Genomic DNA, 284142 nt, shown 5'->3' with positions numbered 1-284142 from the left:
GACGTGCAGGGTAGGTGGATTGGCCACGCTAAATTGCCCCTTAAGTGGATAAAAATAAATGGGTACTCTCAATTTATTTTTAAAAATTTAAATAAACGGAACCTACCACAAATCTGTTTGAAGAGGAGCACGATTAGAACTTTTAACTATTTCAGTTTCCTCTTGCTTTCATAGACCCAGTCCCACATCATTATCTCATCATTATGGGATCTTACTGTGGTTCAGGCAGGACAGGTACAGCACGGGGTTAGATACAGAGTAAAGCTCCCTCTACACTGTCCCCGTCAAACACTCCCAGGACAGGTACAGCACGGGGTTAGATACAGAGTAAAGCTCCCTCTACCCTGTCCCCATCAAACACTCCCAGGACAGGTACAGCATGCGGTTAGATACAGAGTAAAGCTCCCTCTGCACTGACCCCATCAAACACTCCCAGGACAGGTACAGCACAGGGTTAGATACAGAGTAAAGCTCCCTCCACACTGTCCCCATCAAACACTCCCAGGACAGGTACAGCACGGGGTTAGATACAGAGTAAAGCTCCCTCTACACTGTCCCCATCAAACACTCCCAGGACAGGTACAGCATGCGGTTAGATACAGAGTAAAGCTCCCTCTGCACTGACCCCATCAAACACTCCCAGGACAGGTACAGCACAGGGTTAGATACAGAGTAAAGCTCCCTCTACATTGTCCCCATCAAACACTCCCAGGGCAGGTACAGCACGGGGTTAGATACAGAGTAAAGCTCCCTCTACACTGTCCCCATCAAACACTCCGTGGACAGGCACAGCACGGGGATAGATACAGAGTAAAGCTCCCTCCACACTGTCCCCATCAAACACTCTCAGGACAGGTACAGCACGGGGTTAGATACAGAGTAAAGCTCCTTCTACACTGTACCCATCAAATACTCCCAGGACATGTACAGCACGGGGTTAGATACAGAGTAAAGCTCCTTCTACACTGTCCCCATCAAACACTTCCAGGACAGGTACAGCACGGGGTTAGATACAGAGTAAAGCTCCCTCTACACTGCCCCCATCAAACACTCCCAGGACAGGTACAGCACAGGGTTAGATACAGAGTAAAGCTCCCTCTACACTGTCCCCATCAAACACTCCCAGGACAGGTACAGCACGGGGTTAGATACAGAGTAAAGCTCCCTCCACACTGTCCCCATCAAACACTCCCAGGACAGGCACAGCACGGCGTTAGATACAGAGTAAAGCTCCCTCTGCACTGACCCCATCAAACACTCCCAGGACAGGTACAGCACGGGGTTAGATACAGAGTAAAGCTCCCTCTACACTGTCCCCATCAAACACTCCCAGGACAGGTACAGCACGGTGTTAGATACAGAGTAAAGCTCCCTCTACACTGTCCCCATCAAACACTCCCAGGACAGATACAGCACGGGGTTAGATACAGAGTAAAGCTCCCTCTACACTCTCCCCGTCACACATTTACAGGACAGGTACAGCACTGGGTTAGACACAGAGTAAAGCTCCCTCTACACTGCCCGATCAAACACTCCCAGGACAGGTACAGCACGGGGTTAGATACAGAGTAAAGCTCCCTCTACACTGTCCCCATCAAACACTCCCAGGACAGGTACAGCACGGGGTTAGATACAGAGTAAAGCTCCCTCTACACTGTCCCCATCAAACACTCCCCGGACAGGTACAGCACGGGGTTAGATACAGAGTAAAGCTCCCTCTACACTGTCCCCGTCAAACACTCCCAGGACAGGTACAGCACGGGGTTAGATACAGAGTAAAGCTCCCTCTACACTGTCCCCATCAAACACTCCCCGGACAGGTACAGCACGGGGTTAGATACAGAGTAAAGCTCCCTCTACACTGTCCCCGTCAAACACTCCCCGGACAGGTACAGCACGGGGTTAGATACAGAGTAAAGCTCCCTCTACACTGTCCCCATCAAACACTCCCCGGACAGGTACAGCACGGGGTTAGATACAGAGTAAAGCTCCCTCTACACTGTCCCCGTCAAACACTCCCAGGACAGGTACAGCACGGGGTTAGATACAGAGTAAAGCTCCCTCTACACTGTCCCCATCAAACACTCCCCGGACAGGTACAGCACGGGGTTAGATACAGAGTAAAGCTCCCTCTACACTGTCCCCGTCAAACACTCCCAGGACAGGTACAGCACGGGGTTAGATACAGAGTAAAGCTCCCTCTACACTGTCCCCATCAAACACTCCCCGGACAGGTACAGCACGGGGTTAGATACAGAATAAAGCTCCCTCTACACTGTCCCCGTCAAACACTCCCAGGACAGGTACAGCACGGGGTTAGATACAGAGTAAAGCTCCCTCTACACTGTCCCCATCAAACACTCCCCGGACAGGTACAGCACGGGGTTAGATACAGAGTAAAGCTCCCTCTACACTGTCCCCGTCAAACACTCCCAGGACAGGTACAGCACGGGGTTAGATACAGAGTAAAGCTCCCTCTACACTGTCCCCATCAAACACTCCCCGGACAGGTACAGCACGGGGTTAGATACAGAGTAAAGCTCCCTCTACACTGTCCCCGTCAAACACTCCCAGGACAGGTACAGCACGGGGTTAGATACAGAGTAAAGCTCCCTCTACACTGTCCCCATCAAACACTCCCCGGACAGGTACAGCACGGGGTTAGATACAGAGTAAAGCTCCCTCTACACTGTCCCCGTCAAACACTCCCAGGACAGGTACAGCACGGGGTTAGACACAGAGTAAAGCTCCCTCTACACTGTCCCCATCAAACACTCCCAGGACAGGTACAGCACGGGGTTAGATACAGAGTAAAGCTCCCTCTACACTGTCCCCATCAAACACTCCCAGGACAGGTACAGCACGGGGTTAGATACAGAGTAAAGCTCCCTCTACACTGTCCCCATCAAACACTCCCAGGACAGGTACAGCACGGTGTTAGATACAGAGTAAAGCTCCCTCTACACTGTCCCCATCAAACACTCCCAGGACAGATACAGCACGGGGTTAGATACAGAGTAAAGCTCCCTCTACACTCTCCCCGTCACACATTTACAGGACAGGTACAGCACTGGGTTAGACACAGAGTAAAGCTCCCTCTACACTGCCCGATCAAACACTCCCAGGACAGGTACAGCACGGGGTTAGATACAGAGTAAAGCTCCCTCTACACTGTCCCCATCAAACACTCCCAGGACAGGTACAGCACGGGGTTAGATACAGAGTAAAGCTCCCTCTACACTGTCCCCATCAAACACTCCCCGGACAGGTACAGCACGGGGTTAGATACAGAGTAAAGCTCCCTCTACACTGTCCCCGTCAAACACTCCCAGGACAGGTACAGCACGGGGTTAGATACAGAGTAAAGCTCCCTCTACACTGTCCCCATCAAACACTCCCCGGACAGGTACAGCACGGGGTTAGATACAGAGTAAAGCTCCCTCTACACTGTCCCCGTCAAACACTCCCCGGACAGGTACAGCACGGGGTTAGATACAGAGTAAAGCTCCCTCTACACTGTCCCCATCAAACACTCCCCGGACAGGTACAGCACGGGGTTAGATACAGAGTAAAGCTCCCTCTACACTGTCCCCGTCAAACACTCCCAGGACAGGTACAGCACGGGGTTAGATCCAGAGTAAAGCTCCCTCTACACTGTCCCCATCAAACACTCCCCGGACAGGTACAGCACGGGGTTAGATACAGAGTAAAGCTCCCTCTACACTGTCCCCGTCAAACACTCCCAGGACAGGTACAGCACGGGGTTAGATACAGAGTAAAGCTCCCTCTACACTGTCCCCATCAAACACTCCCCGGACAGGTACAGCACGGGGTTAGATACAGAATAAAGCTCCCTCTACACTGTCCCCGTCAAACACTCCCAGGACAGGTACAGCACGGGGTTAGATACAGAGTAAAGCTCCCTCTACACTGTCCCCATCAAACACTCCCCGGACAGGTACAGCACGGGGTTAGATACAGAGTAAAGCTCCCTCTACACTGTCCCCGTCAAACACTCCCAGGACAGGTACAGCACGGGGTTAGATACAGAGTAAAGCTCCCTCTACACTGTCCCCATCAAACACTCCCCGGACAGGTACAGCACGGGGTTAGATACAGAGTAAAGCTCCCTCTACACTGTCCCCGTCAAACACTCCCAGGACAGGTACAGCACGGGGTTAGATACAGAGTAAAGCTCCCTCTACACTGTCCCCATCAAACACTCCCCGGACAGGTACAGCACGGGGTTAGATACAGAGTAAAGCTCCCTCTACACTGTCCCCGTCAAACACTCCCAGGACAGGTACAGCACGGGGTTAGACACAGAGTAAAGCTCCCTCTACACTGTCCCCATCAAACACTCCCAGGACAGGTACAGCACGGGGTTAGATACAGAGTAAAGCTCCCTCTACACTGTCCCCATCAAACACTCCCAGGACAGGTACAGCACGGGGGTAGATTGCAGTGTTTAACATTTCTGATTCAACCCCTCTGATTTGTGTTGTTTTCTCAGTGCTGGTGGAGTGATCTTGGATAAGACGGTCACTAACCCCAAGTTTGAAGGCATGGCTGTCTTTACGCCTGTCATTAATGGTGAGTTTCATGTCTGATTATCGGGATCCGAGAGCTAAATCTATCATAAACCGAGTATCCCACCCTCCCGCCTCGACCGTCAGTATCAGTGGAACATAGGCCTTTCTAAATTGCCCTTAGTGTTGGGTGGGGTTACTGGGTTATGGGGATAGGGTGGAGGTGTGCGGTTGGGTAGGGTGCTCTTTCCAAGAGCCGGTGCAGACTCGATGGCCCGAATGGCCACCTGCTGCACTGTCAATTCTATGATCTATAACATTTTCTAGTCAAAGAAATAGCTTAGAGGTTGCGGTCACTGTTCTCAACTGGGAAATACAGCAATAGAAACCTCCAGCCACCAGGGGACAGTGTCGAGGGAGGTTTGCCCTGTATCCCGATCCTGGGGGTTACCGCTAATCGGAAACGGAATGCAAGCCACTCGATGGGGTGAAATGTGGGAAAATGAGCTGGGTGGCTTTGAGAGGAAACTAAATAAAGCAGCAAATTATTTAAATGCAGAGAGATTGCAGAGGGGTCTGTGTGTCACCTCGTTGATGAGCGATGAAACGTCACCATCCTGCTGCAGCCTGTAATTAGGAAGACAAATGGAAATATGTTCTTTATTGCCTGGGGGTGGAATATAAAGAGGGTAAATCCTGGCGTTCTGTGCACAGTTTACTTAAAGAATGGGTATACCCGCATTGGACCCGTTCACTGATGGTTCACTAGGCTGGACCCTGGGAAGAAGGGTCCAGCCCTCCAGGAGAAAGGTTGGACAAGCTGTGTCAATGGGTGGCACGGTAGCGCAGTGGTTAACACGGTGGCTTCACAGTGCCGGGGTCCCAGGTTCGATTCCCGGCTTGGGTCACTGACTGTGCGGAGTCTGCACGTTCTCCCCGTGTCTGCGTGGGTTTCCTCCGGGTGCTCCGGTTTCCCCCCACAAGTCCCGAAAGACGTGCTTGTTCGGAGAATTGGACATTCTGAATTCTCCCTCTGTGTACCCGAACAGGCGGCGGAATGTGGCAACTAGGGGCTTTTCACAGTAACTTCATTGCAGTGCTAATGTAAGCCTACTTGTGACAATAAAGATTATTATTATCGGAGCTTAGAGTACTGAGGGGGTGACCTTACATGTGGGTTCCTGCGGGGGCTCGGCAGGAGAGTTGCTGAGAGAATGATTCCTCTGGTGGGGGAACGAGGGGACACAGTTTAAAACGAGGTGCTGGATTCTGCGTTCCAGCGTCTAAGTGCTGATGGCCACAGAGGATCCGTGGAGTTCCTCACCGTAAACATCGGCACCGCATCCGCACTGATCCCACTACCGGTGAGAGGCTAGCACCGGCCCGCGTGAAATACCCGCCGAGCGCGCGAGAAATGGTAGGAGATTCGGCGGGTCCGTGTTGGACACGCGCAGTGCTGACCAGCTGCAGCCGTGCGTACACGGGTAACCCCACACTCGCACTGAAGTCTGGCGGTGTTGGACGCTGTACGCCCTACCTCCGCAGGCTCACGACCGTTGAGACCACACGTGGACCGCGCTGTCGGGATCTCGGCCCATCGGAGGCGGAGCATCGCAGGTGGGCCTGATAATGACACGCGACAACGGTTGCTACTACACGCGGCACAGTGACGCCGATTCGGAGGAGTCGGAGCATCGGGACCCCCCCCCCCCCCCGGCAAACCGCCACCTGCCGCGTTTTTGGCGTCGGGAACGATTATCCGCCCCCATCGCCGTTCCCGATTTCAGCTTCGGGTCACGGAGAACCCCACCCAAGGGGTGGCCCATTGAAGACAGAGTTAAGGAGAATCGTTTCGACTCTGAGGATTGTTAGTGTTGGGAATTCTCTTCCACAAAGAGAGAAGGAGACTGGGGGGGTGGGATTCTCCGCCGGCGGGATTCGCCGTTTTGCTGGCGCCCGGGGGGGGGGGGTGTTGGCGACGGTGTGGGACTGCCCCACAATGTGACACGGCAGAGTACACCCAGCCCTGGGTCACTGAATAGATTCAAGGCCGAGTTAGACAGATTTCTGATCTACTCGGAGTCGAGGATTATGGGGGGGCAGTCAGGAAAGTGCAGGCCACAATCAGATTGGCCAATGGGATCCAGGCTCGAGGGGCCGAATTACCTACTCCCGTTCCTGTTTCCTCTTGATAAATGAAATGAAATGAAAATCGCTTATTGTCACAAGTCGGCTTCAAATGAAGTTACTGTGAAAAGCCCCTAGTCGCCACATTCCGGCACCTGTCCTTCTGGGCTTCACTTTCATTCGCGCCTGTCAGGTGTGTTACCGCTGTACATTAGGAAGCATACCCCCTGGTCTCAGGTTCAGACCAGTGAACAATATACTGATCCTTCATCAGGAGCGGCAGCAACTGCCAGACAACTGCTGCTGTCCTGAGGTAAAGGTCCTGCTTTCGATTCCTACACCCCCCGTACCCAGGCTTGACGTTGATGTTTTCAGAGGTTTGAAGCAGGGACAGGGGGAGGGTAAGAGGGGTGCAGAGAGCGAGCAGCAAGGAATGCAGGATGTTAAATGGGAGTGGGTGAAACGGACCTGAAGAACCTTTCTAACGCTTTGATTTCCTGGTCTTTTGGCCCTAGGTGTTGGCGGAAACCTCGTTGCGATTCAGGCGAGTCGCATCTCGACCTACCTCCACCTGTGGAGTGTTCCAGGTGTGTTACCCCGGCGGATGTGGCAGCATTGGCCTAATCCCTGGACCACCTTTTTCCACTCGGGTAGGTATCACAAGGTTGGCTCCAGAACTGTGTTGGGAAAGATTGAATCGGCTGGAAAAGCGCAGGCGGAGGGACGGGCCTGATAGATAGAGGTCTCCCGTGACGGGTCCCGCCACACCGGGACCCGGAAATCACAGCCGATCTTTCCATATGTTGACACAAGACCAGAACCAGAGTACCAGGTAGTGTCAAGTAGTTAGTAATAAATCCAATGGGAGATTCAGGAGAAACCTCTTTACCCAGAGGCGGGTGGGGATGTGGAGGGTTGAGGTGAATATGTTGATGTATTTCAAGGGAAGCTAAGTAAATATCTGCAGGAACAAAAATAGAGGGATATGGTGATGGGGGTGGGGGGGGGGAAGATTTGGTAGCACAGTGGTTAGCACTGCTGCCTCACAGCACCAGAGACTCTGGTTCGATTCCGGCCTCGGCTCACTGTCAGTGCGGAGTCTGCACGTTCTCCCCGTGTCTGCGTGGGTTTCCTCCGGGTGCTCCGGTTTCCGCCCACAGTCCAAAGACGTGCAGGTTAGGTGGATTGGCCATGATAAATTGCCCCTTAGAGTCCAAGAATGTGCAGGTTAGGTGGGGTTACAGGAATAGGGTTCATAGAATCCTCGGATTTACAGTACAGAAGGAGGCCATTCGGCCCATCGGGTCTGCACTGGCCCTTGGAAACAGCACCTTACTTAAACCCGCACCTCCACCCTATCCCAGGAACCCCACCTAATCTATTTTTTGGTCACAGCACAAGCAAAAAGTAATAGACAGAGCAACATCCAGCCATGATTGGTGACAATACTCCCACTGCCACACTCTCCCCATAGCCCTGTATCACTCCCAAACTAATCCCACTGCCCCACTCTCTCCCCATAGCCCTGTATCAATCCCAAACTAATCCCACTGCCCCACTCTCCCCATAGCCCTGTATCACTCCCAAACTAATCCCACTGCCCCACTCTCCCCATAGCCCTGTATCAATCCCAAACTAATCCCACTGCCCCACTCTCCCCATAGCCCTGTATCAATCCAAAACTAATCCCACTGCCCCACTCTCTCCCCATAGCCCGTAATCAATCCCCAAACTAATCCTACTGCCCCGCTCTCTCCCACAGCCCTGTATCAATCCCCAAACTAATCCCACTGCCCCGCTCTCTCCCCATAGCCCTGTATCAATCCCCAAACTAATCCCACTGCCCCACTCTCTCCCCATAGCCCTGTATCAATCCCAAACTAATCCCACTGCCCCGCTCTCTCCCCATAGCCCTGTATCAATCCCTAAACTAATCCCACTGCCCCGCTCTCTCCCACAGCCCTGTATCAATCCCCAAACTAATCCCACTGCCCCACTCTCTCCCCATAGCCCTGTATCAATCCCCAAACTAATCCCACTGCCCCGCTCTCTCCCATAGCCCTGTATCAATCCCCAAACTAATCCCACTGCCCCACTCTCTCCCCATAGCCGTGTATCAATCCCCAAACTAATCCAACTGCCCCGCTCTCTCCCCATAGCCCTGAATCAATCCCCAAACTAATCCCACTGCCCCACTCTCTCCCCATAGCCCTGTATCAATCCCAATCTAATCCCACCGCCCCACTCTCTCCCCATAGCCCTGTATCAATCCCCAAACTTATCCCACTGCCCCGCTCTCTCCTCATAGCCCTGTATCAATCCCAAACTAACCCCACTGCCCCACTCTCTCCGCATAGCCCTGTATCAATCCCCAAACTAAACCCACTGCCCCACTCTCTCCCCATATACTGTACAATCCCAAACTAATCCCACTGCTCCACTCTCTCCCCATAGCCCTGTATCAATCCCAAACTAATCCCACTGCCCCACTCTCCCCATAGCCCTGTATCAATCCCCAAACTTATCCCACTGCCCCGCTCTCTCCTCATAGCCCTGTATCAATCCCAAACTAATCCCACTGCCCCACTCTCTCTGCATAGCCCTGTATCAATCCCAAACTAAACCCACTGCTCCACTCTCTCCCCATAGCCCTGTATCAATCCCCAAACTAATCCCACTGTCCCACTCTCTCCCCATAGCCCTGTATCAATCCCCAAACTAATCCCACTGCCCCGCTCTCTCCTCATAGCCCTGTATCGATCCCCAAACTAATCCCACTGCCCCGCTCTCTCTCCCCATAGCCCTGTATCAATCCCAAACTAATCCCACTGCCCCACTCTCTCCCCATAGCCCTGTATCAATCCCCAAACTAATCCCACTGCCCAGCTCTCTCCCCATAGCCCTGATTCAATCCCCAAACTAATCCCACTGTCCCACTCTCTCCCCATAGCCCTGTATCAATCCCCAGACTAATCCCACTGCCCCGCTCTCTTCCCATAGCCCTGTATCAATCCCCAGACTAATCCCACTGCCCCGCTCACTCCCCATAGCCCTGTATCAATCCCCAAACTAATCCCACTGCCCCACTCTCTCCCCATAGCCCTGTATCAATCCCAAACTAATCCCACTGCCCCGCTCTCCCCCCATTGCCCTGTATCAATCCCAAACTAATCCCACTGCCCAGTTCTCTCCCCATAGCCCTGTATTAAACCCAAACTAATCCCACTGTCCCACTCTCTCCCCATAGCCCTGTATCAATCCTAAACTAATCCCACTGCCCCACTCTCTCCCCATAGCCCTGTATCAATCCCAAACTAATCCCACTGCTCCACTCTCTCCCCATAGCCCTGTATCAATCCCCAAACTAATCCCACTGCCCCACTCTCTCCCCATAGCCCTGTATCAATCCCAAACTAATCACACTGCCTCACTCTCTCCCACAGCCCTGTATCAATCCCCAAAGTAATCCCACTGCCCCACTCTCTCCCCATAGCCCTGTATCAATCCCAAACTAATCCCACTGCCCCACTCTCTCCACATAGCCCTGTATCAATCCCCAAACTAATCCCACTGCCCAGCTCTCTCCCCATAGACCTGTATCAATCCCAAACTAATCCCACTGTCCCACTCTCTCCCCATAGCCCTGTATCAATCCCCAAACTAATCCCACTGCCCCGCTCTCTCCCCATAGCCCTGTATCAATCCCAAACTAATCCCACTGTCCCGCTCTCTCCCCATAGCCCTGTATCAATCCCCAAACTAATCCCACTGCCCCGCTCTTTCCCCATAGCCCTGTATCAATCCCAAACTAATCCCACTGCACCGCTCTCTCCCCATAGCTCTGTATCAATCCCCAAACTAATCCCACTGTCCCGCTCTCTCCCCATAGCCCTGTATCAATCCCAAACTAATCCCGCTGTCCCACTCTCTCCCCATAGCCCTGTATCAATCCCCAAACTAATCCCACTGCCCCACTCTCTCCCCATAGCCCTGTATCAATCCCCAAACTAATCCCACTGCCCCGCTCTCTCCCCATAGCTCTGTATCAATCCCCAAACTAATCCCACTGCACCGCTCTCTCCCCATAGCCCTGTATCAATCCCAAACTAATCCCACTGTCCCACTCTCTCCCCATAGCCCTGTATCAATCCCCAAACTAATGCCACTGCCCCGCTCTCTCCCCATAGCCCTGATTCAATCCCAAACTAATCCCACTGTCCCACTCTCTCCCATAGCCCTGTATCAATCCCGAACTAATCCCACTGCCCCGCTCTCTCCCATAGCCCTGTATCAATCCCTAAACTAATCCCACTGCCCCACTCTCTCCCCATAGCCCTGAATCAATCCCCAAACTAATCCTACTGCCCCGCTCTCTCCCCATAGCCCTGTATCAATCCCGAAACTAGTCCCACTGCCCCACTCTCTCCCCATAGCCCTGAATCAATCCCGAAACTAGTCCCACTGCCCCACTCTCTCCCCATAGCCCTGTATCAATCCCAAACTAATCCCACTGCCCCGCTCTCTCCCCATAGCCCTGTATCAATCCCTAAACTAATCCCACTGCCCCGCTCTCTCCCCATAGCCCTGTATCAATCCCCAAACTAATCCTACTGCCCCGCTCTCTCCCCATAGCCCTGAATCAATCCCGAAACTAGTCCCACTGCCCCACTCTCTCCCCATAGCCCTGTATCAATCCCTAAACTAGTCCCACTGCCCCACTCTCTCCCCATAGCCCTGAATCAATCTCGAAACTAGTCCCACTGCCCCACTCTCTCCCCATAGCCCTGTATCAATCCCAAACTAATCCCACTGCCCCACTCTCTCCCCATAGCCCTGTATCAATCCCCAAACTAATCCCACTGCCCTGCTCTCTCCCCATAGCCCTGTATCAATCCCAAACTAATCCCACTGTCCCACTCTCTCCCCATAGCCCTGTATCAATCCCCAAACTAATCGCGCAACAGCACCTTGGGATTATTTATTATATAAGGTGCTATAAATACACGTAGTTATTGTTATCTGAGATTGAATGTCAGCACGGTGGCCAGGAGCGGGCAGTAATTTAGGAGGACTCATGTTGCTCCACAGGTGTCAATTCAACATCGGCCCGGGTCCTCCTGCTGCTGGTCATCCCAGGGCAGCTGTTCTTCCTCTACACCATCGGTTTCATCCAGGCAGGTCACACTCCTGTTACCATCATCTTCACACTCTTCTACCTCATTGCAGCCCTGGTACAGGTAAGAACTGAGTCAGGGACATATCCTTTCTGCCTCAGTATTTGGCACTCCCTGGCCTCAGAACCTGAATGTAAGTGATTCGAGTTCCACTCAACAAATTACATGTCACCTAAACTGACATGCCAGTGTAATACTGAGGGAGTGCTGCACTGTCAGAGGGTCAGTACTGAGGGAGTGCTGCACTGTCAGAGGGTCAGTACTGAGGGAGTGCTGCACTGTCAGAGGGTCAGTGCTGAGGGAGTGCCGCACTGTCAGAGGGTCAGTACTGAGGGAGTGCTGCACTGTCAGAGGGTCAGTACTGAGGGAGTGCTGCACTGTCAGAGGGTCAGTACTGAGGGAGTGCTGCACTGTCAGAGGGTCAGTACTGAGGGAGTGCTGCACTGTCAGATGGTCAGTACTGAGGGAGTGCTGCACTGTCAGAGGGTCAGTACTGAGGGAGTACTGCACTGTCAGATGGCCAGTACTGAGGGAGCGCTGCACTGTCAGAGGGTCAGTACTGAGGGAGTGCCGCACTGTCAGAGGGTCAGTACTGAGGGAGCGCTGCACTGTCAGAGGGTCAGTACTGAGGGAGTGCTGCACTGTCAGAGGGTCAGTACATGGGAGTGCTGCACTGTCAGAGGGTTAGTACTGAGGGAGTGCCGCACTGTCAGAGGGTCAGTACTGAGGGAGAGCTGCACTGACAGAGGGTCAGTACTGAGGGAGTGCTGCACTGTCAGAGGGTCAGTACTGAGGGAGTGCTGCACTGTCAGAAGGTCAGCACTGAGGGAGTGCCGCACTGTCAGAGGGTCAGTACTGAGGGAGCGCTGCACTGTCAGAGGGTCAGTACTGAGGGAGTGCTGCACTGTCAGAGGGTCAGTACATGGGAGTGCTGCACTGTCAGAGGGTTAGTACTGAGGGAGTGCCGCACTGTCAGAGGGTCAGTACTGAGGGAGAGCTGCACTGACAGAGGGTCAGTACTGAGGGAGTGCTGCACTGTCAGAGGGTCAGTACTGAGGGAGTGCTGCACTGTCAGAAGGTCAGTACTGAGGGAGTGCCGCACTGTCAGAGTGTCAGTACTGAGGGAGTGCTGCACTGTCAGAGGGTCAGTACAGAGGGAGTGCCGCACTGTCAGAGGGTCAGTACTGAGGGAGAGTTGCACTGTCGGACGGTCAGTCCTGAGGGAGTGCCGCACTGTCAGAGGGTCAGTACTGAGGGAGTGCCGCACTGTCAGAGGGTCAGTACTGAGGGAGCGCTGCACTGTCAGAGGGTCAGTACTGAGGGAGTGCTGCACTGTCAGAGGGTCAGTACATGGGAGTGCTGCACTGTCAGAGGGTTAGTACTGAGGGAGTGCCGCACTGTCAGAGGGTCAGTACTGAGGGAGAGCTGCACTGACAGAGGGTCAGTACTGAGGGAGTGCTGCACTGTCAGAGGGTCAGTACTGAGGGAGTGCTGCACTGTCAGAAGGTCAGTACTGAGGGAGTGCCGCACTGTCAGAGTGTCAGTACTGAGGGAGTGCTGCACTGTCAGAGGGTCAGTACAGAGGGAGTGCCGCACTGTCAGAGGGTCAGTACTGAGGGAGAGTTGCACTGTCGGACGGTCAGTCCTGAGGGAGTGCCGCACTGTCAGAGGGTCAGTACTGAAGGAGTGCCGCACTGTCAGAGGGTCAGAACTGAGGGAGTGCCGCACTGTCAGAGAGTCAGTACTGAGGGAGTGCTGCACTGTCAGAGGGTCAGTACTGAGGGAGTGCCGCACTGTCAGAGAGTCAGTACTGAGGGAGTGCTGCACTGTCAGAGGGTCAGTACTGAGGGAGTGCTGCACTGTCAGAGGGTCAGTACTGAGGGAGTGCCGCACTGTCAGAGGGTCAGTACTGAGGGAGTGCTGCACTGTCAGAGGGTCAGTACTGAGGGAGTGCCGCACTGTCAGAGGGTCAGTACTGAGGGAGTGCTGCACTGTCAGAGGGTCAGTACTGAGGGAGTGCTGCACTGACAGAGGGTCAGTACTGAGAGAGTGCTGCACTGTCAGAGGGTCAGTACTGAGGGAGTGCTGCACTGTCAGAGGGTCAGTACTGAGGGAGAGCTGCACTGTCAGAGGGTCAGTACTGAGGGAGTACTGCACTGTCAGAGGGGCAGTACTGAGGGAGTGCTGCACTGTCAGAGGGTCAGTACTGAGGGAGTGGTGCACTGTCAGAGTGACCGTACTGAGGGAGTGCTGCACTGTCAGAGGGTCAGTACTGAGGGAGTGCCACACTGTCAGAGGATCAGCACTGAGGGAGTGCTGCATTGTCAGAGAGTCAGTACTGAGGAAGAAATGCTTTTTAGAGGGTCAGTGCTGAGGGAGTGCTGCACTGTCAGAGGATCAGTACTGAGAGAGAGCTGTACTGTCAGAGGGTCAGTACTGAGGGAGAGCTGCTCTGTCAGAGGGTCAGTACTGAGGGAGAGCTGCACTGTCAGAGGGTCAGTACTGAGGGAGAGCTGCACTGTCAGAGGGTCAGGACTGAGGGAGAGCTGCACTGTCAGAGGGTCAGTACTGAGGGTGTGCTGCACTGTCAGAGAATCAGTACTGAGGGAATGCTGCACTGTCAGAGGGTCAGTACTGAGGGAATGCCGTACTGTCAGAGGGTCAGTACTGAGGGAGTGCTGCACTGTCAGAGGGTCAGTACTGAAGGAGTGCCGCTCTGTCAGAGCGTCAGTGCTGAGGGAGTGCTGCACTGTCAGAGGGTCAGTACTGAGGGAGTGCTGCACTGTCAGAGAGTCAGTACTGAGGGTGTGCTGCACTGTCAGAGGATCAGTACTGAGGGTGTGCTGCACTGTCAGAGGGTCAGTACTGAGGGAGTGCTGCACTGTCAGAGGGTTAGTACTGAGGGAGAGCTGCACTGTCAGAGGGTCAGTACTGAGGGAGAGCTGCACTGTCAGAGGGTCAGTACTGAGGGTGTGCTGCACTGTCAGAGGATCAGTACTGAGGGAATGCTGCACTGTCAGAGGGTCAGTACTGAGGGAATGCCGTACTGTCAGAGGGTCAGTACTGAGGGAGTGCTGCACTGTCAGAGGGTCAGTACTGAGGGAGTGCCGTGCTGTCAGATGGTCAGTACTGAGGGAGTGCTGCACTGTCAGAGGGTCAGTACTGAGGGAGTGCCGCACTGTCAGAGGGTCAGTACTGAGGGAGTGCCGCACTGTCAGAGGGTCAGTACTGAGGGAGTGCTGCACTGTCAGAGGGTCAGTACTGAGGGAGTGCTGCACTGTCACAGGGTCAGTACTGAGGGAGTGCCGCACTGTCAGAGGGTCAGTACTGAGGGAGTGCTACATTGTCAGAGGCTCAGTACTGAGGGAGTGCCGCACTGTCAGAGGGTCAGTACTGAGGGAGTGCCGCACTGTCAGAGGGTCAGTACTGAGGGAGTGCTACATTGTCAGATGGTCAGTACTGAGGGAGCGCCGCACTGTCAGAGGCTCAGTACTGAGGGAGTGCCGCACTGTCAGAGGGTCAGTACTGAGGGAGTGCTGCACTGTCAGAGGGTCAGTACTGAGGGAGTGCCGCACTGTCAGAGGGTCAGTACTGAGGGAGTGCCGCACTGTCAGAGGGTCAGTACTGAGGGAGTGCTACATTGTCAGGGGTCAGTACTGAGGGAGCGCCGCACTGCCACAGGCTCAGTACTGAGGGAGTGCCGCACTGTCAGAGGCTCAGTACTGAGGGAGTGCTGCACTGTCAGAGGGTCAGTACTGAGGGAGTGCCGCACTGTCAGAGGGTCAGTACTGAGGGAGTGCCGCACTGTCAGAGGGTCAGTACTGAGGGAGTGCTGCACTGTCAGAGGGTCAGTACTGAGGGAGTGCTGCACTGTCACAGGGTCAGTACTGAGGGAGTGCCGCACTGTCAGAGGGTCAGTACTGAGGGAGTGCTACATTGTCAGAGGCTCAGTACTGAGGGAGTGCCGCACTGTCAGAGGGTCAGTACTGAGGGAGTGCCGCACTGTCAGAGGGTCAGTACTGAGGGAGTGCTGATCTGTCAGAGGGTCAGTACTGAGGGAGTGCCGCACTGTCAGAGGGTCAGTACTGAGGGAGTGCCGCACTGTCAGAGGGTCAGTACTGAGGGAGTGCTACATTGTCAGGGGTCAGTACTGAGGGAGCGCCGCACTGTCAGAGGCTCAGTACTGAGGGAGTGCCGCACTGTCAGAGGCTCAGTACTGAGGGAGTGCCGCACTGTCAGAGGGTCAGAACTGAGGGAGTGCCGCACTGTCAGAGGGTCAGTACTGAGGGAGTGCCGCACTGTCAGAGGGTCAGTACTGAGGGAGTGCTGCACTGTCAGAGGGTCAGTACTGAGGGAGCGCTGCGCTGTCAGAGGGTCAGTACTGAGGGAGTGCCGCACTGTCAGAGGGTCAGTACTGAGGGAGTGCTGCACTGTCAGAGGGTCAGTACTGAGAGAGTGCTGCACTGTCAGAGGGTCAGCACTGAGGGAGTGCCGCACTGTCAGAGGGTCAGTACTGAGGGAGTGCCGCACTGTCAGAGGGTCAGTACTGAGGGAGTGCTGCACTGTCAGAGGGTCAGTACTGAGGGAGTGCTGCACTGACAGAGGGTCAGTACTGAGGGAGTGCTGCACTGTCAGAGGGGCAGTACTGAGGGAGTGCTGCACTGTCAGAGGGTCAGTACTGAGGGAGAGCTGCACTGTCAGAGGGTCATTACTGAGGGAGTGCCGCACTGTCAGAGGATCAGCACTGAGGGAGTGCCGCACTGTCAGAGGGTCAGTACTGAGGGAGTGCCGCACTGTCAGAGGGTCAGTACTGAGGGAGTGCTGCACTGTCAGAGGGTCAGTACTGAGGGAGTGCCGCACTGTCAAAGGGTCAGTACTGAGGGAGTGCCGCACTGTCAGAGGGTCAGTACTGAGGGAGTGCTACATTGTCAGGGGTCAGTACTGAGGGAGCGCCGCACTGTCAGAGGCTCAGTACTGAGGGCGTGCCGCACTGTCAGAGGCTCAGTACTGAGGGAGTGCTGCACTGTCAGAGGGTCAGTACTGAGGGAGTGCCACACTGTCAGAGGGTCAGTACTGAGGGAGTGCTGCACTGTCAGAGGGTCAGTACTGAGGGAGTGCCGCACTGTCAGAGGGTCAGTACTGAGGGAGTGCTGCACTGTCAGAGGGTCAGTACTGCGGGAGTGCTGCACTGTCAGAGGGTCAGAACTGAGGGAGTGCCGCACTGTCAGAGGGTCAGTACTGAGGGAGTGCCGCACTGTCAGAGGGTCAGTACTGAGGGAGTGCTGCACTGTCAGAGGGTCAGTACTGAGGGAGAGCTGCACTGTCAGAGGGTCAGTACTGAGGGAGTACTGCACTGTCCGAGGGGCAGTACTGAGGGAGTGCTGCACTGTCAGAGGGTCAGTACTGAGGGAGAGCTGCACTGTCAGAGGGTCAGTACTGAGGGAGTGCCGCACTGTCAGAGGATCAGCACTGAGGGAGTGCCGCACAGTCAGAGGGTCAGTACTGAGGGAGTGCCGCAATGTCAGAGGATCAGCACTGAGGGAGTGCTGCATTGTCAGAGAGTCAGTACTGAGGGAGAAATGCTTTTTAGAGGGTCAGTACTGAGGGAGTGCTGCACTGTGAGAGGGTCAGTACTGAGGGAGTGCCGCTCTGTCAGATGGTCAGTGCTGAGGGAGTGCCGCACTGTCAGAGGGTCAGTACTGAGGGAGTGCTGCACTGTCAGAGGGTCAGTACTGAGGGAGTGCTGCACTGTCAGAGGGTCAGTACTGAGGGAGTGCTGCACTGTCAGTGGGTCAGTACTGAGGGAGTGCTGCACTGTCAGATGGTCAGTACTGAGGGAGTGCTGCACTGTCAGAGGGTCAGTACTGAGGGAGTACTGCACTGTCAGATGGCCAGTACTGAGGGAGCGCTGCACTGTCAGAGGGTCAGTACTGAGGGAGTGCCGCACTGTCAGAGGGTCAGTACTGAGGGAGCGCTGCACTGTCAGAGGGTCAGTACTGAGGGAGTGCTGCACTGTCAGAGGGTCAGTACATGGGAGTGCTGCACTGTCAGAGGGTTAGTACTGAGGGAGTGCCGCACTGTCAGATGGTCAGTACTGAGGGAGAGCTGCACTGACAGAGGGTCAGTACTGAGGGAGTGCTGCACTGTCAGAGGGTCAGTACTGAGGGAGTGCTGCACTGTCAGAAGGTCAGCACTGAGGGAGTGCTGCACTGTCAGAGGGTCAGTACTGAAGGAGTGCCGCTCTGTCAGAGCGTCAGTGCTGAGGGAGTGCTGCACTGTCAGAGGGTCAGTACTGAGGGAGTGCTGCACTGTCAGAGAGTCAGTACTGAGGGTGTGCTGCACTGTCAGAGGATCAGTACTGAGGGTGTGCTGCACTGTCAGAGGGTCAGTACTGAGGGAGTGCTGCACTGTCAGAGGGTTAGTACTGAGGGAGAGCTGCACTGTCAGAGGGTCAGTACTGAGGGAGAGCTGCACTGTCAGAGGGTCAGTACTGAGGGTGTGCTGCACTGTCAGAGGATCAGTACTGAGGGAATGCTGCACTGTCAGAGGGTCAGTACTGAGGGAATGCCGTACTGTCAGAGGGTCAGTACTGAGGGAGTGCTGCACTGTCAGAGGGTCAGTACTGAGGGAGTGCCGTGCTGTCAGATGGTCAGTACTGAGGGAGTGCTGCACTGTCAGAGGGTCAGTACTGAGGGAGTGCCGCACTGTCAGAGGGTCAGTACTGAGGGAGTGCCGCACTGTCAGAGGGTCAGTACTGAGGGAGTGCTGCACTGTCAGAGGGTCAGTACTGAGGGAGTGCTGCACTGTCACAGGGTCAGTACTGAGGGAGTGCCGCACTGTCAGAGGGTCAGTACTGAGGGAGTGCTACATTGTCAGAGGCTCAGTACTGAGGGAGTGCCGCACTGTCAGAGGGTCAGTACTGAGGGAGTGCCGCACTGTCAGAGGGTCAGTACTGAGGGAGTGCTACATTGTCAGATGGTCAGTACTGAGGGAGCGCCGCACTGTCAGAGGCTCAGTACTGAGGGAGTGCCGCACTGTCAGAGGGTCAGTACTGAGGGAGTGCTGCACTGTCAGAGGGTCAGTACTGAGGGAGTGCCGCACTGTCAGAGGGTCAGTACTGAGGGAGTGCCGCACTGTCAGAGGGTCAGTACTGAGGGAGTGCTACATTGTCAGGGGTCAGTACTGAGGGAGCGCCGCACTGCCACAGGCTCAGTACTGAGGGAGTGCCGCACTGTCAGAGGCTCAGTACTGAGGGAGTGCTGCACTGTCAGAGGGTCAGTACTGAGGGAGTGCCGCACTGTCAGAGGGTCAGTACTGAGGGAGTGCCGCACTGTCAGAGGGTCAGTACTGAGGGAGTGCTGCACTGTCAGAGGGTCAGTACTGAGGGAGTGCTGCACTGTCACAGGGTCAGTACTGAGGGAGTGCCGCACTGTCAGAGGGTCAGTACTGAGGGAGTGCTACATTGTCAGAGGCTCAGTACTGAGGGAGTGCCGCACTGTCAGAGGGTCAGTACTGAGGGAGTGCCGCACTGTCAGAGGGTCAGTACTGAGGGAGTGCTGATCTGTCAGAGGGTCAGTACTGAGGGAGTGCCGCACTGTCAGAGGGTCAGTACTGAGGGAGTGCCGCACTGTCAGAGGGTCAGTACTGAGGGAGTGCTACATTGTCAGGGGTCAGTACTGAGGGAGCGCCGCACTGTCAGAGGCTCAGTACTGAGGGAGTGCCGCACTGTCAGAGGCTCAGTACTGAGGGAGTGCCGCACTGTCAGAGGGTCAGAACTGAGGGAGTGCCGCACTGTCAGAGGGTCAGTACTGAGGGAGTGCCGCACTGTCAGAGGGTCAGTACTGAGGGAGTGCTGCACTGTCAGAGGGTCAGTACTGAGGGAGCGCTGCGCTGTCAGAGGGTCAGTACTGAGGGAGTGCCGCACTGTCAGAGGGTCAGTACTGAGGGAGTGCTGCACTGTCAGAGGGTCAGTACTGAGAGAGTGCTGCACTGTCAGAGGGTCAGCACTGAGGGAGTGCCGCACTGTCAGAGGGTCAGTACTGAGGGAGTGCCGCACTGTCAGAGGGTCAGTACTGAGGGAGTGCTGCACTGTCAGAGGGTCAGTACTGAGGGAGTGCTGCACTGACAGAGGGTCAGTACTGAGGGAGTGCTGCACTGTCAGAGGGGCAGTACTGAGGGAGTGCTGCACTGTCAGAGGGTCAGTACTGAGGGAGAGCTGCACTGTCAGAGGGTCATTACTGAGGGAGTGCCGCACTGTCAGAGGATCAGCACTGAGGGAGTGCCGCACTGTCAGAGGGTCAGTACTGAGGGAGTGCCGCACTGTCAGAGGGTCAGTACTGAGGGAGTGCTGCACTGTCAGAGGGTCAGTACTGAGGGAGTGCCGCACTGTCAAAGGGTCAGTACTGAGGGAGTGCCGCACTGTCAGAGGGTCAGTACTGAGGGAGTGCTACATTGTCAGGGGTCAGTACTGAGGGAGCGCCGCACTGTCAGAGGCTCAGTACTGAGGGCGTGCCGCACTGTCAGAGGCTCAGTACTGAGGGAGTGCTGCACTGTCAGAGGGTCAGTACTGAGGGAGTGCCACACTGTCAGAGGGTCAGTACTGAGGGAGTGCTGCACTGTCAGAGGGTCAGTACTGAGGGAGTGCCGCACTGTCAGAGGGTCAGTACTGAGGGAGTGCTGCACTGTCAGAGGGTCAGTACTGCGGGAGTGCTGCACTGTCAGAGGGTCAGAACTGAGGGAGTGCCGCACTGTCAGAGGGTCAGTACTGAGGGAGTGCCGCACTGTCAGAGGGTCAGTACTGAGGGAGTGCTGCACTGTCAGAGGGTCAGTACTGAGGGAGAGCTGCACTGTCAGAGGGTCAGTACTGAGGGAGTACTGCACTGTCCGAGGGGCAGTACTGAGGGAGTGCTGCACTGTCAGAGGGTCAGTACTGAGGGAGAGCTGCACTGTCAGAGGGTCAGTACTGAGGGAGTGCCGCACTGTCAGAGGATCAGCACTGAGGGAGTGCCGCACAGTCAGAGGGTCAGTACTGAGGGAGTGCCGCAATGTCAGAGGATCAGCACTGAGGGAGTGCTGCATTGTCAGAGAGTCAGTACTGAGGGAGAAATGCTTTTTAGAGGGTCAGTACTGAGGGAGTGCTGCACTGTGAGAGGGTCAGTACTGAGGGAGTGCCGCTCTGTCAGATGGTCAGTGCTGAGGGAGTGCCGCACTGTCAGAGGGTCAGTACTGAGGGAGTGCTGCACTGTCAGAGGGTCAGTACTGAGGGAGTGCTGCACTGTCAGAGGGTCAGTACTGAGGGAGTGCTGCACTGTCAGTGGGTCAGTACTGAGGGAGTGCTGCACTGTCAGATGGTCAGTACTGAGGGAGTGCTGCACTGTCAGAGGGTCAGTACTGAGGGAGTACTGCACTGTCAGATGGCCAGTACTGAGGGAGCGCTGCACTGTCAGAGGGTCAGTACTGAGGGAGTGCCGCACTGTCAGAGGGTCAGTACTGAGGGAGCGCTGCACTGTCAGAGGGTCAGTACTGAGGGAGTGCTGCACTGTCAGAGGGTCAGTACATGGGAGTGCTGCACTGTCAGAGGGTTAGTACTGAGGGAGTGCCGCACTGTCAGATGGTCAGTACTGAGGGAGAGCTGCACTGACAGAGGGTCAGTACTGAGGGAGTGCTGCACTGTCAGAGGGTCAGTACTGAGGGAGTGCTGCACTGTCAGAAGGTCAGCACTGAGGGAGTGCCGCACTGTCAGAGGGTCAGTACTGAGGGAGCGCTGCACTGTTAGAGGGTCAGTACTGAGGGAGTGCTGCACTGTCAGAGGGTTAGTACTGAGGGAGAGCTGCACTGACAGAGGGTCAGTACTGAGGGAGTGCTGCACTGTCAGAGGGTCAGTACTGAGGGAGTGCTGCACTGTCAGAAGGTCAGTACTGAGGGAGTGCTGCACTGTCAGAAGGTCAGCACTGAGGGAGTGCCGCACTGTCAGAGGGTCAGTACTGAGGGAGCGCTGCACTGTTAGAGGGTCAGTACTGAGGGAGTGCTGCACTGTCAGAGGGTCAGTACATGGGAGTGCTGCACTGTCAGAGGGTTAGTACTGAGGGAGAGCTGCACTGACAGAGGGTCAGTACTGAGGGAGTGCTGCACTGTCAGAGGGTCAGTACTGAGGGAGTGCCGCACTGTCAGAGGGTCAGTACTGAGGGAGAGCTGCACTGACAGAGGGTCAGTACTGAGGGAGTGCTGCACTGTCAGAGGGTCAGTACTGAGGGAGTGCTGCACTGTCAGAAGGTCAGTACTGAGGGAGTGCCGCACTGTCAGAGTGTCAGTACTGAGGGAGTGCTGCACTGTCAGAGGGTCAGTACAGAGGGAGTGCCGCACTGTCAGAGGGTCAGTACTGAGGGAGAGTTGCACTGTCGGACGGTCAGTCCTGAGGGAGTGCCGCACTGTCAGAGGGTCAGTACTGAGGGAGTGCCGCACTGTCAGAGGGTCAGTACTGAGGGAGCGCTGCACTGTCAGAGGGTCAGTACTGAGGGAGTGCTGCACTGTCAGAGGGTCAGTACATGGGAGTGCTGCACTGTCAGAGGGTTAGTACTGAGGGAGTGCCGCATTTCAGAGGGTCAGTACTGAGGGAGAGCTGCACTGACAGAGGGTCAGTACTGAGGGAGTGCTGCACTGTCAGAGGGTCAGTACTGAGGGAGTGCTGCACTGTCAGAAGGTCAGTACTGAGGGAGTGCCGCACTGTCAGAGTGTCAGTACTGAGGGAGTGCTGCACTGTCAGAGGGTCAGAACTGAGGGAGTGCCGCACTGTCAGAGGGTCAGTACTGAGGGAGTGCCGCACTGTCAGAGGGTCAGTACTGAGGGAGTGCTGCACTGTCAGAGGGTCAGTACTGAGGGAGAGCTGCACTGTCAGAGAGTCAGTACTGAGGGAGTACTGCACTGTCAGAGGGGCAGTACTGAGGGAGTGCTGCACTGTCAGAGGGTCAGTACTGAGGGAGAGCTGCACTGTCAGAGGGTCAGTACTGAGGGAGTGCCGCACTGTCAGAGGATCAGCACTGAGGGAGTGCCGCACAGTCAGAGGGTCAGTACTGAGGGAGTGCCGCAATGTCAGAGGATCAGCACTGAGGGAGTGCTGCATTGTCAGAGAGTCAGTACTGAGGGAGAAATGCTTTTTAGAGGGTCAGTACTGAGGGAGTGCTGCACTGTGAGAGGGTCAGTACTGAGGGAGTGCCGCTCTGTCAGATGGTCAGTGCTGAGGGAGTGCCGCACTGTCAGAGGGTCAGTACTGAGGGAGTACTGCACTGTCAGAGGGTCAGTACTGAGGGAGTGCTGCACTGTCAGAGGGTCAGTACTGAGGGAGTGCTGCACTGTCAGTGGGTCAGTACTGAGGGAGTGCTGCACTGTCAGATGGTCAGTACTGAGGGAGTGCTGCACTGTCAGAGGGTCAGTACTGAGGGAGTACTGCACTGTCAGATGGCCAGTACTGAGGGAGCGCTGCACTGTCAGAGGGTCAGTACTGAGGGAGTGCCGCACTGTCAGAGGGTCAGTACTGAGGGAGCGCTGCACTGTCAGAGGGTCAGTACTGAGGGAGTGCTGCACTGTCAGAGGGTCAGTACATGGGAGTGCTTCACTGTCAGAGGGTTAGTACTGAGGGAGTGCCGCACTGTCAGATGGTCAGTACTGAGGGAGAGCTGCACTGACAGAGGGTCAGTACTGAGGGAGTGCTGCACTGTCAGAGGGTCAGTACTGAGGGAGTGCTGCACTGTCAGAAGCTCAGCACTGAGGGAGTGCCGCACTGTCAGAGGGTCAGTACTGAGGGAGCGCTGCACTGTTAGAGGGTCAGTACTGAGGGAGTGCTGCACTGTCAGAGGGTCAGTACATGGGAGTGCTGCACTGTCAGAGGGTTAGTACTGAGGGAGTGCCGCACTGTCAGAGGGTCAGTACTGAGGGAGAGCTGCACTGACAGAGGGTCAGTACTGAGGGAGTGCTGCACTGTCAGAGGGTCAGTACTGAGGGAGTGCTGCACTGTCAGAAGGTCAGTACTGAGGGAGTGCCGCACTGTCAGAGTGTCAGTACTGAGGGAGTGCTGCACTGTCAGAGGGTCAGTACAGAGGGAGTGCCGCACTGTCAGAGGGTCAGTACTGAGGGAGAGTTGCACTGTCGGACGGTCAGTCCTGACGGAGTGCCGCACTGTCAGAGGGTCAGTACTGAGGGAGTGCCGCACTGTCAGAGGGTCAGTACTGAGGGAGCGCTGCACTGTCAGAGGGTCAGTACTGAGGGAGTGCTGCACTGTCAGAGGGTCAGTACATGGGAGTGCTGCACTGTCAGAGGGTTAGTACTGAGGGAGTGCCGCACTGTCAGAGGGTCAGTACTGAGGGAGTGCTGCACTGTCAGAGGGTCAGTACTGAGGGAGTGCTGCACTGTCAGAAGGTCAGTACTGAGGGAGTGCCGCACTGTCAGAGTGTCAGTACTGAGGGAGTGCTGCACTGTCAGAGGGTCAGTACAGAGGGAGTGCCGCACTGTCAGAGGGTCAGTACTGAGGGAGAGTTGCACTGTCGGACGGTCAGTCCTGAGGGAGTGCCGCACTGTCAGAGGGTCAGTACTGAGGGAGTGCCGCACTGGCAGAGAGTCAGTACTGAGGGAGTGCTGCACTGTCAGAGGGTCAGTACTGAGGGAGTGCCGCACTGTCAGAGAGTCAGTACTGAGGGAGTGCTGCACTGTCAGAGGGTCAGTACTGAGGGAGTGCTGCACTGTCAGAGGGTCAGTACTGAGGGAGTGCCGCACTGTCAGAGGGTCAGTACTGAGGGAGTGCTGCACTGTCAGAGGGTCAGTACTGAGGGAGTGCCGCACTGTCAGAGGGTCAGTACTGAGGGAGTGCTGCACTGTCAGAGGTTCAGTACTGAGGGAGTGCTGCACTGACAGAGGGTCAGTACTGAGAGAGTGCTGCACTGTCAGAGGGTCAGTACTGAGGGAGTGCTGCACTGTCAGAGGGTCAGTACTGAGGGAGAGCTGCACTGTCAGAGGGTCAATACTGAGGGAGTACTGCACTGTCAGAGGGGCAGTACTGAGGGAGTGCTGCACTGTCAGAGGGTCAGTACTGAGGGAGTGGTGCACTGTCAGAGTGATCGTACTGAGGGAGTGCTGCACTGTCAGAGGGTCAGTACTGAGGGAGTGCGACACTGTCAGAGGATCAGCACTGAGGGAGTGCTGCATTGTCAGAGAGTCAGTACTGAGGAAGAAATGCTTTTTAGAGGGTCAGTGCTGAGGGAGTGCTGCACTGTCAGAGGATCAGTACTGAGAGAGAGCTGTACTGTCAGAGGGTCAGTACTGAGGGAGAGCTGCACTGTCAGAGGGTCAGTACAGAGGGAGTGCCGCACTGTCAGAGGGTCAGTACTGAGGGAGAGTTGCACTGTCGGACGGTCAGTCCTGAGGGAGTGCCGCACTGTCAGAGGGTCAGTACTGAAGGAGTGCCGCACTGTCAGAGGGTCAGAACTGAGGGAGTGCCGCACTGTCAGAGAGTCAGTACTGAGGGAGTGCTGCACTGTCAGAGGGTCAGTACTGAGGGAGTGCCGCACTGTCAGAGAGTCAGTACTGAGGGAGTGCTGCACTGTCAGAGGGTCAGTACTGAGGGAGTGCTGCACTGTCAGAGGGTCAGTACTGAGGGAGTGCCGCACTGTCAGAGGGTCAGTACTGAGGGAGTGCTGCACTGTCAGAGGGTCAGTACTGAGGGAGTGCCGCACTGTCAGAGGGTCAGTACTGAGGGAGTGCTGCACTGTCAGAGGGTCAGTACTGAGGGAGTGCTGCACTGACAGAGGGTCAGTACTGAGAGAGTGCTGCACTGTCAGAGGGTCAGTACTGAGGGAGTGCTGCACTGTCAGAGGGTCAGTACTGAGGGAGAGCTGCACTGTCAGAGGGTCAGTACTGAGGGAGTACTGCACTGTCAGAGGGGCAGTACTGAGGGAGTGCTGCACTGTCAGAGGGTCAGTACTGAGGGAGTGGTGCACTGTCAGAGTGACCGTACTGAGGGAGTGCTGCACTGTCAGAGGGTCAGTACTGAGGGAGTGCCACACTGTCAGAGGATCAGCACTGAGGGAGTGCTGCATTGTCAGAGGGTCAGTACTGAGGGAGTGCTGCACTGTCAGAGGGTCAGTACTGAGGGAGTACTGCACTGTCAGAGGGGCAGTACTGAGGGAGTGCTGCACTGTCAGAGGGTCAGTACTGAGGGAGAGCTGCACTGTCAGAGGGTCAGTACTGAGGGAGTGCCGCACTGTCAGAGGATCAGCACTGAGGGAGTGCCGCACAGTCAGAGGGTCAGTACTGAGGGAGTGCCGCAATGTCAGAGGATCAGCACTGAGGGAGTGCTGCATTGTCAGAGAGTCAGTACTGAGGGAGAAATGCTTTTTAGAGGGTCAGTACTGAGGGAGTGCTGCACTGTGAGAGGGTCAGTACTGAGGGAGTGCCGCTCTGTCAGATGGTCAGTGCTGAGGGAGTGCCGCACTGTCAGAGGGTCAGTACTGAGGGAGTACTGCACTGTCAGAGGGTCAGTACTGAGGGAGTGCTGCACTGTCAGAGGGTCAGTACTGAGGGAGTGCTGCACTGTCAGTGGGTCAGTACTGAGGGAGTGCTGCACTGTCAGATGGTCAGTACTGAGGGAGTGCTGCACTGTCAGAGGGTCAGTACTGAGGGAGTACTGCACTGTCAGATGGCCAGTACTGAGGGAGCGCTGCACTGTCAGAGGGTCAGTACTGAGGGAGTGCCGCACTGTCAGAGGGTCAGTACTGAGGGAGCGCTGCACTGTCAGAGGGTCAGTACTGAGGGAGTGCTGCACTGTCAGAGGGTCAGTACATGGGAGTGCTTCACTGTCAGAGGGTTAGTACTGAGGGAGTGCCGCACTGTCAGATGGTCAGTACTGAGGGAGAGCTGCACTGACAGAGGGTCAGTACTGAGGGAGTGCTGCACTGTCAGAGGGTCAGTACTGAGGGAGTGCTGCACTGTCAGAAGCTCAGCACTGAGGGAGTGCCGCACTGTCAGAGGGTCAGTACTGAGGGAGCGCTGCACTGTTAGAGGGTCAGTACTGAGGGAGTGCTGCACTGTCAGAGGGTCAGTACATGGGAGTGCTGCACTGTCAGAGGGTTAGTACTGAGGGAGTGCCGCACTGTCAGAGGGTCAGTACTGAGGGAGAGCTGCACTGACAGAGGGTCAGTACTGAGGGAGTGCTGCACTGTCAGAGGGTCAGTACTGAGGGAGTGCTGCACTGTCAGAAGGTCAGTACTGAGGGAGTGCCGCACTGTCAGAGTGTCAGTACTGAGGGAGTGCTGCACTGTCAGAGGGTCAGTACAGAGGGAGTGCCGCACTGTCAGAGGGTCAGTACTGAGGGAGAGTTGCACTGTCGGACGGTCAGTCCTGACGGAGTGCCGCACTGTCAGAGGGTCAGTACTGAGGGAGTGCCGCACTGTCAGAGGGTCAGTACTGAGGGAGCGCTGCACTGTCAGAGGGTCAGTACTGAGTGAGTGCTGCACTGTCAGAGGGTCAGTACATGGGAGTGCTGCACTGTCAGAGGGTTAGTACTGAGGGAGTGCCGCACTGTCAGAGGGTCAGTACTGAGGGAGTGCTGCACTGTCAGAGGGTCAGTACTGAGGGAGTGCTGCACTGTCAGAAGGTCAGTACTGAGGGAGTGCCGCACTGTCAGAGTGTCAGTACTGAGGGAGTGCTGCACTGTCAGAGGGTCAGTACAGAGGGAGTGCCGCACTGTCAGAGGGTCAGTACTGAGGGAGAGTTGCACTGTCGGACGGTCAGTCCTGAGGGAGTGCCGCACTGTCAGAGGGTCAGTACTGAGGGAGTGCCGCACTGTCAGAGAGTCAGTACTGAGGGAGTGCTGCACTGTCAGAGGGTCAGTACTGAGGGAGTGCCGCACTGTCAGAGAGTCAGTACTGAGGGAGTGCTGCACTGTCAGCGGGTCAGTACTGAGGGAGTGCTGCACTGTCAGAGGGTCAGTACTGAGGGAGTGCCGCACTGTCAGAGGGTCAGTACTGAGGGAGTGCTGCACTGTCAGAGGGTCAGTACTGAGGGAGTGCCGCACTGTCAGAGGGTCAGTACTGAGGGAGTGCTGCACTGTCAGAGGTTCAGTACTGAGGGAGTGCTGCACTGACAGAGGGTCAGTACTGAGAGAGTGCTGCACTGTCAGAGGGTCAGTACTGAGGGAGTGCTGCACTGTCAGAGGGTCAGTACTGAGGGAGAGCTGCACTGTCAGAGGGTCAATACTGAGGGAGTACTGCACTGTCAGAGGGGCAGTACTGAGGGAGTGCTGCACTGTCAGAGGGTCAGTACTGAGGGAGTGGTGCACTGTCAGAGTGATCGTACTGAGGGAGTGCTGCACTGTCAGAGGGTCAGTACTGAGGGAGTGCGACACTGTCAGAGGATCAGCACTGAGGGAGTGCTGCATTGTCAGAGAGTCAGTACTGAGGAAGAAATGCTTTTTAGAGGGTCAGTGCTGAGGGAGTGCTGCACTGTCAGAGGATCAGTACTGAGAGAGAGCTGTACTGTCAGAGGGTCAGTACTGAGGGAGAGCTGCACTGTCAGAGGGTCAGTACAGAGGGAGTGCCGCACTGTCAGAGGGTCAGTACTGAGGGAGAGTTGCACTGTCGGACGGTCAGTCCTGAGGGAGTGCCGCACTGTCAGAGGGTCAGTACTGAAGGAGTGCCGCACTGTCAGAGGGTCAGAACTGAGGGAGTGCCGCACTGTCAGAGAGTCAGTACTGAGGGAGTGCTGCACTGTCAGAGGGTCAGTACTGAGGGAGTGCCGCACTGTCAGAGAGTCAGTACTGAGGGAGTGCTGCACTGTCAGAGGGTCAGTACTGAGGGAGTGCTGCACTGTCAGAGGGTCAGTACTGAGGGAGTGCCGCACTGTCAGAGGGTCAGTACTGAGGGAGTGCTGCACTGTCAGAGGGTCAGTACTGAGGGAGTGCCGCACTGTCAGAGGGTCAGTACTGAGGGAGTGCTGCACTGTCAGAGGGTCAGTACTGAGGGAGTGCTGCACTGACAGAGGGTCAGTACTGAGAGAGTGCTGCACTGTCAGAGGGTCAGTACTGAGGGAGTGCTGCACTGTCAGAGGGTCAGTACTGAGGGAGAGCTGCACTGTCAGAGGGTCAGTACTGAGGGAGTACTGCACTGTCAGAGGGGCAGTACTGAGGGAGTGCTGCACTGTCAGAGGGTCAGTACTGAGGGAGTGGTGCACTGTCAGAGTGACCGTACTGAGGGAGTGCTGCACTGTCAGAGGGTCAGTACTGAGGGAGTGCCACACTGTCAGAGGATCAGCACTGAGGGAGTGCTGCATTGTCAGAGAGTCAGTACTGAGGAAGAAATGCTTTTTAGAGGGTCAGTGCTGAGGGAGTGCTGCACTGTCAGAGGATCAGTACTGAGAGAGAGCTGTACTGTCAGAGGGTCAGTACTGAGGGAGAGCTGCTCTGTCAGAGGGTCAGTACTGAGGGAGAGCTGCACTGTCAGAGGGTCAGTACTGAGGGAGAGCTGCACTGTCAGAGGGTCAGTACTGAGGGAGAGCTGCACTGTCAGAGGGTCAGTACTGAGGGTGTGCTGCACTGTCAGAGAATCAGTACTGAGGGAATGCTGCACTGTCAGAGGGTCAGTACTGAGGGAGTGCTGCACTGTCAGAGGGTCAGTACTGAAGGAGTGCCGCTCTGTCAGAGCGTCAGTGCTGAGGGAGTGCTGCACTGTCAGAGGGTCAGTACTGAGGGAGTGCTGCACTGTCAGAGAGTCAGTACTGAGGGTGTGCTGCACTGTCAGAGGATCAGTACTGAGGGTGTGCTGCACTGTCAGAGGGTCAGTACTGAGGGAGTGCTGCACTGTCAGAGGGTTAGTACTGAGGGAGAGCTGCACTGTCAGAGGGTCAGTACTGAGGGAGAGCTGCACTGTCAGAGGGTCAGTACTGAGGGTGTGCTGCACTGTCAGAGGATCAGTACTGAGGGAATGCTGCACTGTCAGAGGGTCAGTACTGAGGGAATGCCGTACTGTCAGAGGGTCAGTACTGAGGGAGTGCTGCACTGTCAGAGGGTCAGTACTGAGGGAGTGCCGTGCTGTCAGATGGTCAGTACTGAGGGAGTGCTGCACTGTCAGAGGGTCAGTACTGAGGGAGTGCCGCACTGTCAGAGGGTCAGTACTGAGGGAGTGCCGCACTGTCAGAGGGTCAGTACTGAGGGAGTGCTGCACTGTCAGAGGGTCAGTACTGAGGGAGTGCTGCACTGTCACAGGGTCAGTACTGAGGGAGTGCCGCACTGTCAGAGGGTCAGTACTGAGGGAGTGCTACATTGTCAGAGGCTCAGTACTGAGGGAGTGCCGCACTGTCAGAGGGTCAGTACTGAGGGAGTGCCGCACTGTCAGAGGGTCAGTACTGAGGGAGTGCTACATTGTCAGATGGTCAGTACTGAGGGAGCGCCGCACTGTCAGAGGCTCAGTACTGAGGGAGTGCCGCACTGTCAGAGGGTCAGTACTGAGGGAGTGCTGCACTGTCAGAGGGTCAGTACTGAGGGAGTGCCGCACTGTCAGAGGGTCAGTACTGAGGGAGTGCCGCACTGTCAGAGGGTCAGTACTGAGGGAGTGCTACATTGTCAGGGGTCAGTACTGAGGGAGCGCCGCACTGCCACAGGCTCAGTACTGAGGGAGTGCCGCACTGTCAGAGGCTCAGTACTGAGGGAGTGCTGCACTGTCAGAGGGTCAGTACTGAGGGAGTGCCGCACTGTCAGAGGGTCAGTACTGAGGGAGTGCCGCACTGTCAGAGGGTCAGTACTGAGGGAGTGCTGCACTGTCAGAGGGTCAGTACTGAGGGAGTGCTGCACTGTCACAGGGTCAGTACTGAGGGAGTGCCGCACTGTCAGAGGGTCAGTACTGAGGGAGTGCTACATTGTCAGAGGCTCAGTACTGAGGGAGTGCCGCACTGTCAGAGGGTCAGTACTGAGGGAGTGCCGCACTGTCAGAGGGTCAGTACTGAGGGAGTGCTGATCTGTCAGAGGGTCAGTACTGAGGGAGTGCCGCACTGTCAGAGGGTCAGTACTGAGGGAGTGCCGCACTGTCAGAGGGTCAGTACTGAGGGAGTGCTACATTGTCAGGGGTCAGTACTGAGGGAGCGCCGCACTGTCAGAGGCTCAGTACTGAGGGAGTGCCGCACTGTCAGAGGCTCAGTACTGAGGGAGTGCCGCACTGTCAGAGGGTCAGAACTGAGGGAGTGCCGCACTGTCAGAGGGTCAGTACTGAGGGAGTGCCGCACTGTCAGAGGGTCAGTACTGAGGGAGTGCTGCACTGTCAGAGGGTCAGTACTGAGGGAGCGCTGCGCTGTCAGAGGGTCAGTACTGAGGGAGTGCCGCACTGTCAGAGGGTCAGTACTGAGGGAGTGCTGCACTGTCAGAGGGTCAGTACTGAGAGAGTGCTGCACTGTCAGAGGGTCAGCACTGAGGGAGTGCCGCACTGTCAGAGGGTCAGTACTGAGGGAGTGCCGCACTGTCAGAGGGTCAGTACTGAGGGAGTGCTGCACTGTCAGAGGGTCAGTACTGAGGGAGTGCTGCACTGACAGAGGGTCAGTACTGAGGGAGTGCTGCACTGTCAGAGGGGCAGTACTGAGGGAGTGCTGCACTGTCAGAGGGTCAGTACTGAGGGAGAGCTGCACTGTCAGAGGGTCATTACTGAGGGAGTGCCGCACTGTCAGAGGATCAGCACTGAGGGAGTGCCGCACTGTCAGAGGGTCAGTACTGAGGGAGTGCCGCACTGTCAGAGGGTCAGTACTGAGGGAGTGCTGCACTGTCAGAGGGTCAGTACTGAGGGAGTGCCGCACTGTCAAAGGGTCAGTACTGAGGGAGTGCCGCACTGTCAGAGGGTCAGTACTGAGGGAGTGCTACATTGTCAGGGGTCAGTACTGAGGGAGCGCCGCACTGTCAGAGGCTCAGTACTGAGGGCGTGCCGCACTGTCAGAGGCTCAGTACTGAGGGAGTGCTGCACTGTCAGAGGGTCAGTACTGAGGGAGTGCCACACTGTCAGAGGGTCAGTACTGAGGGAGTGCTGCACTGTCAGAGGGTCAGTACTGAGGGAGTGCCGCACTGTCAGAGGGTCAGTACTGAGGGAGTGCTGCACTGTCAGAGGGTCAGTACTGCGGGAGTGCTGCACTGTCAGAGGGTCAGAACTGAGGGAGTGCCGCACTGTCAGAGGGTCAGTACTGAGGGAGTGCCGCACTGTCAGAGGGTCAGTACTGAGGGAGTGCTGCACTGTCAGAGGGTCAGTACTGAGGGAGAGCTGCACTGTCAGAGGGTCAGTACTGAGGGAGTACTGCACTGTCCGAGGGGCAGTACTGAGGGAGTGCTGCACTGTCAGAGGGTCAGTACTGAGGGAGAGCTGCACTGTCAGAGGGTCAGTACTGAGGGAGTGCCGCACTGTCAGAGGATCAGCACTGAGGGAGTGCCGCACAGTCAGAGGGTCAGTACTGAGGGAGTGCCGCAATGTCAGAGGATCAGCACTGAGGGAGTGCTGCATTGTCAGAGAGTCAGTACTGAGGGAGAAATGCTTTTTAGAGGGTCAGTACTGAGGGAGTGCTGCACTGTGAGAGGGTCAGTACTGAGGGAGTGCCGCTCTGTCAGATGGTCAGTGCTGAGGGAGTGCCGCACTGTCAGAGGGTCAGTACTGAGGGAGTGCTGCACTGTCAGAGGGTCAGTACTGAGGGAGTGCTGCACTGTCAGAGGGTCAGTACTGAGGGAGTGCTGCACTGTCAGTGGGTCAGTACTGAGGGAGTGCTGCACTGTCAGATGGTCAGTACTGAGGGAGTGCTGCACTGTCAGAGGGTCAGTACTGAGGGAGTACTGCACTGTCAGATGGCCAGTACTGAGGGAGCGCTGCACTGTCAGAGGGTCAGTACTGAGGGAGTGCCGCACTGTCAGAGGGTCAGTACTGAGGGAGCGCTGCACTGTCAGAGGGTCAGTACTGAGGGAGTGCTGCACTGTCAGAGGGTCAGTACATGGGAGTGCTGCACTGTCAGAGGGTTAGTACTGAGGGAGTGCCGCACTGTCAGATGGTCAGTACTGAGGGAGAGCTGCACTGACAGAGGGTCAGTACTGAGGGAGTGCTGCACTGTCAGAGGGTCAGTACTGAGGGAGTGCTGCACTGTCAGAAGGTCAGCACTGAGGGAGTGCCGCACTGTCAGAGGGTCAGTACTGAGGGAGCGCTGCACTGTTAGAGGGTCAGTACTGAGGGAGTGCTGCACTGTCAGAGGGTTAGTACTGAGGGAGAGCTGCACTGACAGAGGGTCAGTACTGAGGGAGTGCTGCACTGTCAGAGGGTCAGTACTGAGGGAGTGCTGCACTGTCAGAAGGTCAGTACTGAGGGAGTGCTGCACTGTCAGAAGGTCAGCACTGAGGGAGTGCCGCACTGTCAGAGGGTCAGTACTGAGGGAGCGCTGCACTGTTAGAGGGTCAGTACTGAGGGAGTGCTGCACTGTCAGAGGGTCAGTACATGGGAGTGCTGCACTGTCAGAGGGTTAGTACTGAGGGAGAGCTGCACTGACAGAGGGTCAGTACTGAGGGAGTGCTGCACTGTCAGAGGGTCAGTACTGAGGGAGTGCCGCACTGTCAGAGGGTCAGTACTGAGGGAGAGCTGCACTGACAGAGGGTCAGTACTGAGGGAGTGCTGCACTGTCAGAGGGTCAGTACTGAGGGAGTGCTGCACTGTCAGAAGGTCAGTACTGAGGGAGTGCCGCACTGTCAGAGTGTCAGTACTGAGGGAGTGCTGCACTGTCAGAGGGTCAGTACAGAGGGAGTGCCGCACTGTCAGAGGGTCAGTACTGAGGGAGAGTTGCACTGTCGGACGGTCAGTCCTGAGGGAGTGCCGCACTGTCAGAGGGTCAGTACTGAGGGAGTGCCGCACTGTCAGAGGGTCAGTACTGAGGGAGCGCTGCACTGTCAGAGGGTCAGTACTGAGGGAGTGCTGCACTGTCAGAGGGTCAGTACATGGGAGTGCTGCACTGTCAGAGGGTTAGTACTGAGGGAGTGCCGCATTTCAGAGGGTCAGTACTGAGGGAGAGCTGCACTGACAGAGGGTCAGTACTGAGGGAGTGCTGCACTGTCAGAGGGTCAGTACTGAGGGAGTGCTGCACTGTCAGAAGGTCAGTACTGAGGGAGTGCCGCACTGTCAGAGTGTCAGTACTGAGGGAGTGCTGCACTGTCAGAGGGTCAGAACTGAGGGAGTGCCGCACTGTCAGAGGGTCAGTACTGAGGGAGTGCCGCACTGTCAGAGGGTCAGTACTGAGGGAGTGCTGCACTGTCAGAGGGTCAGTACTGAGGGAGAGCTGCACTGTCAGAGGGTCAGTACTGAGGGAGTACTGCACTGTCAGAGGGGCAGTACTGAGGGAGTGCTGCACTGTCAGAGGGTCAGTACTGAGGGAGAGCTGCACTGTCAGAGGGTCAGTACTGAGGGAGTGCCGCACTGTCAGAGGATCAGCACTGAGGGAGTGCCGCACAGTCAGAGGGTCAGTACTGAGGGAGTGCCGCAATGTCAGAGGATCAGCACTGAGGGAGTGCTGCATTGTCAGAGAGTCAGTACTGAGGGAGAAATGCTTTTTAGAGGGTCAGTACTGAGGGAGTGCTGCACTGTGAGAGGGTCAGTACTGAGGGAGTGCCGCTCTGTCAGATGGTCAGTGCTGAGGGAGTGCCGCACTGTCAGAGGGTCAGTACTGAGGGAGTACTGCACTGTCAGAGGGTCAGTACTGAGGGAGTGCTGCACTGTCAGAGGGTCAGTACTGAGGGAGTGCTGCACTGTCAGTGGGTCAGTGCTGAGGGAGTGCTGCACTGTCAGATGGTCAGTACTGAGGGAGTGCTGCACTGTCAGAGGGTCAGTACTGAGGGAGTACTGCACTGTCAGATGGCCAGTACTGAGGGAGCGCTGCACTGTCAGAGGGTCAGTACTGAGGGAGTGCCGCACTGTCAGAGGGTCAGTACTGAGGGAGCGCTGCACTGTCAGAGGGTCAGTACTGAGGGAGTGCTGCACTGTCAGAGGGTCAGTACATGGGAGTGCTTCACTGTCAGAGGGTTAGTACTGAGGGAGTGCCGCACTGTCAGATGGTCAGTACTGAGGGAGAGCTGCACTGACAGAGGGTCAGTACTGAGGGAGTGCTGCACTGTCAGAGGGTCAGTACTGAGGGAGTGCTGCACTGTCAGAAGCTCAGCACTGAGGGAGTGCCGCACTGTCAGAGGGTCAGTACTGAGGGAGCGCTGCACTGTTAGAGGGTCAGTACTGAGGGAGTGCTGCACTGTCAGAGGGTCAGTACATGGGAGTGCTGCACTGTCAGAGGGTTAGTACTGAGGGAGTGCCGCACTGTCAGAGGGTCAGTACTGAGGGAGAGCTGCACTGACAGAGGGTCAGTACTGAGGGAGTGCTGCACTGTCAGAGGGTCAGTACTGAGGGAGTGCTGCACTGTCAGAAGGTCAGTACTGAGGGAGTGCCGCACTGTCAGAGTGTCAGTACTGAGGGAGTGCTGCACTGTCAGAGGGTCAGTACAGAGGGAGTGCCGCACTGTCAGAGGGTCAGTACTGAGGGAGAGTTGCACTGTCGGACGGTCAGTCCTGACGGAGTGCCGCACTGTCAGAGGGTCAGTACTGAGGGAGTGCCGCACTGTCAGAGGGTCAGTACTGAGGGAGCGCTGCACTGTCAGAGGGTCAGTACTGAGGGAGTGCTGCACTGTCAGAGGGTCAGTACATGGGAGTGCTGCACTGTCAGAGGGTTAGTACTGAGGGAGTGCCGCACTGTCAGAGGGTCAGTACTGAGGGAGTGCTGCACTGTCAGAGGGTCAGTACTGAGGGAGTGCTGCACTGTCAGAAGGTCAGTACTGAGGGAGTGCCGCACTGTCAGAGTGTCAGTACTGAGGGAGTGCTGCACTGTCAGAGGGTCAGTACAGAGGGAGTGCCGCACTGTCAGAGGGTCAGTACTGAGGGAGAGTTGCACTGTCGGACGGTCAGTCCTGAGGGAGTGCCGCACTGTCAGAGGGTCAGTACTGAGGGAGTGCCGCACTGTCAGAGAGTCAGTACTGAGGGAGTGCTGCACTGTCAGAGGGTCAGTACTGAGGGAGTGCCGCACTGTCAGAGAGTCAGTACTGAGGGAGTGCTGCACTGTCAGAGGGTCAGTACTGAGGGAGTGCTGCACTGTCAGAGGGTCAGTACTGAGGGAGTGCCGCACTGTCAGAGGGTCAGTACTGAGGGAGTGCTGCACTGTCAGAGGGTCAGTACTGAGGGAGTGCCGCACTGTCAGAGGGTCAGTACTGAGGGAGTGCTGCACTGTCAGAGGTTCAGTACTGAGGGAGTGCTGCACTGACAGAGGGTCAGTACTGAGAGAGTGCTGCACTGTCAGAGGGTCAGTACTGAGGGAGTGCTGCACTGTCAGAGGGTCAGTACTGAGGGAGAGCTGCACTGTCAGAGGGTCAATACTGAGGGAGTACTGCACTGTCAGAGGGGCAGTACTGAGGGAGTGCTGCACTGTCAGAGGGTCAGTACTGAGGGAGTGGTGCACTGTCAGAGTGATCGTACTGAGGGAGTGCTGCACTGTCAGAGGGTCAGTACTGAGGGAGTGCGACACTGTCAGAGGATCAGCACTGAGGGAGTGCTGCATTGTCAGAGAGTCAGTACTGAGGAAGAAATGCTTTTTAGAGGGTCAGTGCTGAGGGAGTGCTGCACTGTCAGAGGATCAGTACTGAGAGAGAGCTGTACTGTCAGAGGGTCAGTACTGAGGGAGAGCTGCTCTGTCAGAGGGTCAGTACCGAGGGAGAGCTGCACTGTCAGAGGGTCAGTACTGAGGGAGAGCTGCACTGTCAGAGGGTCAGTACTGAGGGAGAGCTGCACTGTCAGAGGGTCAGTACTGAGGGTGTGCTGCACTGTCAGAGGATCAGTACTGAGGGAATGCTGCACTGTCAGAGGGTCAGTACTGAGGGAATGCCGTACTGTCAGAGGGTCAGTACTGAGGGAGTGCTGCACTGTCAGAGGGTCAGTACTGAAGGAGTGCCGCTCTGTCAGAGCGTCAGTGCTGAGGGAGTGCTGCACTGTCAGAGGGTCAGTACTGAGGGAGTGCTGCACTGTCAGAGAGTCAGTACTGAGGGCGTGCTGCACTGTCAGAGGATCAGTACTGAGGGTGTGCTGCACTGTCAGAGGGTCAGTACTGAGGGAGTGCTGCACTGTCAGAGGGTTAGTACTGAGGGAGAGCTGCACTGTCAGAGGGTCAGTACTGAGGGAGAGCTGCACTGTCAGAGGGTCAGTGCTGAGGGTGTGCTGCACTGTCAGAGGATCAGTACTGAGGGAATGCTGCACTGTCAGAGGGTCAGTACTGAGGGAATGCCGTACTGTCAGAGGGTCAGTACTGAGGGAGTGCTGCACTGTCAGAGGGTCAGTACTGAGGGAGTGCCGTGCTGTCAGATGGTCAGTACTGAGGGAGTGCTGCACTGTCAGAGGGTCAGTACTGAGGGAGTGCCGCACTGTCAGAGGGTCAGTACTGAGGGAGTGCCGCACTGTCAGAGGGTCAGTACTGAGGGAGTGCCGTGCTGTCAGATGGTCAGTACTGAGGGAGTGCTGCACTGTCAGAGGGTTAGTACTGAGGGAGTGCCGCACTGTCAGAGGGTCAGTACTGAGGGAGAGCTGCACTGACAGAGGGTCAGTACTGAGGGAGTGCTGCACTGTCAGAGGGTCAGTACTGAGGGAGTGCTGCACTGTCAGAAGGTCAGTACTGAGGGAGTGCCGCACTGTCAGAGTGTCAGTACTGAGGGAGTGCTGCACTGTCAGAGGGTCAGTACAGAGGGAGTGCCGCACTGTCAGAGGGTCAGTACTGAGGGAGAGTTGCACTGTCGGACGGTCAGTCCTGAGGGAGTGCCGCACTGTCAGAGGGTCAGTACTGAGGGAGTGCCGCACTGTCAGAGGGTCAGTACTGGGGGAGCGCTGCACTGTCAGAGGGTCAGTACTGAGGGAGTGCTGCACTGTCAGAGGGTCAGTACATGGGAGTGCTGCACTGTCACAGGGTTAGTACTGAGGGAGTGCCGCACTGTCAGAGGGTCAGTACTGAGGGAGAGCTGCACTGACAGAGGGTCAGTACTGAGGGAGTGCTGCACTGTCAGAGGGTCAGTACTGAGGGAGTGCTGCACTGTCAGAAGGTCAGTACTGAGGGATTGCCGCACTGTCAGAGTGTCAGTACTGAGGGAGTGCTGCACTGTCAGAGGGTCAGTACAGAGGGAGTGCCGCACTGTCAGAGGGTCAGTACTGAGGGAGAGTTGCACTGTCGGACGGTCAGTCCTGAGGGAGTGCCGCACTGTCAGAGGGTCAGTACTGAGGGAGTGCCGCACTGTCAGAGGGTCAGAACTGAGGGAGTGCCGCACTGTCAGAGAGTCAGTACTGAGGGAGTGCTGCACTGTCAGAGGGTCAGTACTGAGGGAGTGCCGCACTGTCAGAGAGTCAGTACTGAGGGAGTGCTGCACTGTCAGAGGGTCAGTACTGAGGGAGTGCTGCACTGTCAGAGGGTCAGTACTGAGGGAGTGCCGCACTGTCAGAGGGTCAGTACTGAGGGAGTGCTGCACTGTCAGAGGGTCAGTACTGAGGGAGTGCCGCACTGTCAGAGGGTCAGTACTGAGGGAGTGCTGCACTGTCAGAGGGTCAGTACTGAGGGAGTGCTGCACTGACAGAGGGTCAGTACTGAGAGAGTGCTGCACTGTCAGAGGGTCAGTACTGAGGGAGTGCTGCACTGTCAGAGGGTCAGTACTGAGGGAGAGCTGCACTGTCAGAGGGTCAATACTGAGGGAGTACTGCACTGTCAGAGGGGCAGTACTGAGGGAGTGCTGCACTGTCAGAGGGTCAGTACTGAGGGAGTGGTGCACTGTCAGAGTGATCGTACTGAGGGAGTGCTGCACTGTCAGAGGGTCAGTACTGAGGGAGTGCGACACTGTCAGAGGATCAGCACTGAGGGAGTGCTGCATTGTCAGAGAGTCAGTACTGAGGAAGAAATGCTTTTTAGAGGGTCAGTGCTGAGGGAGTGCTGCACTGTCAGAGGATCAGTACTGAGAGAGAGCTGTACTGTCAGAGGGTCAGTACTGAGGGAGAGCTGCTCTGTCAGAGGGTCAGTACTGAGGGAGAGCTGCACTGTCAGAGGGTCAGTACTGAGGGAGAGCTGCACTGTCAGAGGGTCAGTACTGAGGGAGAGCTGCACTGTCAGAGGGTCAGTACTGAGGGTGTGCTGCACTGTCAGAGGATCAGTACTGAGGGAATGCTGCACTGTCAGAGGGTCAGTACTGAGGGAATGCCGTACTGTCAGAGGGTCAGTACTGAGGGAGTGCTGCACTGTCAGAGGGTCAGTACTGAAGGAGTGCCGCTCTGTCAGAGCGTCAGTGCTGAGGGAGTGCTGCACTGTCAGAGGGTCAGTACTGAGGGAGTGCTGCACTGTCAGAGAGTCAGTACTGAGGGCGTGCTGCACTGTCAGAGGATCAGTACTGAGGGTGTGCTGCACTGTCAGAGGGTCAGTACTGAGGGAGTGCTGCACTGTCAGAGGGTTAGTACTGAGGGAGAGCTGCACTGTCAGAGGGTCAGTACTGAGGGAGAGCTGCACTGTCAGAGGGTCAGTACTGAGGGTGTGCTGCACTGTCAGAGGATCAGTACTGAGGGAATGCTGCACTGTCAGAGGGTCAGTACTGAGGGAATGCCGTACTGTCAGAGGGTCAGTACTGAGGGAGTGCTGCACTGTCAGAGGGTCAGTACTGAGGGAGTGCCGTGCTGTCAGATGGTCAGTACTGAGGGAGTGCTGCACTGTCAGAGGGTCAGTACTGAGGGAGTGCCGCACTGTCAGAGGGTCAGTACTGAGGGAGTGCCGCACTGTCAGAGGGTCAGTACTGAGGGAGTGCTGCACTGTCAGAGGGTCAGTACTGAGGGAGTGCTGCACTGTCACAGGGTCAGTACTGAGGGAGTGCCGCACTGTCAGAGGGTCAGTACTGAGGGAGTGCTACATTGTCAGAGGCTCAGTACTGAGGGAGTGCCGCACTGTCAGAGGGTCAGTACTGAGGGAGTGCCGCACTGTCAGAGGGTCAGTACTGAGGGAGTGCTACATTGTCAGATGGTCAGTACTGAGGGAGCGCCGCACTGTCAGAGGCTCAGTACTGAGGGAGTGCCGCACTGTCAGAGGGTCAGTACTGAGGGAGTGCTGCACTGTCAGAGGGTCAGTACTGAGGGAGTGCCGCACTGTCAGAGGGTCAGTACTGAGGGAGTGCCGCACTGTCAGAGGGTCAGTACTGAGGGAGTGCTACATTGTCAGGGGTCAGTACTGAGGGAGCGCCGCACTGTCACAGGCTCAGTACTGAGGGAGTGCCGCACTGTCAGAGGCTCAGTACTGAGGGAGTGCTGCACTGTCAGAGGGTCAGTACTGAGGGAGTGCCGCACTGTCAGAGGGTCAGTACTGAGGGAGTGCCGCACTGTCAGAGGGTCAGTACTGAGGGAGTGCTGCACTGTCAGAGGGTCAGTACTGAGGGAGTGCTGCACTGTCACAGGGTCAGTACTGAGGGAGTGCCGCACTGTCAGAGGGTCAGTACTGAGGGAGTGCTACATTGTCAGAGGCTCAGTACTGAGGGAGTGCCGCACTGTCAGAGGGTCAGTACTGAGGGAGTGCCGCACTGTCAGAGGGTCAGTACTGAGGGAGTGCTACATTGTCAGACGGTCAGTACTGAGGGAGCGCCGCACTGTCAGAGGCTCAGTACTGAGGGAGTGCCGCACTGTCAGAGGGTCAGTACTGAGGGAGTGCTGATCTGTCAGAGGGTCAGTACTGAGGGAGTGCCGCACTGTCAGAGGGACAGTACTGAGGGAGTGCCGCACTGTCAGAGGGTCAGTACTGAGGGAGTGCTACATTGTCAGGGGTCAGTACTGAGGGAGCGCCGCACTGTCAGAGGCTCAGTACTGAGGGAGTGCCGCACTGTCAGAGGCTCAGTACTGAGGGAGTGCCGCACTGTCAGAGGGTCAGAACTGAGGGAGTGCCGCACTGTCAGAGGGTCAGTACTGAGGGAGTGCCGCACTGTCAGAGGGTCAGTACTGAGGGAGTGCTGCACTGTCAGAGGGGCAGTACTGAGGGAGTGCTGCACTGTCAGAGGGTCAGTACTGAGGGAGTGGTGCACTGTCAGAGTGACCGTACTGAGGGAGTGCTGCACTGTCAGAGGGTCAGTACTGAGGGAGTGCCACACTGTCAGAGGATCAGCACTGAGGGAGTGCTGCATTGTCAGAGAGTCAGTACTGAGGAAGAAATGCTTTTTAGAGGGTCAGTGCTGAGGGAGTGCTGCACTGTCAGAGGATCAGTACTGAGAGAGAGCTGTACTGTCATAGGGTCAGTACTGAGGGAGAGCTGCTCTGTCAGAGGGTCAGTACTGAGGGAGAGCTGCACTGTCAGAGGGTCAGTACTGAGGGAGAGCTGCACTGTCAGAGGGTCAGTACTGAGGGAGAGCTGCACTGTCAGAGGGTCAGTACTGAGGGTGTGCTGCACTGTCAGAGGATCAGTACTGAGGGAATGCTGCACTGTCAGAGGGTCAGTACTGAGGGAATGCCGTACTGTCAGAGGGTCAGTACTGAGGGAGTGCTGCACTGTCAGAGGGTCAGTACTGAAGGAGTGCCGCTCTGTCAGAGCGTCAGTGCTGAGGGAGTGCTGCACTGTCAGAGGGTCAGTACTGAGGGAGTGCTGCACTGTCAGAGAGTCAGTACTGAGGGCGTGCTGCACTGTCAGAGGATCAGTACTGAGGGTGTGCTGCACTGTCAGAGGGTTAGTACTGAGGGAGAGCTGCACTGTCAGAGGGTCAGTACTGAGGGAGAGCTGCACTGTCAGAGGGTCAGTACTGAGGGTGTGCTGCACTGTCAGAGGATCAGTACTGAGGGAATGCTGCACTGTCAGAGGGTCAGTACTGAGGGAATGCCGTACTGTCAGAGGGTCAGTACTGAGGGAGTGCTGCACTGTCAGAGGGTCAGTACTGAGGGAGTGCCGTGCTGTCAGATGGTCAGTACTGAGGGAGTGCTGCACTGTCAGAGGGTCAGTACTGAGGGAGTGCCGCACTGTCAGAGCGTCAGTGCTGAGGGAGTGCTGCACTGTCAGAGGGTCAGTACTGAGGGAGTGCTGCACTGTCAGAGAGTCAGTACTGAGGGCGTGCTGCACTGTCAGAGGATCAGTACTGAGGGTGTGCTGCACTGTCAGAGGGTCAGTACTGAGGGAGTGCTGCACTGTCAGAGGGTTAGTACTGAGGGAGAGCTGCACTGTCAGAGGGTCAGTACTGAGGGAGAGCTGCACTGTCAGAGGGTCAGTACTGAGGGAGTGCTGCACTGTCAGAGGGTTAGTCCTGAGGGAGAGCTGCACTGTCAGAGGGTCAGTACTGAGGGAGAGCTGCACTGTCAGAGGGTCAGTACTGAGGGAATGCTGCACTGTCAGAGGGTCAGTACTGAGGGAATGCCGTACTGTCAGAGGGTCAGTACTGAGGGAGTGCTGCACTGTCAGAGGGTCAGTACTGAGGGAGTGCCGTGCTGTCAGATGGTCAGTACTGAGGGAGTGCTGCACTGTCAGAGGGTCAGTACTGAGGGAGTGCCGCACTGTCAGAGGGTCAGTACTGAGGGAGTGCCGCACTGTCAGAGGGTCAGTACTGAGGGAGTGCTGCACTGTCAGAGGGTCAGTACTGAGGGAGTGCTGCACTGTCAGAGGCTCAGTACTGAGGGAGTGCCGCACTGTCAGAGGGTCAGTACTGAGGGAGTGCTGCACTGTCAGAGGGTCAGTACTGAGGGAGTGCCGCACTGTCAGAGGGTCAGTACTGAGGGAGTGCCGCACTGTCAGAGGGTCAGTACTGAGGGAGTGCTACATTGTCAGGGGTCAGTACTGAGGGAGCGCCGCACTGTCAGAGGCTCAGTACTGAGGGAGTGCCGCACTGTCAGAGGCTCAGTACTGAGGGAGTGCTGCACTGTCAGAGGGTCAGTACTGAGGGAGTGCCGCACTGTCAGAGGGTCAGTACTGAGGGAGTGCCGCACTGTCAGAGGGTCAGTACTGAGGGAGTGCTGCACTGTCAGAGGGTCAGTACTGAGGGAGTGCTGCACTGTCACAGGGTCAGTACTGAGGGAGTGCCGCACTGTCAGAGGGTCAGTACTGAGGGAGTGCTACATTGTCAGAGGCTCAGTACTGAGGGAGTGCCGCACTGTCAGAGGGTCAGTACTGAGGGAGTGCCGCACTGTCAGAGGGTCAGTACTGAGGGAGTGCTACATTGTCAGACGGTCAGTACTGAGGGAGCGCCGCACTGTCAGAGGCTCAGTACTGAGGGAGTGCCGCACTGTCAGAGGGTCAGTACTGAGGGAGTGCTGATCTGTCAGAGGGTCAGTACTGAGGGAGTGCCGCACTGTCAGAGGGTCAGTACTGAGGGAGTGCCGCACTGTCAGAGGGTCAGTACTGAGGGAGTGCTACATTGTCAGGGGTCAGTACTGAGGGAGCGCCGCACTGTCAGAGGCTCAGTACTGAGGGAGTGCCGCACTGTCAGAGGCTCAGTACTGAGGGAGTGCCGCACTGTCAGAGGTCAGAACTGAGGGAGTGCCGCACTGTCAGAGGGTCAGTACTGAGGGAGTGCCGCACTGTCAGAGGGTCAGTACTGAGGGAGTGCTGCACTGTCAGAGGGGCAGTACTGAGGGAGTGCTGCACTGTCAGAGGGTCAGTACTGAGGGAGTGGTGCACTGTCAGAGTGACCGTACTGAGGGAGTGCTGCACTGTCAGAGGGTCAGTACTGAGGGAGTGCCACACTGTCAGAGGATCAGCACTGAGGGAGTGCTGCATTGTCAGAGAGTCAGTACTGAGGAAGAAATGCTTTTTAGAGGGTCAGTGCTGAGGGAGTGCTGCACTGTCAGAGGATCAGTACTGAGAGAGAGCTGTACTGTCAGAGGGTCAGTACTGAGGGAGAGCTGCTCTGTCAGAGGGTCAGTACTGAGGGAGAGCTGCACTGTCAGAGGGTCAGTACTGAGGGAGAGCTGCACTGTCAGAGGGTCAGTACTGAGGGAGAGCTGCACTGTCAGAGGGTCAGTACTGAGGGTGTGCTGCACTGTCAGAGGATCAGTACTGAGGGAATGCTGCACTGTCAGAGGGTCAGTACTGAGGGAATGCCGTACTGTCAGAGGGTCAGTACTGAGGGAGTGCTGCACTGTCAGAGGGTCAGTACTGAAGGAGTGCCGCTCTGTCAGAGCGTCAGTGCTGAGGGAGTGCTGCACTGTCAGAGGGTCAGCACTGAGGGAGTGCTGCACTGTCAGAGGGTCAGTACTGAGGGAGTGCTGCACTGTCAGAGGGTCAGTACTGAGGGAGTGCTGCACTGTCACAGGGTCAGTACTGAGGGAGTGCCGCACTGTCAGAGGGTCAGTACTGAGGGAGTGCTGCACTGTCAGAGGGTCAGTACTGAGGGAGTGCCGTGCTGTCAGATGGTCAGTACTGAGGGAGTGCTGCACTGTCAGAGGGTCAGTACTGAGGGAGTGCCGCACTGTCAGAGGGTCAGTACTGAGGGAGTGCCGCACTGTCAGAGGGTCAGTACTGAGGGAGTGCTGCACTGTCAGAGGGTCAGTACTGAGGGAGTGCTGCACTGTCACAGGGTCAGTACTGAGGGAGTGCCGCACTGTCAGAGGGTCAGTACTGAGGGAGTGCTACATTGTCAGAGGCTCAGTACTGAGGGAGTGCCGCACTGTCAGAGGGTCAGTACTGAGGGAGTGCCGCACTGTCAGAGGGTCAGTACTGAGGGAGTGCTACATTGTCAGATGGTCAGTACTGAGGGAGCGCCGCACTGTCAGAGGCTCAGTACTGAGGGAGTGCCGCACTGTCAGAGGGTCAGTACTGAGGGAGTGCTGCACTGTCAGAGGGTCAGTACTGAGGGAGTGCCGCACTGTCAGAGGGTCAGTACTGAGGGAGTGCCGCACTGTCAGAGGGTCAGTACTGAGGGAGTGCTACATTGTCAGGGGTCAGTACTGAGGGAGCGCCGCACTGTCACAGGCTCAGTACTGAGGGAGTGCCGCACTGTCAGAGGCTCAGTACTGAGGGAGTGCTGCACTGTCAGAGGGTCAGTACTGAGGGAGTGCCGCACTGTCAGAGGGTCAGAACTGCGGGAGTGCCGCACTGTCAGAGGGTCAGTACTGAGGGAGTGCCGCACTGTCAGAGGGTCAGTACTGAGGGAGTGCTGCACTGTCAGAGGGTCAGTACTGAGGGAGCGCTGCGCTAACAGAGGGTCAGTACTGAGGGAATGCTGCACTGTCAGAGGGTCAGTGCTGAGGGAGTGCTGCACTGTCAGAGGGTCAGTGCTGAGGGAGCGCCGCACTGTCAGAGGGTCAGTACTGAGGGAGTGCCGCACTGTCAGAGGGTCAGTACTGAGGGAGTGCTGCACTGTCAGAGGGTCAGTACTGAGGGAGTGCCGCACTGTCAGAGGGTCAGTACTGAGGGAGTGCTGCACTGTCAGAGGGTCAGTACTGAGGGAGTGCTGCACTGTCACAGGGTCAGTACTGAGGGAGTGCCGCACTGTCAGAGGGTCAGTACTGAGGGAGTGCTGCACTGTCAGAGGGTCAGTACTGAGGGAGTGCCGTGCTGTCAGATGGTCAGTACTGAGGGAGTGCTGCACTGTCAGAGGGTCAGTACTGAGGGAGTGCCGCACTGTCAGAGGGTCAGTACTGAGGGAGTGCCGCACTGTCAGAGGGTCAGTACTGAGGGAGTGCTGCACTGTCAGAGGGTCAGTACTGAGGGAGTGCTGCACTGTCACAGGGTCAGTACTGAGGGAGTGCCGCACTGTCAGAGGGTCAGTACTGAGGGAGTGCTACATTGTCAGAGGCTCAGTACTGAGGGAGTGCCGCACTGTCAGAGGGTCAGTACTGAGGGAGTGCCGCACTGTCAGAGGGTCAGTACTGAGGGAGTGCTACATTGTCAGATGGTCAGTACTGAGGGAGCGCCGCACTGTCTGAGGCTCAGTACTGAGGGAGTGCCGCACTGTCAGAGGGTCAGTACTGAGGGAGTGCTGCACTGTCAGAGGGTCAGTACTGAGGGAGTGCCGCACTGTCAGAGGGTCAGTACTGAGGGAGTGCCGCACTGTCAGAGGGTCAGTACTGAGGGAGTGCTACATTGTCAGGGGTCAGTACTGAGGGAGCGCCGCACTGTCACAGGCTCAGTACTGAGGGAGTGCCGCACTGTCAGAGGCTCAGTACTGAGGGAGTGCTGCACTGTCAGAGGGTCAGTACTGAGGGAGTGCCGCACTGTCAGAGGGTCAGAACTGCGGGAGTGCCGCACTGTCAGAGGGTCAGTACTGAGGGAGTGCCGCACTGTCAGAGGGTCAGTACTGAGGGAGTGCTGCACTGTCAGAGGGTCAGTACTGAGGGAGCGCTGCGCTAACAGAGGGTCAGTACTGAGGGAATGCTGCACTGTCAGAGGGTCAGTGCTGAGGGAGTGCTGCACTGTCAGAGGGTCAGTGCTGAGGGAGCGCCGCACTGTCAGAGGGTCAGTACTGAGGGAGTGCCGCACTGTCAGAGGGTCAGTACTGAGGGAGTGCTGCACTGTCAGAGGGTCAGTACTGAGGGAGTGCCGCACTGTCAGAGGGTCAGTACTGAGGGAGCGCCGCACTGTCACAGGCTCAGTACTGAGGGAGTGCCGCACTGTCAGAGGCTCAGTACTGAGGGAGTGCTGCACTGTCAGAGGGTCAGTACTGAGGGAGTGCCGCACTGTCAGAGGGTCAGAACTGAGGGAGTGCCGCACTGTCAGAGGGTCAGTACTGAGGGAGTGCCGCACTGTCAGAGGGTCAGTACTGAGGGAGTGCTGCACTGTCAGAGGGTCAGTACTGAGGGAGTGCCGCACTGTCAGAGGGTCAGTACTGAGGGAGTGCTGCACTGTCAGAGGGTCAGTACTGAGAGAGTGCTGCACTGTCAGAGGGTCAGCACTGAGGGAGTGCCGCACTGTCAGAGGGTCAGTACTGAGGGAGTGCCGCACTGTCAGAGGGTCAGTACTGAGGGAGTGCTGCACTGTCAGAGGGTCAGTACTGAGGGAGTGCTGCACTGACAGAGGGTCAGTACTGAGGGAGTGCTGCACTGTCACAGGGTCAGTACTGAGGGAGTGCCGCACTGTCAGAGGGTCAGTACTGAGGGAGTGCTACATTGTCAGAGGCTCAGTACTGAGGGAGTGCCGCACTGTCAGAGGGTCAGTACTGAGGGAGTGCCGCACTGTCAGAGGGTCAGTACTGAGGGAGTGCTACATTGTCAGACGGTCAGTACTGAGGGAGCGCCGCACTGTCAGAGGCTCAGTACTGAGGGAGTGCCGCACTGTCAGAGGGTCAGTACTGAGGGAGTGCTGATCTGTCAGAGGGTCAGTACTGAGGGAGTGCCGCACTGTCAGAGGGTCAGTACTGAGGGAGTGCCGCACTGTCAGAGGGTCAGTACTGAGGGAGTGCTACATTGTCAGGGGTCAGTACTGAGGGAGCGCCGCACTGTCAGAGGCTCAGTACTGAGGGAGTGCCGCACTGTCAGAGGCTCAGTACTGAGGGAGTGCCGCACTGTCAGAGGGTCAGAACTGAGGGAGTGCCGCACTGTCAGAGGGTCAGTACTGAGGGAGTGCCGCACTGTCAGAGGGTCAGTACTGAGGGAGTGCTGCACTGTCAGAGGGGCAGTACTGAGGGAGTGCTGCACTGTCAGAGGGTCAGTACTGAGGGAGTGGTGCACTGTCAGAGTGACCGTACTGAGGGAGTGCTGCACTGTCAGAGGGTCAGTACTGAGGGAGTGCCACACTGTCAGAGGATCAGCACTGAGGGAGTGCTGCATTGTCAGAGAGTCAGTACTGAGGAAGAAATGCTTTTTAGAGGGTCAGTGCTGAGGGAGTGCTGCACTGTCAGAGGATCAGTACTGAGAGAGAGCTGTACTGTCAGAGGGTCAGTACTGAGGGAGAGCTGCTCTGTCAGAGGGTCAGTACTGAGGGAGAGCTGCACTGTCAGAGGGTCAGTACTGAGGGAGAGCTGCACTGTCAGAGGGTCAGTACTGAGGGAGAGCTGCACTGTCAGAGGGTCAGTACTGAGGGTGTGCTGCACTGTCAGAGGATCAGTACTGAGGGAATGCTGCACTGTCAGAGGGTCAGTACTGAGGGAATGCCGTACTGTCAGAGGGTCAGTACTGAGGGAGTGCTGCACTGTCAGAGGGTCAGTACTGAAGGAGTGCCGCTCTGTCAGAGCGTCAGTGCTGAGGGAGTGCTGCACTGTCAGAGGGTCAGTACTGAGGGAGTGCTGCACTGTCAGAGGGTCAGTACTGAGGGAGTGCTGCACTGTCAGAGGGTCAGTACTGAGGGAGTGCTGCACTGTCACAGGGTCAGTACTGAGGGAGTGCCGCACTGTCAGAGGGTCAGTACTGAGGGAGTGCTGCACTGTCAGAGGGTCAGTACTGAGGGAGTGCCGTGCTGTCAGATGGTCAGTACTGAGGGAGTGCTGCACTGTCAGAGGGTCAGTACTGAGGGAGTGCCGCACTGTCAGAGGGTCAGTACTGAGGGAGTGCCGCACTGTCAGAGGGTCAGTACTGAGGGAGTGCTGCACTGTCAGAGGGTCAGTACTGAGGGAGTGCTGCACTGTCACAGGGTCAGTACTGAGGGAGTGCCGCACTGTCAGAGGGTCAGTACTGAGGGAGTGCTACATTGTCAGAGGCTCAGTACTGAGGGAGTGCCGCACTGTCAGAGGGTCAGTACTGAGGGAGTGCCGCACTGTCAGAGGGTCAGTACTGAGGGAGTGCTACATTGTCAGATGGTCAGTACTGAGGGAGCGCCGCACTGTCAGAGGCTCAGTACTGAGGGAGTGCCGCACTGTCAGAGGGTCAGTACTGAGGGAGTGCTGCACTGTCAGAGGGTCAGTACTGAGGGAGTGCCGCACTGTCAGAGGGTCAGTACTGAGGGAGTGCCGCACTGTCAGAGGGTCAGTACTGAGGGAGTGCTACATTGTCAGGGGTCAGTACTGAGGGAGCGCCGCACTGTCACAGGCTCAGTACTGAGGGAGTGCCGCACTGTCAGAGGCTCAGTACTGAGGGAGTGCTGCACTGTCAGAGGGTCAGTACTGAGGGAGTGCCGCACTGTCAGAGGGTCAGAACTGAGGGAGTGCCGCACTGTCAGAGGGTCAGTACTGAGGGAGTGCCGCACTGTCAGAGGGTCAGTACTGAGGGAGTGCTGCACTGTCAGAGGGTCAGTACTGAGGGAGCGCTGCACTAACAGAGGGTCAGTACTGAGGGAATGCTGCACTGTCAGAGGGTCAGTGCTGAGGGAGTGCTGCACTGTCAGAGGGTCAGTGCTGAGGGAGCGCCGCACTGTCAGAGGGTCAGTACTGAGGGAGTGCCGCACTGTCAGAGGGTCAGTACTGAGGGAGTGCTGCACTGTCAGAGGGTCAGTACTGAGGGAGTGCCGCACTGTCAGAGGGTCAGTACTGAGGGAGCGCCGCACTGTCACAGGCTCAGTACTGAGGGAGTGCCGCACTGTCAGAGGCTCAGTACTGAGGGAGTGCTGCACTGTCAGAGGGTCAGTACTGAGGGAGTGCCGCACTGTCAGAGGGTCAGTACTGAGGGAGTGCCGCACTGTCAGAGGGTCAGTACTGAGGGAGTGCTGCACTGTCAGAGGGTCAGTACTGAGGGAGTGCCGCACTGTCAGAGGGTCAGTACTGAGGGAGTGCTGCACTGTCAGAGGGTCAGTACTGAGAGAGTGCTGCACTGTCAGAGGGTCAGCACTGAGGGAGTGCCGCACTGTCAGAGGGTCAGTACTGAGGGAGTGCCGCACTGTCAGAGGGTCAGTACTGAGGGAGTGCTGCACTGTCAGAGGGTCAGTACTGAGGGAGTGCTGCACTGACAGAGGGTCAGTACTGAGGGAGTGCTGCACTGTCAGAGGGGCAGTACTGAGGGAGTGCTGCACTGTCAGAGGGTCAGTACTGAGGGAGAGCTGCACTGTCAGAGGGTCATTACTGAGGGAGTGCCGCACTGTCAGAGGATCAGCACTGAGGGAGTGCCGCACTGTCAGAGGGTCAGTACTGAGGGAGTGCCGCACTGTCAGAGGGTCAGTACTGAGGGAGTGCTGCACTGTCAGAGGGTCAGTACTGAGGGAGTGCCGCACTGTCAAAGGGTCAGTACTGAGGGAGTGCCGCACTGTCAGAGGGTCAGTACTGAGGGAGTGCTACATTGTCAGGGGTCAGTACTGAGGGAGCGCCGCACTGTCAGAGGCTCAGTACTGAGGGCGTGCCGCACTGTCAGAGGCTCAGTACTGAGGGAGTGCTGCACTGTCAGAGGGTCAGTACTGAGGGAGTGCCACACTGTCAGAGGGTCAGTACTGAGGGAGTGCTGCACTGTCAGAGGGTCAGTACTGAGGGAGTGCCGCACTGTCAGAGGGTCAGTACTGAGGGAGTGCTGCACTGTCAGAGGATCAGTACTGCGGGAGTGCTGCACTGTCAGAGGGTCAGAACTGAGGGAGTGCCGCACTGTCAGAGGGTCAGTACTGAGGGAGTGCCGCACTGTCAGAGGGTCAGTACTGAGGGAGTGCTGCACTGTCAGAGGGTCAGTACTGAGGGAGAGCTGCACTGTCAGAGGGTCAGTACTGAGGGAGTACTGCACTGTCAGAGGGGCAGTACTGAGGGAGTGCTGCACTGTCAGAGGGTCAGTACTGAGGGAGAGCTGCACTGTCAGAGGGTCAGTACTGAGGGAGTGCCGCACTGTCAGAGGATCAGCACTGAGGGAGTGCCGCACAGTCAGAGGGTCAGTACTGAGGGAGTGCCGCAATGTCAGAGGATCAGCACTGAGGGAGGGCTGCATTGTCAGAGAGTCAGTACTGAGGGAGAAATGCTTTTTAGAGGGTCAGTACTGAGGGAGTGCTGCACTGTGAGAGGGTCAGTACTGAGGGAGTGCCGCTCTGTCAGAGGGTCAGTACTGAGGGCGTGCTGCACTGTCAGAGGATCAGTACTGAGGGTGTGCTGCACTGTCAGAGGGTCAGTACTGAGGGAGTGCTGCACTGTCAGATGGTTAGTACTGAGGGAGAGCTGCACTGTCAGAGGGTCAGTACTGCACTGTCAGAGGGTCAGTACTGAGGGTGTGCTGCACTGTCAGAGGATCAGTACTGAGGGAATGCTGCACTGTCAGAGGGTCAGAACTGAGGGAGTGCCGCACTGTCAGAGGGTCAGTACTGAGGGAGTGCCGCACTGTCAGAGGGTCAGTACTGAGGGAGTGCTGCACTGTCAGAGGGTCAGTACTGAGGGAGTGCTGCACTGACAGAGGGTCAGTACTGAGGGAGTGCTGCACTGTCAGAGGGTCAGTACTGAGGGAGAGCTGCACTGTCAGAGGGGCAGTACTGAGGGAGTGCTGCACTGTCAGAGGGTCAGTACTGAGGGAGTGCCGCACTGTCAGAGGATCAGCACTGAGGGAGTGCCGCACTGTCAGAGGGTCAGTACTGAGGGAGTGCCGCACTGTCAGAGGATCAGCACTGAGGGAGTGCTGCATTGTCAGAGAGTCAGTACTGAGGGAGAAATGCTTTTTAGAGGGTCAGTACTGAGGGAGTGCCGCACTGTCAGAGGATCAGTACTGAGAGAGAGCTGTACTGTCAGAGGGTCAGTACTGAGGGAGAGCTGCTCTGTCAGAGGGTCAGTACTGAGGGAGTGCTGCACTGTCAGAGGGTCAGTACTGAGGGAGTGCTGCACTGTCAGAGGATCAGTACTGAGAGAGAGCTGTACTGTCAGAGGGTCAGTACTGAGGGAGAGCTGCTCTGTCAGAGGGTCAGTACTGAGGGAGAGCTGCACTGTCAGAGGGTCAGTACTGAGGGCGTGCTGCACTGTCAGAGGGTCAGAACTGAGGGAGTGTCGCACTGTCAGAGGGTCAGTACTGAGGGAGTGCCGCACTGTCAGAGGATCAGCACTGAGGGAGTGCCGCACTGTCAGAGGGTCAGTACTGAGGGAGTGCCGCACTGTCAGAGGATCAGCACTGAGGGAGTGCTGCATTGTCAGAGAGTCAGTACTGAGGGAGAAATGCTTTTTAGAGGGTCAGTACTGAGGGAGTGCTGCACTGTCAGAGGGTCAGTACTGAGGGAGTGCCGCTCTGTCAGAGGGTCAGTGCTGAGGGAGTGCTGCACTGTCAGAGGGTCAGTACTGAGGGAGTGCTGCACTGTCAGAGAGTCAGTACTGAGGGCGTGCTGCACTGTCAGAGGATCAGTACTGAGGGTGTGCTGCACTGTCAGAGGGTCAGTACTGAGGGAGTGCTGCACTGTCAGATGGTTAGTACTGAGGGAGAGCTGCACTGTCAGAGGGTCAGTACTGCACTGTCAGAGGGTCAGTACTGAGGGTGTGCTGCACTGTCAGAGGATCAGTACTGAGGGAATGCTGCACTGTCAGAGGGTCAGAACTGAGGGAGTGCCGCACTGTCAGAGGGTCAGTACTGAGGGAGTGCCGCACTGTCAGAGGGTCAGTACTGAGGGAGTGCTGCACTGTCAGAGGGTCAGTACTGAGGGAGTGCTCCACTGTCAGAGGGTCAGTACTGAGGGAGTGCTGCACTGTCAGAGGGTCAGTACTGAGGGAGAGCTGCACTGTCAGAGGGGCAGTACTGAGGGAGTGCTGCACTGTCAGAGGGTCAGTGCTGAGGGAGAGCTGCACTGTCAGAGGGGCAGTACTGAGGGAGTGCTGCACTGTCAGAGGATCAGTACTGAGGGAGTGCCGCACTGTCAGAGGATCAGCACTGAGGGAGTGCTGCATTGTCAGAGAGTCAGTACTGAGGGAGAAATGCTTTTTAGAGGGTCAGTACTGAGGGAGTGCTGCACTGTCAGAGGATCAGTACTGAGAGAGAGCTGCACTGTCAGAGGGTCAGTACTGAGGGCGTGCTGCACTGTCAGAGGATCAGCACTGAAGGAGTGCCACACTGTCAGAGGGTCAGTACTGAGGGAGTGGTGCACTGACAGAGGGTCAGTACTGAGGGAGTGCTGCACTTTCAGAGGGTCAGTTCTGAGGGAGTGCCGCTCTGTCAGAGGGTCAGTGCTGAGGGAGTGCTGCACTGTCAGAGGGTCAGTACTGAGGGAGTGCTGCACTGTCAGAGAGTCAGTACTGAGGGCGTGCTGCACTGTCAGAGGATCAGTACTGAGGGTGTGCTGCACTGTCAGAGGGTCAGTACTGAGGGAGTGCTGCACTGTCAGAGGGTTAGTACTGAGGGAGAGCTGCACTGTCAGAGGGTCAGTACTGAGAGAGAGCTGTACTGTCAGAGGGTCAGTACTGAGGGAGAGCTGCTCTGTCAGAGGGTCAGTACTGAGGGAGAGCTGCACTGTCAGAGGGTCAGTACTGAGGGTGTGCTGCACTGTCAGAGGATCAGTACTGAGGGAATGCTGCACTGTCAGAGGGTCAGTACTGAGGGAATGCCGTACTGTCAGAGGGTCAGTACTGAGGGAGTGCCGCACTGTCAGAGGGTCAGTACTGAGGGAGTGCTGCACTGTCAGAGGGTCAGTACTGAGGGAGTGCCGCACTGTCAGAGGGTCAGTACTGAGGGAGTGCTGCACTGTCAGAGGGTCAGTACTGCGGGAGTGCTGCACTGTCAGAGGGTCAGAACTGAGGGAGTGCCGCACTGTCAGAGGGTCAGTACTGAGGGAGTGCCGCACTGTCAGAGGGTCAGTACTGAGGGAGTGCTGCACTGTCAGAGGGTCAGTACTGAGGGAGTGCTGCACTGACAGAGGGTCAGTACTGAGGGAGTGCTGCACTGTCAGAGGGTCAGTACTGAGGGAGAGCTGCACTGTCAGAGGGGCAGTACTGAGGGAGTGCTGCACTGTCAGAGGGTCAGTACTGAGGGAGTGCCGCACTGTCAGAGGATCAGCACTGAGGGAGTGCCGCACTGTCAGAGGGTCAGTACTGAGGGAGTGCCGCACTGTCAGAGGATCAGCACTGAGGGAGTGCCGCTCTGTCAGAGGGTCAGTACTGAGGGAGTGCTGCACTGTCAGAGGGTCAGTACTGAGGGAGAAATGCTTTTTAGAGGGTCAGTACTGAGGGAGTGCTGCACTGTCAGAGGGTCAGTACTGAGGGAGTGCCGCTCTGTCAGAGGGTCAGTGCTGAGGGAGTGCTGCACTGTCAGAGGGTCAGTACTGAGGGAGTGCTGCACTGTCAGAGAGTCAGTACTGAGGGCGTGCTGCGCTGTCAGAGGATCAGTACTGAGGGTGTGCTGCACTGTCAGAGGGTCAGTACTGAGGGAGTGCTGCACTGTCAGATGGTTAGTACTGAGGGAGAGCTGCACTGTCAGAGGGTCAGTACTGCACTGTCAGAGGGTCAGTACTGAGGGTGTGCTGCTCTGTCAGAGGATCAGTACTGAGGGAATGCTGCACTGTCAGAGGGTCAGAACTGAGGGAGTGCCGCACTGTCAGAGGGTCAGTACTGAGGGAGTGCTGCACTGTCAGAGGGTCAGTACTGAGGGAGTGCTGCACTGACAGAGGGTCAGTACTGAGGGAGTGCTGCACTGTCAGAGGGTCAGTACTGAGGGAGTGCTGCACTGTCAGAGGGTCAGTACTGAGGGAGAGCTGCACTGTCAGAGGGGCAGTACTGAGGGAATGCTGCACTGTCAGAGGGTCAGTACTGAGGGAGTGCCGCACTGTCAGAGGATCAGCACTGAGGGAGTGCCGCACTGTCAGAGGGTCAGTACTGAGGGAGTGCTGCATTGTCAGAGAGTCAGTACTGAGGGAGAAATGCTTTTTAGAGGGTCAGTACTGAGGGAGTGCTGCACTGTCAGAGGATCAGTACTGAGAGAGAGCTGTACTGTCAGAGGGTCAGTACTGAGGGAGAGCTGCTCTGTCAGAGGGTCAGTACTGAGGGAGAGCTGCACTGTCAGAGGATCAGCACTGAAGGAGTGCCACACTGTCAGAGGGTCAGTACTGAGGGAGTGGTGCACTGACAGAGGGTCAGTACTGAGGGAGTGCTGCACTTTCAGAGGGTCAGTTCTGAGGGAGTGCCGCTCTGTCAGAGGGTCAGTGCTGAGGGAGTGCTGCACTGTCAGAGGGTCAGTACTGAGGGAGTGCTGCACTGTCACAGAGTCAGTACTGAGGGCGTGCTGCACTGTCAGAGGATCAGTACTGAGGGTGTGCTGCACTGTCAGAGGGTCAGTACTGAGGGAGTACTGCACTGTCAGAGGGTTAGTACTGAGGGAGAGCTGCACTGTCAGAGGGTCAGTACTGAGAGAGAGCTGTACTGTCAGAGGGTCAGTACTGAGGGAGAGCTGCTCTGTCAGAGGGTCAGTACTGAGGGAGAGCTGCACTGTCAGAGGGTCAGTACTGAGGGTGTGCTGCACTGTCAGAGGATCAGTACTGAGGGAATGCTGCACTGTCAGAGGGTCAGTACTGAGGGAATGCCGTACTGTCAGAGGGTCAGTACTGAGGGAGTGCCGCACTGTCAGAGGGTCAGTACTGAGGGAGTGCTGCACTGTCAGAGGGTCAGTACTGAGGGAGTGCTGCACTGTCAGAGGGTCAGTACTGAGGGAGTGCTGCACTGTCAGAGAGTCAGTACTGAGGGCGTGCTGCACTGTCAGAGGTTCAGTACTGAGGGAGTGGTGCACTGACAGAGGGTCAGTCCTGAGGGAGTGGTGCACTGACAGAGGGTCAGTACTGAGGGAGTGCTGCACTGTCAGAGGGTCAGTACTGAGGGAGTGCCGCTCTGTCAGAGCGTCAGTGCTGAGGGAGTGCTGCACTGTCAGAGGGTCAGTACTGAGGGAGTGCTCCACTGTCAGAGAGTCAGTACTGAGGGCGTGCTGCACTGTCAGAGGATCAGTACTGAGGGTGTGCTGCACTGTCAGAGGGTCAGTACTGAGGGAGTGCTGCACTGTCAGAGGGTTAGTACTGAGGGAGAGCTGCACTGTCAGAGGGTCAGTACTGAGGGAGAGCTGCACTGTCAGAGGGTCAGTACTGAGGGTGTGCTGCACTGTCAGAGGATCAGTACTGAGGGAATGCTGCACTGTCAGAGGGTCAGTACTGAGGGAATGCCGTACTGTCAGAGGGTCAGTACTGAGGGAGTGCTGCACTGTCAGAGGGTCAGTACTGAGGGAGTGCCGTACTGTCAGATGGTCAGTACTGAGGGAGTGCTGCACTGTCAGAGGGTCAGTACTGAGGGAGTGCCGCACTGTCAGAGGGTCAGTACTGAGGGAGTGCCGCACTGTCAGAGGGTCAGTACTGAGGGAGTGCTGCACTGTCAGAGGGTCAGTACTGAGGGAGTGCTGCACTGTCACAGGGTCAGTACTGAGGGAGTGCCGCACTGTCAGAGGGTCAGTACTGAGGGAGTGCTACATTGTCAGAGGCTCAGTACTGAGGGAGTGCCGCACTGTCAGAGGGTCAGTACTGAGGGAGTGCCGCACTGTCAGAGGGTCAGTACTGAGGGAGTGCTACATTGTCAGATGGTCAGTACTGAGGGAGCGCCGCACTGTCAGAGGCTCAGTACTGAGGGAGTGCCGCACTGTCAGAGGGTCAGTACTGAGGGAGTGCTGCAATGTCAGAGGGTCAGTACTGAGGGAGTGCCGCACTGTCAGAGGGTCAGTACTGAGGGAGTGCCGCACTGTCAGAGGGTCAGTACTGAGGGAGTGCTACATTGTCAGGGGTCAGTACTGAGGGAGCGCCGCACTGTCACAGGCTCAGTACTGAGGGAGTGCCGCACTGTCAGAGGCTCAGTACTGAGGGAGTGCTGCACTGTCAGAGGGTCAGTACTGAGGGAGTGCCGCACTGTCAGAGGGTCAGTACTGAGGGAGTGCCGCACTGTCAGAGGGTCAGTACTGAGGGAGTGCTGCACTGTCAGAGGGTCAGTACTGAGGGAGTGCTGCACTGTCACAGGGTCAGTACTGAGGGAGTGCCGCACTGTCAGAGGGTCAGTACTGAGGGAGTGCTACATTGTCAGAGGCTCAGTACTGAGGGAGTGCCGCACTGTCAGAGGGTCAGTACTGAGGGAGTGCCGCACTGTCAGAGGGTCAGTACTGAGGGAGTGCTACATTGTCAGACGGTCAGTACTGAGGGAGCGCCACACTGTCAGAGGCTCAGTACTGAGGGAGTGCCGCACTGTCAGAGGGTCAGTACTGAGGGAGTGCTGCACTGTCAGAGGGTCAGTACTGAGGGAGTGCCGCACTGTCAGAGGGTCAGTACTGAGGGAGTGCCGCACTGTCAGAGGGTCAGTACTGAGGGAGTGCTACATTGTCAGGGGTCAGTACTGAGGGAGCGCCGCACTGTCAGAGGCTCAGTACTGAGGGAGTGCCGCACTGTCAGAGGCTCAGTACTGAGGGAGTGCCGCACTGTCAGAGGGTCAGAACTGAGGGATTGCCGCACTGTCAGAGGGTCAGTACTGAGGGAGTGCCGCACTGTCAGAGGGTCAGTACTGAGGGAGTGCTGCACTGTCAGAGGGTCAGTACTGAGGGAGCGCTGCGCTGACAGAGGGTCAGTACTGAGGGAATGCTGCACTGTCAGAGGGTCAGTGCTGAGGGAGTGCTGCACTGTCAGAGGGTCAGTGCTGAGGGAGCGCCGCACTGTCAGAGGGTCAGTACTGAGGGAGTGCCGCACTGTCAGAGGGTCAGTACTGAGGGTGTGCTGCACTGTCAGAGGGTCAGTACTGAGGGAGTGCCGCACTGTCAGAGGGTCAGTACTGAGGGAGTGCTGCACTGTCAGAGGGTCAGTACTGAGAGAGTGCTGCACTGTCAGAGGGTCAGCACTGAGGGAGTGCCGCACTGTCAGAGGGTCAGTACTGAGGGAGTGCCGCACTGTCAGAGGGTCAGTACTGAGGGAGTGCTGCACTGTCAGAGGGTCAGTGCTGAGGGAGTGCTGCACTGTCAGAGGGTCAGTGCTGAGGGAGCGCCGCACTGTCAGAGGGTCAGTACTGAGGGAGTGCCGCACTGTCAGAGGGTCAGTACTGAGGGTGTGCTGCACTGTCAGAGGGTCAGTACTGAGGGAGTGCCGCACTGTCAGAGGGTCAGTACTGAGGGAGTGCTGCACTGTCAGAGGGTCAGTACTGAGAGAGTGCTGCACTGTCAGAGGGTCAGCACTGAGGGAGTGCCGCACTGTCAGAGGGTCAGTACTGAGGGAGTGCCGCACTGTCAGAGGGTCAGTACTGAGGGAGTGCTGCACTGTCAGAGGGTCAGTACTGAGGGAGTGCTGCACTGACAGAGGGTCAGTACTGAGGGAGTGCTGCACTGTCAGAGGGGCAGTACTGAGGGAGTGCTGCACTGTCAGAGGGTCAGTACTGAGGGAGAGCTGCACTGTCAGAGGGTCATCACTGAGGGAGTGCCGCACTGTCAGAGGATCAGCACTGAGGGAGTGCCGCACTGTCAGAGGGTCAGTACTGAGGGAGTGCCGCACTGTCAGAGGATCAGCACTGAGGGAGTGCTGCACTGTCAGAGGGTCAGTACTGAGGGAGTGCTGCACTGTCAGAGGGTGAGTACTGAGGGAGTGCCGCACTGTCAGAGGGTCAGTACTGAGGGAGTGCCGCACTGTCAGAGGGTCAGTACTGAGGGAGTGCTACATTGTCAGGGGTCAGTACTGAGGGAGCGCCGCACTGTCAGAGGCTCAGTACTGAGGGAGTGCCGCACTGTCAGAGGCTCAGTACTGAGGGAGTGCCGCACTGTCAGAGGGTCAGTACTGAGGGAGTGCTGCACTGTCAGAGGCTCAGTACTGAGGGAGTGCCACACTGTCAGAGGGTCAGTACTGAGGGAGTGCTGCACTGTCAGAGGGTCAGTACTGAGGGAGTGCCGCACTGTCAGAGGGTCAGTACTGAGGGAGTGCCGCACTGTCAGAGGGTCAGTACTGCGGGAGTGCTGCACTGTCAGAGGGTCAGAACTGAGGGAGTGCCGCACTGTCAGAGGGTCAGTACTGAGGGAGTGCCGCACTGTCAGAGGGTCAGTACTGAGGGAGTGCTGCACTGTCAGAGGGTCAGTACTGAGGGAGAGCTGCACTGTCAGAGGGTCAGTACTGAGGGAGTACTGCACTGTCAGAGGGGCAGTACTGCGGGAGTGCTGCACTGTCAGAGGGTCAGTATTGAGGGAGAGCTGCACTGTCAGAGGGTCAGTACTGAGGGAGTGCCGCACTGTCAGAGGATCAGCACTGAGGGAGTGCCGCACAGTCAGAGGGTCAGTACTGAGGGAGTGCCGCACTGTCAGAGGATCAGCACTGAGGGAGTGCTGCATTGTCAGAGAGTCAGTACTGAGGGAGAAATGCTTTTTAGAGGGTCAGTACTGAGGGAGTGCTGCACTGTCAGAGGGTCAGTACTGAGGGAGTGCCGCTCTGTCAGAGGGTCAGTGCTGAGGGAGTGCTGCACTGTCAGAGGGTCAGTACTGAGGGAGTGCTGCACTGTCAGAGAGTCAGTACTGAGGGCGTGCTGCACTGTCAGAGGATCAGTACTGAGGGTGTGCTGCACTGTCAGAGGGTCAGTACTGAGGGAGTGCTGCACTGTCAGATGGTTAGTACTGAGGGAGAGCTGCACTGTCAGAGGGTCAGTACTGAGGGAGAGCTGCACTGTCAGAGGGTCAGTACTGAGGGAGTGCTGCACTGTCAGAGGATCAGTACTGAGAGAGAGCTGTACTGTCAGAGGGTCAGTACTGAGGGAGAGCTGCTCTGTCAGAGGGTCAGTACTGAGGGAGAGCTGCACTGTCAGAGGGTCAGTACTGAGGGCGTGCTGCACTGTCAGAGGGTCAGAACTGAGGGAGTGCCGCACTGTCAGAGGGTCAGTCCTGAGGGAGAGCCGCACTGTCAGAGGATCAGCACTGAGGGAGTGCCGCACTGTCAGAGGGTCAGTACTGAGGGAGTGCCGCACTGTCAGAGGATCAGCACTGAGGGAGTGCTGCATTGTCAGAGAGTCAGTACTGAGGGAGAAATGCTTTTTAGAGGGTCAGTACTGAGGGAGTGCTGCACTGTCAGAGGGTCAGTACTGAGGGAGTGCCGCTCTGTCAGAGGGTCAGTGCTGAGGGAGTGCTGCACTGTCAGAGGGTCAGTACTGAGGGAGTGCTGCATTGTCAGAGAGTCAGTACTGAGGGCGTGCTGCACTGTCAGAGGATCAGTACTGAGGGTGTGCTGCACTGTCAGAGGGTCAGTACTGAGGGAGTGCTGCACTGTCAGATGGTTAGTACTGAGGGAGAGCTGCACTGTCAGAGGGTCAGTACTGCACTGTCAGAGGGTCAGTACTGAGGGTGTGCTGCACTGTCAGAGGATCAGTACTGAGGGAATGCTGCACTGTCAGAGGGTCAGAACTGAGGGAGTGCCGCACTGTCAGAGGGTCAGTACTGAGGGAGTGCCGCACTGTCAGAGGGTCAGTACTGAGGGAGTGCTGCACTGTCAGAGGGTCAGTACTGAGGGAGTGCTGCACTGACAGAGGGTCAGTACTGAGGGAGTGCTGCACTGTCAGAGGGTCAGTACTGAGGGAGAGCTGCACTGTCAGAGGGGCAGTACTAAGGGAGTGCTGCACTGTCAGAGGGTCAGTACTGAGTGAGTGCCGCACTGTCAGAGGATCAGCACTGAGGGAGTGCCGCACTGTCAGAGGGTCAGTACTGAGGGAGTGCCGCACTGTCAGAGGATCAGCACTGAGGGAGTGCTGCATTGTCAGAGAGTCAGTACTGAGGGAGAAATGCTTTTTAGAGGGTCAGTACTGAGGGAGTGCTGCACTGTCAGAGGATCAGTACTGAGAGAGAGCTGTACTGTCAGAGGGTCAGTACTGAGGGAGAGCTGCACTGTCAGAGGGTCACTACTGAGGGCGTGCTGCACTGTCAGAGGATCAGCACTGAAGGAGTGCCACACTGTCAGAGGGTCAGTACTGAGGGAGTGCCGCACTGTCAGAGGGTCAGTTCTGAGGGATTGCCGCTCTGTCAGAGGGTCAGTGCTGAGGGAGTGCTGCACTGTCAGAGGGTCAGTACTGAGGGAGTGCTGCACTTTCAGAGGGTCAGTTCTGAGGGATTGCCGCTCTGTCAGAGGGTCAGTGCTGAGGGAGTGCTGCACTGTCAGAGGGTCAGTACTGAGGGAGTGCTGCACTGTCAGAGAGTCAGTACTGAGGGCGTGCTGCACTGTCAGAGGATCAGTACTGAGGGTGTGCTGCACTGTCAGAGGGTCAGTACTGAGGGAGTGCTGCACTGTCAGAGGGTTAGTACTGAGGGAGAGCTGCACTGTCAGAGGGTCAGTACTGAGAGAGAGCTGTACTGTCAGAGGGTCAGTACTGAGGGAGAGCTGCTCTGTCAGAGGGTCAGTACTGAGGGAGAGCTGCACTGTCAGAGGGTCAGTACTGAGGGCGTGCTGCACTGTCAGAGGATCAGCACTGAAGGAGTGCCACACTGTCAGAGGGTCAGTACTGAGGGAGTGGTGCACTGACAGAGGGTCAGTACTGAGGGAGTGCTGCACTGTCAGAGGGTCAGTACTGAGGGAGAGCTGCACTGTCAGAGGGTCAGTACTGAGGGAGTGCTGCACTGTCAGAGGGTCAGTACTGAGGGAGTGCTGCACTGTCAGAGAGTCAGTACTGAGGGCGTGCTGCACTGTCAGAGGGTCAGTACTGAGGGAGTGCTGCACTGTCAGATGGTTAGTACTGAGGGAGAGCTGCACTGTCAGAGGGTCAGTACTGCACTGTCAGAGGGTCAGTACTGAGGGAGTGCTGCACTGTCAGAGAGTCAGTACTGAGGGCGTGCTGCACTGTCAGAGGATCAGTACTGAGGGTGTGCTGCACTGTCAGAGGGTCAGTACTGAGGGAGTGCTGCACTGTCAGATGGTTAGTACTGAGGGTGTGCTGCACTGTCAGAGGATCAGTACTGAGGGAATGCTGCACTGTCAGAGGGTCAGTACTGAGGGAATGCCGTACTGTCAGAGGGTCAGTACTGAGGGAGTGCTGCACTGTCAGAGGGTCAGTACTGAGGGAGTGCTGCACTGTCAGAGGGTCAGTACTGAGGGAGTGCTGCACTGTCAGATGGTTAGTACTGAGGGTGTGCTGCACTGTCAGAGGATCAGTACTGAGGGAATGCTGCACTGTCAGAGGGTCAGTACTGAGGGAATGCCGTACTGTCAGAGGGTCAGTACTGAGGGAGTGCCGCACTGTCAGAGGTTCAGTACTGAGGGAGTGCTGCACTGTCAGAGGGTCAGTACTGAGGGAGAGCTGCACTGTCAGAGGGTCAGTACTGAGGGTGTGCTGCACTGTCAGAGGGTCAGTATTGGCATTGATTTAATTGGGCCTGGTTGTGTGAAGTGACTCTTCTCTCTTGTGCCATGGGCAGGTCGCTCTCCTGCTCTACCTCGCTGACCTTATTGTCCGCCTGGCCTGGCTAATTGGTCTGGATCCCGACAACTTCTCCATCCCGTACCTGACTGCAATTGGCGACCTCCTGGGGACCGGATTCCTGGCTCTCTGTTTCCTGGTCGACTGGCACGTTGAGAATGCCGTCTGACTCCAACCAATCCAAAGACCCCCTGAAAACCGCATTAGGAAGTGACCTTTCGTATCCGCCCTCTGGGACTGTGCATTGGGATCTGGGCCGCCGCAGTGTCAGGAAACATGTGAGACTTCACCACAGGCAGGTTCTGGACTGTGCAGGAGACTGTGGAGTTGACACGGGGCAACATTTACATTTCAGTGCAATCCCCTTGATTCAAAACTCTCACTGGGCCCCATTTCCTGAAACGCTCGTTTGGCCCGATCGAGATTCTGCTCCAGATGAACCGACTCTGATTCCCCTTCATCTCCTTCAAAAAAAATTCCAATTAAGGGACAATTTATCGAGGCCAATCCACCTACCCTACACATCTTTTTGTGTTGTGGGAGTGAGACCCACTCCACACGGACAGTGACCCGGAGCCGGGATCGAACCTGGGTCCTCGAAGCCGTGAGGCAGTAGTGCTAACCACTGCGGCACTCCGCCGATCAACATATCGTCAGATTTCTGTCCTGTAAACTTCCCCCTTAAATGTGTCGATGCTCTTCGCCTTGTCCACACCCGACAGCAGCAAGTTCCACATTCCCAGCGCGCTCTCGCCAAATCCGTTTATCCTGAATTCCCCACTCGGATGTGTCTTATATCTGTGGCCCCAATCGGTCTCCCCTGCGAGTGGAAAGGTCATCTCCGTGCCAACCCACTCTTAACTCCTTTGTAATCTCAGGAACAGTTCCTCTGCATCTTGTCTTCCAGAATGAAGACCGCTCCAGCTTGCTCAGTACTCCCCCTTTACCGAAACTTCGTCCTGGTCTCGTATTTGTAACACCAGTTTACTGCTTTTCAATTCTCTCCCTCTCGACGTGAGCCACAGATTTTTACCTGCAATGTTCCCCTCGGTGATGGGTTTCTGTGTTCCCTTTGTTCCTTACACAGTTCAGGATGTCATATTCCAAGTGATATCTCAGGGCCTACACCTTTGGCCAAACATTAGCACACTGCACTTCACATTTCAAATCCGTTTGCCATTTCTGCATCGATTTGGGCAAAATAAAATATAACTGCAACACAGGTTTAGTCACTTTCCAACACCATGTCCCAGTGAGAGTCAGTGTGTGTGGGACCCACACCCCAGTGAGAGTCAGTGTGTGTGGGACCCGTACCCCAGTGAGAGTCAGTGTGTGTGGGACCCGTACCCCAGTGAGAGTCAGTGTGTGTGGGACCCGTACCCCAGTGAGAGTCAGTGTGTGTGGAACCCGTACCCCAGTGAGAGTCAGTGTGTGTGGGACCCTTACCCCAGTGAGAGTCAGTGTGTGTGGAACCCGTACCCCAGTGAGAGTCAGTGTGTATGGGACCCGTACCCCAGTGAGAGTCAATGTGTGTGAGTCCCGTCCCCCAGTGAGAGTCAGTGTGTGTGGGACCCGTACCCCAGTGAGAGTCAGTGTGTGTGGGACCCTTACCCCAGTGAGAGTCAGTGTGTGTGGGACCCGTACCCCAGTGAGAGTCAGTGTGTGTGGGGCCCGTACCCCAGTGAGAGTCAGTGTGTGTGGGACCCGTACCCCAGTGAGAGTCAGTGTGTGTGAGACCCGTACCCCGGTGAGAGTCAGTGTGTGTGAGACCCGTACCCCAGTGAGAGTCAGTGTGTGTGAGATCCTTACCCCAGTGAGAGTCAGTGTGTGTGGAACTGCAGAGTCATTGTAATGTCGGGATTATAATCTTTAAAAAGGATGGCAGTTTAACTCGAGTTTCGAGTTTGAAGATAATAGTTTGTTGGGTGTACGGTTTTCGCTTTACTCATAGGTGCACATTTGAAAATCCTGAGAAGTCATATTTTGTAACACACCCTACACAGTGACTGGAATGAAAAGAGAGTGTGGAGCTGGAATAACGACTGGATACCAGAGAGCTCTGTGCACATTAGTTGATCAGTATCTCCATTTACAACCTAATAAATTTTATGCTGTATTTTTATATTTCTGTTGCTGTATCTTAACAACTGTGAATTTTCACACAATCCATTTACTGCGGAAGAGCAGCACAGTCAACAGGACCGCGGGGTCACCGTCAGGGTCACCGTCAGGGTCACTCGCTGACTGCAGGGTCACCGTCAGGGTCACTCACTGACCGCGGGGTCACCGTCAGGGTCACTCACTGACCGCAGGGTCACCGTCAGGGTCACTCGCTGACTGCAGGGTCACCGTCAGGGTCACTCACTGACCGCGGGGTCACCGTCAGGGTCACTCACTGACCGCGGGGTCACCGTCAGGGTCACTCACTGACTGCAGAGTCACTCAGGGTCACTCACTGACTGCGGGGTCACTGTCAGGGTCACGCACTGACTGCAGGGTCACCATCAGGGTCACTCACTGACCGCAGGGTCACCATCAGGGTCACTCACTGACCGCAGGGTCACCGTCAGGGTCACTCACTGACCGCAGGGTCACCGTCAGGGTCACTCACTGACCGCGGGGTCACCGTCAGGGTAACTCACTGGCCGCGGGGTCAGGGTCACTCACTGACTGCAGGGTCACTCAGGGTCACTCACTGACTGCGGGGTCACCGTCAGGGTCATGCACTGACTGCAGGGTCACTCAGGGTCACTCACTGACTGCAGGGTCACTCAGGGTCACTCACTGACCGCAGGGTCACCGTCAGGGTCACTCACTGACCGCGGGGTCACCGTCAGGGTAACTCACTGGCCGCGGGGTCAGGGTCACTCACTGACTGCGGGGTCACCGTCAGGTTCACTCGCTGACCGCGGGGTCATCGTCAGGGTCACGCACTGACTGCGGGGTCACCGTCAGGGTCACTCACTGACCGCGGGGGTCACTGTCAGGGTCACTCACTGACCGCAGGGTCACCGTCAGGGTCAGGCACCGACTGCAGGGTCACTCAGGGTCACTCACTGACCGCGGGGTCACTGTCAGGGTCACTCACTGACTGCGGGGTCACCGTCAGGGTCACTCACTGACCGCGGGGTCACCGTCAGGGTCACTCACTGACCGCGGGGTCACCGTCAGGGTCACTCACTGACTGCAGGGTCACCGTCAGGGTCAGGCACTGACTGCAGGGTCACTGTCAGGGTCACTCACTGACCGCGGGGTCACCGTCAGGGTCACTCACTGACTGCAGGGTCACCGTCAGGGTCACTCACTGACCGCGGGGTCACTCAGGGTCACTCACTGACCACGGGGTCACTGTCAGGGTCACTCACTGACCGTGGGGTCACCGTCAGGGTCACTCACTGACTGCAGGGTCACCGTCAGGGTCAGGCACTGACTGCAGGGTCACTGTCAGGGTCACTCACTGACCGCGGGGTCACCGTCAGGGTCACTCACTGACTGCAGGGTCACCGTCAGGGTCACTCACTGACCGCAGGGCCACTGTCAGGGTCACTCACTGACCGCGGGGTCACCGTCAGGGTCACTCACTGACCGCGGGGTCACCGTCAGGGTCACTCGCTGACCGCGGGGTCACCATCACGGTCACGCACTGACTGCAGGGTCAGTGACTGGGTCACTCACTGACGGCGGGGTCACTGTCAGGGTCACTCGCTGACCGCGGGGTCACCGTCAGGGTCACGCACTGACCGCGGGGTCACTGTCAGGGTCACTCACTGATCGCAGGGTCACCGTCAGGGTCACTCACTGACCGCGGGGTCACTGTCAGGGTCACTCACTGACTGCAGGGTCACCGTCAGGGTCAGGCACTGACTGCAGGGTCACTCAGGGTCACTCACTGACCGCGGGGTCACTGTCAGGGTCACTCACTGACTGCGGGGTCACCGTCAGGGTCACTCACTGACCGCGGGGTCACCGTCAGGGTCACTCACTGACCGCGGGGTCACCGTCAGGGTCACTCACTGACTGCAGGGTCACCGTCAGGGTCAGGCACTGACTGCAGGGTCACTGTCAGGGTCACTCACTGACCGCGGGGTCACCGTCAGGGTCACTCATTGGCTGCAGGGTCACCGTCAGGGTCACTCACTGACCGCAGGGTCACTGTCAGGGTCACTCACTGACTGCGGGGTCACCGTCAGGGTCACTCACTGACCGCAGGGTCACTGTCAGGGTCACTCACTGACCGCGGGGTCACCGTCAGGGTCACTCACTGACCGCGAGGTCACCGTCAGGGTCACTCACTGACTGCGGGGTCACCGTCAGGGTCACTCACTGACTGCGGGGTCACCGTCAGGGTCACTCACTGACCGCTGGGTCACTGTCAGGGTCACTCACTGACTGCAGGGTCACTGTCAGGGTCACTCACTGACCGCAGGGTCACTGTCAGGGTCACTCGCTGACCGCAGGGTCACTCAGGGTCACTCACTGACTGCAGGGTCACTGTCAGGGTCACTCACTGACTGCAGGGTCACTCAGGGTCACTCACTGACTGCAGGGTCACTGTCAGGGTCACTCACTGACCGCAGGGTCACTGTCAGGGTCACTCACTGACTGCAGGGTCACTCAGGGTCACTCACTGACTGCAGGGTCACTGTCAGGGTCACTCACTGACCGCAGGGTAACTGTCAGGGTCACTCACTGACTGCAGGGTCACTCAGGGTCGCTCACTGACCGCAGGGTAACTGTCAAGGTCACTCACTGACTGCAGGGTCACTGTCAGGGTCACTCACTGACTGCAGGGTCACTCAGGGTCGCTCACTGACCGCAGGGTAACTGTCAGGGTCACTCACTGACTGCGGGGCCACCGTCAGGGTCACTCACTGACTGCGGGGCCACCGTCAGGGTCACTCACTGACCGGAGGGTCACTGTCAGGGTCACTCGCTGACCGCAGGGTCACTGTCAGGGTCACGCACTGACTGCAGGGTCATCGTCAGGGTCACTCACTGACTGCAGGGTCACCGTCAGGGTCACTCACTGACCGCGGGGTCACCATCAGGGTAACTCACTGGCCGCGGGGTCACCGTCAGGGTCACTCACTGACCGCAGGGTCACCGTCAGGGTCACTCACTGACCGCGGGGTCACCGTCAGGGTCACTCACTGACCGCGGGGTCACTGTCAGGGTCACTCACTGACTGCAGGGTCACCGTCAGGGTCAGGCACTGACTGCAGGGTCACTGTCAGGGTCACTAACTGACCGCGGGGTCACCGTAAGGGTCACTCATTGACTGCAGGGTCACCGTCAGGGTCACTCACTGACCGCAGGGTCACTGTCAGGGTCACTCACTGACTGCGGGGTCACCGTCAGGGTCACTCACTGACCGCAGGGTCACTGTCAGGGTCACTCACTGACCGTGGGGTCACCGTCAGGGTCACTCACTGACCGCGAGGTCACCGTCAGGGTCACTCACTGACCGCGGGGTCACCGTCAGGGTCACTCACTGACTGCGGGGTCACCGTCAGGGTCACTCACTGACCGCAGGGTCACTGTCAGGGTCACTCACTGACTGCAGGGTCACTGTCAGGGTCACTCACTGACTGCAGGGTCACTCAGGGTCACTCACTGACTGCGGGGTCACCGTCAGGGTCACTCACTGACTGCGGGGTCACCGTCAGGGTCACTCACTGACCGCGGGGTCACCATCAGGGTAACTCACTGGCCGCGGGGTCACCGTCAGGGTCACTCACTGACCGCAGGGTCACCGTCAGGGTCACTCACTGACTGCAGGGTCAGGGTCAGGCACTGACTGCAGGGTCACTGTCAGGGTCACTCACTGACCGCGGGGTCACCGTAAGGGTCACTCATTGACTGCAGGGTCACCGTCAGGGTCACTCACTAACCGCAGGGTCACTGTCAGGGTCACTCACTGACTGCGGGGTCACCGTCAGGGTCACTCACTGACCGCAGGGTCACTGTCAGGGTCACTCACTGACTGCGGGGTCACCGTCAGGGTCACTCACTGACCGCAGGGTCACTGTCAGGGTCACTCACTGACTGCAGGGTCACTCACTGACTGCAGGGTCACTCAGGGTCACTCACTGACCGCGGGGTCACCGTCAAGGTCACTCACTGACCGCAGGGTCACTCAGGGTCGCTCACTGACTGCAGGATCACTGTCAGGGTCACTCACTGACCGCAGGGTCACTCAGGGTCGCTCACTGACCGCAGGGTAACTGTCAAGGTCACTCGCTGACTGCAGGGTCACTGTCAGGGTCACTCACTGACTGCAGGGTCACTCAGGGTCGCTCACTGACCGCAGGGTCACTGTCAAGGTCACTCACTGACTGCAGGGTCACTGTCAGGGTCGCTCACTGACCGCAGGGTCACTGTCAGGGTCGCTCACTGACCGGAGGGTCACTGTCAGGGTCACTCGCTGACCGCAGGGTCACTGTCAGGGTCACGCACTGACTGCAGGGTCATCGTCAGGGTCACTCACTGACTGCAGGGTCACCGTCAGGGTCACTCACTGATCGCGGGGTCACCATCAGGGTAACTCACTGGCCGCGGGGTCACCGTCAGGGTCACTCACTGACTGCAGGGTCACTCAGGGTCACTCACTGACCACGGGGTTACCGTCAGGGTCGCTCACTGACCGCGGAGTCACTGTTAGGGTCACTCACTGACTGCGGGGTCACCGTCAGGGTCACTCACTGACTGCAGGGTCACCGTCAGGGTCAGGCACTGACTGCAGGGTCACTCAGGGTCACTCACTGACCGCGGGGTCACTGTCAGGGTCACTCACTGACTGCGGGGTCACCGTCAGGGTCACTCACTGACCGCGGGGTCACAGTCAGGGTCACTCACTGACCGCGGGGTCACCGTCAGGGTCACTCACTGACTGCAGGGTCACCGTCAGGGTCAGGCACTGACCGCAGGGTCACTGTCAGGGTCACTCACTGACCGCGGGGTCACCGTCAGGGTCACTCACTGACCGCGAGGTCACTCAGGGTCACTCACTGACCGCGGGGTCACCGTCAGGGTCACTCACTGACTGCGGGGTCACCGTCAGGGTCACTCACTGACCGCAGGGTCACTGTCAGGGTCACTCACTGACTGCAGGGTCACTGTCAGAGTCACTCACTGACTGCAGGGTCACTCAGGGTCACTCACTGACTGCGGGGTCACCGTCAGGGTCACTCACTGACCGCAGGGTCACTGTCAGGGTCACTCACTGACCGCGGGGTCACCGTCAGGGTCACTCACTGACTGCAGGGTCACTGTCAGGGTCACTCACTGACCGCGGGGTCACTCAGGGTCACTCACTGACCGCAGGGTCACTGTCAGGGTCACTCACTGACTGCAGGGTCACTCAGGGTCACTCACTGACTGCAGGGTCACTGTCAGGGTCACTCACTGACCGCAGGGTCACTGTCAGGGTCACTCACTGACTGCAGGGTCACTCAGGGTCGCTCACTGACCGCAGGGTAACTGTCAAGGTAACTCACTGGCCGCGGGGTCACCGTCAGGGTCACTCACTGACCGCGGGGTCACCGTCAGGGTCACTCACTGACCGCGGGGTCACCGTCAGGGTCACTCACTGACCGCGGGGTCACCGTCAGGGTCACTCACTGACTGCAGGGTCACCGTCAGGGTCAGGCACTGACTGCAGGGTCACTGTCAGGGTCACTAACTGACCGCGGGGTCACCGTAAGGGTCACTCATTGACTGCAGGGTCACCGTCAGGGTCACTCACTGACCGCAGGGTCACTGTCAGGGTCACTCACTGACTGCGGGGTCACCGTCAGGGTCACTCACTGACCGCAGGGTCACTGTCAGGGTCACTCACTGACCGTGGGGTCACCGTCAGGGTCACTCACTGACCGCGAGGTCACCGTCAGGGTCACTCACTGACCGCGGGGTCACCGTCAGGGTCACTCACTGACTGCGGGGTCACCGTCAGGGTCACTCACTGACCGCAGGGTCACTGTCAGGGTCACTCACTGACCGCGGGGTCACTGTCAGGGTCACTCACTGACCGCGGGGTCACCGTCAGGGTCACTCACTGACTGCGGGGTCACCGTCAGGGTCACTCACTGACCGCAGGGTCACTGTCAGGGTCACTCACTGACTGCAGGGTCACTCAGGGTCACTCACTGACTGCGGGGTCACCGTCAGGGTCACTCACTGACTGCGGGGTCACCGTCAGGGTCACTCACTGACCGCGGGGTCACCATCAGGGTAACTCACTGGCCGCGGGGTCACCGTCAGGGTCACTCACTGACCGCAGGGTCACCGTCAGGGTCACTCACTGACTGCAGGGTCACCGTCAGGGTCACTCACTGACCGCAGGGTCACTGTCAGGGTCACTCACTGACCGCGGGGTCACCGTAAGGGTCACTCATTGACTGCAGGGTCACCGTCAGGGTCACTCACTAACCGCAGGGTCACTGTCAGGGTCACTCACTGACTGCGGGGTCACCGTCAGGGTCACTCACTGACCGCAGGGTCACTGTCAGGGTCACTCACTGACCGCAGGGTCACTGTCAGGGTCACTCACTGACTGCGGGGTCACCGTCAGGGTCACTCACTGACTGCGGGGTCACCGTCAGGGTCACTCACTGACTGCGGGGTCACCGTCAGGGTCACTCACTGACTGCGGGGTCACCGTCAGGGTCACTCACTGACCGCAGGGTCACTGTCAGGGTCACTCACTGACTGCAGGGTCACTCAGGGTCACTCACTGACTGCAGGGTCACTCAGGGTCACTCACTGACCGCGGGGTCACCGTCAGGGTCACTCACTGACCGCAGGGTCACTCAGGGTCGCTCACTGACTGCAGGATCACTGTCAGGGTCACTCACTGACCGCAGGGTCACTCAGGGTCGCTCACTGACCGCAGGGTCACTGTCAAGGTCACTCACTGACTGCAGGGTCACTGTCAGGGTCGCTCACTGACCGCAGGGTCACTGTCAGGGTCGCTCACTGACCGGAGGGTCACTGTCAGGGTCACTCGCTGACCGCAGGGTCACTGTCAGGGTCACGCACTGACTGCAGGGTCATCGTCAGGGTCACTCACTGATCGCGGGGTCACCATCAGGGTAACTCACTGGCCGCGGGGTCACCGTCAGGGTCACTCACTGACTGCAGGGTCACTCAGGGTCACTCACTGACCACGGGGTTACCGTCAGGGTCGCTCACTGACCGCGGAGTCACTGTTAGGGTCACTCACTGACTGCGGGGTCACCGTCAGGGTCACTCACTGACCGCGGGGTCACTGTCAGGGTCACTCACTGACCGCGGGGTCACTGTCAGGGTCACTCACTGACTGCAGGGTCACTGTCAGGGTCACTCACTGACCGCGGGGTCACTGTCAGGGTCACTCGCTGACCGCGTGGTCACCGTCAGGGTCACTCACTGACTGCAGGGTCACCGTCAGGGTCACTCACTGACCGCGGGGTCACCGTCAGGGTCACTCGCTGACCGCGTGGTCACCGTCAGGGTCACGCACTGACTGCAGGGTCACCGTCAGGGTCACTCACTGACCGCGGGGTCACCGTCAGGTTCACTCGCTGACCGCGGGGTCATCGTCAGGGTCACGCACTGACTGCGGGGTCACCGTCAGGGTCACTCACTGACCGCGGGGGTCACTGTCAGGGTCACTCACTGACCGCAGGGTCACCGTCAGGGTCAGGCACCGACTGCAGGGTCACTGTCAGGGTCACTCACTGACCGCGGGGGTCACTGTCAGGGTCACTCACTGACTGCGGGGTCACCGTCAGGGTCACTCACTGACCGCGGGGTCACCGTCCGGGTCACTCACTGACCGCGGGGTCACCGTCAGGGTCACTCACTGACTGCAGGGTCACCGTCAGGGTCACTCACTGACTGCAGGGTCACCGTCAGGGTCAGGCACTGACTGCAGGGTCACTGTCAGGGTCACTCACTGACCGCGGGGTCACCGTCAGGGTCACTCACTGACTGCAGGGTCACCGTCAGGGTCACTCACTGACCGCGGGGTCACTCAGGGTCACTCACTGACCACGGGGTCACTGTCAGGGTCACTCACTGACCGTGGGGTCACCGTCAGGGTCACTCACTGACTGCAGGGTCACCGTCAGGGTCAGGCACTGACTGCAGGGTCACTGTCAGGGTCACTCACTGACCGCGGGGTCACCGTCAGGGTCACTCACTGACTGCAGGGTCACCGTCAGGGTCAATCACTGACCGCAGGGTCACTGTCAGGGTCACTCACTGACCGCGGGGTCACCGTCAGGGTCACTCACTGACCGCGGGGTCACCGTCAGGGTCACTCGCTGACCGCGGGGTCACCATCACGGTCACGCACTGACTGCAGGGTCAGTGACTGGGTCACTCACTGACGGCGGGGTCACTGTCAGGGTCACTCGCTGACCGCGGGGTCACCGTCAGGGTCACGCACTGACCGCGGGGTCACTGTCAGGGTCACTCACTGATCGCAGGGTCACTGTCAGGGTCAATAACTGACTGCGGGGTCACCGTCAGGGTCACTCACTGACCGCGGGGTCACTGTCAGGGTCACTCGCTGACCGCGGGGTCACCGTCAGGGTCAGGCAATGACTGCAGGGTCACTCAGGGTCACTCACTGACTGCAGGGTCACCGTCAGGTTCACTCACTGACCGCGGGGTCACTGTCAGGGTCACTCACTGACTGCAGGGTCACCGTCAGGGTCAGGCACTGACTGCAGGGTCACTCAGGGTCACTCACTGACCGCGGGGTCACTGTCAGGGTCACTCACTGACCGCGGGGTCACCGTCAGGGTCACTCACTGACCGCGGGGTCACCGTCAGGGTCACTCACTGACTGCAGGGTCACCGTCAGGGTCAGGCACTGACTGCAGGGTCACTGTCAGGGTCACTCACTGACCGCGGGGTCACCGTCAGGGTCACTCATTGACTGCAGGGTCACCGTCAGGGTCACTCACTGACCGCAGGGTCACTGTCAGGGTCACTCACTGACTGCGGGGTCACCGTCAGGGTCACTCACTGACCGCAGGGTCACTGTCAGGGTCACTCACTGACCGCGGGGTCACCGTCAGGGTCACTCACTGACCGCGAGGTCACCGTCAGGGTCACTCACTGACCGCGGGGTCACCGTCAGGGTCACTCACTGACTGCGGGGTCACCGTCAGGGTCACTCACTGACCGCAGGGTCACTGTCAGGGTCACTCACTGACTGCAGGGTCACTGTCAGGGTCACTCACTGACTGCAGGGTCACTCAGGGTCACTCACTGACTGCGGGGTCACCGTCAGGGTCACTCACTGACTGCGGGGTCACCGTCAGGGTCACTCACTGACCGCAGGGTCACTGTCAGGGTCACTCACTGACTGCAGGGTCACTCAGGGTCACTCACTGACTGCAGGGTCACCGTCAGGGTCACTCACTGACCGCAGGATCACTGTCAGGGTCACTCACTGACTGCAGGGTCACTCAGGGTCGCTCACTGACCGCAGGGTAACTGTCAAGGTCACTCACTGACTGCAGGGTCACTGTCAGGGTCGCTCACTGACCGCAGGGTCACTGTCAGGGTCACTCGCTGACCGCAGGGTCACTGTCAGGGTCACGCACTGACTGCAGGGTCATCGTCAGGGTCACTCACTGACTGCAGGGTCACCGTCAGGGTCACTCACTGACCGCGGGGTCACCATCAGGGTCACTCACTGACCGCGGGGTCACCGTCAGGGTCACTCACTGACTGCAGGGTCACCGTCAGGGTCAGGCACTGACTGCAGGGTCACTGTCAGGGTCACTAACTGACCGCGGGGTCACCGTAAGGGTCACTCATTGACTGCAGGGTCACCGTCAGGGTCACTCACTGACAGCAGGGTCACTGTCAGGGTCACTCACTGACTGCGGGGTCACCGTCAGGGTCACTCACTGACCGTGGGGTCACCGTCAGGGTCACTCACTGACCGCGAGGTCACCGTCAGGGTCACTCACTGACCGCGGGGTCACCGTCAGGGTCACTCACTGACCGCAGGGTCACTGTCAGGGTCACTCACTGACTGCCGGGTCACTCAGGGTCACTCACTGACTGCAGGGTCACTGTCAGGGTCACTCACTGACTGCAGGGTCACTGTCAGGGTCACTCACTGACTGCGGGGCCACCGTCAAGGTCACTCGCTGACTGCAGGGTCACTGTCAGGGTCACTCACTGACTGCAGGGTCACTCAGGGTCGCTCACTGACCGCAGGGTCACTGTCAGGGTCACTCCCTGACTGCAGGGTCACTCAGGGTCGCTCACTGACCGCAGGGTAACTGTCAGGGTCGCTCACTGACCGCAGGGTCACTGTCAGGGTCACTCACTGACTGCAGGGTCACTGTCAGGGTCGCTCACTGACCGCAGGGTCACTGTCAGGGTCGCTCACTGACCGCAGGGTCACTGTCAGGGTCACTCACTGACTGCAGGGTCACTGTCAGGGTCGCTCACTGACCGCAGGGTCACTGTCAGGGTCGCTCACTGACCGCAGGGTCACTGTCAGGGTCACTCGCTGACCGCAGGGTCACTGTCAGGGTCACGCACTGACTGCGGGGTCACCATCAGGGTAACTCACTGGCCGCGGGGTCACCGTCAGGGTCACTCACTGACCGCGGGGTCACCGTCAGGGTCACTCACTGACCGCGGGGTCACCGTCAGGGTCACTCACTGACTGCAGGGTCACCGTCAGGGTCAGGCACTGACTGCAGGGTCACTGTCATGGTCACTAACTGACCGCGGGGTCACCGTAAGGGTCACTCATTGACTGCAGGGTCACCGTCAGGGTCACTCACTGACCGCAGGGTCACTGTCAGGGTCACTCATTGACTGCGGGGTCACCATCAGGGTCACTCACTGACCGCAGGGTCACTGTCAGGGTCACTCACTGACTGCAGGGTCACCGTCAGGGTCACTCACTGACTGCGGGGTCACCGTAAGGGTCACTCATTGACTGCAGGGTCACCGTCAGGGTCACTCACTGACCGCAGGGTCACTGTCAGGGTCACTCACTGACTGCGGGGTCACTGTCAGGGTCACTCACTGACCGTGGGGTCACCGTCAGGGTCACTCACTGACCGCGAGGTCACCGTCAGGGTCACTCACTGACCGCGGGGTCACCGTCAGGGTCACTCACTGACTGCGGGGTCACCGTCAGGGTCACTCACTGACCGCAGGGTCACTGTCAGGGTCACTCACTGACTGCAGGGTCACTGTCAGGGTCACTCACTGACTGCGGGGTCACCAGCAGGGTAACTCACTGGCCGCGGGGTCACCGTCAGGGTCACTCACTGACCGCAGGGTCACCGTCAGGGTCACTCACTGACTGCAGGGTCAGGGTCAGGCACTGACTGCAGGGTCACTGTCAGGGTCACTCACTGACCGCGGGATCACCGTAAGGGTCACTCATTGACTGCAGGGTCACCGTCAGGGTCACTCACTAACCGCAGGGTCACTGTCAGGGTCACTCACTGACTGCGGGGTCAACGTCAGGGTCACTCACTGACTGCGGGGTCACCGTCAGGGTCACTCACTGACCGCAGGGTCACTGTCAGGGTCACTCACTGACTGCGGGGTCACCGTCAGGGTCACTCACTGACCGCAGGGTCACTGTCAGGGTCACTCACTGACTGCAGGGTCACTCAGGGTCACTCACTGACTGCAGGGTCACTGTCAGGGTCACTCACTGACTGCAGGGTCACTGTCAGGGTCACTCACTGACCGCAGGATCACTGTCAGGGTCACTCACTGACTGCGGGGTCACCGTCAGGGTCACTCACTGACCGCAGGGTCACTGTCAGGGTCACTCACTGACTGCAGGGTCACTCAGGGTCACTCACTGACTGCAGGGTCACTGTCAGGGTCACTCACTGACTGCAGTGTCACTCAGGGTCACCTACTGACCGCAGGATCACTGTCAGGGTCACTCACTGACCGCAGGGTCACTGTCAGGGTCACTCGCTGACCGCAGGGTCACTGTCAGGGTCACTCACTGACTGCGGGATCACTGTCAGGGTCACTCGCTGACCGCAGGGTCACTGTCAGGGTCACGCACTAACTGCAGGGTCACCATCAGGGTCACTCACTGACCATGGGGTCACCGTCAGGGTCACTCACTGACGGCAGGGTCACTGTCAGGGTCACTCACTGACCGCGGGGTCACCGTCAGGGTCACTCACTGACCGCAGGGTCACTGTCAGGGTCACTCACTGACTGCAGGGTCACTCAGGGTCGCTCACTGACCGCAGGGTCACTGTCAAGGTCACTCACTGACTGCAGGGTCACTCAGGGTCACTCGCTGACCGCAGGGTCACTGTCAGGGTCACGCACTGACTGCAGGGTCATCGTCAGGGTCACTCACTGACCGCAGGGTCACTGTCAGGGTCGCTCACTGACCGGAGGGTCACTGTCAGGGTCACTCGCTGACCGCAGGGTCACTGTCAGGGTCACTCACTGACTGCGGGGTCACCGTCAAGGTCTCTCACTGATCGCGGGGTCACCATCAGGGTAACTCACTGGCCGCGGGGTCACCGTCAGGGTCACTCACTGACTGCAGGGTCACTCACTGACCACGGGGTTACCGTCAGGGTCGCTCACTGACCGCGGGGTCACCGTCAGGGTCACTCACTGACCGCGGGGTCACTGTTAGGGTCACTCACTGACTGCGGGGTCACCGCCAGGGTCACTCACTGACCGCGGGGTCACTTTCAGGGTCACTCACTGACCGCGGGGTCACTGTCAGGGTCACTCACTGACTGCAGGGTCACTGTCAGGGTCACTCACTGACCGCGGGGTCACTGTCAGGGTCACTCGCTGACCGCGGGGTCACCGTCAGGGTCACTCGCTGACTGCAGGGTCACCGTCAGGGTCACTCACTGACTGCGGGATCACTGTCAGGGTCACTCGCTGACCGCGGGGTCACCGTCAGGGTCACTCGCTGACTGCAGGGTCACCGTCAGGGTCACTCACTGACTGCGGGATCACTGTCAGGGTCACTCGCTGACCGCGGGGTCACCGTCAGGGTCACTCGCTGACTGCAGGGTCACCGTCAGGGTCACTCGCTGACCGCGGGGTCACCATCAGGGTAACTCACTGACCGCGGGGTTACCGTCAGGGTCACTCACTGACTGCAGGGTCACCCAGGGTCACTCACTGACCGCAGGGTCACTGTCAGGATAACGCACTGACTGCAGGGTCACCATCAGGGCCACTCACTGACCACGGGGTCACCGTCAGGGTCACTCACTGACCGCGGGGTCACCATCAGGGTCACTCACTGACTGCAGAGTCACTCAGGGTCACTCACTGACCGCAGGGTCACTGTCAGGGTCACTCACTGACTGCAGGGTCACCGTCAGGGTCACTCACTGACTGCGGGGTCACCGTCAGGGTCACGCACTGACTGAAGGGTCACCATCAGGGTCACTCACTGACCGCGGGGTCACCGTCAGGGTCACTCACTGACCGCAGGGTCACTGTCAGGGTCACTCACTGACTGCAGGGTCACTCAGGGTCACTCACTGACCGCAGGGTCACTGTTAGGGTCACTCACTGACCGCGGGGTCACCGTCAGGGTCACTCACTGACCACGGGGTCACCGCCAGGCTCACTCACTGACTGCAGGGTCACTCAGGGTCACTCACTGACTGCGGGGTCACCATCAGGGTCACCGTCAGGGTCGCTCACTGACCGCGGGGTCACCGTCAGGGTCACTCACTGACCGCGGGGTCACCGTCAGGGTCACTCACTGACCGCGGGGTCACCGCCAGGCTCACTCACTGACTGCAGGGTCACTCAGGGTCAGGCACTGACTGCAGGGTTACTGTCAGGGTCACTAACTGACCGCGGGGTCACCGTAAGGGTCACTCATTGACTGCAGGGTCACCGTCAGGGTCACTCACTGACCGCAGGGTCACTGTCAGGGTCACTCATTGACTGCGGGGTCACCGTCAGGGTCACTCACTGACCGCAGGGTCACTGTCAGGGTCACTCACTGACTGCAGGGTCACCGTCAGGGTCACTCACTGACTGCGGGGTCACCGTAAGGGTCACTCATTGACTGCAGGGTCACCGTCAGGGTCACTCACTGACCGCAGGGTCACTGTCAGGGTCACTCACTGACTGCGGGGTCACTGTCAGGGTCACTCACTGACCGTGGGGTCACCGTCAGGGTCACTCACTGACCGCGAGGTCACCGTCAGGGTCACTCACTGACCGCGGGGTCACCGTCAGGGTCACTCACTGACTGCGGGGTCACCGTCAGGGTCACTCACTGACCGCAGGGTCACTGTCAGGGTCACTCACTGACTGCAGGGTCACTGTCAGGGTCACTCACTGACTGCAGGGTCACTCACTGACTGCGGGGTCACCGTCAGGGTCACTCACTGACTGCGGGGTCACTGTCAGGGTCACTCACTGACCGCGGGGTCACCATCAGGGTAACTCACTGGCCGCGGGGTCACCGTCAGGGTCACTCACTGACCGCAGGGTCACCGTCAGGGTCACTCACTGACTGCAGGGTCAGGGTCAGGCACTGACTGCAGGGTCACTGTCAGGGTCACTCACTGACCGCGGGGTCACCGTAAGGGTCACTCATTGACTGCAGGGTCACCGTCAGGGTCACTCACTAAACGCAGGGTCACTGTCAGGGTCACTCACTGACTGCGGGGTCAACGTCAGGGTCACTCACTGACTGCGGGGTCACCGTCAGGGTCACTCACTGACCGCAGGGTCACTGTCAGGGTCACTCACTGACTGCGGGGTCACCGTCAGGGTCACTCACTGACCGCAGGGTCACTGTCAGGGTCACTCACTGACTGCAGGGTCACTCAGGGTCACTCACTGACTGCAGGGTCACTGTCAGGGTCACTCACTGACTGCAGGGTCACTGTCAGGGTCACTCACTGACCGCAGGATCACTGTCAGGGTCACTCACTGACTGCGGGGTCACCGTCAGGGTCACTCACTGACCGCAGGGTCACTGTCAGGGTCACTCACTGACTGCAGGGTCACTCAGGGTCACTCACTGACTGCAGGGTCACTGTCAGGGTCACTCACTGACTGCAGGGTCACTCAGGGTCACCTACTGACCGCAGGATCACTGTCAGGGTCACTCACTGACCGCAGGGTCACTGTCAGGGTCACTCGCTGACCGCAGGGTCACTGTCAGGGTCACGCACTGACTGCAGGGTCACCATCAGGGTCACTCACTGACCATGGGGTCACCGTCAGGGTCACTCACTGACGGCAGGGTCACTGTCAGGGTCACTCACTGACCGCGGGGTCACCGTCAGGGTCACTCACTGACCGCAGGGTCACTGTCAGGGTCACTCACTGACTGCAGGGTCACTCAGGGTCGCTCACTGACCGCAGGGTCACTGTCAAGGTCACTCACTGACTGCAGGGTCACTCAGGGTCACTCGCTGACCGCAGTGTCACTGTCAGGGTCACGCACTGACTGCAGGGTCATCGTCAGGGTCACTCACTGACCGCAGGGTCACTGTCAGGGTCGCTCACTGACCGGAGGGTCACTGTCAGGGTCACTCGCTGACCGCAGGGTCACTGTCAGGGTCACTCACTGACTGCGGGGTCACCGTCAGGGTCTCTCACTGATCGCGGGGTCACCATCAGGGTAACTCACTGGCCGCGGGGTCACCGTCAGGGTCACTCACTGACTGCAGGGTCACTCACTGACCACGGGGTTACCGTCAGGGTCGCTCACTGACCGCGGGGTCACCGTCAGGGTCACTCACTGACCGCGGGGTCACTGTTAGGGTCACTCACTGACTGCGGGGTCACCGTCAGGGTCACTCACTGACCGCGGGGTCACTTTCAGGGTCACTCACTGACCGCGGGGTCACTGTCAGGGTCACTCACTGACTGCAGGGTCACTGTCAGGGTCACTCACTGACCGCGGGGTCACTGTCAGGGTCACTCGCTGACCGCGGGGTCACCGTCAGGGTCACTCGCTGACTGCAGGGTCACCGTCAGGGTCACTCACTGACTGCGGGATCACTGTCAGGGTCACTCGCTGACCGCGGGGTCACCGTCAGGGTCACTCGCTGACTGCAGGGTCACCGTCAGGGTCACTCACTGACTGCGGGATCACTGTCAGGGTCACTCGCTGACCGCGGGGTCACCGTCAGGGTCACTCGCTGACTGCAGGGTCACCGTCAGGGTCACTCGCTGACCGCGGGGTCACCATCAGGGTAACTCACTGACCGCGGGGTTACCGTCAGGGTCACTCACTGACTGCAGGGTCACTCAGGGTCACTCACTGACCGCAGGGTCACTGTCAGGATAACGCACTGACTGCAGGGTCACCATCAGGGCCACTCACTGACCGCGGGGTCACCGTCTGGGTCACTCACTGACCGCGGGGTCACCATCAGGGTCACTCACTGACTGCAGAGTCACTCAGGGTCACTCACTGACCGCAGGGTCACTGTCAGGGTCACTCACTGACTGCAGGGTCACCGTCAGGGTCACTCACTGACTGCGGGGTCACCGTCAGGGTCACGCACTGACTGAAGGGTCACCATCAGGGTCACTCACTGACCGCGGGGTCACCGTCAGGGTCACTCACTGACCGCAGGGTCACTGTCAGGGTCACTCACTGACTGCAGGGTCACTCAGGGTCACTCACTGACCGCAGGGTCACTGTTAGGGTCACTCACTGACCGCGGGGTCACCGTCAGGGTCACTCACTGACCACGGGGTCACCGCCAGGCTCACTCACTGACTGCAGGGTCACTCAGGGTCACTCACTGACTGCGGGGTCACCATCAGGGTCACCGTCAGGGTCGCTCACTGACCGCGGGGTCACCGTCAGGGTCACTCACTGACCGCGGGGTCACCGTCAGGGTCACTCACTGACCGCGGGGTCACCGCCAGGCTCACTCACTGACTGCAGGGTCACTCAGGGTCACTCACTGACTGCGGGGTCACCGTCAGGGTCACTAACTGACCGCGGGGTCACCGTCAGGGTCACTCACTGACCGCGGGGTCACTGTCAGGGTCACTCACTGACTGCGGGGTCACCGTCAGGGTCACTAACTGACCGCGGGGTCACCGTCAGGGTCACTCACTGACCGCGGGGTCACCGTCAGGGTCACTCACTGACTGCGGGGTCACTGTCAGGGTCACTCACTGACCGCGGGGTCACTGTCAGGGTCACTCGCTGACTGCAGGGTCACTGTCAGGGTCACTCACTGACCGCGGGGTCACCGTCAGGGTCACTCACTGACTGCAGGGTCACTGTCAGGGTCACTCACTGACCGCGGGGTCACCGTCAGGGTCACTCACTGACCGCGGGGTCACTGTCAGGGTCACTCCTGTCCGCGGGGTCACCGTCAGGGTCACTCGCTGACCGCGGGGTCACCGTCAGGGTCACGCACTGACTGCAGGGTCACTGTCAGGGTCACTCACTGACCGTGGAGTCACCATCAGGGTCACTCACTGACTGCAGGGTCAGTGCCTGGGTCACTCACTGACCGCGGGGTCACCGTCAGGGTCACTCACTGACGGCGGGGTCACTGTCAGGGTCACTCGCTGACCGCGGGGTCACCGTCAGGGTCACGCACTGACCGCGGGGTCACTGTCAGGGTCACTCACTGACGGCGAGGTCACTGTCAGTGTCACTCGCTGACCGCGGGGTCACTGTCAGGGTCACTCACTGATCGCAGGGTCACCGTCAGGGTCAGGCACTGACTGCAGGGTCACTGTCAGGGTCACTCACTGACCGCGGGGTCACTGTCAGGGTCACTAACTGACTGCGGGGTCACTGTCAGGGTCACTCACTGACTGCAGGGTCACCGTCAGGGTCAGGCACTGACTGCAGGGTCACTGTCAGGGTCACTCACTGACCGCGGGGTCACCATCAGGGTAACTCACTGACCGCGGGGTCATCGTCAGGGTCACTCACTGACTGCAGGTTCACTCAGGGTCACTCACGGACTGCGGGGTCACCGTCAGGGTCACGCACTGACTGCAGGGTCACCGTCAGGGTCACTCACTGACCGCAGGGTCACCGTCAGGGTCACTCACTGACCGCAGGGTCACCGTCAGGGTCACTCACTGACCGCAGGGTCACCGTCAGGGTCACTCACTGACCACAGGGTCACTGTCAGGGTCACTCACTGACTGCGGGGTCACCGTCAGCGTCACTCACTGACAGCAGTGTCACCGTCAGGGTCACTCACTGACCGCGGGGTCACCGTCAGGGTCACTCACTGACAGCGGGGTCACTCACCGACCGCGGGGTCACTGTCAGGGTCACTCACTGACCGCGGGGTCAATATAAGGGTCACTCACTGACCGCGGGGTCACCGTCAGGGTCACTCACTGACTGCAGGGTCAGTGCCTGGGTCACTCACTGACTGCAGGGTCACTGTCAGGGTCACTCACTGACCGCGGGGTCACCGTCAGGGTCACTCACTGACGGCGGGGTCACTGTCAGGGTCACTCGCTGACCGCGGGGTCACCGTCAGGGTCACGCACTGACCGCGGGGTCACCGTCAGGGTCACTCACTGACTGCAGGGTCACTGTCAGGGTCACTCACTGATAGCAGGGTCACTGTCAGGGTCACTCACTGACCGCGGGGTCACCGTAAGGGTCATTCACTGACTGCGGGGTCACTGTCAGGGTCACTCACTGACCACGGGGTCACTGTCAGGGTCACTCACTGACCGCGGGGTCACCGTCAGGGTCACCGTAAGGGTCACTCACTGACTGCGGGGTCACCGTCAGGGTCACTCACTGACCGCGGGGTCACCGTCAGGGTCACTCACTGACCGCGGGGTCACCGTCAGGGTCACTCACTGACTGCAGGGTCACCGTCAGGGTCACTCACTGACCGCGGGGTCACCATCAGGGTAACTCACTGACCGCGGGGTTACCGTCAGGGTCACTCACTGACTGCAGGGTCACTCAGGGTCACTCACTGACCGCAGGGTCACTGTCAGGATAACGCACTGACTGCAGGGTCACCATCAGGGTCACTCACTGACCGCGGGGTCACCGTCAGGGTCACTCACTGACCGCGGGGTCACCATCAGGGTCACTCACTGACTGAAGAGTCACTCAGGGTCACTCACTGACCGCAGGGTCACTGTCAGGGTCACTCACTGACTGCAGGGTCACTGTCAGGGTCACTCACTGACCGCAGGGTCACTGTCAGGGTCACTCACTGACTGCGGGGTCACCGTCAGGGTCACGCACTGACTGAAGGGTCACCATCAGGGTCACTCACTGACCGCGGGGTCACCGTCAGGGTCACTCACTGACCGCAGGGTCACTGTCAGGGTCACTCACTGACTGCAGGGTCACTCAGGGTCACTCACTGACCGCAGGGTCACTGTTAGGGTCACTCACTGACCGCGGGGTCACCGTCAGGGTCACTCACTGACCGCGGGGTCACCGTCAGGGTCACTCACTGACCACAGGGTCACCGCCAGGCTCACTCACTGACTGCAGGGTCACTCAGGGTCACTCACTGACTGCGGGGTCACCATCAGGGTCACCGTCAGGGTCGCTCACTGACCGCGGGGTCACCGTCAGGGTCACTCACTGACCGCGGGGTCACCGTCAGGGTCACTCACTGACCGCAGGGTCACCGCCAGGCTCACTCACTGACTGCAGGGTCACTCAGGGTCACTCACTGACTGCGGGGTCACCGTCAGGGTCACCGTCAGGGTCGCTCACTGACCGCGGGGTCACTGTCAGGGTCACTCACTGACTGCGGGGTCACCGTCAGGGTCACTAACTGACCGCGGGGTCACCGTCAGGGTCACTCACTGACTGCGGGGTCACTGTCAGGGTCACTCACTGACCGCGGGGTCACTGTCAGGGTCACTCGCTGACTGCAGGGTCACTGTCAGGGTCACTCACTGACCGCGGGGTCACCGTCAGGGTCACTCACTGACTGCAGGGTCACTGTCAGGGTCACTCACTGACCGCGGGGTCACCGTCAGGGTCACTCACTGACCGCGGGGTCACTGTCAGGGTCACTCCTGTCCGCGGGGTCACCGTCAGGGTCACTCGCTGACCGCGGGGTCACCGTCAGGGTCACGCACTGACTGCAGGGTCACTGTCAGGGTCACTCACTGACCGTGGGGTCACCATCAGGGTCACTCACTGACTGCAGGGTCAGTGCCTGGGTCACTCACTGACTGCAGGGTCACTGTCAGGGTCACTCACTGACCGCGTGGTCACCGTCAGGGTCACTCACTGACGGCGGGGTCACTGTCAGGGTCACTCGCTGACCGCGGGGTCACCGTCAGGGTCACGCACTGACCGCGGGGTCACTGTCAGGGTCACTCACTGACCACGGGGTCACTGTCAGGGTCACGCACTGACCGCGGGGTCACCGTCAGGGTCACTCACTGACCGCAGGGTCACTGTCAGGGTCACTCACTGACGGCGGGGTCACTGTCAGTGTCACTCGCTGACCGCGGGGTCACTGTCAGGGTCACTCACTGATCGCAGGGTCACCGTCAGGGTCAGGCACTGACTGCAGGGTCACTGTCAGGGTCACTCACTGACCGCGGGGTCACTGTCAGGGTCACTAACTGACTGCGGGGTCACTGTCAGGGTCACTCACTGACTGCAGGGTCACCGTCAGGGTCAGGCACTGACTGCAGGGTCACTGTCAGGGTCACTCACTGACCGCGGGGTCACCATCAGGGTAACTCACTGACCGCGGGGTCACCGCCAGGGTCACTCACTGACCGCAGGGTCACTGTCAGGGTCACTCACTGACCGCAGGGTCACCGCCAGGCTCACTCACTGACTGCAGGGTCACTCAGGGTCACTCACTGACTGCGGGGTCACCGTCAGGGTCACCGTCAGGGTCGCTCACTGACCGCGGGGTCACTGTCAGGGTCACTCACTGACCGCGGGGTCACCGTCAGGGTCACTCACTGACTGCAGGGTCACTGTCAGGGTCACTCACTGACCGCGGGGTCACCGTCAGGGTCACTCACTGACCGCGGAGTCACTGTCAGGGTCACTCCTGTCCGCGGGGTCACCGTCAGGGTCACTCGCTGACCGCGGGGTCACCGTCAGGGTCACGCACTGACTGCAGGGTCACTGTCAGGGTCACTCACTGACCGCGGGGTCACCATCAGGGTCACTCACTGACTGCAGGGTCAGTGCCTGGGTCACTCACTGACTGCAGGGTCACTGTCAGGGTCACTCACTGACCGCGTGGTCACCGTCAGGGTCACTCACTGACCGCGGGTCACTGTCAGGGTCACTCACTGACGGCGGGGTCACTGTCAGGGTCACTCGCTGACCGCGGTGTCACCGTCAGGGTCACGCACTGACCGCGGGGTCACTGTCAGGGTCACTCACTGACGGCGGGGTCACTGTCAGTGTCACTCGCTGACCGCGGGGTCACTGTCAGGGTCACGCACTGACCGCGGGGTCACTGTCAGGGTCACTCACTGACTGCGGGGTCACCGTCAGGGTCACTCACTGACCGCGGGGTCACCGTCAGGGTCACTCACTGACCGCGGGGTCACTGTCAGGGTCACTCACTGACTGCAGGGTCACCGTCAGGGTCACGCACTGACCGCAGGGTCACTGTCAGGGTCACTCACTGACCACGGGGTCACCATCAGGGTAACTCACTGACCGCGGGGTCACCGTCAGGGTCACTCACTGACTGCAGGGTCACTCAGGGTCACTCACGGACTGCGGGGTCACCGTCAGGGTCACGCACTGACTGCAGGGTCACCATCAGGGTCACTCACTGACCGCAGGGTCACCGTCAGGGTCACGCACTGACCACAGGGTCACTGTCAGGGTCACTCACTGATCGCAGGGTCACTGTCAGGGTCACTCACTGACCGCGGGGTCACTGTCAGGGTCACTCACTGACCGCGGGGTCAGCGTCAGGGTCACCGTAAGGGTCACTCACTGACTGCGGGGTCACCGTCAGGGTCACTCACTGACCGCGGGGTCACCGTCAGGGTCACTCACTGACAGCGGGGTCACTCACCGACCGCGGGGTCACTGTCAGGGTCACTCAGTGACTGCAGGGTCACTGTCAGGGTCACTCATTGACCGAAGGGTCACTGTCAGGGTCACTCGCTGACCGCAGGGTCACTGTCAGGGTCACGCACTGACCGCGGGGTCACCGTCAGGGTCACTCACTGACTGCAGGGTCACTCAGGGTCACTCACGGACTGCGGGGTCACCGTCAGGGTCACGCACTGACTGCAGGGTCACCATCAGGGTCACTCACTGACCGCAGGGTCACCGTCAGGGTCACGCACTGACCACAGGGTCACCGTCATCGTCACTCACTGACAGCAGTGTCACCGTCAGGGTCACTCACTGACCGCGGGGTCACCGTCAGGGCCACTCACTGACCGCGGGGTCACCGTCAGGGTCACTCACTGACCGCGGGGTCACCGTCAGGGTCACTCACTGACCGCGGGGTCACCGTCAGGGTCACTCACTGACAGCGGGGTCACTCACCGACCGCGGGGTCACTGTCAGGGTCACTCAGTGACTGCAGGGTCACTGTCAGGGTCACTCATTGACCGAAGGGTCACTGTCAGGGTCACTCGCTGACCGCAGGGTCACTGTCAGGGTCACGCACTGACCGCGGGGTCACCATCAGGGTCACTCACTGACCGTGGGGTCAACGTCAGGGTCACTCACTGACCGCAGGGTCACTGTTAGGGTCACTCACTGACTGCGGGGTCACCGTCAGGGTCACTCACTGACCGCAGGGTCACTGTCAGGGTCACTCACTGACCGCGGGGTCACCGTCAGGGTCACTCACTGACCGCAGGGTCACTGTCAGGGTCACTCACTGACCGCGGGGTCACCGTCAGGGCCACTCACTGACCGCGGGGTCACCGTCAGGGTCACTCACTGACCGCGGGGTCACCGTCAGGGTCACTCACTGACCGCGGGGTCACCGTCAGGGTCACTCACTGACTGCAGGGTCACTGTCAGGGTCACTCAGGGTCACTCACTGACCGCAGGGTCACTGTCAGGGTCACTCACTGACTGCAGGGTCACCGTCAGGGTCACTCACTGACCGCAGGGTCACTGTCAGGGTCACTCACTGACTGCAGGGTCACTGTCAGGGTCACGCACTGACCGCAGGGTCACTGTCAGGGTCACTCACTGACCGCGGGGTCAATGTAAGGGTCACTCACTGACCGCGGGGTCACCGTCAGGGTCACTCACTGACTGCAGGGTCAGTGCCTGGGTCACTCACTGACTGCAGGGTCACTGTCAGGGTCACTCACTGACCGCGGGGTCACCGTCAGGGTCACTCACTGACGGCGGGGTCACTGTCAGGGTCACTCGCTGACCGCGGGGTCACCGTCAGGGTCACGCACTGACCGCGGGGTCACCGTCAGGGTCACTCACTGACTGCAGGGTCACTGTCAGGGTCACTCACTGATCGCAGGGTCACTGTCAGGGTCACTCACTGACCGCGGGGTCACTGTCAGGGTCACTCACTGACCGCGGGGTCAGCGTCAGGGTCACCGTAAGGGTCACTCACTGACTGCGGGGTCACCGTCAGGGTCACTCACTGACCGCGGGGTCACCGTCAGGGTCACTCACTGACCGCGGGGTCACCGTCAGGGTCACTCACTGACTGCAGGGTCACCGTCACAGTCAGGCACTGACTGCAGGGTCACTGTCAGGGTCACTCACTGACCGCGGGGTCACCGTCAGGGTCACTCACTGACCGCGGGGTCACCGTCAGGGTCACTCACTGACCGCGGGGTCACCATCAGGGTCACTCACTGACTGCAGGGTCACTCAGGGTCACTCACTGACTGCAGAGTCACTCAGGGTCACTCACTGACCGCGGGGTCACCGTCAGGGTCACTCACTGACCGCGGGGTCACCATCAGGGTAACACACTGACCGCGGGGTCACCGTCAGGGTCACTCACTGACTGCAGGGTCACTCAGGGTCACTCACTGACTGCGGGGTCACCGTCAGGGTCACGCACTGACTGAAGGGTCACCATCAGGGTCACTCACTGACCGCGGGGTCACCGTCAGGGTCACTCACTGACCGCAGGGTCACTGTCAGCGTCACTCACTGACTGCAGGGTCACTGTCAGGGTCACTCACTGACTGCAGGGTCACTCAGGGTCACTCACTGACCGCAGGGTCACTGTCAGGGTCACTCACTGACCGCAGGGTCACTCAGGGTCACTCACTGACTGCGGGGTCACCGTCAGGGTCACCGTCAGGGTCGCTCACTGACCGCGGGGTCACCTTCAGGGTCACTCACTGACCGCGGGGTCACCGTCAGGGTCACTCACTGACCGCGGGGTCACCGCCAGGCTCACTCACTGACTGCAGGGTCACTCAGGGTCACTCACTGACTGCGGGGTCACCGTCAGGGTCACCGTCAGGGTCGCTCACTGACCGCGGGGTCACTGTCAGGGTCACTCACTGACTGCGGGGTCACCGTCAGGGTCACTAACTGACCGCGGGGTCACCGTCAGGGTCACTCACTGACCGCGGGGTCACCGTCAGGGTCACTCACTGACTGCGGGGTCACTGTCAGGGTCACTCACTGACCGCGGGGTCACTGTCAGGGTCACTCGCTGACTGCAGGGTCACTGTCAGGGTCACTCACTGACCGCGGGGTCACCGTCAGGGTCACTCACTGACTGCAGGGTCACTGTCAGGGTCACTCACTGACCGCGGGGTCACCGTCAGGGTCACTCACTGACCGCGGGGTCACTGTCAGGGTCACTCCTGACCGCGGGGTCACCGTCAAGATCAGTCACTGACTGCAGGGTCAGTGCCTGGGTCACTCACTGACCGCGGGGTCACTGTCAGGGTCACTCACTGACCGCGGGGTCACTGTCAGGGTCACGCACTGACTGCGGGGTCACTGTCAGGGTCACTCACTGACCGCGGGGTCACCGTCAGGGTCACTCACTGACCGCGGGGTCACCGTCAGGGTCACTCACTGACTGCGGGGTCACTGTCAGGGTCACTCACTGACCGCGGGGTCACCGTCAGGGTCACTCACTGACCGCGGGGTCACCGTCAGGGTCACTCGCTGACAGTGGGGTCACTGTCAGGGTCACTCACTGACCGCGGGGTCACTGTCAGGGTCACTCACTGACTGCAAGGTCACCGTCAGGGTCACTCACTGACCGCGGGGTCACTCAGGGTCACTCACTGACCGCGGGGTCACCGTCAGGGTCACTCACTGACCGCGGGGTCACCATCAGGGTAACTCACTGACCGCGGGGTCACCGTCAGGGTCACTCACTGACTGCAGGGTCACTCAGGGTCACTCACTGACTGCAGAGTCACTCAGGGTCACTCACTGACCGCGGGGTTACCATCAGGGTCACTCACTGACCGCAGGGTCACCGTCAGGGTCACTCACTGACCGCGGGGTCACCATCAGGGTAACTCACTGACCGCGGGGTCACCGTCAGGGTCACTCACTGACTGCAGGGTCACTCAGGGTCACTCACTGACTGCGGGGTCACCGTCAGGGTCACGCACTGATTGAAGGGTCACCATCAGGGTCACTCACTGACCGCGGGGTCACCGTCAGGGTCACTCACTGACCGCAGGGTCACTGTCAGCGTCACTCACTGACTGCAGGGTCACTGTCAGGGTCACTCACTGACCGCAGGATCACTGTCAGGGTCACTCACTGACCGCAGGGTCACTCAGGGTCACTCACTGACTGCGGGGTCACCGTCAGGGTCACCGTCAGGGTCACTCACTGACCGCGGGGTCACCGTCAGGGTCACTCACTGACCGCGGGGTCACCGTCAGGGTCACTCACTGACCGCGGGGTCACCGCCAGGCTCACTCACTGACTGCAGGGTCACTCAGGGTCACTCACTGACTGCGGGGTCACCGTCAGGGTCACCGTCAGGGTCGCTCACTGACCGCGGGGTCACTGTCAGGGTCACTCACTGACTGCGGGGTCACCGTCAGGGTCACTAACTGACCGCGGGGTCACCGTCAGGGTCACTCACTGACCGCGGGGTCACCATCAGGGTCACTCACTGACTGCGGGGTCACTGTCAGGGTCACTCACTGACCGCGGGGTCACTGTCAGGGTCACTTGCTGACTGCAGGGTCACCGTCAGGGTCACTCACTGACTGCAGCGTCACTGTCAGGGTCACTCACTGACCGCGGGGTCACCGTCAGGGTCACTCACTGACCGCGGGGTCACTGTCAGGGTCACTCCTGACCGCGGGGTCACCGTCAAGATCAGTCACTGACTGCAGGGTCACTGTCAGGGTCACGCACTGACCGCGGGGTCACTGTCAGGGTCACGCACTGACTGCGGGGTCACTGTCAGGGTCACTCACTGACCGCGGGGTCACCGTCAGGGTCACTCACTGACCGCGGGGTCACTGTCAGGGTCACTCACTGACCGCGGGGTCACTGTCAGGGTCACTCACTGACCGCGGGGTCACCGTCAGGGTCACTCACTGACTGCAGCGTCACTGTCAGGGTCACTCACTGACCGCGGGGTCACCGTCAGGGTCACTCACTGACCGCGGGGTCACTGTCAGGGTCACTCCTGACCGCGGGGTCACCGTCAAGATCAGTCACTGACTGCAGGGTCACTGTCAGGGTCACGCACTGACCGCGGGGTCACTGTCAGGGTCACGCACTGACTGCGGGGTCACTGTCAGGGTCACTCACTGACCGCGGGGTCACCGTCAGGGTCACTCACTGACCGCGGGGTCACCGTCAGGGTCACTCGCTGACAGTGGGGTCACTGTCAGGGTCAGTCACTGACTGCAGGGTCACCGTCAGGGTCACTCACTGACCGCGGGGTCACTCAGGATCACTCACTGACCGCGGGGTCACTGTCAGGGTCACTCGCTGACTGCAGGGTCACCGTCAGGGTCACTCATTGACCGCGGGGTCACTGTCAGGGTCACTCACTGACCATTGGGTCACCGTCAGGGTCACTCACTGACTGCAGGGTTACTGTCAGGGTCACTCACTGACCGGGGGGTCACCGTCAGGTTCACTCGCTGACCGCGGGGTCACCGTCAGGGTCATTCACTGACCGCGGGGTCACCGTCAGGGTCACTCACTGACCGCGGGGTCACCGTCAGGGTCACTCACTGACCGCGGGGTCACCGTCAGGGTCACGCAGTGACCGCAGGGTCACCGTCATGGTCACTCACTGACTGCAGGGTCACCGTCAGGGTCACTCACTGACCGCGGGGTCACCGTCAGGGTCACTCACTGACCGCAGGGTCACTGTCAGGGTCACTCACTGACCGCGGGGTCACTGTCAGGGTCACGCACTGACTGCGGGGTCACTGTCATGGTCACTCACTGACCGCGGGGTCACCGTCAGGGTCACTCACTGACCGCGGGGTCACTGTCAGGGTCACTCGCTGACAGTGGGGTCACTGTCAGGGTCACTCACTGACTGCGGGGTCACTGTCAGGGTCACTCACTGACTGCAAGGTCACCGTCAGGGTCACTCACTGACCGCGGGGTCACTCAGGGTCACTCTCTGACCGCGGGGTCACCGTCAGGGTCACTCACTGACCGCGGGGTCACCATCAGGGTAACTCACTGACCGCGTGGTCACCGTCAGGGTCACTCACTGACTGCAGGGTCACTCAGGGTCACTCACTGACTGCGGGGTCACCGTCAGGGTCACCGTCAGGGTCGCTCACTGACCGCGGGGTCACTGTCAGGGTCACTCACTGACTGCGGGGTCACCGTCAGGGTCACTAACTGACCGCGGGGTCACCGTCAGGGTCACTCACTGACCGCGGGGTCACCATCAGGGTCACTCACTGACTGCGGGGTCACTGTCAGGGTCACTCACTGACCGCGGGGTCACTGTCAGGGTCACTTGCTGACTGCAGGGTCACTGTCAGGGTCACTCACTGACCGCGGGGTCACCGTCAGGGTCACTCACTGACTGCAGCGTCACTGTCAGGGTCACTCACTGACTGCGGGGTCACCGTCAGGGTCACTCACTGACTGCGGGGTCACTGTCAGGGTCACTCACTGACCGCAGGGTCACCGTCAGGGTCACTCACTGACCGCAGGGTCACCGTCAGGGTCACTCACTGACCGCGGGGTCACTGTCAGGGTCACTCACTGACCGCAGGGTCACCGTCAGGGTCACTCACTGATCGCAGGGTCACCGTCAGGGTCACTCACTGACCGCAGGGTCACCGTCAGGGTCACTCACTGACCGCGGGCTCACCGTCAGGGTCACTCACTGACCGCAGGGTCACTGTCAGCGTCACTCACTGACCGCGGGGTCACCGTCAGGGTCACTCACTGACTGCAGGGTCACTCAGGGTCACTCACTGACCGCGGGGTCACCGTCAGGGTCACTCACTGACCGCGGGGTCACCGTCAGGGTCACTCGCTGACAGTGGGGTCACTGTCAGGGTCACTCACTGACCGCAGGGTCACCGTCAGGGTCACTCGCTGACAGTGGGGTCACTGTCAGGGTCACTCACTGACTGCGGGGTCACCGTCAGGGTCACTCACTGACCGCGGGGTCACTCAGGGTCACTCACTGACCGCGGGGTCACTCAGGGTCACTCACTGACTGCAGAGTCACTCAGGGTCACTCACTGACCGCGGGGTCACCATCAGGGTCACTCACTGACCGCAGGGTCACCGTCAGGGTCACTCACTGACCGCGGGGTCACCATCAGGGTAACTCACTGACCGCGGGGTCACCGTCAGGGTCACTCACTGACTGCAGGGTCACTCAGAGTCACTCACTGACTGCGGGGTCACCGTCAGGGTCACGCACTGACTGAAGGGTCACCATCAGGGTCACTCACTGACCGCGGGGTCACCGTCAGGGTCACTCACTGACCGCAGGGTCACTGTCAGGGTCACTCACTGACTGCAGGGTCACTGTCAGGGTCACTCACTGACCGCAGGGTCACTCAGGGTCACTCACTGACTGCGGGGTCACCGTCAGGGTCACCGTCAGGGTCGCTCACTGACCGCGGGGTCACCGTCAGGGTCACTCACTGACCGCGGGGTCACCGTCAGGGTCACTCACTGACCGCGGGGTCACTGTCAGGGTCGCTCACTGACCGCGGGGTCACTGTCAGGGTCACTCACTGACTGCGGGGTCACCGTCAGGGTCACTAACTGACCGCGGGGTCACCGTCAGGGTCACTCACTGACCGCGGGGTCACCGTCAGGGTCACTCACTGACTGCGGGGTCACTGTCAGGGTCTCTCACTGACCGCGGGGTCACTGTCAGGGTCACTCGCTGACTGCAGGGTCACTGTCAGGGTCACTCACTGACCGCGGGGTCACCGTCAGGGTCACTCACTGACTGCAGGGTCACTGTCAGGGTCACTCACTGACCGCGGGGTCACCGTCAGGGTCACTCACTGACCGCGGGGTCACTGTCAGGGTCACTCCTGACCGCGGGGTCACCGTCAAGATCAGTCACTGACTGCAGGGTCAGTGCCTGGGTCACTCACTGACCGCGGGGTCACTGTCAGGGTCACTCACTGACCGCGGGGTCACTGTCAGGGTCACGCACTGACTGCGGGGTCACTGTCAGGGTCACTCACTGACCGCGGGGTCACCGTCAGGGTCACTCACTGACCGCGGGGTCACCGTCAGGGTCACTCGCTGACAGTGGGGTCACTGTCAGGGTCACTCACTGACCGCGGGGTCACTGTCAGGGTCACTCACTGACTGCAAGGTCACCGTCAGGGTCACTCACTGACCGCGGGGTCACTCAGGGTCACTCACTGACCGCGGGGTCACCGTCAGGGTCACTCACTGACCGCGGGGTCACCATCAGGGTAACTCACTGACCGCGGGGTCACCGTCAGGGTCACTCACTGACTGCAGGGTCACTCAGGGTCACTCACTGACTGCAGAGTCACTCAGGGTCACTCACTGACCGCGGGGTCACCATCAGGGTCACTCACTGACCGCAGGGTCACCGTCAGGGTCACTCACTGACCGCGGGGTCACCATCAGGGTAACTCACTGACCGCGGGGTCACCGTCAGGGTCACTCACTGACTGCAGGGTCACTCAGGGTCACTCACTGACTGCGGGGTCACCGTCAGGGTCACGCACTGATTGAAGGGTCACCATCAGGGTCACTCACTGACCGCGGGGTCACCGTCAGGGTCACTCACTGACCGCAGGGTCACTGTCAGCGTCACTCACTGACTGCAGGGTCACTGTCAGGGTCACTCACTGACTGCAGGGTCACTCAGGGTCACTCACTGACCGCGGGGTCACTGTCAGGGTCACTCACTGACCGCAGGGTCACTCAGGGTCACTCACTGACTGCGGGGTCACCGTCAGGGTCACTGTCAGGGTCACTCACTGACCGCGGGGTCACCGTCAGGGTCACTCACTGACTGCAGCGTCACTGTCAGGGTCACTCACTGACCGCGTGGTCACCGTCAGGGTCACTCACTGACCGCGGGGTCACTGTCAGGGTCACTCCTGACCGCGGGGTCACCGTCAAGATCAGTCACTGACTGCAGGGTCACTGTCAGGGTCACGCACTGACCGCGGGGTCACTGTCAGGGTCACGCACTGACTGCGGGGTCACTGTCAGGGTCACTCACTGACCGCGGGGTCACCGTCAGGGTCACTCACTGACCGCGGGGTCACCGTCAGGGTCACTCGCTGACAGTGGGGTCACTGTCAGGGTCAGTCACTGACTGCAGGGTCACCGTCAGGGTCACTCACTGACCGCGGGGTCACTCAGGATCACTCACTGACCGCGGGGTCACTGTCAGGGTCACTCGCTGACTGCAGGGTCACCGTCAGGGTCACTCATTGACCGCGGGGTCACTGTCAGGGTCACTCACTGACCATTGGGTCACCGTCAGGGTCACTCACTGACTGCAGGGTTACTGTCAGGGTCACTCACTGACCGCGGGGTCACCGTCAGGGTCACTCACTGACCGCGGGGTCACCGTCAGGGTCACTCACTGACCGCGTGGTCACCGTCAGGGTCACGCACTGACTGCGGGGTCACCGTCAGGGTCACGCAGTGACCGCAGGGTCACCGTCATGGTCACTCACTGACTGCAGGGTCACCGTCAGGGTCACTCACTGACCGCGGGGTCACCGTCAGGGTCACTCACTGACCGCAGGGTCACTGTCAGGGTCACTCACTGACCGCGGGGTCACTGTCAGGGTCACGCACTGACTGCGGGGTCACTGTCATGGTCACTCACTGACCGCGGGGTCACCGTCAGGGTCACTCACTGACCGCGGGGTCACCGTCAGGGTCACTCGCTGACAGTGGGGTCACTGTCAGGGTCACTCACTGACTGCGGGGTCACTGTCAGGGTCACTCACTGACTGCAAGGTCACCGTCAGGGTCACTCACTGACCGCAGGGTCACTCAAGGTCACTCACTGACCGCGGGGTCACCGTCAGGGTCACTCACTGACCGCGGGGTCACCATCAGGGTAACTCACTGACTGCAGGGTCACTCAGGGTCACTCACTGACTGCGGGGTCACCGTCAGGGTCACTCACTGACCGCGGGGTCACCGTCAGGGTCACTCACTGACCGCGGGGTCACCGTCAGGGTCACTCACTGACTGCAGGGTCACTCAGGGTCACTCACTGACTGCGGGGTCACCGTCAGGGTCACTCACTGACCGCAGGGTCACCGTCAGGGTCACTCACTGACCGCAGGGTCACCGTCAGGGTCACTCACTGACCGCGGGGTCACCATCAGGGTAACTCACTGACCGCGTGGTCACCGTCAGGGTCACTCACTGACCGCGGGGTCACTGTCAGGGTCACTCCTGACCGCGGGGTCACCGTCAAGATCAGTCACTGACTGCAGGGTCACTGTCAGGGTCACGCACTGACCGCGGGGTCACTGTCAGGGTCACGCACTGACTGCGGGGTCACTGTCAGGGTCACTCACTGACCGCGGGGTCACCGTCAGGGTCACTCACTGACCGCGGGGTCACCGTCAGGGTCACTCGCTGACAGTGGGGTCACTGTCAGGGTCAGTCACTGACTGCAGGGTCACCGTCAGGGTCACTCACTGACCGCGGGGTCACTCAGGATCACTCACTGACCGCGGGGTCACTGTCAGGGTCACTCGCTGACTGCAGGGTCACCGTCAGGGTCACTCATTGACCGCGGGGTCACTGTCAGGGTCACTCACTGACCATTGGGTCACCGTCAGGGTCACTCACTGACTGCAGGGTTACTGTCAGGGTCACTCACTGACCGCGGGGTCACCGTCAGGGTCACTCACTGACCGCGGGGTCACCGTCAGGGTCACTCACTGACCGCGTGGTCACCGTCAGGGTCACGCACTGACTGCGGGGTCACCGTCAGGGTCACGCAGTGACCGCAGGGTCACCGTCATGGTCACTCACTGACTGCAGGGTCACCGTCAGGGTCACTCACTGACCGCGGGGTCACCGTCAGGGTCACTCACTGACCGCAGGGTCACTGTCAGGGTCACTCACTGACCGCGGGGTCACTGTCAGGGTCACGCACTGACTGCGGGGTCACTGTCATGGTCACTCACTGACCGCGGGGTCACCGTCAGGGTCACTCACTGACCGCGGGGTCACCGTCAGGGTCACTCGCTGACAGTGGGGTCACTGTCAGGGTCACTCACTGACTGCGGGGTCACTGTCAGGGTCACTCACTGACTGCAAGGTCACCGTCAGGGTCACTCACTGACCGCAGGGTCACTCAAGGTCACTCACTGACCGCGGGGTCACCGTCAGGGTCACTCACTGACCGCGGGGTCACCATCAGGGTAACTCACTGACTGCAGGGTCACTCAGGGTCACTCACTGACTGCGGGGTCACCGTCAGGGTCACTCACTGACCGCGGGGTCACCGTCAGGGTCACTCACTGACCGCGGGGTCACCGTCAGGGTCACTCACTGACTGCAGGGTCACTCAGGGTCACTCACTGACTGCGGGGTCACCGTCAGGGTCACTCACTGACCGCAGGGTCACCGTCAGGGTCACTCACTGACCGCAGGGTCACCGTCAGGGTCACTCACTGACCGCGGGGTCACCATCAGGGTAACTCACTGACCGCGGGGTCACCGTCAGGGTCACTCACTGACTGCAGGGTCACTCAGGGTCACTCACTGACTGCGGGGTCACCGTCAGGGTCACGCACTGACTGAAGGGTCACCATCAGGGTCACTCACTGACCGCGGGGTCACCGTCAGGGTCACTCACTGACTGCAGGGTCACTCAGGGTCACTCACTGACCGCGGGGTCACCGTCAGGGTCACTCACTGACGGCGGGGTCACCGTCAGGGTCACTCGCTGACAGTGGGGTCACTGTCAGGGTCACTCACTGACCGCAGGGTCACCGTCAGGGTCACTCGCTGACAGTGGGGTCACTGTCAGGGTCACTCACTGACTGCGGGGTCACCGTCAGGGTCACTCATTGACTGCAGAGTCACTCAGGGTCACTCACTGACCGCGGGGTCACCATCAGGGTCACTCACTGACCGCAGGGTCACCGTCAGGGTCACTCACTGACCGCGGGGTCACCATCAGGGTAACTCACTGACCGCGGGGTCACCGTCAGGGTCACTCACTGACTGCAGGGTCACTCAGGGTCACTCACTGACTGCGGGGTCACCGTCAGGGTCACGCACTGACTGAAGGGTCACCATCAGGGTCACTCACTGACCGCGGGGTCACCGTCAGGGTCACTCACTGACCGCAGGGTCACTGTCAGGGTCACTCACTGACTGCAGGGTCACTGTCAGGGTCACTCACTGACCGCAGGGTCACTCAGGGTCACTCACTGACTGCGGGGTCACCGTCAGGGTCACCGTCAGGGTCGCTCACTGACCGCGGGGTCACCGTCAGGGTCACTCACTGACCGCGGGGTCACCGTCAGGGTCACTCACTGACCGCGGGGTCACCGTCAGGGTCACTCACTGACCGCGTGGTCACCGTCAGGGTCACGCACTGACTGCGGGGTCACCGTCAGGGTCACGCACTGACCGCAGGGTCACCGTCAGGGTCACTCGCTGACAGTGGGGTCACTGTCAGGGTCACTCACTGACTGCGGGGTCACCGTCAGGGTCGCTCACTGACTGCGGGGTCACCGTCAGGGTCACTCACTGACCGCAGGGTCACCGTCAGGGTCACTCACTGACCGCGGGGTCACCGTCAGGGTCACTCACTGACCGCAGGGTCACTGTCAGGGTCACTCACTGACCGCGGGGTCACTGTCAGGGTCACGCACTGACTGCGGGGTCACTGTCATGGTCACTCACTGACCGCGGGGTCACCGTCAGGGTCACTCACTGACCGCGGGGTCACCATCAGGGTCACTCGCTGACAGTGGGGTCACTGTCAGGGTCACTCACTGACTGCGGGGTCACTGTCAGGGTCACTCACTGACTGCAAGGTCACCGTCAGGGTCACTCACTGACCGCGGGGTAACTCAGGGTCACTCACTGACCGCGGGGTCACCGTCAGGGTCACTCACTGACCGCGGGGTCACCATCAGGGTAACTCACTGACCGTGGGGTCACCGTCAGGGTCACTCACTGACTGCAGGGTCACTCAGGGTCACTCACTGACTGCAGAGTCACTCAGGGTCACTCACTGACCGCGGGGTCACCATCAGGGTCACTCACTGACCGCAGGGTCACCGTCAGGGTCACTCACTGACCGCGGGGTCACCATCAGGGTAACTCACTGACCGCGGGGTCACCGTCAGGGTCACTCACTGACTGCAGGGTCACTCAGGGTCACTCACTGACTGCGGGGTCACCGTCAGGGTCACGCACTGACTGAAGGGTCACCATCAGGGTCACTCACTGACCGCGGGGTCACCGTCAGGGTCACTCACTGACCGCAGGGTCACTGTCAGCGTCACTCACTGACTGCAGGGTCACTGTCAGGGTCACTCACTGACTGCAGGGTCACTCAGGGTCACTCACTGACCGCAGGGTCACTGTCAGGGTCACTCACTGACCGCAGGGTCACTCAGGGTCACTCACTGACTGCGGGGTCACCGTCAGGGTCACCGTCAGGGTCGCTCACTGACCGCGGGGTCACCGTCAGGGTCACTCACTGACCGCGGGGTCACCGTCAGGGTCACTCACTGACCGCGGGGTCACCGCCAGGCTCACTCACTGACTGCAGGGTCACTCAGGGTCACTCACTGACTGCGGGGTCACCGTCAGGGTCACTAACTGACCGCGGGGTCACCGTCAGGGTCACTCACTGACCGTGGGGTCACCGTCAGGGTCACTCACGGACTGCGGGGTCACTGTCAGGATCACTCACTGACCGCGGGGTCACTGTCAGGGTCACTCGCTGACTGCAGGGTCACTGTCAGGGTCACTCACTGACCGCGAGGTCACCGTCAGGGTCACTCACTGACTGCAGGGTCACTGTCAGGGTCACTCACTGACCGCGGGGTCACTGTCAGGGTCACGCACTGACTGCGGGGTCACTGTCAGGGTCACTCACTGACCGCGGGGTCACCGTCAGGGTCACTCACTGACCGCGGGGTCACCGTCAGGGTCACTCGCTGACAGTGGGGTCACTGTCAGGGTCACTCACTGACTGCGGGGTCACTGTCAGGGTCACTCACTGACCGCGGGGTCACTGTCAGGGTCACTCACTGACTGCAAGGTCACCGTCAGGGTCACTCACTGACCGCGGGGTCACTGTCAGGGTCACTCGCTGACTGCAGGGTCACCGTCAGGGTCACTCACTGACTGCGGGGTCACTGTCAGGGTCACTCACTGACCATGGGGTCACCGTCAGGGTCACTCACTGACTGCAGGGTTACTGTCAGGGTCACTCACTGACCGGGGGGTCACCGTCAGGTTCACTCGCTGACCGCGGGGTCACCGTCAGGGTCACTCACTGACCGCGGGGTCACCGTCAGGGTCACTCACTGACCGCGTGGTCACCGTCAGGGTCACGCACTGACTGCGGGGTCACCGTCAGGGTCACGCACTGACTGCAGGGTCACTGTCAGGGTCACTCACTGACCGCGGGGTCACCGTCAGGGTCACTCACTGACCGCGGGGTCACCGTCAGGGTCACTCGCTGACCGCGGGGTCACCGTCAGGGTCACTCACTGACCGCGGGGTCACCGCCAGGGTCACTCACTGACCGCGGGGTCACTGTCAGGGTCACTCACTGACCGCGGGGCCACCGTCAGGGTCACTCACTGAATGCGGGGTCACTGTCAGGGTCACTCACTGACTGCGGGGTCACCGTCAGGGTCACTCGCTGACCGCGGGGTCACCGTCAGGGTCACTCACTGACTGCGGGGTCACTGTCAGGGTCACTCACTGACCGTGGTGTCACTGTCAGGGTCACTCACTGACCGCAGGGTCACTGTCAGTGTCACTCACTGACCGCGGGGTCACCGTCAGGGTCACGCACTGACCGCGGGGTCACTGTCAGGGTCACTCGCTGACTGCGGGGTCACCGTCAGGGTCACTCACTGACCGCAGGGTCACTGTCAGGGTCACTCACTGACCGCGGGGTCACTGTCAGGGTCACTCACTGACCGCGGGGTCACTGTCAGGGTCACTCACTGACTGCAGGGTCACTCAGGGTCACTCACTGACTGCAGGGTCACTGTCAGGGTCACTCACTGACTGCAGGGTCACTGTCAGGGTCACTCACTGACCGCGGGGTCACCGTCAGGGTCACTCGCTGACCGCGGGGTCACCGTCAGGGTCACGCACTGACTGCAGGGTCACTGTCAGGGTCACTCACTGACTGCAGGGTCACTGTCAGGGTCACTCACTGACCGCGGGGTCACTGTCAGGGTCACTCACTGACTGCAGGGTCACTGTCAGGGTCACTCACTGACCGCGGGGTCACCATCAGGGTCACTCACTGACTGCAGGGTCACTGTCAGGGTCACTCACTGACTGCGGGGTCACTGTCAGGGTCACTCACTGACCGCGGGGTCACTGTCAGGGTCACTCGCTGACCGCGGGGTCACCGTCAGGGTCACTCACTGACTGCGGGGTCACCGTCAGGGTCGCTCGCTGACCACGGGGTCACCGTCAGGGTCACTCACTGACCGCGGGGTCACCGTCAGGGTCACGCACTGACCGCGGGGTCACTGTCAGGGTCACTCGCTGACTGCGGGGTCACCGTCAGGGTCACTCACTGACCGCAGGGTCACTGTCAGGGTCACTCACTGACCGCGGGGTCACTGTCAGGGTCACTCACTGACCGTGGGGTCACCGTCAGGGTCACTCACTGACCGCGGGGTCACCGTCAGGGTCACTCACTGACCGCGTGGTCACCGTCAGGGTCACTCGCTGACCGCGGGGTCACCGTCAGGGTCACTCACTGACTGCGGGGTCACCGTCAGGGTCGCTCGCTGACCGCGGGGTCACCGTCAGGGTCACGCATTGACTGCGGGGTCACCGTCAGGGTCACTCACTGACTGCGGGGTCACCGTCAGGGTCACTCACTGACTGCGGGGTCACCGTCAGGGTCACTCGCTGACCGCGGGGTCACCGTCAGGGTCACTCACTGACCGCGGGGTCACTGTCAGGGTCACTCACTGACCGCGGGGTCACCGTCAGGGTCACTCACTGACAGCGGGGTCACCGTCAGGGTCACTCACTGAACGCGGGGTCACTGTCAGGGTCACTCGCTGACCGCGGGGTCACCGTCAGGGTCACTCACTGACCGCGGGGTCACCGCCAGGGTCACTCACTGACAGCGGGGTCACCGTCAGGGTCACTCACTGACCGCGGGGTCACCGTCAGGGTCACTCGCTGACCGCGGGGTCACCGTCAGGGTCACTCACTGACCGCGGGGTCACCGCCAGGGTCACTCACTGACCGCGGGGTCACTGTCAGGGTCACTCACTGACCGCGGGGCCACCGTCAGGGTCACTCACTGAATGCGGGGTCACTGTCAGGGTCACTCACTGACTGCGGGGTCACCGTCAGGGTCACTCGCTGACCGCGGGGTCACCGTCAGGGTCACTCACTGACTGCGGGGTCACTGTCAGGGTCACTCACTGACCGTGGTGTCACTGTCAGGGTCACTCACTGACCGCAGGGTCACTGTCAGTGTCACTCACTGACCGCGGGGTCACCGTCAGGGTCACGCACTGACCGCGGGGTCACTGTCAGGGTCACTCGCTGACTGCGGGGTCACCGTCAGGGTCACTCACTGACCGCAGGGTCACTGTCAGGGTCACTCACTGACCGCGGGGTCACTGTCAGGGTCACTCACTGACCGCGGGGTCACTGTCAGGGTCACTCACTGACTGCAGGGTCACTCAGGGTCACTCACTGACTGCAGGGTCACTGTCAGGGTCACTCACTGACTGCAGGGTCACCGTCAGGGTCACTCACTGACCGCAGGGTCACTGTCAGGGTCACTCACTGACCGCGGGGTCACCGTCAGGGTCACTCGCTGACCGCGGGGTCACCGTCAGGGTCACGCACTGACTGCAGGGTCACTGTCAGGGTCACTCACTGACTGCAGGGTCACTGTCAGGGTCACTCACTGACCGCGGGGTCACTGTCAGGGTCACTCACTGACTGCAGGGTCACTGTCAGGGTCACTCACTGACTGCGGGGTCACTGTCAGGGTCACTCACTGACCGCGGGGTCACTGTCAGGGTCACTCCTGACCGCGGGGTCACCGTCAAGATCAGTCACTGACCACGGGGTCACCGTCAGGGTCACTCGCTGACCGCGGGGTCACCGTCAGGGTCACTCACTGACCACGGGGTCACCGTCAGGGTCTCTCGCTGACCGCGGGGTCACCGTCAGGGTCTCTCGCTGACCGCGGGGTCACCGTCAGGGTCACTCACTGACCACGGGGTCACCGTCAGGGTCACTCGCTGACCGCGGGGTCACTGTCAGGGTCACTCACTGACTGCAAGGTCACTGTCAGGGTCACTCACTGACCGCGGGGTCACTCAGGGTCACTCACTGACCGCGGGGTCACCGTCAGGGTCACTCACTGACCGGGGGGGTCACCGTCAGGTTCACTCGCTGACCGCGGGGTCACCGTCAGGGTCACTCACTGACCGCGGGGTCACCGTCGGGGTCACTCACTGACTGCGGGGTCACCGTCAGGGTCGCTCGCTGACCACGGGGTCACCGTCAGGGTCACTCACTGACCGCGGGGTCACCGTCAGGGTCACGCACTGACCGCGGGGTCACTGTCAGGGTCACTCGCTGACTGCGGGGTCACCGTCAGGGTCACTCACTGACCGCAGGGTCACTGTCAGGGTCACTCACTGACCGCGGGGTCACTGTCAGGGTCACTCACTGACCGTGGGGTCACCGTCAGGGTCACTCACTGACCGCGGGGTCACCGTCAGGGTCACTCACTGACCGCGTGGTCACCATCAGGGTCACTCGCTGACCGCGGGGTCACCGTCAGGGTCACTCACTGACTGCGGGGTCACCGTCAGGGTCGCTCGCTGACCGCGGGGTCACCGTCAGGGTCACGCATTGACTGCGGGGTCACCGTCAGGGTCACTCACTGACTGCGGGGTCACCGTCAGGGTCACTCACTGACTGCGGGGTCACCGTCAGGGTCACTCGCTGACCGCGGGGTCACCGTCAGGGTCACTCACTGACCGCGGGGTCACTGTCAGGGTCACTCACTGACCGCGGGGTCACCGTCAGGGTCACTCACTGACAGCGGGGTCACCGTCAGGGTCACTCACTGAACGCGGGGTCACTGTCAGGGTCACTCGCTGACCGCGGGGTCACCGTCAGGGTCACTCACTGACTGCGGGGTCACCGTCAGGGTCACTCGCTGACCGCGGGGTCACTGTCAGGGTCACTCACTGACCGCGGGGTCACTGTCAGGGTCACTCACTGACCGCAGGGTCACTGTCAGGGTCACTCACTGACCGCGGGGTCACCGTCAGGGTCACGCACTGACCGCGGGGTCACTGTCAGGGTCACTCACTGACCGCGGGGTCACTGTCAGGGTCACTCACTGACCGCGGGGTCACCGTCAGGGTCACTCACTGACCGCAGGGTCACTGTCAGGGTCACTCACTGACCGCGGGGTCACCGTCAGGGTCACTCACTGACCGCGGGGTCACCGTGAGGGTCACTCACTGACCGCAGGGTCACTGTCAGGGTCACTCACTGACCGCAGGGTCACTGTCAGGGTCACTCACTGACCGCGGGGTCACTGTCAGGGTCACGCACTGACTGCGGGGTCACCGTCAGGGTCACTCGCTGACTGCGGGGTCACCGTCAGGGTCACTCACTGACCGCGTGGTCACTGTCAGGGTCACTCACTGACCGCGGGGTCACCGTCAGGGTCACGCACTGACCGCGGGGTCACCGTCAGGGTCACTCACTGACCGCGGGGTCACTGTCAGGGTCACTCACTGACCGCGGGGTCACCGTCAGGGTCACTCACTGACCGCAGGGTCATCGTCAATGTCACGCACTGACTGCGGGGTCACTGTCAGGGTCACTCACGGACCGCGGGGTCACCGTCAGGTTCACTCGCTGACCGGGGGGGTCACCGTCAGGGTCACTCACTGACCGCGGGGTCACCGTCAGGGTCACTCGCTGACAGTGGGGTCACTGTCAGGGTCACTCACTGACCGCGGGGTCACCGTCAGGGTCACTCACTGACTGCGGGGTCACTGTCAGGGTCACTCACCGACTGCGGGGTCACTGTCAGGGTCACTCGCTGACTGCGGGGTCACCGTCAGGGTCACTCACTGATCGCGGGGTCACCGTCAGGGTCACTCACTGAACGCGGGGTCACCGTCAGGGTCACTCGCTGACTGCGGGGTCACCGTCAGGGTCACTCACTGACCGCGGGGTCACCGTCAGTGTCACTCACTGACCGCGGGGTCACCGTCAGGGTCACTCACTGATCGCGGGGTCACCATCAGGGTCAATCACTGACTGTGGGATCACCGTCATGGTCACTCACTGACTGCGGGGTCACCGTCAGGGTCACTCACTGATCGCGGGGTCACCGTCAGGGTCACTCACTGAACGCGGGGTCACCGTCAGGGTCACTCGCTGACTGCGGGGTCACCGTCAGGGTCACTCACTGACCGCGGGGTCACCGTCAGTGTCACTCACTGACCGCGGGGTCACTGTCAGGGTCACTCACTGACCGCGGGGTCACCGTCAGGGTCACTCACTGACCGCGGGGTCACTGTCAGGGTCATTCACTGACCGCGGGGTCACTGTCAGGGTCACACACTGACTGCGGGGTCGCTGTCAGGGTCATTCACTGACCGCAGGGTCACCGTCAGGGTCACTCACTGACTGCAGGGTCACCGTCAGGGTCACGCACTGACTGCAGGGTCACTCACTGACCGCAGGGGCACTGTCAGGGTCACACACTGACCGCAGGGTCACCGTCAGGGTCACTCACTGACTGCAGGGTCACCGTCAGGGTCACGCACTGACTGCAGGGTCACTCACTGACTGCAGGGTCACTGTCAGGGTCACTCACTGACTGCGGGGTCACCGTCAGGGTCACTCGCTGACTGCGGGGTCACTGTCAGGGTCACTCACTGACCGCGGGGTCACCGTCAGGGTCACTCACTGACCGCGGGGTCACCGTCAGGGTCACACACTGACCGCGGGGTCACTGTCAGCGTCACACACTTACTGCGGGGTCACCGTCAGGGTCACTCACTGACTGCAGGGTCACTGTCAGGGTCACTCACTGACCGCGGGGTCACCGTCAGGGTCACTCACTGACCACGGGGTCACCGTCAGGGTCACTCACTGACTGCAGGGTCACCGTCAGGGTCACTCACTGACCGCGGGGTCACTCAGGGTCACTCACTGACCGCGGGGTCACTGTCAGGGTCACTCGCTGATTGCAGGGTCACCGTCAGGGTCACTCACTGACCGCGGGGTCACTGTCAGGGTCACTCACTGACCATGGGGTCACTGTCAGGGTCACTCACTGACCGCGGGGTCACCGTCAAGGTCACTCACTGACCGGGGGGGTCACCGTCAGGTTCAATCGCTGACCGCGGGGTCACCGTCAGGGTCACTCACTGACCGCGGGGTCACCGCCAGGGTCACTCACTGACCGTGGCGTCACCATCAGGGTCACTCACTGACCGCGGGGTCACCGTCAGGGTCACTCACTGACTGCGGGGTCACTGTCAGGGTCACTCACTGACCGCGGGGTCACCGTCAGGGTCACTCACTGACTGCGGGGTCACTGTCAGGGTCACTCACCGACTGCGGGGTCACTGTCAGGGTCACTCGCTGACTGCAGGGTCACCATCAGGGTCAATCACTGACTGTGGGATCACCGTCAGGGTCACTCACTGACTGCGGGGTCACCGTCAGGGTCACTCACTGACTGCGGGGTCACCGTCAGGGTCACTCACTGACCGCGGGGTCACCGTCAGTGTCACTCACTGACCGCGGGGTCACTGTCAGGGTCACTCACTGACCGCGGGGTCACCGTCAGGGTCACTCACTGACCGCGGGGTCACTGTCAGGGTCATTCACTGACCGCGGGGTCACTGTCAAGGTCACACACTGACTGCGGGGTCGCTGTCAGGGTCACTCACTGACCGCAGGGTCACTGTCAGGGTCACTCACTGACTGCAGGGTCACCGTCAGGGTCACGCACTGACTGCAGGGTCACTCACTGACCGCAGGGTCACTGTCAGGGTCACTCACTGACCGCGGGGTCACCGTCAGGGTCACTCGCTGACAGTGGGGTCACTGTCAGGGTCACTCACTGACTGCAGGGTCACCGTCAGGGTCACTCACTGACTGCGGGGTCACTCAGGGTCACTCACTGACCGCGGGGTCACTGTCAGGGTCACTCGCTGACTGCAGGGTCACCGTCAGGGTCACTCACTGACCGCGGGGTCACTGTCAGGGTCACTCACTGACCATGGGGTCACTGTCAGGGTCACTCACTGACCGCGGGGTCACCGTCAGGGTCACTCACTGACCGGGGGGGTCACCGTCAGGTTCAATCGCTGACCGCGGGGTCACGGTCAGGGTCACTCACTGACCGCGGGGTCACCGCCAGGGTCACTCACTGACCGTGGCGTCACCATCAGGGTCACTCACTGACCGCGGGGTCACCGTCAGGGTCACTCACTGACTGCGGGGTCACTGTCAGGGTCACTCACTGACCGCGGGGTCACCGTCAGGGTCACTCACTGACTGCGGGGTCACTGTCAGGGTCACTCACCGACTGCGGGGTCACTGTCAGGGTCAGGCACTGACTGCAGGGTCACTGTCAGGGTCACTCACTGACTGCGGGGTCACCGTCAGGATCACACACTGACCGCAGGGTCACCGTCAGGTTCACTCACTGACCGCGGGGTCACCGTCAGGGTCACTCACTGACTGCGGGGTCACCGTCAGGTTCACTCACTGACCGCGGGGTCACCGTCAGGGTCACTCAGTGACTGCGGGGTCACCGTCAGGGTCACTCACTGACCGCGGGGTCACCGTCAGGGTCACTCACTGACTGCAGGGTCACTGTCAGGGTCACTCAGGGTCACTCACTGACCGCAGGGTCACTGTCAGGGTCACTCACTGAGCGCGGGGTCACGGTCAGGGTCACTCGCTGACTGCGGGGTCACTGTCAGGGTCACTCACTGACCGCGGGGTCACCGTCAGGGTCACTCACTGACTGCGGGGTCACCGTCAGGGTCACTCACTGACCGCGGGGTCACCGTCAGGGTCACTCACTGACTGCGGGGTCTCCGTCAGGGTAACTCACTGACCGCGGGGTCACCGTCAGGGTCACTCACTGACTGCGGGGTCACCGTCAGGGTCACTCACTGACCGCGGGGTCTCCGTCAGGGTAACTCACTGACCGCGGGGTCACTGTCAGGGTCACTCACTGACCGCGGGGTCACCGTCAGGGTAACTCACTGACTGCGGGGTCACTGTCAGGGTCACTCGCTGACTGCGGGGTCACTGTCAGGGTCACTCACTGACCGCGGGGTCACCATCAGGATCACTCACTGACCGCGGGGTCACCGTCAGGGTCACTCACTGACCGCGGGGTCACTGTCAGGGTCACGCACTGACTGCGGGGTCACCGTCAGGGTCACTCACTGACCGCGGGGTCACCGTCAGGGTCACTCACTGACTGCAGGGTCACCGTCAGGGTCACTCACTGACTGCGGGGTCACTGTCAGGGTCACTAACTGACCGCGGGGTCACCGTCAGGGTCACTCACTGACCGCGGGGTCTCCGTCAGGGTCACTCACTGACCGCGGGGTCACTGTCAGGGTCACGCACTGACTGCGGGGTCACCGTCAGGGTCACTCACTGACCGCAGGGTCGCTGTCAGGGTCACTCAGGGTCACTCACTGACCGCAGGGTCACTGTCAGGGTCACTCACTGACCGCGGGGTCACCGTCAGTGTCACTCACTGACCGCGGGGTCACTGTCAGGGTCACTCACTGACCGTGGGGTCACCGTCAGGGTCACTCTCTGACCGCGGGGTCACTGTCAGGGTCATTCACTGACCGTGGGGTCACTGTCAGGGTCACACACTGACTGCGGGGTCGCTGTCAGGGTCACTCACTGACCGCAGGGTCACCATCAGGGTCACTCACTGACTGCAGGGTCACCGTCAGGGTCACGCACTGACTGCAGGGTCACCGTCAGGGTCACTCACTGACCTTGGGGTCACCGTCAGGGTCACGCACTGACTGCAGGGTCACCGTCAGGGTCACTCACTGACCGCAGGGGCACTGTCAGGGTCACTCACTGACCGCAGGGGCACTGTCAGGGTCACTCACTGACCGCGGGGTCACCGTCAGGGTCACTCACTGACCGCGGGGTCACTGTCAGGGTCACTCGCTGACTGCGGGGTCACCGTCAGGGTCACTCACTGACTGCGGGGTCACCGTCAGGGTCACTCACTGACCGCGGGGTCACCGTCAGTGTCACTCACTGACCGCGGGGTCACTGTCAGGGTCACTCATTGACCGTGGGGTCACCGTCAGGGTCACTCTCTGACCGCGGGGTCACTGTCAGGGTCATTCACTGACCGTGGGGTCACTGTCAGGGTCACACACTGACTGCGGGGTCGCTGTCAGGGTCACTCACTGACCGCAGGGTCACCGTCAGGGTCACTCACTGACTGCAGGGTCACCGTCAGGGTCACGCACTGACTGCAGGGTCACCGTCAGGGTCACGCACTGACTGCAGGGTCACCGTCAGGGTCACTCACTGACCGCAGGGTCACTGTCAGGGTCACTCACTGACCGCGGGGTCACCGTCAGGGTCACTCACTGACCACGGGGTCACCGTCAGGGTCACTCACTGACCGCGGGGTCACCGTCAGGGTCACACACTGACCGCGGGGTCACCGTCAGGGTCACACACTTACTGCGGGGTCACCGTCAGGGTCACTCACTGACTGCAGGGTCACTGTCAGGGTCACTCACTGACCGCGGGGTCACCGTCAGGGTCACTCACTGACCGCGGGGTCACCGTCAGGGTCACTCGCTGACAGTGGGGTCACTGTCAGGGTCACTCACTGACTGCAGGGTCACCGTCAGGGTCACTCACTGACCGCGGGGTCACTCAGGGTCACTCACTGACCGCGGGGTCACTGTCAGGGTCACTCGCTGACTGCAGGGTCACCGTCAGGGTCACTCACTGACCGCGGGGTCACTGTCAGGGTCACTCACTGACCATGGGGTCACTGTCAGGGTCACTCACTGACCGCGGGGTCACCGTCAGGGTCACTCACTGACCGGGGGGGTCACCGTCAGGTTCACTCGCTGACCGCGAGGTCACCGTCAGGGTCACTCACTGACCGCGGGGTCACCGCCAGGGTCACTCACTGACCGTGGCATCACCGTCAAGGTCACTCACTGACCGCGGGGTCACTGTCAGGGTCACTCACCGACTGCGGGGTCACTGTCAGGGTCACTCGCTGACTGCAGGGTCACCATCAGGGTCAATCACTGACTGCGGGGTCACCGTCAGGGTCACTCACTGACTGCGGGGTCACCGTCAGGGTCACTCACTGACTGCGGGGTGACCGTCAGGGTCACTCACTGACTGCGGGGTCACCGTCAGGGTCACTCACTGACTGCGGGGTCACCGTCAGGGTCACTCACTGACCACGGGGTCACCGTCAGGGTCACTCACTGACCGCGTGGTCACCGTCAGGGTCACTCACTGACTGCGGGGTCACCGTCAGGGTCACTCACTGACCGCGGGGTCACCGTCAGGGTCACACACTGACAGCGGGGTCACCGTCAGGGTCACTCACTGACTGCGGGGTCACCGTCAGGGTCACTCACTGACTGCGGGATCACTGTCAGGGTCACTCACTGACCGCGGGGTCACCGTCAGGGTCACTCGCTGACTGCGGGGTCACTGTCAGGGTCACTCACTGACCGCGAGGTCACTGTCAGGGTCACACACTGACCGCGGGGTCACCGTCAGGGTCACTCACTGACTGCAGGGTCACTGTCAGAGTCACTCGCTGACTGCAGGGTCACCATCAGGGTCACTCACTGACCGCGGGGTCACTGTCAGGGTCACTCGCTGACTGCGGGGTCACCGTCAGGGTCACTCACTGACTGCGGGGTCACCGTCAGGGTCACTCACTGACTGCGGGGTCACCGTCAGGGTCACTCACTGACCGCGGGGTCACCGTCAGTGTCACTCACTGACCGCGGGGTCACTGTCAGGGTCACTCACTGACCGTGGGGTCACCGTCAGGGTCACTCTCTGACCGCGGGGTCACTTTCAGGGTCATTCACTGACCGTGGGGTCACTGTCAGGGTCACACACTGACTGCGGGGTCGCTGTCAGGGTCACTCACTGAGCACAGGGTCACCGTCAGGGTCACTCACTGACTGCAGGGTCACCGTCAGGGTCACGCACTGACTGCAGGGTCACCGTCAGGGTCACGCACTGACTGCAGGGTCACCGTCAGGGTCACTCACTGACCGCAGGGGCACTGTCAGGGTCACTCACTGACCACGGGGTCACCGTCAGGGTCACTCACTGACCGCGGGGTCACCGTCAGGGTCACACACTGACCGCGGGGTCACCGTCAGGGTCACACACTTACTGCGGGGTCACCGTCAGGGTCACTCACTGACTGCAGGGTCACCGTCAGGGTCACTCACTGACCGCGGGGTCACTGTCAGGGTCACTCGCTGACTGCAGGGTCACCGTCAGGGTCACTCACTGACCGCGGGGTCACTGTCAGGGTCACTCACTGACCATGTGGTCACTGTCAGGGTCACTCACTGACCGCGGGGTCACCGTCAGGGTCACTCACTGACCGGGGGGGTCACCGTCAGGTTCACTCGCTGACCGCGAGGTCACCGTCAGGGTCACTCACTGACCGCGGGGTCACTGTCAGGGTCACTCACCGACTGCGGGGTCACTGTCAGGGTCACTCGCTGACTGCAGGGTCACCATCAGGGTCAATCACTGACTGCGGGGTCACCGTCAGGGTCACTCACTGACTGGGGGTCACCGTCAGGGTCACTCACTGACTGCGGGGTGACCGTCAGGGTCACTCACTGACAGCGGGGTCACCGTCAGGGTCACTCACTGACTGCGGGGTCACCGTCAGGGTCACTCACTGACCACGGGGTCACCGTCAGGGTCACTCACTGACCACGGGGTCACCGTCAGGGTCACTCACTGACCGCGGGGTCACCGTCAGGGTCACTCACTGACTGCGGGGTCACCGTCAGTGTCACTCACTGACCGCGGGGTCACCGTCAGGGTCACACACTGACTGCGGGGTCACCGTCAGGGTCACTCACTGACTGCGGGGTCACCGTCAGGGTCACTCACTGACCGCGGGGTCACCGTCAGGGTCACTCACTGACTGCGGGATCACTGTCAGGGTCACTCACTGACCGCGGGGTCACCGTCAGGGTCACTCACTGACTGCGGGGTCACTGTCAGGGTCACTCACTGACCGCGGGGTCACCGTCAGGGTCACTAACTGACCGCGGGGTCACCGTCAGGGTCACTCACTGACTGCGGGGTCACCGTCAGGGTCACTCACTGACCGCGGGGTCACCGTCAGGGTCACTCGCTGACTGCGGGGTCACTGTCAGGGTCACTCACTGACCGCGAGGTCACTGTCAGGGTCACTCGCTGACTGCGGGGTCACTGTCAGGGTCACTCACTGACCGCGAGGTCACTGTCAGGGTCACACACTGACTGCGGGGTCGCTGTCAGGGTCACTCACTGACTGCGGGGTCACCGTCAGGGTCACTCACTGACCGCAGGGTCACCATCAGGGTCACTCGCTGACTGCAGGGTCACTGTCAGAGTCACTCACTGACTGCGGGGTCACCGTCAGGGTCACTCACTGACCGCGGGGTCACCGTCAGGGTCACTCACTGACCGCGGGGTCACCGTCAGGGTCACTCGCTGACCGCGGGGTCACCGTCAGGGTCACTCACTGACCACGGGCACTGCCAGCGGCGTTCGCTGACCGAGAGCACACTGCCGTTATCGCTCGCTGACCAAGGGCACTGCCAGGGACGCTCGCTGACCGAGGGCACAGCTAGGGATGCCCGCTGACCGAGGGCACTGTCAGGGACGCTCGCTGACCGAGGGCACTGGTAGTGACGCTCGCTAACCAAGGGCACTGCTAGGGACGCTCGCTGACCGAGGGGGCACTGCTAGGGACGCTCGCTGACCGAGGGCACTGCCAGGGACGCTCGCTGACCGAGGGGGCACTGCTAGAGACGCTCGCTGACCGAGGGGGCACTGCCAGGGACGCTCGCTGACCGAGGGCACTGCCAGGGACGCTCGCTGACCGAGGGCACTGCCAGGGACGCTCGCTGACCGAGGGGGCACTGCCAGGGACGCTCGCTGACCGAGGGCACTGGTAGTGACGCTCGCTAACCAAGGGCACTGCTAGGGACGCTCGCTGACCGAGGGGGCACTGCTAGGGACGCTCGCTGACCGAGGGCACTGCCAGGGACGCTCGCTGACCGAGGGGGCACTGCTAGAGACGCTCGCTGACCGAGGGGGCACTGCCAGGGACGCTCGCTGACCGAGGGCACTGCCAGGGACGCTCGCTGACCGAGGGCACTGCCAGGGACGCTCGCTGACCGAGGGGGCACTGCCAGGGACGCTCGCTGACCGAGGGCACTGCCAGGGATGCTCGCTGACCGAGGGCACTGCTAGGGACGCTCGCTGACCGAGGGCACTGCTAGGGACGCTCGCTGACCGAGGGCACTGCTAGGGACGCTCGCTGACCGAGGGGGCACTGCTAGGGACGCTCGCTGACCGAGGGCACTGCTAGGGACGCTCGCTGACCGAGGGGGCACTCCCAGGGACGCTCGCTGACCGAGGGTGCACTTCCAGGGACGCTCGCTGACCGAGGGGGCACTGCCAGGGATGTTCGCTGACCGAGGGCACTGCTAGGGACGCTCGCTGACCGAGGGCACTGCTAGGGACGCTCGCTGACCGAGGGCACTGCCAGGGACGCTCGCTGACCGAGGGCACTGCTAGGGACGCTCGCTGACCGAGGGCACCGCCGGGGACGCTCGCTGACCGAGGGCATTGCCAGGGACGCTCGCTGACCGAGGGGGCACTGATAGGGCCGCTCGCTAACCAAGGGCACTGCTAGGGATGCTCGCTGACCGACGGCACTGCCAGGGATGCTCGCTGACCGAGGGGGCACTGCCAGGGACGCTCGCTGACCGAGGGCACTGCCAGGGACGCTCGCTGACCGAGGGGGCACTGCTAGGGCCGCTCGCTAACCAAGGGCACTGCTAGGGACGCTCGCTGACCGAGGGCACTGCTAGGAACGCTCGCTGACCGAGGGCACTGCTAGGGATGCTCGCTGACCAAGGGCACTGCTAGGGCCGCTCGCTGACCGAGGGCACTGCCAGGGACGCTCGCTGACCGAGGGGGCACTGCTAGGGACGCTCGGTGACTGAAGGCACTGCTAGGGATGCTCGCTGACCGAGGGCACTGCCAGGGACGCTCGCTGACCGAGGGCACTGCTAGGGATGCTCGCTGACCGAGGGCACTGCCAGGGACGCTCGCTGACCGAAGGCACTGCTAGGGACGCTCGCTGACCGAGGGCACTGCTAGGGACGCTCGCTGACCGAGGGCACTGCTAGGGATGCTCGCTGACCAAGGGCACTGGCAGGGGCGCTCGCTGACCGAGGGCACTGCTAGGGACGCTCGCTGACCGAGGGCACTGCTAGGGACACTCGCTGACCGAGGGGACACTGCTAGGGACGCTCGCTGACCGCGGGGGCACTGCTAGGACGCTGGCTGACCGAGGGCACTACTAGGGACGCTCGCTGACCGAGGGCACTGCCAGGGACGCTCGCTGACCGAGGGGGCATTGCTAGGGACGCTCGCTGACCAAGGGCACTGCTAGGGACGCTCGCTGACCGAGGGGGCACTGCTAGGACGCTGGCTGACCGAGGGCACTGCTAGTGACGCTCGCTGACCGAGGGCACTGCCAGGGACGCTCGCTGACCGAGGGGGCACTGCTAGGGACGCTCGCTGACCGAGGGCACTGCTCGGGACGCTCGCTGACCGAGGGGACACTGCCAGGGACGCTCGCTGACCAAGGGGGCACTGCTAGGGACGCTCGCTGACCGAGGGGGCACTGCCAGGGACGCTCGCTCACCGAGGGGACACTGCCAGGGACGCTCGCTGACCAAGGGGGCACTGCTAGGGACGCTCGCTGACCGAGGGGACACTGCTAGGGACGCTCGCTGACCGAGGGGACACTGCTAGGGACACTCGCTGACCGAGGGGACACTGCCAGGGATGCTCGCTGACCGAGGGCACTGCCAGGGACGCTCGCTGACCGAGGGGACACTGCTAGGGACTCTCGCTGACCGAGGGCACTGCTAGGGACGCTGGCTGACCGAGGGGACACTGCCAGGGACGCTCGCTGACCGAGGGGACACTGCTAGGGACGCTCGCTGACCGAGGGCACTGCCAGGGACGCTCGCTGACCGAGGTTGCACTGCTAGGGACGCTCGCTGACCGAGGGCACTGCTAGGGACGCTCGCTGACCGAGGGCACTGCCAGGGACGCTCGCTGACCGAGGGCACTGCCAGGGACGCTCGCTGACCGAGGGCACTGCTAGGGACGCTCGCTGACCGAGGGCACTGCCAGGGACGCTCGCTGACCGTGGGCACTGCCAGGGAGGCTCGCTGACCGAGGGGACACTGCCAGTGACGCTCGCTGACCGAGTGCACTGCTAGGGACGCTCGCTGACCGAGGGGACACTGCCAGGGACGCTCGCTGACCGAGGGCACTGCTAGGGACGCTCGCTGACCGACGGCACTGCTAGGGACGCTCGCTGACCGAGGGGGCGCTGCCAGGGACGCTCGCTGACCGAGGGGACACTGCCAGGGACGCTCGCTGACCGAGGGCACTGCTAGGGACGCTCGCTGACCGACGGCACTGCTAGGGACGCTCGCTGACCGAGGGGGCACTGCCAGGGATGCTCGCTGACCGAGGGGACACTGCCAGGGACGCTCGCTGACCGAGGGCACTGCTAGGGACGCTCGCTGACCGAAGGCACTGCTAGGGACGCTCGCTGACCGAGGGCACTGCTAGGGACGCTCGGTGACCGAGGGCACTGCCAGGGACGCTCGCTGACCGAGGGCACTGCTAGGGACGCTCGCTGACCGAGGGCACTGCCAGGGACGCTCGCTGACCGAGGGCACTGCTAGGGACGCTCGCTGACCGAGGGGGCACTGCCAGGGACGCTCGCTGACCGAGGGGGCACTGCTAGGGACGCTCGCTGACTGAGGGCACTGCTAGGGATGCTCGCTGACCGAGGGGACACTGCCAGGGATGCTCGCTGACCGAGGGCACTGCTAGGATGCTCGCTGACCGAGGGGGCACTGCTAGGGACGCTCGCTGACCGAGGGCACTGCTACGGACGCTCGCTGACCGAGGGCACTGCCAGGGACGCTCGCTGACCGAGGGCACTGCTAGTATGCTCGCTGACCGAGGGCACTGCTAGGGACGCTCGCTGACCGAGGGCACTGCTAGGGACGTTCGGTGACCGAGGGCACTGCCAGGGACGCTCGCTAACCAAGGGCACTGCTAGGGATGCTCGCTGACCGAGGGGGCACTGCCAGGGACGCTCGCTGACCCAGGGGGCACTGCCAGGGATGCTCGCTGACCGAGGGGGCACTGCCAGGGACGCTCGCTGACCGAGGGCACTGCCAGGGACGCTCGCTGACCGAGGGGGCACTGCTAGGGACGCTCGCTGACCGAGGGCACTGCTAGGGATGCTCGCTGACCGAGGGCACTGCTAGGGACGCTCGCTGACCGAGGGGGCACTGCTAGGGACGCTCGCTGACCGAGGGCACTGGTAGGGACGCTCGCTGACCGAGGGGGCACTGCTAGGGACGCTCGCTGACCGAGGGGGCACTGCTAGGGACGCTCGCTGACCGAGGGGGCACTGCTAGGGACGCTCGCTGACCGAGGGCACTGCTAGGGACGCTCGCTGACCGAGGGCACTGCCAGGGACGCTCGCTAACCAAGGGCACTGCTAGGGACGCTCGCTCACCGAGGGCACTGCCAGGGACGCTCGCTGACCGATGGGGCACTGCCAGGGACGCTCGCTGACCGAGGGCACTGCTAGGGACGCTCGCTGACCGAGGGCACTGCTAGGGACGCTCGCTCACCGAGGGCACTGCCAGGGACGCTCGCTGACCGAGGGGGCACTGCCAGGGACGCTCACTCACCGAGGGCACTGCCAGGGACGCTCGCTGACCGAGGGGGCACTGCCAGGGACGCTCTCTGACCGAGGGCACTGCTAGGGACGCTCGCTCACCGAGGGCACTGCCAGGGACGCTCGCTGACCGAGGGGGCACTGCCAGGGACGCTCGCTGACCGAGGGGGCACTGCTAGGGACGCTCGCGGACCGAGGGGGCACTGCCAGGGACGCTCGCTGACCGAGGGCACTGCTAGGGACGCTCGCTGACCGAGGGGGCACTGCTAGGGACGCTCGCTGACCGAGGGGGCACTGCTAGGGACGCTCGCTGACCGAGGGCACTGCTAGGGACGCTCGCTGACCGAGGGGGCACTGCTAGGGACGCTCGCTGACCGAGGGGGCACTGCTAGGGACGCTCGCTGACCGAGGGGGCTCTGCTACGGGCGCTCGGTGACCGAGGGGGCACTGCTAGGGACGCTCGCTGACCGAGGGCACTGCTAGGGACGCTCGCTGACCGAGGGGGCACTGCTACGGGCGCTCGGTGACCGAGGGGACACTGCTAGGGACGCTCGCTGACCGAGGGGGCACTGCTAGGGACGCTCGCTGACCGAGGGCACTGCTACGGACGCTCGCTGAGCGAGGGGGCACTGCTAGGACGCTAGCTGACCGAGGGCACTGCTAGGGACGCTCGCTGACCGAGGGCACTGCTAGGGACGCTCGCTGACCGAGGGCACTGCTAGGGATGCTCGCTGACCGAGGGGGCACTGCTAGGGACGCTCGCTGACCGAGGGCACTGCTAGGGACGCTCGCTGACCGAGGGCACTGCCATGGATGCTCGCTGACCGAGGGCACTGCTAGGGACGCTCGCTGATCGAGGGCACTGCCAGGGACGCTCGCTGACCGAGGGCACTGCCAGGGACGCTCGCTGACCGAGGGCACTGCCAGGGACGCTCGCTGACCGAGGGCACTGCTAGGGAAGCTCGCTGACCGAGGGCACTGCCAGGGACGCTCGCTGACCGTGGGCACTGCCAGGGACGCTCGCTGACCGAGGGGACACTGCCAGTGACGCTCGCTGACCGAGGGGACACTGCCAGGGACGCTCGCTGACCGAGGGCACTGCTAGGGACGCTCGCTGACCGACGGCACTGCTAGGGACGCTCGCTGACCGAGGGGGCACTGCCAGGGATGCTCGCTGACCGAGGGGACACTGCCAGGGACGCTCGCTGACCGAGGGCACTGCTAGGGACGCTCGCTGACCGAGGGCACTGCTAGGGACGCTCGCTGACCGACGGCACTGCCAGGGATGCTCGCTGACCGAGGGGACACTGCCAGGGACGCTCGCTGACCGAGGGCACTGCTAGGGACGCTCGCTGACCGAGGGCACTGCCAGGGACGCTCGCTGACCGAGGGCACTGCTAGGGACGCTCGCTGACCGAGGGCACTGCCAGGGACGCTCGCTGACCGAGGGCACTGCTAGGGACGCTCGCTGACCGAGGGCACTGCTAGGGACGTTCGGTGACCGAGGGCACTGCCAGGGATGCTCGCTGACCGAGGGGACACTGCCAGGGACGCTCGCTGACCGAGGGCACTGCTAGGGATGCTCGGTGACCGAGGGCACTGCCAGGGACGCTCGCTGACCGAGGGCACTGCTAGGGACGCTCGCTGACCGAGGGCACTGTCAGGGACGCTCGCTGACCGAGGGCACTGCTAGGGACGCTCGCTGACCGAGGGCACTGCCAGGGACGCTCGCTGACCGAGGGCACTGCAAGGGACGCTCGCTGACCGAGGGCACTGCTAGGGACGCTCGCTGACCGAGGGCACTGCCAGGGACGCTCGCTGACCGAGGGCACTGCCAGGGATGCTCGCTGACCGAGGGGACACTGCCAGGGATGCTCGCTGACCGAGGGCACTGCTAGGATGCTCGCTGACCGAGGGGGCACTGCTCGGATGCTCGCTGACCGAGGGGACACTGCTAGGGATGCTCGGTGACTGAGGGGGCACTGCTAGGGACGCTCGCTGACCGAGGGCACTGCCAGGGATGCTCGCTGACCGAGGGGGCACTGCTAGGGATGCTCGCTGACCGAGGGCACTGCTAGGGACGCTCGGTGACCGAGGGGGCACTGCTAGGACGCTCGCTGACCGAGGGCACAGCTAGGGACGCTCGCTCACCGAGGGCACTGCCAGGGACGCTCGCAGACCGAGGGGGCACTGCCAGGGACGCTCGCTGACCGAGGGGGCACTGCTAGGGATGCTCGCTGACCGAGGGCACTGCTCGGGACGCTCGCTCACCGAGGGCACTGCCAGGGACGCTCGCTGACCGAGGGGGCACTGCCAGGGACGCTCGCTGACCGAGGGCACTGCTAGGGACGCTCGCTGACCGAGGGGGCACTGCTAGGGACGCTCGCTGACCGAGGGGGCACTGCCAGGGACGCTCGCTGACCGAGGGCACTGCTAGGGACGCTCGCTGACCGAGGGGACACTGCTAGGGACGCTCGCTGACCGAGGGCACTGCCAGGGACGCTCGCTGACCGAGGGGGCACTGCCAGGGACGCTCGCTGACCGAGGGGGCACTGCCAGGGACGCTCGCTGACCGAGGGCACTGCTAGGGACGCTCGCTGACCGAGGGGACACTGCTATGGACGCTCGCTGACCGAGGGCACTGCCAGGGACGCTCGCTGACCGAGGGCACTGCTAGGGACGCTCGCTGACCGAGGGGACACTGCTAGGGACGCTCGCTGACCGAGGGCACTGCCAGGGACGCTCGCTGACCGAGGGCACTGCTAGGGACGCTCGCTGACCGAGGGGACACTGCTAAGGACGCTCGCTGACCGAGGGCACTGCCAGGGACGCTCGCTGACCGAGGGGGCATTGCTAGGGACGCTAGCTGACCGAGGGCACTGCCAGGGATGCTCGCTGACCGAGGGCACTGCTAGGGACGCTCGCTCACCGAGGGCACTGCCAGGGACGCTCGCTGACCGAGGGGGCACTGCCAGGGACGCTCGCTGACCGAGGGCACTGCTAGGGACGCTCGCTCACCGAGGGCACTGCCAGGGACGCTCGCTGACCGAGGGGGCACTGCTAGGGACGCTCGCGGACCGAGGGGGCACTGCCAGGGACGCTCGCTGACCGAGGGCACTGCTAGGGACGCTCGCTGACCGAGGGGGCACTGCTAGGGACGCTCGCTGACCGAGGGCACTGCTAGGGACGCTCGCTGACCGAGGGGGCACTGCTACGGACGCTCGCTGACCGAGGGGGCACTGCTAGGACGCTCGCTAACCGAGGGCACTGCTAGGGACGCTCGCTGACCGAGGGCACTGCTAGGGACGCTCGCTGACCGAGGGCACTGCTAGGGACGCTCGCTGACCGAGGGCACTGCTAGGGACGCTCACTGACCGAGGGCACTGCTAGGGATGCTCGCTGACCGAGGGGGCACTGCTAGGGACGCTCGCTGACCGAGGGCACTGCTAGGGACGCTCGCTGACCGAGGGGGCACTGCTAGGGACGCTCGCTGACCGAGGGGGCACTGCCAGGGACGCTCGCTGACCGAGGGCACTGCTAGGGACGCTCGGTGACCGAGGGGGCACTGCTAGGGACGCTCGCTGACCGAGGGCACTGCTAGGGACGCTCGCGGACCGAGGGGGCACTGCCAGGGACGCTCGCTGACCGAGGGCACTGCTAGGGACGCTCGCTGACTGAGGGGACTGCTAGGGACGCTCGCTGACCGAGGGCACTGCTAGGGATGCTCGCGGACCGAGGGGGCACTGCCAGGGACGCTCGCTGACCGAGGGCACTGCTAGGGACGCTCGCTGACCGAGGGGGCACTGCCAGGGACGCTCGCTGACCGAGGGCACTGCCAGGGACGCTCGCTGACCGAGGGCACTGCTAGGGACGCTCGCTGACCGAGGGCACTGCTAGGGACGCTCGCTGACCGAGGGCACTGCTAGGGACGCTCGCTGACCGAGGGGTCACTGCTAGGGACGCTCGCTGACCGAGGGCACTGCTAGGGACGCTCGCTGACCGAGGGCACTGCCAGGGACGCTCGCTGACCGAGGGCACTGCTAGGGACGCTCGCTGACCGAGGGCACTGCTAGGGACGCTCGCTGACCGAGGGGGCACTGCTAGGGACGCTCGCTGACTGAGGGCACTGCTAGGGACGCTCACTGACCGAGGGGGCACTGCTAGGGACGCTCGCTGACCGAGGGCACTGCTCGGGATGCTCGCTGACCGAGGGCACTGCTAGGGACGTTCGCTGACCGAGGGCACTGCCAGGGACGTTAGCTGACCGAGGGCACTGCTCGGGACGCTCGCTGACCGAGGGCACTGCTAGGGACGTTCGCTGACCGAGGGCACTGCTCGGGACGCTCGCTGACCGAGGGCACTGCTAGGGACGCTCGCTGACGGAGGGCACTGCTAGGGACGTTCGCTGACCGAGGGCACTGCTCGGGACGCTCGCTGACCGAGGGCACTGCTAGGGACGTTCGCTGACCGAGGGCACTGCTAGGGACGTTCGCTGACCGAGGGCACTGCTCGGGACGCTCGCTGACCGAGGGCACTGCTAGGGACGTTCGCTGACCGAGGGCACTGCTCGGGACGCTCGCTGACCGTGGGCACTGCTAGGGACGCTCGCTGACCGAGGGCACTTCCAGGGACGCTCGCTGACCGAGGGCACTGCCAGGGACGCTCGCTGACCGAGGACACTGCCAGGGACGCTCGCTGACCGAGGGGGCACTTCCAGGGATGCTCACTGACCGAGGGGACACTGCTAGGGACGTTGGCTGACCGAGGGGGCACTGCCAGGTACGCTCGCTGACCGAGGGCACTGCCAGGGACGCTCGCTGACCGAGGGGACACTGCTAGGGACGCTCGCTGACCAAGGGCACTGCCAGGGACGCTCGCTGACCGAGGGGACACTGCCAGGGATGCTCACTGACCGAGGGGGCACTGCCAGGGATGCTCGCTGACCGAGGGGGCACTGCCAGGGACGCTCGCTGACCGAGGGGGCACTGCTAGGGACGCTCGCTGACCGAGGGCACTGCCAGGGACGCTCGCTGACCGAGGGGGCACTGCTAGGGACGCTCGCTGACCGAGGGCACTGCCAGGGACGCTCGCTGACCGAGGGGGCACTGCTAGGGACGCTCGCTGACCGAGGGCACTGCTAGGAATGCTCGCTGACCGAGGGCACTGCCAGGGACGCTCGCTGACCGAGGGGGCACTGCCACGGATGCTCGCTGACCGAGGGCACTGCTAGGGACGCTCGCTGACCGAGGACACTGCTAGGGATGCTCACTGACCGAGGGCACTGCCAGGGACGCTCGCTGACCGAGGGGGCACTGTCAGCGACGCTCGCTGACCGAGGGCACTGCCAGCGACGCTCGCTGACTGAGGGGGCACTGTCAGCGACGCTCGCTGACCGAGGGCACTGCCAGCGACGCTCGCTGACCGAGGGGGCACTTACAGCGATGCTCGCTGACCGAGGGGTCACTGCCTGGGACGCTCGCTGACCAAGCGGGCACTGCCAATGTCGCTCGCTGACCGAGGGCACCGCCAGCGACACTAGCTGACCAAGGGAGCACTGCCAGCGACGCTCGCTGACCGAGGGCACTGCCAGCGACGCTCGCTGACCGAGGGGGCACTTACAGCGATGCTCGCTGACCAAGGGGACACTGCTAGGGACGCTCGCTGACCGAGGGGGCACTGCCAGGGATGCTCGCAGACCAAGGGCACTGCCAATGTCGCTCGCTGACCGAGGGCACTGCCAGTGTCGCTCGCTGACCGAGGGAGCACTGCCAGCGACGCTCGCTGACCGAAGGCACTGCCAATGTCGCTCGCTGACCGAGGGCACTGCCAGTGTCGCTCGCTGACCGAGGGCACTGCCTGGGTCTATCACTTATGGCCAGAAACACAGGGTCGCTGTCAGGGTCACTCACTGACCGCGGGGTCACCGTCAGTGTCACTCACTGACCACGGGGTCACCGTCAGGGTCACTCGCTGACCGCAGGGTCACCGTCAGGGTCACTCACTGACCGCGGGGTCACCGTCAGGGTCACTCACTGACCGCGGGCACTGCCAGCGGCGTTCGCTGACCGAGAGCACACTGCCGTTATCGCTCGCTGACCAAGGGCACTGCCAGGGACGCTCGCTGACCGAGGGCACAGCTAGGGACGCTGGCTGACCGAGGGCACAGCTAGGGATGCTCGCTGACCGAGGGCACTGCCAGGGACGCTCGCTGACCGAGGGCACAGCTAGGGATGCTCGCTGACCGCGGGCACTGCCAGCGGCGTTCGCTGACCGAGAGCACACTGCCGTTATCGCTCGCTGAGCAAGGGCACTGCTAGGGACGCTCGCTGACCGAGGGCACAGCTAGGGACGCTCGCTGACCGAGGGCACTGTCAGGGACGCTCGCTGACCGAGGGCACTGGTAGTGACGCTCGCTAACCAAGGGCACTGCTAGGGACGCTCACTGACCGAGGGGGCACTGCTAGGGACGCTCGCTGACCGAGGGGGCACTGCTAGGGATGCTCGCTGACCGAGGGCACTGCCAGGGATGCTCGCTGACCGAGGGGACACTGCTAGGGACGTTCGGTGACCGAGGGCACTGCTAGGGACGCTCGCTGACCGAGGGCACTGCCAGGGACGCTCGCTGACCGAGGGCACTGCTAGGATGCTCGCTGACCGAGGGCACTGCTAGGGACGCTCGCTGACCGAGGGCACTGCTAGGGACGTTCGGTGACCGAGGGCACTGCCAGGGACGCTCGCTAACCAAGGGCACTGCTAGGGATGCTCGCTGACCGAGGGGGCACCGCTAGGGATGCTCGCTGACCGAGGGGGCACTGCCAGGGACGCTCGCTGACCGAGGGCACTGCCAGGGACGCTCGCTGACCGAGGGGGCACTGCTAGGGACGCTCGCTGACCGAGGGCACTGCTAGGGATGCTCGCTGACCGAGGGCACTTCGAGGGACGCTCGCTGACCGAGGGGGCACTGCTAGGGACGCTCGCTGACCGAGGGCACTGGTAGTGACGCTCGCTGACCGAGGGGGCACTGCTAGGGACGCTCGCTGACCGAGGGGGCACTGCTAGGGACGCTCGCTGACCGAGGGGGCACTGCTAGGGACGCTCGCTGACCGAGGGCACTGCTAGGGACGCTCGCTGACCGAGGGCACTGCCAGGGACGCTCGCTAACCAAGGGCACTGCTAGGGACGCTCGCTCACCGAGGGCACTGCCAGGGACGCTCGCTGACCGAGGGGGCACTGCCAGGGACGCTCGCTGACCGAGGGCACTGCTAGGGACGCTCGCTGACCGAGGGCACTGCTAGGGACGCTCGCTCACCGAGGGCACTGCCAGGGACGCTCGCTGACCGAGGGGGCACTGCCAGGGACGCTCGCTCACCGAGGGCACTGCCAGGGACGCTCGCTGACCGAGGGGGCACTGCCAGGGACGCTCTCTGACCGAGGGCACTGCTAGGGACGCTCGCTCACCGAGGGCACTGCCAGGGACACTCGCTGACCGAGGGGGCACTGCCAGGGACGCTCGCTGACCGATGGGGGCACTGCTAGGGACGCTCGCGGACCGAGGGGGCACTGCCAGGGACGCTCGCTGACCGAGGGCACTGCTAGGGACGCTCGCTGACCGAGGGGGCACTGCTAGGGACGCTCGCTGACCGAGGGGGCACTGCTAGGGACGCTCGCTGACCGAGGGCACTGCTAGGGACGCTCGCTGACCGAGGGGGCACTGCTAGGGACGCTCGCTGACCGAGGGGGCACTGCTAGGGACGCTCGCTGACCGAGGGGGCACTGCTACGGGCGCTCGGTGACCGAGGGGGCACTGCTAGGGACGCTCGCTGACCGAGGGCTCTGCTAGGGACGCTCGCTGACCGAGGGGGCACTGCTACGGGCGCTCGGTGACCGAGGGGACACTGCTAGGGACGCTCGCTGACCGAGGGGGCACTGCTAGGGACGCTCGCTGACCGAGGGCACTGCTACGGACGCTCGCTGACCGAGGGGGCACTGCTAGGACGCTAGCTGACCGAGGGCACTGCTAGGGACGCTCGCTGACCGAGGGCACTGCTAGGGACGCTCGCTGACCGAGGGCACTGCTAGGGACGCTCGCTGACCGAGGGGGCACTGCTAGGGACGCTCGCTGACCGAGGGCACTGCTAGGGACGCTCGCTGACCGAGGGCACTGCCATGGACGCTCGCTGACCGAGGGCACTGCTAGGGACGCTAGCTGACCGAGGGCACTGCCAGGGACGCTCGCTGACCGTGGGCACTGCCAGGGACGCTCGCTGACCGAGGGCACTGCCAGGGACGCTCGCTGACCGAGGGCACTGCTAGGGACGCTCGCTGACCGAGGGCACTGCCAGGGACGCTCGCTGACCGTGGGCACTGCCAGGGACGCTCGCTGACCGAGGGGACACTGCCAGTGACGCTCGCTGACCGAGGGGACACTGCCAGGGACGCTCGCTGACCGAGGGCACTGCTAGGGACGCTCGCTGACCGAGGGCACTGCTAGGGACGTTCGGTGACCGAGGGCACTGCCAGGGATGCTCGCTGACCGAGGGGACACTGCCAGGGACGCTCGCTGACCGAGGGCACTGCTAGGGACGCTCGGTGACCGAGGGCACTGCCAGGGACGCTCGCTGACCGAGGGCACTGCTAGGGACGCTCGCTGACTGAGGGCACTGCCAGGGACGCTCGCTGACCGAGGGCACTGCTAGGGACGCTCGCTGACCGAGGGCACTGCCAGGGACGCTCGCTGACCGAGGGCACTGCTAGGGACGCTCGCTGACCGAGGGCGCTGCTAGGGACGCTCGCTGACCGAGGGCACTGCCAGGGACGCTCGCTGACCGAGGGCACTGCCAGGGATGCTCGCTGACCGAGGGGACACTGCCAGGGATGCTCGCTGACCGAGGGCACTGCTAGGATGCTCGCTGACCGAGGGGACACTGCTAGGGACGCTCGCTGACCGAGGGGACACTGCTAGGGACGCTCGGTGACTGAGGGGGCACTGCTAGGGACGCTCGCTGACCGAGGGCACTGCCAGGGATGCTCGCTGACCGAGGGGGCACTGCTAGGGACGCTCGGTGACTGAGGGGGCACTGCTAGGGACGCTCGCTGACCGAGGGCACTGCCAGGGATGCTCGCTGACCGAGGGGGCACTGCTAGGGATGCTCGCTGACCGAGGGCACTGCTAGGGACGCTCGGTGACCGAGGGGGCACTGCTAGGACGCTCGCTGACCGAGGGCACAGCTAGGGACGCTCGCTCACCGAGGGCACTGCCAGGGACGCTCGCAGACCGAGGGGGCACTGCCAGGGACGCTCGCTGACCGAGGGGGCACTGCTAGGGATGCTCGCTGACCGAGGGCACTGCTCGGGACGCTCGCTCACCGAGGGCACTGCCAGGGACGCTCGCTGACCGAGGGGGCACTGCCAGGGACGCTCGCTGACCGAGGGCACTGCTAGGGACGCTCGCTGACCGAGGGGGCACTGCTAGGGACGCTCGCTGACCGAGGGGGCACTGCCAGGGACGCTCGCTGACCGAGGGCACTGCTAGGGACGCTCGCTGACCGAGGGGACACTGCTAGGGACGCTCGCTGACCGAGGGCACTGCCAGGGACGCTCGCTGACCGAGGGGGCACTGCCAGGGACGCTCGCTGACCGAGGGGGCACTGCCAGGGACGCTCGCTGACCGAGGGCACTGCTAGGGACGCTCGCTGACCGAGGGGACACTGCTAGGGACGCTCGCTGACCGAGGGCACTGCCAGGGACGCTCGCTGACCGAGGGCACTGCTAGGGACGCTCGCTGACCGAGGGGACACTGCTAGGGACGCTCGCTGACCGAGGGCACTGCCTGGGACGCTCGCTGACCGAGGGCACTGCTAGGGACGCTCGCTGACCGAGGGGACACTGCTAGGGACGCTCGCTGACCGAGGGCACTGCCAGGGACGCTCGCTGACCGAGGGGGCATTGCTAGGGACGCTAGCTGACCGAGGGCACTGCCAGGGATGCTCGCTGACCGAGGGCACTGCTAGGGACGCTCGCTCACCGAGGGCACTGCCAGGGACGCTCGCTGACCGAGGGGGCACTGCCAGGGACGCTCGCTGACCGAGGGCACTGCTAGGGACGCTCGCTCACCGAGGGCACTGCCAGGGACGCTCGCTGACCGAGGGGGCACTGCCAGGGACGCTCGCTGACCGAGGGGGCACTGCTAGGGACGCTCGCGGACCGAGGGGGCACTGCCAGGGACGCTCGCTGACCGAGGGCACTGCCAGGGACGCTCGCTGACCGAGGGGGCACTGCTAGGGACGCTCGCTGACCGAGGGCACTGCTAGGGACGCTCGCTGACCGAGGGGGCACTGCTACGGACGCTCGCTGACCGAGGGGGCACTGCTAGGACGCTCGCTGACCGAGGGCACTGCTAGTGACGCTCGCTGACCGAGGGCACTGCTAGGGACGCTCGCTGACCGAGGGCACTGCTAGGGACGCTCGCTGACCGAGGGCACTGCTAGGGACGCTCGCTGACCGAGGGCACTGCTAGGGATGCTCGCTGACCGAGGGGGCACTGCTACGGACGCTCGCTGACCGAGGGCACTGCTAGGGACGCTCGCTGACCGAGGGCACTGCCAGGGACGCTCGCTGACCGAGGGCACTGCTAGGGACGCTCGCTGACCGAGGGGGCACTGCTAGGGACGCTCGCTGACCGAGGGCATTGCTAGGGACGCTCGCTGACCGAGGGCACTGCCAGGGACGCTCGCTGACCGAGGGCACTGCTAGGGACGCTCGCTGACCGAGGGGGCACTGCCAGGGACGCTCGCTGACCGAGGGCACTGCTAGGGACGCTCGGTGACCGAGGGGGCACTGCCAGGGACGCTCGCTGACCGAGGGCACTGCTAGGGACGCTCGCTGACCGAGGGCACTGCCAGGGACGCTCGCTGACCGAGGGGGCACTGCTAGGGACGCTCGCTGACCGAGGGGGCACTGCTACGGACGCTCGCTGACCGAGGGCACTGCCAGGGACGCTCGCTGACCGAGGGGACTGCTTGGGACGCTCGCTGACCGAGGGCACTGCCAGGGATGCTCGCTTACCGAGGGCACTGCCAGGGACGCTCGCTGACCGAGGGCACTGCCAGGGACGCTCGCTGACCGAGGGCACTGCTAGGGACGCTCGCGGACCGAGGGGGCACTGCCAGGGACGCTCGCTGACCGAGGGCACTGCTAGGGATGCTCGCGGACCGAGGGCACTGCTAGGGACGCTCGCTGACTGAGGGGACTGCTAGGGACGCTCGCTGACCGAGGGCACTGCTAGGGATGCTCGCGGACCGAGGGCACTGCTAGGGACGCTCGCTGACTGAGGGGACTGCTAGGGACGCTCGCTGACCGAGGGCACTGCTAGGGATGCTCGCGGACCGAGGGGGCACTGCCAGGGACGCTCGCTGACCGAGGGCACTGCCAGGGACGCTCGCTGACCGAGGGCACTGCTAGGGACGCTCGCTGACCGAGGGCACTGCTAGGGACGCTTGCTGACCGAGGGCACTGCTAGGGACGCTCGCTGACCGAGGGGGCACTGCTAGGGACGCTCGCTGACCGAGGGCACTGCTAGGGACGCTCGCTGACCGAGGGCACTGCCAGGGACGCTCGCTGACCGAGGGCACTGCTAGGGACGCTCGCTGACCGAGGGCACTGCTAGGGACGCTCGCTGACCGAGGGGGCACTGCTAGGGACGCTCGCTGACCGAGGGCACTGCTAGGGACGCTCACTGACCGAGGGGGCACTGCTAGGGACGCTCGCTGACCGAGGGCACTGCCCGGGACGCTCGCTGACCGAGGGCACTGCTAGGGACGTTCGCTGACCGAGGGCACTGCCAGGGACGTTCGCTGACCGAGGGCACTGCTCGGGACGCTCGCTGACCGAGGGCACTGCTAGGGACGTTCGCTGACCGAGGGCACTGCTCGGGACGCTCGCTGACCGAGGGCACTGCTAGGGACGCTCGCTGACGGAGGGCACTGCTAGGGACGTTCGCTGACCGAGGGCACTGCGCGGGACGCTCGCTGACCGAGGGCACTGCTAGGGACGTTCGCTGACCGAGGGCACTGCTAGGGACGTTCGCTGACCGAGGGCACTGCTCGGGACGCTCGCTGACCGAGGGCACTGCTAGGGACGTTCGCTGACCGAGGGCACTGCTCGGGACGCTCGCTGACCGTGGGCACTGCTAGGGACGCTCGCTGACCTAGGGCACTTCCAGGGACGCTCGCTGACCGAGGGCACTGCCAGGGACGCTCGCTGACCGAGGACACTGCCAGGGACGCTCGCTGACCGAGGGGGCACTTCCAGGGATGCTCACTGACCGAGGGGACACTGCTAGGGACGTTGGCTGACCGAGGGGGCACTGCCAGGTACGCTCGCTGACCGAGGGCACTGCCAGGGACGCTCGCTGACCGAGGGGACACTGCTAGGGACGCTCGCTGACCGAGGGCACTGCCAGGGACGCTCGCTGACCGAGGGGACACTGCCAGGGATGCTCACTGACCGAGGGGGCACTGCCAGGGATGCTCGCTGACCGAGGGGGCACTGCCAGGGACGCTCGCTGACCGAGGGGGCACTGCTAGGGACGCTCGCTGACCGAGGGCACTGCCAGGGACGCTCGCTGACCGAGGGGGCACTGCTAGGGACGCTCGCTGACCGAGGGCACTGCCAGGGACGCTCGCTGACCGAGGGGGCACTGCTAGGGACGCTCGCTGACCGAGGGCACTGCTAGGAACGCTCGCTGACCGAGGGCACTGCCAGGGACGCTCGCTGACCGAGGGGGCACTGCCACGGATGCTCGCTGACCGAGGGCACTGCTAGGGACGCTCGCTGACCGAGGACACTGCTAGGGATGCTCACTGACTGAGGGGGCACTGTCAGCGACGCTCGCTGACCGAGGGCACTGCCAGCGACGCTCGCTGACCGAGGGGGCACTTACAGCGATGCTCGCTGACCGAGGGGTCACTGCCTGGGACGCTCGCTGACCAAGGGGGCACTGCCAATGTCGCTCGCTGACCGAGGGCACCGCCAGCGACACTAGCTGACCAAGGGAGCACTGCCAGCGACGCTCGCTGACCGAGGGCACTGCCAGCGACGCTCGCTGACCGAGGGGGCACTTACAACGATGCTCGCTGACCAAGGGGACACTGCTAGGGACGCTCGCTGACCGAGGGGGCACTGCCAGGGATGCTCGCAGACCAAGGGCACTGCCAATGTCGCTCGCTGACCGAGGGCACTGCCAGTGTCGCTCGCTGACCGAGGGAGCACTGCCAGCGACGCTCGCTGACCGAAGGCACTGCCAATGTCGCTCGCTGACCGAGGGCACTGCCAGTGTCGCTCGCTGACCGAGGGCACTGCTTGGGTCTATCACTTATGGCCAGAAACACAGGGTCACTGTCAGGGTCACTCACTGACCGCGGGGTCACCGTCAGTGTCACTCACTGACCACGGGGTCACCGTCAGGGTCACTCGCTGACCGCAGGGTCACCGTCAGGGTCACTCACTGACCGCGGGGTCACCGTCAGGGTCACTCACTGACCGCGGGCACTGCCAGCGGCGTTCGCTGACCGAGAGCACACTGCCGTTATCGCTCGCTGACCAAGGGCACTGCCAGGGACGCTCGCTGACCGAGGGCACAGCTAGGGACGCTCGCTGACCGAGGGCACAGCTAGGGATGCTCGCTGACCGAGGGCACTGCCAGGGACGCTCGCTGACCGAGGGCACAGCTAGGGATGCTCGCTGACCGCGGGCACTGCCAGCGGCGTTCGCTGACCGAGAGCACACTGCCGTTATCGCTCGCTGACCAAGGGCACTGCTAGGGACGCTCGCTGACCGAGGGCACAGCTAGGGACGCTCGCTGACCGAGGGCACTGTCAGGGACGCTCGCTGACCGAGGGCACTGGTAGTGACGCTCGCTAACCAAGGGCACTGCTAGGGACGCTCACTGACCGAGGGGGCACTGCTAGGGACGCTCGCTGACCGAGGGGGCACTGCTAGGGATGCTCGCTGACCGAGGGCACTGCCAGGGATGCTCGCTGACCAAGGGCACTGCCAGGGACACTCGCTGACCGAAGGCACTGCCAGGGACGCTCGCTGACCGCGGGCACTGCCAGGGACGCTCACTGACCGAGGGGGCACTGCTAGGGACGCTCGCTGACCGAGGGCACTGCCAGGGACGCTCGCTGACCGAGGTGGCACCGCTAGGGACGCTCGCTGACCGAGGGCACTGCCAGGGACGCTCGCTGACCGAGGGCACTGCTAGGGACGCTCGCTGACCAAGGGGGCACTGCTAGGGACGCTCGCTGACCGAGGGCACTGCTAGGGACGCTCGCTGACCGAGGGCACTGCCAGGGACGCTCGCTGACCGAGGGCACTGCTAGGGACGCTCGCTGACCAAGGGGGCACTGCTAGGGACGCTCACTGACCGAGGGGGCACTGCTAGGGACGCTCGCTGACCGAGGGCACTGCTAGGGACGCTCGCTGACCAAGGGCACTGCTAGGGACGCTCACTGACCGAGGGGGCACTGCTAGGGACGCTCGCTGACCGAGGGCACTGCCAGGGACACTCGCTGACCGAGGGCACTGCCAGGGACGCTCGCTGACCGAGGGCACTGCCAGGGACACTCGCTAACCAAGGGCACTGCTAGGGACGCTCGCTAACCAAGGGCACTGCTAGGGACGCTCGCTGACCGAGGGGGCACTGCTAGGGACGCTCGCTGACCGAGGGCACTGCCAGGGACGCTCGCTGACCGAGGGCACTGCCAGGGACACTCGCTGACCGAGGGTACTGCCAGGGACGCTCGCTGACCGAGGGCACTGCCAGGGACGCTCGCTGACCGAGGGCACTGCTAGGGACGCTCGCTGACCGAGGGCACTGCCAGGGACGCTCGCTAACCAAGGGCACTGCTGGGGACGCTCACTGACCGAGGGGGCACTGCTAGGGACGCTCGCTGACCGAGGGCACTGCTAGGGACGCTCGCTGACCAAGGGCACTGCTAGGGACGCTCACTGACCGAGGGGGCACTGCTAGGGACGCTCGCTGACCGAGGGCACTGCCAGGGACGCTCGCTGACCGAGGGCACTGCCAGGGACACTCGCTAACCAAGGGCACTGCTCGGGACGCTCGCTGACCGAGGGGGCACTGCTAGGGACGCTCGCTGACCGAGGGCACTGCCAGGGACGCTCGCTGACCGAGGGCACTGCCAGGGACGCTCACTGACCGAGAGGGCACTGCTAGGGATGCTCGCTGACCGAGGGCACTGCCAGGGATGCTCGCTGACTGAGGGCACTGCCAGGGACGCTCGCTGACCGAGGGCACTGCCAGGGATGCTCGCTGACCGAGGGCACTGTCAGGGACGCTCGCTGACCGAGGGGGCACTGCTAGGGACGCTCGCTGACCGAGGGCACTGCCAGGGACGCTCGCTGACCGAGGGCACTGCCAGGGACGCTCACTGACCGAGAGGGCACTGCTAGGGATGCTCGCTGACCGAGGGCACTGCCAGGGATGCTCGCTGACTGAGGGCACTGCCAGGGACGCTCGCTGACCGAGGGCACTGCCAGGGACACTCGCTAACCAAGGGCACTGCTAGGGACTCTCGCTGACCGAGGGCACTGCTCGGGACGCTCGCTGACCGAGGGGGCACTGCTAGGGACGCACGCTGACCGAGGGCACTGCTAGGGACGCTCGCTGACCGAGGGGGCACTGCCAGGGACGCTCGCTGACCGAGGGGGCACTGCTAGGGACGCTCGCTGACCGAGGGGGCACTGCTAGGGACGCTCGCTGACCGAGGGCACTGCTACGGACGCTCGCTGACCGAGGGTGCACTGCTAGGGACGCTCGCTGACCGAGGGTGCACTTCCAGGGACGCGCGCTGACCGAGGGGGCACTGCCACGGATGCTCGTTGACCGAGGGCACTGCTAGGGACGCTCGCTGACCGAGGGCACTGCTAGGGACGCTCGCTGACCGAAGGCACTGCTAGGGACGCTCGCTGACCGAGGGGGCACTGCTAGGGACGCTCGCTGACCGAGGGCACTGCTAGGGACGCTCGCTGACCGAGGGCACTGCGAGGGACGCTCGCTGACCGAGGGTGCACTTCCAGGGATGCTCGCTGACCGAGGGGGCACTGCCAGGGATGCTCGCTGACCGAGGGCACTGCTAGGGACGCTCGCTGACCGAGGGCACTGCTAGGGACGCTCGCTGACCGAGGGCACTGCCAGGGACGCTTGCTGACCGAGGGCACTGCTAGGGACGCTCGCTGACCGAGGGCACTGCTAGGGACGCTCGCTGACCGAGAGCACTGCTAGGGACGCTCGCTGACCGAGGGCACTGCTAGGGACGCTCGCTGACCGAGAGCACTGCCAGGGACGCTCGCTGACCGAGAGCACTGCCGGGGGCGCTCGCTGACCGAGAGCACTGCCGGGGGCGCTCGCTGACCGAGGGCACTGCCAGGGACGCTCGCTGACCGAGAGCACTGCCGGCGGCGCTCGCTGACCGAGAGCACTGCCGGGGGCGCTCGCTGACCGAGGGCACTGCCAGGGACGCTCGCTGACCGAGGGCACTGCCAGGGACGCGCGCTGACCGAGGGGGCACTGCCACGGATGCTCGTTGACCGAGGGCACTGCTAGGGACGCTCGCTGACCGAGGGCACTGCTAGGGACGCTCGCTGACCGAAGGCACTGCTAGGGACGCTCGCTGACCGAGGGGGCACTGCTAGGGACGCTCGCTGACCGAGGGCACTGCTAGGGACGCTCGCTGACCGAGGGCACTGCTAGGGACGCTCGCTGACCGAGGGTGCACTTCCAGGGATGCTCGCTGACCGAGGGGGCACTGCCAGGGATGCTCGCTGACCGAGGGCACTGCTAGGGACGCTCGCTGACCGAGGGCACTGCTAGGGACGCTCGCTGACCGAGGGCACTGCCAGGGACGCTTGCTGACCGAGGGCACTGCTAGGGACGCTCGCTGACCGAGGGCACTGCTAGGGACGCTCGCTGACCGAGAGCACTGCTAGGGACGCTCGCTGACCGAGGGCACTGCTAGGGACGCTCGCTGACCGAGAGCACTGCCAGGGACGCTCGCTGACCGAGAGCACTGCCGGGGGCGCTCGCTGACCGAGAGCACTGCCGGGGGCGCTCGCTGTCCGAGGGCACTGCCAGGGACGCTCGCTGACCGAGAGCACTGCCGGGGGCGCTCGCTGACCGAGAGCACTGCCGGGGGCGCTCGCTGACCGAGGGCACTGCCAGGGACGCTCGCTGACCGAGGGCACTGCCAGGGACGCTCGCTGACCGAGAGCACTGCTAGGGCCGCTCGCTAACCAAGGGCACTGCTAGGGACGCTCGCTGACCGAGAGCACTGCTAGGGCCGCTCGCTGACCGAGGGCACTGCTAGGGCCGCTCGCTAACCAAGGGCACTGCTAGGGCCGCTCGCTGACCGAGGGCACTGCCAGGGACGCTCGCTGACCGAGGGCACTGCTAGGGACGCTCGCTGACCGAAGGCACTGCTAGGGACGCTCGCTGACCGAAGGCACTGCCAGGGACGCTCGCTGACCGAGGACACTGCCAGGGACGCTCGCTGACCGAGGGCACTGCCAGGGACGCTCGCTGACCGAGGGGGCACTGCTAGGGATGCTCGCTGACCGAAGGCACTGCCAGGGACGCTCGCTAACCGAGGGCACTGCCAGGGAGGTTCGCTGACCGAGGGCACTACTAGGGACGCTCGCTGACCGAGGGCACTGCCAGGGACGCTCGCTGACCAAGGGCACTGCTAGGGATGCTCGCTGACCGAGGGCACTGCTAGGGATGCTCGCTGACCGAGGGCACTGCCAGGGACGCTCGCTGACCGAGGGTGCACTTCCAGGGATGCTCGCTGACCGAGGGCACTGCTAGGGACGCTCGCTGACCGAAGGCACTTCTAGGGACGCTCGCTGACCGAGGGCACTGCTAGGGACGCTCGCTGACCGAGGGCACTGCCGGGGGCGCTCGCTGACCGAGAGCACTGCCGGGGGCGCTCGCTGACCGAGGGCACTGCCAGGGACGCTCACTGACCGAGAGCACTGCCAGGGACGCTCGCTGACCGAGAGCACTGCTAGGGCCGCTCGCTGACCGAGGGCACTGCTAGGGACGCTCGCTGACCGAGAGCACTGCTAGGGCCGCTCGCTGACCGAGGGCACTGCTAGGGCCGCTCGCTAACCAAGGGCACTGCTAGGGCCGCTCGCTGACCGAGGGCACTGCCAGGGACGCTCGCTGACCGAGGGCACTGCTAGGGACGCTCGCTGACCGAAGGCACTGCTAGGGACGCTCGCTGACCGAAGGCACTGCCAGGGACGCTCGCTGACCGAGGACACTGCCAGGGACGCTCGCTGACCGAGGGCACTGCCAGGGACGCTCGCTGACCGAGGGGGCACTGCTAGGGATGCTCGCTGACCGAAGGAACTGCCAGGGACGCTCGCTGACCGAGGGCACTGCTACGGACGCTCGCTGACCGAGGGCACTGCCAGGGACGCTCGCTGACCGAGAGCACTGCTAGGGACGCTCGCTGACCAAGGGGGCACTGCTAGGAACGCTCGCTGACCGAGGGGACACTGCTAGGGACGCTCGCTGACCGAGGGGACACTGCTAGGGACGCTCGCTGACCGAGGGCACTGCTAGGGACGCTCGCTGACCGAGGGCACTGCTAGGGACTCTCGCTGACCAAGGGCACTGCTAGGGACGCTGGCTGACCGACGGGACACTGCTAGGGACGCTCGCTGACCGAGGGCACTGCTAGGGACGCTCGCTGACCGAGGGCACTGCTAGGGACGCTCGCTGACCGAGGGGGCACTGCCAGGGACGCTCGCTGACCGAGTGCACTGCCAGGGACGCTCGCTGACCGAGGTTGCACTGCTAGGGACGCTCGCTGACCGAGTGCACTGCTAGGGACGCTCGCTGGCCGAGTGCACTGCTAGGGACGCTCGCTGAACGAGGGGGCACTGCCAGGGACGCTCGCTGACCGAGGGCACTGCTAGGGACGCTCACTGACCGAGGGCACTGCCAGGGACGCTCGCTGACCGAGGGGGCACTGCCAGGGACGCTCGCTCACCGAGGGCACTGCCAGGGACGCTCGCTGACCAAGGGCACTGCTAGGGACGTTCGCTGACCGAGGGCACTGCCAGGGACGCTCGCTGACCGAGGGCACTGCCAGGGACGCTCGCTGACCAAGGGCACTGCTAGGGACGCTCGCTGACCGAGTGCACTGCCAGGGACGCTCGCTCACCGAGGGCACTGCCAGGGACGCTCGCTGACCAAGGGCACTGCTAGGGACGTTCGCTGACCGAGGGCACTGCCAGGGACGCTCGCTGACCGAGGGCACTGCCAGGGACGCTCGCTGACCGAGGGCACTGCCAGGGACGCTCGCTGACCGAGGGGGCACTGCCAGGGACGCTCGCTGACCGAGGGCACTGCCAGGGACGCTCGCTGACCGAGGGCACTGATAGGGACGCTCGCTGACCGAGGGGGCACTGCCAGGGACGCTCGCTGACCGAGGGCACTGCTAGGGACGCTCGCTGACCGAGGGCACTGCTAGTGACGCTCGCTGACCGAGGGCACTGCTAGGGACGCTCGCTGACCGAGTGCACTGCCAGGGACGCTCGCTGACCGAGGGCACTGCCAGGGACGCTCGCTGACCGAGGGCACTGCCAGGGACGCTCGCTGACCGAGGGCACTGCCAGGGACGCTCGCTGACCGAGGGGGCACTGCTAGGGACGCTCGCTGACCGAGGGCACTGCCAGGGATGCTCGCTGACCGAGGGGGCACTGCCAGGGACGCTCGCTGACCGAGGGCACTGCCAGGGACGATCGCTGACCGAGGGCACTGCTAGGGACGCTCGCTAACCAAGGGCACTGCTAGGGACGCTCGCTGACCGAGTGCACTGCCAGGGACGCTCGCTGACCGAGGGCACTGCCAGGGACGCTCGCTGACCGATGGCACTGCCAGGGACGCTCGCTGACCGAGGGCACTGCCAGGGACGCTCGCTGACCGAGGGCACTGTCAGGGACGCTCGCTGACCGAGTGCACTGCTGGGGACGCTCGCTGACCGAGGGGACACTGCTAGTGACGCTCGCTGACCGACGGCACTGCTGGGGACGCTCGCTGACCGAGGGCACTGCTGGGGACGCTCGCTGACCGAGGGGACACTGCTAGTGACGCTCGCTGACCGAGTGCACTGCCAGGGACGCTCGCTGACCGAGTGCACCGCTACGGACGCTCGCTGACCGAGGGGGCACTGCTACGGACGCTCGCTGACCGAGGGCACTGCTACGGACGCTCGCTGACTGAGGGGGCACTGCTAGAACGCTCGCTGACCGAGGGCACTGCTAGGGACGCTCGCTGACCGAGGGCACTGCCAGGGACGCTTGCTGACCGAGGGGGCACTGCTACGGACGCTCGCTGACCGAGGGGGCACTGCTAGGACGCTCGCTGACCAAGGGGGCACTGCCAGGGATGCTCGCTGACCAAGGGCACTGCTAGGGACGCTCGCTGACCGAGGGCACTGCCAGGGACGCTTGCTGACCGAGGGCACTGCTAGGGACGCTTGCTGACCGAGGGGGCACTGCCAGGGACGCTCGCTGACCGAGGGCACTGCTAGGGACGCTTGCTGACCGAGGGGGCACTGCTAGGGACGCTCGCTGACCGAGGGGGCACTGCCAGGGACGCTCGCTGACCGAGGGCACTTCCAGGGATGCTCGCTGACCGAGGGCACTGCTAGGGACGCTCGCTGACCGAGGGGGCACTACCAGGGACGCTCGCTGACCGAGGGCACTGCTAGGGACGCTCTCTGACTGAGGGGGCACTACCAGGGACGCTCGCTGACCGAGGGGGCACTGCCAGGGACGCTCGCTGACCGAGGGCACTGCTAGGGACGCTTGCTGACCGAGGGGGCACTGCCAGGGACGCTCGCTGACCGAGGGCACTTCCAGGGATGCTCGCTGACCGAGGGGGCACTACCAGGGACGCTCGCTGACCGAGGGCACTGCTAGGGACGCTCGCTGACCGAGGGCACTGCTAGGGACGCTCGCTGACCGAGTGCACTACAAGGGACGCTCGCTGACCGAGGGCACTACCAGGGACGCTCGCTGACCGAGGGCACTGCTAGGGACGCTCGCTGACCGAGGGGGCACTACCAGGGACGCTCGCTGACCGAGGGCACTTCCAGGGATGCTCGCTGACCGAGGGCACTGCCAGGGACGCTCGCTGACCGAGGGGGCACTACCAGGGACGCTCGCTGACCGAGGGCACTGCTAGGGACGCTCGCTGACCGAGGGGGCACTGCTACGGACGCTCGGTGACCGAGGGCACTGCTAGGGACGCTCGCTGACCGAGGGCACTGCTAGGGACGCTCGCTGACCGAGGGCACTGCCAGGGACGCTCGCTGACCGTGGGGGCACTGCTAGGGTCGCTCGCTGACCGAGGGCACTGCTAGGGACGCTCGCTGACCGAGGGCACTGCTAGGGACGCTCGCTGACCGATGTTGCACTGCTAGGGACGCTCGCTGACCGAGGGCACTGCTAGGGACGCTCGCTGACCGAGGGCACTGCCAGGGACGCTCGCTGACCGAGGGCACTGCCAGGGACGCTCGCTGACCGAGGGCACTGCTAGGGACGCTCGCTGACCGAGGGGACACTGCTAGGGACGCTCGCTGACCGAGGGGGCACTGCCAGGGACGCTCGCTGACCGAGGGCACTGCCATGGACGCTCGCTGACCGAGGGGGCACTGCTAGGGACGCTGGCTGACCGAGGGGGCACTGCCAGGGACGCTCGCTGACCGAGGGCACTGCCAGGGACGCTCGCTGACCGAGGGCACTGCCAGGGGCGCTCGCTGACCGAGGACACTGCTAGGGACGCTCGCTGACCGAGGGCACTGCCAGGGACGCTCGCTGACCGAGGGCACTGCCAGGGACGCTCGCTGACCGAGGGCACTGCCAGGGACGCTCGGTGACCGAGGGGGCACTGCTAGGGACGCTCGCTGACCGAGGGCACTGCTAGGGACGCTCGCTGACCGACGGCACTGCCAGGGACGCTCGCTGACCGAGGGCACTGCTAGGGACGCTCGCTGACCGAGGGCACTGCTAGGGACGCTCGCTGACCGAGGGCACTGCTAGGGACGCTCGCTGACCGAGGGCACTGCCAGGGACGCTCGCTGACCGAGGGCACTGCTAGGGACGCTCGCTGACCGAGGGCACTGCCAGGGACGCTCGCTGACCGAGGGCACTGCCAGGGACGCTCGCTGACCGAGGGGGCACTGCTAGGGACGCTGGCTGACCGAGGGGGCACTGCCAGGGACGCTCGCTGACCGAGGGCACTGCCAGGGACGCTCGCTGACCGAGGGCACTGCCAGGGACGCTCGCTGACCGAGGACACTGCTAGGGACGCTCGCTGACCGAGGGCACTGCCAGGGACGCTCGCTGACCGAGGGCACTGCCAGGGACGCTCGGTGACCGAGGGGGCACTGCTAGGGACGCTCGCTGACCGAAGGCACTGCTAGGGACGCTCGCTGACCGAGGGCACTGCCAGGGACGCTCGCTGACCGAGGGCACTGCTAGGGACGCTCGCTGACCGAGGGCACTGCTAGGGACGCTCGCTGACCGAGGGCACTGCCAGGGACGCTCGCTGACCGAGGACACTGCTAGGGACGCTCGCTGACCGAGGGCACTGCCAGGGACGGTCGCTGACCGAGGGCACTGCCAGGGACGCTCGATGACCGAGGGGGCACTGCTAGGGACGCTCGCTGACCGAGGGCACTGCTAGGGACGCTGGCTGACCGAGGGGACACTGCCAGGGATGCTCGCTGACCGAGGGGGCACTGCTAGGGATGCTCGCTGACCGAGGGCACTGCTAGGGACGCTGGCTGACCGAGGGGGCACTGCCAGGGATGCTCGCTGACCGAGGGGGCACTGCTAGGGACGCTCGCTGACCGAGGGCACTGCTAGGGATGCTCGCTGACCGAGGGCACTGCTAGGGACGCTGTCTGACCGAGGGGGCACTGCTAGGGACGCTCGCGGACCGAGGGGGCACTGCTAGGGACGCTCGCTGACCGAGGGCACTGCTAGGGACGCTGGCTGACCGAGGGGGCACTGCTAGGGACGCTCGCTGACCGAGGGCACTGCCAGGGACGCTCGCTGACCGAGGGCACTGCTAGGTACGCTCGCTGACCGAGGGGACACTGCTAGTGACGCTCGCTGACCGAGGGCACTGCTCGGGAAGCTCGCTGACCGAGGGCACTGCCAGGGACGCTCGCTGACCGAGTGCACTGCCAGGGACGCTCGCTGACCGAGGGCACTGCCAGGGACGCTCCCTGACCGAGGACACTGCCAGGGACGCTCGCTGACCGAGGGGGCACTGCCAGGGACGCTCGCTGACCGAGGGCACTGCCAGGGACGCTCGCTGACCGAGGGGGCACTTCTTGGGACGCTCGCTGACCGAGGGCACTGCTAGGGACGCTCGCTGACCGAGGGCACTTCCAGTGCGCTCGCTGACTGAGGGGGCACTGCCAGGGATGCTCGCTGACCGAGGGCACTGGTAGTGACGCTCGCTAACCAAGGGCACTGCTAGGGACGCTCGCTGACCGAGGGCACTGCTAGGGCCGCTCGCTGACCAAGGGGGCACTGCCAGGGATGCTCGCTGACCGAGGGCACTTCCAGGGATGCTCGCTGACCGAGGGGGCACTACCAGGGACGCTCGCTGACCGAGGGCACTGCTAGGGACGCTCGCTGACCGAGGGCACTGCTAGGGACGCTCGCTGACCGAGTGCACTACCAGGGACGCTCGCTGACCGACGGCACTACCAGGGACGCTCGCTGACCGAGGGCACTGCTAGGGACGTTCGCCGACCGAGGGGGCACTACCAGGGACGCTCGCTGACCGAGGGCACTTCCAGGGATGCTCGCTGACCGAGGGCACTGCCAGGGACGCTCGCTGACCGAGGGGGCACTACCAGGGACGCTCGCTGACCGAGGGCACTGCTAGGGACGCTCGCCGACCGAGGGGGCACTGCTACGGACGCTCGGTGACCGAGGGCACTGCTAGGGACGCTCGCTGACCGAGGGCACTGCTAGGGACGCTCGCTGACCGAGGGCACTGCCAGGGACGCTCGCTGACCGAGGGGGCACTGCTAGGGTCGCTCGCTGACCGAGGGCACTGCTAGGGACGCTCGCTGACCGAGGGCACTGCTAGGGACGCTCGCTGACCGATGTTGCACTGCTAGGGACGCTCGCTGACCGAGGGCACTGCTAGGGACGCTCGCTGACCGAGGGCACTGCCAGGGACGCTCGCTGACCGAGGGCACTGCCAGGGATGCTCGCTGACCGAGGGCACTGCTAGGGACGCTCGCTGACCGAGGGGACACTGCTAGGGACGCTCGCTGACCGAGGGCACTGCCAGGGACGCTCGCTGACCGAGGGCACTGCCAGGGACGCTCGCTGACCGAGGGCGCACTGCTAGGGACGCTGGCTGACCGAGGGGGCACTGCCAGGGACGCTCGCTGACCGAGGATACTGCTAGGGACGCTCGCTGACCGAGGGCACTGCCAGGGACGCTCGCTGACCGAGGGGGCACTGCTAGGGACGCTCGCTGACCGAGGGCACTGCTTGGGACGCTCGCTGACCGAGGGCACTGCCAGGGACGCTCGCTGACCGAGGGCACTGCTAGGGACGCTCGCTGACCGAGGGCACTGCTAGGGACGCTCGCTGACCGAGGACACTGCTAGGGACGCTCGCTGACCGAGGGCACTGCCAGGGACGCTCGCTGACCGAGGGCACTGCCAGGGACGCTCGGTGACCGAGGGGGCACTGCTAGGGACGCTCGCTGACCGAGGGCACTGCTAGGGACGCTGGCTGACCGAGGGGGCACTGCTAGGGACGCTCGCGGACCGAGGGGGCACTGCTAGGGACGCTCGCTGACCGAGGGCACTGCTAGGGTCGCTGGCTGACCGAGGGGGCACTGCTAGGGACGCTCGCTGACCGAGGGCACTGCCAGGGACGCTCGCTGACCGAGGGCACTGCTAGGGACGCTCGCTGACCGAGGGGACACTGCTAGGGACGCTCGCTGACCGAGGGCACTGCTCGGGACGCTCGCTGACCGAGGGCACTGCCAGGGACGCTCGCTGACCGAGTGCACTGCCAGGGACGCTCGCTGACCGAGGGCACTGCCAGGGACGCTCGCTGACCGAGGACACTGCCAGGGACGCTCGCTGACCGAGGGGGCACTGCCAGGGACGCTCGCTGACCGAGGGCACTGCCAGGGACGCTCGCTGACCGAGGGGGCACTTCTTGGGACGCTCGCTGACCGAGGGCACTTCCAGTGCGCTCGCTGACTGAGGGGGCACTGCCAGGGACGCTCGCTGACCGAGGGCACTGGTAGTGACGCTCGCTAACCAAGGGCACTGCTAGGGACGCTCGCTGACCGAGGGCACTGCTAGGGCCGCTCGCTGACCGAGGGCACTGCTAGGGACGCTCGCTGACCGAGGGGGCACTGCTAGGGACGCTCGCTGACCGCGGGCTCTGCTAGGGACGCTCGCTGACCGAGGGGGCACTGCTAGGGACGCTCGCTGACCGAGGACACTGCCTGGGTCTATCACTTATGGCCAGAAACACAGGGTCACCGTCAGGGTCACTCACTGACCACGGGGTCACCGTCAGGGTCACTCGCTGACCGCGGGGTCACTGTCAGGGTCACTCACTGACCGCGGGCACTGCCAGCGGCGTTCGCTGACCGAGAGCACACTGCCGTTATCGCTCGCTGACCAAGGGCACTGCCAGGGACGCTCGCTGACCAAGGGCACTGCCAGGGACGCTCGCTGACCAAGGGCACTGCCAGGGACGCTCGCTGACCAAGGGCACTGCCAGGGACGCTCGCTGACCGAGGGCACAGCTAGGGATGCTCGCTGACCGAGGGCACAGCTAGGGACGCTCGCTGACCGAGGGCACAGCTAGGGACGCTCGATGACCGAGGGCACTGGTAGTGACGCTCGCTGACTGAGGGCACAGCTAGGGACGCTCGCTGACCGAGGGCACTGCTAGGGACGCTCGCTGACCGAGGGGGCACTGCTAGGGACGCTCGCTGACCGAGGGCACTGCCAGGGACGCTCGCTGACCGAGGGGGCATTGCTAGGGACGCTCGCTGACCGAGGGCACAGCTAGGGATGCTCGCTGACCGAAGGCACTGCCAGGGACGCTCGCTGACCGAGGGGGCACTGCTAGGGACGCTCGCTGACCGAGGGCACTGCTAGGGACGCTCGCTGACCGAGAGCACTGCTAGGAACGCTCGCTGACCGAGGGCACTGCTAGGGACGCTCGCTGACCGAGGGCACTGCTAGGGACGCTCGCTGACCGAGGGCACTGCCAGGGACGCTCGCTGACCGAGGGCACTTCCAGTGCGCTCGCTGACCGAGGGGGCACTGCCAGGGACGCTCGCTGACCGAGGGCACTGCTAGGGACCCTCGCTGACCGAGGGGGCACTGCCAGGGACGCTCGCTGACCGAGGGCACTGCCAGTGACGCTCGCTGACCAAGGGCACTGCTAGGGACGCTCGCTGACCGAGGGCACAGCTAGGGACGCTCGCTGACCGAGGGCACTGCTAGGGACGCTCGCTGACCGAGGGCACTGCTAGGGACGCTCGCTGACCGAGGGCACTGCTAGGAACGCTCGCTGACCGAGGGCACTGCCAGGGACGCTCGCTGACCGAGGGCACTGCTAGGGACGCTCGCTGACCGAGGGGGCACTGCCAGGGACGCTTGCTGACCGAGGGCACTGCTAGGGACGCTCGCTGACCGAGGGCACTGCTAGGGACGCTCGCTGACCGAGGGCACTGCCAGGGACGCTCGCTGACCGAGGGCACTGCCAGGGACGCTCGCTGACCGAGGGCACTGCCAGGGACGCTCGCTGACCGAGGGGGCACTGCTAGGAACGCTCGCTGACCGAGGGCACTGCTAGGGACGCTCGCTGACCGAGGGGGCACTGCTAGGGACGCTCACTGACCGAGAGCACTGCTAGGAACGCTCGCTGACCGAGGGCACTGCTAGGGACGCTCGCTGACCGAGGGGGCACTGCTAGGGACGCTCGCTGACCGAGAGCACTGCTAGGGACGCTCGCTGACCGAGGGGGCACTGCTAGGGACGCTCGCTGACCGAGGGGGCACTGCTAGGAACGCTCGCTGACCGAGGGCACTGCTAGGGACGCTCGCTGACCGAGGGCACTGCTAGGGACGCTCGCTGACCGAGGGCACTGCCAGGGATGCTCGCTGACCGAGGGCACTGCTAGGGACGCTCGCTGACCGAGGGCACTGCTAGGGACGCTCGCTGACCGAGGGGGCACTGCCAGTGACGCTCCCTGACCAAGGGCACTGCTAGGGACACTCGCTGACCGAGGGCACTGCTAGGGACGCTCGCTGACCGAGGGGGCACTGCCAGTGACGCTCCCTGACCAAGGGCACTGCTAGGGACGCTCGCTGACCGAGGGGGCACTGCCAGTGACGCTCGCTGACCGAGGGCACTGCTCGGGACGCTCGCTGACCGACGGCACTGCCAGGGACGCTCGCTGACCGAGGGGGCACTGCTTGGGACGCTCGCTGACCGAGGGGGCACTGCTAGGGACGCTCGCTGACCGAGGGTGCACTGCTAGGGACGCTCGCTGACCGAGGGCACTGCTCGGGACGCTCGCTGACCGAGGGCACTGCTAGGGACGCTCGCTGACCGAGGGCACTGCCAGGGACGATTGCTGACCGAGGGCACTGCTAGGGACGCTCGCTGACCGAGGGCACTGCTAGGGACGCTCGCTGACCGAGGGCACTGCCAATGTCGCTCGCTGACCGAGGGCACTGCCAATGTCGCTCGCTGACCGAGGGCACTGCCAATGTCGCTCGCTGACCGAGGGCACTGCCTGGGTCTATCACTTATGGCCAGAAACACAAGAAAGTAGACCATGGAATTCATACTCACCCACATCTGCTCCAGGTGGGAAGTGGAAAAACAAATAGAAACGTTTATTATTTATTTACTGGGAGCATTCCTGGCAACAGGCCAGTGATTAACGGGGCATCATCATTAAACAGAGACTTTGAACAGGAACCTGACTCCTGAAATATAATATAATAATAATATAATAATCGCTTATTGTCACAAGTAGGCATCAAATGAAGTTACTGTGAAAAGCCCCTAGTCGCCACATTCCGGCACCTGTTCGGGGAGGCTGGTACGGGAATTGAACCCGCGCTGCTGGCCTTGTTCTGCATTACAAGCCAGCTGTTTAGCCCACTATGCTAAACCAGGCCCATAATATATATCTATATTATAGATAATTGTTGATTTACGGTCCTGTGGGCCAGTTCGGGGACAATTGCAGCCGCCCTGAACCCCGGGTCACAACACAATTGAAATGAATAAATAATAAACGCCTGAAGTTTTTGGCCCTTAGCTGCCCAATAACTAGTCACCAGGTTTGACAATGTCAGCACAATTAACTTTATTCATAATTTAAACACAATTAACTTTTTATTATTAACATTAACTATAATTAAATATTCAGCAAATACAACTGGCTAACTATTATCCAATTCCTAAATCCACCACTGCCCCCTACACACATACAAGACAGTCAAACACAGAGGGAAGAAGAGGGGGTAAATGAACAAGTAAAAGGGATAATTAAAAGTAAAAAGATACCGGGCAGGTTTCTCCGTCCCGCGGCCCCATCGGGAGTCTCCGTTACGCGGGCCGGTCAATGGGGTTTCCCATTGTGGGGCAGCCCCACGCCGTTGGGAACCCCCCCCCCCCCCCCCCCCCGCCGGGCGCCGGCAAAACGGAGACTCCCGCCGGCGGAGAATTCAGCCCAAGAGTCTTAGTTGTTTCTGGCTCGCCTTCCATCAAGGCTTTCAGTTTTAGATTTCTGTTTCCATTTGTCTGTAACGGTTTTCACCGTAGATTCATTCAGCTCTCCGCAGTTTGAGGAATACAGCAGCATTACTGCAGAAAACACAAGGGAGAGAGAGAAAGAGTGCGTCCTTTTCGCAGAGTGTCCAGGTCTCCAACTGTGTTTCTCCTGGCTCTCATCCCACTGAGGCAGGACCCAATCACCTCCTGTTACCCGGCAGAATGTGACCTTTTGGCCAATTCGTTCGCCACCAACCAATCTAGCCGAGTCCCACCGATCGCTATTCAAAGCGAGCACAGTGTACTATCTTATAACCTTCAAGTTCATCATTTTCTCTGCTCAACTTAAAGATACGTGTCCGTTAAACATCCGTGGAACACAATAATAACAGGGAAAATAAAGAAAGGTGATAAAAAAGGGAATCAACAGGAAGAACCCTTACACACCTCCCTCCCGAAAGCAATGAGATGTCAGGATACGGGTGTTTCATTATGAGGTATGCAAGATTCAAATCACAATCCATCCCCGTTGTATAAGTTCCCTTCCCAGTCTCTATATTGGTAAGTAGTCAGCCTTTGAACACGGGACAAAGCCTCTCCAATCACTTTACCCGTTCCAAGGATGTGCACAGTTTGAACATTGAACTGTTGTAATAGCAAACTCCAACGGAATAATCTCGGGTCCTGGGTTTTAAACTTCTCTATTAACGGCAGCAGATTATGTTCCGTACAAACTAAGCTTTGATTATCATCAAGCTGGACATATACTCCAAAGTGCTGAAGGGCAAGTGGCAAGGCTAAGGCTCCCTTCACAAAAGACGACATTGTCGTCTTGTGATAGCGCTGCCCCCCCCCCCCCCCCCCCGCAGGTCATTGGCATCTCTGGCCATTACAAATGGAGTGGAGGCCCGGGAAAGCCTGCGTTTATTAATATGGCCTTCAATCTCCAAAGCTCTACTTCGACATCCCGAGGACCACACCGTCCCGCATTTTTCCGCAGCATTTTCTTTTTTTTAAAATAAATTTAAAGTACCCGATTATTATTTTCTTTCCAATTAAGGGGCAATTTAGCGCGGCCAATCCACCTACCCTGCACATCTTTGGGTTGAGGGGGTGAAACCCACGCAGACACGGGGAGAATGTGCAAACTCCACACGGACAGTGACCCAGGGCCGGGATTCGAACCCGGGTCCTCAGCGCCGCAGTCCCGGTGCTAACCACTGTGCCACATGGCGCATATTCAACATGCATTGTATTTCAGTCTCTAGCTCAGCCAGTCTCTATGGTTTTAGTCGAGACAGATGAAGAACAATAGAATTCTGAAGGAGGCCATTCGGCCCATCGAGTGTGCATCCACCCTCTGAAAGAGCACCCTACCCAGGCCTACTATCCCTGCAACTCCACCTAACCTGCACATCTTCGGACTCTGGGAGGAAACAGGAGCACCCGGAGGAAACCCATGCAGATGGGGAGAAAGTGCAAACTCCACACAGATAGTCACCCAAGGTCAGAATTGACACTGTGAGGCAGCAGTGCTAACCATATTGGTTTGCAGTTTCCTACATCATGGTCAGTTAACAGAGAGCAACCTGGTGTTTCTCTACAAATCTGTCTGTCTTTTTTCAGCATCTTTAGTAGATCTTCTCTCTGTTCTTCTTCTAGATTTGTATCTTTGGTTTTAAAACGTCCTCTGATATCTTCAAACAGTGCCTTGTTTTAACTCTCCTTCAATATCAAAGACAATGGCCGGGATTCTCCCTTCTGGGGACTAAGTCCCCACGCCAGCGGGAGAACCGGCACCAACCATTCCGGCGTCAACATTCTCCGCATTTTCGGGGGCTATGTGGACGCCGGAGGTGTTGGCGCCGCTCCAACCGGCGCTGAAGGGACGGCACGAGTTCACGCATGTGCCGAAGGGGCGGCGTGATCTCGCGCATGCGCGGAACCGCCAGCGTGGTTCCGCCAGCGTGGTTCCGCCAGCGTGGTTCCGCCAGCGTGGTTCCGCCAGCGTGGTTCCGCACATGCGCAGATCGGCCGGGGTTCTCTACTCCGTGCCGGCCATGGCGGAGCCCGACAGAGGCCGGCGGTGAAGGAAGAAGTGCCCCCCTGGAACAGGCCTGCCCGCAGATCGGTGGGCCCCGATCGTGGACCAGGCCCCCCCTGGGGTCGGATCCCCCTGCCACCCCCCCACCCCCCCCCAGGTCCCGCCGGTACGCGAGTTGAGTGATTCACGGCGGCGGGACTGGACAAAAGCAGACGGCCATCGGGGCCCGGAGAATCGCCGGGGGGAAGCTGCCAATGGCCCCCGACCAGCGTGGTGTGAATCCCGCCCCCACCGCCAGAAAATACGGCAGTCAACCTCGGGGCGGGATTCGCGCCGCTCCCCGGGGCTTCTCCGACCCGGCGGGGGGTAGTCCAATATGCTTCCTTTGGCAGGTTTCTGACTGATGAAATTAGAAGGACCTCCGAAATGAGTCTCTACCACATTTGGCTTTCCATTTCTCGTAATGCAGTCAGCCTTTTCGGATTACCCAATTATTCAAATTGCAAAGATTTTCTACAATCAAACTACCAGCAGCATTGTCAATGCCAAGAGAAATATTAACCAATACACTCTCTTCAACCCCTTCAGCTTTACATTCTCTCTCTTCCTTCACATGGCTACTTTCAGTGATAAGTAAAGCTGAGGGTTCAATCTTCGCAGAGTTGGTTGGCTTTATTTGCATCATCCTTTGTTTGACAGCGTTTACCTCCTCATCGGTGTTTCCGTAATCGCAGCCCTTATCTCTGGTTCTAGAATCACTCCATGGTTCTTCAATCCATGGTTCTTCAATCCACCTTCTTCATTTTCAAAAGGAATTGATCACTAATTATTTTTTCGCCTTTGCTATTTGCTTCCTTTACCTTGAAGGGGCACTGTGGGCCTTTGAAAGGAGATGGGCTAATCAGCTGTTTTCTCGGTGTCCTCATCCTGAATAGCTGATGCCATGCTATTACGCATATTATCCTTCAAGCCAGGCACTGGGAAATATTTGTACTTAAGAGTGGGTGGCAATGGTTTTACTGCAAGTCACTTTTAGGAACGTCCAATTCACTTTCTTCTTCCGATTTGATGTCTTCTTCCTTACTTTGGGAACTCCGCCCATCGGGGGTGGCGCATCGTGGGAGGACCGGCTGATGACGTGCCAACCCCGTTGCAAAGGCACGCAACGCAATGATGCCATTTCGGAGGGGGCGGAGCATGGCTGTCCTAACCTATCCTGGGTCCCTGCTGCTGTGAGGGAGCAGTGCTAACCACTGTGCCAATGTGCCCCCCCTTTTGTGATTCATGTAGCAGGACACCCAGATCCCTCTGTACCTCAGAGTTCTGCAATCTCTCTCATTTCAATAATACGCTGCTTCCTGTTCTTCCTGCCTAACTGGACTCTCCTAAATCTTTGCCCGCTCACCTAGCCTACTTCTATCTCTTTGCAGGTTCCTTATGTGCTCTTCACAACTTACTTTCCAACATATCTCTATATCATCAGCAAATTTAACAACCATACATTCAGTCCTTTCATCCAAGTCACTCATATAAATTGTGAATAGTTGAGACACAAAACACTGATCCTTGTAGAATGCCGCTCCTGCCAGTTGGAAAATGACCATTCATGGTTGCTCTGTTTCCCGTTAGCTAACCGACCCTCTATCCCTGCTAATATGTTACCCGCGACACCATGAGCTCTTATTTTGCGTAGTAACCTTTGATATGGCACCTTGTCAAATGCCTTCTGGAAGTCTAAGTATACCACATCCACTGGTGCCCCTTTATCCTCATTGCACGTGAACTCCTCAAGGAACTTCAATAAATTAGTCAAACATGGCTCCCCTTTCATCAGGCCATATATAATAATTGGTCTTCGCGTTGACATCTTCCCCACCTGGCTGAATAGCTCTCCCAGCTCTACCTGGCAAATGTAGGTGGCAGGTTGGAGCGCAGGACAGACAGAACGCAACCAGAACTCTCGACCAAGGCAGGAATAATGGACAATGGAGAAAACGGGATCACTTACAAAATAATTTTATTTAAAAAATCAAATCTTTCATTACTCGCACAATTTTTTTTGTCACAACTCCAGTTTTTCTTTTGCACATTTTCCATTTGTTCACATTGACACAGTCCAGGTTACAGCCGCTACCAGGGATTAACCAAATTAGCAACCCGATTCTGCCAATTACCAAATGAACCATTCAGTACCGGACATTAACCAAATGAATGACCAATACCGGGTATCAAGCAAATTAATGAATTAATTGAAGATTAACCAAACTATCTAGGAGGTATGAAGGATTAACAGTCTGATACCTGGTTTTAATCAAATTAGCCATTTATAACCAGGGATTAACCATCGGTACGAGCGGGCTATCGTTAACTGAAAGAGTTATCCAGAAGTGGAGATTGAAAAGTGTAATTATCAGAATGAAACAAATGAGACAGTGAGGACGGGGAATGAGTGAAGGGAAAGACTTGTTATTCCTTTGACAGATTTAAATAAATAAATAAAGCTAACACTCCAAACCAACTCCCCTTTAACCAGCATCAATATAAATCTTCCTTCCAGCTCAGAGACTCGGAGTTACAGATTTGGCTCGTGCTGGTTTAAGTTAATGGAGGCCAGGCGGAAGTGGCCCTTCCAGTGGTTAATAATGGAATGTTGCAGACCCGCACCCCCCCCCCCCCCCCCAACCCGGTAAGGAACTGTAAAATTCTGTCCCGAGCTATTCTATTGAATGCCCTTTTGAACACCTCAATCAAATCACCCCCAACTTTCTAAACCCAAGGGAATTAAAATCTAGAAAACTGTCTTTCTGGGGATCATGGGTATCATAGAATTTACAGTGCTGATGGAGGCCATTCGGCCCATTGAGTCTGCACCAGCCCTTGGAAAAAGCATCCTACCCAAGCCCACATCTCCACCCCATCCCCGCAACCCAGTAACCCCACTTAACCTTTTTGGACACCAAGGGCAATTTATCACGGCCAATCCTCCTAACCTGCACATCTTTGGACTGTGGGAGGAAACCGGAGCAACCGGAGGAAACCCACGCACACACGGGGAGGACGTGCAGACGCCGCACAGACAGTGACCCCAAGCCGGGAATCGAACCTGGGACCCTGGAGCTGTGAAGCAACTGTGCTAACCACTGTGCTACAGTAACGTAGAGAGAGGTGACGTAGAGAGAGATAACTGGATTGCCCCTGATGGGCCAGATGCCCCTTCAGCTGTGGTACAAAGTCAAACAGAGCAGGGCTATCTCGGGTTTCAATTCCCGGCCTGTACGGGGATACCCAACCTCAGTTTGATTTGCAGTAACAGTGCCCCCATTGTCCTCAGTACCACTGCCCTGGACCACCCGTCCCAATTGCTACCCAGTGACTGACCGTCTTTCACCCCAACAACACCACCCTTCCCCCGCAGCAACTCCACCCCCTGCTTAAGTGCGGGCAAGACCAGCTGTGAAGCCCTCTGTGGGTGAATAACCAGTTCGCTGTTTGGAGAGGACTCAGGAGAGGTGGCGGATTGGCAGCAGCAAAGGGCCTGTCATTTTAGGCTCCAGCAGAGCTATTGGGGGATGGGGTGGAGGGGAGGGGGTGGGGGGGGGGGGGGGAGGGGGGGTGACCCACATGAAGCATTTTTAAAGGTGCAACCCTGTGAATGGTTCTCTGAAACCAAGGGAAAACCTGAAGAAATAGGCAGAGAGAGAGAGAGTGAAACCAATCCTTGATAGAGAAGGGAATGAGTGTAAAACAGGCCACCCATTACCCCAACCCACAGGTCCAGTTCACCCACTGCTTGCCCGCCCCCCTCAGTGATCAAAGAAATTGTAAAAAAAAATGAACCACACTTTTTCTGAAGACCCCCAATGACTGTTTTCTTGGCCAACATTCTCCAGGGGAATTAATGGTTTCCTGTGAAAGCCTCCAGGGCAATTCCCAAGAGTTGGCAACTCCAAAAGAGATGGGAGAGGGAAAATTAAGAGTGGACACTTTCAGATTTCACATTCCACAGGATGGCTTTCTCTTCCCAGTCTTCATTTGGCCATTGTTAAAATGCTGATTGAGCAACAAAGCAGCCAATCCGCTTTCACCAGGAAAATGCTCTGCTCCCAGGCACAAATTGGAGGATATTTCTGCAGGCTGTTACTCTCAGGGGTCTGACGCGGAGCTACATGCCCTCCATCAGGGGGCCAATAGCCCCAGCACGGAGCTACATGCCTTCCAACAGGGAACTGTCAGCCCCAGCACGGAGCTACGTGCCCTCCATCAGGGGGCCAATAGCCCCAGCACGGAGCTACGTGCCCTCCATCAGGGGGCCAACAGCTCCAGCACAGAGCTACGTGACCTCCATCAGGGATCTGACAGCCCCAGCACGGAGCTACGTGACCTCCATCAGGGATCTGACAGCCCCAGCACGGAGCTACGTGCCCTCCATCAGGGGGCCAATAGCCCCAGCACGGAGCTACGTGCCCTCCATCAGGGGGCCAACAGCTCCAGCACAGAGCTACGTGACCTCCATCAGGGATCTGACAGCCCCAGCACGGAGCTACGTGACCTCCATCAGGGATCTGACAGCCCCAGCACGGAGCTACGTGCCCTCCATCAGGGGGCTGACAGCCCCAGCACGGAGCTACGTGCCCTCCATCAGGGGGCTGACAGCCCCAGCACGGAGCTACGTGACCTCCATCAGGGATCTGACAGCCCCAGCACGGAGCTACGTGCCCTCCATCAGGGGGCTGACAGCCCCAGCACGGACCTACATTTCTTGTCAGGGGCTCAGTTTAGCTATTCTCACTCTGAAACTCAAGGTGAAGCACACATCACAGATTAAGTTACAGGAGGAGAGGGAATCTCTCCTCTAGGAGGCCAGAGGGGAAGGGGGTTATGGTGAGCGAGGTTGGAGACAGCAGGGATGGGGAATGGGAAATCACTGCCCATCGAAAACAAACGACTGTCAAAATAAGTTAACTTCTTGATGTGATTCACCCCGATCATGGCCGTTTCACAGTTTGTTGATGATCCTGGGCTCAGAGAGTCAGCACTGTCCGAGATTAGTTCAGAATGATAACAGGACCTGGTTCAGTGTATGTTCAAGTAAGAAGGAACTGAATAATTAAACAAGGTGAAGTCCAGTTTGTACAACTTGTACAGCTTCTTTTGGTAAAAAGGGGAGATGTTCTTGAAATACTTGGCTGTCATGTGATCATTGGTCCGGGAAGAGACATTGGATGAGGGGAACTTGACATGATGGTCAGATTCGAGCAGGTCCAGTAGGTAACTGGCATCGCTCAGCAGCGTCTCGTAGCGGCCCACCACATCGTAGCGGATGTGGCAGGGGTGGCACAGCGAGTAGACCGTCTCCCAGTGCTCGTTGAAGGGTTCCTCCCTCCGCGTTTTGGGGTCCACGAGGTACCAGACAAACTCGTCAAAGGTCACATCTCCGCCTTGCTCCAAAGCCTCAGAGCTGGGTTCCCGCCGGTGCTCCCGGATGATCTTGGTCCCGTAGCGCTTATGGAAGGCCGTGTTGTACCTGCGAGTGAATTTGTTGCGGTATGCTGACACCAGGCGCTCAAAAGGTTCACGCACAAAAATGAACTTGAGGTAGTTCCTCAGCCTGAAATTGATCTCAGCATTGCTGTAGCCATCCAGTGTCCGGAGGTTAGAGGCCACGTGGGCCTCGCTGGCCGGGATGGTCAAGGGGTCCCTGTACTGACCACTTCCTGTCAGCACCATCATCACCCTCTTCCAATTGGTGCAGGCCACCTTTGGGACGTAGCAGTACAGTAACCCATGCTGGTCATCAACGATGAGATGTCGCAGGTCATCAGGATTCAGAATGCGGCGTTTGCGGCTGAGTTTACTGTGGGCGGCACAATTTTTGTTCAGCATGGCACGTCGGCGCTGGTGAATCTGTTGGGCATCAGAGCGGGCAAACTGCAACACAATACACAAAGCCAATAGTTAGCACAATACACATTTATCTCCATTACCTGTACATCAAACACTCCCAGGACAGGTACAGCACGGGGTTAGATACAGAGTAAAGCTTCCTCTACACTGTCCCCATCAAACACTCCCAGGACAGGTACAGCACGGGGTTAGATACACAGTAAAGCTCCCTCTACACTGTCCCCATCAAACACTCACAGGACAGGAACAGCACGGGGTTAGATACACAGTAAAGCTCCCTCTACACTGTCCCCATCAAACGCTCCCAGAACAGGTACAGCACGGTGTTAGATACAGAGCAAAGCTCCCTCTACACTGTCCCCATCAAACGCTCCCAGGACAGGTACAGCACGGTGATAGATACAGAGTAAAGCTCCCTCGACACTGTCCCCATCAAACACTCCCAGGACAGATACAGCACGGGGTTAGATACAGAGTAAAGCTCCCTCTACACTGTCCCCATCAAACACTCCCAGGACAGGTACAGCACGGGGTTAGAGACAGAGTAAAGCTCCCTCTACACTGTCCCCATAAAACACTCCCAGGACAGATACAGCACGGGGTTAGATACAGAGTAAAGCTCCCTCAGCACTGTCCCCATCAAACACTCCCAGGACAGATACAGCACGGGGTTAGATACAGAGTAAAGCTCCCTCTACACTGTCCCCATCAAACACTCCCAGGACAGGTACAGCACGGGGTTAGATACAGAGTAAAGCTCCCTCAGCACTGTCCCCATCAAACACTCACTGGACAGGTACAGCACGGGGTTAGATACAGAGTAAGGCTCACTCTACACTGTCCCCATCAAACACACCCAGGACAGGTACAGCACGGGGTTAGATACAGAGTAAAGCTCCCTCTACACTGTCCCCATCAAACACACCCAGGACAGGTACAGCACGGGGTTAGATACAGAGTAAAGCTCCCTCTACACTGTCCCCATCAAACACTCCCAGGACAGGTACAGCACAGGGTTAGATACAGAGTAAAGCTCCCTCTACACTGTCCCCATCAAACACACCCAGGACAGGTACTGCACGGGGTTAGATACAGAGTAAAGCTCTCGAGAGACATGTACAGAGAAACAATCACATGAAAGCAGCATTCATCAGAAGAACTGGTATCTGTGGACTAATAGGCTAAATGTTTCCACTCAAAAAGGATGGGAGCAGAATCTGGTGGGATTTTAAATACCTCAAAGTACACTTCCAGGTTTAGTGTGAATTGGGACCGTGAGAAGGAGCCAATCAGTTTTCTGGAAAGCGTACCCATTTCAATATAATGGCAGCCTCTGTATTAACTGGTTTTGCATGTCTGGAAACCCAACACCGAAAGGGAGGTAAGGACATCTTCAGGGAGAAGGTAAGTGTCTTCACAGCACTGCTTGTGGGCCAGGAGTAGCTACTGTACATCCACTCTCTTGGATCATAAACTCTCTCCAGTATCTGTCCTCCCACGCATACAAAGTCCCCTCAGGATCAGAGCTCGGCACACTGCCACCAGCAGTTTCAGATTCCCGATCTGTCCGGGATCCTCCCCACCAATATTAGAACCAAATCTTTCATTCAAACTCATGTCCAGAAGAGGAAGCAGCCAAAACAAAACTACACTCGCCGTAAAGTGAGCGAATGCCACATGATTCAGTGTGTCTAAAGGGAAATGTTAGGAAATCTAATCGAAGATGTAGTGGGAAAAGTAGGGGTTAGCAGCCCGAGGGTTAAACTGCTAGCACTGAGCCAGAGGTAGACGCCCACACCTGGCTTGAGTTACACTGTCCCATTCAGACTTAAACTTGTGCATGGGAATAAACAGGATACCCATGTTCATCGGGGGTGATTCAAACAAAACATAGAACAAAGAAACGTCCAGCAAAGAACAAAGAACAGGCCCTTCGGCCCTCCAAGCCCGTGCCGAACATGCTGCCCGTCTAAACTACAATCTTCTACACTTCCTGGGTCCGTATCCCTCTATTCCCATCCTATTCATGTATTTGTCAAGATGCCCCTTAAATGTCCCTATCGTCCCTGCTTCCACCACCTCCTCCGGTAGCGAGTTCGCGGCACCCACTACCCTCTGTGTAAAAAACCTGCCTCGTACATCTACTCTAAACCTTGCCCCTCGCACCTTAAACCTATGCCCCCTAGTAATTGACCCCTCTACCCTGGGGAAAAGCCTCTGACTATCCACTCTGACTATGCCCCTCATAATTTTGTAGACCTCTATCAGGTCGCCCCTCAACCTCCTTCATTCCAGTGAGAACAAACCGAGTTTATTCAACCGCTCCTCATAGCTAATGCCCTCCATACCAGGCAACATTCTGGTAAATCTCTTCTGCACCCTCTACTTCACCCAAGATCCATTGTCCTCTGGGACACTCTGGTCTCACCAGCCATTAGCCCATTACAGAGTCTCTCAGGGGCAGAAGAACTTAGAGAGCGCTCGAAAGAGGCCATGAAAAATCTGCCAGAGGCAGGGTTTTGGAAAGGGTCTGAAGGAGCTTTAGTAACAGCAAGAATATGTTCTGCAATGCAAGTATCATTTTTGCCTGCCTGTGTAAGTGGATCTGAGAGCTGTATGTTCATTTTACATGCTGTTTATTCGAAAATTGTGAGTCAGGGTTAAAAGATATTTGTAAACTGTTCTTCTAAGGTTTGAAGTTCAAATATTGTTTTTCTTTTGTTATAATAAAGTTTTGTTTGTAAAAATAACCAAACCCTATTTCTCATACAATCACTCCTGGAGTGAATACGGCCTCTCCACACAGTCTTAGGTCCAGTATCTTAGCCACTGTTGGGATCTCATCTGGTGTCTGTAACAGCGTACAAACTCAAACCTCCAGGTTTCTCAATGGAAATCCCACATCCCCACTTGCTCAATCCACCCCTGTCAAGATCAGGATCCAGAGTTCCCAAAGCTCTGCCCCACTGTGGGTATTCCCCACCTCATTGAGAGAGATTGATCACTGTACTTATAGACTTTAGGATGACATAGTGAGGATAGTGAATCAGGCGAAAGCATGACCGATGGAGCTCAGAGTTTGGTGAAGTGATGCATTTTAGGGGTACGAACAATGAAAGGCTGATTTTTAAGTATTAATTTAGGGGATGTGGGATCGCTGGCCAGACCAGCATTTATTGCCCGTCCCGAATGGTCCGTGAGAAAGTGGTGGTGAGCTGCTTCTTGAGCCGCTGTAGTCTATGTACCTCAGTTGCCCCCACTGTGCTGTTATGGAGGGAGTTCCCGGACTTTGCCCCAGCGACAGTGAAGGAACAGCGATATATTTCCAAGCCAAGGTGGTGAGTGACTTGGAGGGAAATCTCCCGCTTGTGGGTTCCCAGGGTTTGGGTTTGGAAGGTGTTGTCTAAGGAAGCTTGGTGAGCTACTGCAGTGCATCTTGTAGATGGTGCGCACGGCTGCCGCTGTGCTTCAATGATGGAGGGAGCGAATGTTTGTGGAAGGACGACCAATCAAGTGGACTGCTTTGTCCTGGGTGGTGTCCAGCTTCCACAGTGATGTTGGAGCTGCGCTCATCCAGCTAAGTCCTGGCTTATGACACGTAGATGGTGGGCAGGCTTTGGGAAGCCAGGAGGTGAGTTACTCTCCGCAGGATTCCCAGCCTCTGACCTGCCCTCGTAGCCACAGTATTAATGTGGCTGGGTCCAGTTCAGTTTCTGATCAATGGTAACCCCCAAGATGTTGATTGTGGGGGATTCAGCGATGGGAATGTTATTGAATGTCAAGGAGCGGTGGTTAGATCCTCTCTTGTTGGAGATGGTCATTGCTTGGCACTTGTGTGGCACGAATGTAACTTGCCACTTGCCAGCCCGAGCCTGGATATTGTCCGGGTCTTGCTGCATTTGGACAGGGACTGCTTCATTATCTGAGGAGTCACGAATGGTGCTGAACATTGTGCAGTCACCCGCAAACATCCCCACTTCTGACCTTCTGATGGAAGAGAATTAATTATGAATAGGGTGACTTTGTAAAGTGTGGATGAGCAGAGAACGTTGTGCAGATGGACAACGTTGAAATGAGGCCGGCGAATTTGTGGTGATTTGGGTTTTTATGCAGAACATAAAAGGAGTTCACGCTGGCTCAGGCCTGAGGTGGAGTATTGTGGACAATTCTGGGTAGTAGACTTCAGGAATGGTGCAAAGACCTTGGTAAGGACTCAGAGGAGGTTTGTTAGGGTGTTACCGGGGATCAGGCATTCCAGTTATGAGGAGAAATTGGAAACGTTAGGATTGTTTCCCTCGGGCACAGCTGTGAGAAAGGTGACCCAGTCCAGGTTTTGAAGATGGCGAGAGGCTTTGATGGAGAAAAATTGTTTCCTCTGATGAATAATGAGAGGGAATAGAATCACTGGAGAAAGAGCCACGCGGAGATTAGGGGAAAGGTTTTGACTCCGAGAGTTGTTGAGATTGGGAACTCTGAAGCTGAAAAGATCGGGGAAGTGAATTCCAGTGGATTCATTTTAAGAGGGATTTGGACAGATAGATGAGGTTGAATGGGGGCAAAGATCATGTCAGTGACTTTACAGGTAGCATGAGGGGCACGGTAGCACAGTTGCTTCACAGCTCCAGGGTCCCAGGTTCGATTCCCGGCTTGGGTCACTGTCTGTGCGGACTCTGCACGTTCTCCCCGTGTCTGCGTGGGTTTCCTCCGGGTGCTCCGGTTTCCTCCCACAAGTCCCGAAAGACGTGCTGTTTGGTGAACTGGATATTCTGAATTCTCCCTCCGTGTACCCGAACAGGCGCCAGGAGTGTGGCGACTAGGGGCTTTTCACAGTAACTTCATTGCAGTGTTAATGTAAGCCTACTTGTGATAATAAAGATTATTAATGATTATTATTTGGGCCGTGTAATCTCCTGAACTGGAAGCTCATGGAATCATACTGGCAGACAAAAGCCAAGGTCTTGATGATAAGCTTCTCAAACAACAAACTGGCCACAAGGGATAATAGATCCTTTTCAGAAAAAATATGTGATGCAGATCAGCAGCAATGGGTCGTCAGAGCGAGATATATCCACGGAATCCCTACGGTCCAGAAGGAGGCCATTCGGCCCATTGAGTCCGCACCGACCCTCTGAAAGAGCCCCCTACCTAGGCCTTTCCCCCCAGTCTATCCCCACAACCCAACCGAGCCTGCACGTCCTTGGACACTGAGGGGCAATTCAGCGTGGCCAATCCACCAAGATGTATATCTTTCATCCCGCTGTCGGAACGGACGGACAGTTCCGTCCACATAAACTCCTTGGAGTGGATTTCCGGCTCCGTATTCAGAGAGAACTGAATTGTATCAGCCTTTTGGCTGACAAGCTGGAATTGTTTGAGTGAGTTGTTGAGATCATCAATGCAACTCTTGCCTTAATTGGTTTCAGAACAAGTTCCGAGAACTCCCTGGCCATGGCACAGCTGGGGTCCTTTGAATCGTACGAGGGAGATCAGACTTTCTTCATTTGTCACAGGGCTGTTGTTCCGAATGGGATTTGAAACTACTCGCTTCCTCCCCCCACTGGCATTGACTGGAATTACCACAGGACACGGTTGCAACAAGGGCAGACAGGAGGTCTGTTCAATGTTGCTGTCACAGCCACCCTGCCAGGAACAAGTGCAGCTTATCCACCAACCTTTTCAACGTAACGGCGACATCTTCACTTAAACCGAAACCTCAAAACTAATTCAAAACACTGGACAATTTTGAAACGTTTCAGGGATTCAATGGAGAATGCCCGTGTTCTTGCATGTCAAAGTCCTGCAGACGCTGAGGGTGGAGCGAAGCCAGCGATCAGAGCAACACCAACTCGCTAAGGCAAGATAGTACAGATTCTGGAAATGGGAAAGGAAAACAAAACTGCCGGAAATACTCAGCAGGTCAGGAAGCTTCAGTGGGAGAACAGTTACTGTTTCAGGTCCAGGTAACCTTTCATCAGAACTGATCTCATTAAAGGTCACCTTGACCGAGAACAATAATTTGCTCCCTCTCCACAATCACGGGGTATTTCCAGCAAGTTTTGCTTTAATTGCATTTATATCTGATGCCACTGATGTGATTCCCGTCCCAGCCTCCCCGAACAGGCGGCGGAATGTGGCGGCTAGGGGCTTTTCACAGTAACTTCATTTGAAGCTTACTTGTGACAATAAGCGATTTTCATTTCATTTTCATTCACTAGTTCAACGACAACCAAACTTGTCTCTCAGTCAGTAATTTATAGGTTCAAATCCCACTGCAGAAACTGGAGCACAATATCCAAGCCAGCACATCCAGTACAGTACCGAGGGAGTGCCGCACTGTCAGAGGGTCAGTACCGAGGGAGTGCCGCACTGTCAGAGGGTCAGTACCGAGGGAGTGCCGCACTGTCAGAGGGTCAGTACTGAGGGAGTGCCGCACTGTCAGAGGGTCAGTACCGAGGGAGTGCCGCACTGTCAGAGGGTCAGTGCTGAGGGAGTGCCGCACTGTCAGAGGGTCAGTACTGAGGGAGTGCCGCACTGTCAGAGGGTCAGTACCGAGGGAGTGCCGCACTGTCAGAGGGTCAGTACCGAGGGAGTGCCGCACTGTCAGAGGATCAGTACTGGGGGAGTGCCGCACTGTCAGAGGGTCAGTACCGAGGGAGTGCCGCACTGTCAGAGGGTCAGTACCGAGGGAGTGCCGCACTGTCAGAGGGTCAGTACTGAGGGAGTGCCGCACTGTCAGAGGGTCAGTACCGAGCGAGTACCGCACTGTCAGAGGGTCAGTACCGAGGGAGTGCCGCACTGTCAGAGGATCAGTACTGGGGGAGTGCCGCACTGTCAGAGGGTCAGCACCGAGGGAGTGCCGCACTGTCAGAGGGTCAGTACTGCGGGAGTGCCACACTGTCAGAGGGTCAGTACTGAGGGAGTGCTGCACTGTCAGTGGGTCAGTACTGAGGGTGTGCTGCACTGTCAAAGGGTCAGTACTGAGGGAGTACTGCACTGTCAGAGGGTCAGTACTGAGGGAGTGCTGCACTGTCAGAGGGTCAGTACCGAGGGAGTGCCGCATTGTCAGAGGGTCAGTACCGAGGGAGTGCTGCACTGTCAAAGGGTCAGTACTGAGGGAGTGCCGCACTGTCAGAGGGTCAGTACTGAGGGAGTGCTGCACTATCCGAGGGTCAGTACCGAGGGAGTGCCGCACTGTCAGAGGGTCAGTACTGAGGGAGTGCCGCACTGTCAGATGGTCAGTACCGAGGGAGTGCCGCATTGTCAGAGGGTCAGTACCGAGGGAGTGCTGCACTGTCAGAGGGTCAGGACTGAGGGAGTGCTGCACTGTCAAAGGGTCAGTACTGAGGGAGTACTGCACTGTCAGAGGGTCAGTACTGAGGGAGTGCCGCACTGTCAGAGGGTCAGTACTGAGGGAGTGCCGCACTGTCAGAGGGTCAGTACTGAGGGAGTGCTGCGCTGTCGGAGGGTCAGTACTGAGGGAGTGCTGCACTGTCAGAGGGTCAGTACTGAGGGAGTGCTGCACTGTCAGAGGGTCAGTACCGAGGGAGTGCTGCACTGTCAGAGGGTCAGCACTGAGGGAGTGCTGCACTGTCAGAGGGTCAGCACTGAGGGAGTGCCGCACTGTCGGAGGGTCAGTACTGAGGGAGTGCTGCACTGTCGGAGGGTCAGTACTGAGGGAGTGCTGCACTGTCAGAGGGTCAGTACTGAGGGAGTGCTGCACTGTCAGAGGGTCAGTACCGAGGGAGTGCCGCACTGTCAGAGGGTCAGTACTGAGGGAGTGCCGCACTGTCAGATGGTCAGTACCGAGGGAGTGCCGCATTGTCAGAGGGTCAGTACCGAGGGAGTGCTGCACTGTCAGAGGGTCAGTACTGAGGGAGTGCTGCACTGTCAAAGGGTCAGTACTGAGGGAGTACTGCACTGTCAGAGGGTCAGTACTGAGGGAGTGCCGCACTGTCAGAGGGTCAGTACTGAGGGAGTGCCGCACTGTCGGAGGGTCAGTACTGAGGGAGTGCTGCACTGTCGGAGGGTCAGTACTGAGGGAGTGCTGCACTGTCAGAGGGTCAGTACTGAGGGAGTGCTGCACTGTCAGAGGGTCAGTACCGAGGGAGTGCTGCACTGTCAGAGGGTCAGCACTGAGGGAGTGCTGCACTGTCAGAGGGTCAGCACTGAGGGAGTGCCGCACTGTCAGAGGGTCAGTACTGAGGAAGTGCTGCACTGTCAGAGAGTCAGTACTGAGGGAGTGCTGCACTGTCAGAGGGTCAGTACTGAGGGAGTGTCGCACTGTCAGAGGGTCAGTACTGGGGGAGTGCTGCACTGTCAGAGGGTCAGTACCGAGGGAGTGCCGCACTGTCAGAGGGTCAGTACGGAGGGAGTGCCGCACTGTCAGAGGATCAGTACTGGGGGAGTGCCGCACTGTCAGAGGGTCAGTACTGAGGGAGTGCCGCACTGTCAGATGGTCAGTACCGAGGGAGTGCCGCATTGTCGGAGGGTCAGTACCGAGGGAGTGCTGCACTGTCAAAGGGTCAGTACTGAGGGAGTACTGCACTGTCAGAGGGTCAGTACTGAGAGAGTGCCGCACTGTCAGAGGGTCAGTACTGAGGGAGTGCTGCACTGTCAGAGGGTCAGTACCGAGGGAGTGCCGCACTGTCAGAGGGTCAGTACTGAGGGAGTGCCGCACTGTCAGATGGTCAGTACCGAGGGAGTGCCGCATTGTCAGAGGGTCAGTACCGAGGGAGTGCTGCACTGTCAGAGGGTCAGTACTGAGGGAGTGCTGCACTGTTAAAGGGTCAGTACTGAGGGAGTACTGCACTGTCAGAGGGTCAGTACTGAGGGAGTGCCGCACTGTCAGAGGGTCAGTACTGAGGGAGTGCCGCACTGTCAGAGGGTCAGTACTGAGGGAGTGCTGCACTGTCGGAGGGTCAGTACTGAGGGAGTGCTGCACTGTCAGAGGGTCAGTACTGAGGGAGTGCTGCACTGTCAGAGGGTCAGTACCGAGGGAGTGCTGCACTGTCAGAGGGTCAGCACTGAGGGAGTGCCGCACTGTCAGAGGGTCAGTACTGAGGGAGTGCTGCACTGTCAGAGGGTCAGTACTGAGGGAGTGCTGCACTGTCGGAGGGTCAGTGCTGAGGGAGTGCTGCACTGTCAGAGGGTCAGCACTGAGCGAGTGCCGCACTGTCAGAGGGTCAGTACTGAGGGAGTGCTGCACTGTCAGAGGGTCAGTACTGAGGGAGTGCTGCACTGTCAGAGGGTCAGTACTGAGGGAGTGCTGCACTCTCAGAGGGTCAGCACTGAGGGAGTGCTGCACTGTCAGAGGGTCAGCACTGAGGGAGTGCTGCACTGTCAGAGGGTCAGTACTGAGGGAGTGCTGCACTGTCAGAGGGTCAGCACTGAGGGAGTGCTGCACTGTCAGAGGGTCAGTACTGTGGGAGTGCCGCACTGTCAGAGGGTCAGTACTGAGGGAGTGCTGCACTGTCAGAGGGTCAGTACTGAGGGAGTGCTGCACTGTCAGAGGGTCAGTACTGAGGGAGTGCTGCACTGTCGGAGGGTCAGTGCTGAGGGAGTGCTGCACTGTCAGAGGGTCAGTACTGAGTGAGTGCCGCACTGTCAGAGGGTCAGTACTGAGGGAGTGCCGCACTGTCAGATGGTCAGTGCTGAGAGAGTGCCGCACTGTCAGAGGGTCAGTACTGAGGGAGTGCTGCACTGTCGGAGGGTCAGTGCTGAGGGAGTGCTGCACTGTCAGAGGGTCAGCACTGAGCGAGTGCCGCACTGTCAGAGGGTCAGTACTGAGGGAGTGCTGCACTGTCAGAGGGTCAGTACTGAGGGAGTGCTGCACTGTCAGAGGGTCGGCACTGAGGGAGTGCTGCACTGTCAGAGGGTCAGCACTGACGGAGTGCTGCACTGTCAGAGGGTCAGTACTGAGGGAGTGCTGCACTGTCAGAGGGTCAGCACTGAGGGAGTGCTGCACTGTCAGAGGGTCAGTACTGAGTGAGTGCCGCACTGTCAGAGGGTCAGTACTGAGGGAGTGCCGCACTGTCAGAGGGTCAGTACTGAGGGAGTGCCGCACTGTCAGAGGGTCAGTGCTGATAGAGTGCCGCACTGTCAGAGGGTCAGTGCTGAGAGAGTGCCGCACTGTCAGAGGGTCAGTACTGAGGGAGTGCTGCACTGACAGAGGGTCAGTACTGAGGGAGTGCTGCACTGTCAGACGGTCAGTACTGAGGAAGTGCTGCACTGTCAGAGGGTGCTTTGTTGTTTGATGTTTTGTCTTTTGGAGGAGTTGTTAAACTGAGGTTACTTCCACCCTCTCAGATGTGTGATCTCCAGTGTCCTGGTGCCAATCATTATCTATCAGCAAACCTGATGGTCGAACCCTGCTCTCTCTGATATATTGCTGTGTGCAAATTGGCTACTGTTTCAAAATGCTCTATAAGTCGCAACGGGCTTTGTGGCATTCTGAGCTTGCTATAGGAATTCAGGTTCCTTCCATCTAAACCATTTTATCATAGACCAACATCCCAACATATAATCCGAACAAAATCCGATGCGGAGATTGGGAAAGGTGACAAAAAGCTGGGTCAAAGAGGCAACATCTTAAAGGTGGGAAGGTGGCTAGAAGTGGGGGTAGATGGAGAGAAGGTGGAGAGTATTTGAGAGAGGTGGAGAGGTTTCGGGAGGGATTTGCAGAGTTAGGGTCTCGACAGCTGAAGGCCCAAAGTGGAATGTTCTGGTCAAGAGGCCAGAACGGAGAGATGGCAAAGAGTTGAAAATCTCCGAGGAGAAACAGAGAGAACAACAGAAACACAAAGGATTTTAAATAGATAACAATTTTAAATCAGATGCGCTATCGGACCCAGAGGCCAGTGCAGGTCAGAGAGTACGGGGTGAATGGGGAAACAGTCAGGAGAGGTGGTCGCAAGCGTTGCGGACGGGGGAAGGGGATGGGCAGGCCAGGAGAACGTTGGAATACAGCAGTGAGTTTGGAGGCGTTAAAGGTCACAGCCGGGGGTTTCAGTAGCAGATGGGTGGTTGTGGGGGAGGAGACGGCTGATGTTACAGATGTGGAAGCAGGCAGGCTTTATGAAAAAGACAACCTGAGAAGCAGGGTCACAAATTCACTTTTGGGTCGAGTAGGACAACGAGATTGCAAATGGCTTCAGGCGGGGGGCAGCGGCATGCAAAGGAGGTGGAATTGGCGATGAGAGTTTGCAAAGGGGTCATGGAGACAATAGCTTCAGTCTTCCCAATGCCTCACTTCTGCCAATCCGCTCTGGATATCTACGGGTAATCAGTGGAGGAAGGAGCCAATGAAAGGCGAGCCAGGCAGGGGAACAAAGACTGAATTAATGTTGATTTTGAAAAGCTGTTAAACTGAACGTTGAACATTGCCAAGAATTCTCTAAATACAGCTGGAAGGAGAAATCAAGGACGTATTAATCAGATTTATGTTTTGGCAAATTCTGAAGCGAACTTTCTAGTGGAGGTTAAGGACTAATTGAACACAGAAAGAAGTTGATAAAGACAATCTCGCTGGCTCTCTCTCTCCCCTCAGCTCCCAATCAGGCAGAGTCACACACTGGACCAGTCCTGCAAACATTACATCTGAAACATTTTATTGGTTCTGAAACCTGGCCAAGGGCCTGTCCACAACCTTCCAGCTATCCCTGCAGAGCTTCCAGCCACTTCAATAAACATCCTCCGCTGTCACTATAAATCAAATAGGCTCCGAGTAATTGTGAGTAATCTAGAACAGCCTGCATTTACACAGCACCTAGAACAAAGCAAAATATCCCAAGCTGCTTCACTGGAGTCTTATCCGACAGAATTTGGCTCCTAGATAACTCTACCTGGCGGAATTTGTAATCTCTTTCCATTTCAACGGTACTCCACTTTTCTATTCTTCGTCCCAAAGTGGACACCTCGATCTTTCCCCACATCAAACTCCATCTGCCAATTTATTTTGCCCCGTCGCTTAACCTACCTACGTCCCTCAGCAGTCCTCTGTATCCTCCTCACAACTTGTTTTCCTACCGATCTTCGAATCGTCAGGAGGTTTAGCTCCAATACACTCGGGAGGGCACTTTCGACAGCCCCCATGGCACGTTCTGCCACACCCGTGGTGCCTCTCATTGGCCGAGAGCAACTGAGTTTCCTGTTCTATCCACCTCCACTGCCAGGTTGCCCGGCAACGGGACTTTGCCGTCTGTGGCACCAGGAGATGCACGCCATTAATCCTCGATTGTAAATAAGGGAGGCGTCAGGATCCCGGTGATACCTCACCAGTTACAGTTCTGTAGTCACCCAGGAGTTAACCTGGGATATTTCTGAGAACACGCACAAACACAGTAGCACGGTAGCCTTGTGGATAGCACAATTGCTTCACAGCTCCAGGGTCCCAGGTTCGATTCCCGGCTTGGGTCACTGTCTGTGCGGAGTCTGTGCGTCCTCCCCATGTGTGCGTGGGTTTCCTCCGGGTGCTCCGGTTTCCTCCCACAGTCCAAAGATGTGCAGGTTAGGTGGATTGGCCATGATAAATTGCCCTTAGTGTCCAAAATTGCCCTTAGTGTTGGGTGGGGTTACTGGGTTATGGGGATAGGGTGGCAGTGTTGACCTTGGGTAGTGGGTAGGGTGCTCTTTCCAAGAGCCAGTGCAGACTCGATGGGCTGAATGGCCTCCTTCTGCTCTGTAAATTCTATAACAGACTCAAAAACAGCCTCTTCCCCGCTGTTACCAGACTCCTAAACTACCCTGTTATGGACTGAACTGATCTCTTCACACATCTTCTCCACTGAGCAGTACTACACTGCGTATGCTTCACCCGATGCCTGAGGGTGCGCGACAGCGTGAGGGAGGGAGGGTGAAAGTGAGGGAGGGAGAGCGAGAGTGAGGGAGGGAGAGCGAGAGTGAGGGAGGGAGAGCGAGAGTGAGGGAGAGAGGGCGAGAGTGAGGGAGGGAGGGTGAGAGGGAGGGAGGGCGAGAGTGAGGGAACACGAGTGCGAGGGAGGGAGGTATGGATGGAGTGCGAGAGGGAGGGAAGCAGCATGAGGGAGGGAGTGTGAAAGGGAGGGAGGGAGCATGAGGGAGGGAGTGCGAGAGGGAGGGAGCGTGAGTGCGAGGGAGGGAGGGCGAGAGCAACGGCAAGGGAGGAAGCGCAAGAGCGAGTGAGGGAGCGCGAGAGTGAGGGAGGGAGGGAGAGAGTGAGGGAGGGAAGGCAAGTGTGAGGGAGGGAGGTCGAGAGTGAGGGAGGGAGGGCAAGAGTGAGGGAGGGAGGGCGAGAGTGAGGGAGGGAAAGAGTGAGGGAAGGAGGGCGAGAGTGAGGGAGGGAAGGCATGTGAGGGAGGGAGTGGAGCACGAGAGCGAGGGAGGGAGGTATGGATGGAGTGCGAGAGGGAAGGAGGGAGCATGAGGGAGGGAGTGTGAAAGGATGGGAGGGAGCATGAGGGAGGGAGTGCGAGAGGGAGGGAGGAGCATGAGTGCGAGGGAGGGAGGTTGAGAGTGAGGGAGCACGAGAGCGAGGGAGGGAGTGAGGGATGGAGTGTGAGAGCGAGGGAGGGATGGAGTGTGAGAGCGAGGGAGGGATGGAGCATGAGGGAGGGAGTGCGAGAGGGAGGGAGGCAGGGAGGGAGCGTGAGTGCGAGGGAGGGAGGGAGCGAGGAAGTGCGAGGGAGGGGGAGGGAGGGAGCGAGGGTGTGCAAGAGGGAGGGAGGGCATGTGAGAGGGAGTGTGAGGGAGGGAGGGAGTACAAGAGGGAGGGAGAGAGCGAGTGAGTGCGAGCGGGAGCAAGGGAGGGAGAGAGAGAGGGAGGCAGGGAGGGAGGGAGGGAAGGAGGGAGGGAGGGTGCGCGAGAGCGAGGGAGGGAGTGAGGGAGAGAGGGAGGGAGGGAGCGTGAGTGCGAGAGAGGGAGGGAAGGACGGAGGGAGCGAGGGAGTGCAAGAGGGAGGGAGGGAGTGCGAGAGCAAGGGTGGGAGGGAATGAGGGCGAGAGCGAAGGAGGGAGCAAGGGAGGGTGCGAGGAAGGGGGGGAACGAGGGAGGGGGGGAACGAGGAAGGGGGGGGAACGAGGGAGGGGGGAACGAGGGAGGGGGGAACGAGGGAGGGGGGAACGAGGGAGGGGGGAACGAGGGAGGGGGGAACGAGGGAGGGGGGAACGAGGGAGGGGGGAACGAGGGAGGGGGGAACGAGGGAGGGAGCGAGGGAAGGAGTGCAACTAGGAGGGAGGGAGTGTGAGAGGGAGAGAGGGAGGGAGCGTGAGTGCGAGGGAGGGAAAGAGGAAGGGAAGGAACACGAGAGGGAGGGAGCGTGAGTGCGAGGCAGGGAGGGAGCGAGGGAATACGAGGGGGAAGGGAGGGAGCGAGGGAGTACGAGAGGGAGGGAGGGAGTGTGAGAGGGAGGGAGTATGAGAGGGAGAGTGAGAGGGAGTGCAAGAGGGAGGAAGGGAGGGAGCGAGGGAGGAAGGACGCGAGGGAGGAAGGACGAGAGGGAGGGTGGGAGGGAGTGCGAGAGCGAGGGAGGTGGTGGAATGCACAGCGCTGCCTCCCGACATTGTGACAATCACAGGGTGAGAACTGCTCGTGTGTTGCAGGTTCGAGCAGGCGGCAGAGAGGGTAGAGTTTTCAGAGCCTTGAGGTGGGAGCTTCTCCCACTCATTGGTGAGCTTGGCAGGTGAGTGATCAAAAAACGTGTGTGGTTGTCACAACTGATTGTATAGTAGTTGTAATGATGGTTAGTAGATGTAATACGGTAAGGCTCCTGTACTAGAGGTACGGGGGTAAATCCGTGCCTGCTGGCTCCGCCCAGTAGGCGGAGTATAAAATGTGTGTGCACACCGAGCTGCAGCCAATTTGGTAGCAGCTGCAGGAGGCCACACATCTCTGCTTAATAAAGCCTCGATTACTCTCTACTCTCGTCTCGTCGTAATTGATAGTGCATCAATTTATTAAGCAGAGATATGACAGCGATGGAACTTCGTATTAAGCCTGATCACCTACAGCTGCACCCTGAAGCAGCCAACGCCACGTTGGCCTTCAACCACTGGCGAGCCTGCTTCGAAAGCTACTTCAGATCATCAACGGACCAACCCTCGGACACACAGAAGCTCCAGGTCCTTTACTCACGGGTGAGCTCTGATGTTTTTCCCCTTATCCGGGATGCGCCCACTGTACACTGACGCAATGGAGCTCCTGAAAGGACATTATATTCGCCCGATAAACAAACTGTACGCCAGGCACCTCCTGTCCATGAGACAGCAAGTCCCTGGTGAGTCCTCAGACGATTACTGGCATGCCTGCACATCCTGGCGAGGAACTGTGATTACCAGGCAGTTTCGGCAGTCGAACATACGGAACTTTTAATCAGGGATGCTTTTGTTACGGGCATGGGGTCAGTGTACATCCGCCAGCTCCTATTAGAAGGGGGGTACGCGCGGCCTTGCGGCAACCAGGCAGCTCGCAGACTCACTGACTGTTGCCTCCCGTAACGTACAGTCGTACGCTCCCCGACCGCACGGCACCCTCATGGGCCCCACCAGCTTCCGCCCCCAGCCCAGCGCAAGCCTGCGCCGCGCGGCAGCCAGCCAACCCCGGGGGGCCCAAATGCTACTTCTGCGGGCAGACCAAACACCCCCGGCAGCGCTGCCCAGTGCGGAGTGTAAACTGCAAGGCCTGCGGCAAGAAGGGACATTTTGCTGGTGTGTGCCAGGCCCGGTCGATCGCTGCAGTTTCTAGGCCCAGATTTCCTACACCCACCATGTGCGCCCCGTGGGCGCCACCATCTTCGGCGCCATTTTGGACGGCGCCTCAGGACCCCTGCTCGTCGGGAACTTCGTCTCGCCGTTCATCGCCTGTCACCGCCGCCGACCAGCCGGGGCCTACCAGCACCAGCCGCAGCTCGCCTCCATCACCCTTGACCAGTCCCGGCCCCACAATCTCGCAACCGCGACGACGACGGTGAAAGTCGATGGGCACAAGACTTGCTGCCTTCTTAACTCCGGGGAGCACGGAGAGCTTCATCCACCCCTCTACGGTTAAGGCGCTGCTCCCTCGCGGTACACCCCATTACCCAGATAATCTCCCTGGCCTCCGGATCCCACTCCGTGGAAATCCGGGGGTACTGCATCGCCACCCTCACCGTCCAGGGCGTAGAGTTCAGCAACTTCCGTCTCTACGTCCTCCCCAACCTCTGCGCTGCCCTGTTACTCGGCCTGGACTTCCAGTGCAACCCCCAAAGCCTAACTCTAAAATTCGGTGGACCCCTACCACCCCTCACCATTTGAGGCCTCACGGCCCTTAAGGTCGATCCACCTTCCCCGTTTGCAAAGCTCACCCTGGATTGCAAACCCGTCGCCACTAGGAGCAGACGGTACAGCGCCCAGGACAGGACCTTCATCAGGTCCGAGGTCCAGCGGCTGCTGCGGGAAGGCATCATCGAGGCCAGCAACAGCCCCTGGAGAGCCCAAGTGGTAGTGGTAAAAACGGGGGAGAAACACAGGATGGTCATTGACTACAGTCAGACCATTCATCGGTACACGCAGCTCGACGCGTGCCCCCTCCCACGCATATCTGATATGGTCAATCAGATTGCACAGTACCGGGTCTTCTCGACAGTGGACCTGAAGTCTGCCTCCCACCAGCTCCCCATCCGCAAGGCGGACCGCCCATACACCGCGTTTGAAGCAGACGGCCGCCTTTACCATTTCCTTAGGGTTCCTTTCGGCGTCACTAACAGGGTCTCGGTCTTCCAACGTGAGATGACCGAATGGTTGACCGGTACGGACTGCGGGCCGCCTTCCCGTACCTCGATAACGTCACCATCTGCGGCCACGACCAGCATGACCACGACGCTAACCGTCTCAAATTTCTCCACACCGGCCAAACTCCTTAATCTCACGTACAATAAGGAGAAATGCGTGTTCCGCACAAACCGCTTCACCATTCTTTACTCAGAGAGTAGTAAGGGTTTGGAATGCCCTGCCTGCAACAGTAGTGGACTCGTCAACACTAAGGGCATTCAAATGGTCATTGGAAAGACATATGGACGATAAGGGAATAGTGTCGATGGGCTTTAGAGTGGTTTTCACAGGTCGGCGCAACATCGAGGGCCGAAGGGCCTGTACTGCGCTTTGATGTTTTATGTTCTATGTTCTATAAGTTGTGGAAAACGGAGTTCTAGGGCGCGGGCCCCGACCGCATGCGCCCCCTCCTGGAACTCCCTCTCCCCCACTTTCCAAGGCCCTGAAACGATGCCTGGGTTTTTTTTCCTATTATGCCCAGTGGGTCCCTAACTATGCGGACAAGGCCCGCCCACTTCGTCCACTCCACAGTTTTCCCCCTGATGACCGAGGCTCACCAGGCCTTCAACCGCATCAAGGCTGACATCGCCAAGGCCACGATGCACGCGGTCGACGAGTCCCTCACTTTTCAGGTCGAGGAGTGATGTATCAGACATCGCTCTGCCCGCCACCCTCAGCCAGGCGGGCAGTCCATGGCATTCTTTTCCCGCACACTCCAAATCTCTGAAATTCAGCACTCCTCTGTCGAAAAGGAGGCCTAAGCCATTGTGGAAGCTCTGAGACATTGGAGGCATTACTTGGCCGGCAGGAGATTCACTCTCCTCACTGACCAACGGTCGGTTGCCTTCATGTTCAATAACACACAGCGGGTAAGATCAAAAATGACAAAATCTTAAGGTGGAGGATCGAGCTCTCCACCTATAATTACGAGAATTTGTATCGCCCCGGGAAGCTCAACGAGCCCCCCAATGCCCTATCCCGCGGTACATGTGCCAACGCACAAGTGGACCGACACCGGGCCCCTATACGATGGTCTCTGTCACCCGGGGGTCACCTGGTTCTTTCACTTCATAAAGGCCCACAACCTGCCCTACTCCATTGCGGAGGTCAGGGCAATCACCAGAGACTGCCAAATCTGCGCGGAGTGCAAACCGCACTTCTACTGGCCAGACCGAGCACACCTGGTGAAGGCCTCCCGCCCCTTTGAACGCCTCAGCGTGGATTTCAAAGGGCCCCTCCCCTCCACCGACCAAAACACTTACTTCCTGAACGTGGTCGATGAGTATTCCCGATTCCCCTTCGCCGTCCCGTGACCCGATATGACTTCTGCCACGGTCATCAAAGCCCTCAACAGCATCTTCACTCTGTTCGGTTTCCCCACCTACATCCACAGCGACCGGGGATCCTCCTTTATGAGCGATGAGCTGCATCAGTTCCTGCTCAGCAAGGGCATCGCCTCGAGCAGGACGACCAGCTACAACCCCCGGGGAAACGGGCAGGTGGAGCGGGAGAATGGGACGGTCTGGAAGGCCATCCTGCTGGCCCCAACGGTCCAGGACATCTCCCGGCCTCCCGCTGGCAGGAGGTCCTCCTCGACACGCTCCACTCCATCCGATCACTACTTTGCACTGCAACTAATGAAACCCCCATGAACGGTCTCCTTGCCTTCCCCAGGAAGTCCACCTCCGGGGTTTCGCTCCAAATGTGGCTGGCAGCTCCAGGACCCGTTCTCCTCCGCAAACACGTGCGGATCCACAAGGCGGACCGTTGGTCGAAAGGGTACAACTGCTGCACGCAGTACGTCTACGTGGCAGCCTACGTCTACGTACCCCGACGGGCGCCAGGACACAGTCTCCCTCCGGGACCTGGCACCAGCTGGAAACCCCACCCACTGCCCACCACCAAGTCGGCGCCTGCATCACCACCGGGACCGAGGCGATCACAGCGGAGGATCAAGGCACCCGACCGACTGAATCTGTAAATTTCGCCTGAACTGTATATTTTTCACCAAACTGCAAATAGTTTTCCACCACCCCCGCTGGACTCTTTTTTAACAGGAGGTGAATGTGGTAGTTACCACTGATTGTATAGTAGTTGTAATGATGGTTAGTAGATGTAATACGGTAAGGCTCCTGTATTAGAGGTCTGGGGGTAAATCCCTGCCTGCTGGCTCCGCCCAGTAGGTGGAGTATAAATGTGTGTGCACACCGAGCTGCTCCCATTTCTGGTAGCAGCTGCAGGAGGCCACACATCTCTGCTTAATAAAGCCTCGATTATTCTCTACTCTCGTCTCATAGTAATTGATAGTGCATCAACGTGCTTGGCAGACGGCAGTGCGCATGAGCTCAGAGTCCGGGCTCATAGCATAAAAACCCTGTCCAGAGACAACGTTCCACAACGTACGACCCTTCTCCAACCCTAACGTCACATCTCGAAGCTTCCCCAACATCCACACTGCAGGTGCCAGCTTGCTGACTGCCACACCCTGTTCTCTGTGATGACTTTGGCAGGCATCTCCTGGAGGGCCGAGACTGGGGCCCGGCCTACTTTGGGAGTCCTGCAGCGGAGCAGGTGCGCCCTCCTCAGCCTGCGGAGCTGGAGGATGACAGGACGAGGGGATTGGAATTGGCTGGACAAACGTGAGGTCGCCTGGGTCATGGCCCTGGGATTGTAGCCGCTGGTCCTGCTCCCGATGGGTGGCCGAGGGCCCTTTACTGCCCCCTTGAGGAGAAGGGGCAGCTGGAGTGAGAGTGAGGTGCCCTGGCCCCTCTCGGGTGTGGCCACTGATGGGGGCCGCAATGGCGTGCGGCTCCTGCAGTGCAGGGCGATGGGACCTCTCCCTGGGATTGTGCATCAGCTTGTCCTGCATTCTGACAGATGGGCAGTGTGGAGCAGGGGCGTGTGCCAGGGCAGCTGGTAAGGATGCCTGGCATGTGTGGATGCTGAGTGGAGCCATGGACACAGGAGGCGAACCCAGGTGGAGATGTGAAGGTGTTGTCTATTTCCCACGGAACACACACCTCCAAACCCAGAGCAACACCGAGGGCGCACACAATCACAGAAACTTACAGGGCACAAGACCGTTCGGCCCATCATTGCTGTGCTCGATCTTCCACAAATCAGGCATGTTCTCTGCCGAACGTGTCCCCCCCCCCCCTCCTTTTCAAAGCCCTGCAAGTTCCTCGCCCTCAGCGAGCTCTTCAATTCCTTTTTAAAGTTATTAATGGAAACAGCTTCCATCACCTTTGCAGGTAAACTGCTCCGAATCGAAACCAAGAGAGGATCTTCATGGGAAAATCCAGTTTGCACCCCTCCCCCCCTCATATCTTTCAATCCTCAGGACTTCAGAAGGTGTTCTGCAGTCTGTTGCAAGTCCTGTCAGTGTTACGTCTCAAACAATGTGTGCACGGCAAGATCCCACACGCAAAAAAGCTCCAGATAACCAGAAACTTGTCTTCCCAAAACTCAACTCATCATTGGCTAAGTCAGACAGAAAACAGGCTGTAAAAAAACCCAAACATTTACCAGCATCCTTCAAAGACAAACCAGCGATGAAGCTGGATCTGGAATCGAGTCCGGACACCACACTACAGGAAGGATGTCAAGGCCTTGGAGAGGCTGCAGAGGAGGTTTACCAAACTGGGGCCAAGATTCTGCTCAGAGCAGAGGGCGTCGAGGAGATTGAATAGAACTGAGGTGGCGTTGACGAATAGATAGGGAGAAAACAGACAGAGGTTCAGTTACCAGAGGATACGGATTGAACATAAAATTGTCAAAAGCCCCGGGAGGGAAGTGGGCTGGGATGGGTGGGGGGTGTGTGGGGGGGGGGATGGAAAGAAGAGAATATTTTTGTTTCATGTATCCGGGTCGTGGTGACCTGCAAATGTTCTGATTGCAAATCCGGCAAAACCAACCGGGATAGACACAGGGATCTGCAATTCGCTGGCTCAATAGGCAGAAGCAGCTTCAATAATAACTTTCCAAAAACAATTGGAGAAACTCATTAAAAGGAGAAATGTTTTGGGCTATGGACCCCCCTAAGGCGGGGTGGGGGGGGGTGACATTGGATAGATTTTTCAAATAGCCAGCAGGGGTTTGATGGGCCGAAGCGGCCTCCCTTGCTGACGTGGATCAGCCTTTTAAACAGTGCCTGCTGAGGGTCCCTGATACCATACTCAGGGTCACTGGGTGGGTTTTAAGTGAGAGACAGGCCAGGGTCTGTGTGGCCCAATTTCACAATGCTTAAAATTTTAAACGGTCGTTTAACATCGTCCATGGACAACCATGAGAAACCTGATCTAAAATAACTCCAGGACTTCCGGTTGCGGCTATGCGGAGCTAAGCCGCACGATTCGGCAGCTCCCGCGAAGACGGACTTTTGGGCTCGATAGAAGAGCCCCAAAGGAACTTTTCACACAGCCAACCCGTGGGGAAGAGAGGAGAGAGGTCCCCCACTAACTTGTATGGGCCGGACCCGCAGCGAAACGGCCAAAAAAACGGCACTGGAGCAGCGGGAGAAGGAAAGAGAAAAACAAACAAAATGGCGGCGGCCGGGGACAAAGAGGAGATGCAGGAATTCATCAAGCGCTGCTTCGAGGAGCTGCGCAAGGAGATGGTGGCGCCTATGCTGGCGGTAATTGAAGGACTAGGGATAACCCAGAAGGCCCACGAGGTGAAGATCCAGGATATCCAGGACAAAGTGAGTGAGAATGAGGACGAGCTCTTGGGCCTGGCGGTGAAAGTGGAGCGGCACGAGGCGCTACACAAGAGGTGGGCGGAAGACTCGAAGACCTGGAGAACGGGTCGAGGAGAAACAATCTGAGGATCCTGGGTCTCCCAGAAGGAGTGGGAGGGGGCCGACGCCGCGGCATATGCGGGCACAATGATCGGGGCGCTGATGGGCGCGGAGGCCCCCCCGGGGTTGCTGGAGTTGGAAGGGGCGCACCGGGTGCTGGCAAGGACGCCCAAGGCAAACGAGCCGCCAAGGGCGATGGTGGTGAGATTTCACCGGGTTACGGACAGAGAGAGGGTCCTGAAATGGGCCAAGAAGGAGCGGAGCAGCAAATGGGACAATGCTGTAGATCAGAATATACCCGGACTGGAGCACGGAGGTTGCTAAGCGGAGAGCGGGTTTCAACCGGGCCAAAGCGGTGCTGCATCGGAAAGGAGTGAAATTTGGAATGTTGCAGCCAGCGCGACTGTGGGTCACATATAACGGCCAACACCACTACTTCGAAACGCCCGAAGAGGCGTGGACCTTTATACTAACTGAAAATTTGGACTCTAATGAGGGTTTGTGAGGGTGGGGGGTATTTGAGGGTTGAAGTATGATGGCGGTTGTATATAGGGGGGCAATCACACGCAGGGAATGTTATATGGGCTGGGGGAGAGAGACAAGGCCGCAACAGGAGCTGCGCCAGAGGGGGCGGGGCAGGCTCTGGAAAGCGCGGGGTTTTCTCCCGCGCGCGGGAAGAAAGGTGGGAGGGGGAACGTAGGAACGTCTACTGATGGGGAATTCCCACACGGGGGGGGGGGGGGGGGGGGGGGTCAAAGGGATGGAGGAGGAAGCCGGGGTCAGCAGACGTCAGCTGACTTACGGGAGTGATATGGGGGGAGCAAAAAAGCTAGACAGGGGTCTAGCGGGAGGGGGGGGGGGGGGGGGGGGGGTTGCTGCTGCACTGGCCGAAAGGGAATGGGATACAGAAGAGGTGGTCGGGACGGAGGTCCCCCGACTGGGGGCCTGGAGGGTGAGGGAGACGCGGACACGGGACTGGCCCAGAAAAGGAGATGGCTAGTCGGCCTGGGGGGGGGGGGGGGGGGGGGGGGGGGGGGAGGAGGGGGGGGGGGGGGGGAGGGGAGGAGAGCCCCTCCAATCCGGCTGATAACGTGGAACGTGAGGGGGCCTGAATGGGCCGGTGAAGAGGGCTTGTGTGTTCACGCACTTAAAGGGACTGAAGGCAGACGTGGTCATGCTCCAAGAGACACACCTGAAGGTGGCGGACCAGGTCAGGTTAAGAAGGGGATGGGTAGGACAGGTATTCCATTCGGGACTGGACGCGAAAAAACAGAGGGGTGGCAATTCTGGTGGGAAAGCATGTGTCATTGAGGCCAAGACTATCGTAGCGGACAATGGAGGGAGATACGTGATGGTGAGCGGTAGTTGCAATGGACGTGGGTGGTGTTGGTAAATGTATACGCCCCGAACTGGGATGATGCAGGATTCATGAAGCGCATGTTGGGGCGCATTCCGGACCTGGAGATAGGAGGACTGATAATGGGAGGGGACTTCAATACGGTGCTGGACCCAGCACTGGACCGCTCCAGATCAAGGACGGGAAGGAGGCCGGCGGCGGCCAGGGTGCTCAGGGGGTTTATGGATCAGATGGGGGGAGTGGACCCATGGAGGTTTGCAAGACCGCAGGCCAGGGAATTTTCTTTTTTCTCCCACGTGCATAAGGCTTACTCCCGGATAGATTTCTTTGTGCTGGGCAGGCGCTCATCCCGAGGGGTGATGGGGACGGAGTATTCGGCCATAGCCGTTTCGGACCATGCCCCGCACTGGGTGGAAGTGGGGCTGGGAGAGGAGAGGGACCAACGCCCGCTGTGGCGGCTGGACATGGGACTGCTGGCAGATGAGGTGGTGTGTGGGAAGGTGAGGGGGTGTATTGAAAGGTACTTGGAGGCCAACGACAACGGGGAGGTGCGAGTGGGGGTGGTATGGGAGGCACTGAAGGCGGTGATCAGGGGAGAGCTAATCTCCATCGGGGCTCATAGGGAGAAGACAGAGGGCATGGAAAGGGAGAGGTTAGTGGGGGAGATTTTGCGATGTGAACAGGAGATATGCAGAGGCCCCGGAGGAAAGATTACTTGGGGAAAGACGACGGCTCCAGACGGAGTTTGACCTGTTGACCACGGGGAAGGCGGAGGCACAGTGGAGGAAGGCGCAGGGGGTGACCTACGAGTATGGGGAAAAGGCTAGTCGGATGCTGGCACACCAGCTCCGTAAGAGGATGGCAGCGAGGGAAATAGGGGGAGTCAAAGATAGTGGGGGAGTCATGGCCCAGAGTGCAACGGAAATAAACAAGGTATTCAAGGCCTTCTACGAAGAGCTGTACAGATCCCAGCCCCCAGGGGGGGAAGAGGGGATGGGAAGATTCCTGGACCAACTGCGGTTTCCAAGGGTGGAGGAGCAAGAGGTGGCTGGTTTGGGGGCACCAATCGGGTTGGAGGAGCTGAGTGTAAGGGTTTGGGGAGTATGCAGGCGGGGAAGGCCCTGGGGCTGGACGGGTTCCGGGGGTGGAGAAGTCTACGGACTGTATGCGTACCTAGTGAGGACCTTTAACGAGGCAAGCAGAGGACGGGTCCCCTGCCCCCGACAATGTCGGAGGCGACAATTTCCTTGATTCTGAAGCGAGACAAGGACCCACTGCAATGTGGATCGTACAGGCCGATTTCGCTCCTTAATGTGGATGCTAAGCTATTGGCAAAAGTGCTGGCCACGGAGGATTGAGGACTGTGTCCCCGGGGGTGATACATGAGGACCAGGCGGGATTTGTAAAGGGCAGGCAATTAAACACGAATGTGCGGCGGCTCTTAAACGTGATAATGATGCCATCGGAGGAGGGAGAGGCGGAGATAGTGGCAGCCATGGACGCGGGAAAGGCCTTTGACCGAGTAGAGTGGGAGTACCCCTGGGAGGTGTTGCGTAGGTTTGGGTTCGGGGGAGGGTTTATTAGCTGGGGTTAAGCTCCTTTACAGCGCTACACAAATTGAATCTGACGTGGTTGGTGGACCAAATTGGGGGGGGGGGGGGAGGTCAAAAGATGGGACATGTTGCCGATCTCGTTGGCGGGTAGAGTGCAGTCGGTCAAAATGGTGGTCCTTCCGAGATTTTTGTTTGTGTTCCAGTGCCTCCCCATCGTGATCACCAAGGGCTTTTTCAAGAGAGTAGGTAGGAGTATTATGGGGTTTGTGTGGGCGAACAGGACCCCGAGGGTAAGGAGAGGGTTCCTGGAACGCAGTAGGGACCGAGGAGGGTTGGCGCTGCCAAACCTAGGGAGCTACTACTGGGCAGCAAGCGTGGCGATGATCCGTAAGTGGGTTATGGAGGGAGAGGGGGCAGCATGGAAGAGGATGGAGATGGCGTCCTGCAAGGGAACGAGCTTGGGGGCGCTGGTGATGGCACCGCTGCCGCTCTCGCCGACAAAGTATACCACGAGCCCGGTGGTGGCGGGCAACGTTAAGGATCTGAGGCCAGTGGAGATGGCACAGGGGTGCAGTGGGAACCTCGGTGTGGTCCCCGATTAGGGGTAACCACCGGTTTGCCCCGGGGGAAGATAGACGGGGGGTTCCAGGGCTGGCACCCAGCGGGGATTAGAAGAATGGGGTACCTGTTCATCGACGGGACGTTTGCGAGCCTCGGGGCACTGGAGGAGAAGTTTGAGCTACCCCTGGGAAATGCATTCAGATATATGCAGGTGAGGGCTTTTGTGAGGCGACAGGTCAGGGAATTCCCGCTGCTCCCGACACAGGAAATTCAAGACAGGGTGATCTCGGGGGTATGGGTCGGGAGGGCAAGGTTTCAGCAATACACCAAGAGATGAAAGAAGAGGGGGAAGCGCGAGCAGAAGAGTTGAAGGGTAAATGGAAGGAGGAGTTGGGGAGGAGATCGAGGAAGGTTTCTGGGCTGAGGCCCTGGGTAGGGTTAATTCCTCCTCCTCGTGTGCCAGGCTCAGCCTGATATAATTTAAGGTGGTTCACAGAGCGCACCTGACGGGGGCGAGGTTGAGTAGGTTTCTTTGGGGTAGAGAACAGATGCGGAAGATGTTCAGGGAGCCCGGCGAACCATGTCCATATGTTTTGGTCATGCCCGGCACTGGAGGGGTTCTGGAGAGGAGTGGCGGGAGCAATATCTCAGGTGGTGAAAGTCCGGGTCAAGCCAAGCTGGGGGCTAGCAATATTTGGAATAGTGGACGAGACGGGAGTGCAGGAGGCGAAAGAGGCCGGCATTCTGGCCTTTGCGTCCCTAGTAGCCCGGCGACGGATCTTGCTAATGTGGAAGGAGGCGAAGCCCCCCAGCCTGGAGGTCTGGACAAACGACATGGCTGGGTTCATAAAGTTGGAGAGGATTAAGTTCGCCTTGAAGAGGGTCTGCGCAGGGGTTCTACAGGCGGTGGCAACCGTTCCTAGACTATCTCGCGGAGCGTTAGAGGAAGGTCGGTCAGCAGCAGCAGCAACCCTGTGGGAGGGAGAGGGGGGGGCGGGGGGATCGAGAGATTGCTGGAGGGGACGGATGAGCGGGGGATAACATGGAGGGTGGGGGAAACTGGCACGAATGGGCGAGAGCCAGTGTATAAAGCTCTGTAAATATATCATTTTACCATGTATATATCTTGCTCAGGGCGATTTTGTGTTATTTTGTTACCGGGGGGGGGGAGGTTATTGTTTGTAAGGGGAAAAATTGTTATGTTTATGTTTTGTTTAAAAAAGTTTAATAAATATATTTTCGAAAAAATAAAATAAAATAACTCCAGGGCGTGGAGTTTGTGGCAGCCAACCTCCAGGGACAGCATCAGGATAACTTCAGATGGGGAGGCGAGGGTTAATCCACTTGCGTTACTGGTACAGTGTCTGTTGACACAGCCGTTGGGAAAGAAACATCTTTCAACACTCGACGCCCCCCCCCCGCCCCCCCCCCCCCCGCCGCCACCCCCGCCGCAGTCACAGGCCACAAGGAGAGAGAGGAGGCCCCGCAGCTTTAAATGAAGAAGGGTCCTCAGCAACCTGGCCAACTTTTCTTGAGCAACGTCCTGTGCATTGCCATAGAGCTCGGCAGTTATTAGGAGATCACACTGTGCAATTTTCAGCATGTGACTTTTGATATCCTGCAGTTAACACAATTAGAATCTGTTGGTTAAGGGGTCGCACCCTGCAGATATTGGGTTTGAACACACAGTTAATGGGATTGTGCTGTGTAATCTATGGGATCGCACCCTGCAGTTATTGGGATTGGACACACAGTTAATGGGATTGTGCTGTGTAATCTATGGGATCGCACCCTGCAGCTATTGGGATTGAACACACAGTTATTGGGATTGTGCTGTGTAATCTATGGGATCGCACCCTGCAGTTATTGGGATCGGGTACACATTTAATGGGATTGTGCTGTGTAACCGATGGGATTGCACCCTGCAGTTATTGGGATTGGACACACAGTTAATGGGATTGTGCTGTGTAATCTATGGATCGCACCCTGCAGTTATTGGGATCGGGTACACAGTTAATGGGATTGTGCTGTGTAATCTATGGGATCGCACCCTGCAGTTATTGGGATCGGGTACACAGTTAATGGGATTATGCTGTGTAACCGATGGGATCGCACCCTGCAGTTATTGGGATTGGACACACAGTTAATGGGATTATGCTGTGTAATCTATGGGATCGCACCCTGCAGTTATTGGGATCGGGTACACAGTTAATGGGATTGTGCTGTGTAATCTATGGGATCGCACTCTGCAGTTATTGGGATCGGGTACACAGTTAATGGGATTGTGCTGTGTAATCTATGGGATCGCACCCTGCAGTTATGGGGATCGGTTACACAGTTAATGGGATTGTGCTCTGTAATCTATGGGATCGCACCCTGCAGTTATTGGGATCTAGTACACAGTTAATGGGATTGTGCTGTGTAATCTATGGGATCACACCCTGCAGTTATTGGGATCGGGTACACAGTTAATGGGATTGTGCTGAGTAATCTATGGGATCGCACCCTGCAGTTATTGGGATCGGGTACACAGTTAATGGGATTCTGCTGTGTAATCTATGGGATCACACCCTGCAGTTATTGGGATCGGTTACACAGTTAATGGGATCGTGCTGTGTAATCTATGGGATCGCACCCTGCAGTTATTGGGATCGGGTACACAGTTAATGGGATCATGCTGAGTAGTCTATGGGATCGCACTCTGCAGTTACTGGGATTGGACACACAGTTAATGGGATTGTGCTGTGTAACCTATGGGATCGCACCCTGCAGTTATTGGGATCGGGTACACAGTTAATGGGATTGTGCTGAGTAATCTATGGGATCGCACCCTGCAGTTATTGGGATCGGGTACACAGTTAATGGGATTCTGCTGTGTAATCTATGGGATCACACCCTGCAGTTATTGGGATCGGTTACACAGTTAATGGGATCGTGCTGTGTAATCTATGGGATCGCACCCTGCAGTTATTGGGATCGGGCACACAGTTAATGGGATTGTGCGGAGTAATCTATGTGATCGCACCCTGCAGTTATTGGGATCGGGTACACAGTTAATGGGATTGTGCTGTGTAATCTATGGGATCGCACCCTGCAGTTTACAGGTCCACATTTTCCAGTTTTACAGGATTCGCTTCAGTGTGAGAACGTCCTTCCTGAGATCAGCCGTAAGGACAGAAGGACAGAGCTCTCACTGAAGGTCCTGCCCCTGTGTCTAGACTCTCGTCACCTCTCCAGTCAGGGAAAGTAAATTCTCTCTGTTGATGCTGCCAAATCATTTAATCACATTCAGCACCTTGATTAGAACGACAGTGAGCTTCTCTCGTAGGGGGAACATAAGGCAGGTCTACGCCAACCTGAGCTCGCAACTTGACTTTGATCAAAACTGAATACATAGTGAGGGAGGGAATATTAGGGGATCCAGGGGAAAGTGGCAAGTTCGACCCAATATTGACTCAGTGGTGGGAAGGGTGGTGTGGGCAGATGTTTTGGTGCCTGGGAAGACTCTTTTCAATGGGGCTCTACAGGATGCTGCGTACTGGGTGCGCTGCGTTTTGTTGTACACATCAATAATGCGACTCAAATGTAGGGGAATGATTGGCACATTTGCCGATGATCTGAAAATTGGCCATGTGGGTGACAGTGAGGAGGAATGCTGTGGACTGCGGGAAGATATCGAAGGGTTGACTGGTCGGGTGGGCGGAGAAGGAGCAAATGGTGATTCAGTTTGGAGAAATGTGAAGTAATATACTTGGGAAGGACAAACAAAGTAGGAGGATATTAATAAACGGGAAGATACTGAGAGGTGTAGAGGAACAAAGAACCTTGGAGTGAATGTCCACAGATCCCCAAAGGGAGCAGGACAAGTGGATAAAGTAGTTAAGAAGGCAGACTGCACCATTTCCTGTATCGGTGCTTCAATTTACAAACCTGGTGACTGTAATTACTGGCAGCCAATTTCGAAGAATTGTTGGTTAATTAAATTGTGTTGTGACTCCAGGTCAAGTGGGGCTGGAATTGACCCCGCCCTGGCCCAGGGGGTTATAACAAGTGCAACGAATCAGGCGGAGGATGATGAGGTTTGATGCACTGTGTTCCAGGAAAGTAGCAGAATGTAGTCAATGCTTTGTCCCACATCCCAGTGGCAAGGCCTGAACGAGGTGTTGGAATCCTTGTTGACCAGGTGGGAAACCTTTGCATCGACAACAGCCAGAACTCTACCAGCGACAACGCTGGCAGAGTTAAATCAGAGGTGCACAGAAGTCTGGTGACTCAGGTCAGAGGGTGCTGCATCAAAGGATGGCCAGGATACATGCCACACAATCCCGCTCGACACACAATCCCGCTCGACACACAATCCCGCTCGACACACAATCCCGCTCGACACACAATCCCGCTCGACACACAATCCCTCCCGCTCTAGACAGAACTATGAACAGGAGGACAGCTCCATGTTGTGATAAGAGAGTGGTCATTGCTAGATTCTGGGGATGTGATACACTGTAATTGATCATAGAATTTACAATGCAGAAGGAGGCCATTCGGCCCATCGAGTCTGTACTGGCTCTTGGAAAGAGCACCCTACCCAGTCCACACCTCCACCCTATCCCCAGAACCCAGTAACCCCACCCAACACTAAGGGCAATTTTGGACCCTAAGGACAATTTATTATGGCCAATCCACCTAACCTACACATCTTTGGACTGTGGGAGGAAACCGGAGCACCCGGAGGAAACCCACGCACAGACGGGGAGAACGTGCAGACTCCGCACAGACAGTGACCCAAGCCGGGAATTGAACTTGGGACCCTGGTGCTGTGAAGCAATTGTGCTAACCACAATGCTACCGTGCTGCCCTATTGTCATACCTATTGTTGTAATGTCCCAATCTACGACAGACAACTTGTCTTTCAAACCTCGTCAGTTTCCTTTGTGAAAAACACGTGGATAATTAAACAAAGGAACCATGTAACCACCATAGCCCATCTTCATGGCAACATGGCATGCTTTCAGAGGTTCCAAACAGAAATGGGAACTAAATATCTTCCAATAATAATTATACCAGGGATACGTGGATATCATAAAATGACAAACCAGAGTGTTATAAACCCCACGAGGGCCATGGGGAAACAATCATTGATCTCCTGTCGGTCTTGTGAGTACGAGCTGCTTAGGCAGGAGGCGGGGACCAATCAGCTGGGGCTTGTTAAGGCAGGGGATAAAAGTAGGCCCAAATCAGGGCCTGGTCAGATCTATCCTCCCGGTGAGGTCTGCACTGGGTGTGAGATACTGTACTAAGCCAGTAATCGTCAATATGTAAATAAATTCACCTTCGTTAACGACAGATTCCTTATGAGTTATATAGAGCGAGATATTCTGTTTGGTGGCCAGGTCTCTCAAAGTCTCTGAAGGAGATGCAATCAAACTGCATTTGTTCAAGAGAACATTGATGTCATTTTCCGTGTCATCAAGACCATGTATGGACCTCAAGCTAAGATGCTCTTGATTGAGGTGGGATCCTACGCCAGATGGACAGAAGTCCAGCACCGGCTGGATCACACTTCAGAAGCAGTGATTACGTCACAGGAGGAGGTATTTGCAACAACTGCAATCCCAGACTTTGGAATCTCAGACAATGGATCACAGTTTACCAAGGGAACAGCATCATGTGGATTGGTCCACACACTACGCTGACACCACATCCATGGTCCTACTCATCCACACAGAGCGTGGCACGGCGAGACAGAGCAGATGTGCCCTGGCAGCCTCCTATCCCAAATATACCGTCATCTTGTCAATCTAACCGACCAGAGACTCTAATCGCACCACAACTTGAACCCAAGTCATCTACCCTCCTGCCCAGCAGAGTCTAAGGCACCACCCACAGCACTCCAACACCCAATTCACTTCAAAGGACAAGAGGACCCGTTCTGGTAAACCCATGAATCCACCACGGTGGTTACTGACATAAGAGAAACAGAGAAAAGAACAGGTCCTAAGAGAAAAGATTAAGGTCTGCAACACACAAGGGTTTGGTCGATTTTCACAATATAGAAATGGGAATCCAAGACGTTTTAAGGATGGGCAGGGTGTCGATCAGTTACTTTGAGAGACCTGGCCGTCAAACAGAATATCCCGCTCTGTATAATAACGCATAAGGAATCTGTCATTAACGAAGGTGAATTTATTTACATATCATTCCAGGACGTGATGCAACATCACATGACTTGCTCTCTTGTGAAATATCTAGAGGGCATCAAGATGTGTTCCAATAAATCTTGTGTTTTATAAATCTCTGCAGACTCATTATAGATTTTGTAATAGCCAAACAATACCTAGAGTACTAAGGACCTACTTCCAATCACAGAGCGGTCAATAACCAGGGGGCAGAGATCTGAAGTAATTGGTAGAAGGCTCAGTGGGGAGTTGGGGAGGAATTATTTCAACTTAAGGTGGTGGTGAGGGTCCGGAACACTCTGTCTGGGAGAGTCAGAAACATTATTGTCGGGCAATCTATAATGAGAGGTCACCGTTTTAGAATAATGGGTAGCAGATTTAAAACAGTCATGAGGAGGAATTACTTCTCCCAAAGGGTTGTGAATCTGTGGAATTCGCTACCCCACAGTGCGGTGGATGAGTACATTTGAGGAGATGGGGAGATTTTGAATTAGTAATGGGTTGAAGGGTTATGGAGAACGGGCAAGAAAGTGGCGATGAGGCCGACAGCAGATCAGCCATGATCGTATTGAATGGTAGAGAGGGCTGGAGGGGCTGAATGGCCGACTCCTGCTCCTAGTTCTTATGTTTATCACATTTAAAAAATAGTTGGGTATGCACTTGAGACACTGCAACATACAGGGCAATGAGGCCACGAGCTGGAAAATGGGATTAGGCTGATGACGGGTTGGGCTAGCAGAGACGCGATGGCCCGAATGGCCTCATCCTGTGCTGTAATTTGTAAAATATTTTAATTTCTCCTCACCCTTTCAGCCCCGTTAATGTGGTGGTGAATGTGCCCCACACCGTCTGCAAGACCCAGGCGTCCTCCCTCAGATGCAGTGCCCCAGAACTGAGCCACATTACTCTGGATAGAGCCTGACCAAAGCTTGATCAAGCAGTCACTCAGCTTCCACCTCTTTGTGCTGTAACCTCCCTGCAGAGAGAGGCCAACATAACCCATTCGCCTGGTCAACCTTGGTTCAGCTCGTTCACCGGCAATCAGTGATTTCTGAGGGATTGGAAACCCGGCCTGGATTCCACTCTCACACAGTTTGTGAAATAAATGAAATGCTTGCGAGACACTTCAAACGACAGGGGCCCCTTTAATGCTTGGCAGTATGATTCAGGTTCTCAGTTTATAAATATTGCTGTACATTACAGAAAGACATCGCAGATACAGTTACAGCCTTGAAGCTATCTGGGATAGATTCCAAAGTCTCTGAGAGACTCTCAGAAACAATTCTTAAAGAGCAGAATTTCTGGTCCAATTTGGGTTGAATTACAGGCCATTCAGCCCCTCGGGATTAGGCCAGTTTTCATATTCCATAATCAACTCGTCCCACCCCTACTTGGGAGAAGTTCAAAACATGAGGGAGAAAGGAAGAGAAAGGTGTTGCATGAAAAGGGGATAGGAGGAAGCTCCTGTTGGGCAGTTGGGCGAAACGGCCAGCTTCCGTGCTGCAAAATTTAAAGTACATCATTTTTGCTCTTTCAGCATAGTCTTCCTAGTGATAGAATTCACAGTGCAGCAGGAGGCCATTCGCCCCATCGAGTCTGCACCGGCCCCTGAAATAGCACCCTCCCTAAGCCCACACCTCCACCCCATTCCCGTAACCCAGCAACCCCACCCAATGTTTGGACACGATAGGGCAATTTAGGGTGACCAATCCACGTAACCTGCACAGCTTTGGACTTTGGGAGGAAACCCAGGCAGACATGGGAGGAATGTGCAAACTCCACACGGGCACTCACCCGGGGCCGTAATCTGTGGCTCAGTGAAGCAACAGTGCTCACCACTGTGCTGCTGTGCCATCCCTTGTTGAAGGTTATTATTAAATCTGTTTGCACCAGATTTCCAGGCAATTGCAGGCGGTAGAAGCTGGGATGTACCCCAGGCTGCAGGACCCCGATGTCAGGGAAAGCAACGGGTCCCGAGCTAGAAGCGAAATCAGCTCAATCAGTTTGTTTTAATAAACATTTTATTGAGGTATTTTTGGTATTATAACAAGAACACAATAAACAATGTACATGAACCCATTAACAAAGTGTAAAAGCCGTCTCCCTCCCCTGCAGGTCCCACCTTTATCAACCTCCTACTCTAAGCTACATTTCTGCTGACGATTAATTTTCCGCGAAGAAGTTGACGAACGGTTGCCACCTCCGGGCGAACCCTAACAGTGACCCTCTCAAGGCGAACTTGATTTTCTCCAAACAGAGAAAGCTAGCCATGTCCGATAGCCAGGTCTCTGACTTCGGGGGCTTTGAGTCCCTCCAAGCTACTAGTATCCGTCTCCGGGCTACCAGGGAGACAAAGGCCAGAACGTCTGCCTCTTTCTCCTCCTGGATTCCCGGGTCTTCCGACACCCCGAAAATCGCCACCTCTGGACTCGGTGCCACCCTTGTTTCTAACACTGTGGACATGACCTCCGCACACCCCTGCCAAAATCCCCTAAGCTTCGGACATGCCCAGAACATGTGGACATGGTTCGCTGGTCCTCCCGCACATTTTGCACACCTGTCCTCCACCCTAAGGAATCTGCTCATCCAGACCAATGTCATGTGAGCCCGATGAACGACCTTAAACTGTATCAGGCTGAGCCTGGCACATGTTGCGGTCGCGTTGACTCTACTCAACGCGTCTGACCATAGACCATCCTCTATCTCTCCTCCCAGCTCCTCCTCCCACTTGCACTTCAGCTCCTCGGTCTGCGTCTCCTCTGACCCCATAAGTTGTAAATGTCCGAGACGCTCCCTTCTCCTACCCACCCTCCGGAAACTACCCTGTCCTGAATCCCCCTTAGCGGTAGGAGCGGGAAGGTTGACACCTGTTTACGTAGGAAGTCCCGCACCTGCAGATACCTGAATTTGTTTCCCCTCGCCAACCCAAACTTCTCCTCCAGCCCCCTCATACTCGGAAAGCTCCCCTCTATAAACATATCCCCCATCCTCTCAATCCCTGCTCTCCGCCATATCCGGAACCCCCATCTATACTTCCCGGGGCAAACCGGTGATTATTACAGATTGGGGGCCAGACCGATGCTCCCTCTGCTCCCACATGTCTCCTCCATTGCCCCCAGACTCTCAGGGCCGCCACCACCACGGGGCTGGTGGAGTACCGTGCCGGCAGGAACGGCAGAGCCGCAGTTACCAACGTCCCAGACTGATGCCCTTGCATGAAGCCTCCATACGCTTCCATGCCGACCCCCCCTCCACCACCCACTTCCTGATCATGGCTATATTCGCTGCCCAGTAATAGTTACTAATATTTGGCAGCGCCAGCCCGCCCTCTCCCCGACTCCACTCAAGCATTACCGTCCTTACCCGCGGGGTCTTGCCTGCCCAAACAAAGCCAGTGGTCTCTTTGTTGACCCGTTTAAAAAAGGACCGCGGAATAAAGATGGGGAGACAGTGAAACATGAACAGGAATCTCGGGAGGACCGTCATCTTCACCGTCTGCACCCTCCCAGCTAATGACAACGGGAGCGCGTCCCACCTCCGAAAATCGTCCTTCATTTGGTCTACTAGTCGGACCAGATTTAATTTATGCAGCTGGTCCCATTCCCGCACCACTTGAATGCCTAGGTACCTAAAGCTTCCCCCTACTAATCTAAACGGCAGCTCCCCCAGTCGCCTCTCTTGTCCCCTTGCCTGGACCGCAAACATCTCACTTTTCCCCATATTTAGCTTATACCCCGAAAACCGGCCAAATTCCCCTAGAATCCTCATGATTTCTTCCATCCCCTCTATTGGGTCCGATACATACAGAAGCAGGTCGTCTGCATAGAGCGAGACTCTGTGCTCCCCCCCCCCCCCCCCCGCCCCCCGGACCAGCCACTTCCAGCCCCTTGAGGCTCTCAGAGCAATTATCAACGGCTCTATGGCTAGCGCAAACAACAGTGGGGAGAGGGGGCATCCCTGTCTCGTCCCCCGGCGCAGTCTAAAATAGTCCAATGTTGTCCTATTCGTCCGGACGCTTGCCACAGGAGCCTGATACAGCAACCTGACCCAGTCAATAAAGCCCCTCCCAAATCCGAACCGTCCCAGTACCTCCCACAGAAATTCCCATTCTACCCGATCAAAAGCCTTTTCTGCATCCATTGCGTTCACTACCTCCACCTCCCTACCTTCCGGGGGCATCATGATCACGTTTAACAACCTTCTTACATTGGCCACCAACTGCCTACCCTTAACAAACCCCGTCTGGTCCTCCCCAATAATGTCCGGAACACAATCCTCAATCCTGGAGGACAAAATCTTGGTCAACAGTTTGGTGCCACATTCAACAGGGATATCGGCCTGTAGGACCCACACAGCTCCGGGTTCTTGTCCCGTTTCAGAATCAGGAGTACACTTAATGCACGTGTGAGTAGAAGGAGAACGCCTTCACCCTCGGCTGCCCAAATCTCCATGGATCCACCCTCCCCCCATCTGCTCCATGAACGCTTTTAGTTCCTTTGCCATTGCTGGCACCCTGCCCGTTTTCGAGCTTGACCGGTCCAAGCCAGGGTCAATAACTGTGTTGAAGTCCCCTCCCATGACCAACCTGTGCGAGTCCAGGTCCGGTATCTTCCCCAGCATCCTCTTTATAAACTCCACATCATCCCAGTTTGGCGCATACACATTTACTAATACCACCTGCACCCCCTCCAGTTTCCCACAGCCCATGCTCCGCACCTCCACCGGCCCGCCCCCAGGCAGCCTTCGCCCCCAACCTCCTCTCTGTCCCTTGGCCCAAGTCCCTCCCTCGTCAGCAGAATATATCCCCCCCCGCCCCCCCCCTAGTAACAATACCCTGTAACCCAACCCCTTTGATAAACCAAACATATGCACCCCCCCCCCCACTGCGCTTCTGTGAGCTAACCCGCCCAGCTAGCTTGGTGGTCCCCATCCCTGGCACCAGATAGTCTCCCACCCTCATACAAACATACTCCAACATCAAACAATCCCCACACAATTGCCCAACAGAAAACACCCAAATCTAAACAAGCACACCTCCATCCCCCAACACTGCAAATGAAAACCTTAACTCACTCAGCTCTGCCACTGTCCCAAACCAATACAGAAGGCATTGCAAACAGCTTCCACAAAACGAAAAACAAGAGAACTTTTTGTTTTAAAGAACAGAGAAAAAAAAACATGAACGTTGCAGCAAAGATTCAAAAGTTCCCAGTCCACCACCAGTCCTTTCCTTTTCACGAAGTCCAGCGCGTCCTCAGGCGACTTGAAATAAAAGTGCTGTTCCTCATACGTGACCCAGAGACGGGTCGGATACAACAGTCCGAACTTCACCTTTTTCTTAAAAAGGATCGAGCTGATCTGGTTGAAGCCTGCTCTTCTCCTGGCCACCTCCACACTCAGGTCCTGGCAGACCCGCGGGATACTGTTGTCCCACTTACAGCTCCGTGTCTGCTTGGCCCACTGTAGAATGCGCTCCTTATCTGGGTACCTGTGGAATCTCACCACCATTGCCCTCGGGGGGGTCTCCCATTCGCAGCTTCCTCACGAGTGCTCTGTGAGCCCTGTCCACCTCCAAGGGTCGGGAGAATGCCCCATCCCCCAGCAGCTTCTCGAACATGCTCGCTATGTATGCCCCAGCATCCGCTCCTTCGTACCCCTCCGGGAGCCCAACGATCCTCAAGTTCTGCCGGCGGGACCTATTCTCTCGGTTCTCCACCTTCTCCAGGAGCTTCTTCTGCTGGTCTCTCAGCGTCCCCAGCTCCAACTCCACCACAGTCTGATGTTCCTCCTACTCAGCCAGCGCCTTCTCTACCTTCTGGATCGCCCGATCTTGGGCATCCAACCTAAGCTCCAACCGCTCAATTGACTCTTTTATCGGGTCCAAGCAGTCCCGTTTCTGCTTAGTAAAGCCTTACTGAATAACTTGCATCAGCTGCTCTGTTGACCGCTGGGTCGACAAACCAGAGGTCCGGTCCTCCGCCATGCTGTCTCCCGCTGCAGCTTCAGCCCAAGCCTTCTCTGTCTTTCTGTTTCTGCCTTTACGAGCACTTCTAGTCCTTCTCTCCGTGCACCAATGTGGGAATTCAGTACACAATTGCCTCTGTCTTCCGTTTTACAATTCAAGTCCGGTAGAAAATCGGGGGGAAGGGTCCAAAAGTCCGACCCGAGCGGGAGCCACCAAATGTGCGACTTACCGGAAGTCCAGCTCAATCATTTTGCCACAGCCAGCCTCCAGATTGGCCAGCAGCCGAGGACTGCAGGGCTCCTCATGCCTCTGGCCCAATCAGGCGTTGGCAGATCCTACACCCGAGGTGGGGGCTGCCGAGGCAGACAGGAGACCACGGGTGTAAATCCAAAATGGCAGAGAGTGCCGAGAGTGTGCGGAGATCGCTGGGGCCAGAGGGGCCTTTCCCTGACTACACTCCCCTCCTAAGGCCATGGAACTGATGCCCCCCCCCCTGGGCTGGCGCGGGTGAATATCTCCATTAAGCTGGTGTCCTCCTCCCCATTGACAAAATGGCAGCAACCCCGTTAAATAACCATTCAGGAGACATTAAATGATACCCATCTCCTCGGGGCAACTCCCCACCCTCTTACTGGCCCAGCCCCTCCCTACCTCCCCACCCAACGTCCCGGGGGACAGTACAATCCAACCCCTAGGGTTCAAATCCTGGTGCTGGCGTTGACAGGAAAATTTCAAAATCAAGTTCCGAATCAAGAGGATCCTTCCGGGATATTTCCCCAGGGAGACACCGAAGCCGAGGAAAGTGTCTTCTGTCAGGACGCAGCTCAAGGGTTTTTGGAGGGAGAGAGCGACTGACATTCAGTAAGGGGATGGAGTTGGGGAAAGGAGATGGGGTGGGGGCCACATCAGTAGCTGTAGATAGAAAGCCCGCCCCCCCTACACAGAGACCCACTCCGCTGAGAGGCTGCCTACCTTGTCGATGTTGTAGCGCTGGCGGACTCCATGTCCCTTTCCAGGCCGACTCCCCTTCTGAACATGCCGATCAGCAGCTGTAATAAATAAGACATCAGCTCTGCTGTGATTTATATCCCCCACTCCACCCCAAAACCTCCCCACCCCCCCCCCCCCCCCCCCCCCCCCCCCCCCCCGCCCCTCGCCTGCGGGCGATAGCTGCTACTTCCCAACATGCCCTCCCAATCTCACCACACCACTCACCTGCCAACCTGGACTCCCAGACTATTTGACTCTCAGACTATTTGACTCTGGAGGCATCACAGCAGTTGAACCCACCCTCACCCAAAGGCAAGCAAGTTTCCTGGGGCAGGAATAACGGAGGCCATTCAGCCCAACAGGCTTGTGGCGGCCCCTTGAAATAACAATGAGGTGGGATTAGTCCAAATCCCCTTCGCCATTCTCCACAGCCTTGGAGGAACGTTCCTTCCTCATTACTGAAGGAGTGCCTGACACTCGTTACCAGATCACCTCAGACAAAGAAAGACTTGAATTTCTATCGCGCCTTTTCACCAGCTCAGGACACCCCAGCCAGTGAAGTATTTTCTGAACTGTAGTGCCTGCTGTAATGTGGAAAGAACGGCACCAATTTTCGCACAGCAAGATCCCAGAAACATCCATGTCATAAATGATCAGATGCTCTGGGCGGGATTCTCTTAGCCCTGGGGCCCGGGCCGGAGAATCCCCACGACCAGCGCGAATCGGGCCAGGCTACCCCGACATGAGGGCAGCGGAGTGGAGAGTCAGCGCCATTGGCACCAGCGTGGTCGGCGCAGCGCCGGTCGGGGGCCGTTCCATGCGCAGCCCCCCCCGCCCCCCCCCCCCCGATTCTCGGCCCGGGATGGACCGGGCGGCCGTCTCGAAAAACCCGAGACCCGCCGGTGTCGTTCACACCTGCTCTCAGCCGGCGGGACTTCGGCGTGGAAGGGTCCGGGAGCGGCCTGTCGGGGGGGGGGGGCTCGACCCCGGGGCGGGGGCCTCCGTTGTGGCCCGGCCCGCGATCGGGTCCCACCGATCGGCGGGCCGGCCTCTCGGGCTGGGGGCCTCCTTCCTTCCGCGCCGGCCCCTGTAGCCCTGCGCCATGTTGCGTCGGGGCCGGCGGGTTGAAGGGAGCCGCTGCGCCTGCGCGCGTTGGCGCCGGTGCCGCTGCGCATGCCCGGATCCCGCGGCGCCCGGTTCGCGCCGGGATCAGCAGCTGGAGCAGCGTGGGTCACCCAGTGCCGTGCTGGCCCCCTGAGGAGGGCCAGAATTGCTGATCCTGAGGCCGCGTTGACGCCGTTGAGAAACGCGGACGGCGTTCTTCCGACGGCCCCAACACTTGGCCTCAGGATCAGAGAACCCCGGCCCCGTTTTCAGTGATGTTGTCAACACCTCAGCACCATGGAACGCTGGGTTCGAGAATTCTAAAGGTTCCAAAGAAGCTTTTGAATGAAGAAATTTGCGCTCAGCTCAGTTCTAAAGGGGCCAACTCCTTATCCTGAGCCTAGTTCCAGGATTCACCAGCAATGGGAAAACAGTCAAACCCGCGAATAAAAAGCATCCGTTTCTTTGAGATCATTTACTTCAGAAACTATCGATCCAGTCTACTCAATGTCCCGCACACGTGGAATCAATCGAATGAACTTTCCCCTGAGAGGGCTCTATCCTTTCTTTAGGTAAAGAGATCAAACTGAACACAATGTTCTGAGGCTCTTATACTCCAATCGCCTTGCAATAATGGCCAACGTCAATTTGCTTCCCTAATTGCTTATTAACTTAGTCAATAATGTACAAGGACACCCAAATCCCTCTGAACACCAACATTTCCTTTACATACAAGGACCATAGAAACGCTACAGTGCAGAAGGAGACCATTCGGCCCATCAAGTCCAACCCCCCAAAGAGCACCCCCCATAGGCCCCTCCCCCACCCTAACCCCACCCAATTTGCACTTCACTGGACCCTAAGGGGCAATTTTAGAAGAGCCAATCCACCTGTCCCAATTCCTCCCACAAATGTGTGCTAATGCATTTTGGAAGGTCTAATGCAGGTAGGGAATATACAGTGAATGGTAGAACCCTCAAGAGTATTGAAAGTCAGAGAGATCTAAGAGTACAGGTCCACAGGTCACTGAAAGGGGCAACACAGGTGGAGAAGGTAGTCAAGAAGGCATACGGCATGCTTGCCTTCATGGCCAGGGCATTGAGTATAAGAATTGGCAAGTCATGTTGCAGCTGTATAGAACCTTAGTTAGGCCACACTTGGAGTATAGTGTTCAATTCTGGTCGCCCACACTACCAGAAGGATGTGGAGGCTTTAGAGAGGGTGCAGAAGAGATTTACCAGAATGTTGCCTGGTATGGAGGGCATTAGCTATGAGGAGCGGTTTAATAAACTCGGTTTGTTCTCACTGGAACGACGGAGGTTGAGGGGCGACCTGATAGAGGTCTACAAAATTATGAGGGGCATAGACAGAGTGGATAGTCAGAGGCTTTTCCCCGGGGTAGAGGGGTCAATTACTAGGGGACATAGGTTTAAGGTGAGAGGGGCAAGGTTTAGAGTAGATGTACGAGGCAAGTGTTTTTACACAGAGGGTAGTGGGTGCCTGGAACTCGCTGCCGGAGGAGGCGGTGGAAGCAGGGACGATAGTGACATTTAAGGGGCATATTGACAAATACATGAATAGGATGGGAATAGAGGGATACGGACCCAGGAAGTGTAGAAGATTGTAGTTTAGTCGGGCAGCATGGTCGGCACGGGCTTGGAGGGCCGAAGGGCCTGTTCCTGTGCTGTACATTTCTTTGTTCTTTGTTCTTTGTTATTAAAATAATCTGTGATGTGTTGGGTACTCTGGATCTGTGGAGACTGCATTTACCTTAGCAATAACATAGACAGTCTACCAACACTTGTAATAGTACAACTCTATTTTATTTAACTAAGAGCTGTTTAACATACTTGCACTGTGGGTCGACACTATGTTAGATTGACTGAAGACTTATGCCTAACCTGACCAGCCTATACTGCTAGCACATGGTGGATGTTTGTGCTACTGGTTGCGGGCTCTGTCTGTCTCAGAGGCTGCATCCCGAATGAGCGGGGAAACTAGTGCCCTCTGTCTTTATAGTGACCGTGCCCGAACTGGTGATTGGCTGCTGTGTTGTGTGTGTTGATTGGTCTTTCAGTGTGTCAGTCAGTGTGTGTCTCTGCACCATCATATACTGATGTGTATATTATGACAATCTGCTTTTCTATTCTTCCTGGGTAATTTCACACATGGTAATGTCCTTACTCACCCACTTCGTCCTGTCTATATCGGTTGGCAACCTCTTTATGTCCTCCTCACAGCTTACATTCCCAACCAGCTATGTAACATCAGCAAATTTGATTTTTTAAAGAATTCTTTCCTAGATGTTGGTGTCTCTGCGAAGGACACCATTTGTTGCCCATCCCGAATTCCCTTGAACTGAAAATTTCAGTCAAGAATCAACCACATTGCAGTGGGTCTGGAATCGCATGTAGGCCAGACCGGCAGCAGATTTCCTTCCCTAAAGGACATGAGTGAACCAGGTGAGTTTTTACAACAATCAATGAGTTTCATGGTCACCGTTACCGAGAGTTAAACTCCACCAGCTGCCATGGTGGGATTTGACCCCATAGAATTTACAGTGCAGAAGGAGGCCATTCGGCCCATCGAGTCTGCACCGGCTCTTGCAAAGAGCACCCTACCCAAGCCCACACCTCCACCCTATCCCCACTGTCATAATATACACCAGTACATTATGGTGCAGACACACACACACACTGATGGACACACAGTGGGACCAACCAGCATACACAACACCGCAGCCAATCACCAGTGAGAGCACACGCACTATAAAGACAGGGGACAGGAGAGTTCCCGCTCATTCTAGCAGCAGCCAGCTCGGAGCACAGAGCTCACAGCCTGCAACACAGACATTCACCACGTGCTGAGTGCCTCACCATAGCGAGTGATAGGAAAGGGTCCACAGTTAAGCTGGTATTGCTATACCCACGTTTACAGTATGTTAGCATCGTTAAACAGTTAATAAAATAGCGTCACACCACTTCCAGCATGGTTGGCTTGTTTGTGAACCAGAACCCCCAACACGACACCCATAACCCAGTAACCCCACCCAACACTAAGGGCAATTTTGGTCACTAAGGGCAATTTATCACGGCCAATCCACCTAACCTGCACATCTTTGGACTACGGGAGGAAACCGGAGCACCCGGAGGAAACCCACGCACACACGGGGAGTACGTGCAGACTCCGCACAGACAGTGACCCAAGCCAGAATCGAACCTGGGACCCTGGAGCTGTGAAGCAACAGTGCTATCCACAATGCTACCGTGCTGCCCATGCCTCTGGACTACTAATCCATTGACATGACTACCATGGCACCCTCTCCCCGGACATTTATCTATATTAATGATGGACTGTAAACAGCTGAGGCCCCAGCATTGCCGCTTATGGAACCCCGCCAGTTACAACCTCCCAGCTCCGGAGTGAGCCCCTTCGCCCCGACTCCCAGTTTTCTGCCCAAGTTAGTCTATCACCCCCAATCCCACGAGTCTCAATCTTGTGCGAAGGAATTGGAGGGTTTTGGGGAGCGCAGGTTTGAACCAATAGCCTATCAGAGTTGACGATAGGAATCTATTACCCGACAGCATCATGCACGTCGACCTCAACTGAATGAATTGTGATTCTGTGGTGATGGCAGAGTGCAGGTCGTATAAACTACTCCACAGTTTGATTGCTCAGACCCCGCGTATATTCCAGATCCTATAAACAGTTTGTTAAACTGATTTGAAAAATAAAGCTTTTACGACTGGAGCCTGGGGCTGTTAGCCAGGACTGTACAATTTACTGGTTGAGAAAGTTAATCCAGAGTAAGACCGTGACAAAATCCCAAACGTTCATAAACTAGCAGGGATTGGCTTGCAAGGAGCAAATTAATTTCAATACGGACAGCGGTTCAACTCTTCCAAGGTGCCAGCCCTGCCCTCGGAGGTTGTGAGGGGCTGCCTTCACCATCATTCAATGATTCGCTGCTGAAGCGGGAGGTGCAGCACTGGCAGGAAGGAGATGCCACAGTGCTCGGAAACGAAGGACGGGCCAGGTCAAAGGGCTCGGGGGATACCCTTCACAAGCCATTAGCAGGCGAACAAAACCATTAACAGAAACACCAACAAATCACTCAGCTTTCCGGCAGAGCACAGAAGCTAGCTTCAACCCATATCGGAGATTGACCACAACTGCTGAAAGTGCGAGCATGCATGGCATTGTGGGGGTGCTGGAAGGGTCAGGGGTTGGGTGGGGGGGGGGGGGGAGAGGAGGAGAAGGTCAGAGGTTGACGGGGTTAAATGGTCAAATGGGCTTCGGAGCTTTGGGCTAGAGATCCTGGGTTCCTGCAGACAGGGGAGGAGGAGGTGAGGGGAGGGGGGTGAGGGGGGAGGAGGTGGTGAGGGGAAGGGGGGGAGGGAGGTGGGGGGGGAGGGGGGAAGTGTGGGGGGAAGGGGGAGGAGAGTGGGGGAGGGGAGAGGGGGGTGGAGGTGGGGAGGGGGGTGGAGGTGGGGGGAGGGGAGGAGGAGGGGGGAAGGAGGTGGGGGGACGGGGGAGAGGGAGAGGGGGAGGAGGTGGGGGGGGAGGGCGTGGGGGAGGGAGGAGGGGGAGGGAGGTGATGTGTTGGGTGCTCTGGATCCGTGGAACACATACAGGCCACCAACACTTAAAATAGTACAACACTATTTTATTAAGTTAGAAACTGTTGAACATACTTTCACTGTGGGTTAACACGATGTTAGATTAAACTAAAGACGTATACCTGTCCTAACCAGTCTATGCACTCAGCACATGGTGAAGATCTGTGCTGTAAGCTGTAAGCTCTGTCCTACTAGGAAGCTGCATCTCGAATGAGTGGGAACTCTGATGCCCCCTGTCTTTATAGTGAGTGTGCTCTAACTGGTGATTGGCTGCGGTGTTGTGTGTGTTGATTGGTCCCACTGTGTGTCCATCAGTGTGTGTGTCTGCACCATGATATACTGGTGTATATTATGACATCCCTCCTTTTATAAAAGAATGTATATGTGTGGCAATAAATAATGTATGGTGAGAATGTTCCTAACTGCGTGTGGGGTGTGAAGACATATTTACAGGAAGGTGCCTGGTGCAGAGAAGCAGTATGCAACAAGAATAACGAGATCAACACTATATACAAACCAGGGAAACGATCAAACAAAGCAACAAAACAATTCAGAGAGTCTTTAAGTCCGCAAAGTTCATAAATCAAGTCTCTGAGGTGGGCGACGAATTCTGGTCGACCGTCAGGGTAGCACACCACTCATCGTCTGGATCGATGCTGTATACCGATAGAGGCTGGATTCTTTGCTTCGGGGACACCCTGTTTTTTGTAACAATACCGACTCGAAGAAGGGCCTTCGGGTCCTAGGTGTCAATATCGGGGAGTGGGTCCGCATCGGACTCGGTGACCGTGGGTTGAATGGCCCGGACATTCCTGCGAGGCTGGCCGGAGCGATACGAATTGGCAGGCCGAGCTGATCTGCATAAAGCAGCAGAGTGGCCAAGTTTGCCACATCTCAGGCATTGTCGGGATTTGGCAGGGCATTGCCACTTTAAGTGGGCGGAGCCACAGTTGCCGCACGTTGTAGCGCCAGTACGTTCGCTGCGCCACCGCGCATGCGCGGTGTGGCTGTACGTGGTGCGTGCCTGCGCAGTACGTTCGTCGACGTCACCGTCCCCTCGTTTGTTGCGCACAATCGCGGGAGTCCGTGAAAAGCGCGCAAAATGGCCGCCTTCATCCAGGCTGAGGCCCTGGAGTTGCTCGATTGCTTGGACCCGTTACGCCTCGTGGAGACCTTGCCGCGCCGTTTCAGCCGCTTGGATGTGGGAATACCGATTAGTGGTGTGTTTGTGTAGCACGCAGGTCTCGATGGCGGTCGCTAGGGTGAGCTGCTTTACCTTGAGGAGCTGCTGGCGTAGGGGGTCCGACTGAACACCGAAAACGATCTGGTCGCGTATCATGGAGTCGGAGGTGGGCCCGTAATTACAGGACTGCGCAAGGATGCGGAGGTGGGTGAGAAAGGACTGGAAAGGTCCATCCTTACCCTGCAAACGCTGTTGGAATACATTGCGCTCGAAACTTTCATTCACCTCCACGCTGCAGTGAGTGTCAAACTTGAGGAGGACCGTCTTGAATTTTGATTTATCTTCATCATCCGCAAAGGTGAGAGAATTGAAAATGTGGATGGCATGTCCCCCGGCCGTGGATAGGAAGAGAGTGATCTTCCTGGTGTCTGAGGCATCCTCCCGTTCTGTGGCCTCAAGGTGGAGCTGGAAGCGTTGTTTGAATATCTTCCAGTTGCCCCCAGGTTACCGGTGATGCGGAGCGGCGGCGGCGGGCGGACGCTGTCCATGTTGCAGGATGACGGAATGCTGGTGGAAGGCAGATCACTTGCAGGTAGGTCTAAGAAGTTCTAATATCCCTCAACTCCTGGTATCATGATGTGTTGGGTACTCTGGATCCGTGGAGACTGCGTTTACCTTCGCAGTAACATAGACGGGCTACCAACACTTGTAATAGTACAACACTATTTTATTGCAAGCTGGAAGCTCTGTCCTTGTAGGAGGCTGCATCCCGAATGAGCGGGAACTCTGACGCCCCCTGTCTTTATAGTGCGTGTGCTCTAACTGGTGATTGGCTGCGGTGTTGTGCGTTGATTGGTCTTGCTGTGTGTCCATCAGTGTGTGTGTCTGCACCATGATATACTGGTGTATATTATGACAGGGGGAGGAGCGGGGAGGTGGGGGGAGGAGGAGGGGGAGGGGGGGAGGAGGAGGGGGAGGGGGGGAGGAGGAGGAGGAGGAGGGGGAGGGGGGAGGGGGGAGGAGGAGGAGGAGGGGGAGGGGGGAGGAGGAGGAGGGGAGGGGGAGGAGGAGGAGGGGGAGGGGGAGGAGGAGGGGGGGGAGGAGGAGGAGGAGGTGGGGGAGGGTGGGGGAGGGGGAGGAGGGGAGGGAGGAGGGGATGGGGAGGGGGAGGGGGGAGGAGGTGGGGGAGGGGGAGGAGGTGGGGGAGGGGGAGGACGTGGGGGGAGGGAGGGGGAGGAGGTGGGGGGAGGGGGAGGAGGTAGGGGGAGGGGGAGGAGGTAGGGGGAGGGGGAGGAGGTGGGGGGAGGGGTAGGAGGTGGGGGGAGGGGTAGGAGGTGGGGGAGGGGTAGGAGGTGGGGGAGGGGGAGGAGGTGAGGGGGGTGGGGGAGGGGAGGTGGGGAAGGGGGAGGAGGGGGAAGGGGGAGGGGGGGATGAGGGGGGAAGGTGGGAGGATGTGGGGGAGGGGGAGGAGGGGGAGGGGGATGAGGGAGGAAGGTGGGGGAGGGGGAGGGGTGGGGAAGGAGGGGGTGGGGGGGCTGTGCTGTGATGCTTGCACAGTTGAGCAGCAGGAGTAAGTGTGATTTTTGAGTGAGTGTAAAATAGGAGATATTAGATCCGCTGTCTGTTAAACCTCTCCCCAATAATCATTCACATTGGCTACAATAAGAGCTGATGTTAAACGTGGATTGGAGTGACCATCCAAAGTAACAATTACCCCCCCCCCCCCCCCCCAATCACTGAACCCAGTTCTGTCCAATAGAAACCGCAGATTAATTACAGGTAAAATGATAGGTCAAACTATTCTAACCAATTTTAACAGCAAACAATTCACACACAATCCAAGTGAACAAATCTCACAGGTAGAGTTTTACATAATGTCTATTCCTGGCTTTATGATGAAGAACAGGGGAACAGATGTGGGCAGCACGGTAGCACAGTGGTTAGCACAGTTACTTCACAGCACCAGGGTCCCAGGTTCGATTCCCGGCTTGGGTCACTGTCTGTGCGGAGTCTGCACGTTCTCCCCGTGTGTGCGTGGGTTTCCTCCGGGTGCTCCGGTTTCCTCCCACAGTCCAAAGACGTACAGGTTAGGTGGGGATAAGGTGGGAGAGTGGACCTAGGTAGGGTGTTCTTGGTAGGGTCGCTGCAGACTCAACGGGCTGAATGGCCTCCTTATGCACGGTAGGGATTCTCTGGATTCCATGAGCGATTCTATGAAGCGTTAGTTCCGCTTCTCTCTCCACAGACGCTGTCAGACCTGCTGAGATTTTCCAACATTTTCTGCTTTTGTTCCCGATTCCAGCATCCGCAGGATTTTCTATTATCTTAAATCTATGCCCCCTGGTTTTGATCCCTCTACTAAGGGAAAAAGTACCTTCCTATCTACCTTATGTCCATCATAATCTTATACACCTCAATCAGGTCCCCCTCAGCCTTCTCTGCTCCAGGGAAAACAACCCCAGCCGAACCAGCCTCTCTTCACAGCTGAGACGCTCCAGCCCAGGCAGCTTCCTGGTCAATCTCCTCCGCACCCTCTCCAGTGCAATCACATCCTTCCTATAGCGACCAGAACTGTATGCAGTACTCTCTGGCCTAATGATCATTTTATATAAATCCATCATACCCAATTATTCTTTTCCAATTAAGGGGCAATTTAGCGAGGCCAATCCACCTAACCTGCACATCTTTGGGTTGTGGGGGCGAAACCCACGCAGACACGGGGAGAATGTGCAAACTCCACACGGACAGTGACCCAGAGCCGGGATCGAACCTGGGACCTCGGCACCGTGAGGCAGCAGTGCTAACCACTGCGCCGCCGTGCTGCCCCTCCTGCTCCTTTTTCTATGCCTCGACTAATGACAAAAAAGTTCTGAAGCTTCTGAAGCGGTTATGCTCAACCTTGATAAATCACCAGTCAGGGCCCAGCTGGAGTGTTGTGTCCACCTCTTGAACCACCGCACTTTAGAAAGGATACCAAAGCTTTGGAGAGGGTAGTGGAGGAAATTTATCAGAATGGTGCCAGGTACTTTATGTCTCGGAGTTTTGCAGAGATGACACACCGGACTGTTTGGTGTGGAACGGGTGTATCACAGCACTTTTGAAATGTTGATAGGCCATGTGATCTGCTCCATGCCTGCAGATTTAGCTTCGAGCAAATTGAATAGCTTGTTTTTCCAGAAGGCCACACCCAGGCTGAACCAATCAAGCACAGTGAGCATCAATAGTAATCAGGCTCTCAATCAAACACAGTGCAATTTAACACTACACCAGGGATGAGGAACTGCAATTATGAAGACAGAGAGTGGAGAAGCTGGGATGAGTAGAGAAGGTTATGGGGGGGGGGGGGTCTTCAGTAGGGGCCTTCAACATCGTGAGCAGTTTAGAGTGGGACCCTGGCATTGCATATCTTGGGGTTCAAAATAAAGCAACTTACTCAGGGTGCATAGGTAATTAAGGGATAAAATGACCATGGACTCAATGGATTGAGGGGGCTGGAAATGGTTACCTTTTGGAAGGGCAAACACCACTTTAGGGTGGGCATGGGAGGGACGCAGAGGGTTAAAGGCCAGGAGAGCCGTTGAAGAAAGAAAGGGCCGAGCATGTCAAACAAATAATCCCCTTTGTGCACTTATTAGAGAGTATACGGTAAGTGGTTGCACAGATGTTGGAATGGTTAGAATGGCTCATGTCCCAGCTTGTCCAACACATTATTTCCCCCGAAAGCCCCAAGCAGTCTGCAGAACTGACAGTCAGCCTACTGCGATCATGGACCTTCCAAACTCTTCCCAATCATTTAGTTGGTCATCTGTCCCGAGAACAGAATTCGACAGCTAACTTTAAGGAGAAAGAGGGGGTTCAGTGCTTTCTTGAAGCTGTGAAATGTTTTCCAATTCCCAGGCCCAATACAGTCACTCCTCCTACAGCCTTCAGCTGTCTCGCCTGCGACCAACCAGAGTTTAATGAATCCAGAGAATCGAGCAGGCAGTCGGCCAGCACTCCAGTACAGCAACGAGGGAATTCAGCACAGCCAGAGCCACTCTCGCCCAATGAGGCGTTAAACTGAGTGGCCAGCTTCCGGGACGAATGAAATGCTGCCACAGCCACTGTCAAATGGAGAACAAGGTTTCCCTGGTATCCTGGCCAATGCTTATCCCTGATCCAAAATCATTGAAGAAACATTTCCTGGGCGCAGGTTGGCTGCTGCATTTACGACATTACTAATTTTTAAAAATGTACTTCATTGGCTGTGAAACATTTTCGGAAATCCCAACAACGTACTATAGGCTGCATCTGTTACCAAAGCCATGATTCTATTGGATTCCTGCACAGACTGCTGCAGATGAAAATTGAAATGAAAATCGTTTATTGTCACAAGTAGGCTTCAAATGAAGTTACTGTGGAAAGCCCCTAGTCGCCACATTCCGGCGCCTGTTCGGGGAGGCCAGTACGGGAATTGAACCGTGCTGCTGGCCTGCCTTGGTCCACTTTCAAAGCCAGCGATTTAGCCCTGTGCTAAACCAGCCCCTCAGATGACCCTCAGCGAGCATCTTGCTTTGGACACAAACACAGTTGTGCTGTTATTTATAAAATAGAAGTATTTCTTTCACTCGCCCCCATCCACTCTCTCTCCTCCCACAACCCACGTACACTCTCCTCCATCACTGACTCCGCCCAGTCACTTCTTGTCTTGTCGTAGATTCTTTATAAATACTCCCAAATTCCAATTCTCATCCCACAAGTACTGATACACTAAGGCAGACCGGGCCGCACGGTAGCACAGTGGTTAGCACTGTTGCTTCACAGAGCCAGGGTCCCAGGTTCGATTCCCGGCTTGGGTCAGTCTGTGCGGAGTCTGCACGTTCGCCCCGTGTCTGCGTGGGTTTCCTCCGGGTGCTCCGGTTTCCTCCCACAAGTCCCGAAAGACGTGCTAGTTAGGTGAATTGGACATTCTGAATTCTCCCTCTGTGTACCCGAACAGTTGCCGGAATGTGGCGACTGGGGGATTTTCACAGTAACTTCACTGCAGTGTTAATGTAAGCCTGCTTGTGACACTAATGAAGATTATTATTATTACTACTTCCATCTGTTTCCATACCTAGTTTCCTGGGACGAGTCACGAGCCTGTTGCCAGAGGTTTATAGCTGGAGGGACGCCATCGCACATTAACCATGGCTGACCTGGAATCCCTCTGAACATCAGCCATTGCCAGGTTTGGAAGGGTTTGCAGGTTGACACTGAACCTATTTTTAAAGGAAATTACAGCACAGGAACAGGCCCTTCGGCCCTCCCAGTCTGCTCCAATCCAGATCCGTTATCTAAACCTGTCACCTGTTTTCCAAGGATCTACTTCCCTCTGTTCCCCGCCCGTTCATATATCTGTCTAGATGCATCTTGAATGATGCTATCGTGCCCGCCTCTACCACCTCCGCTGGCAAAGCGTTCCAGGCACCCACCACCCTCTGCGTAAAAAACTTTCCACGCACATCTCCCTTAAACTTTCCCCCTCTCACCTTGAAATCGTGACCCCTTCTAATTGGATGTGTGTATATGGGTGTGTGCGCCAGTGTGTGCGTCAGTGTCAGTGTGTGTGTCAGTGTGTGTGTGTCAGTGTGTGTGTGACAGTGTGTGTGTGACAGTGTGTGTGTGTCAGTGTGTCTGTAACAGTGTGTGTGTGTCAGTGTGTGTGTCAGTGTGTGTGTGACAGTGTGTGTGTGTCAGTGTGTGTGTGTGACAGTGTGTGTGTGACAGTGTGTGTATGACAGTATGTTTGTGTCAGTGTGTGTGTGTCAGTGTGTGTGTGTCAGTGTGTCTGTAACAGTGTGTGTGTGTCAGTGTGTGTGTCAGTGTGTGTGTGACAGTGTGTGTGTGTCAGTGTGTGTGTGACAGTGTGTGTGTGACAGTGTGTTTGTCAGTGTGTGTGTGTCAGTGTGCGTGACAGTGTGTGTGTCAGTGTGTGTGTCAGTGTGTGTGTGTCAGTGTGTGTGTGTCAGTGTGTCTGTAACAGTGTGTGTGTGTCAGTGTGTGTGTCAGTCAGTGTGTGTGACAGTGTGTGTCAGTGTGTGTGTGACAGTGTGTGTGTGACAGTGTGTGTGACAGTGTGTGTGACAGTGTGTTTGTCAGTGTGTGTGTCAGTCAGTGTGTGTGACAGTGTGTGTGACAGTGTGTGTGACAGTGTGTGTGTGACAGTGTGTGTGTGACAGTGTGTGTGTCAGTGTGTGTGTTTGTCAGAGTGTGTGTTTGTCAGTGTGTGTGTGTGTGTCAGTGTGTGTGTGTGTCAGTCTGTGTGTGTTAGTCTGTGTGTGTCAGTGTGTGTGTCAGTGTGTGTGTGTCAGTGTGTGTGTCAGTGTGTGTGTGACAGTGTGTGTCAGTGTGTGTGTGTCAGTGTGTGTGTGTCAGTGTGTGTGTGACAGTGTGTGTCAGTGTGAGTGTGACAGTGTGTGTGTGACAGTGTGTGTGTGTGTCAGTGTGTGTGTGACAGTGTGTGTCAGTGTGAGTGTGACAGTGTGTGTGTGACAGTGTGTGTGTCAGTGTGTGTGTGTGTCAGTGTGTGTGTGACAGTGTATGTGTGTCAGTGTGTGTGTGTCAGTGTGTGTGTGTGTCAGTGTGTGTGTGACAGTGTGTGTGTTTGTCAGTGTGTGTGTGAAATAAGAACAAAGAAATGTAAAGCACAGGAACAGGCCCTTCGGCCCTCCAAGCCCGTGCCGACCATGCTGCCCGACTAAACTACAATCTTCTACACTTCCGGGGTCCGTATCCCTCTATTCCCATCCTATTCATGTATTTGTCAAGATGCCCCTTAAATGTCACTATCGTCCCTGCTTCCACCACCTCCTCCGGCAGCGAGTTCCAGGCACCCACTACCCTCTGTGTAAAAAAACTTGCCTCGTACATCTACTCTAAACCTTGCCCCTCGCATCTTAAACCTATGCCCCCTAGTAATTGACCCCTCTACCCTGGGGAAAAGCCTCTAACTATCCACTCTGTCTATGCCCCTCATAATTTTGTATACCTCTATCAGGTCGCCCCTCAACCTCCTTCGTTCCAGTGAGAACAAACCGAGTTTATTCAACCGCTCCTCATAGATAATGCCCTCCATACCAGGCAACATCCTGATAAATCTCTTCTGCACCCTCTCTAAAGCCTCCACATCCTTCTGGTAGTGTGGCAACCAGAATTGAACACTATACTCCAAGTGTGGCCTAACTAAGGTTCTATACAGCTGCAACATGACTTGCCAATTCTTATACTCAATGCCCCGGCCAATGAAGGCAAGCATGTCGTATGCCTTCTTGACTACCTTCTCTACCTGTGTTGCCCCTTTCAGTGACCTGTGGACCTGTACACCTAGATCTCTCTGACTTTCAATACTCTTGAGGGTTCTACCATTCACTGTATATTCCCTACCTGCATTAGACCTTCCAAAATGCATTACCTCACATTTGTCCAGATTAAACTCCATCTGCCATCTCACCGCCCAAGTCTCCAAACAATCTAAATCCTGCTGTATCCTCTGACAGCCCTCATTGCTATCCGCAATTCCACCAACCTTTGTGTCGTCTGCAAACTTACTAATCAGACCAGTTACATTTTCCTCCAAATCATTTATATATACTACAAACAGCAAAGGTCCCAGCACTGATCCCTGCGGAACACCACTGGTCACAGCCCTCCAATTAGAAAAGCATCCTTCCATTGATACTCTCTGCCTTCTATGACCTAGCCAGTTCTGTATCCACCTTGCCAGCTCACCCCTGATCCCGTGTGACTTCACCTTTTGTACTAGTCTACCATGAGGGACCTTGTCAAAGGCCTTACTGAAGTCCATATAGACAACATCCACTGCCCTACCTGCATCAATCATCTTTGTGACCTGCTCGAAAAACTCTATCAAGTTAGTGAGACACGATCCCCCCTTCACAAAACCATGCTGCCTCTCACTAATACGTCCATTTGCTTCCAAATGGGAGTAGATCATGTCTCGAAGAATTCTCTCCAGTAATTTCCCTACCACTGATGTAAGGCTCACTGGCCTGTAGTTCCCTGGATTATCCTTGCTACCCTTCTTAAACAGAGGAACAACATTGGCTATTCTCCAGTCCTCCGGGACATCACCTGAAGACAGTGAGGATCCAAAGATTTCTGTCAAGGCCTCAGCAATTTCCTCTCTAGCCTCCTTCAGTATTCTGGAGTAGATCCCATCAGGCCCTGGGGACTTATCTACCTTAATATTTTTCAAGACACCCAACACCTCGTCTTTTTGGATCTCAATGTGACCCAGGCTATCAACACACCCTTCTCCAGGCTCAACATCTAACAATTCCTTCTCTTTGGGGAATACTGATGCAAAGTATTCATTTAGTACCTCGCCCATTTCCTCTGGCTCCACACATAGATTCCCTTGCCTATCCTTCAGTGGGCCAACCCTTTCCCTGGCTACCCTCTTGCTTTTTATGTTAGTGTAAAAAGCCTTGGGATTTTCCTTAACCCTATTTGCCAATGACTTTTCGTGACCCCTTGTCGCCCTCCTGACTCCTTGCTTAAGTTCCTTCCTACTTTCCTTATATTCACACAGGCTTCGTCTGTTCCCAGCCTTTTAGCCCTGACAAATGCCTCCTTTTTCTTTTTGACGAGGCCTACAATATCTCTCGTTATCCAAGGTTCCCGAAAATTGCCGTATTTATCCTTCTTCCTCACAGGAACATGCCGGTCCTGAATTCCTTTCAACTGACACTTGAAAGCCTCCCACATGTCAGATGTTGATTTACCCTCAAACATCCGCCCCCAATCTAGGTTCTTCAGTTCCCGCCTAATATTGTTACAATTAGCCTTCTCCCAATTTAGGCACCCACTACCCTCTGTGTAAAAAACTTGCCTCGTACACCTACGCTAAACCTTGCCCCTCTCACCTTAAACCTATGCCCCCTAGTAATTGACCCCTCTACCCTGGGGAAAAGCCTCTGACTATCCACTCTGTCTATGCCCCTCATAATTTTGTAGACCTCTATCAGGTCGCCCCTCAACCTCTGTCGTTCCAGTGAGAACAAACCAAGTTTATTCAACCGCTCCTCATAGCTTATGCCCTCCATACCAGGCAACATTCTGGTAAATCTGCACCCTCTCTAAAGCCTCCACATCCTTCTGGTAGTGTGGCGATATATTTCCAAGTCAGGAAGGTGAGTGGTTTGGTGGAGAACCTCCAGGTGGTGGGGTTCCCCTGTTAACAGCATAGAAATGGGCCATTCTGCCCAGCTGCTCCATGCTGGCATCCATGCTGCCCACAAGCCACGTCCCAGCCAACCTCAGCCAATCCGAACAACATTTCCCTGTCTGCCTCATGTGTCTGATTAGCTTTCTCTTCAATGGAAACGGGGGTGGAACAGAATTTCCTGGGGGTGGGTGGGTGGGCGGGAGGGTGTCTGTAATTGAACCACATGGTGAAGTAAAGGAGAATTAGCAGATTGAGAGTAGTGCAGTTCGTGCCGTACAAATCGGGCCATAGCCAAGGAATTACACAACACAACACAGCCAGCGCAGGATTGAAGAACACAAGACTGAAATGACAGTGAGTTCTGTGTCTGGGAATCTTGCCTTCAATGGTCCTTCCCGACGATCTGTCTGCATGTTCGAAAGAACAAGCTTTATTTCAAAGACTTTCTGAACCTCTACACTGAGACATTCCTGAACAGCTAAACATTTTTCCAAGCTGGTGGTGTTTGGACATCACAGCTCAGTGCCAAATTTCACAGCTGACTTCATTGTCCTCATCTCTTAAAGAAACACTGCACAGAAAACAGACAGTAAAGAAAGGATTTCTATAACACCTTTCACTCTCCCAGGACAACAGAAAGCCCAGTACGAAGTCTTACAACACCAGGTTAAAGTCCAACAGGTTTGTTTCGATGTCACTAGCTTTCGGAGCGCTGCTCCTTCCTCAGGTGAATGCAGAGGTCTGTTCCAGAAAGCCCCTTCACAGACAATCAGGTACTTGTGAAAGTTGTAGTCACTGTTCCAACAGAGGACACACCACAGGCAATTTACACAGCAAGCTCCCTGTTACAGACGCCTGGTCAACTCTCAACAGCGGATAAGAGACTGGTTAAGAACATAGAATCATAGAATTTACAGTGCAGAAGGAGGCTTTTCGGCCCATCGAGTCTGCACTGGCCCTTGGAAAAAGCCCCCGACTTAAGCCCACACCTCAACCCTAACCCCTTAACCCAGTAACCCCACCACAACTTTTTGGACACGAAGGGTAATTTATCACGGCCAATCCCACTAACCTGCACATCTTTGGACTGTGGGAGGAAACCGGAGCACCCGGAGGAAACCCACGCACACACGGGGAGAACTTGCGAACTCCACACAGACAGTGACCCAGAGCCGGGGATCGAACCTGGGACCCTGGAGCTGTGAAGCAATTGTGCTATCCACAATGCTACCGTGCTGCCCCCATTCTTTAAGTCTTTTAGTTCTTTAAATCTTAAGTCGGAGCAGAAAGATCGATTCGTTCCAAGAGTGTTAATATAAAAAAATCGGGCTTGGTTATTTTATAAACAAACTTTATTAAAACAAAACAATATTTAAAACAGCATTTCTTCTCTCTCTCTCTCTCTAAGCACCACCCAGCCCCTCAAACAAAGGTTCCAGACTTGAAAATATTATCGTTACCTTGACAGATTTCCCAGTCCGGTTTAGACCAAAGAACAGAGCTATGCTACAGAGATACAACTGACCTTGCATTGAGGGACGTCAGCGGACTCTGTGATGGGCTGATGACTCATCAAACAAGGTTGTCCTGAATGACAATGGACCATGAATGGATTATCCTGGCTGAACTGGGGCGTCATATATATTCCCACCAATGATATTAAGTCTGAATGGGACAGGGTAATTCAGGCTGTGCGTGTATCCATCTGGCTCTGCCACTAGCAGTCTTTTCCCTACGTCTGTTTAACCCCTAAATTGCCTGCTACATCTTGGACCCCATTTCTGGACACAAGTTCCTAATATCTCCCTCCCACGACATCCCACAAACAGCAACGGGATAACATCCAGATCATCTTTTTCAGTGATGTTGTTTCAGAGATAAACCCGTAACCCAGTGAGAGTCAGTGTGTGTGGGACCCACACCCCAGTGAGAGTCAGTGTGTGTGGGACCCGTACCCCAGTGAGAGTCAGTGTGTGTGGGACCCGTACCCCAGGGAGAGTCAGTGTGTGTGGGACCCGTACCCCAGTGAGAGTCAGTGTGTGTGGAACCAGGGCAGGGCAGTGGGGGAAGAGCAGGGCAGTGGGGGAAGAGCAGGGTAATGGGGGAAGAGCAGGGTAGTGGGGGAAGAGCAGGGCAGTGGGGGAAGAGCAGGGCAGTGGGGGAAGAGCAGGGCAGTGGGGGAAGAGCAGAGCAGAGGGGAAGAGCAGAGCAGTGGGGAAGGAGCAGGGCATTGGGGGAAGGAGCAGGGCAGTGGGGGAAGGATCAGGGCATTGGGGGGAAGAGCAGGGCAGTGGAGCAGGCCAGTGGGGAAGATCAGGGCAATGGAGCAGGGCAGTGGGGAAGGAGCCGGGCATTGGGGGAAGGAGCAGGGCAGTGGAGGGAAGGAGCAGGGCATTGTGGGGAAGAGCAGGGCAATGGGGACGAGCAGGGCAGTGGAGCAGGGCAGTGGGGAAGGAGCAGGGCATTGGGGGAAGGAGCAGGGCACTGGGGGGGGAAAGAGAAGGGCAATGGGGACGAGCAGGGCAGTGGAGCAGGGCAGTGGGGAAGAGCAGGGCAGTGGGGGGGAGAGCAGGGCATTGGGGGAAGGGACAGAGCAGTGGGGAAGGAGCAGGGAATTGGGGGGAAGGAGCAGGGAATTGGGGAAAGGAGCAGGGCAGTGGGGAAGGAGCAGGGTAGTGGGGAAGGAGCAGGGCAGTGGGGAAGGAGCAGGGCAGTGGGGAAGGAGCAGGGCAGTGGGGAAGGAGCAGGGCAGTGGGAAAGGAGCAGGGCAGTGGGAAAGGAGCAGGGCAGTGGGGTAGGAGCAGGGCAGTGGGGGGGCGGAGCAGAGCAGTGGGGGGGGAGCAGGGCAGTGGGGAAGGAGCAGGGCCGTGGGGAAGGAGCAGGGCAGTGGGGAAGGAGCAGGGCAGTGGGGAAGGAGCAGGGCAGTGGGGAAGGAGCAGGGCAGTGGGGAAGGAGCAGGGCAGGGGGGAAGAGCAGGGCAGTGGGGAAGGAGCAGGGCCGCGGGGAAGGTGCAGGGCCGCGGGGAAGGAGCAGGGCCGCGGGGAAGGAGCAGGGCAGTGGGGAAGGAAGCAGGGCAGTGGGGAAGGAAGCAGGGCAGTAGGGGGGGGAGCTGGGCAGTGGGGGGGAGCAGGGCAGTGGGGGGGAGCAGGGCAGTGGGGGGGAGCAAGGCAGTTGGGGGGGGAGCAGGGCAGTGGGGGGGAGCAGGGCAGTGGGGGGGGAGCAGGGCAGTAGGGGGAGCAGGGCAGTGGGGGGAGCAGGGCAGTGGGGGGAGCAGGGCAGTGGGGGGAGCAGGGCAGTGGGGGGAGCAGGGCAGTGGGGGGGAGCAGGGCAGTGGGGGGGGGAGCAGGGCAGTGGGGGGAGCAGGGCAGTGGGAGGGAGCAGGTCAGTGGGAGGGAGCAGGTCAGTGGGGGGGAGCAGGGCAGTGGGGGGGGGGCAGGGGTGTGGGGGGGAGCAGGGCAGTGGGGGGGGGGGTGGGAGCAGGGCAGTGGGGGGAGGAGGGCACTGGGGAAGGAGCAGGGCAGTGGGGGGGGGGGGGAGTAGGGCAGTGGGGGGGAGCAGGGCAGTGGGGAAGGAGCAGGGCAGTGGGGATGGAGCAGGGCAGTGGGGAAGGAGCAGCGCAGTGCGGAGGGGGAGCTGGGCAGTCGGAAAGGAGCAGGGTAGCCGGAAGGGAGCAGGGCAGTCGGAAAGGAGCAGGGCCGTGGGGAAGGAGCAGGGCAGTGGGGAAGGAGCAGGGCAGTGGGGAAGGAGCAGGGCAGTGGGGAAGGAGCAGGTAAGTGGGGAAGGAGCAGGGCAGTGGGGGAAGAGCAGGGCAGTGGGGGAAGGAGCAGGGCAGTGGGAGAAGAGCAGGGCAGTGGGAGAAGAGCAGGGCAGTGGGAGAAGAGCAGGGCAGTGGGGAAGGAGCAGGGCAGTGGGGAAGGAGCAGGGCAGTGGGGAAGGAGCAGGGCAGTGGGGAAAGAGCAGGGCAGTGGGGAAAGAGCAGGGCAGTGGGGGAGGAGCAGGGCAGTGGGGGAGGAGCAGGGCAGTGGGGGAGGAGCAGGGCAGTGGGGAAGGAGCAGGGCAGTGGGGAAGCAGTAGTGCAGTGGGGAAAGAGCAGGGCAGTGGGGAAGGAGCAGGGCAGTGGGGAAAGAGCATGGCAGTGGGGGAGGAGCAGGGCAGTGGGGGAGGAGCAGGGCAGTGGGGAAGGAGCAGGGCTCTGGGGAAAGAGCAGGGCTCTGGGGAAAGAGCAGGGCAGTGGGGAAACAGCAGGGCAGTGGGGAAGGAGCAGGGCAGAGGGGAAGAGCAGGGCAGAGGGGATGAGCAGGTCAGTGGGGAAGGAGCAGGGCAGTGGGGAAGGAGCAGGGCAGTGGGGAAGGAGCAGGGCAGTGGGGAAGGAGCAGGGCAGTGGGGAAGGAGCAGTGCAGTGTGGAAACAGCAGAGCAGTGGGGAAGGAGCAGGGCAGTGGGGAAGGAGCAGGGCAGAGGGGAAGGAGCAGGGCAGTGGGGAATGAGCAGGGCAGTGGGGAAGGAGCAGGGCAGTGGGGAGGGAGCAGGGCAGTGGGGAAGGAGCAGGGCAGTGGGAAAGGAGCAGGGCAGTGGGAAAGGAGCAGGGCAGTGGGGTAGGAGCAGGGCAGTGGGGGGGGGGGAGCAGGGCAGTGGGGGGGGGAGCAGGGCAGTGGGGGGGGGAGCAGGGCAGTGGGGGGGGGAGCAGGGCAGTGGGGAGGGAGCAGGGCCGTGGGGAAGGAGCAGGGCAGTGGGAAAGGAGCAGGGCAGTGGGAAAGGAGCAGGGCAGTGGGAAAGGAGCAGGGCAGTGGGGTAGGAGCAGGGCAGTGGGGGGGGGGGAGCAGGGCAGTGGGGAAGGAGCAGGGCAGTGGGGAAGGAGCAGGGCAGTGGGGAAGGAGCAGGGCAGTGGGGAAGGAGCAGGGCAGTGGGGAAGGAGCAGGGCAGTGGGGAAGGAGCAGGGCAGTGGGGAAGGAGCAGGGCAGTGGGGAAGGAAGCAGGGCAGTGGGGAAGGAAACAGGCCAGTGGGGAAGGAAGCAGGGCAGTAGGGGGGGAGCTGGGCAGTGGGGGGGAGCTGGGCAGTGGGGGGGAGCGGGGCAGTGGGGGGAGCAGGGCAGTGGGGGGGGGGGGAGCAGGGCAGTGGGGGGGGGAGCAGGGCAGTGGGGGGGAGCAGGGCTGTGGGGGGGAGCAGGGCAGTGGGGGGGGCGAGCTGGGCAGTGGGGGGGGAGCAGGGCAGTGGGGGGGAGCAGGGCAGTGGGGGAGGGCAGGGCAGTGGGGGGAGCAGGGCAGTGGGGGGGAGCAGGGCAGTGGGGGGAGCAGGGCAGTGGGGGGGAGCAGGGCAGTGGGGGGAGCAGGGCAGTGCGGGGGGGAGCAGGGCAGTGGGGGGGGGGTGCAGGGCAGTGGGGGGGGGCAGGGGTGTGGGGGAGCAGGGCAGTGGGGGGGGAGCAGGGCAGTGAGGGGGAGCAGGGCACTGGGGAAGGAGCAGGGCAATGGGGGAAGGAGCAGGGCAATGGGGGAAGGAGCAGGGCAATGGGGGAAGGAGCAGGGCAGTGGGGGGGAGCAGGGCAGTGGGGAAGGAGCAGGTCAGTGGGGAAGGAGCAGGGCAGTGGGGAAGGAGCAGGGCAGTGGGGAAGGAGCAGGGCAGTGGGGAAGGAGCAGGGCAGTGGGGAGGGGTAGCTGGGCAGCCGGAAAGGAGCAGGGCAGTCGGGAAGGAGCAGGGCAGTCGGAAAGGAGCAGGGCAGTCGGAAAGGAGCAGGGCAGTGGGGAAGGAGCAGGGCAGTGGGGAAGGAGCAGGGCAGTGGGGAAGGAGCAGGGAAGTGGGGAAGGAGCAGGGCAGTGGAGGAAGGAGCAGGGCAGTGGGGGAAGAGCAGGGCAGTGGGGGAAGAGCAGGGCAATGGGGGAAGAGCAGGGCAGTGGGGGAAGAGCAGGGCAGTGGGGGAAGAGCAGGGCAGTGGGGGAAGAGCAGGGCAGTGGGGGAAGAGCAGGGCAATGGGGGAAGAGCAGGGCAGTGAGGGAAGAGCAGGGCAGTGGGGAAGGAGCAGGGCAGTGGGGAAAGAGCAGGGCAGTGGGGTAGGAGCATGGCAGTGGGGTAGGAGCATGGCAGTGGGGAAGGAACAGGGCAGTGGGGGAAGAGCAGGGCAGTGGGGAAGGAGCAGGGCAGTGGAGCAGGGCAGTGGGGAAGGAGCAGGGCATTGGGGGAAGGAGCAGGGCAGTGGGGGGAAGGATCAGGGCATTGGGGGAAGAGCAGGGCAGTGGAGCAGGCCAGTGGGGAAGGAGCAGGGCAGTGGGGAAGAGCAGGGCAGTGGAGCAGGGCAGTGGGGAAGGAGCAGGGCATTGGGGGAAGGAGCAGGGCAGTGGGGGGAAGGGGCAGGGCAGTGGGGGGAAGAGCAGGGCAATGGGGGAAGAGCAGGGCAATGGGGACGAGCAGGGCAGTGGAGCAGAGCATTGGGGAAGGAGCAGGGCATTGGGGGAAGGAGCAGGGCAGTGGGGAAGGAGCAGGGCAGTGGGGGGAAGGAGCAGGGCAGTGGGGGGAAGGAGCAGGGCAGTGGGGGGAAGGATCTGGGCATTGGGGGGAAGGATCAGGGCATTGGGGGGAAGGATCAGGGCATTGGGGGGAAGGATCAGGGCATTGGGGGGGAAAGAGCAGGGCAGTGGAGCAGGCCAGTGGGGAAGGAGCAGGGCAGTGGGGAAGAGCAGGGCAGTGGAGCAGGGCAGTGGGGAAGGAGCAGAGCATTGGGGAAGGAGCAGGGCAGTGGGAGGAAGGAGCAGGGCATTGGGGGAAAGAGCAGGGCAACGGGGACGAGCAGGGCAGTGGAGCAGGACAGTGGGGAAGAGCAGGGCAGTGGGGGAAGAGCACGGCAGTGGGGGAAAGAGCAGGGCAGTGGGGGGGAAGAGCAGGGCCGTGGGGGTGAGCAGGGCAGTGGGGGGAGAGCAGGGCAGTGGGGGGAGAGCAGGGCAGTGGGGGGAGAGCAGGGCAGTGGGGGGAGAGCAGGGCAGTGGGGAAGGAGCAGGGCCGTGGGGAAGGAGCAGGGCCGTGGGGGAAGGAGCAGGGCAGTGGGAAGGAGCAGGGCAGTGGGGAAGAGCAGGGCAGTGGGGAAGAGCAGGGCAGTGGGGGAAAGAGCAGGGCAGTGGGGGGGAAGAGCAGGGCAGTGGGGGAAAGAGCAGGGCAGTGGGGGAAAGAGCAGGGCAGTGGGGGAAAGAGCAGGGCAGTGGGGGAAAGAGCAGGGCAGTGGGGGGAAGAGCAGGGCAGTGGGGGGAAGAGCAGGGCAGTGGGGGGAAGAGCAGGGCAGTGGGGGGACGAGCAGGGCAGTGGGGGGAAGAGCAGGGCAGTGGGGAAGGAGCAGGGCAGTGGGGAAGAGCAGGGCAGTGGGGAAGGAGCAGGGCAGTAGGATTAAGTGGGTAAGTTTGTCAAAGTGCCAGCACAGGCACATTGGGCCAAATGGCGGTCAGTTGCGCTGTAAGATTTTGTGTTTCTGTGGGGCCCTTTCTCCAAATTAATATTTAGTTGGCTGAGGGGCAGGAGTAAGGTACATAGCAGAGTGCAGGCCATTCAGATCATCGTAACTCACCCATTCTCGGGCGTCCTGCAATCTGAACCCTGTGAATTCATTTTAAATTTCAGGATTTCCATTTCCTATTTTGTCTGGGAATCTGTTCTCAGTCTTATTTCTGAAGAAATTCCTGATATGGAGGGGAACCTCCAGGCGGGTGGGGTTCCCAGGTACCTGCTGCTCTTGTCCTTCTAGATGGGAGTGGTCGTGGGTTTGGAAAGTGCTGCCTGAGGAACTTTGATGAGTTCCTGCAGTGCATCTTGTAGGTGGTGCAAACGGCTGCCGCTGTGTGTCGGTGGGGGAGGGTTTGAATGTTTGTGGAAGGGGGAGCAATCAAGCGGGGCTGTTTTGTCCTGGATGGTGTTGAGCTTCTTGGTGTGTTGTTGGAGCTGCGCTCATCCAGGCAAGTGGAGAGTATTCCCTCACACTCCTGACTTGTGCCTTGTAGATGATGATGTGTCGATCAAACTCCCAAACTGTGCAGGGCCTCGGTGAGAATTTCCTGCATTTCTTTTACCAACTGAGGGGTCCTCGGTTTAAGACTGAGGCTCGAAGACGAAACCTCTGAAAATGCAGCACACCCTCAGTTCCACACTGGGAGCTTCAAACGTTATTCGACTTGAACCCACGACCTTCTGACTTGCAAGGAGTGAACGAGAGACTCAGTCAGTGATCCTGGTCCGGATATTGTTTTGAAAAAATACCAAGTTTCTCCCGCCTCTCTTCATCAGTCTCTTGGCGCCAAAGGTCTGGGGCGTGCGGTTCACAAATTCACAGAATGCTGACTGCATAGAAGGAGGCCATTCAGCCCATTGGCTCTGTGCTGGCCCTCCCGATGAGTAATTCACCCTCCATCTCCCCCGTTCCAGCAAACTCTTTCTTTTCAGATAAACATCCAATTCCTTTTGAAAGTCTCGATTGAATCTGCCTCCACCACACTGACAGACAGTACATTCCAGATCCTAACCACTCGCTGTGTGAATCTGCCTCCACCACACTCACAGACAGTACATTGCGGATCCTAACCACTCGCTGTGTGAATCTGCCTCCACCACACTCACAGACAGTACATTCCAGATCCTAACCACTCGCTGTGTGAATCTGCCTCCACCACACTCACAGACAGTACATTGCGGATCCTAACCACTCGCTGTGTGAATCTGCCTCCACCACAGTCACAGACAGTACATTCCAGATCCTAACCACTCGCTGTGTGAATCTGTCTCCACCACACTCACAGACAGTACATTCCAGATCCTAACCACTCGCTGTGTGAATCTGTCTCCACCACACTCACAGACAGTACATTCCAGATCCTAACCACTCGCTGTGTGAATCTGCCTCCACCACACTCACAGACAGTACATTCCAGATCCTAACCACTCGCTGTGTGAATCTGTCTCCACCACACTGACAGACAGTACATTCCAGATCCTAACCACTCGCTGTGTGAATCTGCCTCCACCACACTCACAGACAGTACATTGCGGATCCTAACCACTCGCTGTGTGAATCTGCCTCCACCACACTCACAGACAGTACATTCCAGATCCTAACCACTCGCTGTGTGAATCTGCCTCCACCACACTCACAGACAGTACATTGCGGATCCTAACCACTCGCTGTGTGAATCTGCCTCCACCACACTCACAGACAGTACATTCCAGATCCTAACCACTCGCTGTGTGAATCTGTCTCCACCACACTCACAGACAGTACATTCCAGATCCTAACCACTCGCTGTGTGAATCTGTCTCCACCACACTCACAGACAGTACATTCCAGATCCTAACCACTCGCTGTGTGAATCTGCCTCCACCACACTCACAGACAGTACATTCCAGATCCTAACCACTCGCTGTGTGAATCTGTCTCCACCACACTCACAGACAGTACATTCCAGATCCTAACCACTCGCTGTGTGAATCTGCCTCCACCACACTCACAGACAGTACATTCCAGATCCTAACCACTCGCTGTGTGAATCTGCCTCCACCACACTCACAGACAGTACATTCCAGATCCTAACCACTCGCTGTGTGAATCTGCCTCCACCACACTCACCGACAGTACATTCCAGATCCTAACCACTCGCTGTGTGAATCTGCCTCCACCACACTCACAGACAGTACATTCCAGATCCTAACCACTCGCTGTGTGAATCTGTCTCCACCAAACTCTCAGACAGTACATACCGGATCCTAACCACTCGCTGTGTGAATCTGCCTCCACCACACTCACAGACAGAACATTCAAGATCCTAACCACTCGCTGTGTGAATCTGTCTCCACCACACTCACAGACAGTACATACCGGATCCTAACCACTCGCTGTGTGAATCTGCCTCCACCACACTCACAGACAGTACATTCCAGATCCTAACCACTCGCTGTGTGAATCTGTCTCCACCAAACTCTCAGACAGTACATACCGGATCCTAACCACTCGCTGTGTGAATCTGCCTCCACCACACTCACAGACAGAACATTCAAGATCCTAACCACTCGCTGTGTGAATCTGTCTCCACCACACTCACAGACAGTACATTCCAGATCCTAACCACTCGCTGTGTGAATCTGCCTCCACCACACTCTCAGACAGAACATTCCAGATCCTAACCACTCACTGTGTGCCCTCTCTTTCTTGATGCTTCCACCAATGGGAAGTTTGTCTCCACTGTCCCAGACCCCTCAAGGTTTTGAAATCCCCTCATCAAAACCTCCTCTTCTCCAAGGAGAAGAGTCCCATCTCCTCCAAACTATCTTCACAGCTGGAGTTGCTCATCCCTCCATCCATTCTCATGAAACTTTTCCACACTCTCTCTGTAATACCTTCATGTCCTTCCGAAAGTGCGGCTCCCAGAATGGGACACACTGACCAGCTGAGGCTGAATGCGGATTCCATCAAGTTGAACAAAGTCCAGTTTGTTGAGAGATTTTTTTTAGAACTTAAAAGGTGCAAGTTGTTGCTGTATAAACCATCCAAATTAATTGGATTCCCAGTTCATCCAGATTCCAGTCTCGATCCCTGCTATCAGGGCGAGTCAGGACTCATACTCTGGCTAATTTATTTTCCTGCTTCCAACTGCCGATCGGATTTCACCCACTGGGACATTCTGCGCTGGATTTCACTGGTACCCACCCAGCCCCGCCCCACCCCGCCCTGCCCAGCCCAGCCCCCAACCCAGTCCGACCGAGCCCAGCCCCGCCCAGTGCCCAGCCCCCAGCCCCACCCAGCCCAGCACAGTGCCCAGCCCATCCCCGCCCAATCCCCAGCCCCCAGCCCAGTGCACAACCCATCCCCGCCCAGTGCCCAGCCCCACCCAGTCCCCCCCAGCCCAGTCCCCAGCCCCACCCAGTCCCCCCCAGCCCAGTCCCCAGCCCACACCCAGTCCCCCCCAGCCCAGTCCCCAGCCCTGCCCAGTCCCCCCCAGCCCTGCCCAGTCCCCCCCAGCCCAGCCCAGTCCCCAGCCCCTCCCCCAGCCCCCCCCAGTCCCCAGCCCAGTCCCCCCCAGTCCCCAGCCCAGTCCCCCCCAGCCCAGCCCAGTCCCCCCCAGTCCCCAGCCCAGTCCCCCCCAGCCCAGCCCAGTCCCCCCCAGCCCAGCCCAGTCCCCCCCAGCCCAGCCCAGTCCCCCCCAGTCCCCAGCCCAGTCCCCCCCAGCCCAGCCCAGTCCCCCCCAGTCCCCAGCCCAGTCCCCCCCAGCCCAGCCCAGTCCCCCCCAGTCCCCAGCCCAGTCCCCCCCAGCCCAGCCCAGTCCCCCCCAGCCCAGCCCAGTCCCCCCCAGTCCCCAGCCCAGTCCCCCCCAGCCCAGCCCAGTCCCCCCCAGCCCAGCCCAGTCCCCCCCAGTCCCCAGCCCAGTCCCCCCCAGCCCAGCCCAGTCCCCAGCCCCTCCCAGCCCCCCACCCAGTCCCCAGCCCAGTCCCCCCAGCCCAGCCCAGTCCCCAGCCCCTCCCAGCCCCCCACCCAGTCCCCAGCCCAGTCCCCCCCAGTCCCCAGCCCAGTGCCCAGCCCAGCCCCGCCCCGCCAAACCAGAGACTGTAAACTGTAAAAGAAGCTGGAAACAGCTCCCCCCATCCCCACCCCCCTGCTCCTCCCACCCCCCTGGTCCCCCCCACCCCCACCCCACCCCCCTGCTCTCTCCCCACCCCCCCTGCTCTCTCCCCCACCCCCCCTGCTCACCCCCACCTCCCCTGGTCCCCCCCACCCCACCCCCCCTGCTCTCTCCCCACCCCCCTGCTCCCCCCACCCCCCTGCTCTCTCCCCACACCCCCTGCTCCCACCCCCCCTGGTCCCCCCCCACCCCACTCCCCTGCTCTCTCCCCACCCCCCTGCTCCCACCCCCCTGGTCCCCCCCCCCCCACCCCCCTGCTCTCTCCTCACCCCCCTGCTCCCACCCCCCAGGTCCCCCCCCCACCCCCTTGCTCCCACCCCCCTGGCCCCCCCCCACCCCCCCTGCTCCCCCCCACCCCCCTGCTCCCGTCATCCCCCCCCCCCCCGCCTCCGAACCCCACCCGTGTTGGCAAATGTTGAATGGAGCAACATTGGTGAGTTGGAGCCTCTGCTGAGTCAGATCTTGCTGATATCGGCCTCAGCAATGGAGGGGGGGGGGGGGGAAGAGGAGAGATAACAATCTCATTGCAATCAGTGAGAACCCCCCAAACCTCTTCCACAGCGAGTGTGGGTGAAGCACTAAGCGTCAAGAACCACAAAGACATGTGAGACTTTCACCAAGGCTTTAATACACGACATAGGAAGCTTACCCGACACAGGCGACCCCAGACAAAATGGGTCAGGTCTCAGAAGCTGGGTCTTATACCTAACTCCCGGGGGAGTGGCCAAGGCGGAGCTCTCCGTGGCCAGGTCAGGTTACATACAGGTGACCGAACCTCTACAGAGCTACAGTACAATACACAGTACAATACACAGGATTACAGGGCCACGTTACACACAACTATTATATAACTATGTACAATGCTCGGGAAGTACAATGGTGTATCACCACAGTGGGCACAGAGCAGGTTTGGTTACAAGAGAGGAAAGAGACCGAGTCCGGGGACGGTGTGGCGGGGAAGAGAACGAGGAAGAGATTCATTGCTGATCTCCTCTTGACCTCATCTCCACTTTCTGCTCTTTTTCCATCACCCTTCAACCCATTACTCTGGAACTAATCGAGTGAACCTCGTCCAATTCAACTGCATCCCCCCTCAGGCAAGGGGACTAAAACTGTCCACCGTACTCCAGATGCAGCCTCACTAATGCCTTGTACAGTTGGGAGCGACACTTCCTCTATACGTTATACTCTATTCCTGCAGCTCGAAAGGCCAAATTCCATTTGCTTTCCTCATTACCTGTTGTACCTCCGTGCGAGTTTTCTGCGATTCATGAACGAGGACCCCCATATCCCTCATCACCAAATTTTCTCTGCATCGAGCTAATCTGGGTAGCACGGCGGCACAGTGGTGAGCACGGCTGCCTCACAGCTCCAGGGTCCCAGGTTCGATTCCCGGCTTGGGTCACTGTCTGTGCGGAGTCTGCACGTTCTCCCCGTGTGTGCATGGGTTTCCTCCGGGTGCTCCGGTTTCCTCCCACAGTCCAAAGACGTGCAGGTTAGGTGGGGTTACAGGGATAGGGCAGGGGAGTGGGCATAGACAGGGTGCTCTTTCAGAGGGTCGGTGTAGACCCGATGGGCTGAATGGCCTCCTGCACTGTAAGAATTCTATGGCCAGGCCAGAAACCTTACTGCAGGGAAGTATCGGAAAGAGGGGACCAGATTTGAGAGGAACAAGATGTTCAGGGAAGGGAGGTTGGAGATGGGATTGTAGTTTGCAAGGAGAGCGGTGATGATGTCAGATTTAAATGAGTGGGGAGTAACAAGAAGAGGAGGGCATTTAAGAGTTACGCTGTGGGTCTGGAGTCACATGTAGGGCAGACCGGGTAAGGATGGCAGGTTTCCTTCCCTAAGGACATTAGTGATCCAGGTGGGTTTTTATGACAATTGGTCATCATTTAGACTTTTCATTCCAGATTTTGTATTTGTGGAATTCACATTTCACCATCTGCCTCCTTCTGGCGGGGTTCGAACCCGGGTCTCCAGAACATTACCCCGGGTCGCTAATCTAGTAACAGCCCCACTGCACCACCACTCCCCCCCCCCCTCAAACAATGAAGACTGATCCCTGGGACGCGTAGAGTGAGAGGCGATATCATTGAAACTTACAGGGTAGATGGCGGGGAGGATGTTACCCCGCTTGGGGGGGGGGGGGGGGGGCTAGAACCAGGGACACAGCCTCAGATTAAGGGGTAGGCCATTTAGTACGGAGAAGGGACCTGATTGAAGTCTACAAAATTATGAGAGGTATGGACAGGGTGGATAGCAACAAGCTTTTTCCAAGAGCGGGGGTGTCAATTACAAGGGGTCACGATTTCAAGGTGAGAGGGGGAAAGTTTAAGGGAGATGTGCGTGGAAAGTTTTTTACGCAGAGGGTGGTGGGTGCCTGGAACGCTTTGCCAGCGGAGGTGGTAGAGGCGGGCACGATAGCATAATTTAAATGCATCTAGACAGATATATGAATGGGCGGGGAACAGAGGGAAGTAGATCCTTGGAAAATAGGTGACAGGTTTAGATGAAGGATCTGGATCGGAGCAGGCTGGGAGGACCGAAGGGCCTGTTCCTGTGCTGTAATTTCCTTTGTAACTCCAGGGGTCCCGTGTTGGAGTCCCGGCTTGGGTCACTGTCTGTGTGGAGACTGCACGTTCTCCCCGTGTCTGCGTGGGTTTCCAAAGATTGGCCCTGATCAATTGCCCCTCAGTGACCAAAGGTTAGGTGGGGTTGCTGGGTTACGGGGAGAGGGTGGAGGCGTGGGCTTAGGTAGGGTGCTCTTTCCAAGGGTCAGTGCATACTCAATGGACCGAATGGCCTCCTTCTGCACTGTAAATTCTATGATGATTCTATGAACTCAATCTCCGACTCGGGAGGGGGATTTGGGGGGGGTGGGAGGGAGGTTCAGGGTGATGTGAAACCTAGCAGTAATTTATCTCGGGGAAATTCAAACTTCTAACTTCCCACTAGTGCCAACACGTAGAAGAGCTATTGACACGTTGCACTGTCAGTATGGAGGAGATTGGCATATACCGGCAAGAACTGGAATCCCAATAATCAGAATTCCAAATGTTCAAATGTATGATTTGGCACTCAACCTTACATTAGAATGAGGAAATGAACTCCTAGCCCGCGAGTTCCGAAAAGTCGCCGATCCCGCCACAGCTTCCTGCTGAAATCTCTGCAATAGGCTCGAACTCAGGACTTTCTGCCTCAGGCAAGAGATTGAGAGCTCAGATCTACACTTCCCTTTTCAATTCTCGACAGCATTCACCTCACTTGTATTTTTACTCAACTTTCCATTGAAAAAGAGAAGTGTGATTTCATCTGTTTAGCTGCTGATTGGTTATTTATGATGGGAAGTCAATCTTTGGTTCGAAATAAACCAATGAGGTTAATCTTACGGTCCAGCCTCTCTCACCTCGGAGACCCAGGTTGTGGGTTTCATTCCTCAGGCCTGAGCCCCTAATCCAGGCTGGCATTCTCGGTCCGGTACTGAGGGAGCGCTGTACTGTCAGACATTAAACTGAGCACGGTAGCACAGTGGTTAGCACAGTTGCTTCACGGCTCCAGGGCCCCAGGTTTGATTCCCTCGCTTCCCTCAGGAACCTGGGATAGATCCCATCCGGACCTGGGGACTTGTCCACCTTAATGCCTTTTAGAATACCCAAAACTTCCCCCTTCCTTATGCCGACTTGACCTAGAGTATTTAAACATCCATCCTTAGCCTCAACATCCGTCATGTCCCTCTGCTTGGTGAATACCGATGCAAAGTACTCATTAAGAATCTCACCCATTTCCTCTGACTCCACGCATAAATTCCCTCTTTTGTCTTTGAGTGGGCCAATCCTTTCTCTAGTTACCCTCTTGCTCCTTATATACGAATAAAAGGCTTTGGGATTTTCCTTAACCCTGTTAGCCAAAGATATTTCATGACCCCTTTTAGCCCTCTTTATTGCGCTTTTGAGATTTGTCCTACTTTCCCGATATTCCTCCAAAGCTTCATCAGTTTTAAGTCGCCTAGATCTTATGTATGCTTCCTTTTTCATCTTAGCTAGTCTCACAATTCCACCCGTCATCCATGGTTCCCTAATCTTGCCATTTCTATCCCTCATTTTCACAGAGACATGTCTGTCCTGCACTCTAATCAACCTTTCCTTAAAAGACTCCCACATTTCAAATGTGGATTTACCCTTAAACAGCTGCTCCCAATTCACATTCCCTAGCTCCTGCCGAATTTTGTTATACTTGGCCTTTCCCCAATTTAGCACTCTTCCTTTAGGACCACTCTCGTCTTTGTCCATGAGTATTCTAAAACTTACGGAATTGTGATCGCTATTCCCAAAGTAATCACCGACTGAAACTTCAACCACCTGGCCGGAATCATTCCCCAATACCAGGTCCAGTACGGCCCCTTCCCGAGTTGGACTATTTACATACTGCTCTAAAAAACTCTCCTGGATGCTCCTTACAAATTCTGCTCCATCTACGCCTGCAACACTACATGAGTCCCATTCAATGTTGGGGAAGTTAATATCTCCCATCACGACCACCCTATTGCTCCTACATTTTTCTATAATCGGTCTACATATTTGTACCTCTACTTCACGCTCGCCTTTGGGAGGCCTGTAGTAAAGTCCCAACAATGTTACTGCACCCTTCCTATTTCTTAGCTCTACCCATATTGCCTCAGTGCTCGAATCCTCCATCGTGCCCTCCTTAATCACAGATATGATATCATCTCTGACAAGTAATCCAACTTCTCCACTCCTTTTACCTCCCTCTCTAACCCTCCTGAAGCATCTATACCCTGGGATATGTAGTTGCCAGTCTTGCCCTTCCCTCAACCAAGTCTCAGTCATACCAATAACATCATATTCCCAGGTACTAATCCAAGCCCTAAATTCATCTGCCTTACCTGCTACACTTCTCGCATTGAAACAAATGCACCTCAGACCACCTGTCCCTTTGCGTCTCTTCCCTGTCTACTCTTCTCCTTAGTCACATTGAGTTTATTATCTAGTGAAATGAAAATCGCTCATTGTCACAAGTAGCTTCAAATGAAGTTACTGTGAAAAGCCCCCTAGTCGCCACATTCCGGCGCCTGTTCGGGGAGGCTGTTACGGGAATCGAACGTGCTGCTGCCTGCCTTGGTCTGCTTTCAAAGCCAGCGATTTAGCCCGGTGCTAAACAGCCCCAACCTTACTGTACCTTACAGTAGTACCTTACTGGCTTTAGTTGCTGCCTCTTTACTGACCTCTCACTTCTTAATCTGGTTCCCATCCCCCTGCCACATTAGTTTAAAACCTCCCCAACAGTGTTAGCATAAGCACCCCCTAGGACATTGGTTCCAGTCCTGCCCAGGTGTAGACCATCCGATTTGTAATGGTCCACCGCCCCCAGAACCGGTTCCAATGTCCCAAAAATCTGAACCCCTCCCTCCTGCACCATTTCTCAAGCCACGTATTCATTCTGACTATTTTTGAATTTCTACTCTGCCTGTCTCGTTGTGAAGCGACAGTGCTAAGTTTGTTACAGCGAACGTTAGAAACAGGAGCAGTCATTTGTCACCGTCCAGTCTGGGGTAGTCCTGTGCGTTCTCCAACAAGGAAGGCTTTAGATGACATGAGAAAGGTTAACAAAGTGCACCAAAACCTTGCCACAACTTCACCACCGAACGTTGCTACGAAGTGGAATGTTGACACAGGGATTGTCCATCTCTTCTAGCAATGCCCGAAACAGAGTCAATGCAGGTCAAGCAACCAGGAAATTCACAACTCACATCACTGCATTCATCACCTAATTAAGCTCGGAATTTCAAATTTTAGGAGATAGGCTTTCCTGACGGACGATTCGGAGAAATGTGACCATCGGGTGGCCAATTTGACCTTCGAGTGACTTTCCAAATCCCTTTCCTTTTCCAACCGTGGCAGAACCATCGGTTCTCACGCACAATATTCTTTCTGATATCAACTCCTTGCTCTTCAAAACAGTTTCCCCCATTTTCCCGCTTTGTTGTGCCACACGAGGAGTTTAGACGACGTTGTGTGTTATAACCAATGCCCTCCCTGTATTATGTCACATGATTATGTGGGGACATCATCAGAGGCACTTGGGAGATGTCCCTCTCTGCCATTGGAGACTGTGAACAAGCAACACCTCCGTAAATAAACCCTGACAACCGGTAACGTAACCTACGGTGCGGCAGTCTGGTTATCCTTGGTTTTGGCTGTCACAAAAAGTAAAACCCCAGAAAACGTAACCGGCAATAAAGTTCCTCTCGGAATTCATCGGCAACGCAATGGGCGGGTTTCTCCGTTATGCGGGCGCCCGGGGGGTTTCCCGACGGCGTGGGGCTGCCCCGCAACGGGGAACCCCACTGACCGGCTGGTGTAACGGAGAATCCCGCCGGCAGGTCGGGGCAGAAATGCGGCGGGGTGGAGAATCCCGCCCAATATCTATAATAATAATAATCTTTATTGTCACAAGTGGGCTCACATTAACACTGCAATGAAGTTACTGTGAAAATCCCCCAGTCGCCACACTCCCAGCGCCTCTTCGGGTCACAGAGGGAGAATTCAGAATGTCCAATCACCTAACAGCACGTCTTTCGGGACTTGTGGGAGGAAACCGGAGCCCCCGGAGGAAACCCACGCAGATACATAGAACACAGAACAGTACAGCACACAACAGGCCCTTCGGCCCTCGATGTGTTATGCCCCTTGTAACAGCTACATCCACCCGAGGAAATAGTCTCTGAACGTCCACTCTATCTATTCCCCTCATCATCTTATAAACCTCTCTTAAGTCGCCTCTCATCCTCCTCTGCTCCAAAGAGAAAACCCCCGCTCCCTCAACCTTTCCTCATAAGACCAGGGGGGCGGGGGGGGGGGAGAATGTGCAGACTCCGCACAGATAGTGACCCAAGTCGGTAATCGAACCTGGGACCCTGCCGCAGTGAAGCAAGAGTGCTAGCCACTGTACTACCGTGCGGCCCATATCTTGCAACAACTGTCAAGTGTGGAAGGTCACTTACATCCACACTCTCATTGAATGTAAAGCTAACCACCGCTACTGCAGCCATCTGCTTTTCGTTAACGTTTATCTACCATTTCACTGACGCCTCTCTCAGTGGTTCTGGCAAAACAGGCAGTCCTTTTATTCCAGAAACAATCACGTTATTTGGCAAATCATTGAACACAACCTCTGGGATTACTGAAGAAAGGTTTTTTTTCCTCCATCTGTAAACGGCATTCCAACTTCTGCAATGTCCAATTTCAAAACTCCCCCCCCCCCCCCCCCCCCCCCCACCCCCACCACCATGAATTGATTCATATTTTACTTTAGCTTTTAAAAATATTGCTCTGCTTCTCAAATCCTTTTTGGATTGATTCAACCTTGTCCACTTTGTGAAGAAAGGTTACCTGGAGCTTGGTTTGAAAATGTTACCCAACATTTAGATGTGCGGCCCACAATACTTATCGCAACGGAAAACACAGCCAGCACGATCCTTCTCAATCAATCCAAATCCATCTGTCCCTGACAGCTGAGGTGGGTCCTGAGGGGCTGATATTTTGTCGAATGCGCTTCTCAATTTACAGCGAGCAAAGTTGCACGTTACGTGATAAACTGACGTAAGCAGCAAATCAGGACTTCAGAATATCCCAGTTTTGAATAAAACACAAGTATTAAAATCTAAATAGTAAATGTATCTTTTACCAATGTACTTTCTCGGGATTCGCAAATGACAATTTTTGTTTCTTTAGCACTTTTCATGTTGTACTTCCGGACTGGCAGCGAGCGCCGCTCAAAATCATCTGGCACGGCACTGTTGGCATAGGTGCTATAGGTTGCCAATCGAGGGCGACAGTGCCAGTGCGGTATTTCTAAGAGTGCAGCACTGTCAGGGGTGCGATCTTTCGGGTGAAGCTTCAAACGGAGGTGCGTGCCTTCTGAGGCAGTGTAAACAATTCCAGGGGGCTACTTTGGAGTGGAGCAGGGAGAGTTCTTCCCAGGGGCCCGCAGCTAATATTTATTCCCCAACTAACATGACAAACGGATTATCTGCTCATGATCACATTGATGTTTACGGGATCTGGCTGTGTGCAAATTGATGGCTGTGTTTCATACAAGGCAACAGTGACTGCACTTCAAAACATACTTCATTGGCTGTAAAGCACATTGCAACATGCGGAAGTCACAAGGTGATTATATAAATGAAAATCTCTCTTTTATTTCAGGAGGAGCATCGTCACAGTTCTGCAGTGAAGTGCTCAGGTGTAAGAGTCACCTGTTGTTCCTGAACACCACACTTACAACATAGCAGCACGGTAGCATTGTGGATAGCACAATTGCTTCACAGCTCCAGGGTCCCAGGTTCGATTCCCGGCTTGGGTCACTGTCTGTGCGGAGTCTGCACGTTCTCCCCGTGTGTGCATGGGTTTCCTCCGGGTGCTCCGGTTTCCTCCCACAGTCCAAAGATGTGCAGGTTAGGTGGATTGGCCATGGTAAATTGCCCTTAGTGTCCAAAATTGCCCTTGGTGTTGGGTGGGGTTACTGGGTTATGGGTGGAGGTGTGGACCTTGGGTAGGGTGCTCTTTCCAAGAGCCGGTGCAGACTCGATGGGCCGAATGGCCTCCTTCTGCACTGTAAATTCTCTGTTAATATCATCAATATATCCCAAATTAAATCAGACACTGATCCCAAACTATTATTTTCAGGAACAAATCTCTCATTTACATTTGAATGAATCAAGATTAACCCCTCCACCATCTCCCAAGGGAGCCTGTTCTCGGGATTAACCCTTCACTCACTGAGATGTTGGATGGGATTCGCCGGCATGCCGGGTTCCCCACAGCCCCTCCCCTGGCAATAACGTCAGGGATAACCCCCCCACCACCATCCCCACACTCTGCTGGGTGGTCCGGCAGTGATGAACAGGGGCTGGCACCATGGCAGACGGGTGTGGGGGCTGGCGCTGCGGAAGGTGGGCATGGGGGCTGGCACCGCAGCAGGCACACACCCATGACATATTACAGAATTCCCCCCACCCCCACGTACCTTGTCAACCTGCCCAAAGGTTGGGGAGGTGGGTGGGGGCTGTAAAATGCATACTGCTGTCTCCCCAGGTTAATTTAGAAATTAACCCCCTTGAACCGCCGGCCATGTCCTGGTGAAGCAGATCATCAGGAGCAAAATCCCAAAGAATAAAATCCCTACAGTGCAGAGGAAGGCCATTCGGCCCATCAGGTCTGCTACCACCATCCGAAACAGCACCCTGCCCAGGCCCACTCTCCCGTCACCCCACCTAACCCATACATCTTTGGAAACTAAGTGGCAATTAGCATGGCCACTTCACCAAACCTGCACATCTTTGGACTGTGGGAGGAAACCGGAGCACCCGGAGGAAACCCACGCACACACGGGGAAAACGTGCAGACTCCGCACAGACAGAGACCCAAGCCGGGAATCGAACCCGGGACCCTGGCGCATTGAGGGGCTAGGCCGACGCCGGAGGGATTTCCGCCTCGCCAGCTGGCGGAAATGGCGTTTGTTGCCCCGCCAGCTGGCGCGGAAATGCGTCGCATGCGCGGGAGCGTCAGCGGCCGCTGACAGTTTCCCGCGCATGCACAGTGGGGAGAGTCTCTTCCGCCTCCGCCATGGTGGAGTCCGTGGCGGAGGGGAAAGAGTGCCCCCACGGCACAGGCCCGCCCACGGATCGGTGGGCCCCGATCGCGGGCCAGGCCACCGTGGGGGCACCCCCCGGGGTCAGATCGCCCCGCGCCCCCCCCCCAGGACCCCGGAGCCTGCCCACGCCGCCTGGTCCCGCCGGTAAATACCAGGTTTAATTTACGCCGGCGGGACAGGCAATTTCTGGGCGGGACTTCGGCCCATCTGGGCCGGAGAATTGAGTGGGGGGTCCCGCCAACCGGCGCGGCCCGATTCCCGCCCCCGCCCAATCTCCGGTACCGGAGACTTCGGCGGGGGCGGGATTCACGGCGGCCAACAGCCATTCTCCGACCCGGCGGGGGGGGTCGGAGAATGACGCCCCAGATCACTGCTCAAATTGGCTGAGTGAATCTATGCATGAGGAAGTTATCAGTTCAAGTCTCACTCTAGGACGGCAGCACGGTAGCACAAGTGGCTAGCACTGTGGCTTCAGGGTCCCAGGTTCGATTTCGGCTTGGGCCACTGTCTGTGCGGAGTCTGCACATCCTCCCCGTGTGTGCGTGGGTTTCCTCCGGGTGCTCCGGTTTCCTCCCACAGTCCAAAGATGTGCAGGTTAGTTGAATTGGCCGTGATAAATTGCCCTTGGTATCCAAAAAGGTTAGGTGGGGTTATTGGGTTACGGGGCTAGGGTGGAAGTGAGGGCTTCAATGGGTCGGTGCAGACACGATGGGCCGAATGGCCTCCTTCTACACTGTATGTTCTATGTTCTAGAAACTTCAGCACCCAGTCCAGCCTGTCTCTCCTGGTGCGGTACCGAGCGAGTGCTGCACTGTCACAGACGTTAAGATACGGCATTAAACCGAGGGAGGGGGGATTGAGCAGCCAATAATGCCAGGACGTAGAGCGCGACCTGGTGTTCCCGTCCAGCAGTTTCTCATTTCCCTCACTGCCAGTGTTGGGGTCATTCTCGAGAAGAGCCACCTTCAGAAGCCGTTGCTTCCCACTCTCTCGAGTCGGTTAGCGGGAGGGACGGTTCAGACCAGTTTCTGACCCTCTGCCACACACTGCGACTCTCACATGGCGAGGCTGAACATGTTTTCTCCAGAGAGGCCTGGGTGGGAGTTTGGCAGAACGTCCAAACCCACAACAAAGAAGCTCCCACGAGGACGAGTTTCACAATCAGAATGATGATTACTTCCTCAATCCAACAGACCAAACTGAAAACTGAAAACAGAAATCCGCCTGGCCAATCAGAAACCCCCAAAACAGGAGGAAAACGCGGATTATGTCACTCTCAAAGAACAAAGAACAAAGAAATGTACAGCACAGGAACAGGCCCTTCGGCCCTCCAAGCCCGTGCCGACCATACTGCCCGACTAAACTACAATCTTCTACACTTCCTGGGTCCGTATCCTTCTATTCCCATCCTATTCATATATTTGTCAAGATGCCCCTTAAATGTCCCTATCGTCCCTGCCTCCACTACCTCCTCCGGTAGTGAGTTCCAGGCACCCACTACCCTCTGCGTAAAAAACTTGCCTCGTACATCTACTCTAAACTTTGCCCCTCTCACCTTAAACCTATGCCCCCTAGTAATTGACCCCTCTACCCTGGGGAAAAGCCTCTGACTATCCACTCTGTCTATGCCCCTCATAATTTTGTATACCTCTATCAGGTCGCCCCTCAACCTCCTTCGTTCCAGTGAGAACAAACCGAGTTTATTCAATCGCTCCTCATAGCTTATGCCCTCCATACCAGGCAACATTCTGGTAAATCTCTTCTGCACCCTCATCTTTCAATAACATCGCTCTGATGCCCCGCGATATCCATGGAGGATCAGAACCCAATAACTCGGTCTTTGATCAAACGCAGCAATGAAAAAAAAAGACCATTCAGCCAATCGTGCCTGCACTAGCCCATGGAAAGAGCTATCTAATTAGTCCCGCTGCCCCTACTCTTTCCCCCACAATCCTCTTTCCTGCCCAAACATTTCTCCAGTTCACTTTCGAAAGTTGCTACTGAATCTACATCCACTGCTCCCTCGAGTTTAGATAGTTGGCAAGTGATCTAAATGGATGATTAAAGGGGTTTGAAGATAGACGGAGAGAAACTGTTCCCTCCGGAGGAGGTCGGGGGGCAAAACATGGAGGAATAACCTGAAAACAAGATCGTTCAGGGGGTGGATGTCGGGAAGAACGTTCTGACATAAAAGGGGATTGGAAATCTAGGAAAATCTCCCCCAGAAAAGCTGGGAGGCTGGGAGTTAACTGAAATTGATATATTGCCGTGAAATAGTATTGGTGGACACAGCCATGACCCAAATGAGTGACAGGATAGGCTAGAGGGGCAGAATGGACTCCCTCTGTTCTCCAATCATAACTCGCTGAGTTAAGAAAAAAAATTCTCTTAGTTCCCGTCTGTCCAATATTCTTACTGAATGTCGACCACCTCTGGCTGAACAGTCCTCGTTTCCACCACTTGGGCCAAGGTGCGTTGTAATGTGGTCCAATAGAAACATTCATTACAACTGGGAGGAGGTGCCTGCGCACTGTAATGAACCTGCCGCTCCGCCGTTCCGACACAACTCCATCTGCACAAACAGTAGCCAACTCAGCAACTGGGAGAGGGTCGGCTAATTGAACCGGATCCGAAGACTTGGAGTGGAATGGGGGGAAAGCCGGTTAGCTTTGCTCCCAATACCATCAACAGCGAGAAAGAATTGTTCAGTGCCCACTCGATGGGCCAAATGGCCTACTTCTTGCACTGTATGGTTATCACATTTTGCTGTGCGCCAAGTCTCCCGTATATCACAACAGTGACTACACCTCATTGGCCGAGACGGGGTTTGGGACGTCCTAAGATTTTGAAAGATGCTATACAAATGCAAGTTTTTCTTTCCATAAAATCCCGACTGTGCAAAAGGAGGCCATTCGACCCATTGAGTCTGCTCCGACCCTCCGAGAGAGCACGCAACCTAGACCCACTCCCTCACCCTATGCTGCACGATATTCCCAGAGCATCACTGAGGAATGCCGCATGATAGTCCTGTGGTATTATCATAACTGTCGGAACTGCAAGGGTTAATGAACTGTCTAGAGTAGCCACTAGAGGGAGCTGCAGTTACAACTATATAAGGCAGTGATGCTAATCCTTGTGGGAGTGGGTGTGCAGGGAGTGCGAGTTAGAAGTACAGATAGTGTAAGTGAGAGCAGGTCATAGTTTAAACCAGTAGTGATATTAGCTGTAGATGAGTGGAGTTTAAATGTTATTAATCAACTGTGCATTCTTTAGGAGTACATGCCGAATCCAAAGTAGTGTAAATAAAATCATAGCTTTGTGTAAGTTAAAGCTATTTTGTGGTCTTTATGAACTCTATGCCAACCATCCTGAATTAGGCAACACAAAGAACACCACAATTCCCAGAGCAGAACCGAGGGAATGCCACACGATATTCCCAGAACATTACCGAGGGAATGCTGCACGATATTCCCAGAGCAAAACCGAGGGAATGCTACACGATATTGTTAAGTAATGGGTTAAGAGATATTGCAATTAGTTGTCTCATTTATGTTAAGTATCCATTAATCGACACTGATATGTAAAGGGGTTTCAGGTGGCCTCTGTCAGGTGATGTATAGTGAGAGTTTTGTGCAAAGGCTGTTGGAATGAAATAAATGTGTGTTTGTGAAAAAGGAACAGAACTTTAGACTCTTCATATCACAGCAACTAAAACGTCGAACAATTGGTAGCAGAGGGTGGTTGCTGTGTAAATGTGAAGGGTTGAAAGATACAACTTTCCAGATCAAACCAAGGAGTGAGTGAGAAAAGAAGGGGGGAGAAAGGGATACATGGCTGAACCGAGGATAAAGATGGCTGGATAAGACTATCCTCCCTTATTTTCTGAAAGGGAATCGTACGACCAATGGAGAAGTGCAGTAGTTATGTGGACTAAGGTAACTGCTTTGGGAAAGAGAAAACAAGGTATGGCATTGGCTCTTTCTCTACCATATGGCAGTAAAATCCAAAACAAAGTGCTTTCTGAGCTGGAATTGGAAGAGTTAGCCTCTGAAGAAGGTCTGGAGACTTTATTACATTATATGGATAAGATTTATAAGAAAGATGACTTGTTAAGTGCGTATGAAGCATGGTCGGATTTTGATAAGTTCCAGAAAATGGAGGATATCTCCATGGAAGACTATGTAATGGAATTTGGCAGACTATATAAAAGGCTGCAGAAACACAACCTGGAATTTCCACAGTCTATGTTGGCCTTTAAATTACTTGACTGTGCTAGAGTGAGCAACATGGATAGGCTCCTGGTTTTGACAGGAGTTCAGTTTACTGATAAGGATACCTTATTTGAACAGATGACAAAAGCTTTACAAAAGTTTCCGGAGAAACATTCGATTCCGATGGCTCTGATGACCCAAATAGGTCAGCCTGCAATAAGGCAGAATATGGAAGATACACTACTAACAGGATGGCAAAATTGTATGGCTACGAACAGGGCTCAAGACTATAGAAGGAGACAGAGACAGGGAAATTATGAAGACAGAAACCCAGTTAGAACCTACAATAGGAAGATGAACCCCAGAAATGCACGGGGCATGATAAATCGATGTTTTCGATGTGACTCTCAATACCATTATGCTTTCAACTGTCCAACTCGTTATGATAGAGTGTTTGAAGCGACACATGACGCGGAAGAGTCAGAAGAGGAAAAAGATAGTGACCAGAAAGAAGGCATTGTCCTATTGACAAGCAGTTTTACGCCGGTAATGAGGGTGTTGGTTGCAGAATCCTTCACCTGAGGAAGGAGCTGCGCTCCGAAAATTAGTGATATCGAAACAAACCTGTTGGACTTTAACCTGGTGTTGTAAGACTTCTTACTGTGCTCATCCCAGTCCAAAGCCGGCATCTCTACATCATGGCTACCATCGGCATCGCAAACTGCCGGCTCAAAGTGGAGAGGATCTCCAGGAAGATCGCGCATACAGACACTGACATTAAGTTTCTACAAAGATGCAAGAAAGCAGACAAGATCCCGAAAGGGCTACAGATCACAAACCCACTCAAGTCGACCTACAACACAGACTATGCTGAGAGACTCTGCCGTCGCACCTCTCTCACACTCCTCAACCACCTCGTCCGCCAGCTCTACAGCAGACGACGCAACCTGGAAACCAAGATAGAGGCCATATTCTCAACTTGCGCTCAGGACGCAGCAGGCCAGCTGCGGAACACCGCCAAACAGATGAGACAACAATACTATGCCACCCATATGCATACCAAGAACAGAAAGCTTGAGAAACTTGGCATCACCACCAGCAGCAACCAAGCCACCCCCGGTGTCACAGTAGAAAACAATACAGGGAAATCTATTGTCAACTTGTCAGACTACACCCTTCAACCAGACGAAATTGAAGTCCTCAGCAGAGGGCTCAATTTCTGCACCACCACCAAAATGGACCCCATCAGTCTCATAGAATTTTTTTTTTCATAGAATTTTACAGTGCAGAAGGAGGCCATTTGGCCCATCGAGTCTGCACCGGCTCTTAGAGAGAGCACCCCACCCAAGGCCAACGCCTCCACCCTATCCCCATAACCCAGTAACCCCACCCAACACTAAGGGCAATTTTGGACACTAAGGGCAATTTATCATGGCCAATCCACCTAACCTGCACATCTTTGGACAGTGGGAGGAAACCGGAGCACCCGGAGGAAACCCACGCACACACAGGGAGGATGTGCAGACTCCGCACAGACAGTGACCCAAGCCGGAATCGAACCTGGGACCCTGGAGCTGTGAAGCAATTGTGCTATCCACAAGGCTACCGTGTTGCCCCTCGCGGCAGACACAGAGGAATTCATCAGGCGAATGAGGCTCCGGGAATTCTTCCACAGACCCCAAAAGGCCAACAGCGAACCCAAGCAGACTACCAATGAACCGGAACAGCAGACCGAGAGATCTGCGGTGCGGCAACCGAAGAGGAAAGAGTCGAATTGGACCCCTCCGGAAGGCCGCTGCCTTAGACTCGACATGTATGCTCAAGCCATCAGGAGTCGCGTCAATGCCAGATTCATCAGTCGCATTCACAAGACAGCCCCGAACGTCACCCAAGCACAACGCAATGCCATCCGCGCTCTCAAGACCAACCGCAACATCGTCATCAAACCAGCAGACAAAGGGGGGGGCCACTGTCGTACTGAACAGAACGGACTACTGCAAAGAAGTATACCGACAACTCAACAACCAAGAACACTATAGACAGTTACCAGCAGATCCGACCAAGGAACACATCCGCAAACTTAAACTGATCAAGACCTTGGATCCAGATCTTCAGAGCACCTACGTGCTCTCATCCCACGTACTCCCCGCATTGGAGATCTCTACTGCCTCCCGAAAATACATAAGGCCAACACACCAGGCCGTCCTATCGTTTCAGGCAATGGGACCCTGTGTGAGAATCTCTCTGGCTACATCGAGGGCATCTTGAAACCCATCGTACAAGGTACGCCCAGCTTCTGTCGCGACACGACGGACTTCCTACAGAAACTCAGCACCCATGGACCAGTTGAACCAGGAACATTCCTCGTCACAATGGACGTCTCGGCACTCTACACCAGCATCCCCCATGACGACGGCATTGCTGCAACAGCCTCAGTACTCAACACCGACAACTGCCAATCTCCAGACGCAATTCTGCAACTCAACCGCTTCATTCTGGATCACAACGTCTTCACCTTCGACAACAAGTTCTTCGTCCAGACGCACGGAACAGCCATGGGGACCAAATTCACACCCCAATACGCCAACATCTTCATGCACAAGTTTGAACAAGACCTCCTCACCACACAGGACCTTCAACCGACGTTATACACCAGATACATCGATGACATTTTTTTCCTTTGGACCCACGGCGAAGAATCACTGAAACGACTACACGATGACATCAATAAGTTCCATCCAACCATCAGACTCACCATGGACTACTCTCCAAAATCAGTTGCATTCTTGGACACACTCGTCTCCATCAAGGACGGTCACCTCAGCACTTCGCTTTACCGCAAACCCACGGATAACCTCCCGATGCTCCACTTCTCCAGCTTCCACCCTAAACACATTAAAGAAGCCATCCCCAATGGACAAGCGCTCCGTATACACAGGATCTGCTCAGACGAGGAGGAGCGTAACGGACATCTACAGACGTTGAAAGATGTCCTCGTACGAGCGGGATATGGCGCTCGACTCACCGATCGACAATTCCAACGCGCCACAGCAAAAAACCGCACCGACCTCCTCAGAAGACAAACATGGGACACAACCGACAGAATACCCTTCGTCGTCCAGTACTTTCCCGGAGCGGAGAAACTACGACATCTTCTTCACAGCCTTCAACACGTCATTGATGACGATGAACGTCTTGCCAAGGTCATCCCCACACCCCCACGACTTGCCTTCAAACAACCTCGCAACCTCAAACAAACCATTGTTTGCAGCAAACTACCCAGCCTTCAGAACTGCGACCACGACACCACACAACCCTGCCATGGCAATCTCTGCAAGACGTGCCAGATCATCGACATGGATACCACCATTACACGTGAGAACACCACCCACCAGGTACGCGGTACATACTCGTGCGACTCGGCCAACGGTGTCTACCTCATACGCTGCAGGAAAGGATGTCCCGAAGCGTGGTACATTGGCGAGACCATGCAGACGCAGCGACAACGAATGAACGGACATCGCGCAACAATCACCAGGCAGGAATGTTCCCTTCCAGTCGGGGAACACTTCAGCAGTCAAGGGCATTCAGCCTCTGATCTCCGGGTAAGCGTTCTCCAAGGCGGCCTTCAGGACGCGCGACAACGCAGAATCGCCGAGCAGAAACTTATAGCCAAGTTCCGCACACATGAGTGCGGCCTCAACCGGGACCTGGGATTCATGTCGCATTACATTCATCCCCCACCATCTGGCCTGCGAAATCCTACCAACTGTCCTGGCTTGACACGATTCACACCTCTTTAACCTGGGGTTACCCCATCTCTGGATCTGTAAAGATTTAATCACCTGCTAAAGCTCACATTCCAAGCATTGTCTGGCATCTTTGAATTTGTCTATATATGTGTTTCTGGAACATACCTCTTCATTCACCTGAGGAAGGAGCAGCGCTCCGAAAGCTAGTGACATCGAAACAAACCTGTTGGACTTTAACCTGGTGTTGTAAGACTTCTTACTGTGCAGAATCCTTCAACTGTGCTGTATTGGACAGTGGCTGCACATCTACTGTGTGTGGAATTGACTGGTTAAAATGTTATCTGGACTCCTTGAATGCTGAAAGTCGTAACAAGGTTAAGGAATTTGAAAGTTCCACAAGTTTCAGGTTTGGGGATGATAATACTCTGAAGTCGCTAAAAAGAGTGGTGATCCCTTGCAATATTGCCGGAGTGAATCATTTCATTAGCACGGATGTTGTATCAAGTGAGATACCTTTGCTTCTGAGCAGACCATCGATGAAGAAAGCACACATGAAACTGGATATGGAACAGGATAAGGCAACGGTTTTTGGAAAGACGGTGGATTTACAATTTACACAGTCGGGACACTATTGCATTCCATTACTGACAAATAATATTTCAAGTAGAGTGGTTAAGGATGTGTTAATAACAGTTGAAAATAGGACATTAGCTGATAAAATGCTTGTGGTATTAAAACTGCATAGGCAATTTGCACATCCGTCTCCTCGGAGGCTGAAAAATGTATTAAAGATGCAGGGGTAAGGGATGACGACCAAACTAAACTGATAGAACAGGTTAGTGACCGCTGTGAAGTTTGTAGGAAGTACAGAAGGACACCAGCACGATCGATAGTAACCCTACCTTTGGCCAGGGATTTTAACAACATTGTGGCCATGGACCTTAAGATCTGGGATAAAGCAAATAATATATTTATTTTGCATTTTGTAGATTTAGCAACCAGATTTAGTCAATCAACGATTGTACGAAGTAAAGAAAAGAGAGTAATTCTGGATCAAATCGTGGGAAAATGGATAGGGACAGGAATGGGTCCACTGGCAAAATTCCTTGGGGACAATGGGGGAGAATTTGCTAATGATGAGTTTAGGGATATGTGTGAAAACATGAATGTCAGAGTTATAAATACGGCTGCAGAAAGCCCATTTAGTAATGGTGTCTGTGAAAGAAATCATGCTGTCATCGATGACATGCTTCGGAAAATTTTGGCAGATCGACCCAATTGCAGGCTAAATTCAGCTTTAGCATGGGCAGTACATGCAAAGAATTCATTGCAGATGGTTGGGGGCTATAGTCCTTATCAATTAGTGTTTGGTAGAAATCCTAAAATTCCATCCATTTTGGATGACCAGCCTCCAGCTTGGGAGGGGACTACAATTATCTCTGGTTTTGCTGAACATTTAAATGCATTACATAGCAGTAGAAAAGCTTTTTTGGAAGCAGAAGTCTCTGAAAGAATTCACAGAGCTTTAAGACATAACGCACGGCCATCAGATGCCGTTTTTCAGCAAGGAGGCATGGTATACTATAAGAGAGACAATTCTAATGAATGCAAAGGCCCAGGGAAGATCATAGGCATAGATGGCAAAACAATTATTTTGCAACATGGTAATCAAACTGTTAGGGTACATTCATCAAGGATAATGGGTACAGACTACAAATTTTCAAATTTAGACAGAGCAGACAGACATGACGAGGAACCAGAGTCATCTGGCATGCATGTGTTACAGAACTATGAGGACCAATTAACTGATATAGACAGGGTTTCTGTGGAGGAACACAACACTTCTGATGAATTAGAACAGGCCATTTTTCCGAAAGGGCAACTGCCAAAAGTTGGTACAAAAGTGACATACTTGCCTGAAGGGTCTAGTCAATGGAAGGATGCAACTGTTATTAGTAGAGCAGGGAAGACCACTGGAAAGCATAAACGTTGATTGAATGTACAGCATTCAGGGGAAGGAGTCAAGACAATGGATTGGGAAAACAAAGTTCAACAATTGAGGGCACAGAAACGCAGTGCCAGTTCAGATAGTACATCGGATAGTGAACAGGTCCGCAGGAAAAGGTCGAGAACTATTGAAAGGACATCCCACAGCAGAAGGGAAGATCAAGCAGTAGCAGTACAGGATGAGATACCAAGCGGGAGAGGGGACGTAGTTTATCAAGATCTCGGAACATGAGTAAGACTACGAATACTAATAGGAGTAGAAGCCCACATGCACGTGAGATTTTGGTGGCTTCAAATAAATTAGATGAAGAAATTATCAAAGAAGCTAAACAGCAAGAATTGCATAGTTGGAGTGAATTTGGGGTATACACGGAAGTACCGGATAGGGGACAAAGAGCTCTATCCCACAGATGGATTTGCACGGAAAAGGTTCTTCCGGGTGGAACTTATAAGGCAAAGGCCAGGCTTGTGGCTCTATTAGCCACAAAGGCATGGGAATGCAAATCTATAGATATAAAAGCTGCCTTTTTGCAGGGGCATCAGCTCCAGAGAGACATTTTTCTCCGTCCTCCTAAAGAAGCAGCTAACACAGAAGGGGTACTCTGGAAGTTGAACAAATGTGTATATGGATTAAATTATGCATCGAGTGTCTGGTATTTTTCGGTAAGGTATGTTTTGTTAAAGTTAGGCTGTTACCAGTTGAAAGCAGATCCTGCAATGTTTTACTGGCACTATAAAGGAAATCTTTCTGGCATTTTTATGATGCATGTCGATGATTGTTTGTGGGGTGGGACTAGTGATTTTGAAGCTATTGTAATCTCTGGTTTGAGGAAAGAATTCAGGGTTGGAAGTCAGGCTTCACACGGTGCATTTAAATATATTGGACTGGAAATTGGACAGACTAAGTTAGGGGCAACTTTACGTCAGCAATCTTATTTGGAAAGCATTACCCCAATAGCAATTAGTCGTGGCCGAGTTTCACAAAAAGACGCAATGGTTTCAAAGATAGAAAAAGAGCAACTGCGAAGTTTAATTGGGCAACTGAACTGGCTCGGTAGACAGACTAGACCTGACGTGAGTTTTGATGTCTTAGAGTTGAGTACAAAAATGAATGATCCCAAAGTGGAAGACATAATAAGAGCAAATAAAGCGTTGGCCAAACTAAAAATGCAGGAGTGTGTTTTGAAGTTCCCGGTTTTAGGTGACCTTAGGCACTTGAAACTCATAGTTTATAGTGATGCGTCCTACGCAAATTTATGTGATGGGGTTTCAAGTGCAGGAGGTTTTATAATTTTCCTTTTGGGGAACAATGGTAAATGTTGCCCACTTGTGTGGGAAACAAAGAAAATAAGGAGAGTGGTAAAAAGCACTTTGGCTGCTGAGACGTTAAGGCTTGTAGAGGCGGTGGATATGGCCTTTTATATAAGTATGATATTGACAGAAATTTGGGGATTAGGGGATTTGGGTAATATACCTATTGACTGTCACATTGACAATAAATCCCTGTGGGAAAATGTGCACTCTACAAAAAGTGTCAATGAAAAGAGGTTACGGATAGACATCGCAAGTTTGAAGCAGATTTTGGACAGAGGGGAAATAACAAAAATTAAATGGGTCGACAGGAGCTATCAACTGTCAGACTGTTTTACGCAAAGAGGGGCGAGTTCACAGAAAAGTTTGGATATTGTTAATGAAGGGTGCTTGTTTCTGTGACTGTTTTTTTTTCTTTCTTGTCCAAACAAAGAAAAAAGGGGGGGGAAATCATGTGTGTGTTTTTGAGTTTCATGAAATTTTGTTTTCACCCAATTATTATTTTTTTCTCCAAGGAAGGGGAGACTGTTAAGTAATGGGTTAAGAGACATTGCAATTAGTTGTCTCATTTATGTAAAGTATCCATTAATTGACACTGATATGTAAAGGGGCTTCAGGTGGCCTCTGTCAGGTGATGTATAGTGAGAGTTTTGTGCAAAGGCTGTTGGAATGAAATAAATGTGTGTTTATGAAAAAGGAACAGAACTTTAGACTCTTCATATCACAGCAACTAAAACAATATTCCCAGGGCAGAACTGAGGGAATGCTGCACGATATTCCCAGAGCAGAACCGAGGGAATGCTGCACGATATTCCCAGAACCGAGGGAATGCTGCACGATATTCCCAGAACCAAGGGAATGCTGGACGACATTGCCAGAACCGAGGGAATGCTGCACGATATTCACAGAACCGAGGGAATGCTGCACGATATTCCCAGAACAGAGGGAATGCTGCACGATATTCACAGAACCGAGGGAATGCTGCACGATATTCCCAGAACAGAGGGAATGCTGCACGATATTCCCAGAGCAGAACCGAGGGAATGCTGCACGATATTCACAGAACCGAGGGAATGCTGCACGATATTCCCAGAACAGAGGGAATGCTGCACGATATTCCCAGAACCGAGGGAATGCTGGACGATATTCCCAGAGTAGAACTGAGGGAATGCTGTGCGATATTCCCAGAGCAGAACCGAGGGAATGCTGCACAATATTCCCAGAACCGAGGGAATACTGCATGATATTCCCAGAACCGAGGGAATGCTGCACGATATTCGCAGAACCGAGGGAATACTGCACAATATTCCCAGAGCAGAACCGAGGGAATGCTGCACGATATTCCCAGAGCAGAACCGAGGGAATGCTGCACGATATTCCCAGAACCGAGGGAATGCTGCACGATATTCCCAGAACCGAGGGAATGCTGTGCGATATTCCCAGAGCAGAACCGAGGGAATGCTGCATGATATTCCCAGAACCGAGGGAATGCTGCACGATATTCCCAGAACCGAGGGAATACTGCACAATATTCCCAGAGCAGAACCGAGGGAATACTGCACAATATTCCCAGAGCAGAACCGAGGGAATGCTGCACGATATTCCCAGAGCAGAACCGAGGGAATGCTGCACGATATTCCCAGAACCGAGGGAATGCTGCACGATATTCCCAGAACCGAGGGAATGCTGTGCGATATTCCCAGAGCAGAACCGAGGGAATGCTGCACGATATTCCCAGAACCGAGGGAATGCTGCACTGCCAGAGGTACCATCCTGTGGGTGAAATGTCAAACAGAGGTCGTGTCTGCCCTCTCTCAAGTGGATATCGAGGATCCCACTGTTATTGTGAAGTACGGGAGCGATTTCCCCAGATGCTATGTTCTTGCCTCACCAACATCAGGTTATGTGGGGTCTTGCTGTGCTCAGATTGCAGATTGCCTTGTGTGTTCCCCACATTCCAACAGAGGCAACCTTTCAAAATGGTGCTTCATTGGTGACAAGTGTCCGACGGGTCCCGTATAACGTGCTACATAAATGCAAGATAATTCTTGTCTAAACCTCGGGCCTTGTCTTACAGGCAGTCTCTCTCGCTCTCTCACAAACACCTATATTTGCCCCCGTGCCTGTATTTAAAGGGGCCTCACGTCTCCTGCTTCATCAGTTTATTTTTGAGGAAGGATTTGCTGCGTAGACGGTCTGCTTTCACCGGCAGGATGTCTCGAACCACGCTCACAGTTTCTCGGGAAACCTTTGTGGCAGGAGACTGGCCTGCTGGCTGTCCCGAAACACTCGCTGCTCTGTCCCCTCACGGAACAATCTTAGCCAATCAATCCCAGCTCGGGGCACACCAGAGAGACTGGGGGGGGTGGGGGGTGGGGGAAGAGTTGACCAACAGCACACACAACACATTCCCTGGAGAACATTGTCTACCACCTCTATCCCCTCCCTTTGGAAGCACCGATACTTAGCGGGATTCACTCAAAGTCCTGATAGCCCCTCGGTCACCACTTATTGTGCGCAAAGCTGGAGAGCAAGTGTCATTAAGGTATTCCACCTGGGGGTGATTCACACCAACCCTTATTTCAGGTGCCATCTGATATGAGACTTAAAATTGGTTCGGTGGAGATACAGCGCAGAAGCGACAGTGTTCAATAAACCTGAATATTAGCAGAGCAGATAACAGATACATGTCCCCATGGTGTCTGAAAATGCTTCAGTTTTACAATGCTACCGTGACCAATGTCCCCCTGGCTTTGTCCATTGCTATTAACAGCTACTGGGGTTCTTTTCCTTAGCAGGACAGGCTGTCAGAACGGAGTGAGCCCAGATGGAGTTTACGCACGAGTCTGACCCTTTCTGAACCCACATCTCCAACACCACCCAGCCACGCACCTTCCGTTCCGACTGCTGCTGACCACAGCCCGCCCAGGACAGAGGAGGCAGACCCTGTAACCCCTCGGATCGCTGCAGCCTTCTGCTGTGCAATTCCCTGTAGAAAAAGGAGCTGAACCAGGGAATGGGGGGGGGGGGGGGGGGGGGCACAGGCATTCAGGCGAGCACACGACATGCCTTTGTATAGCCACCTTACCCCGTCATCACACGTCCCAAAGCACTTTACAGCTAATTAAATACTTCTGAAGCGTGGTCACTGTTGTAATCTAGGAAAGCACCAGCCCCGCACACGCACCAAACCCGCACACGCACCAGCCCCGCACACGCACCAGCCCCGCACACGCACACACCAGCCCCGCACACGCACCAGCCCCGCACACGCACCAGCCCCGCACACACACACACCAGCCCCGCACACGCACCAGCCCCGCACGCGCAGAAACCAGCCCCGCACGTGCGCAAACCAGCCCCGCACGCGCGCAAACCAGCCCCGCACGCGCGCAAACCAGCCCCGCACGCGCGCAAACCAGCCCCGCACGCGCGCAAACCAGCCCCGCACACGCACCAGCCCCGCACACGCACCAGCCCCGCACACGCACCAGCCCCGCACACGCACCAGCCCCGCACACACACGCACCAGCCCCGCACACACACGCACCAGCCCCGCACACACACGCACCAGCCCCGCACACACACGCACCAGCCCCGCACACGCACAAACCAGCCCCGCACACGCACCAGCCCCTCACGCGCACCAGCCCCGCACGCGCACCAGCCCCGCATGCGCACCAGCCCCGCACGCGCACAAACCAGCCCCGCACGCGCACAAACCAGCCCCGCACGCGCACAAACCAGCCCCGCACGCGCACAAACCAGCCCCGCACGCGCACAAACCAGCCCCGCACGCGCACAAACCAGCCCACAAACCAGCCCCGCACACGCACCAGCCCCGCACACACACGCACCAGCCCCGCACACGCACCAGCCCCGCACACGCACCAGCCCCGCACGCGCAGAAACCAGCCCCGCACGCGCGCAAACCAGCCCCGCACGCGCGCAAACCAGCCCCGCACGTGCGCAAACCAGCCCCGCACGCGCGCAAACCAGCCCCGCACGCGCGCAAACCAGCCCCGCACGCGCGCAAACCAGCCCCGCACGCGCGCAAACCAGCCCCGCACGCGCGCAAACCAGCCCCGCACGCGCGCAAACCAGCCCCGCACGCGCGCAAACCAGCCCCGCACGCGCGCAAACCAGCCCCGCACGCGCGCAAACCAGCCCCGCACGCGCGCAAACCAGCCCCGCACGCGCGCAAACCAGCCCCGCACGCGCGCAAACCAGCCCCGCACGCGCGCAAACCAGCCCCGCACGCGCGCAAACCAGCCCCGCACGCGCGCAAACCAGCCCCGCACGCGCGCAAACCAGCCCCGCACACGCACCAGCCCCGCACACGCACCAGCCCCGCACACACACCAGCCCCACACACACACGCACCAGCCCCGCACACACACGCACCAGCCCCGCACACACACGCACCAGCCCCGCACACACACGCACCAGCCCCGCACACACACGCACCAGCCCCGCACACGCACAAACCAGCCCCGCACACGCACAAACCAGCCCCGCACGCGCACCAGCCCCGCACGCGCACCAGCCCCGCATGCGCACCAGCCCCGCACGCGCACAAACCAGCCCCGCACGCGCACAAACCAGCCCCGCACGCGCACAAACCAGCCCCGCACGCGCACAAACCAGCCCCGCACGCGCACAAACCAGCCCCGCACGCGCACAAACCAGCCCCGCACGCGCACAAACCAGCCCCGCACGCGCACAAACCAGCCCACAAACCAGCCCCGCACGCGCACAAGCCAGCCCCGCACACGCACCAGCACAAACCAGCCCCGCACGCGCGCAAACCAGCCCCGCAAGCGCACCAGCACACGCACGCGCGCAAACCAGCCCCGCACGCGCGCAAACCAGCCCCGCACGCGCACAAACCAGCCCCGCATGCGCACCAGCACACGCTCGCGCACAAATCAGCCCCGCACACGCACCAGCACACGCACGCGTACAAACCAGCCCCGCACACGCACCAGCACACGCACGTGCGCAAACCAGCCCCGCACGCGCACAAACCAGCACACGCACGCGCACAAACCAGCCTCGCACGCGCACAAACCAGCCCCGCACACGCACCAGCACACGCACAAACCAGCCCCGCACGCGCGCAAACCAGCCCCGCACGCGTACAAACCAGCCCCGCACGCGCACAAACCAGCCCCGCACATGCACCAGCACACGCACGCGCGCAAACCAGCCCCGCACGCGCACCAGCACACGCACGCGCGCAAACCAGCCCCGCACGCGCACCAGCACGCGCACCAACCAGCCCCGCACGCGCACCAACCAGCCCCGCACGCGCACCAACCAGCCCCGCACACGCACCAGCACATGCACAAGCCAGCCCCGCACACGCACGCGCGCAAACCAGCCCCGCACGCGCACCAGCACACGCACGCGCACAAACCAGCCCCGCACACGCACCAGCACACGCACGCGCACAAACCAGCCCCGCACACGCACCAGCACACGCACGCGCGCAAACCAGCCCCGCACGCGCGCAAACCAGCCCCGCACGCGCGCAAACCAGCCCCGCACGCGCACAAACCAGCCCCGCACGCGCACAAACCAGCCCCGCACGCGCACAAACCAGCCCCGCACGCGCACAAACCAGCCCCGCACGCGCACAAACCAGCCCCGCACGCGCACAAACCAGCCCCGCACGCGCACAAACCAGCCCCGCACGCGCACAAACCAGCCCCGCACGCGCACAAACCAGCCCCGCACGCGCACAAACCAGCCCCGCACGCGCACAAACCAGCCCCGCACGCACACAAACCAGCCCCGCACGCGCACCAGCACACGCACGCGCACAAACCAGCCCCGCACACGCACCAGCACACGCACGCGCACAAACCAGCCCCGCACACGCACCAGCACACGCACGCGCGCAAACCAGCCCCGCACGCGCACAAACCAGCCCCGCACGTGCACCAGCACACGCAGGCGCACAAACCAGCCCCGCACGTGCACAAACCAGCCCCGCACACGCACCAGCACATGCACGCGCGCAAACCAGCCCCGCACGCGCGCAAACCAGCCCCGCACGCGCACACACCAGCCCCGCACGCGCACAAACCAGCCCCGCACATGCCCCAGTACACGCACACAAACCAGCCCCGCACGCGCACAAACCAGCCCCGTACGCGCACAAACCAGCCCCGCACGCGCACAAACCAGCCCCGCACATGCCCCAGCACACGCACGCACACCAGCCCCGCACGCACACAAACCAGCCCCGCACACGCACCGCACCGGCCCCGCACACGCACCGGCCCCGCACATGCACCGGCCCCGCACACGCGCCTTCCCCGCACACACGCACCTGCCCCACACACGCACCGGCCCCGCACACGCGCCAGCCCCGCACACGTGCCTTCCCCGCACACGCGCACCTGCCCCGCACACGCGCACCTGCCCCGCACACGCGCACCTGCCCCGCACACGCGCACCTGCCCCGCACACGCGCACCTGCCCCGCACACGCGCACCTGCCCCGCACACGCGCACCTGCCCCGCACACGCGCACCTGCCCCGCACACGCGCACCTGCCCCGCACACGCGCACCTGCCCCGCACACGCGCACCTGCCCCGTACACGCGCACCTGCCCCGCACACGCGCACCGATAACTGCTTACATCTGACTCACCTCCTACACAACCGTTAAATACCCAATAGCCAATTGAGAGGTATCCCTGAATCACCCTGGCTCACTCTCTCCTCCTGGCTGAGTGCTTTTTTACCTGCCCAATGTTCCCTTCTTCGGCTCAATACCATTTTGTCTGATGAAACTCCTGCGAAGGACCCTTGGGTATTAAAGAGCAGATTGTAGGGCAGCGCGGTGGCACAGTGGTTAGCACTGGGACTACGGCGCTGAGGACCCGGGTTCGATCCCGGCCCTGGGTCACTGTCCGTGTGGAGTTTGCACATTCTCCCCGTGTCTGCGTGGGTCTCACCCCCACAACCCAAAGATGGGCAGGGTAGGTGGACTGGCCACGCTAAATTGCCCCTTCAAATAATAATTAGGTACTCAAAATTTTTTTTAAAAAAGAGCACATTGTGGTCACTCGGGCGAGCAGCTGGGCAGTCGGGACTGTCCTGTGTGATTCTGGTCATTTGAACAAGTCGCAGGAGGAGCGAGGCTGTGCCAGGGCACAAAGCACAATACTGGAATGGGGGCGACGCCGGGGGGGGGGGGGGGGGGGGGGGTCTGTTTGTCTCACAGATGCTGCCCTCATCTCGTGGCCTCTCCCCAAGTCAGACTCCCTGAACCAAGATTAGCAGCTGGCGGGGGTTGGAGAGCAGACAGGAAAGCAGACAGCTCCCGTCAGTGACGATTCCCAGCAGTGTGGCCTGCAGCTTTTTAAAACTTCTGCAAACATTTTTTTGAAATTGCTATATTGGAAGAATGGCCGTTCCTGCCCGTTTAACAGCTTCGCCAATCGAGCAGATCACAGCTGATCCCCACCTCAACCCCAATAAGCCAGCATTTCTCCCACACCCGAATCCAACCACGGCCCCGGGGGATTGGCGATGCTAAATTGCCTCAATTGGACACAAAAAAAGAATTGGATACTCTGAATTTAAAATAATTAAGAAAGAGTTCCTTTGTTTAAAACTCGGTGTCACAGTTTCACTCTGGGATTACCTCGCTTTTCTGCAGTCTCTCACCACAGGAAATATTTTCCATTCATTCCCTCGGCTGATTTCTCATTCTGTCAACAACGGTTCGGTGGGTAAAACTCAAAATGCTGCGGGTGCATCTCCGCTCCTGAGATTTCAGCACAGGGGCTAGACTGATAACCCCAGCGCACTGCAGGGGGCACACCGCCCGCCAGGAGGGCACACCGCCCGCCAGGGGGGTACACCGCCAACCAGGAGGGCACACCGCCCGCCAGGAAGGGAGACAGCGAGGGCACACTGCCCCCGGGAGGGTTGGTGACGGTAACGAGCTGCCCCCGGGAGGGTTGGTGACGGTAACGAGCTGCCCCCGGGAGGGTTGGTGACGGTAACGCGCTGCCCCCGGGCGGGTTGGTGACGGTAACGAGCTGCCCCCGGGAGGGTTGGTGACGGTAACGAGCTGCCCCCGGGAGGGTTGGTGACGGTAACTTGCTGCCCCCGGGAGGGTTGGTGACGGTAACTAGCTGCCCCCGGGAGGGTTGGTGACGGTAACTTGCTGCCCCCGGGAGGGTTGGTGACGGTAACTTGCTGCCCCCGGGAGGGTTGGTGACGGTAACTTGCTGCCCCCGGGAGGGTTGGTGACGGTAACTTGCTGCCCCCGGGAGGGTTGGTGATGGTAACTTGCTGACCCCGGGAGGGTTGGTGACGGTAACTTGCTGCCCCCGGGAGGGTTGGTGATGGTAACGCGCTGCCCCCGGGAGGGTTGGTGACGGTAACGCGCTGCCCCCGGGAGGGTTGGTGACGGTAACTTGCTGCCCCCGGGAGGGTTGGTGACGGTAAAACGCTGCCCCCGGGAGGGTTGGTGACGGTAACTTGCTGCCCCCGGGAGGGTTGGTGACGGTAACGCGCTGCCCCCGGGAGGGTTGGTGACGGTAACGCGCTGCCCCCGGGAGGGTTGGTGACGGTAACTTGCTGCCCCCGGGAGGGTTGGTGACGGTAACGCGCTGCCCCCGGGAGGGTTAGTGACGGTAACGCGCTGCCCCCGGGAGGGTTGGTGACGGTAACTTGCTGCCCCCGGGAGGGTTGGTGACGGTAACGCGCTGCCCCCGGGAGGGTTGGTGACGGTATCGAGCTGCCCCCGGGAGGGTTGGTGACGGTAACTTGCTGCCCCCGGGAGGGTTGGTGACGGTAACTTGCTGCCCCCGGGAGGGTTGGTGACGGTAACTTGCTGCCCCCCGGGGGGGTTGGTGACGGTAACGAGCTGCCCCCGGGGGGGATGGTGACGGTAACTTGCTGCCCCCGGGAGGGTTGGTGACGGTAACTTGCTGCCCCCGGAGGGTTGGTGACGGTAACTTGCTGCCCCCGGGAGGGTTGGTGACGGTAAAACGCTGCCCCCGGGCGGGTTGGTGACGGTAACTTGCTGCCCCCGGGAGGGTTGGTGACGGTAACTTGCTGCCCCCGTGAGGGTTGCCGACGGTAACGCGCTGCCCCCGGGAGGGTTGCCGACGGTAACGCGCTGCCCCCGGGAGGGTTGCCGACGGTAACGCGCTGCCCCCCGGGAGGGTTGCCGACGGTAACGAGCTGCCCCAGGGAGGGTTGGTGACGGTAACTTGCTGCCCCCGGGAGGGTTGGTTACGGTAACGAGCTGCCGCCGGGAGGGTTGGTAACGGTAAATTGCTGCCCCCAGGAGGGTTGGTGACGGTAACTTGCTGCCCCCGGGAGGGTTGGTGACGGTAACTTGCTGCCCCCGGGAGGGTTGGTGATGGTAACGCGCTGCCCCCGGGAGGGTTGGTTACGGTAACGAGCTGCCCCCGGGAGGGTTGGTGACGGTAACTTGCTGCCCCCGGGAGGGTTGGTGACGGTAACTTGTTGCCCCCGGGAGGGTTGGTGATGGTAACTTGCTGCCCCCGGGAGGGTTGGTGACGGTAAAACGCTGCCCCCGGGAGGGTTGGTGACGGTAACTTGCTGCCCCCGGGAGGGTTGGTGACGGTAACGAGCTGCCCCCGGGAGGGTTGGTAACGGTAAATTGCTGCCCCCGGGAGGGTTGCCGACGGTAACGAGCTGCCCCCGGGAGGGTTGGTTACGGTAACTTGCTGCCCCCGAGTGGGTTGGTTACGGTAACTTGCTGCCCCCGGGAGGGTTGGTGACGGTAACTTGCTGCCCCCGGGAGGGTTGGTGACGGTAACTTGTTGCCCCCGGGAGGGTTGGTGATGGTAACTTGCTGACCCCGGGAGGGTTGCCGATGGTAACGCGCTGCCCCCGGGAGGGTTGGTGACCGTAACTTGTTGCCCCCCGGGAGGGTTGGTGATGGTAACTTGCTGCCCCCGGGAGGGTTGGTGACGGTAACGCGCTGCCCCCCGGGAGGGTTGGTGACGGTAACGCGCTGCCCCCCGGGAGGGTTGCCGATGGTAACGCGCTGCCCCCCGGGAGGGTTGGTGACGGTAACTTGCTGCCCCCCGGGAGGGTTGGTTACGGTAACGAGCTGCCCCCGGGAGGGTTGGTAACGGTAAATTGCTGCCCCCGGGAGGGTTGCCGACGGTAACGAGCTGCCCCCGGGAGGGTTGGTTACGGTAACTTGCTGCCCCCGGGTGGGTTGGTGACGGTAACTTGCTGCCCCCGGGAGGGTTGGTGACGGTAACTTGCTGCCCCCCGGGAGGGTTGGTGACGGGAACTTGCTGCCCCCGGGAGGGTTGGTGATGGTAACTTGCTGCCCCCAGGAGGGTTGGTGACGGTAACTTGCTGCCCCCGGGAGGGTTGCCGACGGTAACGCGCTGACCCCGGGAGGGTTGCCGACGGTAACGCGCTGACCCCGGGATGGTTGGTGACGGTAACGCGCTGACCCCGGGAAGGTTGCCGACGGTAACGCGCTGACCCTGGGAGGGTTGCCGACGGTAACGCGCTGACCCCGGGAGGGTTGGTGACGGTAACTTGTTGCCCCCGGGAGGGTTGGTGATGGTAACGCGCTGACCCCGGGAGGGTTGGTGACGGTAACGCGCTGACCCCGGGAGGGTTGGTGACGGTAACTTGCTGCCCCCGGGAGGGTTGGTAAAGGTAAATTGCTGCCCCCGGGAGGGTTGCCGACGGTAACGAGCTGCCCCCGGGAGGGTTGGTGACGGTAACGAGCTGCCCCCGGGAGGGTTGGTTACGGTAACTTGCTGCCCCCGGGAGGGTTGGTTACGGTAACTTGCTGCCCCCGGGTAGATTGGTTACGGTAACTTGCTGCCCCCAGGAGGGTTGGTGACGGTAACGCGCTGCCCCCGGGAGGGTTGCCGACGGTAACGAGCTGCCCCCGGGAGGGTTGGTTACGGTAACTTGCTGCCCCCGGGAGGGTTGGTGACGGTAACGCGCTGCCCCCGGGAGGGTTGGTGACGGTAACTTGCTGCCCCCGGGAGGGTTGGTGACGGTAACGCGCTGCCCCCGGGAGGGTTGGTGACGGTAACGCACTGCCCCCGGGAGGGTTGGTGACGGTAACTTGTTGCCCCCGGGAGGGTTGCCGATGGTAACGCACTGCCCCCGGGAGGGTTGGTGACCGTAACTTGTTGCCCCCCGGGAGGGTTGGTGACGGTAACTTGCTGCCCCCCGGGAGGGTTGCCGACGGTAACGCGCTGCCCCCCGGGAGGGTTGGTGACGGTAACTTGCTGCCCCCCGGGAGGGTTGCCGATGGTAACGCGCTGCCCCCCGGGAGGGTTGGTGACGGTAACTTGCTGCCCCCGGGAGGGTTGGTTACGGTAACGAGCTGCCCCCGGGAGGGTTGGTGACGGTAACTTGCTGCCCCCGGGAGGGTTGCCGACGGTAACGAGCTGCCCCCGGGAGGGTTGGTGACGGTAACGCGCTGCCCCCGGGAGGGTTGGTGACGGTAACTTGCTGCCCCCGGGAGGGTTGCCGACGGTAACGCGCTGCCCCCCGGAGGGTTGGTGACGGTAACTTGCTGCCCCCGGGAGGGTTGGTGACGGTAACTTGCTGCCCCCGGGAGGGTTGCCGACGGTAACGCGCTGCCCCCCGGGAGGGTTGGTGACGGTAACTTGCTGCCCCCCGGGGGGGTTGGTGACGGTAACGAGCTGCCCCCGGGAGGGTTGGTGACGGTAACGAGCTGCCCCCGGGAGGGTTGGTGACGGTAACTTGCTGCCCCCCAGGAGGGTTGGTGACGGTAACTTGCTGCCCCCGGGGGGGGGGGGGGTTGGTGACGGTCACGCGCTGCCCCCGGGAGGGTTGGTGACGGTAACGAGCTGCCCCCGGGAGGGTTGGTGACGGTAACTTGCTGCCCCCCAGGAGGGTTGGTGACGGTCACGCGCTGCCCCCGGGAGGGTTGGTGACGGTAACGAGCTGCCCCCGGGAGGGTTGGTGACGGTAACTTGCTGCCCCCGGGAGGGTTGGTGACGGTAACGCGCTGCCCCCGGGAGGGTTGGTGACGGTAACGAGCTGCCCCCGGGAGGGTTGGTGACGGTAACTTGCTGCCCCCCAGGAGGGTTGGTGACGGTAACTTGCTGCCCCCGGGGGGGGGTTGGTGACGGTCACGCGCTGCCCCCGGGAGGGTTGGTGACGGTAACGCGCTGCCCCCGGGAGGGTTGGTGATGGTAACTCGTTGCCCCCCGTGAGGGTTGGTGACGGTAACTTGCTGCCCCCGGGAGGGTTGGTGATGGTAACGCGCTGCCCCCCGGGAGGGTTGGTGACGGTAACTTGCTGCCCCCGGGAGGGTTGGTGACGGTAACTCGTTGCCCCCCGGGAGGGTTGGTGATGGTAACTTGCTGCCCCCGGGAGGGTTGGTGACGGTAACTTGCTGCCCCCGGGAGGGTTGCCGATGGTAACGCGCTGCCCCCGGGAGGGTTGGTGACGGTAACTTGCTGCCCCCGGGAGAGTTGGTGACGGTAACTTGCTGCCCCCGGGAGGGTTGGTGACGGTAACGCGCTGCCCCCCGGGAGGGTTGGTGACGGTAACTTGCTGCCCCCGGGAGGGTTGGTGACGGTAACCTGCTGCCCCCGGGAGGGTTGGTTACCGTAACTTGCTGCCCCCGGGAGGGTTGGTGACGGTAACTTGCTGCCCCCGGGAGGGTTGGTGACGGTCACGCGCTGCCCCCGGGAGGGTTGGTGACGGTAACTTGCTGCCCCCGGGATGGTTGGTGACGGTAACGCGCTGCCCCCGGGAGGGTTGGTGACGGTAACGCGCTGCCCCCCGGGCGGGTTGGTGATGGTAACGCGCTGCCCCCGGGAGGGTTGGTGACGGTAACTTGCTGCCCCCGGGAGGGTTGGTGACGGTAACTTGCTGCCCCCGGGAGGGTTGGTGACGGTAAAACGCTGCCCCCGGGCGGGTTGGTGACGGTAACTTGCTGCCCCCGGGAGGGTTGGTGATGGTAACTTGCTGCCCCCGGGAGGGTTGGTGACGGTAACGCGCTGCCCCCCGGGAGGGTTGGTGACGGTAACGCGCTGCCCCCGGGAGGGTTGGTGACGGTAACTTGCTGCCCCCGGGAGGGTTGGTGACGGTAACTTGCTGCCCCCTGGAAGGTTGGTGACGGTAACCCGCTGCCCCCCGGGAGGGTTGGTGACGGTAACTAGCTGCCCCCCGGAGGGTTGGTGACGGTATCGCGCTGCCCCCCGGGAAGGTTGGTGACGGTAACGCGCTGCCCCCGGGAGGGTTGGTGACGGTAACTTGCTGCCCCCGGGAGGGTTGGTGATGGTAACTTGCTGCCCCCTGGAAGGTTGGTGACGGTAACGCGCTGCCCCCAGGAGGGTTGGTGACGGTAACTTGCTGCCTCCGGGAGGGTTGGTGACGGTAACTTGCTGCCCCCCAGGAGGGTTGGTGACGGTAACTTGCTGCCCCCGGGGGGGGGTTGGTGACGGTCACGCGCTGCCCCCGGGAGGGTTGGTGACGGTAACGCGCTGCCCCCGGGAGGGTTGTTGATGGTAACTTGTTGCCCCCCGGGAGGGTTGGTGACGGTAACTTGCTGCCCCCGGGAGGGTTGGTGACGGTAACTTGCTGCCCCCGGGGGGGGGTTGGTGACGGTAACGAGCTGCCCCCGGGAGGGTTGTTGATGGTAACTTGTTGCCCCCCGGGAGGGTTGGTGACGGTAACTTGCTGCCCCCGGGAGGGTTGGTGACGGTAACGAGCTGCCCCCGGGAGGGTTGGTGACGGTAACGAGCTGCCCCCGGGAGGGTTGGTGACGGTAACGAGCTGCCACCGGGAGGGTTGGTGACGGTAACGAGCTGCCCCCGGGAGGGTTGGTGACGGTAACGAGCTGCCCCCGGGAGGGTTGGTGACGGTAACGAGCTGCCCCCGGGAGGGTTGGTGACGGTAACGAGCTGCCCCCGGGAGGGTTGGTGACGGTAACTTGCTGCCCCCGGGAGGGTTGGTGACGGTAACTTGCTGCCCCCGGGAGGGTTGGTGACGGTAACGAGCTGCCCCCGGGAGGGTTGGTGACGGTAACGAGCTGCCCCCGGGAGGGTTGGTGACGGTAACTTGCTGCCCCCGGGAGGGTTGGTGACGCTAACTTGCTGCCCCCCGGGAGGGTTGGTGATGGTAACTTGTTGCCCCCCGGGAGGGTTGGTGACGGTAACGAGCTGCACCCGGGAGGGTTGGTGACGGTAACGAGCTGCACCCGGGAGGGTTGGTGACGGTATCGCGCTGCCCCCCGGGAGGGTTGGTGACGGTAACGTAGCACGCGATTCTCCGAGGGGCGGAGAATCGGCGCCATTTGCGCCAACGCGGCACGAGCCGCGGGCCGCCGATTCTCCGGCCGTGATGTGCCGGGCGGCCGCGCGGGAACGGCAGAGTCCTGCTCGCAGCCGGCGGGAACTCTGTGGGGGGTGGTGGGCTCCTTCACCGGGGGGCAGCCTGGGGGGGGTGGTGGGGGGGAGAGAGGCGCTCCTTCACCGGGGGGTCTGGCCCGCGATTGGGGCCCACCGATCGGCCGGCCGGCCTCTCCAGCCCCGGCCCTATGTTATTACGCGGCCAGGTTGCGTCGGGGCCGGCACGTTGAGGAAGTCCCCCGTGCATGCGCGGGTTGGAGCGGCGTGCTAGCCCCTGTGGGGGCCAGGATTGGTAGAGGTGACAGAGATAGAGAGGGACGTAGGGGGCTGGAGGAGGTGACAGAGATAGGGAGGGGCGTAGGGGGCTGGAGGAGGTGGCAGAGATAGGGAGGGGCGTTGGGGGCTGGAAGAAGTTCAGTAGTTTGAGACGGGGAGGGTGTAGAGGTTGGGATTGAGGTAGGTTACAGAGATAGGGAGGGGCGTTGGGGGCTGGAAGAAGTTCAGTAGTTTGAGACGGGGAGGGTGTAGAGGTTGGGAGTGAGGCAGGTTACAGAGATAGGGAGGGGGAGGACGGCACGAGGACCCAGGTTCGATCCCGGCCCCGGGTCACTGTCCGTGTGGAGTTTGCACATTCTCCCAGTGTCCGCGTGGGTCTCACCCCCACAACCCAAAGATGTGCAGGGTAGGTGGATTGGCCACGCTAAATCGCCCCTTAATTGGAAAAAAAATAATTGGGTACTCGAAGTTTAAAAGAATTTGAGCTCGGGAGGGATGTCGGACTTTGACTCAAGCACTGTGATCCTGTGCAGGACAATGGGCAGCGAAATCCTGCCAGCAGCCCAGTCATCACAATGTATTTCCACAATGTACCCCTCTTTGGTTAGCCAGGGGCTGGTTTAGCACACTGGGCTAAATCGCTGGCTTTTAAAGCAGACCAAGACAGGCCAGCAGCACGGTTTGATTCCCGTACCAGCCTCCCCGAACAGGCGCCGGAATGTGGCGACTAGGGGCTTTTCACAGTAACTTCATTTGAAGCCTACTTGTGACAATAAGCGATTTTCATTTCCTGTCGTCTACTGCCTCTCTGGAGGTGATCACGCTGCTGCCACTCTGGAGGTGATCACGCTGTTGCCACTCTGGCAGGGCACTTGTCCAGGAGGCAGAGTATATTTCCTCCCAGTCTCAGGTGTCTCTCCACTACAATGCACTGCAGACATCTTTGACCAGCCCTCTGCAGCACCTCATTGGTGATGCTCTCCCCATGGGATTCCACGTGGGCAGGGCTTGGTTGAAAATGGAGTGGGGTTGGGGTCAGGTGTGGAGCTCATACCCACATCTTGTAACAACCCATCCCACCGTTACCAAAACAACAAGTAGCTACCATACCAACAAACCCTGGCAGGGAAAGGTGCATGCACACACGATGGGATTGAATGAAAGCTGGATGAAGAGGGATACGACATTACGAAGTGCTGAGGGTTTTGGCCAAGGGTGGTATCATGACCAGTGCAGGCCTGGAGGACCGAAGGGCCTGTTCCTGTGCTGTATTCTTTGTGCTGGCAGGCGAGATAATGGAGGAATTTGAAAAGAAATGACAACTGACAAAACATTGATCCGTTTGTTTACCGTGGCGAGCAGATCCCAGGCCAAAGCAATTCGACAGCAAACAGGCCTGAATGATTCCGCTGAGCATTCAGAATAAAACAATTTGATCTCTGCGGCTAGGAACAGGAGTGGGGTTACGATTGGCGTCCTCCAGCAACCCCCCCCCCAACCTTCCCCACTAGGGTGGCTGAGCACGAGGGTGAAGTCAGGAATCACCCCTAATAAAGTCCCATTGCCAAATAGCCTACTGAGTCCCATTATGAAAGTTCAAATGCGAGGAGCCACTCAAAACAAAAAAAACAGACACAGAAATACACATTGCAACAACAATGTATATGGCACTTTTAACAGTGCCATGTTAAAGAGAGGTGGGGAGGTTTAGAACAAAGAAGAAGAACAAAGAAAAGTACAGCACAGGAACAGGCCCTTCGGCCCTCCAAGCCCATGCCGACCATGCTGCCCGACTAAACTACAATCTTCTACACTTCCTGTGTCCGTATCCCTCTATTCCCATCCTATTCATGTATTTGTCAAGATGCCCCTTAAACGTCACCATCGTCCCTGCTTCCACCACCTCCTCCGGCAGCGAGTTCCAGGCACCCACTACCCTCTGTGTAAAAAACTTGCCTCGTACATCTACTCTAAACTTTGCCCCTCTCACCTTAATCCTATGCCCCCTAGTAATTGACCCCTCTACCCTGGGAAAAAGCCTCTGACTATCCAAGGGAGGGAATTCCAGAGCTCAGGACCCAGGCAACTGAAGACACTGCCACAATGGTGGAGTGGTTAATGTCAGTAACATGCACAGGCCAGAACTGAAGGAGTGCAGATAGGAGGTCTGTGGAGCTGGAGGAGAGTACAGAGATAGGGAGGGGCAAGGCCATGGAGGGATTTGAAAACATATTTGAACATGTAAAACAAAACAGTCCTGACCACTGAGTGCCTTTAGCAATTTGTAACTCACACAAACCACAGAGTCTGAGAGACAAACTAAATATCAGATTATAGTTCTCAAAACATGCACTCAAGTCACATTCACACCAACCACAAGTCAGCTTGCAGTTAGCACTTGCAGTAATCACTACCCTTACAAAGTGGTGAAATAAAACTCGGTCAATCCACAAGAATGAGACACTCCGAGTTCCTCCAACTAGCTCCTGGTTGTTGGACTAAGATAATGCATCTGTGACTGTACAAACTTCCCAATCAACTTCCCTCCACTAAAATCCACACTGCCACTACTTTCGAGCTGTGATGAAAACTCGTGACCTTCCTCTCTCCGCAGTGACTCTGCAGCCTGCTGAGTGATCCAGCATTTGACACGTTTTATTTCAGTTTCCCAGACTTTGCTTTCTGCTACATTTGACACCCTGGTAATACCTGCTTCCAAACTATTCAACCTCTCCGGTGCCAACATTCGCACAGTGGTCGCACTCTCTCATCTGAGAGTAACCCCGACTCCAGAGACCGCAGTCCAAACTCCTGGTCAACAATCCATGTGCTGCATTATTATCTATTTTTCAGATACAACATTAAATCAAGGCCCCATCCTGTCCATTCAGGTGGTTCTAAAAGATCCCAGGCCTCCGTTACGAAGAGGACCAGGGCAGTTTTCCCTGGGATTGATATTTATCACCGCACCGAAAACAAAGTTTCTGCTCGTTGTCACATTGTTCATCGTGGGATCTTGCTGTGTGAAGATTGGCTACTGTGTCTCGTACATTACACCAGTGACTACGTTTAACAATAATCTTTATTATCACAAGTAGGCTTACATTAACACTGCAATGAAGTTACTGTGAAAAGCCCCTAGTCGCCACATTCCGGCGCCTGTTCGGGTACACAGAGGGAGAATTCAGAATGTCCAATTCACCTAACAGCACGTCTTTCGGGACTTGTGGGAGGAAACCGGAGCGCCCGGAGGAAACCCACGCAGACACGGGGAGAACGTGCAGACTCCGCACAGACAGTGACCCAAGCTGGGAATCGAACCCGGGTCCCTGGTGCTGTGAAGCAACAGTGCTTACCACTGTGCTGCCGTGCCGCCATTTCATGGGATCTTGCTGTGTGGAGCATTGGCTACTGTGTCTCCTGCATTACAACAGCGACTACGTTTCAGAATCCTTCAGTGACTGTGAAACGTTTAGGAACATGGGACTGTTAAAGCCCATTAGAATCTACAATAGTTAGAGGTAGTCCCTTCAGCCCCTCCAGCCTGCTTCACCATTCATCAAGATCACAGCTGATCCCATTGTAAACCTCTCCTCCACAACCCTGCCTGTCCCCCACAACCCTGGAGTCTCTTGCAGATCAGAACTCTCAGCAATGACCCACAGCAAAGTGAATTCCACAGACCAATAACTCCCAGAAAAGACATTCCTCATTCCGGAATTAAATGGGGGACCCCTTAATTTGAAATTGTGCCCCCCCCCCCCCCAGTTCTAAATTCCCCCAATGAGGGGAAACACTCTCAGCATCTACCCCGGCCAGCCCCCTCAGAATCTGACATGTTTCAATAAAACCACCTCCTCTTCTTCTAAACTCCAGTGAGTAGCGGCATAAAAATGAAAAACGTTCAAGAATTGGAGTTTAAACACCAGTTTAAAGGTGTCAGCCTCCAACAGCTCCTTCTACCTCTAAGCTTGAAAGTGTGTTTTTTGTGGCTGGCAGGCGGATATTAACATTCAATGAAGCCCCCAGCTCCCCCGCGTCAGTTTCCAAATCGTTACTGGCTTGTGTCAAGTCAATTTCCCCCGTTGCATTACCTGGGCTGAAGCCTCCCTGAAAGTACAGGACCAGCAGCAGGAAGGATCCCAGGCAAATCAGGGCTGCTACCCGCACCGCCCTCGCCCTCCTCATTGCCCGCAGCTCCAGCTTGCCCAGCAGGCTGGCCAGCCGGGGTTGGCTCAGGGTGCCAGCCCAGCCTCCACTCGGGGATACCGCCCCTGCCACAATGTAACTCGGCTTCAATGCAGCAGCTTCCCCCGGAAGCCACCACCCAGCGGCGGGCAGGGAGAGACAGAAACTTCACCAACTTGTCCTCAAACTTTTTCCCCACCAGCCTGCGGTGGGATGACCTCGTCACTCTGCACCTTGCCAAGCCCGTCAGCATCTGAGGGTTTTATCTTTGGAAAGGGGGTTTGATGTGTGAGGTTTGCTCCCTCTACCCCCCCGGCCACCCCCTCACTGGTTTGTTCATTCCGCTACCGTATTGTCTCTAATAGGCGGGGCCCCACCATTGAGAAGGAAGCGAGGGATTGTCTTGTTCAAGGGTTGAAGCAGTCACATTTTTTGTCTCTTCCTTTCTCTCAGGAGATGCCACTTGCTCTGCACCCCGATTCACTGGAAGGAGGCCATTCGGTCCACCGGGTCTGTGCTGGCTCCTTGACAGAGAATTAGTATAGCCCCTTCCACAGCATGGTGTCACAGCGGTTAGCACTATTGCTTCACAGAGCCAGGGTCTCAGGTTCGATTCCCTGCTTGGGTCACTGTCTGTGCGGAGTCTGCACGTTCTCCCCGTGTCTGCGTGGGTTTCCTCCGGGTGCTCCGGTTTCCTCCCACAAGTCCCGAACGACGTGCTGTTCGGTGAATCGGACATTCTGAATTCTCCCTCTGTGTACCCGAACAGGCGGCGGAATGTGGCGACTAGGGGCTTTTCACAGTAATTTCATTGCCGTGTTAATGTAAGCCTTAATGTAATGTAAGCCTAATGTAATGCTAACCACTGTGCCACCGTGCTGCCCATATCTTGTAACAACTGTCAAGCATGGAACGTCCTCACATCCACACTCTTGTCAAGCTAACCACTACTGTCACAGTGGTAACAGACACATGGGAACCACCACCTGGAGGTTCCCCTCAAGATCCTGATTTGGAAATATATCACCGTTCCTTCACTGTCGCTGGGCTGAAATCCTGGAACTCCCTGTCTAACAGCACTGTGGGTGTACCTACACCACGTGGATCCCAGCATTCAAAAAGGCATCGACCGTGGCTTGGTGGCACCTGCTCTCATCTCGGTGTCAGAGTTGTGGTGGTGGGTTTAAGTGCCCACTCAAGGCTAAGTTTCCAGTGAAGTGGCGAGAATATCCCACACTGGCACAGGTGCCATCTCTCTGAGGTGGCATTAAACCGAGGGTCTCTTCTCTTTCCCCCTCAGGCAGATGTGAAGATCCCACAGTGACTACTTCAAATAAGAGAAGGGGGGTGGCCTGGAAGTGTGGTGGAGGCAGGTTCAATCGAGGCATTAAGAGGGCGTTAGATGATTGTTTCAATAGGCACAATGTGCAGGGGTGAGGGGAACGGCACTAAGGCACGGTGCTCGATTGGAGAGCTGAGAGATACGGTGGTCTCCTCCTGCGCCAATTCTGTGAATCTGCGATTACCTTTGCAAGGGTAAATAGGGATGGGTAATAATTATAATATTTATCATTGTCACAAGTTGGCTTATACTAACGCTACAATGAAATTACTGTGAAAAGCCCCTAGTTGCCACACTCCCAGCACCTGTTCGGGTACACAGAGGGAGAATTCAGAGTGTCCAAATTACCTAACAGGACGTCTTTCGGGGCTTGTGGGAGGAAACCGGAGCACCCGGAGGAAACCCACGCAGACACGGGGAGAACGTGCAGAGTCCGCACAGTGACCCAAGCCAGGAATCGAACCCAGGATCCTGGCGCTGTGAAGCAACAGTGCTAACCACAATGCTACCGTGTGGCCCAATAAATGCTGGCCTAGCCAGCAATGCCCACATCCTTAAATAAGCACTTGCCAAGGACTGCACTGGAATGTCCAGATCACATGCTCAATACTATGGAGTGGGAGTTGAACCCCTAAACCTCTCACTCAGACAGAACAGAGCGTCTGGCTGTGATTGAGGAAAGAATATTTACCTGCTGCTGCTATGTGTGTTTTAATAATAGAGCATTTTGTAGAATTCAGTGACATCAATTTCTGCAAATGATTTCGAACGATCGGTTAATGGTCACAGCTGAGTGAGTGTGAAGGACCTATCCTGAGCCAGGAGCCCTGTCAGTGAGAACCGTGCTGGTAAACAATTCACCAGAGTAGCCAGCTCCACAGCCAAGGTTTTCAACCAGAAAATTCAACCAATGCCCACCCCCATATCATTTATCATCAATTGTCCCCTCCACGGCCTCACCCCCTCCTGATCCGTTACCTCCTCCAGATCCACAACAGGCATTTTTCTGCTCCTCCAATTCTAGCCTCTTGCCAATCTCCAATTTTAATTGCTCCGCCATGGGCAGAGTTAGCTGCCTGAGTTCCAAACTCTGAAACTCCCTCCCTCAATCTCCGGATCACTATTTCTCCTCTAAATCGCTCTTAAAACGACCCTCTTATGGACTGACCTCATTAACACTACACCCTGTATGCTCCATCCCATGCCAGTGCTTATGTAGTTACATTGTATATGTTGTGTTGCCCTATTATGTATTTTCTTTTATTCCCTTTTCTTCCCATGTATTTAATGATCTGTTGAGCTGCTCGCAGAAAAATACTTTTCACTGTACCTCGGTACACGTGACAATAAACAAATCCAATCCAAAACCTACCTCTTTAACCAAGCGTTTGATCACTTGTCCTAATCTCTCCTTCCGTGGCTCAATGTCAAATTGGGTTTGATAGCCCTCCTGAGAAGCACCTTGGAATGCTTCGTATACATTTATTCCCCAGATAACACTTCAGCTAGCTTATCGGGTCGTTTACCTTGTGGCTATTTGTGGGAGCTTGCTGTGCGCACATTGGCTGCCACATTTCCTACGTTTTACTGCGGTGATTACATTTCATGTAAATCACTTTGATGTGTCTCAAGGCCATTAGAGGTGTTACACAAACACAGGCGCTTTCTTCAGTCTTTCGAACAGAGTGCTGATTTGTTCCTCTCGCTCGCTAACGTCAGTGTTTCGGTGATGCATCAAGAGTGGAACACTTTGATAGATTTCCACTGGCTGTTTATCACAAGCGCCGGCCTGCCTGTCAGCCGCTTTCATAGACTAACCCAGGAAATGATGATCATTTTCCGCCCTGTCACACACAACAAAACTGTTCCATCATCGGGGCATTAAAACATCAGCTTTTAACTCAAAATTTACTTCAACGATGAATTATCTATCGAAGTTCCGGATTTACATTTTGCATTCAGCGCCATTCAACCTGGCAATGGCTTGGTGGCTGCTCTCATCTCGGTGTCAGAGTTGTGGTGGTGGTTTTAAGTGCCCACTCAAGGCTAAGTTTCCAGTGAAGTGGCGAGAATATCCCGCACTGGCACAGGTGCCATCTCTCTGAGGTGGCATTAAACCGAGGGTCTCTTCTCTTTCCCCCTCAGGCAGATGTGAAGATCCCACAGTGACTACTTCAAATAAGAGAAGGGGGGTGGCCTGGAAGTGTGGTGGAGGCAGGTTCAATCGAGGCATTAAGAGGGCGTTAGATGATTGTTTGAATAGACACAATGTGCAGGGGTGAGGGGAACGGCACTCAGGCACGGTGCTCGATTGGAAAGCTGAGAGACACGGTGCTCTCCTCCTGCGCCAATTCTGTGAATCTGCGATTAGCACATTGCTGGTTTAGAGCGTGCTGTACACCGGTTGGCTGCTCTATTTCCTAATTTATATTCAGGACGACACTTCAAAAGTACTTCATTTTCTGAAAAGCACTTTGGGATATCTTGAGGATGTGGAAGGCGCTATAGAAATACAGGCACTTGCAGTTGAACAATGTTCATGTGTTGGCAGTTTGAAAATCATTAGTATTAGTGTGACTCATTTTGTAGTTTGAATTAATATGTTCTCAGCGGAAATTGATGGAAGGCATTTTAATAAACTCTAAACAGCATTATTGGAAACCAGCCAGATTAATTAAATAGACAACCTTCACTGGGAGGCAATTAAAGAATAAATCATTCCTTAATAGATATGTTACAAAGGCTGGAAATGTAATTTGGAACACAAATATTTAAGACTTTTGTCATCATAATCATATTATTGAAACTTGATTATTAATATGAACTTTAAAAGTGTTGGGAGAGAAAAGATGTTTCTCATGACACAGAATAAAGAGAAACATGGATATTAACCTTGACTAGGAGGAGGAGTGAATAGGCTCTTGTCTAAATGGCCACAACTCCAGACAACAGACAGCTAAATTGACCAATTATTGGTTGAGATGAAGGCCTGCCTCAAGATAAGAGATTTAGGGCAAGATTCAGCAGCCTCATCACTCCCGGCTTGGTTTGGGGACGAGGATGTTGAATCTCGTGAAAGTCCTCGCAAGATTTTTTTAAAATAAATTTAGAGTACCCAATTATTTTTTTTCCCCAAATTAAGGGGCAAATTAGCGTGGCCAATCCACCCAACCTGCGCATCTTTGGGTTGTGGGGGTGAAACCCACGCAAACACGGGGAGAATGTGCAAACTCCACCCGGACAGTGACCCAGGGCCGGGATTCAAACCCGGGTCCTCAGCGCCACAGTCCCGGTGCTAACCACTGTGCCACGTGCCGCCCTACCTCGCAAGGTTTAATGGAGTCTCGCGAGACGTCACGACGTGAATCTTGCCAGGGCGTCAGGGTGACACTGGTAGGGTGCCCAGATGCCATCATTGGTGTGGGAGGAATGGGTTTGAATTCATGGGACATTGGCACCAGTACTGGGGAAGAGGGGACCTGTTTTGATGGGACGGTCTTCATCTGAATCAAGCTGGGACCAGAGTCCTGGAGAATCACAAAACTAGGGCTGTAGATAGGGCTTTAATTTAAATAGTGGGGCGGGGGGGAGTTCAGTTATCTTGAGGGCAGCAAGGTAGCATTGTGGATAGCACAATTGCTTCACAGCTCCAGGGTCCCAGGTTCGATTCCGGCTTGGGTCACCGTCTGTGCGGAATCCTCCCTGTGTGTGTGTGGGTTTCTTCCGGGTGCTCCGGTTTCCTCCCACAGTCCAAAGATGTGCAGGTTAGGTGGATTGGCCATGATAAATTGCCCTTAGTGTCCAAAATTGCCCTTAGTGTTGGGTGGGGTTACTGGGTTATGGGGATAGGGTGGGGGTGTTGGCCTTGGGTGGGGTGCTCTTTCCAAGAGCCGGTGCAGACTCGATGGGCCGAATGGCCTCCTTCTGCATTGTAAATTCTATGCTTCTAAGTCTATGATTCTATGAAAATCAAAGATAAAGGAGAGGGTAGAAGTACAGGTTAATGATGGGGACATTAAACTAGTTAAAGGAACCGAGGGCTCAGGAGAGGTTAGTAAAGTTTCCAGACCATGTAATAGAACAGAGAGTATAGAAGGTGGCAGGAATGTAACCTCAGGCAGAGCAAAAAAACCTGACAAATATGAGCAGGGAGGTGGTCAATGCAGGACTGAGGGTGTTGGACCTAAATGCGCGCAGTACACGGAACAAGGTAAATGAGCTTGTTGCGCACATTGAAATTGGCCGGTACAATGTTGTGGGCATCACAGAGATGTGGCTGCAAGGGGATCAGGGCTGGGATCTAAATATCCAAGGATATGTGTCCTATCGAAAGGACAGGCAGATGGGCAAAGGGAGCGGGGTTGCATTGTTAGTAAGGAATGAAGTTATATCGATAGCAAGGAGCGATATAGGATCAGAAGGCACAGAATCTCTGTGGGTAGAGTTGAGGAATCGCAAAGGTAAAAAGACCCTGATGGGAGTTATGCTCAGGCTCCCTAGCCGTAGTCAGGATGTGGGGCAGAAAATAAATGAGGAGATAGAAAAGGCATGTAAAAAAGGCAATATTACAATGATCATGGGGGACTTCAATATGCAGGTGGACTGGGAAAATCAGGTTGGTAGTGGATCCCAAGAAATGGAATTTGTGGAATGTCTAAGAGATTTTTTTTGGAGCAGCTTGTGACAGAGCCCACTAGGGAACAGGCAATTCTGGATTTGGTGATGTGTAATGAGGCAGACTTGATTCGGGAACTTAAGGTGAAGGAACCCTTAGGGAGCAGTGACCACAATATGATAGAATTTACCCTGCAGTTTGAGAGGGAGAAGCTGCAATCAGATGTAACGGTATTACTATTAAATAAGGGTAACTACAAAGACATGAGGGAGGAGCTGGCCAGAGTTGATTGGAAAAGGAGCCTCGCAGGGAAGACAGTGGAACAGCAATGGCAGGGGTTTTGGGGGGTTATTAGGGAGGCACAACAGAAAGTCATCCCAAGGAGGAGGAAACATGCTAATGGGGGGGGATGAGGTGTGGTTGCTGTGCCCTGGAGAGGTCACAGCTGGAGCACTGTGTACAGTTTGGGTCTCCTTACTTGAGAAAAGATGTACTGCACTGGAGGGGGTGCAGAGGAGATTCACTCGGTTGATTCCGCAGTTGAGAGAATTGGCTTATATGGGGAGATTGAGTAGACACACTGGAATTTAGAAGGATGAGGGGGGATCTTATAGCGACATATAAAATTATGAAGGGAATAGATAGGATAGATGCGGGCAGGTTGTTTCCACTGGCGGGTGAAAGCAGAACTAGGGGACATAGCCTCAAAATAAGGGGAAGTAGATTTAGGACTGAGTTTAGGAGGAACTTCTTCACCCAAAGGGTTGTGAATCTATGGAATTCCTTGCCCAGTGAAGCAGTTGAGGCTCCTTCATTAAATGTTTTTAAGGCAAAGGCAGATAGATTTTTGAACAGTAAAGGAATAAAAAGCGGGCAGGTAAGTGGAGCTGAGTCCACAAAAAGATCAGCCATGTTCCTATTGAATGGGGAGCAGGATCGAGGGGCCAGTTGGCCGCCTCCTGCTCCTAGTTCCTGGGCTGAATTCTCCGCTGTCGGGATTCTCCGCTTTGCCGGCAGCCCGGGGGGGGGGTTCCCGATGGTGCGGGGCTGCCCCATAATGGGAAAGCCCATTGACCGGCCGGAGGGACGCAGAATCCCGACGCGGGCTGAACCTGGGGCGAAATTCTCCGTTATCGGCGGAAAGTCCGCCGATCGGTGCAAAAAACGGCGCAAATCCGACTTGCGTCACGTCGGAAAAATGGGTCGATAGTCTCCGGCCCGAAATGGGCTAGCAGCGACGTAACGGGATCCGCGCTTGCGCAGTGGTTCACCGCCGTGCAGCGTCATACGCGCTGCACGGCGTGACGGCTCATAAGGCCGCGCTGCTCCCCCCCACCCGACCGGAACAGCCGACCGCAACACCCGACTTGATGGCTGGCCGTCGCTCAGCCCCGAGGTTCGAGTCACGCGATGTGGAGGCGCTCCTGGACGCGGTGGAGCAGAGGAGGGACGCCCTGTATCCCGGGCATGGCCGCAGAGTTGCCCCACGCCACAGCCGGCGTCTGTGGAGGGAAGTGGCAGAGGCCGTCACCGCTGTGGCCCTGACACCACGGACAGGCACCCAGTGCCACAAGAAGGTGAACGACCTCGTTAGAGCAGGCAGGGTGAGCCTCCCCCATATCCCCCCCTCCCCATATCCCCCTCCCCATATCCCCCTCCCCATATCCCCCCTCCCCATATCCCCCCTCCCCCATATCCCCCCTCCCCCATATCCCCCCTCCCCCATATCCCCCATATCCCCCCTCCCCATATCCCCCCTCCCCCATATCCCCCCCTCCCCCATATCCCCCCTCCCCCATATCCCCCATATCCCCCCTCCCCCATATCCCCCATATCCCCCCTCCCCATATCCCCCCTCCCCATATCCCCCCTCCCCCATATCCCGCCTCCCCATATCCCCCCTCCCCCATATCCCCCATATCCCCCCCTCCCCATATCCCCCCCTCCCCATATCCCCCATATCCCCCCTCCCCCATATCCCCCCTCCCCATATCCCCCTCCCCCATATCCCCCCTCCCCCATATCCCCCCCTCCCCCATATCCCCCATATCCCCCCTCCCCCATATCCCCCTCCCCATATCCCCCTCCCCCATATCCCCCCTCCCCATATCCCCCCTCCCCATATCCCCCCCTCCCCCATATCCCCCTCCCCATATCCCCCCTCCCCCATATCCCCCCTCCCCATATCCCCCCTCCCCCATATCCCCCATATCCCCCTCCCCCATATCCCCCCTCCCCATATCCCCCCTCCCCCATATCCCCCTCCCCCATATCCCCCTCCCCATATCCCCCATATCCCCCTCCCCCATACCCCCCTCCCCCATATCCTCCCTCCCCATATCCCCCCCTCCCCCATATCCCCCCTCCCCCATATCCCCCCTCCCCCATATCCCCCCTCCCCCATATCCCCCCTCCCCATATCCCCCATGTCCCCCCTCCCCCATATCCCCCCTCCCCCATATCCCCCCTCCCCCATATCCCCCATATCTCCCATATCCCCCCTCCCCCATATCCCCCCTCCCCATATCCCCCCTCCCCCATATCCCCCTCCCCATATCCCCCCTCCCCATATCCCCCATATCCCCCCTCCCCCATATCCCCCCTCCCCCATATCCCCCCTCCCCATATCCCCCCTCCCCCATATCCCCCCTCCCCCATATCCCCCATATCCCCCCTCCCCCATATCCCCCCTCCCCCATATCCCCCCTCCCCATATCCCCCATATCCTCCCTCCCCCATATCCCCATATCCCCCTCCCCCATATCCCCCTCCCCCATATCCCCCATATCCCCCCTCCCCCATATCCCCCCTCCCCATATCCCCCCTCCCCCATATCCCCCCACCCCCATATACCCCATATCCCCCATATCCCCCCTCCCCCATATCCCCCCTCCCCATATCCCCCCTCCCCCATATCCCCATCCCCATATCCCCCTCCCCCATATCCCCCCTCCCCCATATCCCCCCTCCTCATATCCCCCCTCCCCCATATCCCCCCACCCCCATATACCCCATATCCCCATATCCCCAAGTGAATCAAGCCCTAACCTTAACCTCTGCAATGCACGCGCAACCGATGGCGTGCATTCATATACCTGCCTAACACTGTTGCCTTTTACCCCTGCCCCCCCCCCCCCCCCACAGGAGAAGCGCGCACACAGCAATAGGGAGCATGTGAGGACTGGAGGAGGGCCCGCTGATGAGAGGCCACTGACCGTACACGAGGAAAGGGCCCTGGAACTGGCTGGCGGACCTGAGGACCGGGAGGTTGCTGATGCAGAGGTCGGGGGCCCACGAGCAAGTGAGCCACCAACAGCCCGTCCCCATATCCCCCCTCCCCTGTATCCCCCTCCCCCGTATCACCTGATCACTGCCTGATGTCTAACCATGCATGCTTCATTGTGTATCGCAGGACCAAACGTCCAGGCACCCATCCCCGCAGATGCAGACCGCCCGCAGGATGCCCCTCGGAGACCACAGGAGACGGAGAGACCCGCACCCTCCAGCATGCGACGCCCTCAGGATGCCCCTCGGAGACCACGGGAGACGGAGAGGACCCGCACCCCTCCAGCATGCGACGCCCGCAGGATGCCCCTCGGAGACCACGGGAGACCGGAGAGACCCGCACCCCTCCAGCATGCGACGCCCGCAGGATGCCCCTCGGAGACCATGGGAGATGGAGAGACCCGGACCCTCCAGCATGCGACGCCCGCAGGATGCCCCTCGCACACCACGGGAGACGGAGAGACCTGGAGCAACAGGGAGACGACACCCCCGTCACGTGCGGGAGCAACCACGAGGGGGGCAGCCACAGGCCCCCGTCACATCCGAGCCAGGACACCACTACCCAGGACACCACTACCCAGGACACCACTACCCAGGACACCCCTTACCCGGGACAGCACTACCCAGGACACCCCGACCCGGGACAGCACTACCCAGGAAGACAAAATACCGGACAGTGACTCAGAGTGGATGGGTGGAGACGAACCCCCACCCCAAAGTGCCATGGACTCAGAGTGGGACGAAGAGCACGACACAACGCCACTGCTGTCACCAACACCCTCCACCATCGCAGAAACACTCACCTCGGTTGGGCACTTTAGTGATGAGGCGTCTGGTACACTCACTGGTGCGCACAACACAGCCGTCTCGGTACAGCAGGTGGAGGTAGGGAGCAGCAGAGGGACCGGGCGGTCGGAGGGCAGCCCAGCCCAAGCGAACATCTGCCGCGCAGATGGATCCCGGGTTCCTGCAGTTACCACACACCACACATAGATCCGATGCAACCACCGACCCGGAGACGAGCGAAGAGGGTGACGGGCGGCTTGCGGCGGCTGCGGTCGCAGGTGGAGGAGTCCACCCGCGTCCAGGAGCTGGGAGTGGTGCCGGTCATGCGTGCCACCCAGGCTGACACCGCACGGGTGGCGTCCGCGGTGGAGGCAATGGGTGCGACAGTGTCAGACATGGGGAACGGTTTGCGAGGCCTGGGGCCTTCCGTGCAGGCGGCGTCTGTGGCCCAGGAAATGCTGCCCTCTCACAGGAGGCCATGAGCCAGTGCCAGCGCCAGATGGCAGAGGCGCTCAACGCCATAGCCCAGTCTCTGCAGGCCATGGCCCGTCTCAGCAGGCCATGGCCCAGTCTCTGCAGGCCATCGCTGAGGGCATCGGCGCCAGTTGGCCATGTGCGAGCCGGCGTCGCACTGTCACAGACAGGGTTTGCCAACCCCCTGGGGCTCCATGGCTGCAAACCTGCAGACCCCTGTCGATACCAGCACGGGCCTCCAGGACTGGCAGCCCCAGATGTCGGGGGGGCGTCGGATGGCCAGTCCGTTCGCATCCCCCACCCATGTAGAGGCCTGGGGGCCATCGGGCACCCCGAGGGAGGAGGAGGTGGTGTGGTCCGTCCCGGCTCCCTCTGTAGGGGAGGTCCCGGTACACCGCGACACCTCGGACTCCCCCCCTTCCGTCCCAGGTGCATCGGGTGGGCAACGGGCAGGACAGGCTGGCAGCTCGCCATCCCAGTCGCCCGGGCCGCAGCCTGGCCCATCTAGGCCAGGATGCCCCAGGAAACAGCCGCCAAAGGGATCCAGTGTCAGAGGGCAGGAATCACAGGAGTCCACCTCCAGTTCTGCTGTACCGTCTGGGGAACCACGTAGACGTAGTCAAAGGGCCCGTAAGGCCAAACAATTAGACACTGAGTAAGTTGGCACGGGTGCAGGGCACAGATGAGTTTTAGGGGCTAGGGCACGTGCATGAACTCCTTTGGTTATTAAAGTCAATGTTACACCTACCGAAGCTGCCTTTGTGCTCTGTCCAAAGTGTGTGGGGGTGTCATGTACGTTGAGCGCAAGTGTGTGTGTGAGGGGTGGTCTTACCTCAGCCCCAGGTGAGTCTGCCCCCTTCCCCCTGGGCCGCCATCAACATCCCCCGGGCAGAGGATGGGACCGTGTGCTGCAGTGTCACAGCCGCATGCAGGGATGGTCCGGGTGGATGGTGGTACTGTGGCCATGGGTCAGACATAGTCCAACGATGTCGAGCCAGGAGCTCATCGCAGGGCGGGTTGTCATCATCCTCCATGGCCTGCGATAGACACGCGTCCACCCGCAACTGTGTGAGCCCGGCCCTGACCATTGCCCCCATCCCCCTCATCTGGGAGGACTGGGCCTCTTCCTGCTGCTCCTCCACTCCGCCCTCCTCTGCCTGCGGCACATCGCCCCTCTGCTGGGCTATGTTGTGCAGGACGCAGCACACCACAATGATGCGGCCGACCCTATCTGACCGATACTGGAGGGCGCCCCCAGAGAGGTCCAGGCACATGAAACGCATCTTCAGCACGCCAAAGCACCTCTCGATCACTCCCCTTGTCGCTACATGGGCATCATTGTAGCGGTTCTCCGCCTCATTGCGTGACCTCCGTATAGGCGTCATCAGCCACGATCGCAATGGGTAGCCCCTGTCGCCCAGCAACCAGCCCCTCAGCCGGGGATGGCGTCCCTCGTACATGCTGGGGATGGATGACCGCGACAACACGAATGAGTCGTGTACACTGCCTGGGTGACGGGCGCAGACGTGCAGGATCATCATGCGGTGGTCGCAGACCACCTGTACGTTCATCAAATAGGTCCCCTTCCTATTAGTGAACACGGCCCTGTTATCTGCAGGTGGCCCGCACGGCGACGTGCATCCCATCGATCGCGCCCTGGACCATGGGGAACCCGGCCACGGCAGAGAAGCCCACGGCCCGGGCACCTTGGCTGGCCCGGTCCACGGGGAAGCGGATGTAGCGGTGCGCCATGGCATATAGGGCATCTGTCACTGCCCGGAAGCACCGGTGCACCGATGTCTGCGATATGCCGGACAGGTCCCCACTCGGTGCCTGGAATGACCCCATTGCATAAAAGTTCAGGGCCACCGTAACCTTGACGGACACGGGGAGAGGGTGTCCCCCGCCAGTGCCACACGGTGACAGGTGTGCCAGCAGGTGGCAGATGTGTGCCACGGTTTCACGGCTCATCCGGAGTCTCCTCCTGCATTCCCGGTCCGTGAGGTCCTGGTATGACTGCTGGGGCCGGTACACACGGGGCGCCCTCGGGTGCCTCCGTTGCCGTGGGGCGCGACGTCCTCCTCCCCCTCCTCGTCCTGTCGGTCAGGTGTCCCTCCAGCCTGGGCGGCTGCCGCCTGCCCCTCTGCGGCAGCCTGCGCCGCCTCTCTGGCACGCTCCTCCTCCTCATCCAGGGCAACATAGACATGAGCGGCTGCCGCCACGGCGGCCAACATCGCTGGATGATCTGAAAACATGACGGCCTGGTGGGGGGGGAGGGGAACGACGACATGTCATCATTGCCCATATCCCCTCCTCCCCCCAGCCAGGTGGCATGGACCGCATGTGTCCAACTGTTGGAGGCTGGCACCTGGCCAGGTGGACCAACTCACTTGCCCTCCCATCCCCCTCCTCGGCACGGACACCCCCCCAACCTCCACCCCAGCACGGACGCCCCCCAACCTCCACCCCAGCACGGACCCCCCCCCCCAACCCCCAACCTGCACCCCGGCATGGCACGGACCCCCCCCAACCTGCACCCCAGCACGGAACCCCCCCAACCTCCACCCCGGCACGGACCCCCCCCCAACCTCCACACCGGCACGGACCCCCCCCCCCAACCTCCACCCCGGCACGGAAGCCCCCCCCCAACCTCCACCCCGGCACGGATCCCCCCCCCCCAACCTCCACCCCAGCACGGACCCCCTCCCAACCCCCAACCTCCACCCCGGCACGGCACGGACCCCCCCCAACCTCCACCCCAGCACGGACCCCCCCCCCAACCCCCAACCTCCACCCCGGCACGGCCCCCCCCCCAACCTCCACCCCAGCACGGACCCCCCCCCCCAACCCCCAACCTCCACCCCAGCACGGACCCCCCCCCCCAACCCCCAACCTCCACCCCGGCACGGACCCCCCCCCCCAACCTCCACCCCGGCACGGACCCCCTCCCGGCACTCCCCCGGAGCCCAGCCTACTCTAACCACCACCCCCCCCCCCCGCCGCACACACACACACACAACCTGAGACACACCTCTCCTCACGCAATCAGACTGCAGCCACGCCATCGCCTGCCCAGAGCCAACCCCCCAGGCCGTCACTCACCTCCACGCTGGTCGGCGTGAGCCTGGAGCACCGGGTCACGCCGATGAAAAGGAGGTTTGATTCACGTCGACGTGAACGGTCATCACGTTGACGGGACTTCGGCCCATCCGGAAGGGAGAAAATCGGCAGGCCGAAAATCGGCTGCCTTGCGCAGACCCGTGACATTCTCCACGGCAGCGGCGACATTAACGCCCCCGCCGACCTTTCTCCCTTCGGAGACTTCGGCAACCAGCGGGGGCGGGATTCACGGCGGCCAACGGCCATTCTCTGACCCGCTGGGGGGTCGGAGAATGACGCCCCAGAAATCTGGGGCAGCGGGACGGAGAATCCCGACTCGGGCTGAACCTGAAATCTGGGGCAGCGGGACGGAGAATCCCGACTCGGGCTGAACCTGAAATCTGGGGCAGCGGGACGGAGAATCCCGACTCGGGCTGAACCTGAAATCTGGGGCAGCGGGACGGAGAATCCCGACTCGGGCTGAACCTGAAATCTGGGGCAGCGGGACGGAGAATCCCGACTCGGGCTGAACCTGAAATCTGGGGCAGCGGGACGGAGAATCCCGCCCCTTATCATAGATTATCATAGAATTTACAGTGCAGAAGGAGGCCATTCAGCCCATCGAGTCTGCACCGGCTCTTGGAAAGAGCACCCTACCCAAGGTCAACCTCCACCCTATCCCCATAACCCAGTAACCCCACCCAACACGAAGGGCAATTTTGGACACTAAGGGCAATTTATCATGGCCAATCCACCTAACCTGCACATCTTTGGACTGTGGGAGGAAACCGGAGCACCCGGAGGAAACCCACGCACACACGGGGAGGATGTGCAGACTCCGCACAGACTGTGACCCAAGCCGGAATCGAACCTGGGACCCTGGAGCTGTGTAGCAATTGTGCTATCCACAATGCTACCGTGCTGCCCCCTTATGTTCTTTTTTTTTTTTAAATATGTTTTATTGAAATTTTTTTCCCAAACAACAATTTTTCCCCTCTTACAAAGCAAACGCAACAATAACAATACAGCAATTTTTAACAATACACAAGTAACAAAACCCCTTTATCTTTGACCTAAACTAAACCCCCCCCCCCCCCCCTCCCCCTGGGTTGCTGCTGCTGGTCATCTGTCTTCCCTCTAACGTTCCCCTAGGTAGTCGAGAAATGGCTGCCACCGCCTGGTGAACCCTTGAGCCGATCCTCTCAGGGCAAACTTTATCTGCTCCAGTTTAATGAACCCCGCCATATCGTTTACCCAGGCCTCCAGTCCGGGGGGTTTTGCCTCCTTCCACATGAGTAGGATCCTGCGCCGGGCTACTAGGGACGCAAAGGCCACAACGTCGGCCTCTTTCGCCTCCTGCACTCCCGGCTCTTCCGCAACTCCAAATAGAGCTAACCCCCAGCCTGGTTTGACCCGGGCCTTCACCACCCGCGAAATCACTCCCGTCACTCCCTTCCAATACCTTTCCAGTGCCGGGCACGCCCAAAACATGTGCGTGGTTTGCCGGGCTCCCGCCACACCTCCCACATTTGTCCTCCACTCCAAAGAACCTGCTCAATCTTGCTCCCGTTATGTGTGCTCTATGTAGCACCTTAAATTGAATCAGGATAAGCCTGGCGCATGAGGAAGAGGAATTTACCCTGCTTAGGGCATCAGCCCACATACCCTCCTCTATCTCCTCCCCTAGTTCTTCTTCCCACTTTCCTTTTAGTTCGCCCACCGACTCCTCCCCCTCTTCCCTCATCTCTCGGTAAATCTCTGACACCTTGCCCTCTCCGACCCACACCCCTGAAAGCACCCTGTCCTGTATCCCCTGTGTCGGGAGCAACGGAAATTCCCTCACCTGTTGTCTAGTAAACGCCCTCACCTGCATATATCTCAAGAAATTTCCCCGGGGCAACTTATACTTTTCCTCCAATGCTCCCAAGCTCGCAAAAGTCCCATCTATAAATAAATCTCCCACCCTCCTAATTCCCAACTGGTACCAGCTCTGAAATCCTCCATCCATTCTTCCTGGGGCGAACCTATGGTTGTTCCTGATTGGGGACCCCACCAGGGCTCCCCGCACCCCTCTCTGTCGCCTCCACTGTCCCCAGATATTCAATGTTGCCACCACCACCGGGTTCGTGGTAAACTTTTTCGGTGAGATCGGTAGCGGCGCCGTCACCAGCGCCTCTAAACTCGTCCCTTTACAGGACTTTCTCTCCAGTCTTTTCCACGCCGCTCCCTCACCCTCCATCATCCATTTACGTATCATTGCCACATTGGCGGCCCAATAATAATCGCCCAAGTTCGGTAGTGCCAATCCTCCTCTGTCCCTACTACGCTGAAGGAACCCCCTTCTTACTCTCGGAACTTTCCCTGCCCATACGAAGCTCGGGATGCTCCTGTCTATTTTATTAAAAAAGGTCTTGGTGATTAGTATAGGGAGACATTGAAATACAAATAAGAACCTCGGGAGGACCATCATCTTAATTGCTTGCACCCTGCCCGCCAGCGATAGAGGCTGCATGTCCCACCTCTTGAAGTCCTCCTCCATTTGTTCTACCAACCGTGTCAGATTAAGTCTGTGCAAGGTTCCCCAGCTCCTAGCGATCTGAATCCCCAGGTATCGGAAGTTTCTTTCCACTTTCCTTAGAGGCAAGCCTTCTATCTCTCTACTCTGGTCCCCTGGATGTATCACAAATAATTCACTCTTCCCCATGTTTAGCCTATACCCCGAGAAATCCCCGAACCCCCTCAAAATTCGCATAACCTCTATCATCCCCCCCGCTGGGTCCGACACGTATAACAATAGGTCATCCGCTTATAACGAGACTCGGTGTTCTTCTCCCCCTCTAATCACCCCTCTCCATTTCCTGGAGTCTCTCAACGCCATGGCCAGAGGTTCAATTGCCAACGCGAACAACAATGGAGACAGCGGGCATCCCTGTCTTGTTCCCCTATATAGTCGGAAATACTCCGATCTATGTCGACCTGTAACTACACTTGCCGTTGGAGCCCCATAAAGAAGTCTAACCCAGCTAATAAACCCGTTCCCAAACCCAAACCTCCTTAACACTTCCCATAAATACTCCCACTCCACCCTATCAAATGCCTTCTCTGCGTCCATTGCCGCCACTATGCCTCCCCCTCCACTGGGGGCATCATTGTCACCCCTAATAGTCGTCGCACGTTAACATTCAGTTGTCTCCCTTTTACGAACCCTGTCTGGTCTTCGTGCACCACCCCCGGGACACAGTCCTCTATCCTCGATGCCAGTACCTTTGCCAACAATTTGGCGTCCACATTCAATAATGAGATGGGTCTATAGGACCCGCACTGCAACGGATCTTTATCCCTCTTCAAAATTAACGATATCGTCGCCTCCGACATCGTCGGGGGTAGAGTCCCCCCTTCCCTGGCCTCATTGAACGTCCTCACCATCAACGGGGCCAACAAGTCCACATATTTTCTGTAATATTCCACCGGGAACCCGCCTGGTCCCGGGGTCTTCCCTGCTTGCATGCTTCCCAGTCCCTTAATAACCTCGTCCAGCCCAATCGGTGACCCCAGGCCTACCACCCCCCGCCCCCCCCCTTATGTTCTTATGAGCACAGTTGAAAAATAAAACATGTTAAGAATCACAAAAGAATGGTTGGATAAAATTTACATTTATGAGTGTCTTCTTTATTTTAACCATTTCAGATACAACACTTCAGTTTCCACAATACCCAGCCTTCTGGGAATTCCAACATTCTGGAATTTCTCTCACGATCACAGGAATCTAAAAAGCAAAAGACAGGATAGAGTTTAGCTTGGGTTTGCAATGAGTCTGTGATCCAGTTAATTCCTTTTCTCAACAGTCACACCTCGCAATGTTGGTGGACAGGTGCAAAATATCATTTGGTAGGTGAATGGAGTGTTGTCCTCTATCTCCAGGGGAGGGGAGGGTGATCCAAGGGGAGGGAGTGGTGTTACAGCTGTGCACAGCTGTGCAGAGGGCTACAGTAGCACAGTGGTTATATTACAGTACTAATCATTCCGGAAACTTGCAGTTGTAATCGAGGAACGTGAGTTCAAATTCCACCACAGCAGCTGAATGAATGAATGAAAATCGCTTATTGTCACAAGTCGGCTTCAAATGAAGTTACTGTGAAAAGCCCCTAGTCGCCACATTCCGGCGCCTGTTCGGGGAGGCTGGTACGGGAATTGAACCGTGCTGCTGGCCTGCCTTGGACTGCTTTCAAAGCCAGCGTTTCAGTTAATTAAATAAAACTGGAATAAAAAGCCATTCACAGGAATGGTGAGCATCAAACGACTGGGAGTGTTGTAAAAACCTATGCGGTTCACTAATGTCCTTTAGCGTAGATTATCATAGAGTCTGCACGTTTAGAGAGGGGGAATTCTGCCGTCCTTACCCGGTCTGCCCTACAGGTGACTCCAGACCCACAGCAATGTGGTTGAATCCAATCTGCCCTCTGAGATTGGACATTAAGGTGGATTCTTGTAGCTCCCTGCCCCCTGGAGGCAAGTTAGGGCAATAAATGCTGACTTTCCCAAAGACATGCAGAATCTGTGCATGACTAAACTGACGAGCCCACATCTGGAACCTGGCTAAGGTGACCAGAAACAGGAGCCGGGAAGGTGCAGTCAAACTGGGTAGCACAGTGGTTAGCACCACTGCCCCACAGCGCCAGGGACCCGGGTTCAATTCCGGCCTCGGGTGACTGTGCGGAGTCTGCATGTTTCATAGAATTTACAGTGCAGAAGGAGGCCATTCGGCCCATCGAGTCTGCACCGGCTCTTGGAAAGAGCACCCTACCCAAGCCCACACCCCCACCCTATCCCCGTAACCCAGTAACCCCACCCAACACTAAGGGCAATTTTGGACACTAAGGGCAATTTATCATGGCCAATCCACCTAACCTGCACATCTTTGGACTGTGGGAGGAAACCGGAGCACCCGGAGGAAACCCACGCACACACGGGGAGGATGTGCAGACTCCGCACAGACAGTGACCCAAGCCAGAATCGAACCGAGGACCCTGGAGCTGTGAAGCAATTGCGCTATCCACAATGCTACCGTGCTGTCCGTCACAATGCTACCGTGCTGCACATTCTCCCTGTGTCTGCGTGGGTTTCCTCTGGGTGCTCCGGTTTCCTCCCACAGTCCAAAGACCTGCAGGTCAGATGGATTGGCCGTGATAAATTGCCCTTAGTGTCCAAAAGGTTAGGTGGGATTACTGGGTTACAGGGATAGGGTGGAGGCATGGGCTTAAGCAGGGAGTCTTTCCAAGGTCCGGTGCAGACTCGATGGGCCGAATGGCCTTCTTCTGCTCTCTAAGTTCTATGATTCTAATTGTAAGAAGGAAGGGCGAAGACCCAATACCTTCTAAATTGGCAATGGTAGCTGTCCTCAGTTAGATGATTTAGAGAGAGAGATGGGCTTCACCTGCAACAACTGGCTTCAGTTCTCTGCCCATCACCTCAGGAAGGAGACTGGCCTCCAGCTGGGGGCATTCCAGATTCACCATCATAGAATTTACAGTGCAGAAGGAGGCCATTCGGCCCATCGAGTCTGCACCGGCTCTTGGAAAGAGCACCCTACCCAAGGTCAACACCTCCACCCTATCCCCGTAACCCAGTAACCCCACCCAACACTAAGGGCAATTTTGGACACCAAGGGGCAATTTATCATGGCCAATCCACCTAACCTGCACATCTTTGGACTGTGGGAGGAAACCGGAGCACCCGGAGGAAACCCACGCACACACGGGGAGGATGTGCAGATTCCGCACAGACAGTGACCCAAGCTGGAATCGAACCTGGGACCTTGGAGCTGTGAAGCAATTGTGCTATCCACAATGTTACCGTGCTGCCCATCAGACCAGAATGATACCAGGGCTGAATGGATTCAATTCTACAACTGGACCCAAAAGCACCACTGACCTGTAAACTACTGTTTGACTGTGAGGATTGGACATGTTAAAAGAAGTTATGAAGACACAGCAGGATCTGCATTTCAGACAGGCCACAGTTAATTAGAAAAGGGAGTATTGTCAGTCAGCTCACGTTATTTGTTTATTTAAAAAGGGAGAGAAAAAAAAGTTCAGAAAGTTATAGACTATAGGGGCAGCACGGTAGCATTGTGGTTAGCACAATTGCTTCACCGCTCCAGGGTCCCTGGTTCGATTCCGGCTTGGGTCACTGTCTGTGCGGAGTCTTCACATCCTCCCCGTGTGTGCGTGGGTTTCCTCCGGGTGCTCCGGTTTCCTCCCACAGTTCAAAGATGTGCAGGTTAGGTGGATTGGCCGTGATAAATTGCCCTTTGTGTCCAAAATTGCCCTTAGTGTTGGGTGGGGTTGCTGGGTTGTGGGGATAGGGTGGAGGTGTTGACCTTGGGTAGGGTGCTCTTTCCAAGAGCCGGTGCAGACTCGATGGGCCGAATGGCCTCCTTCTGCACTGTAAATTCTATGATAATCTATGACTAGCTAAATCAATTTAGTGGTAGGAAAGCTAATGGAATCTTTATCAAAGGTCTACAAGATTATGAGGGGCATGGACAGAGTGGATGGGCAGGCACTCTTTCCCAGGGTGGAGGGATCAGTTACCAGGGGGCATAAGTTTAAGGCCCATGGGGCAAAGTTTAGAGGAGATGTTGAGGCAGGTATTTTACACAGAGGGTGGTGGGTGCCAGGAACGCGTTGCCAGGGGAGGTTGTGGAAGCAGATACATAAACGACGTTCAAAAGGCATCTCGACAAATACATGGAAATGCTGGGTATAGAGGGATACTGCACAAGGAAGTGCTGAGGGTTTTGGCCAAGGGTTGGATCATGACTGGTACAGGCCTGGATGGCTGAAGGCCCTGTTCCTGTGCTCTATTGTTTTTTTTCTGATTTATAAATATCGAGGAACTGAAAATAGAATGAGTAGTGAGCACTGATTCCAAATGTTAAGGTCATGCTGGATCAATTTCATTGATTTCATTGAAGCAATAATAAAAAAAAGGCTAAACACAGGTAATGTAGTAGATGTAATGTATTGGGATTTTCAATAGGCCTCTGATAAGGTACCACATTGTAGGTCAGAACATGTGGAGTCGGGAGACAGGTAGCGGACTGGATAGTAAGATGTCTATAAAATTGAGGAGTGTGTTTAATAGAAAGACAGGTTGACAGCCAGAGGAGGGGTGGAGAGGCAGAAAGTTTAGGGATGGAATTCTCAGGCCTCTGAAGACACAGCTGTCAATGATAGGGCGATTAAAATTGGGGATGCACAAGATACCTGAATGAGAGGAGTGCAGAGATCTCGGAGGGTTGTAGGACTATAAGACATTGGAACGATAGGGGGGGAGCAAGACGGTGGGGGGGGGGGGGGGGATTTGAGTGGGCTAAACACCCTTACGTTCCAAACAGACCTTCTTTGGGTCAGTTTTCTATTTCTCGGGAATACAGATGGAATCCAGGACTGGAGTGAAGATCTTCCTCTCAACCAGCCTGGGGCTGTGCCGGGTGAATGGGATCTTGTAGTTCGGGAACCGTTCCTTCAGCAGCCTCTCTTCCAGGGGCGTTGGCACAGGCATCTTAGGTGCAGCGTAAGTCTCTCTCACTATCACAAACATGCTGGAGAAAAAAATGAGCTCTCATCAGCCTTCAGCGACATCAGAAATCCCAACCCTTTTCCCACTTCCTTTTGCCCTTCCCTCACTCCCACCTTACTCTCAAGCTATCATGATGAAGTGCTTTGAGAGGTTGGTCATGAGACACATCAACTCCTTACTCCCAGGATTCCTAGATCCACTGCAATTCGCATACCGCCACAAGCGGTCCACAGCAGACGCCATCTCCCTGGCCCTACACTCATCTCTGGAGACTCCTATTTATTGACTACAGTTCCACTTACAACACCATAATCCCAGCCAAGCTCATATCAAAACTCCAAAAGAACAAAGAACAAAGAAAAGTACAGCACAGGAACAGGCCCTTCGGCCCTCCAAGCCCGTGCCGACCATGCTGCCCGTCTAAATTAAAATCTTCTACACTTCCTGGGTCCGTATCCCTCTATTCCCATCCTATTCATGTATTTGTCAAGATGCCCCTTAAATGTCACTATCGTCCCTGCTTCCACCACTTCCTCCGGCAGCGAGTTCCAGGCACCCACTACCCTCTGTGTAAAATACCTGCCTCGTACATCTCCTCTAAACCTTGCCCCTCGCACCTTAAACCTATGCCCTCTAGTAATTGACCCCTCTACCCTGGGAAAAAACCTCTGACTATCCACTCTGTCTATGCCCCTGATAAAATTGTACAGTACGAAGTCTTACAACACCAGGTTAAAGTCCAACAGGTTTGTTTCGATGTCACTAGCTTTCGGAGCTTTCCAGAGATGGGGTAACCCCAGGTTAAAGAGGTGTGAATTGTATCAAGCCAGGGACACAACCGACAGAATACCCTTCGTCGTCCAGTACTTCCCCGGAGCGGAGAAACTACGACATCTTCTTCACAGCCTTCAACACGTCATTGATGACGATGAACATCTTGCCAAGGTCATCCCCACACCCCCACTACTTGCCTTCAAACAACCGCGCAACCTCAAACGAACCATTGTTTGCAGGAAACTACCCAGCCTTCAGAACAGTGACCACGACACCACACAACCCTGTCATGGCAATCTCTGCAAGACGTGCCAGATCATCGACATGGATACCACTATTACACGTGAGAACACCACCCACCAGGTACGCGGTACATACTCATGCGACTCGGCCAACGTTGTCTAGCTCATACGCTGCAGGAAAGGATGTCCCGAAGCGTGGTACATTGGCGAGACCATGCAGACGCTGCGACAACGAATGAACGGACATCGCGCAACAATCACCAGGCAGGAATGTTCCCTTCCAGTCGGGGAACACTTCAGCAGTCAAGGGCATTCAGCCTCTGATCTCCGGGTAAGCGTTCTCCAAGGCGGCCTTCAGGACCCGCGACAACGCAGAATCGCCGAGCAGAAACTTATAGCCAAGTTCCGCACACATGAGTGCGGCCTCAACCGGGACCTGGGATTCATGTCACATTACATTCATCCCCCACCATCTGGCCTGCGAAATCCTACCAACTGTCCTGGCTTGGTGCAATTCACACCTCTTTAACCTGGGGTTACCCCATCTCTGGATCTGTAAGGATTTAATCACCTGCTAATGGTGGACCTGTACACCTAGATCTCTCTGACTTTCAATACTCTTGAGGGTTCTACCATTCACTGTATATTTCCTACCTGCATTAGACCTTCCAAAATGCATTACCTCACATTTGTAAACCTCGGACTTGGCTCATCCCTCTGCAACTGGATCCTCAACTTCCTGACCCATAGACCACAATCAGTAAGAATAAACAACACACCTCCTCCACAATATTAGGGTCCCGCAAGGCTGCGTACGTAGCCCCCCACTATACTCCCTATACACACACGACTATGTGGCAAAATTTGGCTCCAACTCCATCTACGTTTGCTGATGACATGACCGTAGTAGGTCGGATCTCGAACAATGATGAGTCCGAGTACAGGAGGGAGATAGAGAACCTAGTCACGTGGTGCATTAACAACAATCTAACCCTCAACGCCAGCAAAAATAAGGAGCTGGTCAAATATCGTACACACCCGTGTCTGCATCAATGGTGTCGAGGCAAAGATGGTTAACAGCTTCAAATTCCTATGTGTGCACATCACCAACAATCTGTCCTGGTTCGCCCACGTCGACAGTAAGTCCAAGAAAGCACAACAGTGCCTATACTCTCTCAGAAAACGAAGGAAATTTGTCCACATTGACTCTTACCAACTTTTACAGATGCACCACAGAAAGCATCCTATCGGGCTGCATCACAGCCTGGTATGGCAACTGCTCGGCCCAGGACCGCAAGAAACTTCAGAGAGTCGTGAACACCGCCCAGTCCATCACACAAACCTGCCTCCCATCCATTGACTCCATCTACACCTCCCGCTGCCTGGGGAAAGCGGGCAGCATAATCAAAGATCCCTCCCACCCGGGTAATTCTCTCTTCCAACCTCTTCCATTGGGCAGGAAATACAAAAGTCTGAGAACACGCACGAACAGATTCAGAAACACCCTCTTCCCCGCTGTTACCAGACTCCTAAACGACCCTTATGGACTGAACTGATCTCTCCACACATCTTCTCTACTGAGTAGTATTACGCTCCGTATGCTTCACCCGATGTCTATGTATTTACAATATGTGTTTATCTTCTGTCCTATGTTTTTTCATGAATCGAGCGATCTGTCTGGACTGTTTGCAAACAATTCTTTTCATTGTACCTCGGTACACGTGACAATACATCAAAATCTAAATCCCCACATTCCCGCTCTTCCTCCCCATCCCGCACCCACCTTCTCCCCCTCCCCCTCCCACTCTTCCCTTCCCCCCACCATTTTCCTCGTCCTTCACCCATCCCCTCCGTCACCGTCTGCTTTCCTTCTCCTCTTTCTCAGTTCCCCATTCCCTTTTAGCTTCCCACCCTCTCAACTCCCCCTCCCGCACTCTACTGTCCCGATCCCACACCGAATCCACTCTCCCCACATTCCTGCTATCCCTCCATCCTCAATCCTCGCCTTCCCTTCCCTTCCCCCCCTTACCCGATAGCCCGCTTCCCCATCCCCGCTTCCCCTGCCCCCACCTTCTCCCCTCTTTCCCTTCTCCTTCTCCCCTCCCCTCTCCTCTTCTACCTTTTCACCCAGCTCCACGCTTCTCTTCTCCACACCCACTTCCTCACTCCCCCCTCCCCCGATGCCCGTGGTTAACCTTCGCCTGCCGTGAGTTCACAGCTCACCGCTGGCGGGGGTCTTCTGGCCGGGAGGGCCGAACGGGAACTGGCGGTATTCCCACTGGCTTCATAACCACGACTTCGGGTGATATTTCCGACACCGGCTGGGTTGCCTGGACTGGCGGTGGGAACACCAGCGGCTTGGGGTAGATGGTCTTGCCTCGCAGACGGCTGGGGAGCGGCTGGACACTGCTTTGCACAACCTGGCGCGACATCTGACGTGCGTGAGCATCCATTACTGGAAGCAAAGGGTCAGCGGGTCAGTCAAGGTGTGGCCTCAATACTCAGATTCAACAACAACAATTTGCATTTATATAGTCCCTTGCACAAGGTGCTTCAAGGAACGATATCAAACAAAATGTCACTGAAAGCTATAAACCCTTTGAGCGTTTGACACAGTGAGGCAGAAAGATAATTTCATGCTGGCTGTCCCAGCAACTCAGTCTCAAATAAAC

At 58.0% G+C, this 284142-nt stretch overlaps 2 protein-coding genes across 2 annotated transcripts in view; one reads left to right on the top strand and one right to left on the bottom strand.

Annotated features, from left to right (window-relative positions):
• The window catches only part of LOC140387645 (solute carrier family 41 member 1-like), a 142684-nt gene extending 78533 nt beyond the window's left edge, over positions 1–64151 (top strand). The window contains exons 7-10 of the mRNA XM_072470842.1: positions 4514–4593; positions 7172–7306; positions 11745–11893; positions 62028–64151. Coding sequence (XP_072326943.1) covers positions 4514–4593; positions 7172–7306; positions 11745–11893; positions 62028–62198 — 535 coding nt within the window. The 3' untranslated portion in view covers positions 62199–64151. The remainder of the gene's footprint in view (positions 1–4513; positions 4594–7171; positions 7307–11744; positions 11894–62027) is intronic.
• Positions 64152–149648: 85497 nt separating this feature from the next.
• On the bottom strand, positions 149649–259484 carry LOC140388629 (carbohydrate sulfotransferase 11-like). Its single transcript, XM_072473075.1, has 3 exons — positions 259176–259484; positions 191711–191787; positions 149649–153576 (listed from the first exon to the last, which is right to left on the bottom strand). The coding sequence occupies exons 1-3, from the start codon at positions 259267–259269 to the stop codon at positions 152722–152724; spliced, it is 1026 nt and encodes a 341-aa protein (XP_072329176.1). The 5' UTR covers positions 259270–259484; the 3' UTR covers positions 149649–152721.
• Between the last annotated feature and the right edge of the window lie 24658 nt (positions 259485–284142).

The sequence above is a fragment of the Scyliorhinus torazame genome, chromosome 13, assembly GCF_047496885.1.
Source record: "Scyliorhinus torazame isolate Kashiwa2021f chromosome 13, sScyTor2.1, whole genome shotgun sequence".
NCBI classification, from domain to species: domain Eukaryota; kingdom Metazoa; phylum Chordata; class Chondrichthyes; order Carcharhiniformes; family Scyliorhinidae; genus Scyliorhinus; species Scyliorhinus torazame.
This window is presented reverse-complemented; position numbering and strand designations above follow the sequence as displayed.

What these genes read in the sequence shown, in the direction of transcription:
- LOC140388629 (XM_072473075.1), bottom strand. Translation starts at nt 259,269, where the DNA reads ATGAGGAGGGCGAGGGCGGTGCGGGTAGCAGCCCTGATTTGCCTGGGA. An exon ending in TCAGGGAGGCTTCAGCCCAG is followed by an intron (nt 191,788 to 259,175) that starts GTAATGCAACGG and finishes TATTTATTACAG; the next exon opens with CTGCTGATCGGCATGTTCAG. An exon ending in AGCGCTACAACATCGACAAG is followed by an intron (nt 153,577 to 191,710) that starts GTAGGCAGCCTC and finishes ATTGTGTTGCAG; the next exon opens with TTTGCCCGCTCTGATGCCCA.